Source organism: Trachypithecus francoisi, unplaced genomic scaffold (assembly GCF_009764315.1).
Source record: "Trachypithecus francoisi isolate TF-2019V2 unplaced genomic scaffold, Tfra_2.0 Lachesis_group4, whole genome shotgun sequence".
In the NCBI taxonomy this organism is placed as follows: domain Eukaryota; kingdom Metazoa; phylum Chordata; class Mammalia; order Primates; family Cercopithecidae; genus Trachypithecus; species Trachypithecus francoisi.
Genome location: NW_022681469.1, coordinates 82,328,242 through 82,616,599, shown reverse-complemented (window position 1 = coordinate 82,616,599; position 288,358 = coordinate 82,328,242). Strand labels below are relative to the sequence as shown.

Below are 288,358 nucleotides of genomic sequence, written 5' to 3'. Positions count from 1 at the left end.
GTAATGATTTTCTCTAGTAAGGAGAGCTTATTAAGAAAATCAAATATAATTGAATTCACCACCTGATTAAGCTTATAATAATCCACCATCATTCTCCAAAATACATCTGTCTTCTGCATTAATCTAACTAGGGATATGATAAGAATCATTAATCTTCATCTTTCAAGCCTTTCTTGGCAGTATTAACATCCACAATTTCTGCAAGGATACAGAACTGATTTTGACTTATTCTATGGAAGAGAAAGGCAAGTCCAAAGACTTCCAGTTCAACATTCCTACCATAATGGGATTTACATTCAGTGGTCCTCAACCTACAGCAAAATTGTGATGCAATACAGTATCTTTATAGTTCTCTTTTCTTTCCCTTCTGCGTCGTACTCCAAATTTTATAGACTTAATGCCTGATTTCTAACACCTTTCTATAAGCAAATCGTGAGTTCTAGCATTTGCCCTCTGAACTATATTAACATCCAAATAAAAAAGAAAGATCCTAAGCTTCAAATATAACCAACAGAATTTCTAATTGTAAACCTATCACTTCTTGAATCCTGAGACTTTGCCCACATTACTTAATTTCTCTAAGCTTCAGCTTTTTCCTCTACAAAAGAATGATTGATACTTTATCTATAGACTTATGAGGTAAAAGTCATTGAACAGAGTAGGCATTCATAGTAACCACAGGGTTCTAAAGCACTTGGTGTTCTCTTTGTCTAAAATACTTCAATTCTCCGACCCTTCTACTCTTCCTTCAAGTTTCCCTGGAAAACGTTTTACTGTTCCTTTTCTTTGCTTAGGTCAAATTTCCCTTGTATGTATGTTCCCATAACACCACCTCTCTCCCCTTTCCTTCCAGTGTTTATCTTGGATGTTATTTTATATTAATTTTATATTGATACGATTAACGTTTGTCTTTACCATGGCTCTGTATACCCCTTGAGGGAAAGCCATGGCTGTTTTTTCTCATCTTGGTATTTCTAGTGCTTAACATAGGGCTTGACCATTGTAGGCACTTAAAATTAGTTGAATGAATAAACGAATACACAAGACAACAACTAATGAGCACTTCCTACTGGTAATACTACACATTATGTGCTTTGTGTCCATTACCACATTTAATACCTATTAACTTGATACCCAACAGCCCTCATATTTATTATAAATTTGGGAATGTGTGATTTAGATAATGTTAAATTCTGAGGTTTTTCACAGTCTTCCTCATTGGTCTGGGTATCCCTCTTCCTACAATATCTTATATTCAAAATCTCAGGTCCACGTTATAATTTTTCTGTGCATTCAAGATCTCCAACACAACACAGTTGATTCAGAAACTCTGGTCTGCATCAGAAACACCTGAGAGCTGGTTTAACATTTCCCCCATACACAGAGATTTTAAATCTGTAGTTCAGGAGTGCGACCCAAGCCTACATGTTAATGCATAATACCCCAGGTGACACTGACGCTAATGCAGAAACTGTGCATATATCACTTCAGAATGTGAGATTTTGGAACTCTGAGCTAGGGAAAAATACAAGTAGTAGAGTTGAATTGTTCAGTAGCAAACCACAAAGAACTTCAAAGTTAGGGGAAAGAAATTCTCACTCTTGGAGGCTGACCTCTAGTGTTCTAAAGTAAACGAGTGTCCTAGGTGGTCAGAGATTGTTAACTAATATAACGATATACAAAGAAACTATATGCATAACGATAACTAGTATAATTATAGGCATCAACACTGGAAGCTTTAAATATATATACTGAAAAGTTGGCTTCACAGACTGAGAAATCTTGATTTGGTTACATGAAAGAAGCACAAGACTTATTTCTGTGAACTATCTTATATTTATACCTAATTACCATGGGCCAAACAATACTAATGTATACCCCTAAATATGTGTTGGAGTACTTTTGTTGTAAGCTTTCATGTGATTAGAGCAAGATCTGTGAAACTCAGTCTTTTTAGTTTACTGTCCTAGAACCACAGTCATTTGATCACAACTTTAAAACAATGGTAAAAGTACGGCTAACGTAACACAGATTTATTTTGGTGACTGTTTTTGGCATTGTTCCTCTACCCTACTAGAAAGAGACAACTAGTGTATATGTTCTAGAAGGCAACTGGGCATCTCTAAGAAAGACATTTGAGATTTTGGAGATGGACAGAATGATTAGTACTCTTCTAACCACTTCATAGATTGGCTCTAGCAGTGGACAAAGGATCCTTGTATGCTCCACTGAAGCACCCATTTCCAGCGCTAACATAAACCCCAAGTACAGGAATGGACTTTCACTTCATGGGCTCAATAATATAACTTGCCTTTGTTTTTCATGAAGAATATCGGGGGTTTCTTCTGTTTTGTTTTTGGTTTTTTGAGACGGAGTCTCGCTCTGTCACCCAAGCTGGAGTGAAGTGGCACGATCTCAGCTCACTGCAACCTCCGCCTCCCGGGTTCAAGTGATTCTCCGGCCTCAGCCTCCCGAGTAGCTGGGACTACAGGCACATGCTACCATGCCTGGCTAATTTTTGTATTTTTAGTAGAGATGAGGTTTCACCATACTGGCCAGGTTGGTCTCGAACTCCTGACCTCATGATCCGCCCACCTCAGCCTCCCAAAGTTCTGGGATTACAGGTGTGAGCCACCACGCCCAGTCTCATGAAGAATATCAGGGTTTTTTTTGTTGTTGTTGTTTGTTTGTTTTTTAATGTTTGCCAAGATCTCTACCGAAAAAACAGGATTTTTCACTTCCACATTCAACTTGTACATCTCCTTTATTTCATTCCCTTGAATCTTCAAGTATTATCATTGAAACAAATACAACAAAACTTAATAGAGCGAAAAATAAATATATTATCAAATAAAATTCCAACCTGATTTTATAGATTTTAAGTTTCAGACAGCTCTTCTTTAGTATAAGATAAATATTACATTGATATTTGTAATTGTTAAGATAACTCAGATTGACCATAGTTGAGTCATCAGCTCTACACTTTACTAGCTGTGTGATCAGAAGCAGTTTCTTAACTTCTCCAAGACCCAGCACGTTCATTAGTAAAAAGGGATAATATCTATTGCATGTTATAAGTTTCATGTAAGCATGTTGAGAGTATTCTGAAATATACCTGGTACGAGGTAGATATTTAAGAATTATTACTTTTTATTATTACCAGTCACCATTGATAAGAGGATATATTGAGAAAAATTATGATCGTGAGGATATGAACAGTACCTTAGATTATAGCTACAGTTGTTTATAAACTCTATTTTCAAGTCTATCTTTTAGATTCTGATACTTTCCTTTTTTATTTCAGTTGTTAAATATTTTAAAATTTGAAGTTAGTTTACCTGTTGAATAAAATAAAAGATTCCTTTTGTTCCCAGTTTCTTGTGGCTCATGCTTGTTTTGGTGCTTTTTGGAGGAGGGAAACTATTGTGATGTGGAAATGGTAGCAGCACTCTCATCTGAGGGTCCATCAGTCATTTTTCCCAATGTTAAAAGCTGAACCTAGTCCATACAGCTAACATTTAGCATTCTCACCTATCCAATGAAAAACTAAAGGAGGATGGAAACTTGCTATTTTTCTGTTTCACAAATAAAACCAGACTAGTAAAATTGTCATCAGATCACTTTTCTCAGAAAAGCATTGCTGTCATCCCAAAAGTCAATTGAATTGTAAGCAGAAAACATTCTCATTGATTTTTGCAGGACAAAGCAGAGTAACTGGGGACAAAGCAGGCCAGGAGTTGACAAATTAGGAAGAAAACTGAACTGTAAAATAAGCATCCATGAATTCACATTAGTGCTGCCTTTGCTTTATTGAATAAACACAAAATGACTTGGGATTTGATTTTATTGTTAAATATCTAGCTAAAAGTTGACTAACACAAAAGTATTTAATTCAGGGTACCGAACTCTTACGATGCTAACTTTGAATTTAGAATTACGGGTAAACGCCCAAGAAAGCTCCGTGTCAACCACGGTTGCAATAGAAGAAGATACTCATGTAGCGTAGCATTTTTTCCAGTAACTCAATTTGCATTACTTTGGATATAAGTGGGAATCATGCTTTGGCTGACATTGAAATGAAGGACAGGAATGACAGGGCAAATGGCAGTGCTAAGTACAGAAACAATCACATCATATCTCACTAAAACTTTAATTTGGGGCTGGGCATGGTGGCTCACACCTATAATCCCAGCACTTTAGAAGACCAAAGTGGGCAGATCACCTGAGGTCAGGAATTCGAGACCAACCTAGCCAACATGGTGAACCCCCATCTCTACTAAAAATACAAAAATTAGCTGGGCATGGTGGCGGACACCTATAAACCCAGCTACGCGGGAGGTTGAGGCAGAATTGCCTGAACTCAGGAGCCGGAGGTTGCAGTGAGTCAGGATCATGCCATTGCACTTCAGCCTGGGCAACAAGAATGAAACTCTGTCTCAAAAAAAAAAAAAAAAACTTCAATTTGGCAAGATAACACCGCAAATAAAGTATTTAAAGACTGAGAAATACATTTATGACTAAATAAGTAATGACATCATTCATGGGAAGAATGTATTGCATTATCTGTTTCTTCCTTCAGTATCTCTTCACTATCTTTTATTCATTGGAAAATGTTTTGGGTGAAATTCCTAATGGAAAGTGCTTACACTTATATTGTTCTGAGTAATCTTTTACACTGAGTTAGATAGATTCAACTTACAAAAACATCTTATTCGGGTAGACATCCTTTAAAAAAAAAAAGTTGTCAGGAATTCTAAGGACAGCTAGAAGTTAAAATCCGCAATAAATTGTAACTAGAAAATAGAGTAACTTTATATGAATAACAAAAAGTAATTTTTCTTAAAACTTGAAAGTTTTTCACCAAATTATGTCTGAATTATCAATAAAGGATGCTAAATAAACTAAGTCATAATGCCTAATGATCTTTGAGAAATCTCATAGATCTAATCATAAAACATAAAGAGGCCTATGGATGGGAAAATTTATGTAAAAGATAAAGAAATTATTAAGTGTTATGGTCAAAGGCCATATAATTTAGTAGAGAAGTGAATTGAAACAGTATGTAGGGAGTCAGCAAAATTGTGATAGCCCTAAAGCAGTATTTTAATAAATATCTTAAACAGTAAAAAAATTTTAAATCTAGGAATAAAAAATAGAAATTAGCTGGGCATGGTGATGTGTGCTTATAATCACAGCTCTTTGGGAGGCTGAAGTAGGAGGGTCCTGTGAGCTCAGCAGTTCAAAGTTGCAGTGAGCTCCAGCCTGGGCAACAGAGCAAGACTCTGTGTCAAAAAAAAAAAAAAAAAAGAAAAGAAAGAAAGAAATAAAAAACATCTCCCCTTATTCATGACAATGAAGTTGGTAAACAACATAAAATGACGGTGCCATATACTTAGCAGAGCACTATATGAATTAGCAAGCTCAATAAATATTTCAGTACCAAGAAAATTAATATAGAACTACAGGCATAAACCTACACATAAAACACTCTTATCTGGACTAATAAAAATGTTTTCTAGAATAAAAATTATTACCTATATTGTAAGTATGCCTTTCACTACGTGGGCCTCTGTCATTTGATAACACAGATAAATCAACTATCTAACGAAAGTTTTGTTTTTTGTGTGATTAGAACTGTAAACAATATAAATTTTTGCTTAAAAATAAAAATGTGTTAAGCCATTGATACCTACCAGTATTTTTTTTTTTTAACTACAAATGTCTATTAATTGACTATTATATGCCAGGGATTTTTTTCTAGATGCTATAGATACAGCAAAAAACAAAACCCATGAAGCAACCTAATTTATATTCTAAGGGGGAGAGAGTCAAACATTTTCAAACATTGAGAGATACATATTTTGAAGTAAAATAAGGCAAGGTAATAGGGAAAAGTCATGGGATGCTGATTTTTACTGGGAGACTAGGGAATTCCTCTCTGAAGTGGTGACATTTGAACAGAAAACTGAGTAAAGGAGAGTGAAACTTAGGGAGCAACACCAGGTAGGAGGCTGTAGTCATGGCTCTGGCAGAAACATCTGCTGGTGCATTGGCAGATGCAGTGTGGCAAGACTGAGAGGCAGAGTTGGGTTCAAGACAGATTTACCTTAGATAGGCATGGCAGCACACACCTGTAATCCCAGCCACTCTGGAGGCTGAGGCAGGAAAATTGCTTGAACCCAGGAGGCAGAAGCTGCAGTGAGCCAAGATTGTGCCACTGCACTCCAGCCTGGGCAACAGAGCAAGACTCCATCTCAAAAAAGACAGATTTACAGCATGGGAGAAAATTACTTAAAACTATCATTCTACTGATAGCATTTACCTCAATTTTCTCCTTGAAAATCTAATGCAAATTTCAAAAGGGGCCCAGGGAAAACTTTTACATGCAAATCATGAAATTTAAAACAAATGATCTTTAACATAGCAGAGAAACCAAACCCCCCAAAGCTCTAAGGAATGCCAAAGGAGACAACTTAATTTTCCTCTCATATTCAACAAAAGACTAAAATCGGTGAAGTCACGATCAAAATACTTAATAAGAAAAACCTTATAAAAGATGGAGACAGTTACAGCAATGTAAACTACTATTAGGGGTAATATTAATTGTTCTAGAGAGAGACTATAGCATGCAATTACCTTATAATTTGTGATACAAACTATGTACAACAAAAGATAGGATAATTTGCTTTATGGTGTTAACCACAGCAAACAATCACGGGGTTCTCAGAGTTTATTTGCAGTAATTACACATTTTACTCAGAATGTTGCTTTAAATTCATTAGGCTTAGCTTTTAATTTCCATGAAACGTTAAACTCTTGTATGTCAAAAATAAACACCATTTTCTTTACCTTGTACTTAATGCAGTCAATAACTGAGAACCTATACATGCTCATACACAAATGGCTCAGAAATCTTAAAGGATAATGAAAATGTTTTATAAACTTAGTTTATTGTCTTAGCATGACAGATGGATATATGGAACTCAATTGGTGCCCAGATCATAATCGGTTTTTTTTAAATTCTCTAATCCTAGACTCTATATATACAAAGTTGAGAGGCAGAAGAGGCAGCCAGCAACAAGATTAAGCTTTGAAAAATTGTGAAGCAAATACTTCAAAGAAACTACATGTTTTCCCTGGAACACTCCATAGTGCTTAGCTGGCAAGTTGTCAGCAAACAAAAAGAAATTCAGTGTTATCATTTACGACCAAGCACACACCATGATGAAGAGAAAGGAATCAGTGAATAAACAAATGGTTCTAAAATGCTTATGACAATTTGTAGCAGCACTTTAGGACTGGAGCAGCCTTGCAGCATTCTTCTCTTCTAACAACTGTTTGTTCCCAGCCCCCTGAAATAAGCAATGAGCCTTATTGATATTACTAAAAGCTGAACAAATGAAAGAAAAATAGGAAACCTCATTAAATGCTGCCAGCAGCTTCAACTCATTATGAACATTCTCATATAGCAACCAATAATCCAATAATGATATTGTTTCCAATTATACAGCTAAATATATCTCCTTGCAAATAATTATGGCTTGACACTCTATAAATCTGTTGCATAATTTTTAGTTCAAACATCTTACTTTTGTTAATATTTTATAAAATTTGACCATTAAGTAAAATAGATTAGTACTATAAGAAACCGTACACAATAGCATAAAGTATCTGAATCTTTTTTTTCATCTTTTTTTTAATCTATAGACTGCCTTTCTATATCTACCCAGCTGCCTAAGTTGCAACTATGCTTATCGTCCTAACTCACCTGAGTCCCTCAGAAACATATTTTTTCCCGTAGATTTGTTTTCTTGGCCTCTTTCTTCTCCTAAACACCCTCTAATACACATTCATGCCGTTTTTGAATTTGATGTTTTGTTAGGTCTCTTGTATCAAACAAGTTTAAACTCTCTGACCCCTTCTAATGTTCTCCCACAATTCATTGCCCCAAAATTTTTTTTCCGTTTTTTTCTTAATTTCTCAAAGACACACCTCACAGGGAAATTTTAACTTAGTAAAAACTGTCAATGATATTGACTATAAGTAAGAGTAACTACGTATTAATCTGTTTTCATACTGCTATAAAGAACTGCTCCAGACAGGGTAATTTATAAAGGAAAGAGGTTCAACATGACTAATGGTTCAACATGGCTGGGGAGGCCTCAAGAAACTTACAATCACGGCAGAAGGCAAAGAGGAAGCAAGGCACTTTCTTCACAAGGCAGCAGGAAGGAGAAGTGAACACTGGAGTAACTACCTAACACTTATAAAACCATCAGACCTAGTGAGAGCTCACTCGCTATCACGAGAACAGCATGCCGGAAACCACCCCCTTGATTCAATTACGTCCACTTGGTCTCCCCCTTGACAGGTGGGGACTATGGAGATTATGGGGATTGCAATTCAAGAGAAGATTTTGGGTAGGGGAGCACAGCCAAATCTTATCAACTGGCAATCCATGCAATAGACTGTCAGGATTTCAGTTGAGTTTACAGTGGTAATGGTATGTGCATGTTGGTGTTTATGAATAATACTAGTCAGGAAAGAAGGATATAGAGAGATTCACACATCAGTTCCATGTATAGTGAGATAACATTGTAGAAAGGGACACATGTTGAGGAGCGGATGGATAGTACTATCAGGAGGAAAATTTTTTATACGAGGAAGAAATGGTAACTAGCCAGACATGAGCAAGGCAGGAGATTACCCTCCCCCGAGCCCTCCCAGCACCCCCCACAACCCCTGCATTTACTTCATTTACACACACAGCAGGAATGTCAGGCAACCATCAGGTGATGGGTCAGGCAGTTATTAATGATCTCTCTCAAATAGTAATTGGTCTCAGCCAGCGCCAAGGAAAGTCAGCCTCCCAACAGATTAAAAAAACCTGAAACTGGTGATCAGCATTTCTCGATAAGATCTCAGGAGCTGGGCAACTGAACTCAAGTATGCACATTAAGAGGCAAAATGGTGGAGTTTAACTGGTATATGACCTTCTAGGAACATTTGGCTGGTAAGGGAAGAACGCCTCAAGTGAGCATGCCTACAACTCCAGTAAACACACTGTGCATGTTCCCTCCCAGTGCTAGCAGGCCACTGCTCATGCAAACAGCCCACCCTAAGAGAAGAATCAGGGGAGAAGGGATGCAAGACCCTGGAAGCATGCCAACATAGGAAACCCCAAGTCAAACGTCAAACTGAGCATTTGATCTCTCAAGTCACCTGCTTGGTCCTCTTCCAAGTGTACTCTACTTCCTTTCATTCCTGCTCTAAAGCTTTTGAATAAAATTTTACTCCTGCTCTAAAACTTGCCTCAGTCTCTCCTTCTGCCTTATGCCCAAGAATTCAGGTTGCTGCAGACCTAGACAGATTTACCACCACTAACAGAATGAGTAATAATGTTGTTGGAGCTTCTGCTCTATGGTAAAAGCAGATGAAATCAGAAGGAAAAAAACTCATTTTCTCACTCACTGCTGGATTCATGACTGAGATATTTATGAATATAAACCAAAAATAGAATTCTAAGCCCCCCAGCCAACTGAATGAACCCCTCTTTTCTGGCAAGGGAATTCCAAAGTAAACCTGAAACCCTAGTTCAGGCCACGATGGAAAAGGGTGGTCAGACATGCCTCATTATACCCTCCTCCCTCCGAAATTCAGCACAGCTGACTGGCATTAACATTAAAACAGAGACCTTCAGACTAACAAAACAGACTTTTTGTAGCAACAGGATACCAACATGATGGACAGCAGGCCCTGAAAGAAATTAAAGTACTTTAACCCAAAATATATTTCTTTTACATATTTTGAAATGACCCTGAAAAGCTGTCTCTTATGGGGAAAATCTACATTCTTTAGAGAATTCCTTCCCTTTCCAGGTCTTTTCCTCATCCAGGAGAGAATTGACTAAGAGTCTGGCGCCTCTTAAAGTCTGATAAGAAACCTTTACAATCTATTCTCTCTAAAGCCAGCTAACTGGAGGCTTCATCTGCATAATAAGGATCTTGGTCTCCACAACTCCTTATCTTCACCCAGACACTGCCTTCTATTGATTCTAGGTCTTTAGATAAACTCTTTCAACGAATTACCAATCAGAAAAATCTTTGAATCCACCTATGACCTCGAAGCCCCCACTTCGTGTGGGCCTTTTGGCTTTTGACCAAACCAATGTACATCTTACATGTTCCAATTGATGTCTTGTGTCTCCCAACAATACACAAAACCAAATTGTGGCCTGACCACCTCAGGCACATGTTGTCAGGATCCCCTGGGGCTGTGTCATGGGCCAGGGTCACTCATATTTGGCTCAGAATGAATATTTGACTAAACAGTCAAATATGTTACAGAGTTTGACTCGTTTTGTTGACAATAATAAACTTGACACAAGAGCTTTCACAAATACAGACCCAAAGAATCAGAACAACCTGTATATTTTTATGCTAAGTCTGATGAAGTGGACAGTAGTGCCGAAGTATAATTAGACAAACAACATAAGATCTAATTGTAATAAACTAGGAGGAACTTAGCGAGGCCTGTGTGTTCAGATTCTTTTCTGTGTCCCAGTGTCTTCAGAGATAACAATGTTCCTTTTCTCCAGGTATAGGGAGAGTACCTCTGGAATGACCTACTTTAGAGGAAGGTCAGAGAAGTCTTCTATGGTCTATACCAAGGGAGAGAGGATGGGGAGTCAGAGAGACTTTGCTGCTTCTGCTCTTTTCTCAAATGCCAAGGTTTTCTCAAATGCTTTTCACAAATACCATATTGTGGGGTAGCATGTCCTGAGCATTATCATATTGAATAAATATAACCAGATAAATATAATTCAGAAAGCAAGCAATGTGTTGGTCAGCAAGGGACTTGTAGTTAAGGCATAATTTCTGGAAAGGACAATGAGATAATACAGTAAGGAAAGTGTTTATTCTATATACATTTTAAGAAAAACTGAGCCTATGAACTCAAGAGTATCTGTTTGGTACTCACCTATCAACTTTCCCACAAACTTAATCTATCAAATCTTAGGCAGAATCAAGTTTTTATAGTTCCATGGTCCCTCCCAGGCCTGTCTCTTGTCATCAATCTGTGGAAGAAACCCTAGAGAAGGAAGGCTGAGAATCTGCAACTGTGATCATATTTCTTTCTTTTTCTTTCTTTTTTTTTTTTTTTTTTTTTGTTGCTGTTGTTGAGATGGAGTCTTGCTTTGTCGCCAAGGCTAAAGTGCAGTGGCATGATCTCAGCTCACTGCAACCTCCGCCTCCCAAGTTCAAGCAATTCTTCTGCCTCAGCCTCCTGAGTAGCTGGGACTACAGGTGCGTGCCACCATGCCTGGCTAATTATTTTGTATTTTAGTAGAGATGGGGTTTCACTGTGTTAGCCAGGATGGTCTTGAACTCCTGACCTCGTGATCCTCCCGCCTTGGCCTCCCAAAGTGCTGGGATTACAGGCGTGAACCACCGCACCTGTCCCATGTTTCTTTCTATAAACAGATTGACCATATCACATATTGTTTGGATGAGGAAATATTTTAGAATGACAAGGTGAAATACAAACAATTAAACATAGGATGATAGCCATAAACTACATCTGTCCTGGGCAAACTGCAACATTTATTAACCCTATTTTTTAAGATTCTAGAATTTCTGGTTTCTAGAACTAGTTTGCCTAGGTCTTTGTACATGTTATCCTCTGAAAGTTGCCAGTCATAAGTGTTGCCCATGGCTCCTGGGAACTCTATGGTAGTGTGGCTTGCTAAGAAGAAGCCAGGTACCCCAGCCCCCCGAGTAGGGGAGAGGGACAATGATACAACAAAATTAAATACAAAAGCAATGAAGATCTGTGCCGTACTTCTTATCTGGATCCCTGGAGATAGACGTCTTGTAGGTGTGAGTCATCCTGGCATGGGAATATCTGGAGATGACTGCCTAGGATTTCAGAAGCAGATTGAGTTTAGAGGTCGCCCTACCGCTCAGTTTCCTTTTCCCCAGAGTTGCATGAGAAAACACCTACATTTTTCAGTGTCCTCCAGAAGGATACAGGAGTTGCAAAAATAAAAGCCAAGACACTCCCCTCCTCCAACTTCTCTTTCATACGCAATTCTTCCTAAAAATTTCTCAGCTGTATCTTCTCTCCATCCTTTCTTCCATGGTCTCTGCTCATGCCCTCACGTTCTCCCTCCCGGACTATTCCATGGACTCCTGGCAGGATATCTACCTCCAGCTCCCATCCCACCCTACCCCTGCAAATCCATTCCCTCAAATCCCACCAAGTGATATGTGTGATACCAGAAATGACTGTGGCACTGCACAGATTAAATGGCTTTAGGGAGCATCCATCCCTACATTACAAAAGCCAAGCTCTATAATGTGGTTCAGAAGTGCCCACACACACTGAAGGTGATCTAGCTTCTGCTGACTTACTCCTTGTCTGCTTTCATGTAACCAACAAACTACATCCAACTGTCATTTGTGGTTGCCCCTCCACACACTATGCTGTAGTCCCCTGTGCTTTTTGCTCCTATTGGGCCTCTGCCTGACACCATCCATCCTTTGACATCTTCAGGCTCACCCCTGCAGTAGCCTTCTCAGCAAAGCCTCTCCTAATAATACCCAGTACAGCTTTCTGTCTGAGCTTCTGACATTTATATTAAACGGATCTCTTTATGTGCTTGTTTCCGTTACTAAATCAGGAGTTCTTTACTAACAAGAAATGTGTTTTATTTGCCCCTGGTTGCAATATCAGTATATGTTCATTGATGCTGAATATATATTGTACACTAATAATATACATATTAATATTATTAATATATTAATATTAATAACAACTGAAATTATATTGTATTTAGCACATACTTAGATCTAGTATCAACAGGTACTATATACTATTTGGAAAAAAAAAAAATACCCTCCGAGTTTCTTTCTGAAAGTTTTCCTTTTCTTTCCTGTGGGAAAGTAGCCAGGGATTATTCTCTAAATGCCCTCTCTAAGGCTACCTTATGTTTGTTTGCTGTTCTATTTTTTATGTTTTTATGTTTGACTGCAGGCCAAGCAATTTTATGGCTTCCTGTTTGTCCCAGTAGAACATGTGTACTTTTAATTTATTTTATATTCCTAAAAAAGGAATAAACTAAATGAGTCTACCTTGTTTCGATTAGAAAAGCACAAAAAGTCAGGGTGAGACATAGGGTTCAGTGAGAAGGAAATCTCCAAGCAATTTCCACACAAACCAAGACATTTTCTCAGATAAGGTCTACATCTGGACATTTTGCTCTTCTATCAATTGTGTTTATCAACAAGCCACAGAAACAGCAAAAGAGTCACTAAAATCTGATATTGAGGAGGCAATGCACAAGCAAGAGGTTCAGCTGCATCTTCCCAGTAAGTGAAGGGTATATTAGTAGGGAAACATTTTTATGAACAGATTTGACACCCTTAGAGTTAATGGCATAGAGAAAGGGAAATATTAAATACAATGAAAGGGTGCTGTCAATTAATTTTTGGACCACTGTTCAAGAAATGTGAACTTACTCAATTAAGAAGAATGCACTTACCAATTCTCCTTTCTTTCTCATAAAAGGATAACTGCTGTTTATTGATTATGATTACAGAAGGATAGTAAAATGAACCAGAGACTTAAGTAAGTAAACTTTAAGATTTAAAGTAAGATATTTAAGTAAGTAAACTTAAATATCATCAAGGAATCCTTAGGCAAATGGGAGGCTGCAATTAGAGGTGGCAGGACTTAGCAAGGGAGTCCCGCTAAGGAGTGGGAGAGAATGGAGATACAAAAGAATCAAACCAGTTATTTAACCTTATGTAATCTTCCTAAAGATCAATTATGTGTTTAAAAATATAGCTTTCAAGTCAGTAAATGTATTTTTAGTGCCTAGCCTGCTAACACCGTGAGTAACCTTGAAGAAATATAGCACCTTCTAACTTAAATCAAAAAGCTTACAGCAACATTTTCCATGTCTATGAGCACTGTTGTTTAAAAGTTCCATGATAGACATTACCAGTGGATGTCAGAGAAGGCAAATGAGCACTATTTACTGCGATTAAGTTGGTAGAACATTTCTAGAGAACTATTTAGCAATGTAAATCATAAGCTTTAAAAATCTGCATATTAGATGCTCAATATCATTAATCATTAGGAAAATGCTAACCAAAACCACAATGTGATACCACCACACATTCATTAGGATGGCTACTATTAAAAAAAGAAGCAGAAAATAGCAAGTATTGGTGAGGATGTAGAGAAATTAGAAGACTTGCACAATATTGTTGAGAATGTAGAGCCACTGTGGAAAACAGTGTGGTGGTTCTTCAAAAAATCAAAAATAGAATTATTATATGATCCAGTGATTTTATTTCTGGATATATCCAAAAGAACTATGAGAAGAGACTGGAAGCAATGTTGTCCATCCATGTTTATAGTGGCAGAACTGGCAATAGCCCAAAGGTGGAATCAACCCAAGTGCCCACTGATAGATAAAATATAGCATACATATCAAACAGAATATTATTTCAGCTTTTAAAAGACAAGCCAGTCTAGCATATGCTGCAACATGGGTGAACTTTGAGGACATTATGCTAAGAGAAATAAGCCAGTCACAAAAGGACACAAATGGTATGATTCCACTTATATGAGGTACCTAGAATAGTCAACAAAGTCATAGAGGCAGAAAGTAGAATGATGGTTGTCAGGGGGTTGGAGAGGGGGGAAGGGACAGTTAGTGTTTAATGGAGACAGAGGTTCAGTATTGCAAGATGAAGAGTCCTGTGGATGGATGGTGGTAATGGTACCACAAAAATTTATTTAGGGCCACTGAACTATACAGTTAAAAATTATTAAGTGGTAAATTTTATGTTATATGTATTTGACTACAATTTTTTTTTAAATTGTAATGTGTATTTTATGTTTATGGGATTTATCCTTATAAAATCGTCACCCAAATGCATAAATATTTCCACAACAAAATGTCTTCACCTTGTTTATAATGGGCAAAACATAGAAATAACCCAAATATTTGCCACTAGGAAATTAATTGTATTACTGTATATTCGTACATGGAATGCTATTCAGCCATTAAATAAAAGTACTTGCACATATATTTATTAACATCAAAAGATGACATGGTACAGTGAGAGAAAAACAGACATGTTTCAAAGCAACATATATGATGGGATCTCATATTGTAAGTACAGAAAAATGCACACACAAACACCTCGCTCTCTATATACACACACACACTTGAAAAGATATACATTATAAAGTAAAACTGGAAGTAATTTTATTGGATGATGGGTTATGAGTAATTTTTCTTTCTATTTTAAGATTTTTTTCTTGTGAAAACTTTTTTCAAATATGAGCATTTGGATATTTACAAAATATAAAGTTATGTTTATTTTTTTGACATTATTACAATTGAAAAGTTTCATTCACAAAGAAATGAGAAACTTTAAGGCTTAAAAGGTAATCTGAAATAAGTAAGCTAAGGAATCTACTGGTTATTTTCCAACATTCCCCTAGGTTCATACCAGCAACCCAGAAGCAATTAATTTTACACAAATCTTGTCACTGAGTTTTCAACACATATATCTGTTTCATGCATTTTTTTTATCCTGGCAGTATTCTTCTGAAAAGCTTATCCCTAATGCTGGGAGAATAATTACTCTTGTGCTTGCAAATAGATAAATGACGCAATCCTGACCCTGTAATAATTTGGTGTTCTGCGGGCTTTCCTCAGCTCCTTGAACGACTGGCATCCTGTAGAACAGCTCTTTACTGATGCATTCTTTTTCCAGTCCAAGCACTGCTAGAACAGATTGTCTCCTATGGTGTAAACCCAATCGACATTTGATTCACCAACTGGCAGCCACCCAACCCTATCTGGACAAGCAGGTCTCACTAAATGAAGGACTTCTTTTTTTTTTTTTTAACAGTGTTTATCAGCTGTTTTCAAGCTGTTGAAATAAACTTGGCAATACCATTCAAAGTAATCTGTCCCTCCTCTTCCCCACCACCATTGTCCTTTGAAACACAGCTTCCATTCTGTGTTGAGATTTATTTATCTTCCAGCCCTGGTGCCTATGAGGCCTATGGAAGTTATCAATCAAACCAAATTTATGAAGTTCTTTTGTGGAAGCACTGCAAGCCACTGGACAAAAATCAATGGAGAAATAAATAATGGGGAAACAAACGTTTAAGCTCAATTAAATTAAGCAGTTTATAGTTTCACCTCAAAGTGTAAGCATAGTTAGAGAAATGGCTTAGGAGGAATGCAGCCAATCTACTGACTTGTTTTCAAGTTGCCTGCTCTGAGAATCTAGTTTCAGTGTGTCAGAACTAACAACAGCAATAGCTAGTTTAACGGACGAGAGAAATTAGATTAAAAAAAGAAAAGAATTTCTGCCTCCACATTCACATTCTGGGAGAAATGAAGAATTGACTTAAGGATTGACTATTTCGTTGAGTAAACGTCATTAGGGGTTTTTGGACATATACAGATACACCAGGAGCTTAATCTCAATTAAGACCAAATTGTTTTGTACAATAAAGAAACCAAATTTGCTCTGAGGCAGCTGGGGAAACACGAAAAGGGTAATGGCTGAAAAGAAGCCTAGGAAAATGGGAGCAAACAAGTCCGTGGAAAAAGTTAACAGAGACAGCCGGGCGCGGTGGCTCAAGCCTGTAATCCCAGCACTTTGGGAGGCCGAGACGGGCGGATCACGAGGTCAGCAGATCGAGACCATCCTGGCTAACACGGTGAAACCCCGTCTCTACTAAAAAAAAAAATACAAAAAACTAGCCGGGCGACGTGGCGGGCGCCTGTAGTCCCAGCTACTCGGGAGGCTGAGGCAGGAGAATGGCGAGAACCCGGAAGGCGGAGCTTGCAGTGAGCTGAGATCCGGCCACTGCACTCCAGCCTGGGCGACAGAGCGAGACTCCGCCTCAAAAAAAAAAAAAAAAAAAAAAAAGTTAACAGAGACAAATCCCTGCTACCAGTGAGACCTGGGAATTTTTAAGAAAAGTGATGTCATGTATTGAAATTCTGCTGTATTGCTGGGTTCCCCATATTACTCCCATCATGTGTACATGTCTGTTAGACACAGCAGTATTATGGGAAAGATGGTCTGAGGAGTGAGAGGAGTGTCCTGTGTGAAGCTTTCTAGAAATTACAGCAAGGAGACCAATTGTCAGGAGACAACAGAGCAGCAAGTTGTGGCATGGGCAAGCTCAGGAATAGACATAACTCAAACCCCACCCTCCCCAAATCTACCAGAGTCTAGATCCAACCCTTAGATGAGCAGGGATTTCCAGGTGGTAGCTCTGTGGGTTCCAACACTCTGTGTGAAGCAACTACTCTGTGTCATGTAGTTTATATCATCACTTCAAGGTAAGTATTATTATGGTTCTCTACTTGGGGATGAGAAAACAGAGCCATGAAGAGAGAATTAAGTAACTAATCCAAGGTCACTTGGCAATTAACTGACAGAAGGAAGGTCTGACTCTCGTCTTGCATCCATTCACCAGGCCTCTCTCCCTCTCCCTAACACCCATGAATGCTCAGGGATTCCTCTACTCCTGACTTAGTGCCATATGGAACTTACTGTCTAATGGCAGAGCAGAGTATAAACATGCAGAGTATAAAGTCATCATTCCACCTTGCTTTAGCAAATGAAAATGTCCCTATGTGTCATCAGCATCCAGTGACCAGTCTGTAAATCTATGAGGATAGGATCGTGTCCCTTTTCTATCCCTGTCTCCGCATCAGCTATTTTCCCCATGACAAAAGCTGTGCTCCAAATTACTTATTGAATAAAAGACTAGCACATAAAGGAAAAGTTTAATCTCACCATTTTAAACTGAATATCCATGCCTAATCTTCTTTCCTTGATCAGCTCTAGAAGAGGAATTTCACATTAAATGTAACTGATAAAGTTCACTTTAAAATAGGCTTTTCTTGACTTAAAATATTAATACAAGTAATCCATGCTCTTATAGAAAAATTAGAAATTTCAGATAAGCAAAGAGAAAAAAATGAAACTATCCATAATCCCAGGGCCTAGAGATAAATCATTATTAATGCTTTGACATGGAACGCTATTCACCGTGAATAATGCTGTGTGAATTGATGCCCTGTTTGAAGAACCATGAGGCATACACAGGGATTTGAACCGACACCACCAATGTCATCACAGCTGTGCGGACTGACACTATGCCTTTCAGGAAACAAACAGTAACAACAGCAGCTTCAAAATCTCTGTAAACAGAACATGTTTTCTGGTTCTTTCTCTACAAAGTTTTTGGAAGTTATAAAAGCCCTTTTGGACTGACTAAACCTATAGATTTCATAAACATTTTAGAAGAAAGAGGGACTCTCCCAGCAGCCTCCTCCCCACCAAAGATTTACTGCATTTGCTGCTAATCTAATCATAGAAGTGATCAAATTAGACTGTATTTGAAAAATAAGAGCTGTTTTATTTGTACTTCAGGCTGGACTCATAACATAAATTATACTACAAGAATGACTGTAATACATCTTTGCAATTTAGCTGGCTTAACTTATATATTGATATGTCCCAAGCGTATAGAGGGTATCTGGTTCATAGCAAATAATTAACTCATTTGAAAAAGTTCTTGGAAGGGGAATTGCTACCCCTAAAGGCTCAGCTTTAATGCTTAAATTCATATTGTCAAAATACTCAAAATGAGACCTGCAATCAGTGGTAAGGTCCTTGTAGGTGAATGGCCCCAATTTACTTCTCTAATCCTCAATTTTATTTTTTCTCTCATTGGATCCCTGAGGCTCCACATTCACCATCAACAGATAAACAACTATAAAGATATTTAGAAGGTCTCCCAGCTAACTTTTTAGGAAATTATTCTCAAGGACATCTACAGCTGTTTCATTTTAATAACTACTGTGTCAAGGACTCTACACTCATTATCTCATTATCTGATCCTGACAATTGAATGTTGTTATCATGTCTACTTTACAGACTAGGAGCTGAGGCTCGGAGAGAGTAAATGACTTGCTTAAATGTATATAGCCACAAAGCAGCAGAGCCTAGATTAAAATGCTAGTGTATGTTATTTTAAAACCCATCCTCTTGATGAAAAATTCTCGAGACCTATTGTTTAGCCTGGTGACTATCATTAATGGCAATGGACTATATATTTGAAATTTGCTAGGAGACTAGATCTTAAAATAATAAGTATGTGAGGTGAAGGATATGTTCTTTAGCTTGATTCAATTATTTCTCAATGTAAACACATATCAAAATATCACATCGTATGCTGTAAATATATGCAATATTTATTTGTCAACTCTACCTTAATAAAACTGGCAGCGGGAAGAGAAGACATCCTTTCAACCGCTACCTGCCACATTTGACAAGGGACTTATAAAACACAGATGCTTTCAAATGAAGGGAATGGAAATTTGAACTTTTACCATGCTCTGATTTTTATCAGATGCTAAATTGTGTCTCTTGATCACAGTGACTCCTTACAATGCGGACCTTCAAACAGTAACCTAAAGGGAAGAGGCTCAGCTGAAGCCCTGCAGCCTGAACCGATCCCTTTTATCATCAGCAAGCAGGAGAGCATTCCACCAGGTGACAAGGATGTTCCGGGAACTGGGGGCACAGAAATGGTCTCTGAACTTTCCAAGTATAACATGATGATTTTTGGAGAAATATTATTTTTTTCCTATCAAAATATCAAACTACTAAAATGATTGTAAATTCCAGCTTGACCTAGGGTATGTAGCTATATTTGTGAAGCAAGAAGTTTCAAATAAAAAGAAAATTAAGTCTGACTACACTACAGCCTTTTCTGTAGAAAAAAAAATTATTCAATTATGTAATTGGTAATTAATATTTGGATGGGTTAAAAAATCTCTGTTCAATTTTAAGGATAGCTTTATTTACTGATTGAGAAAAATGAAGTTACATTCTGGAATATAAACTAAATATATTTTCTATACAGTAGCCTGAAGCATACATAGAGGCAGTATGGCACAAATGCTATACAACAAAGTTTTTGTATAAACTTCTTGTTCTCCTCACTGAATAATCCTGCTTCTTCTTTTTCTGCTCTAGTTATGTTGATCTCTTCTGGGAAACTCAGTTTGCTTGGGTCAGGTCAGCTGCAGTTTGGGCTTTTATGTAAGAGTCCACAGTCAATTTCTACGTATGATCTTGTTCTGTTTGCTTTATGCCTTTTTCTTCCTGCCTTCATGCTCTGCATGTCTGCCCAATAATTACATATTCCTCTAAACAGAAAAAAAAAAAAATTCTGCAATGCTAGACATAAGTTCTGTTTTTTCATTTGAGCCCTCAGTGCTATAATTTTCTATAAATTCTTCCTAGTTTAAGAACTAGTTAGATAAGTAACTAGTTAACTATATAGAATATAAAGGCTCAAATAGTTTTGACAGATTATTTATGTTATCAATATGAGCTTTTAGTGATTTTCATCTTGAATTTATTATATCTATCATTTCAATTACTATACATGCTTTCTTTTTGCAACCAGTTGCCTCATACTTCTTTAAATATCTACTTTTCTGGAAACTTCGGAGGCTAAATATTTAAGTTTGTGAGTCTGTTGTTTAATAAACTTAATATACTATCATGTATTGCCATTACCAATATGTTTAGATTTATTCCTCTCTACTTTTGTGCATCCAGTTTTCCATTACTCTTTTTAATTATTTATCTTTTGTTGGATTGCTCTAGATACTGTAGTCTGGCTCACTGAACTCTGATTCCACCCCTCCTCTAGCTTGCCTTCCTGTTTTATAGAGTCTGTCACTCTGGAAACTATGTTCCCAATCTCCCAGAAGCTGGATATTTACATGGGACCTCAGCTCTACCAAGCAGATGCTCCCACATGAGGCTCAGGGCAGCAATGTGTAACCACAAGGGAAGGCCAAGTGCAGAGAGCTGATATTTGGGCAAGCACAATGAAAGGGGTACCAAATTCCTCTGGGGGCTATGGCAGAATTCAGTGTATGTAGTTCTTAGCATCGTAGGTGATAAGCAGCAAGTGGCTACGATTGTAGGGCCTTGATGGCCCTGTCCAGTGGTTTGGGTAAGTGCCCCTGCTCTGATTGTGTTGTTCCTGCTGTACAGCCTGCTAACCTCATTCCCTGGCCCTCCAAGAGGTTCTGTGAGCTTTCTAAAGTCCTTTTATAAATCGTTTTCTGCTTAACCTTGATAGATACAAGGTTATCTATGCTCTAAGAATCCTGACTGAATCAACTTTTATGTTTGAAAACGCGTTTATGTTGCCCTTGTCTTTGAATAATAGATTCACTCGGTATGAAATAAGAAGTCCAGATACATTTTCCTTCAGGATTTTCATATTATTCCATTTTCTTCTTGCACTTGCATATCTGTTCCTCATTGCAATGTTAATATATTCCTTCTTTCTAGAAGTTTTAACAGGTTTTTTCCTTATTCCAAGTGTTCTGAAATGTGTCTGCCATTTACCTAGGTATGAGTTGCTGTTACTATTCCCTTTACCCTGCTTAGTACTCAATGAGCCCTTTCAGTCTGACATTTAATGCCAAGAAATTGTTCTCTTATTCTTTGCATGTTGCCATCCCTCTGTTCTCTCTGGTCTTTTCTAGATTTCCTAATTGATTGATACTGGAACTTCCTGACATATCCCATATATTTTTAATTTTCTTTTATATTCTCCATGCCTTTATTTATTAACTACAGTGTATGTCCTATCTCTGTGCTTCTCAAACTTTAACGTGCACACAAATCACCTGGGCATCTTATTAAAAATGAAGATTCTGATTAAGTATCATGGGGTGGGGCCCGAGCTCAATATTGCTAACAAGTTTCCAAGAAATGCCAATGCTGCTGGTCTGTAGACCGTAATTTGTACAGCAAGGTCCTAGGTAGCACATTAGGCACGGAGGTAGAGAGATGAATAGTGATAAGCACATGCTCTCCACAGCCAGATAGTGTGGGAGTCTTTCTCCACCACTCACTAGACAGATGACCTTGGGAAAACTGACCCAATCTCATTGAGAACCAGCTTTTCTTCCAACAAAATAGAGATCTTAGTCCCTGTGTTTCTGATTTCCTGCAGCGATTAGTGTGATTTTTAGCCTGCATAGACCATAGGAGGCATGAAACAAAAAGGACAACCCTGGGCTTCTGCTGTCAGGGTAAGCTTTAACGATGTAGGACAGGAAGTGTCCTGGCACCCACGTCTCTGCCCAGTGGGGAGGGCTCTATTCTCAGCTTTGACCTCAGCCATGAAGTTCTTTGAGTTGAAGGCATTAGAACAAAACACCCACACCTGTCTCATCCCCACACAGACGTACACTCCACTCATAGAATAGGAAAAAACATGCTCCATTTCAGGAAAGAACAACCTGCAGTGTCAGCCACATGGACAGAGAGAAAAGTTATTCTGTGCTTAATGTATATATTGAAAGAGTAAATTTCTGTTAAGATATAATTTGTAAAGGCAATTATTAAAGAGGAAATCATGGAAAGTCAAGAGCAGAGAATAAGGACATGCCTGATGTTTGGAGGGAAAGTTTCTTGACCTGAAACCATTTGACATGTTTGCTCTGAATGGAGGGAGTGAAAAAGGAAGAAATGAAAGGAGGAGAAAATAAGGAAGGAAGTAAACATCAACTGTGTAACTCTTCATGCCAGGCATTTTGCAAATATCATCGTGTAACACTGGGTCCATTAAGGCTGAACTGAGCACACACCACCCTAAGTTGCCAGCCTGCAAAAAGAGTATGAACCACCAAAGAGGGGAGTAGCCTTACACAGCACAACAGGAGGAGGAATTGGTCCAGACAAATGTTAAAATCTTCTTCTGATATTAGAAATTTAGTTATATGTAAAGTTTTGGTTATAATCTTGCTATTGACACATACAAGAAAATGTTCGGTTACTATTTCACTGTTTCACCGTTTAGAGGCCAAATGAAAATTTTAGTCTTGGTAATAACATTTTTAGAAACAGAGAAAGGTTGAATAACCCTTGTTAAACCAAATACAAAAAGAAAAAAAATGCAAAAAAAAAAAAATCATTAGATTCCTGAAAGAATGGATAACAGATTTTCCAAGAACAAATTTTAGTCCCATTAATTCCCATGAAGTTTACTTGAAAACTGCTTAGAATTTTTTAGCTCTGCTAATATATTCCCAGAAGGAAGTCATGAATTATATTTGCACAAAAAGATTCTGTCCCAAACAAAGTTTGGTGAAATTTTTTCTTGGCTAAAGATTTTTACGTTTCCTTAATGAAGAAAAACCCAGAAATTGAAAACCCATTCAATATAAGGCATAGTTTGCTATGTAACAAATTAAAAGACTATTCAAGAATGGCTGCAAGCCATTTTCTCCCTTTAAAGGGGGTTTCAAGAGAGAGATCCCTGTCTATTTCAGCCAAAATTCAACTTTCCAGAGTAGATGAAATGGATATGTGTCACCTCTTAAAGTCCTTGAGTGGAATGTTTTCTGTGTGAGTGGGCTACACACTACACCAGAGCATATGTGAAGTGTCTGTCACTTAGCGTGAGCTGATAGTCACATTTTGTTCTTTCTTTTGTTTTATTTTCCTTCCCTCTTTCTTATCTTTCCTTCCTGCCCATTAGAGCTAGACTTATTTATGACAGTATTTCAGGAATCCAGAGGTTCTCTCCAGGCTCCTACAGTCTTCCCAACCTGCTCTCATCAGTCTCAAATGCATTTAAGAAAATACAAACTGGAAAATTCCAGTTTTTTTTCCATTCTGTCACCCAGGTTGGAGTGTAGTGGTGTTATCTCAACTCACTGCAGCCTCGACCTGCCATGCTCAATCAATCCTCCCACTTCAGCCGCCCCAGTACCTGGGACTACAGGAGCACACCACCATGCCTAGCTAATTTTCATATTTTTTGTAGAGATGGGGTTTCACCATGTTGCCCAGGCTGGTCTGAAAACCCTGGGCTCAAGCAATCCTCCTGCCTTGGCCTCCCAAAGTGCTGGGATTACATCACTTGTAATGGAGCCACTGCACCTGGCCAAAGTTCCGTATTTGAAAATTAAAATGCAAGTAACTAGATGCTGTGGTATTAATGCTTGTGTCCCCCAAATTCACATGTTGAAACCATATCCCCAGTTATGAGGGTATTTGGAACTGGGGCCTTTGGTAGGTGATGAGATCATGGGGACAGATTCCTCACTGATGGGATTAGTGCCCTTATGAAAGAAACCCCAGAGAGATTCCTTGCCCTTTCTGCCATGTGAGGAAACAGTGAGATGGCCATCAGTGAGGAGAACAGACATTGAGCTTGCTGGTGCCTTGCTGTGAGACTTCCTAGCTTCCAGAACTGTGAGAAATAAGTATTTGTAGTTTATAAGCCACCCATTTCTGGTATTTTGTTATAGCAGCCTAAATGGACCAAGACACTAGGATCAAGAGCATAATGATGGAATAATTAAGTGCACAGCATAGTGCTTAGGATATAGCATTCTATCAGACAGCTATTGGGGTATATAACAAACAACCCCAAAATTCACTGGCATGACAGCAATAAGCTTTTATTTTCATACTTACAGGTCTAGAGCTGCCTAGGGTGAAAACGTCAAGTTGCAGGTGTGTAGGGAAGCTGAGGAGGCTTTGACACATGTTTTTTTGTTTGTTTGTTTTGTGTTGCTTTTGTTTTTTTGTTTTTTGAGACAGAGTCTTGCTATGTCACCCAGGCTGGAATGCAGTGGCGCCATCTCGGCTCACTGCAAGCTCCGCCTCCCGGGTTCACGCCATTCTCCTGCCTCAGCCTCCCGAGTAGCTGGGACTACAGGCGGCCGCCACCACGCCCAGCTAATATTTTTGTATTTTTAGTAGAGACGGGGTGACCCACGCATGTTTTTATCCTAGGACCAGCAGGGTCCCTGGGGTGTGTTCTTCTCAGGGCAATGACACAAGCACCACCACACAAGTACCTTTCAGGTATTTGTTGTTATATCCACTACCACCCTATTGGCTCGAGCAAATCCCTTGACCAAGTCCGGCATCAATGGGACAGAGAAGTGGGAGGGGGAAAGGAGTATCTGCTAAACGATCATGCGAACTATTACAAACGATTATCTTGTTTATATTTATTCATATCCTCTTCATATGCAAAACTCATTCATCCCCCAGTGAAAGACCCACCAAAGTCTCATCTAATCATAGCCTCATGTTTTAGGATCTTGTGATTTACATCAGGTCCGAATGTAATTCGTCTTAATCCAGAGACCTCTTAATTAAAGGAAAAGTTATGTGTCCAACACAGACTGAACATACAAAGGTGGAACAGGAATAGGATAAAAGTAAAAATACTCCCATTAGAAAAAGGGGAAGTATGGGAGTCACACAACAGTGACTGCCTTGTAGATAAGGTGAAATCCTGCTGGTGAAATGTTGCCAGATGCCCTCCTCTGAGGGTAGGAAATGTTTCTTGATGCCACCCTGCTTCTGCTCCTGGAAATGATTTCGTTGGTTTCCACAGCTCTGCCTTCTGGAATTGTCTTCCTTTTCTACCATTCTCCTTGGGCACCTCAGGAGATAGCATTGGAGAATACACCATTTTTGGATATTGAGCAGTTTTCCCACCTCAATCCCTGCCTGAGGAAAGCTGGGATTCCCGAGATTTTTTCATATCTCAAATGATTTCAGTCTTTTAGGACAGCCTGGCAATGCTTCCTCTAATACAGCTTTTTCCAAAGCATTGTAAGTTCCAAACATGGTAAGCCCCAAAAGCCATATTCATACTTACTTTTGAGATGTCTGTCTCTAGACACTCAATCACAGATACTTTGGAGGTTTCCAGGTTCTATAAAATCAAGATTTTAATCTTTCTAGAAATCCTTTTGTGCACATAAAAGGATCTAGTAGACACCTTAATTGTTTCAAAAGCCTTGGCTTAAAGGCCTTTCAACCAGTTTTGACTTAGTCTTTAGCCTTACCCTTAGCCTTGACCCTGAGTGTCTTTTTTAGCAATACCCTAAATTTGTTCTTTTCTCTGACACTATATCACAATGACCACATGGCTTTGGTGAGGAACAGTTTTATTTTCTGTTTCTATTCCCACTGCTGTGTATAATTTCAACATATTAATTAAACAGAACCTGATTTCTGATAGTAAGGGATGACCACCTTGTCTATCATTCTTACAAACAATAACACTGAGAGCATATGGATCCCTCCAAACTGTAGATATTGATCTTTTGAATATCTTCTCAAACATGGTTAGAACAAAGGTAACACGTAGGGAATTCACAAAGTAAGAGTCAGAAATCCAGCAATAAGAGAAAATTAATGATTGCAGTTCAGGCAAAACACCTATTCTTGGTTTTGGTCTTCCCAATGCAATAGAGAAACCTAATAAACAGCTTCAGAAAATGTTTGTGGACTAATTCACTGCAACACAGTGAGCATTATTGATGACTGAGAACAATCATTAATGGTTATACCTGGGACCTTGGTGTGAAGAGAGCAATTCACAGTCACTCAATTAAAAAAATATGAAGGAAATGAATGTCCATAATGATTCATAATGAATGCCACACAATTATGTGAAACAATACTTTCTTACAGAATCACTGGGGGCCAGAAAATTACTCAGTGTCATCAAGCAGAACTTCCTGTCTTGACACATTAAACTGTAAAATATAAAGCTAAATAGAATTACATAAAGTCATGCTTTTCATCCTGTCTTTGCCATTCTTGGCACCCAGAAGTGGCTTCAAGTTTCCTCTCAAATAAGATAAAATATCTAGTCATAAATACCCCACACACCAACCCCATACAACTATGGGTATTTCCTGAGTACATTTTTGATGATTTCTCAATTCCTTGTGGCCTCTTATAGTCCTTCATTTTCTCTGACTTGAATATGATAGCTGTGCTGCTCCATCATCCTTGGTTCTTACTTCCTTGTCTTTCAAAGCCTTGTTTCAATGCCACTTGCCCCATAAAGCCTTTCCTAATGACTCTGCTCAGAATTGTTACTACCTTTTCATAGCCCTTTGTTTATTCCTCCTTTGGGAATAATAATAATCCCCCAATCCTTACCAGAGTCTGCTATGTCTAAGTCTATTGCCCCCCTGGATAGTAAGATCCACAAGGTAGCAAACGGGCCTTAACCCACTTTGCCTCTTGCACATGGTATTCATTGTTCTAAATTATGTATAATTCAAGACTTCTAGCATATGAATCATTTATAAAATGATTTTGATTTACCAATATGATCAGACTCCAACTAGACAACACAAGCTATCATCCTATTGACCTAACTCAATCCTTTATTTTTCTAAGTCTTAGTTCTACAGTCAATCTAATGCTTCCCAAGCCCTTCAAAACAAACTTCCTATATAATTTGAAGCCAAATTTATGTTCATACACTTGGAATTCTGTTAGCAATTGTAATTGTACTGACTCTAACGTATGCACTAGATCATTATGAAAATGGGGAACTACAGAGAGGCTCACATGCACGCAGGTAGGTTTTTCAACATTTATGAACTAATGTTTCAGAGAAGAAGCTTAAAACCTAACAATGGAAACAATCAAATACAGAAGAGCAATTCCTGAAGATTTATTTGATTGCTATCTGGCAACTTGAGCATATTTTTTATGAAGCCAAAGATGAATGAGACTGGCTTGGAAATCACTGAACCTAAGAGTTAATTGAGTATGCATGTACTTTGTAAAGGTCAGGTGATATGAACAAACAAGTTTTCTGAGAAAACTTTGATGTAAAAACTGAAGTTGAAAGCTCCAGTTCACCACTCCATATATTGTATTTGGCCTCTCAAAGATGCAAGGAAGTTAATAATTGTACAGGGAGGTGCTCAAGATTTTATTGGTGGTGATCTCCACTGAGAAATGAGAAAAGGAAAGTTGGAATCAGCCTAATTATGGAGAAGAATTTTTTAAAAGAATTGATGCAATTACTTCACCACGAAAGATACAAAAGGCAAGGGAAGGTCATATTAAACATATTTTATTCTGGATATTGAGTTTGTTTTTGTTTAAAATACATAGTGAGCCTCAGATAGTTTGGAACAGCGAGCACAAACTAGTCATAAAAACATGTTGAGCACAAGGTACCTAAGTTTTTGTCCTCCTCAACAAGATAAATCAGTTGAATCTTCTTTTCCCTGAGTAGCTCTTAAGAATGAATAAACTATTCAGAGATAAACCCACATGTCTGATATTCAGAAGCTGAGAAGGTGAGCTTTTTAGAAGACTGAAGGCTGAATTTATTGCAATTAACTTGCTATATACATGTGTCCAGAAACCCAGCTCTGCTCCTCTATGCCCCTCCCATTCCCTCATGAACAGGATCCTAGGCACCTACTGCTGCTGAGTCTCAGTCAAGGAGGTACTTTTAAGCCTGCATCCTTCGCCAGCCTCATTCATTCCAGTGGAAACTGCCTTGAATGCAGAGTGTCTGGCCATGGGCCAGGGAGTGAAGGCAGGTAGTGTCTGCCGCTATTTACCAAATAAGTCTCTATTTCATTTTTATTTTTTAAGTTCCTAGAATTGAATGCTCAGTTCTATTGCTACATCTGAGTGAGTAAGGAAGAAGCTACAAAACTCTGGCTAGATCAGCAGAGGTACTCCTAACAATAATTAACTTAATGAAAGTGGAATGGGTGTATATTGTTAATTGGTATAAATGCATATTTCTTTCTCTAAGGTACTTTTGTTATAACATAAATACTTTTTTTTTTTTTTTTTTGAGACAGAGGCTAGCTCTGTCGCTAGGCTGGAGTGCAGTGGCGTGTGTCACCATGCCCAGCTAATTTTAAATGCATATTTTAAATCAGCTTTTCCTGTTAGCTGTATTGGTTTCAAATCCTTCTCATTGCATTCAAGTTATCATCTGACATTTTCCTGTAAATCTCTGCTCAATACACATTTTATCATGGATCTGTTCCAGAGAAACTATCAGGTACCTGAATAATCGTATGTTCTGTATCATTGGCCCTGATATGTTAACAATTGGTTTTCTTTATTTCCACTATGTACCCTTCAAGACTGAAAACTGTGGTTTCCTCTTTCTTTGGTGATTCTAAAGCATTTCCTTGTTTGGTAGGGTCCTCCACTCTTCTCATACCCAAAAGAAAGAACAACTATTGAATGGGTTGCTTACGACCATTCTTTTTCACAACCGAACTATCTCCAAATCCTACTGATTCTGCTTCAACATGATTTCCCCTTCTCCTCCTTCATTGCCACCACCCCTGTACTCTGTGTGTATTTCCCTGATGCTTCCTAACTCTCCTTGCTAATTCCAACATAATTGTTCTGATCCATTACCACCCACTGCTGGCACTATCATTCCAAAACACAGGCATGATTTTGCTTTTCTGCATTTAAAAGCCTTTGATTTTTTTCATTTCTTCAAAATTAAATTGAGTAGAGTATTTTGCACACTAGGCAAAACTATTCTTAACTTTCCTCTATCTGTGGCTATTTACAGAAACCCCACATCTCTATATGGAGTTACTCTACATTCTACAAGACCCTCTGTAACAGGATGTTTTCCCCGGAGGCATTCACAGATGTGCCCTGCACTGTCTTTATTCTGTGTTAGCATCTTTTTATTAATCCTTTTTTTTATGTAGAAAAGCAATTTATTCCATTTTAAGCACTTACACAGTTAGTCATGGAGAGTAACAGGCCTGCTGGTGAAACAGGTCACCCAAAATGGAGATGGCATCAAACTAGTGATCAAGGGCTAACTCCTAAAAAAAGGCAACTCTTATCAAGGATTAATTTAATTTTTAAAACAAATACAAGTTATTGATTCACTCTTCTCAACTTGACAGTCTGCCTGTGGTGTAACTGTCAGGTAAAAACTTACATCTTTACAACTTGGTGGTCCCAAGTTAAAAACAACAACAACAACAACAACAAACACACCATTTCACACACAGGAAAGAAACAACATGAAAACAGCTCAAGAAATACACTAATGAACAAAAATATATGAATATATGGGGAAAGAGGAACATGTAGTTTTGACCTAACTGAGGAAACCAAGAGGAAACTGGTCTACGTATGATAATGTGCATCCTAGAAAGTCAGGTGTCAAGATTTTCGAGTAGGAATCTATATGACTTGAATCTCCCCTATTTCCTGAATAAAAGTGACATCTTTCAGTATTTATACTTCATGGCTCAGACACCTACCTCATTTGGCTCTATTCCTTACTCACTCTAGCCTTTACTTAAAAGAATATGAAAAACTTGGGGATATACAGCATAAGAAGAAAAATAATCACACATAATATTCCCCCTTCTGTAGCTACTTTAGACCTGGGTTACTACAAAATTCCTGAAGAAAATTTCAACGTAAGTCTGTGGCTTTGCTGAATCAAGCCCCCCCATTAATATTTAGAAAACACCCACTGTTTGGGCTAATAGCATTATTGGTGGTACCTATTATATAGAGGGATAGCTGAACAAAGTCTGTCTCAAAACCAGTGTTAAATCACTCTCAGGGTTGAGAAGAAAAAAGGGGAGTCTAAAATCACAAGAAGTAAAGACTTATCTAGGACCCTTGTCCTTCTGGATCCACGCTTCCTTCAGGGTCTTCATCATTATAAATGTTCTATGCCATTTGCCACACTTGCATGATATTGTCTTCTGATACAGAACAAATCACCCAAGGTTCATTGGGATTCCAGGAGAAATCAGATATCTTGGCAATGTGACCACCACGAATAAACAACAACTCTGGTAGCCCGTCTTCTGCATCTTCTGGGGATTGTTCCTCTCCAATTTTACTTAAATCCCATTCAGTCTGCGATCAGTACCACTGGAAGCCAAAATAATCTCATTATGAGGTGACCACTGAACCTGGAATATTTCATCCTTACGTGACTCAAAGGAATGCAACTTAAGTATCAGATTTCTCAGATTCCACAAGGCAACAGTCTTGTCAGCTGATCCTGTGGCAAGAATGAACTCACTATAAGGATTGAAAGAAAGGCAGTTCACTTCAGCAGTGTGAGCGTCAACTGAGTGACTTGGTTTGGAAGTATTGTTTGAATGAATATCCCAAATCATAAGTTTCTGATCATCAGCAACTGACCCAAACAGAGACTCACGGAGCAGATGCCAGGAAACATCTTCTACTACTGCTGTATGCCCTGTAAAGATGGTCTTTGCATCCAACACTTTTCCCTCCTTTGGAACGGCACTGATGTCCCACAGGCAGATGGTGTGGTCATCTGAAGCACTAAGTAAGTGCTCACTGAGATTTGGGTTCCAAGAAAGCCCATAGCCTTCCTTTTGATGTCCACGGAGACGCAAGTCTGGGTTGCACTCTCCAGAAGGGTCTGGTTTAGAAGGATGTTTTGTATAGTTGAAGACAAGAACATCACTGGAAGGAGTCTTTGTTGCGATGATACAAGGGTTCTGGGGCATATAACGGGCCCTGTTTACTTCTCCTTCATGGTTGATCTTGATTTCTATTTCAATTTTTCCACTAACTGAACCAAAACCTCCAAATTCTCCTTTCTCACTGTCGTAGTGTGACGCATCAAACTGAGCATCATCATCAGGGAGTTGCACACTGGCTATAACAAGATGGTTTTGTTCATCTGATGTGTGTGTCCCCAGGACAAGTAGATGAATGCTAAAATCTTTCCCTTCTGGTCTGGTTACATTTGGAAGCCACTGGGTAGTTAGGCTGGGCCACTCCAGAGCATGGGTCATCACCAAATCATAAAGAAAAGGGGTGTTCTTTTTCCATATTTTGTATTCCTCGTTGATCACTCATTCTTCCACTGTGTCATCGAACGCTGCTTCCTTGTAGGCCATGGCGGGCAGAGGAGCTGGGGGAATCCTGGGGTTGAGCATTGCAGGAGGGACAGGGAGGCAGTAGGCACTTGCTCTGCACGCGTGGCCTCTATTCCTTTCTATTAATCTTAAATGTAATGTGTTCTAAACGTGAACATATGTTAGTGCAACATAAACTGATTTGTTTAATCAAATTCCGGATTCCTTTAACTAGGTGAACAGGAATGATAATGGGCCAAGGGATTTCCAAAGAACACTTTATGGACAAATATTTATTTGGCCAGTCTGTTATTTTATTAAGGATTTACCATATGCCAAGCATTGTGGGGAGCAGGTAAGGAATAAAGAGTTGAACAAGACAGTTTCCTCATGAAATTTACATTCTGAAGAGAAGGGTGGTGGGGCAGACAGAAATTTTAAAATAACCATCTAATATTAGTGAGAGATAGGAAAAAAAAAAAAGGATAAAACATTGTAACAGGAAGAGTGACAGAGCATTCAGGAAAGGCCTCTGGAGTGGTAACATATGAGCACAGAGCTAAACCAAGTGAGAGTCTCACCAGGCATGTGAAGTCCCAGGGAAGTTTAAGTGTAAAGGCCGTGTGGCAGGAATGAGTGCACTGTGTTCATGGACCAATTAGCAGGCCTGTCCAGCTGGAGCAAAGTAAGTGAGAGGAGAGTGGTGGAAGAGAAGGCTAGAAGTGAAGGATAGAGGGTACATCTGGAAGGCCCAGGTACAGGGTGACGGTTGAATTGAATGCGCTGGGGTTGTTCCCCACCTGTCTTCATGAAGCAGAGTCTTGGAGTCATAAAGACCAAGATCCCAAATTGGGAAGAGGGGACTGGAGCAATTAGTGACTTCATTCTGTCTGCTTCAGACCTGTGACTTTCTAGGCCTTCCCAAAGACAAGATCTAGAACATCCATAACAACTCCTAAGAAGAAAACTCACCAGTGTTTTGTCTGTTTTTTGCCTCAGAGGTCCACAAACCCACCAAGTTCCAGACATTACGAGTATCTACCATTGGAATGAGGGGTAGGGGAAGACAAAGAAGGCTGTACTGAGCTTCCCATGTGACCACAGCTTGTCAATGCCTAAGCTTCTGCTTTTGGAGCCTACAATTACGTTTGCAAATGTTATAATGCAGGAATCACCTAGGAACTTTGTTTAAACTGTAGATTTCCATGTTCCCCAACAGTCACAAATATGCAACATTCACAAATACAGAATCCACAAATAGTAAGTATCACCTGTACATAAATGGTGAAGGAAGGGACCAATTTCCATTCTTACCATTTGTTGCTGCAAAGAGAGACCCCCCAAAGGTGCTGTGACTATATAGGAAAGTTGCCAATGGCAGCTGTTTACTTAGTAACGATAGAATTTACTTCCTACATATTTAACGTTGTTATTATTCTATTCTATTACTCTCCTACATAAGTCAAACACTCTTGGAATAAAATTGTCTTCTGAAAGTGGCCTCATTCAAGTCTTTTCACCCATAATTATTCAAATACTTACTTTCTATTTCTTCCCCAAGTTACATGAAACTCATTCTTTTCAGATCACAGCGGCTCAGAGAGGTGTTTAGAGGGCTCCTCTAATGGGACCCAGTGCTGAGGTTAAATAAAAATGGGCCATGACAGAAGTTTCCCTGACATGCAAGGCTCTGTCTTGTTACAGTTGCCTTCCTCTTGTCATCTGCATCTGCTGAGTGGCCAACCCCAGTGACAGACAAGAAGTAAATGTGAGATTTCACAGATTTGCTCTTGAACAACTGATCTTGCATAACAAGACTGCAGCAAGCTGTCAGATCCTTATGTCCCTAGTCTCTGGACCTTTGCACCTTCTCCTGTGCTGCATCCCTGCTGACCTATTATCCTAAAAGAATAAAATGCTAACTTGCTGTCTGACTTGGTATTTTCCATGAGATCCCACAATTTGTAAGACAGGAACTCGGTGTCTCGAATTCATTTTGTTTCCTAACTTGCTAAATGGGGACTGGTGAGTCAAATGGGAAATACTGCAGGTTTTTAGGCTTACAGTGTTAGAAATACCAGTAACACCCATCCACAAGTACCACAATGCACACAAAATGACAAAAGGATAAAGAAAGAAATGACGGCAGAACATTCATCATGAAAACAGTGGCTATCCTTGTTTCCCATGTGAGCTCCAGCAATTTAAAAATCTAAAATATGTGAAGCAGTTAACCCATGACCAGTAAGACCTCATGTGTTTATCCAATGAGAAAATGTCCTTTGGGCATTTTTCTGCAGCTTTGCTTATTTGTCTTTGTTTACATATAACAATGAAGCTGTCTTGGAATTCATCCCAGTCCGTGACAGAATTTCATGAAATGTTTAGGCAATGATTTGTTTTCAAAAGCAGTCTAGTTATCCAAGAATAATAAAGAAATTAACAGTCATAATTTCAAGTGTTGATCTTTCCATAAACCTAATATTTTAAATGCTCACTGTTTTAGCAATTCCTTTTTTCTTTACCAGAACATTTCCCTGTTTCTTATATCAGACAAAGTTCACTTGCCAGAATAAAACCCAATGAGGACACCTTTATTTACAAGATGTTTTATAAAAACAGAAAAAATAAAATAAGACATTAGTAGTTCAGCTTATCTGACTATATTTTTTGGCCCCTGCCTACACACACAAGCATCCAAGAAAGCATATGGGGGGAGGCTCAGATCTGTGCACCTGCCCAATGTCCTCTACATCTCATTTGTTTGCAGAGGCCATATTTTAGACACATCATATCTGAAAAACAAATGGAATTTACCTAATTAGGTGCATCTTGCTGGCAGCAAAGACAGAAAGAAGATAAAGCACATTCAGAGGAAAATGCTATAAGTTGGAAGAAAAAGGAGGGTTCTCTGCCATGGCTAGTAGCAAGAGACATTAAATGTGAATCTGAATGTCTTTCCAACACTCCGTCCTAGTGCAGATGAAAATACTAACATAATCCAGCAGATGGCGCAAGGCCAACTCCAAAGTCTTTTGGAAAGCCAAAAAGCATTCGTTCTGAAGGGCCCCAAATATCAGACTAGAGAACTAAGAACTGTTATACAGTATAGTTTGGAGCTCTTTAATTCTATAATTTTTTTTCAGTTCAACACAGTCCTAGAATTACCTATCACATTCCTTTTGCTCTCTTCTTTCTGCACACTACAGTAAATCTGGGTGGTGCTTGTCAGAGCAGTCAAACAAAAGTCACTAAATACACACACACTTATTCTATTCTGTTTAATCTGCTGGATCTACTTGTCTTTCAATACATAATTAATGTACCCAGATCTATTATTTTTTCATGTGATTTATTCATAATCATATAATTAAAAGTAAATGGAACTGACAAGTGTGGAAGGCTTTAAAATAGGAAGGAGGAATCTAGTGGTCTTTAATGATGTCAAAAGCTCTCTTTCTTATTCGTCGATAACTACTACTTTTGCCTCAAAATTTCCTGTTTTTGCAGACAGTGCAAATCTAATTGTCTGTCTTGTACAAAATTCAGAAGGAAAATTTTTGTCAATTACCTAAGTTCTAAAACTACTAAAAAGAACACGGAGTTTTTAATAGCAACATTATTTAGAGAAACAGAAGAACTTCCAAGAATGAAAACAGGATGAGTGTCATAAATGGATAGTCATGAAATTCTATGGTGTTTTTATTTTCCCTCCAGGATCACCATCCCCACCATTAGGTTTTGATTTTACAACAACGTATAGCTCCTCTTAGGAAATGCTTAGGATGATTTCGACATAGTTGATTCTTCCCAGCCTAATTAATAAGCTAAAGTGGCCATGTGTTTTTCAGTTATAAATATCAGCATGTGTGTTTCCTGCTGACTATAGCTTGTACCCACTCACTTCCTTGCAATTAACATGCTATACTGTAATTTGTGAATCATATCTTTACTTCTCCAACTGGATTGTAAAGTTCATAAGAATACGTACTTTTATCTTTATACCCCCAGTGTCTAGCAGGACCTAACACATAGAAAATACTGCACAATGCCAGTGAAGTAGTCAATTTAATAAAATGTTCATTCAATCAAAAAGTTCATTTTAACCAGTTATGTATAGGCTTCTTGAACAGATTTTTTTTTCGCAAGTAATATCAAACAGTGGTGACATCTCTGGTGGTCTCTCAGCTCAAACTCCTTCCAAGAACTGGAGATACTGTTCTTTCTAAACAATTTGGCCCCTCCTTCACCTGTAAGAACATCAGCAACAGCTATACATGGGAGAGAATATTAATAAGAACTTCTACTTCCTGAGAATTAAATGTGGTTGAATGACCATGAGTTCATTCAAAATAGTATTGTCAGTAGCTTCAGACAAAAATAGTCAGAAAAGGCAGTCAAGAGTAGAGTTGCCTGCTAGAGCTCCAACCATTCAAAAGAATTTTTTAATTTTAAAATAAAATGAAAAAATTTCAAAGTAGATGGTATGCTCCTCTTGATTGATGACTGTCAACAAAGATTTTTTTCCTACCGTTTATAGGTGTTCTCTCCTAATTCCATACAACCATTCTTACTCAATTTACTTCTCCCCCATCTTGACAAATTTTGCAGTTGCTGAAAATTATACTGAATGTAAAAAGAGGAAAGGAAACACCTACTCAGTGGGATATGATCGCATGAAAGGATGTTCCTCAGTTAGTCATGTGGGCCACCTACCTATCTTGAGGCAGTCTGTGTTCAAAAACAAATCCTGAAAGATAATTATAGTCCCTTTCGCTTTTTATTTTTGAGTGTTTAAAATTTACATACGTAAAAGATGCTGGTAATATGTTTTCATCTTGTACAGTAGTATCTAATTTTCACCTCTACAACTACCCCTCAGTTACATTTTCCAGAGTGATTGTTTCAACTTTTTATTCCTTTCCAGAAATGTTGTAGGTATATATAATAACATACATATATATGCGCGCGCACGCGTGTGTGTGTGTAATTTTTTGTTCTTCTTTAGACACAGGGTCTTACTATGTTGCCAAGGCTGGATTCGAATGCCTGGGCTCAAGGGGTCCTCTCATCTCAGCCTCCCAAGTAGCTGGGACTGTAAGTGCTCACTACTGGGCTCCACACATGTATGTCTTTTTTAAAATGGAATTACACACCACAAACTGTTCTAGGGCTTACTTTTTTCAATGCACACTACTTGTTTTAATGCTGAGTAATATTTCGTCATGAAGTTGCACTGTAATTTATTTAACCAATTCTTTTACTGACCAATGTTCAGTTTGTTTTCAATTTCTCATTTCTAAAGGACACTTCTGTGATCATCCTTCTATCTGCCTTTGCATGTTTATATAAGCATATCAGTAGGAGAGTTTTGCTAGTAGTGAAATTGCATGATCAAAGGGAATTCACATTTTAAATTCTACTACATATTTCCAAACTGCCTCCTAAAACAATGCACCAAATACACTCTTGGTGTATATACCAAGAGTATACAAACACTCCCCTCTGCACCTTGACAAACTCTCTCCCCAGGTGTATTTTAATATTAGCTCACAATTACTAAAAATATAAATATCATAGATAATTTATAAAAATATAGGAATAGCAAGAAACACAGAAGATAAAGCTTATTCTTCATATAGTATATATTACTATAATTTGTGTTATTTTCATTATTTTTGTAATAACAAAAATCCAAAGCATACTATAACAAGACACGGAAGGATATCTAATATCCATATAATCAATGTATGTGTAAACTCCAGTTTGTTCTGTCTGTGAATCCCCTGCTTGCTGAGACAAAGGAGGTAGGCTGTTGCCTTTAACCAGAAAAAAATAAAACTCTATTACCCACAATTCCTTACAACTTCCCTGCTCATTGATGCACCAGTGACAATACAATAAATCTGCTTGTTCATGAGAGGCTGACACAGTCCAGTTTAGAAAGATAGCACACGGGGGCCTGTGTCATCATACATCACCTGCAGGTGCTGCTGACCATGCTCTGCAGAGTGACAGTGCTCTGCTTTTCCTCTTTTATTGTCATCGACTCTTCCAGGCATCACTGTCTCATCGAATGTAGCTGATTCCTGGCCATATTTTCCCTCTTCCTGCCACCTTCCATTACTTGTACTCAGATAAATCTCCTTGCTTTGGCAGAGGGGTTAAATATACAACCTTTCTCCCAGCAGTGATCAATACCTACACAGAGATAAGCCAGCCAACAAAGGGTGGGCAAGAGCAATAGGACTGGCTCTTTCCATAATTATGTGTCACATTTGAGGGGTTTCTAACCTCCACAGTGTAATCCGTAATAATACTCCACATTTTAGGAGGATAGGATCACAAGCTGGACACTATTGTGATAGTGTTATAAACACATGCCAGAGAGGCTTTACAGTACAGGCTAAGGGCCCTGAGCCACCAGGCCCAATGAGGTGTGCTTCTGGCTCTGTCATGATTTATTTGTAACCCAAATCTTCTAGGCCTTACTCTTTTTTTTTTTTTTTTTTTTTTGAGGCGGAGTCTCGCTCTGTAGCCCAGGCTGGAGTGCAGTGGCCGGATCTCAGCTCACTGCAAGCTCCACCTCCCGGGTTTATGCCATTCTCCTGCCTCAGCCTCCCAAGTAGCTGGGACTACAGGCGCCCGCCACCTCGCCCAGCTAGTTTTTTTTTTGTATTTTTAGTAGAGACGGGGTTTCACCGTGTTAGCCAGGATGGTCTCGATCTCCTGACCTCGTGATCCGCCCGTCTCAGCCTCCCAAAAGTGCTAGGATTACAGGCTTGAGCCTCTGCGCCCGGCCTAGGCCTTACTCTTATGTGGAAAGAAATGAGATTCACAGTATCTATGTGAACACTAATTTCAATGGCATTGATTCCATCTACTTACGCAATACCCTGTAAAGTCTGATTCAATTATTTTGGGGAGTCTGCAGGGAGTCACCCTCATGTGCTCCTATACCCAGTTGTCAGATCACTCCAGAGTTATACTGCAGCACCTGCCATGTTCTCTTTGGTCTGCTCCTTCGTAACTGCTACCAGCAAAGGCACTTGAAGGTGATGCCCTCCTGGCCATGTCGTCTGTGAGAACTTGAAGTCTCTTTCCAGGATCAATTTCCTGATTTTTCCTACCTTTAAGGAGCTAGTGTGGCCCTGTGTTCCTTGAGGAAGCAAAAGCATGCTCCTCTCCCTGCAGCCCCCAGGTACAAGAGCAACTTTGTCCATGCCCCTCGTCCCACATTCCCTCCCAGAAACAACTCCATCAGTCTCCGCCTCTAGTCCCTCTTTACAGAACTCAACGTAAGTGCCCCCAGAAGCAGCAAACCTGGCTTGGACCTCTCCTCCCCTGTTCCTGGCTTTCCTGAAGTTTACTTCCACTCAGACCCATCAACTCTTGCAAACAGAGGCTTAGGGGGCTCCAACCCTACTGGCTCAACAGTACACCTCCTAAGTTGCTTCTATATCACTCATTTAATATCTAATGCAATTCTATGGTGCCAAAAAGAAGTTACATGCATAGCTGCATTCTGTAAAACATGTGAAAGACAGGCTTATGCAGTAAGTCTTTACTAAACAGTAACAACCTTCTGGAGTTGCCTTCTAGACAGAGTTGTTTTTAATCGCAGTTTTGTGTATTCTAAAATTCACAAATTTGAACACAGTTGAGCATGCTGTGTTCCTAACAGGAACCTTCCCTGTAAATTCAGCAATGAAGACAATATCTAGCCTGAGGTACAAGAGCTTCACGATCTGTCCCTTCCTCTTTTTCCAGCTCTGGCTCCACCTCTTCCTACTCACTGGCCAGTCACAATGAATGATTTCAGTTCCCCGAATATGTTTTTGTTTTTCATGCTTATAAACCTTATAACCCTGCCTTTATGTAACTCAGCCTAGAAAACATTTCTCCCTATCTAACCGCAGTTCAAAACCCAGGCAAGCATTGCTACAACAATGCAGACTTTCCTCTCTCCCTTGCTACCCTGAAAGAATTGGTCACTTCCTCCACTGACCCAGCCCCACACCCCACAGGTACTTCTACTACATCACCACCACAGTTTATTTTACAAAACTTGCTAAACTTAAAGGTGGGGTTATTTCATCACTGCCTACCTCAAACCTCAAAACATGGTTGTATTAGTCTGTTTTCACTCTGCTGATAAAGACATACCCAAGACTGGGTGATTTATAAGAAAAAGAGGTTTAATGGACTCACAGTTCCACATGACTGGGGAGGCCTCACAATCATGGCAGAAGGTGACAGGCACGTCTTACACGGTGGCAGGTAAGAAAGAGAAGGAGAACCAAGCAAAAGTGATTTCCCCTTATAAAACCATTAGTTCTTGTGAGACTTATTCACTACTACAGGAACAGTATGGGGGAAACTGCCCTCTTGATTCAGTTACCTCCCACTGGTTCCCTCCCACAACATGTGGGAATTATGGGAGCTACAATTCAAGATGAGATTTGGGTGGGGACACAGCCAAACTGTATCAATGATATTCAGTAAAAGTTTATTTGATGAATTAATCTCTTAAAAATAAAATCAAAGGTATCAGCACATCTTTGCAGGGATATGTAGATAATAGTAATCAGTTCATTCTTTTTTCAAAATGGTTAATTTAACTATATCAAGCCTTAGATAACTTTTTTGTTTGTAGAAAATTCCTCCATAGAGAAATAAGCTGAATACTGCAATAAATCAAGAAAAAATGAGGGGAAAAAATTCAAACAAATCTATAACATGAGCTCCAGTGCCCATATGACATGCCCTTGGGCCCACCTCTGATTGCAGCTAGAGTGGAGAGATGTTGGGTGAGTGTTTCCATATTCTTGCTCAAGATGTTCTCTGATACCCCATAAGCTCCAGGCCTGTATAAGCACAGCTCAAAGCAGAGAGAAGTTAATGTCTTCCTTCCCAAGGGAGGTAGTGAAATACCTCAAACTCCTGTCTTTCAGGTAGGCAAATCCAGGGGCATTCTGGATCTTTCTCAGAGATCCTGGCAGAATTGAACCCCACTGCTTACAATGGCAACTTTAATAACACATCTATGTCTCCATTAACATTTCCTTTTTCCTGTTTGTTTTCCTGCTCCTTAACTTCTACTTCATGGGATCACATTCCCAAAACTACTGGCTGCCAAGTCCTTATCTCAGGCTCTGCTAACCAGGGAAACTAAACTAAGGCATAGAGCTTAGTTTAATTTAGTCACCCTCCTGGATGACTGGTCCGTTCTTTCTGACACATTAGTGCATGAAACAATGTACCACACCAGACTGAAAGAGATCTTAGAGATATAACAATTAAATGCAATAAGGAACATTTTTGAGATAATTATAAAATTGTGAATATAGTCTGATATTTGATGAAATAAAATAATACTGAATTGAAAAACAGACATTGTTAACTAAAGAAGCAGATTACCCCCAACATTATATACATATATATATCCCAAAGACATAAAAAGTTATCTGGGAAGATGTATCCACTGTTCAGTCTTTAGGCATTTGCAATATAGTCTATTTATTCTGCTGATTCTACTTTTCTGTGTTTTCTAATATTCTACCACACTCATATACTCCTTCTGTATTTAAAAATTATATTTTTAAAAAGCTAATGCTGTGCCTAACTTTCAACTTGTTATTTTGCTATTCCAGGGAAGTTTCTATACAATTCACTGATGAATGAATCTGAGAAACACGGAAAAAGGTAAATGGACTAAGGACGCCCCCATAATGCACTGTGGCAGGATAACAATATACAAGCCATGACCCGGCTCCTGTGCAGACAGGAGCTCATAAATATCAGAGTCCAATTCCATTTGAGTTATATTCATTCTTCCCTGAAAACTCATTCACATGCATTCATTAAAATACTGAGAGGACAAAGACACATTCCTCAGCCCAGGTGCTTGTTTTAACTGGTATTTCATAATTTATGATTGCAGGGATTAGGAGCCAGCCTTTCTGCTTACTAACTGCACTTGATATGACTTGGCAGGAAACTTCCACCAAAACACACACATTCTCCATAAGCTGGTCATCCTCCTATACACTTAATCTTTCCCAACCAATCCTCCCAAAAGAAAATAAATATTTGTAGATGAAAGGAGAACTGCCTTCTCATCCTTTACAGCTGCTGGTGTGCAAGCTGTTAAGCATAGAGTGTTTAATTAATGGATAGATACCATTAGAGAGACAGCTGGACCTGCATCCAGATGAGTTTGGATTCAAGGTGCGAGGAGATAAAGATCTGAAAGTGGGAAAGCTGAACTGCAATTGGGTTCATTTATAAAAGAGGCTGTTAAAGGTCAACTGTGTTTTCTTGTGCTAGAGATAAAGAGATGCTATTAAAAACAATTGGAAAGTAATTCATAAGGGAGCAGTAAGTCACTCATGTTAAATTAATTTGTCTTTCTGATAGCGTGGCACTCATGATGGGAAAGTAAATTTACCCAAAATCAAGATCTTTCAAAAACAGCCATTGATCATGTCTTCCCTGCAAAGCCACTGGAATAAACTCCTTTGTGCTGGGACCACTGCTGCTGTGTGATCACAGCATCTCCATAGTTCATTGAAGCCCCTTCCCAGGCTGAGAATTAACCAATTATTCTGAAGGACAGCAAGTGCAGTGACATTTCTGAGGATATGCTGAGATGCCTGAGCCTGCTGCTGTCTTTCTGTCGCCTCTGATGAACTAGTGACCAAGCACCAGAACAACCCATGGTGCACAATTCCACTTTCCTGAATTTAGCAATGTATTAGAACATTCTAGCCCTCTGAGCTCCACTTACAACCCTCCCACCTCTCTGCCACTGCTACAACACATCCCATGTTCAAACATATACTTACCATGATGAAAACTTTTTAATTTATCCAAAGAATGTATCTACAATTACGAATGGCAGCTTGTTTAACTCCACATAGTGGCATCATACATTTTCTCTGTTCATCTCCTCTTCAAGGTAAAGCCTTTCATTGAAACACTATGAACTGTTCTCCTCTTCAGTTTCCTGATGCCAGCACATGGTACGACAAAGAGCGATTGCTTAGTGCTCAGAAATACCAGCCTATTAAGACACATCTTCATTTTCTCTGGGCAAGATGGAGATTGTGTCTATTTGCTGCCACGCATGGGGATGAGAGGGGAAAAATCCACTCCATCAGATTGTGATTCCTGTAGACTTAACCCTGAGTATTACCAGGTTCTCTCTCTCTCTCTTTGTTGCCAGAGGAAAACTGCTTGTTGCTTCTTTTTCTTTCTTGAGATTGAAAACTAATTGAGGTCTTTCTTTATTTCCTAAAATCATGGGAATAACGAGCAATTCCCCGCAAAGTTCTATTTATGAAAATGTCTGCACTTCCAGGCATACACTAATTACAGCCCACGATAGCGAGCTGCTCGCCATTTTCCCAGCATCAGTCAGGAGTATCAGCCAAGGAGAGACAAAGAGTTACAGACAGTTAATGTCTCCCATTTACCATTGCTGATCATTTGCAGGTTTTAACAACAGCTTTGCAATTCAGATTCTGCACCAAAAAGGATTTCCAGGTCAGATATCACAGGGTTTCTTGTGAGCCTGTCACCTTTGAAAAACTAGAGACATGGACATGTTCAACATTAATTGCGCTAGAATTGATGCACCTTGCTCATGTTCAGACTTCATAAACATGAATTTAACAGCATGTGCTTTAGGCTGCAGTCAGTGGAGAGAACTCCAGAAATGCAAGAGACAAGGTCATGAAGGCTCCCCTCCTTCGGTGGAAGCTAATGAGAAACAGCCCATCACAGAGGGGCCAAGAATACCAGCCACAACAACAGCTACCACTTCCTGAGTGCCTGCCGTATGTCATGGACTAGACCACTTGTTTTACATGCATTAGCTATCACTTCCTGAGTGCCTGCCGTACGTCATGGACTAGACCACTTGTTTTACATGCATTAGCTACCACTTCCTGAATGCCTGCCGTATGTCATGGACTAGACCACTTGTTTTACATGCATTAGCTATCACTTCCTGAGTGCCTGCCGTATGTCATGGACTAGACCACTTGTTTTACATGCATTAGCTACCACTTCCTGAGTGCCTGCCGTATGTCATGGACTAGACCACTTGTTTTACATGCATTAGCTACCACTTCCTGAGTGCCTGCCGTATGTCATGGACTAGACCACTTGTTTTACATGCATTAGCTACCACTTCCTGAATGCCTGCCGTATGTCATGGACTAGACCACTTGTTTTACATGCATTCGCTACCACTTCCTGAGTGCCTGCCGTATGTCATGGACTAGACCACTTGTTTTACATGCATTCGCTACCACTTCCTGAGTGCCTGCCGTATGTCATGGACTAGACCACTTGTTTTACATGCATTAGCTACCACTTCCTGAGTGCCTGCCGTATGTCATGGACTAGACCACTTGTTTTACATGCATTAGCTACCACTTCCTGAGTGCCTGCTGTATGTCATGGACTAGACCACTTGTTTTACATGCATTAGCTACCACTTCCTGAGTGCCTGCTGTATGTCATGGACTAGACCACTTGTTTTACATGCATTATCTCATTTAATTCCTAACACCACATTGGGAGATGGGAATTATTATTTTCATTCAAGCTTCCCTAAGATTAAATGCCCAGTAAACAGAGGAGACGTGATGCACTCATGCTCCCTGCCCTATGTGAGGTGTCTGAAGTCATGTGTTGTGATCCAGAGTTTCCAATGAAATTATGATTTTAGAAATAACTAAAATGTTCAAAGTGCACTTTTTTTTGTTTTGTCTGCCAAAACTTCCTCTGATCTTAATGTAGCATCAGAATTCACGTCTTCTGGGGGATGTTCATTCCACCACATCCAACCAGCTGCAATGTTTTTCCAGACCCTCCACTCCTCTGTCCTCACTGAATTCGCCCAGGGATGAACACCTCCCCAAGCAAGGTCACGTCCTAGGACCTCTCCCCCCTCCCTGGCAACAACTGTCTGTGAGTGGGCATGTCAAAGAGTAATCATCATCACCATCATAACTAAAATATATTAGTGCTTTTCATGTACCAGACATTGTATATTTAACAACTTTTATTTTCATAAAAATTCTATGCTGTTACCGCCCCCATTTTACAGAGATACAGAATGAAATATAGATGGGTAGGCACCTCCCCCAAGGTCAGGTAGCTAAGAAGTCACAAACCTGAGACTTAGTTCGTATCAGTTAACTATTGCCTCAAAAATTCTAGGTTTACAACTCAGTGGCTAAAAACAACAATCATTTATTTTCCCTGGTCTGGGGGTAATATGAATGGCAGCTGGACTCAGTTGTGCAGCTCTGATGATCTTGGCTGAGCTCGCTCATGCAATTAGGTGAGCTGGGGGTCAGCATCTGCAGCCTGGACTAAGCTGAGTGGCTCTGCTCCACAGGCCTCTTATCCCATCCTGGGACCTGAGAGCTGGCCTGGACATGTCCTTCTCATGAAATAGCCAAAGAACAAAAGCAAGGCAGAAGCAGAAGAAGTCTTTGAGACCGGATACTCTGCTGTCTCCACTTCATCCAAACATGAAGTCAAGAGGTGGGAAATGTAGCCTGTCTTCTGGGGAGAACTTTCACAGTGAAAATCAAAGAATAAAGATTCAGGGAGAAATAAAGATTTGAGGCCAATGCCACAATCTACCTCATATCCCCTCTAGTCCTACAGGAATTTCTCATCTCAAGCTGGGGAATTTTTCAGTTCCTGTGGGTAGCAAACATGATGAGATGTGAAACTCTATGCCTGTCAGCATCCACATTCCCCCATGTGAGGAGAAAGACAGTCTGCCTTGGTACTGGAGAGTGATACAGAGACAAAAGACAGAAAGTCTCAGCAGGTCCACAATCCTGGGACCAGCTGTTCTCAAGCCTCAACTGTGTCCCTGACCTCCCTGTCATTCGGTTGCTCAAGCCTGCTTCTGAGGTCTTCACCCCAAACTCTTTGAAGTTAGTTTGATTTTCTGTCACTTGTTACTCAAAAAGTCCTAAGCAACCCAACCCTCTGTAATGAATGAAACAAATAATAAACTTCACTAATTTATGTTACCATATGCAACACTCAACATGTATTTTGTGCATCTACTATTTGCAATGAATTACATTAGAAACTGGGGTCACAAAGAGTGGGTAAGATTGAACTCATTATCCCTGTCCTCAAAAAACTCATTTTCTAGAAGACATAACACATCCACAGCTTGCAACACTGCAAAATGGGCACAATTTGCTCTGAAGGGGAAGCACAGGAGAGGGTGGAATTAAACTCTGATTTGGGCAGAAACAGGAATGCCTCGCAGAGGAGTTGGTGTGGGCTGTCAGGTTCAAGAAGATAAGATGAATTTCTACAATCAGAGAAGAGAAAAGGGGGGTGGCAGTGAGGGGCTTTGGGTTGGGGGAGGATGGTGAGGGCAATGGGCAAAGTCCCAGAGGTATACATCATTTGGTGATTGACAAGAAATATTAAAGAGGAAAGTTGGACAGAAGAACTGTCAGTGTGCCTCTAAGAACTACGCAAGGGAGCAGGGCCTTGTTTAGTTGGCAGAATTGTTCTGTCCTACTTAGCAGGCATTATGTCCCCAAAGCACCACGGATTGTCAAAAGTGCCTCCTTGAGATTGTCCTACTCCTTTTATCCCGACATTGCACTTGTGAAGCAACCTTTTCATCATAATTTGGTTTCCCACATAGGCTGTCCTCTAGGGAAGAGAATCAGCTACCCAGCCTACAGTAATACCCCAATCTTCTTGGCAGTTATTTCTTAGCATAAATTTTAAAATTGACAGCCTAGTTTATAAAACAAACTCTTGGGAATACAGTGCATAGCCAGCACTCTTTATTTTACATGAACCCAACCTACGCTAAGCAAAGAGGTTTTCTGGAAAATGATCAGTTTGGCTTGCAAAGGAGGAATATCAGGAACCAGGGCTGCTTTGAGGCCTGCAGGCTAGGGAACCTAGCACTCCACATTCTGTTCTTGCCATTGTTTGGGGCTTTTCTATGTGTGGAAAGATGCCGGCCGCTCTGAGGTCATAGTTTATAGCTCACAAGGAAAATGGAAAAAAAAAAAAGTGATTTTGCTCATTCCAGCAAAGGAAATTCTAAAGAATACTTCCTATTGTTCAGATTTGGATTATATGTTCATTTGTGTGAGATGCCAAAGGGATGAAATACAATGATTAGTCTAGTGTGGGCTCAGGTGGTCAGAGATGGGTACGAATCCTGTTACAAAGTTTGGGAAGATGGGGGTACATCCTTCAACAGAGAAAATCAGCATCACCACCTTTGTTTATCTTGAACCAATTATGCTGAATGCCCAATGATCCCAAGGATAATGGGTGAAACTGAGTTGGAACCTACAAAGTAGAGGACTGCACATGGATCTGCCTCCCCCACTCCCCTCTTCTCCTAAGGATGGAGCAGCCCAACAACTTTTACTCTGGCACTGCATTTCTTTAAGTTATAATTTGTGACAATGCAAGTTGAACAAGCTTTCTGACAGGTCACAGATTAAGTCTGTATAGGTCAACACTGTGAGTGGGGTATTAAATTTACGCCGGGGTGGAAAAATCTGGATGAGCATCAAAGGATAACAAAAAATGGGTGTCTTTATCGATGTCATTTTCTTGAGGATGCACTCGTGCTCTGCAACATTGACAAAGCAGCTTTGGAATCAGCAATATTGCAGATGCTCAGGGGAAACAGTAGGAAGAGGAGTAGCATGCTCAAAGCAGATGCAGTCTGATAGAGTTTAGATATTTGCCCCCACCCAAATCTCATGTTGAAATGTAATCTCCCAAAGCTGGAGGTGGGCCTGGTGGGAGGTGTTTAGATCACGAGGGCAGATTCCTCATGAATGGCTTGGGCCATCCCCTCAGTGATAAGTGAGCTCTCAGTCTGAGTTCACATGAGATCTGGTCGTTTAAAAGTGTGTGGCACCTCCCTGCCCACACTCTCTCGCTCCTGCTTTTGCCATGTGAAGTGCCTGCTCCTGCTTCACCTTCCTGCATGAGTTAAAGCTTCCTGAGGCCTTCCCAGAAGTAGATTCTGGCACTATGCTTCCTGTACAGCCTGCAGAACTGTGAGCCAATTAAACCACTTTTCTTATAAATTACGCAGTCTCAGGCATTTCTTTGTAGCAATTCGAGAACAGCCTAATACACAGTCATTCTCCACATCTCAGCCTAGGGAGCCGGCCTTCCCTTACTGCTACCCACGAAGCTCAGCATTGCCTTCAGAACAGCACAGGAACCTGCAGTCCTCACAGCTGCGAAGGTCAATGGTTTTACAATGATGAATGATTTCTTTCAGCCTAAATTAAACTAAGGACTACTTAATGCAGGTCAAAAGTAGCCTATTAATAAAGTTGTTAAATTAAGAAGAGTTAAAAGCATGGCTAATAACACAAACTTTTGAAAGTGAGGCTTGAAACATAATCAAAAATGCAATGGACATCAGAACACCAAATTCCCATTGCTCATCTGTGTCACTCTTGACCAAGGCCCAGCCTCTTTGATGCTATCTCTTCATCTGTGAAAGAAGCCTGTGGGACAAGTTCATCTATAGGGATCTTTCCATGTTGAAAGATCTAGGATTCCACCAGACTACACAATTCCTAACCTTTTCCAGGATGGATGCCTCAATGTGTTCTCAGTGTATTTTGTTATCTGTGAGAATGGTGGGAACACTGTTGAGGGAACTCTATGTGCTAAAACCATCTGCAATAACTAATTTATACAGCATAGAAGAGCATTCAGCACTCAGCACTTGGAATCACACAAAGCTATGTTCAAATCATGCCTCCTCCTCTGCCATGTGAGGAACATTATGAAGAAAGAATCTATAAGACTTGTTTCTGGCCTCTGGGGTTTATGACACTCAGCAATGGCTCCTTGACTTTGATTCTGGAAGATATAGGAAGATGAGGGTGCAGAGTCTAGTTTTAGACATTCTGGAGAAGCTGTGAAAGAGGCAGAGAGAGAAGACAGAGTGGAGATCCTGAGCCCTGAGCTATACATTCTTTTTTTTTTTTTTTTTTGAGACAGAGTCTTGCTTTGTCACCCAGACTGGAGTACAGTGGCGTGATCTCAGCTCACTGCAACCTCCATCTCCTGGGTTCAAGTGATTCTCCTGCCTCAGCCTCCTGAGTAGCTGGGACTACAGGCATGTGCCACCACACTCAGCTAATTTTTTTTATTTTTAGTAGAGACAGAGTTTCACCATGTTGGCCAGGCTGCTATTGAACTCCTGACCTCATGATCCACCCACCATGGCCTCCCCAAAGTGCTGGGATTACAGGCACGAGCCACTGTGCGCAGCCCAAATTCTTAAACTGGCAATAAAATCAGTATACTTTTTGTTCCTTCACCAACGAGGGCTAGAGGTTGAAAGAGTTGGTTCTGATATGTAAATTAGTGATGATCTCAAAAGTGGTGTTTCACTAGAGATAGGATAAATAGGGCCTTGGAGTACAAATACAATTGTAATGCTCTGTTGACAGATACTATGTGGAGACAGCTGAAAGAGGTGGCGTGTCTTTCTCCTGCCATCTGGTGTGATGAGGGCAAGTCCATTCAACCTCACCTTCACTTTATTTTGGTTATCTGACTCCCACTTCATGCCTTATATTGTTGCCTTTTGTGAATAAGGAAAAGACTCTTCCAAGTACCTGTCTCTTCCTGAAGAAGGTGGGGTAGTGCCTAGGATCTGCAGTCAACTAGGACCGGGCTTATCCTAAACTGAAACTGACTTATTCCAATTACATAACTACTTTCAAGGAGATGGGCTGACAAATGTCCATCAATAGATGACTGGTAATTAATCTACACTTTACCCAATGAAATACTACACAACTATGAAAGACTGAGAAGTCTTTTATGTACCACAATGGAAAGGTCATCGGGAGATTTTGTCATGTGAAAGAAGCAAAATACAAAACAGTTTGAATAGTATGCTACCTTTGAGCTATGAAGGAAATAAAAGAATACATTCATATACATTATTTACATATACTTTTTGTATTATATGCATAAACAAACATTGGAAAGAGATCCAAGAAACTGTTAAAGTAGTTCACCATAGGGCTGGGAAACGAGAGCATGGAGCAGGATGGACAGAATAGAGTGGAAGTGAGACTGTCGATGTGCAGCTTTTATATTGCTTTGATTTTTGAACACTGTGACTATACTGCCTATTTTCCAAATTCTAAATTCAACAGAAATTGAGGATGTTTATTCGTTAAGGTAATGCTAGATGCTATTGAAAATAAATCACAAAAATCAAAGGCTTAATATAATATAAGTTCATTTCTCACTCAGGCCAAAAGCCTATAATCATTCAGGGACCCAAGCTCTATTCAAAATAGATCTCCATCCTTCCATGTATCTTGGATTCCTCTGCATCCAGCTGGCAGGGAGCAGGAAGGAGAAATGGGCCTGGAAGGCTTTGGCCAGAATTCAGCCACATGGCTACCCCCACTACAAAGGAAGCCAGGAAGACAGGTAGCCAGTCTCTGACATCAGAAGAAGGGGAAGGGGAAGGAGGGAAGGAAGGGAGGGATGGATGGAGGGAGGGAAAGAAAAAAGGTCTGGTTAATTTTGTTTGCTGAGTTCTTCAAATTATGACTAGAGCAATGTTTTGAAACTGTGGCATTCAGTAACTGTTCCTGTAGTGCAAACTGACACTTATACAACAGGGCTGAAAACAAGACAGACTTATTGATGTTGATGAGATCTGCACATTCTCAGATCCCTCCATTCATCAAATGCCTAAGTCTTAGGTTAAAGCCAGAAACACATTCAAAGATGTGTTATTAGGGCAGATCATGAGGTTCCACAGACAACAGGACTCTGACCAGGACCCCTTATTTTGTTTCCTTCAAGACTGAAAGCTACTGCTTCATTTCTGAATCCCAGGAAGTATGATAAAGAACACAATTGGTGGCTCACGCCTGTAATCCTACCACTTTGGGAGGCCAAGGTGAGTGGATCACTTGAGGTCAGGAGTTTGAGACCAGCCTGGCCAAAATGGCAAAACCCCATCTCTACTGAAAATACAAAAATTAGGCGGGCATGGTAGCGCATGCCTGCAATCCCACCTACTCGGGAAGCTGAGGCAGGAGAATTGCTTGAACCTGGGAGACAGAGGTTGCAGTGCACTGCACTCCAGCCCAGGTGACGGAGCGAGACTCCATTTCAAAAAAAAAACAAAGAACACAGTAGTCTCAAAATGTCCCAAAGGTCAGCCCTGCTAGTGTTCCAGGATTTTCCTTCATTCAGCTAAAGACGTGGTTCTTGTCTGTTCCACAGCCACAAAAATTTAGGCTCGCAGATGGTTTAAAGGGTGAGTAAAGCAGGGTTTTATTGGGTGAAAAGGGAAAAAAGGGGAAAACAGGGACTCTCACTAGGTCACAGTCCCTCCGCTAAAGCACTTCCCACCTGGCAGTTTGAATCCCAAGCTCTACACAGGAAAAGGAGGGGGCAGGCTCCTCCCTGCTACAAACAGCTGAGGCTCCACCTCAGTGGGCAGCTGGTTGGAGTTTCTCCAGGGACCCCCTCCCACCTGGCTGCCTCATTCCCTCTCTAAAGAAGTACATCTAACTGCCATTAGATTAAGGGTAAGGATGAAAGTCAATCTTAACTGCTTCCTGATGGCAGGGGGCGCTGTTTTGGGGAAACAGCGGTCAAAGCTTCTCTAGAGGCTGACCTAAGGGTTCCCAGCTGAAAGGGCCATCCTCAGAGGCTCCAGTTGCATGACTGTTTGGAGTTTGATGGCCTGAAGACAAGAACAGACAAACCAAGTTATTAGAAAACATGTGTTGAAACAAAATAAGGGGAGGGGTAGGGACAGCTCAAAAAATTCCAAGGCCTTTCACCAGTTTGCACAGGGAAGGGGAGGCCACAAGCCTGAATGGCAAAAATACTTTATCCTTTTGCTGGCATGTTGACCTTCTGGGCTCCCTTCCTCTGAACCCAATCCCAAGCCAAGCAGTTTAAAGTTTGGGAAATTAACTCTTTCTAGTTTGGAGGATGCATCTGAGGGGGATGTCATAGCATGAAGTCACAATTACCTATTAGTGAAGAGAGAACCGAGGAGAAGAAAGAAAAAAGGAGACTTTTTTTTAAAAAGAGTCTCAAGGGTTCAGGATGCATTCAAAAGGAGTACAGACTGAAGATGAATGGCTACCCATCTAGAAAGAGAGGTGCAGGCATCCCTGGTTCCCTTATCTTCCTAGCAGATACTCAGGGTATGTGTGGGAGAAAAGGAAGAGTATCCTCATTCCCTCTTCCATCCTTGCATCCCTGAGTCCCGGTGACCTTGGCAGGTGCCACCATGGGTGTCAAAGCGACTTGCACCCATGAAGCAGGGAGGGTCCAGAGAATAGGAATTATCTGCTCTCACCTATGGATCTTTCCAACCCACTTTCAGTAGCCTGGGAGTTCCCTAGACCCCATTTATGCCATGGATATTAACATGGCCTTTATCCATGAAACAGGAAGCTTGGGCTTAGCTTAATCGGCAGGAATCGGCCATGCTCACCTGCGCTTTGCCTTTTAACTTCCGTCTGCCTCTGGATCCCTCAGATCCAGTTTTCTTTTCTTTTCTTTTTTTTTTTTTTTTGTGAGACAGAGTCTCACTCTGTCGCCCAGGCTGGAGTGCAGTGGCCGGATCTCAGCTCACTGCAAGCTCCGCCTCCCGGGTTTACGCCATTCTCCTGCCTCAGCCTCCCGAGTAGCTGGGACTACAAGCGCCCGCCACCTCGCCCGGCTAGTTTTTTTGTATTTTTTACAATGGCTAACACGGTGAAACCCCGTCTCTACTAAAAAATACAGTTTTCTTTTCTAGGGCTCTGACCTGAAGCTTGGAATTGAGTCAGGGACAAAAATGTGTCGCAGGCGGTTGCATGGACTCCTTATTAGAAGCCAGATGCTAAAGTGAAACTGTGGAACAGAGTCCTCCTCCAATAAGGGAGAGAAAGGATGTCTCGCAGCACACCCATATAACTGGTGGCTATAATGATGCTTGGTAGGATTTGGGTCATGATGCTTGGCTTCAATTAGCTCACCTGGTTTTACTTTCCCAAAAAGAAAACTTCTGGGTGATGGGCACCCTATTTATTCCCTCACCTGGCAGGATTTGCAGGATAATTGCTCGGAACTAGAATACTGATCCAGATTTCTACATTACCCATCCCTCTTGTTCTTTCTGAGCTGCAGCTGAAGATTGCTGGTTGGTTCACAGGAACAAGCAGGGTTAAAATGTAGGCATAAACTTAAAAACAACTAATTAGTTTAGAATTTAATGACAAATGTGTTAGTTTTGAAACATGATCTCTCTCTCTCCAGTCCTCATTTTTGTTAAAAAAAAAATCATCATAGGACTGAATGGTTTGCAAAATAGACTTTATAGTCTTATTCTTGGCCTGATTGTTTGCATAAAGTGCAGCAAGAATAATTGTTTCTACATAGGCCTTTTGGATTGGCTTTGATGGAAGTTTGTTCCACAAGGAATCTCTTTGATAAGACCTTTTAAAGCCAAGCCCAACCACGAGTTTGTATCCTCAAACACCTGTGAGTTGGGTAATCCTTTCCTCTTAAGGTCCCAAGATAAATGTGGAGCTCCTAGACCTGTTAGAAAGTGACATTCTTTACTGACCACAAGCCAGGAACCCTGTATGGGGACTGCAAAGACAAGGGTATGAGGCTTTTATTGGCTCTGCAAGTTAATATTGACTCCTTAAAAGGAAACATACCCTTCCAATCAAAGCCTTGGTAAAATAACCATTTTCTCCAATCATGTCCTGTTGCAAAAACAAAACGGATTCTTATTGCACTGATGCAAACACCTGTACTGCCGCAAGTTAAGAATGCTCACAGATAGTTTCCAAATTCTTAGAGGAACCAGGCAGACAGAAACAAACATGCTCCAAATTTTGATCATAGGAGTATACCTTGCTTAATTATTAAAAGCCATAAATAGCTCAAAATAACTTTCCTTAACTCTGAAAAACAAAACAAGGATCTGCAATATTCCAAGCAAAGGTTAAAAAGATTGCTTCAGCTTCCTGAGTTCAGTTCATTTAGTTAACTCTTGTTTTGCTTGATATTCATAAACATTTCAGCTCTTCATTAGTACTGTACATTTTCCTTTATTCCAATGTTACAATCTGTAAAGTTATCAGAAGCCTATATTTGAGAGCACCTCTTAAAGTGCTATAGCTCATTATAGACCATCTATGAAAAGGATTAAAACAAGACAATTGTCTGTGAATGCAAAATGTCCAGTTTAGTTACAGTCAGAAACACAATTGACAAAGAAGTTCGGTTATCTCCGTGGTTTCAATAGCTTAACATAACAACCTTAATTATGATTGACAGCATATACTCAGACATTAGAAATTTAGAAATACCATACAATTTTGGAACATATATTAGAATTATTCACCGAGATATAACCTAAAGGAGACTGAACATCATTTTGGCATTCCCATGTACCTAAACATGTCAAAAAATCCTGTGTACCTCTCTTTCCTGGACACCTCAGAGGCCTCTGAACTATTCAAAAAGCCAGGTGCCAAGGAAGACAATTTTGAAACTAAAGTTCTATTTGGGGAAGGCTGTTAAATGTTCGAGGTTTAAAACACTTAATATTATGAAATAGAATTCCAGATTACCATGAGTTATTTATTGTACCAAAATGATTGCTCAGAAATTTTAAAGAAGCAAAAACCTTTTATAACACTCTACAAATTTTGCCACAGAGCAGACTAGCACCTTAGGAAAACCTTGTTGTCCTTTTGTTTCAGTGTTCAACTTACAGAAAAAAAATGTAATATCCTTTTTTGAATTTAGTCAATATGTTCACACAGAGAACCTCTTCTGCAAGATTAATTTCCACAATCCTTCCACCACTTCTTTGAAACTTCAGCTTTTCCTATCTAACTCAAAACAATCCTTTAATCCTAGGCCAAAGTTTACATTTCCACGCCTTCTTATAACCTTTTACCAAAAAAAAAAAAAAATAAACAGCACACACAAAAACACATTTTGCTGTTTTTACACATGTTGATTGTAAATCTATTTCCAGTAGTCTCAATTACATGTTATAATGGTAACACCTGGCAATTTTTAACTTTAAGGTAAAACTTGGTAAGTTGCTTTAATTGTATGCTAACTGCAGCCAAGGTTTGCCTTCTTAGTTAAGGGTGTGATTAGTTCCATATGTCCCCAGTCCTTGCCAATTGTGAAGCCAGCAAGTCAAATAGTTCTCAAAACCCAAAAAGCAGTTTGTAACCTCAAAACACTTAGCAAACCTTTTATTTGACCTGCATTTTACCAATAGTCTTTAAGGCTGTTTTTATTTCTCAAAGATTAAAGTCATGTGAACTGAAAGATACCACAGAGTTTAACTTCCCTTAAAAAAAATACATGATCCAAGCACTTGTCTTTCTTTAGGCCAATTAGAGCTCTTTTTACAGACATTACACACAACGCGCACAGAAGCAGGAGAAAACCCAGTCGCTGTGCCGGGCCCTTTAAGAGATAGGGCTAGGAAAATATGCTAATACGGAACCAGAGAGGGCTCACTCCCTAAGGCACCCTTGCTAAACAAAGCCTTGCCAAGTGGTTACTGGCCATGCCCCCAGGATGTAAAACATGCTGGAGCCTTGCAGTGCAAACGAAAAGATGCAAAGCATACCAGACTGGCCACAGCCCAAGACTAGCCTACAAATCCTTTTTCACAATTAAAGCTTTACAGAAAATATAAAGAGTGATAGTTGGGGGTCCTAGCCTAGTAAAGGGAGGAAAAAAAATCTTTAAAGGTTTTACTGCTGATGGGGCGCAAAAGACGGGAAAAAAAAGGTGTAAATATACCTGGGGAACAACCTCTTATTCTCACGCAAGTGGTTCCTCCACCAGGGAGAAAAGTTTAAGCTTAATTACTGTCTAATAGAGTTAAACCCCTTGGCGAGGGAAGGGGAAGGCTGCGCAGTGGAGCGTGCCTGGAAACCAGCCAGCCTGCTGTGCAGGACCCTTGGGCAGTGTGTCCCAGCCCCCGCTGGGAGCGGGGAGCTACTGCTCACCAGTGAGTCCTGAAAAAGGAAGGAACGGGCCGGGCGCGGTGGCTCAAGCCTGTAATCCCAGCACTTTGGGAGGCCGAGACGGGCGGATCACGAGGTCAGGAGATCGAGACCATCCTGGCTAACACGGTGAAACCCCGTCTCTACTAAAAAATACAAAAAATTAGCCGGGCGAGGTGGCGGGCGCCTGTAGCCCCAGCTACTCGGGAGGCTGAGGCAGGAGAATGGCGTGAACCCGGGAGGCGGAGCTTGCAGTGAGCTGAGATCGGGTCACTGCACTTCAGCCTGGGTGACAGAGCCAGGCTCCGCCTCAAAAAAAAAAAAAAAAAAATGAAGGAACGGCCATGAAAAGGCCTGGGAGCGACGGGGGAAGGGGGCTTGCTTTCCCCACCCTCGGAAGTCCGAGGATGAAAAGGTTTAGAAGCAACAGTTTTGATTCCCCATTTCACTCACCGCTTCTTGAGCCTCACATTGGGCACCAAAAATGTTGCAGGACTTCATGGATGGAGCTGAAGATCATTATGTTAAGCGAAATAAGCCAGGAACAGAAAGACAAACATTGCATGTTCTTACTTATTTGTGGGGGCTAAAAATGAAAGCAACTGAACTCATGAGCGTTCAACCATCCCCACCTCCCCTCAATCCCCCACTACCCTTCCCAGCCTCTGGTAACCATTCAGCCCATGGGCCTCAGATGTGCTGTGGGGAGGTGGGGATGGTGAAATTGAGAAAGCCTGGTTTGGAAAAGATCAGTTACAAAAGGGTGAATATCATTGTGGGATAGCAGACAGTAAAGTGTTCCATCATAGGAAGAATGAATAAGACTTGCTATTTGATAGCACAACAGCGTGTCTACAGTCAATAATAACTTTAATGTACATTTGAAAAAAAATCAAGAATGCAAGTTCCTATAGCTGTTTAAAAAGGAGGTAAAGTGGCATTTATTTTTGTATGTTCATGGGATAACTCATGAATATCCCCCATGTACATCATTTGACTTCCTCTGAAACTAATAAACTTTGTGCTTCCCTTAAAATTTTAAATTTAAAAAGGCCCAACACTGTGGTGGGCATCTATAGTCTCAGTACTTGAGAGGATGAGGAGGATCCTTGAGCCCAGGAGTTTGAGACCAGCCTTGGCAACATAGTGAGATCCTGTCTCTAAAAATAAGTAAATAAATAAAAACTTGCTTTTAAATGTTCAAAAAAAAAAAATGTTGCAGAACTTTTCCTTAGTTCAGCCAAAGTCGGGGTTCTTGTCTGTCCCACGGGCATGAAAATTTAGGCTTGCAGATGGTTTAAAGGGTGAGTAAAGCAGGATTTTATTGGGTGAAAAGGGAAAAAAAAGGGGGAAACAAGAACTCTCACAGGGCCCGAGTCCCTCCGCTCGAATGCTTCCCGCCCAGCAGTTTGAATCCCAAGCTCCACACAGGAAGAGGAGGGGCCAGGCTCTTCCCTGCTGCAAACAGGGAACTTCCCCAGCTCCACCCCAGTGGGCAGGCTAGTTGGAGTTTCTCCAGGGACCCCTCCCACCTGGCTGTCTCACTAGTACCAGTGGGGTGTCCAGGATAGAGGTCAGATTTACTTCCCAGAGTAAGGAAATTCAGAGCAAACAAATAAGATTACCAGGTATTTCCAATGGAAATACCTGCCTCATTTAGAGATACCTTTCCAGGTTTATCTAATTCTAGCCTTTCATTAGCTTTGAGCTATTGTGTAATTGATGACAAAGCAAATCATAATGTCTATGGGCATACAGCTGAATTGTCTGGTGGAGGAACAGCCCTCCTCCTCCATGGAAAAGCCACTTAGAGGTCCATTTTAAAGTTCATTTCAGTATTACTGATCTATAAATGTATCTGCTCTTTGGATTCTCCTTCGAGCTGATGGTAACATTTCTCTGGTTCTTTCCTTAACAAGGAGTTAAATAAAATCTTTATCATGCGTTTGTTTTTTATCTGAACGAGAGTCATAATTCTATCGTCTTTTGAAATGTTTTGTTAACACCCGTAATTGTCAAGGATTTCTGTTAAGGATTTGTGTGGCAGGCTCTTGTCGAGCTTTCTTGTTTTCTTTCTTTTGTTTATTTTTTTTTTTGTTTTCTCTTTAAGTTATGCCTATCGTCGTTGCCAGAAAAGCTGTTATGTAGCACAGCAGAAGAACCACGCAATGAAAGAATTTTGCTATCTTCCTCTTCCACCCTCACCCCAGCTGTTAGGATGTTATGCCTGCATAATATCCTCAGAAAGCCTGTTCTGCTGACATTTCAAGCTCCCACAGAATATGCTGTGAATCTTCTGAGAAGGCCTTATTTGCAAGATTTGTTCAACAAAGAGGTTGGATAAGCATCTTGGATTAAACCTTCAAAGCTGCAGACTTTTAGTTACTTTTCCCCCGATTAACCTGGGAACACTTTGAAACTCTCTTCCTTATCATAATATGTTTTTTGAAACCATTGGTTTTCATAATGAGAAACACTTTTGTAAACATGCTTCTTTATACATTTCCTTCTAATTAGCAAACCCTTTATTTTGCACAAAATTTCCATATTTAAACTTTATCTGCAAAGGATGTTTAGTGTGAAGTATTAAAGAATTAGACGGCTAATGGAAAATACATTTTTCCCACTGATAACATATCAAAATCTGTTAGTCTATCCATTAACTTCTAGCTGTTTAGCCACTAGGAAGCCCAGAGCCAAATTTGCAACTCAACTTTTAATAACTCAGTAGGACATACCTGTCTGCATTCTACTTTTCTCCAGTCTTAACCTTGGATTCAAATTTATATTTTACCTGTTCCTGATTTTACTTACTTATGTTTGTTTTCTTCTATTGTATTTTGTGCATTTTATAAGCCATGTATCCTTCTTTGGGGAATAGGCCAGCTATAGAGAAATAAATTTATACAGGTAGATTATATATGCCTCTATTTTTCATCTTATATGAGAAATTCCAGAGAAAATCACAATGTCTTTTGTCATTGTTTTTTCCTGGTATATTTCATCCAGAGACAATGAAGCACTGCACTTGAGTATCTTATTTAACTTGTTCATGTGCTATGTAACTACTGAATATACTTTACGAATGGATAAACAAAGTCATAGTAAATTAAGCTGGTGTGTCTCAGTTCTTACAGTGACTTACATCACTTAAATAATATTGTATTTTTCAGTTTCTGTAAATATTTCTCAGCCATACCATCATTTATTAGAAAAGTACTTCCTGGCCAGGCGCGACGGCTCATGCCTGTAATCCCAGCACTTTGAGAGGCCAAGGTAGGCAGATCACGAGGTCAGGGTTCAAGACCAGCCTGGCCAATATGGTGAAACCCCCATCTCTGCTAAAAATACAAAAAATTAGGCTGGGCGTGGTGGCTCATGCCTGTAATCCTAGTACTTTGGGAGGCTGAGGCAGGAGGATTGCCTGAGCTCAGGAGTTCAAAACCAGCCTGGACAGCATGGTGAAATCCCATCTCTACTAAAAAATACAAAAAAATTAGCCAGGCTTGGCGGCGGGTGCCTGTAGTCCCAGCTACTCGGGAGGCTGAGGCAGGAGAATTGCTTGAACCCCAGGAGGCAGAGCTTGCAGTGAGCGGAGATCATGCTACTGCACTCCAGCCTGGGCCACAGAGTGAGACTCTGTCTCAAAAAAAAAAAAAAAAAAAAAAATTAGCTGGATGTGGTGGCACGCACCTGTAGTCCCAGCTATTTGGGAGGCTGAGGCAGGAGAATCGCTTGAACCCGGGAGGCGGAGGTTGCAGTGAGCCGAGATCACGCCACTGCACTCCAGCCTGAGCAAGAGAGTGAGACTCTGTCTCAAAAAAAAAAAAAAGAAAAGAAAAGAAAGAAAAGTACTTTCTGATCACCTGAATCCCATCAGTCTTTCTATAAACTTCTCATGGGGTAAAAAGAAAAAAAAAAGCCCTGCCATTATGCTTACAAGTTAAGTATATAATTGAACAGGTTTACACCTCAGGGACTTAAGTTGCATCTAAATCATGCTGGGAGCCCCGTGCTCTCCAGATCCCTTGGACAAGGAAAACCTCCCTAAAATGAACCTAAGGAGTTGCCTTACAAAGGAAAAGGAAATGGGTTGGTTTACTGCCTTGCTGCTAAAGTGGGGAAAGCTCACTTGATGGTATTTAAAGCACACTGGATGTGAAGCCCTAAATCTGGGTTCAAGTTCTGGTTTTGCAAATTACCAAAATGTAATTTCCTACACTTATAAAACATGGATAATAATCCACCTAACCTTTAGAGTGGCTGTGAGGATTCAATGTCAAGAGATTTGGCACGGAGCTAGGTTTCCTCATTACCTGCTCCCTCCCTGCTTTGCAGTAAGAGTTAACTCAGGATATACATGAACCCCAGCACTTATTCAGCTTCTTTCTTTCCTCATGACTGATGGCCACACTCAAGCAGCCTTTAGCAAGAGAAGCTCAGAGCTTTCGGTTTTATCTATCATGAGTGATGTGCCTAGACATATCCTTGGACACTGTTCATATTACCTTAACTATCTATGAGGAGACTTTCATTTACGTCCATTTGTGGCAGACTGTATTTTCCAATGATGGATATCAACTCCTCACATGCTATAAGCTCTTCTGCAAAGTGAAAGTAAAGAACAGGAAATCTGGTTTGTCTATGCATCCAAAAAAGAACTAATATACAAAATTTATAAGGAATTTAAACAAGTAAGAAAAAATCATTAAAAAGTGGACAAAGGACATGAACAGGTACTTCTCAAAAGAAGACATACAAGCAGCTCCAAAACACGAAGAAATGCTCAACATCACTAATCGTCAGAGAAATGAAAATCAAAACCACCATAAGCTACCCACTCACACAAGTCAAAATGGATATTATTACAAAGTCAAAAAATAACAGATTTTGGCAAGGCTGCAAAAAATAAAATAAATGCTTATATACTGTTGATGGGATTCGTTTAGCCACTGTGGAAAGCAGTTGGAGATTTTTCAAAGAACTTAAAAGAAAACTACCATTTGACACAACAATCTCATTACTAGATATATACTAAAGGGAAATTATAATAAATTGTCCTTCCAAAAAGATACATGCACTCACATGTTCATTGCAACACTATTCATAATAGCAGGCATAGAATCAAGTAGGTGCCCATCAATGGTGGATTGGATAAAGAAAATGTAGTACATATATGCCATGGAATACTATGAAGCCATGAAAAAGAATGAAATAATGTCCTTTGCAGCACTATGGATGCAGCTGGAGGCCACTATCCAAAGTGATTTAATGCAGAAACAGAAAACCACATATTGCATTTTCTTACTTATAATGGGGAACTAAATCGTGGGTACATATGGACATAAAGATGGGAACAGTAGACACTGGGGACACCAAAAGATACTATGTTCACTATCCGGGCGACAAGATAAGTAGAAGCCCAAACCTCAGCATTACAGTTTGTTACCCTTGTAACAAACCTGCACATGTACCCACTGGATCTAAAATAAAAATGGCTTAAAAAAAAAAAAAAGAGAGAGAGAGAATCTGGTTAGTGAAAAAATTCAATACCTAGGCCTCAAGTCATTCACTTTCTCAATATGGAACCAATGTTTCAAATTGTCCTTTTGATTGTCATTTATAAGTTTATTGGGGATGGATGGGAGGGATGACTTTTTCGTAAAGTAGGAATGGAAAACTGATTTGAATACTCCTTCCAGGAGTATTCTTGGCAGGTCATTTTGGAAAGAAAATATAAGGAAGTTGAGAATCTGGAAATTGATTACCTTAAAACTACAATGGGCAAGTGTGTTTTGCAGGTCTTAATGTACCTCGGGGGAATGCATTCCCCAGCTTGAAGACTTGCTTTTTCCAACCACCATTTTGTGGTGAGATAATTTGAAAAGTAGTTTTATAGGATATTACTAGAAGTTAAAAAAAAACTGAATAGGACTTCATAATGGAAAAATATTGGAGCAACGCCAATGTAACAAGGTTTCTTCATTGTATTTCTCAGAATACACTGTGCCTCTCTAAGTGGGTAGAGGGTATAGAGTGCAACATTTCCCAAACTGATGTGGATGTGGAAAGATGTGAAAACTTTTTTTTTCTCTCTCATGGTGCATGATGATGTGGGAATATGTTCAACTGAACCTGCTTTTGGAAACATCAACTGTTTTAGCTATCTGTTGCTGTGTAACAAATTACCACAAACTTAGCTAAACACAACACACATTATTATCTCATGGCTTCTGTGGGTCAGGAGTCTGGGCACGACTTAGCTTGGTCATCTACAAGACTGTAATCAAAGTGTTGTCCAAGGATGCATCTCATCCAACCGTTCCACTGGGAAAGGATGCATTCCCGGCTCACTCAGGTTGTCAGCAGGATTTACTTCCCTATAGTTGTAGGACTGACAGCCTCATGATCTTGCAGGTTGCTGGCTGGAGACTATCCCCAGTTCTACAAGCCTCCTTTGGTTCTTGCCATTTGGGTGTCTTTTCATTAAAGTCAGCAAATGAGCAGAGAGTCTTGGCTTAGTTTGTTCAAGCTGTTATAACAAAATACCATACATTGGTGGCTTATAAACAACAGTGAATTATTTCTCACAGTTCTGGAAGCTGGGAAGATGAGGATCAAGGTGCCTGCAGATTCAGTGTCTGGTGAGGGCCTGCTTTCTAGTTCATAGCTGGTGCCTTCTTGCTGTGTCCTCACAAGGTAGAAGGAATCATTGCAGCTTTCTGGGACTGTTTTATAAGGACACTAATCCCATTCATGAGGGCTCCATTCTCATGACCTAATCATCTCCCAAAGTCCCCACCTACCATCACCTTGGGGGTTGGGATTTCAGCCTATGAATTTTGGGAGAACACAAATATTCAGACCATAACAAGTGTCTTCACAAGACAGGTATTACTATCTGTTTTGTTTTGTTTTGATCTGAGACAGAGTCTTACTCTGTTACCCAAGCTGGAGTGCAGTGGCATGATCTCGGCTGACTGCAACCTCAGGCTCCTGGGTTCAAATAATACTCATGCCTCAGCCTCCCCAGTAGCTAAGACTATAGGCATGCACCACCATGCCCAGATAATTTTTTGGTAATTTTAGTGGAGATGGGGTTTCACCATGTTGGCCAGGCTGGTCTCGAACTCCTGACCTCAAGTGATCTGCCTGCCTCAGCCTCCCAAAGTGCTGGGATTATAGGCGTGAGCCACCATGCCTAGCCAGGCATTACCATTTTATGTAACATAATTACATATGTGATTCATGTTCATCCTGTCATATTTATCATAATCACTTAGATAGAAGCAAATCATAAGTCTCTCCTGCACTCAGAGAGAGAAGGTTAAACAAAGGTATAAATATCAGGAGGTAGGGAACGTGGTGAGGACTGTAAAACTCTTGACACAGATGACTTTGCCATTACCCAGAGTAGGATACTTGAACAAATTCTAGCATGGCTTCTGTCCACTGAAGGCTATGTCCCTAGGATGATGATCTCAGGCCCCTTATAATGTTTGTCTGAGAAACCACAACACTGCCAGAAGAATTTACTGTTTCTTCCAATTAGAACCTGTCCCCTGACCTCCCTTCTCTTAGAGCATTTACTTTAGAAAACTTGCAATTGTAAATTCTTTCTCAGCTCCTTTGAGATGTTAATCTTCTACAATCAGAAATGTCTTTCTCAAGGACCTAGGAATCATCCCTTTGAAATCAAGACAGATAGGGTCCCTAGCTCCCAGTCTCTGTAGGAGGGTAGGAGCCTAATTTAAATAGCAGCAGTTGGCAGACTGGATGGCTTAATCACATTGGCAGACCTCGCCTCAACATCCTTCAGTATGTTTTCTTTAGCACATCCCAGAGTTAAAAAGGCCTCCTGCTTTTTGTCTCAGTCTAGTAGAGTCTCTCTACACTGCTGTACTAGCTTAAATAAAATCTATCTGGCCACCTTTGACAAATGTCTTCCTCTCTTTCTTTTCGACAGGGGCAACCTTAAGAGTTTCTCTGACTCACTTAGAGCTTTCGGTATCATTTTGCTCTCCATTCTGACACAAGTAGTGTAGCAAAACTAAAGTCTCGAAGAGCATTTGTGGATTATGTGTTTATAAAGTGGTTTGGGGATTTCTGTCTCATAATAGACATGCTCCTGAAAAGTCATAGATATTTTTAAATAAGTTAATAAAGAGTAAAGCACCAGGGGGACTCTGCTATTGAGAAGAACTACAGATGGAGAGCTATAGGGCAAAGAAGCACAGTCCGGGTTGTGGGTCTGGCCCTGTCTCATAGACTCACCTAGGTGGTTAAGTTGCTAGACCTGAATTCCTTTGGTGGTGAAATGAGGTTAGCTTTAGGCACATTAGCAGAAAACAAGTCTCAGCTTACTGGAAGAGAGAAATAGCTGCAGTTAAGTAACACACCGTTACTCCCTACTAAAGCCCTTCAAAGAGAGAGAAAGAGGGAGGAAAGTATATTTGGGAGAATATAGGAGAGAAGACATTGCAAGATAACCTCAGTTAAATGTAGGGTTGGAGCCATGTATATTAATGAGGAAGTCTGAATTATGCAGAGGAAGAAGTTAAAGGCCAGAGTTCAAAGACTTCATTAGATGAAGGGAGTGTTTGGAGACATTGACTTTATGAGAGAATAGCCTCATAAAGAAAGAAGAAAGAAAGAAAGGCAAATGAATATAACAAGAGGATGCTACTAGTTCTAGAAAACATGAGGGAAAAAGAAAATTCGATTATTACCATGAAAGAACAACTGACTGCCTCAGTTATAGAGAAAAGCACTCAGGGATATTAAAACATGACTTTGAGGCTGGGCACGGTGGCTCACGCCTGTAATTCCAGCACTTTGGGAGGCCGAGGTGGGCGGATCACAAGGTCAGGAGATGGAGACCATCCTGGCTAACACGGTAAAACCCCATCTCTACTAAAAATACAAAAAAAAAAAAAAAAATTAGCTGAGCGTGGTGGCAGGCACATGTAGTCCCAGCTGTTGGGGAGACTGAGGCAGGAGAATGGTGTGAACCCGGGAGGCAGAGCTTGCAGGGAGCCAAGATCGCGCCACTGCACTCCAGCCTAGGCGATAGAGCGAGACTCCATCTCAAAAAAAAAAAACCAAAAAAACAAAAAAACAAACAAATAAAACAAAACAAAAAAAACATGACTTTGAAAGCAAACAACCCAGTAGAAAAATGGACAAAATATTGGAACAAACATTTCAGCAGATATGAAATATAGATGGCAAATAGGCACATAAAAACTGTTCAATGTCATTAGTCATTAGGGAAATACAAATTAAAACCACAATGAAATACCACCACAAACTCATGTGAATGGATAAAAAGAAGACAAAGCAAATCAAAAACAAAAAACTGGCAATCCCAAGTGCTAGTGAGATGTAGAGCTATGAAGCAACTGTAACAATTTTCATTGCTGGTGGGAATGTAAGTTGTTACAGAATCTTATGAATTTGAATGTATATTTCTTACAAGAGAAATAAAAACCATGCCATATGCCATTACAAAGATCCTTACACAAATGTTTATAGCAATTTTATTCATAATCACTAAAAACTGGAAACCACTCAAATGTCTCTCAGCGGGTGAACGGGTAAACAAACTGTAGTACCTCCATACAATGGAACATTATTCAGCAATAAAAAGGTATGAGCACCAGATATAACAACATGAATCATTTAGTTTAAGTGAAAGAAGCCCACTCAAAAGGCTACATATTGTATGATTTCATTTTTACCCTATTTTGACAGAGGCAATAGTATGAGACAGAAAATGGACTAGTGGTTGTCTGAGGTTGGAGCACAGAGGAGGCATTGACAGTTGACTACACAGGGGCATGAGGGAATTTTTGAGTGTGATGGAACTCTTCTCTGTCTTAATTGTGGTAATGTTGACACAACTGTGCATTTTGTGAAAACACACAGAACTGTACATTAGAAGTGTAAATTTTATTATATGTAAATCATAACTTTTATAAATTAAGGAAAAAGGAATGAGGATTCTGGCTTGGGTGATAATTGGAGAGTGATATTGCTGAGGTGAATAGAAAAGGCTGGGGCCAGAAGCTGTGTTTCATGCCTTTAACCCTAGCATTTTGGGAGGCCAAGATGGGAGGATCACTTGAGGCCAGGAGTTTGAGACCAGTCTTGACAACATAGTGAGACCTCATCTCTACAAAAGAATACAGCATTAGTCAGGCTTGGTGATGTGCGCCTGTAGTACCAACTACTCAGGAGGCTGAGGTGGGAGGATTGCTTGCTTAAACACAGGAGTTTAAGGCTGCAGTAAGCTATGACTACACCACTGCACTCCAGCCTGGGCAACAAAGCAACTTCCTACCATAATAATAATAATAATAATAATAATAATAGAGATAGGCTTGGCAGGGCATCCAAAAAAACAAGGCAGATTCTGCCTTGGCAAATAGTTTGAGGTACTAGAAATACATAGGGTTAATATGGCCAAGGTAGTGGGAGATTTTTATTGATGAGTTGCTTTCCATTGTATGAATCTACCAGAGTCTATTTGTCTAGTTGCCAGTTGAGCAACATTCGAGTTGTTTCCATGTTCTGGCTGCTGTGCATAATGTCTCCGTGAGCATTCCTGTGGCTCCTAAAAGATCTGAGCAGAAAGGCCAGAGATCTATGATTCACACAATTGACATACCAGATTGCCTAAAATGCAAGCCTGATCATCTCGTTCTCCAGATCAAAATTTGTCACTGGTTCTCCATTGCCTATAGCAGTGATTCTGCACCAAGACTGCACATTAGAATCACCTGGAGTACTTTTCAAGGTGCCAGATGCTCGGCCCACCTCCAATTGGTGAAGGGTCAGGTTTTTTGTTTGTTTGTTTGTTTGTTTAGCTCCTCATGCGATTTTATTATTTTAAAGCTTAAATCTTTTTTTCTTAATTATTTTTCCAAGACAGAATCTTTTTCTGTCACCCAGGCTGGAGTGCAGTGGTGCAATCATAACTCACAGGAGCCTCGAACTCCTGAGCTCAAGGGATCGTCTTGTCTCAGACTCTCAAGTAGCTGGAACAACAGGCATGCACCACCACGCCCAGCTAATTTTTAAAAAATTATTTTTTGTAGAGATGAGGTGTCGCTATATTGCCTAGGTTATAAATGTTTTTCTCAAACAGAATTATTGAGATGTAATTCACATACCACATGTTTCACCCATTTAAAGTATACAATTCAATGTTTTGGCATATTCCATTATTAATTTTTAAAAAGTAAAATATATACAACATAAAACTTGCCATTTTAATCGTTTTAGGTGTACAATTCTGTGGCATTACATTTACAATGTTATGTAGCCATCATAGCTATTTCGTTAGCCCCATGTGATTTTAATATGTATCCAGTTCTGCAGAACTAAATCCAAGTGCTTCAAGCAAACCCCCAAAGCCTTTCACAAGAAAGTCTCATCCTATATTCCCAGACTCTGCAGCTATCACTTCCTGCCTGGCATTTTCTTGGATCCAGACACACAGAAGCGTCTTTAACCTTTGAAAACTCTTTACCACTGCACGTTGCTATTTTGTCCCTTTGAAACAGTATTCCCACTATTAGATCTGATGAAATCCCTTGCCTTCAAAGGTAGACCCAAGTATCCTGTTCACAGAAAGTTTTTCCCACCCCCAGGTTTATGTAGCTTCCTCGCCTCTGCGTTCTATGACACCCTTTATCAAGCTCCGTCGAGCGCTTACTCATGACAACTTTCCGTGTCTGTATGTGGCTCCTACCGGACCATGAACTGTTTGTGGGCGGAGACAGTGCTCCACACAGTGTATGTCTCATAACAGAGACTGTTTGACGAATGAGTTAAGAAACAATCATCAATATTAAAGCAGAAGAATGGTCACAATGGATGGTATAATTTTGGGAGCAGTAATAAAACCAAAGTAGTGATCCAGTCTCTGGAGAATGTGTCAGCGAAAGAAGAAGCGCAGTTGACAGACCCCAAATAGTCAGGACCCTTATTGAGTATGCATGATGGGACAGGCAGTGCTAACCGCTTTATATATTTCATCTCTTTTAATCTTTTTTTTTTTTTTTTTTGAGATGGAGTCTTGCTCTGTCGCCCAGGCTGGAGTGCAGTGACCGGATCTGAGCTCACTGCAAGCTCCGCCTCCCGGGCTCACACCATTCTCCTGCCTCAGCCTCCCGAGTAGCTGGGACTGCAGTTGCCTGCCACCTCGCCAGGCTAGTTTTTTGTATTTTTAGTAGAGACGGGGTTTCACCGTGTTGGCCCGGATGGTCTTGATCTCCTGACCTCATGATCCTCCCGTCTCGACCTCCCAGAGTGCTGGGATTACAGGCGTGAGCCACCGCCCCCGCCATCTCTTTTAATCTTTATTAAAAATTATGCTTGAGGTTCTGAGCAAGCCTGGTTACTATGTCACTGCTTATTCTCCCTGGATTCTGAACCAATTGAGAAGCATACAAAGAGGCCAAGTGGAAATTTAAAATATGACATCAGCCTATTTCTGGTAAAGCTGGATTGTACTTGAAAATAGACTATATACAATTTTGCCACTAAATTGTACTGACTCACTCACCTGGGTTCTGATATGAGGCTATCACATGGCTGGGGAGTGAAGCAAGGGATGTGAAACACAAACAGTAATCCAAAAAGCCTCTCCTACAGTGGAATGCAGCTAGGAATAGGCAAAGAGAAAGGTGGAAGTCCTTTCCTCAATTACTGCCCAGGAGGGTGAGAGATTTAAAGAATTCAAAGAAGTTCCTGTTTCATGAACCAAGACAGAAAAACAGGGTAAGAAAGAAAAGCATGCTTTTACACATTACACACAAATGGTGCTGTGAATCTGAATATCTTCATGCAAAAAAAGAATGGAAATATCTACATGTAAAAACGTTACCTTATATAACATATATAAAATCAAGCAAAAATGAACCAAAGATTCAAACACAAGACCTGAAACTATAAAACTCCTAGAAGTAACATCGGAAAAAAGTTTTATGCCATTGAATTTGGTTATGATTTTCTGGATATGACACCAAAAGCACAGGTAACAAAAGCAAAAAGAGATAAACGGGACTACATCACACTTAGGAACTTCTGCACATCAAAGGAAACAATCAACGGAGTGAAAGGCAGCCTACAGAATGGAAGAAAAGATACAACATGTCATATTTATTATTTATGTCACTATATATCATATATTATATATGACATATTATATATAATATATAATATATATTATAACATGACATATATGATATATTACTACATATTATAATTATGTTATATATATCAGATATGTGGTTTTCAAACCACATATCTGATAACAGACTAATGTCTTGAGTATATAAAGAACTCCTACAACTCAACAACAATAAACAACAAATAATCTAACTAAAAGATGGGCCAACGACTTGAATAGATATTCCTCAAAAGAAGAAATGGCCAAAAATATATGAAAATGTGCTCAGCATCCCTAATCATTGGGAAATGCAAATCAAAACCATGATGAGACATCATCTCACACCTGTTAGGATGGCCACTACCCCAAAAAACAGAGAATAGTAAGTACTGACAAGGATGTGGAAAAAATGAAACCCTTATGCACTGTTGATGGGAATGTAAATGGTGCAGCTGCTATGAAAAACAGTACGGAGGTCCATCAGAAAATTAAAAATAAAATTACTATATATTCCAGCAATGTCACTTCTGGGTCTGTAGATAAAATAATTGAATACACTCATATTCATTGCAGTATTATTCACAATTTACAATAGCCAAAAGGTAGAAGCAAACTAAATGTACATTGATGAATGAATAAAAAAAAGTAGTGTGTGTGTTTGTGTGAAAATGGAATATTTTTCAGCCTTAAAAAAGAGAATATTGTCATATGCTGTAACATGGATGAACCTTGAAGACGTTACACTAAGTGAAATAAGCCAGTCACAAAAGGCAAACATTGCGCGATTTCATTTATAAGAGGTATTTAAAGTAGTCAAACTTTTAGAAACAGAAAGGAGAATGGTGGTAGCCAGGGACTGAGGGGCAAGAAGAAAGACTTTTGTTCAGTAGCCACAGAGTTTCAGTTTTGCAGGATGAAATGTTATAGAGATCTGTTGTACAATAATATGCATATAGTTAACATGACTGTACTGAACACTTAAAAATGGTAAAGATGGTAAATGTTATGTGTTTTTTACCATGATAAAAGTAGAAAAGCATGAAAGCTGTGTATTATCTCTATTTCACAGTCTAGAAAACTAAGGCTCAGACAGGTTAAGTCACTTGCACAGGGTAACACAAGAAGTGTTAAAGTTGCAATTGGAAATCAGGCTGGTCTAATTCAAAACCTATGCTCTAGGCCAGGCGTGGTGACTCACACCTGTAATCCCGGCACTTTGGAAGGCCAAGGTGGGCAGATCACCAGAGGTCAGGAGTTCAAGACCAGCCTGGCCAACATGGTGAAACCCTGTCTCTACTAAAAATACAAAAATTAGTCAGGCGTGATGGCGGGTGCTTGTAATCCCAGCTGCTCTAGAGGCTGAGGTGGGAGAATCGCTTGAACCTGGGAGGCAGAGCTTGCGGTGAGTTGAGATCGCACCACTGCACTCCTGGGTGACAGAGCGAGACTCTATCTCAAAATAATAATAATAATAATAATAAAACAAAATAAAAACCCTATGCTCTTAAGAGTCATGCCACATATTACAGGGCTTCTAGGTAGAGGGGAAAATATGTTAAGACAGTTTTCAAATGACAATTAAGAAAAGGAATTGAGATCTATTCAATAGTCTGTGTTTAGTTAGCAGTGTTGCCTCTTGTCGGGCACACAGCCAAGACCACCTTACCTTTCTCAGCTTCCCTTATCCTTAGGTTGGAACCATGGGACTCAGTTCTTGCCACTAGATATGTGGACGGAAGTGATGCAGCAGAGTCTGAAGGAATGAAATATGATCTCTCAATCTCACCCCAGCCCACACCCTACTGCTCTCCACGAAGAATACTCAAATGGTGAAGTTGCAATATGAACACATGAATCCATGAGGCAGTTCTTCTCCAAGAAGAGCCACCTGATTCACATCAGGCAGTGGTGTGAGTGAGAAGTGAACTTTTGTTGGTTTAAGCCACCGAGATGTCAGGGATTGTTTTCATAGCATATCCTAGTCTAGCCTAATATACTCATGAAGAATTTACTCACCATATTTTTCAGTTATTTTCTTGCGTTGGAACTGAAGGGAGGATGTGGAATCCATGGGAAAGAGATTCTGGGTTTTGAGGGGAGAAGGAAAAAGAGGTTGATTTTAGATGCAGTTGTGAAGGAAAGGTCTTGAGCAGAAATTGTTCCCCAGGGAAGGTAGACCAAAGCTAGGATGAGGGAAGAAGAAACTCCCAAATGCGATGTGCCTAGGGACAATGAAGGAAACCTACTAAAACATTTTCTGTGAGACTATTCCTGACTTCCAGAGTTAGATATAATCAAATATATAAATCCCAAATCAATACGTGCCAAAAATATATAGTCTCAAAGAAAGCATTCCCTACAAGAAAGAATCATAACCCTGAAGAGATGTTCTATTTGTTAATTTGATTTTTACTAACAAGGTAACATTTTTGAAGGCATTGCTGAATGTACTAGTTTTGTTCCTTGTTAGTATCATCAGTAAGATATCTCAGTTCCACAATGCTCTGGAGGTTGAAATGTGTTCTCCTTTATGATTTGTAGTTCTGATTAGATATGTTTTTCTGCCTAAGGTGCAAAAAATGCAAATGTGAACTAAGAGTCTGTATAATTTCTGCTTCTTACATCATCACTGTTAAAAAGATCAAAACAGGCCAGGCACAGTCGCTCACTCCTGTAATCCCAGCACTTTGGGAGGCCGAGGCGGGTGGATCACCTGAGGTTGGGAGTTCAAGACCAGCCTGACCAACATGGAGAAACCCTGTCTCTACTAAAAATACAAAATTAGCCAGGCATGGTGGTGCATGCCTGTAATCCCAGCTACTTGGGAGGCTGAGGCAGGATAATCGCTTGAACCCAGGAGGCGGAGGTTGCGGTGAGCCGAGATCGTGCCATTGCACTCCAGCCTGGGCAAGAAGAGCGAAACTCCGTCTCAAAAAAAAAAAAACACAAAAGATCAAAACAAATTCTTCTTTTGAATCATATTAAAAACGTAATCGGAAACGATTAGGCAGAATGTACTGTCATCCAATCTTCCATTATATATTAATCTATTGACTGTCTTACATTATTAAAAAATAAAATATGCATCTGGTATGAAAAAATATGTATATATTAAATATATTTAATAATAAAAGAATAGTTGAGAGGAGAAAAACATGCGTGTTAAAAAGCATGGTAGTCTGGGATCTGCTTTAAGACAATTTGGTAGAAAGGGAAAGAAGGGACAGATAAAGCAGGCATGCCAAAAATCTTAGTTATTCAACTGGGTCCTGAGTACATGGGGATACACTGTACTCTTCTCTCAAGTCTTGTATATGTTTGAAATTGTTGATAATAATAAATGGTAAAGGAATTGTAAACTTACAGATAACAGTAGCATAAATTTAAGGAAACAGCTTGCAGAAATAGGTTCCTTAATCACAATTTCATTGCCTAATGTCAAAAGATAATAATATTTTGAAACCAATAGTTTTCTTCAGAGTTTTTTCACATGTTATTTCATCATGTAACATACCATGACAGATTCCTGCAGTGTTTATTACCTGTTTCTGATCATTAGGTACTACCTAATAAGCTGCCTTTCTCATTGCCTTAAAATCAGAATATCCTGAAAGAGCTCATCTATCTTTAAAAGAAATAATAATCTTGTATCACCTTTAGAATTAGACATAATATTAAAAATGATAACAGTTGGAACTGACATGCATCATGGAGATTCACATTTTCTGCTCCTTATATGTCAGGGAAGGTTTTCATACTCAGACCTACACATGGAATATCTGATTCAATTATCTATTGTTTCTAGAAGTCATTATCTATTGACTCTTTGCAGCTTGAAAGCCATGGATATGAAAATAGCAATTTTTTTTTACTCCATTGACAGTATCAATATAGGTAAAGTGTATCTTATTTTCTAGAGTGGGGTATTTAGCATGCAATAGGTGTAAATGAAAGATGTAAAGTATGAGACAAAAGTGAACCTCTCAAACGTTAAATGTGATGCTGGCTGTGTTCTTATGAGCTTAATGATATCTAGTGCACACAAGAACACATAGGTGTCATGCTGGGAAACCAATGATCTAGCTCTCATCTTGACTGCAGGCAAAGAATATCTCATCAAAGCTATAAATTTCATGAGTCTGTTCCCAAATTTAAAACCCTTAAGGAAAATGGCTTTCATGGTTCAACAGTTTTAAAGGGTTGTTCTTGCTTGGTTTTGTAACAAGAAAATTAATAGTTTTTCTAAAACAAATCAGAATTATACCATAGCTGCATGCATTTTCATGCTGTTGCTGTTAGCACTTAACTTCCTCTCTAGATAACAAAGCCTTGGACTTCACACAGAATTCACCATGGGGAGACATTTATTACCTGCTATAAATGCTCAGGATAGTCTGGGATGGAGGTGTAATTTGCTCATTCATGGCTATGTAAAAATTGTTTTCTTGAGGTAATGAGAAATGGAGTAGTTTTCTAATCGACTTTCACTATTCAAAGTGAATCTTATTTAGCCTAATGTCAGAAGTCTGTTGTTTCAGTCCCAAGCAGTGTTGGCACACAACCAATAGAAATATGTTCAGGTCTCAAGGACTCAAGGCACTGGGGAAATGCCAAAGCAATTAAATGAACTTATTTCTTCTTTCTCAATGGGCTTCAAAATAAATCTGATGTAGCCATGTGAAAGAAGCAGTTGTAGGAAAGATTCCCCTTTATTGTTTGGTATACATTCAATTTAAAGAGGAATAGTTTGTTGCATCTGGGGAAAAACTAGACAAATTTATAATGAATGTAGAAGAGTACAGACATATCAAATGCCTCCAACTGTTTAAGCTTAGAGGAAAATCATCAATGTAAGGAATAACTACAGTCATGCAATAACTTGGATGAATCTCAAAACTTTATGCTGAGTGAAGAAAGCCAGACACAAAAGGTATGTGTAACATAATTTCATTTGTATAAAATCTTAGAACATTTTACAGAAAGAATATACATATATAAAGTGAGAAATAAGAATATCATTATCTCCTTTCAAAAATATTAGAGGAACAAAACTACTCAGACTCACCTCATTCTATCTGGATGATTAGAAAGCCACAAATGAAAAATGACTATATCCTGAGAAGAGTATGTCCTATTTGGTATGGTACGTATAAAAATGAAACCTAAAGCAGTTCATAGACTCAAAATTGTTCATAGACTTAAAGTTGGAGCAACTGGGCACACACCTCTGCTTTTCCCCTCATTCAAGTTTTCTAATCCCAAGGAAAGTGGATACAATTTATCAGAAGATATAACTATAATTTTATAATTTTAAAATTGAGTTTAAATGTATTTCTAACTGCAAGGGTCATTCAAAAACCATTAAAACAATGTGAAATCATTTAAAAACTTTAACTACATTAAATGTTTTCAAATAAGATACTATACACGATTTTTATTTTTTACTTTTTGCCTCTAGATATGAACTGGCTAGTTTTTGAATGTTGGATTTGTAAAAAATTTTGTATATTGTTTAGATTTTTTAGGTCTTTCATTAACATGTTTCATAGACAGTGATTCTTTCTAACATTTACACTGTTACTATAAATATTACACAACATGTCAAATTTCTCCCCTAAAAAATCAAGAATTAAACCCCAATTTTGTGAACTACACCACACAGCTTAGTGTGACAAATCATTTCTGAAAAGAATAACCAGTATGAAATGTGACTTTTACTTGAAAAGAAAAAGAAATTAGCTCCAGTTTTGGGCTACTATAAATAAAACTGTTAAAAATATTCATGTACAAGGCTGAGTACAGTGGTTCACGCCTGTACTCCCAGCATTTTGGGAGGCCAAGGTAGCAGGATCAGGAGTTGAAATCCAGCCTGGGCAATATAATGAGATCTTAAAAAAAATTCATGTACAAATCTTTGTGAGGGCACATGTTTTCATTTCTTTTTGTAATACCTATTAGTGGAATGACTGGGTCATATATTAAGGGTACGTTTAACTTCATAAGAAATTTCCAAACTCTTTTCCAAAATAATGTATCATTTTACACTTCCACCAACAATGTACAAGAGTTTCATTTGCTTCATAACCTTACCAACATTTCATTATTGGCCTTCAACTTATAGCCCAGGACACCTGTACAGTGGGAAAACAATGGAAATCATAATACATAAATTCAAATTTTCTAGTAGCCACAATTTAAAAAGAATAGTTGAAATTTAACAATTTAATCAAATCTAATCAAAATATTGTCATTTCAACATGTAATCAGAATAAAAATTATGGAGAATTTTTTTTTTTTTTGCACTCTAGCTCCAAAATCTGATGTATATATTATGTTTACAACACAATTGGGACTAGTCATATTTCTAGTATTCAACAGCTACATATTTTTAACAGCTGCTGTACTGGGTAACAGAGCTACAGTGGTTTCAATTTACATTTTCCTGATAACTAATGAGGCTGAGTATATTTTCATGTGCTTTTTGGCCATTTGTATATATTCCATTGTAGTAGTATTCACACAATATAATTGTAGTATACTCAAACAATAAAAAAGTACTTAGCAATAAAAAGAAATGAAGTCATGCAATGACTTGGATGAATGTCAAAACTTTGTGCTGAGTGAAGAAAGCCAGACACAAAAGATGTGTATGATAGAATTCTATTTGTACAGTCTTAGAACAGGGAAAACGAAGAAAGATCAGTGGCTACAGTGGGGAAGTGTAAATGATTGCAAAACTGAAGGACAGAACTTTGTAGGGTGATGGAAATGCTTTATATCTTGGAGAGGTGGTTACAGGAATATATGTATTTGTTGAAATTTATTGAATTGCACATTCAAAATGAGTGAATTTTATGTAAATTATACTCCAATAAAATTGATTTAAAGAGTATGAACATTAGTGGTATCCACTACGTAATCTGTAAGGTCAGTGAAAAGTAAAACCATGGGGTCTCTTTGTCAAAAGTTAAGAATTCCAAGACCGTAACAGCAGAGTAAGCTTGTCTGTCATTGAATCCCCAGTGATAAGCAGAACAGTGTATAACTTATAGTAGGACCTACTAAAGCTTCGTTGAATGATTTAAAAAACTTAAGCATCTTAGTGCCCAGCAATTTCCATTCAAGAGTAGCATAATATCCCTTCCTGCTTCTGCTATTTGTTCCCTAGACTGGAGGAAAGAGTATGATACCGGATACAATTTAAAAAACCATGCTTTTCCTGAATATGATAGAAACAAATACTCATTTAACGTTCTTTTATTTTTAAATTCTTGAAAGATATGAAGAAATACAACTCAAATAATGAAGAGAAGATAGTTCGGTTCAGTAAGTAAAAATTATACAGGTATCATAACATATAAAGAAATTCTTGTTCTTCGGGTATTCTACAGTGCAAGTTACAGGCTGACTTACAGTCGCAGTGTTACACCTAGTATAGGCCAAAAAATGAGCTATGTAATAGGGATAAAGAGGTAAACAAAACAGCTACTTTTTTTTAGTGGTTTGTCTTCTTTAGAAATCGATTTATAGATATCCCAGTTATTAACGTTTATAAGGGCTCTCCTTAAATACATATAATCTATATTGCCATAGACATTTCATTGGGATTTTGCTCCAGTGCTCCTTAACATAGCTCAGAATTATTATAACAGAGGTACTTGGACTTTATTTAAAAGTATTATGAACTGAATGTGTCCCTCCTCCCTCACCCCACCGAAACTCCTATGTTGAAGCCCTAACTCCCAGGGCAGCTGTATTTGCATTAAGGATGGAATTAAGGTTAAGAGATCATAATCCTGATCTGATAGGATTAATGTCCCTATAGGAAGACGCCAGAGGCTCACTCATTTCCTCCCTTCGTGCACGCACAAAGGAAAGGCCAAGTAGGATGCAGGCCATCTGCAAGCCAGAAAAGAGTCCTCAACTGAAACTGAACCTTGCTAGATTTTGATCTGGAACGTCCACCTTCCAGAACTGTGAGAAAAGAACTTTCTGTTGTTTAAGCCACCTACTCGGGCATTTTGTTATGGCAGCCTGAGCTGATTAATATGTAAAAATTCTACATAAAATATGCAAAATTTGACTCAAATAAAGTGACTGGTTTAATCACAGTCACATAATCTTGTAGCATTGTAAGACTTATGTGTGTATATATACAACATAATGATATGAGCCCTGAAACTCTGAGTGATTCATACAGAATTTTTTCCTAAAGGAAATGTAAATTGATTTTACTTTATTACTGACCATTCTAAACCAAGGGGTATATATTTTTGAAAAACTTTCTGAAAAGGAAAACTGGATTTTAAATGATCAAAGATACCATTTAAATTTAATATTTAAAATGCCTGCAAGGTGGCTAAGTGTCACTCTGACTCACACTAACAGGTTTATTTCATAAATGCAAGTGTTAAATGATGAGATAACAGCATACTAATAACTGAACAATCTACTGAAAAATATGGCCAAAAATTTCTTGAAAAATCTTAGAGAAGCAATAGGTGCTTTCATCCTTGTTCCGTCATAACTTGATGTAAAACAAAACAAAACAAAACAAACAAAAAAACATAAAGCAGGATTAGCATGTTATGGAGCACACAGAATAGTGGTTATAATGCTTTCACTTATTTCACTTAAATCAAAGTCTTTAAAATAAATCAAAGCATAGCTAAGAGATTGGAGAAGAGAAGAGGAAGCAGGTGATGAATGAAGTGCTAATAAGACTGTACAATTTTAGGAAAGATAGTGGAACAAATGAGGTATGGTATTAGTATTACACCATGATTAAGTGTGATATTCTGTAGTAACACTCTTGAGTCTGAACTCTTACTCTGCCAATTACAAGTTACATAACCTTGGTTAATCTATTTCCCCTAAGCCTTGGATTGATCTTTGGTAAAATGGTAAAAGCAATAGTACCTAGCCTATAAGTTCATAATTAAGTGGCATGACACGTTAAATATTTAGCACAGTACCTGCAACGTCTTAGCTTTTATGTGAATCATGTATTATTTCTTCTTTTTAAAAGTGAAACTACTGATATAACTGAAATCTACGTGAATGTGGGCATTTTGAAATAAATTGATGTGGGAAAAAAGTCAAATTTTTGTATTTGCTTATTGCAAAGGCTCCCTGCAGACTCTGAACTGCCATCTCAACCTTTTCTTTGGCTTAAAGTCTTTACTCCAAAATTCACCCAGGGAATTCATTAGTCCATGGATCCCATCTGTGGGCTCTAGCTGTTTTCCTGACATGCGTACTGAGATTTGAGACTATTCTTCTGATGTTTCTGTCTTAACTACTCGCAGTTTTCTCCATCTCAGCCCAGTGTATCATAGGTGCTAGTGTGTCCTGCTGTCACACATTTATTGGGCTTGTTGAATGCATATGATATGGCTTCAAGGCAAATACACTGATTCCATTCTCACATTCTCTTACAAGTCTTCCAAAGTTCTGCCTTTCATTTTAAGAAACCCTGCCTTAAATAATCAAACAAAGACATCTGCCAAAAACATTTGGCTCTGCAGATAGCAAGCAGATTCATTGCTCTTCCTGTCATTGGCAAATGGCAGCTTGGAAGTTAGAACTGGGAAGAGTAAAATGGCTGGTTATTGAGAGCTCTGATAAAGATAGGGGACAGATGAATTTTGAAAAATTCCTAAGCCAAAGATATACATACAAGAACTAGTCTTGAAATGTCCAGGAAGAGTGTGTGGGACCTTGCACACAGCAGGTCCTTAGTAAATGTTTTATAAATTATAAATCAGTGGCATTACTTCTGCCAGAGAATGTTAAATTATCATTTCTTTTTAGTCTTTCCCTGCAGTCCTAGAGTATCGTGTGATACATAAATATATGAAATCAGGAAACAGTATTTCTCCTTGTGGCATTGACTGGTTTTAACCACTTTCATGTGCAAGCATTCCTTGTTCATTTTTGAAATATGTTGGTTTTTCTTTATATTGCAAATCAGAATTCTGTTAAGGCCCTTAAAGAACACAGAGTCTAGTAAGAGGAAAAAGACTATGGGAGGTTTTTTTTAGGTCATTTAAACGTGCTAACAGGTTACAAAAAAATAACATTGTCTCTGTTCTCAAATTTGAGTTAAGAATTTTTCTCCTTTTAAGAACTTTTAAAGATCCAGTTTTTAAATAAAGAAGTCGAAATTACTCTAAAAATATACGAATTCCAAATACAAGCTCCTATTTCATTTTGAATGACTTTATTGAGAACGTTTTGCAAATTAGATTTTACAATTTAACATTTTACAATTAGAAATTTTATCTGCTATTACATAAGCTGCAAACTTTTCAAAAACACTACAGAAAATCTTTTATTTCTTTGGATTTTTCTGTTCCATGTTGAGTTCCTGAGATATATTTTTTCTTTCAGCTTCATTTTCATCTTCCTGTGAAATAAATTTTAGAAAACATTAAAATATAAACTTTAGGACATTTATCAGCTATACTTAACACATTTTAACTGTATCGTAGAACTATGAACTACTGCAATTCCAGTAATCCTAAACACAAATGGTAAAATTATGTAACATTTAAATACTTGCAGTAGGTGCTGTTTTATAGTACACATTAAAATTTTCTATATGTTTTTAAAAGCAACCAATTTTAACAACGCCCTAAAAATTACTTTGGAAACACCTGCCACTGAAAAGCGTTCTTTGCAGGAGATGAGCTAGATATTTTTACTTCACTGCTTGATAAAAAGCAATACATTTAATTTCTAAGACTCTTCATGTGCTTCAGCATGGCATTTTTTGTCCCATCTAGTATACTTTCTTGACAGGTGTGCCAATTTTCCAATTACTTGTACCACCATATGTTATCTGAAGATCAGTGAGGTCTAAAATAGGAAGCATGTGCATGTCAGGCTTAGAATGCTTACAATCTTCTACAGTTTCAGTTCTAAGTGGTGGCCTCATAATTCATAGCAGGTTCCTGTGGAACACGGTGAATAGATGAAGTGACATCATAATGTCTGCTTTCATAGAAATGAAGTGCATCTTGTGTTCAGTATTAAATGGTAACCTTCAAAGTATAAATAATGAGAGTCTGGAAAAATATTTCATCTTACAATTTGTAGTCCATCTCATCATACATGTTCCCTCAATAACACCCAAGTAGAAAACAGTCTTGCTTTCCTAGTATTTCTGATTTATCATATAAGATTACTTATTTTTATTAACTGACATAAAGGTACTCTTCTGAGTTAAAGTATAAACATCAATTTCTTAAGTATTTCTAGACAATAGTAATAATTATCAGTATCATCAAACGTATCACTCTATCTCTGTATCTGATGAAACCAAATTAAATAATTGAATTAAATAATTGTTGAGCTTTATTTTCTGAATTGACTTTATTAAGTAAAAGCAAACCAAGGTATGCATATTTGTTTTCTATGACAAACTACACACTTGCCAGTAATCATTAAGGCAGGTGAAAAAAGCTTTTTTATATACTTTGTTTCTCTAAACTCAATAGAATCTGTGATTTACACTTTGTTAACACTGGGAAAGTAGAGACATTATCAATATTATCAACAAATCTGAATCATTATAGATACATAGAACACCAGGAATGGGGTTTTGAATATCATTTTGGCAATGTAACCTTGATATTTTTTTTCCAAGTATGATAGCCACTGTGTGTCATTTCATTTTTTCCCTATTTTATCTCCTGTGAATAGATATATTCAATTAAGTTTGACTAGTGAAAATTTATTAATGAACATGTGGTTTCTACTTTTAGACAATGTTCCTAGAGATTACATTTTTATCTATCTATGCATCTATGTATCTATGTATCTCATCTATCTATCTATCTATCTATCTATCTATCTATCTATCTATCTATTTTGAGACGGAGTCTCACTCTGTCATCCAGGCTGGAGTGCAGTGGTGCGATCTCGGCTCACTGCAAGCTCCGCCTCCCGGGTTCACCCCATTCTCCTGCCTCAGCCTCCCAAGTAGCTGGACCTACAGACGCCTGCCACCATGCCCGGCTAAGTTTTTGTATTGTTAGTAGAGACGGGGTTTCACCATGTTAGTCAGGATGGTCTTGATCTCCTGACCTTGTGATCCGCCTGCCTCGGCCTCCCAAAGTGCTGGGATTACAGGCATGAGCCACCGCGCCCAGCCTAGAGATTACATTTTAACTACATTCTAATAAAAAGTAAATCTTACTCTACACTTTCCCCTGTCTTCTTCAGGAGAGACACTGTTAGAAAGTGTTAAATCCGCAGGTACCAATGGCAATACATTTTTGATATGTAGCACTGAATTTGTCCTTATGTTCCTCAAAGGGAAGTTTTATCTTCTGTATCTTAGACATTCCTACCATCTAACAGGGCATACTTAGTATATAGTTGTAGTACAATCAGTGTTTTCTGAACTATGTGAAACAGTGGAATAATGAATGAATAAAAGGTATGCCTGAATTAATACATAATTTGGAAAAGCACAATATTGTTCTTAACTATCGTAAATTAAGATTGCTAGTACTCACACTTCTAGCAATCTTAACTTACTATAACAGCACTGAAATGTTTGAAGCAACATAAGTCAAAATAGCCATTATCAACCTCATACCCTTTATAAAAGAAAGATGGAGCCTTTATCACACGGACAGTCTACTAAGTTTCTGCACCACATGACTTCCCGATTCAACAAGCTTGGTTATCTAGTTTTCTCTAGCAACCTTCAATGCTGCCCTAAGTCAAAACAGAAATGTAAAGACTTAATAATAACCCTGAGGACTAGGAGGTACTTATATACTTTGCTTTCATGTTTAACTATGGATACAAGCTATTGGAACATTGTTAAGTGAAATAAAAATTTGCAACTTCCATTAATTTGAATATGTTTTAATATATGGATAAGATATATATAGATATGCCAGTTAAGTAACATTCCTTAATATAATGTTTGTCTTTTTGTTGTTGAATTTTTCTTAGTAATAAAGTACAGCTTATAAATGCATGCCTTCTAACACTGCCTGCTGTTCAGGACAGGTACATAACTGTTTCACACCTTTCTTTGTGCTGAGGATTTGTCTTAAAGCATCTTGCCTTTTATGCTGTTAAGTCATTTATATAACAAATAAGCGCCAATCTCTTTCTTCCTTTTAGAAGGATAGCTGTACCCTAGATGCAGAAAAGGATTATGAAAGGGTGAAAAAGGCATTTAACTCTAATTGCTAGAGTATAATACTAAAATTGCTATAACATAACATTATCAAAATAATAGTAATAGATTTTATCATAAATAAAAACATTAACATTTGATCTAATAAAGCTCTAGGGAAGTCTTTTTGGATGTGCTAATTTGTGTTTTTAACATTGCAGGTCAATTTTTCTAAGAACTGTATATGTAGTTCCAGATTAATAAAAATCATTAAAGTAACTCAGACAGCAAAAAAATATAATTGATAAATGACTGCATAAAGAAAGCTTTTTACCAAAGCATTTCTTTACTACTGGATATTATAGGCAAGTAAAAATGTCTTCTGATATATAGCAGGGTTTTTGTTTTCTCTCTGCTGAGATAAGACATCTGTTTGTTTCCCAATGAAAGAAGACCCTAGCTACACGGATCATTTTCTTAGCGACAGCCCTGACAAGTTTGACATTTGTTTCATGAAGTGTTCTGAAACAGTCGTGAAGAAAATGTACCCTTTGAGGCTACTGGAAAGTAGACAGGCTTACCTCTTAATGTTTAAACTTGTTAATTCATACTCTAAAAAAACACACTGACTGTAACATCCTTGCAGATCTGCTAGTTATATGTGAAATTTCAAGACTGTGCACTCAATTAACAGTAACACCTAGAATATCAAATGACAAAATTTGGTTCCTTAGCCTTGCTCTTTTTACTTTGACAGAACTGTGGTGAGAATGGTAATTTCTAGGCACAGATGGACCATGTAATAATGGGCTGATACTCCAGGTGGCAATATGAGACTGGGTTATTCTAACAGAGAAATTAAATAAAAACACTGCCATATTTATCTTATCACTAAATAAAACTTGCAAGATTTTGTTACTCAGTTTGCTCTATCAATTTGTGATACAGGAGAACCTCTGTTTTTCTTTATTTATAAATGTGATTTCATTCTCAAGACAGTTCAAAGAATTGATGGCAATTCTATCCATTCTTTTCCTTCCTATCCATTCTTTTCCTTCCTCTTAGGAGGTAACCAGCTCCTAGCAATGGTCAACTATTTTAGCATCTGGAATTTATATCACTCAGGTAATACTTGGATACAAATTACACTCTATGAGTACAGATAACTTTATGTTTACCTTGTAGACTTCCAAGTTTAAAAGATTTCTTAAAATCTTGCAATCCTTTTATATAAAAGGATTATACAAAAGGGCAACTCTCCCTATTACTTCTTTATATCTTTATAGATGTTGATGTAAGGACCTTTATAATGGAGAAACATGGCAAACACCACCTTAACCAAATGGTCAAGGTTAATATCACCAATAATATATATTAACACCCTGATACGATGTACTAAAAAGGGCACATCACCTCTGGTTTGTGGTATCCTTCCCAACAGTGTATAACCTAATTCTAATCTGAGAAAACATCAGATAAACCCCATACAATATAATTAAACAGTAGCCTTCAAAATGTCAAGGTCAGCTGGGCACGGTGGCTCATGCCTGTAATCCCAGCACTTTGGGAGGCTGAGGTAGGCAGATTACAAGGTCAAGAGACCGAGACTATCCTGGCCAACATGGTGAAACCCCATCTCTACTAAAAATAAAAAAATTAGCTGGGTGTGGTGGTACAAGCCTGTAGTCCCAGCTACTGGGGAGGCTGAGGCAGGAGAATTGCTTGAACCCGGGAAGTGGTGGTTGCAGTGACCCAAGATGGTGCCACTGCACTCCAGCCTGGGCAATAGAGTGAGACTCCATCTCAAAAAAAAAAAAAAAAAAAAAAAAAAATGTCAAGGTTACGAATGACAAGACTTGGAAATATCACAGACTGGAGGAGACTATGGGGATATGATGACCGAATGCAGTGGGAATCTTGGACTATATATTTTAAGGACATTAGTGAGAAAACTGATAAAATTTAAAAATGGTTCGTAGAATAGTTAGTAGTAGCCTCTCAAAGTTAATGACTTGGTTTCAGTAATTGTACTATGATTACATAAAGTGGCAACACTACAGGAAGCTGGATAAAAGGCAAATGGGAAATTTCTATACTATTTTTGCAATTTTTCTGTAAATTTAAAATTATTTCAAAGTAAGATGATTAAAGAAACAGAAAATAAAAATGGCTACTTAATGAAAGTTTCCTAAATTCAAATAAAGTAAGTAAAGTGTATGGGCCAAGATTTTATGAGAAAAGAAATGCGACACACCTGTAGCCTCTACACTGAAATATAGAGCTATAATTAATAGTTTGCTTTCCATCCTTCTACCCCAAATTCCTAAGTACCTAAAATGTTCATAATGGTGGTATTATTGATTTTTATTTTATCTGTGCTTTGCCACATTTTCTTTCTTTCCCACTGTGAGCACAGATTACTTTCATAATCAGAAAATATAGCTTTCTTTTACTAAGTCCCTTTATAATTTGGCCATATGAATAAACTATTGCCAGAAATAAGTAAGAGTTACAAGACTCTATGATTACAAAGAGAAGATGTCATGTGTTTTTATTTTACCAAATATGTTCTTCATAGCCAGCAAACATACATGGAGGTACAACAGTAAAATGAGGTGAGATGGTGCAGGCAGGCGCTAACTTAAAATGTTTCTATATTCTTATGATATTTTCTTTAGATTTTAAATATTCCTTTTACTAACCAGACAAGGAACAGTTATTATAACTGGATCCAAATTAATAGTCAGAATTATCTCTATACTTTAATAATGTTTCTTTCAAAAGTGCAAGCATATATAGCTTTTAGGGAAAAAACATGTAGACAGTCAACCTGTTCTAACTGTTGGTAGCTACGGGAACAAGTGTAGAAAAACAGATAGACTACATCGTTTCAATCTGTGGTCAAAAAACTACACTCTTTTATTCATTTAAAAACATATGCTAGATATATAACTCTCAACAGTATTTAAAACTATGTTTTTAATACAGAAATATGCTAGTGCTGCACAATGAAGAAAAAATTTATCTTAATAACTGGAAAAATACTGACAATAATGAAAATGTTTTAGGCAAAATGAGCACACTGCATGCTTCAGCCTGAAATTAATTAGAGTTTTTAACGTTTTACAATTTCACCATAATTCTTTAAATGGTGCATTTACTTCATAGTAATAAACATTTGGATCATTAAGTAAAGTGCAAAATGTGTGTGATATGCTACATTTAACAACCTTTGGCCTTTTTTTTTCTATACTTCTGCATTCAGTTTTCCAATGCATTGAATAAGCAATTGAAGACCACAATTAAATTTCCTGACTTTGCATATTTGAGATTCTTATTTAATTTAATATAAAAGGCAATTAATATACCATTTTACAACTGAATTCCAACTTTAGTGAGCCATGATAGATACTGAAATGAACTTACAAGAAATGCTTAATTAAATTTACTGTAAAAAGCATAAGAATTTTTTCGTATGACACAAGGTGCATATTTAATTAGAAATTCCAAGGCTATATTATGAAATTAAAGTAACTTGGGATGTTCTTAGTAAACTCAGCTCAAACACATATATCATTAAGTAGAATAGAGCTCTTTTTTAAAACCTTACCTTTTTTCTCTATTTAGTGATTCAAACAAAGGATAATCAAAGAGATCTCCCTTTATTTAATACTACAACATTACATTCGTTAATTTATTAATAGGAAAAATTTTAAAAATAGCAAATAAGATAGAAAATGGGCAGTAATAAATTTCTAATTTCATATATGAGAATACATAAATAACGATTTCTTTTCTTGAGCAATCACTTCTCTCTCCAATTCATGATTCTGGAGCAGATTGAGTAGAGTAAGTTTTTAGCTCCGTCTGTAACTTTTTACTTCTTTGTGGCAGCTTTTCGTAGCAAAGAAATGGGGCAGTGGTGGTGTGTGCCTGTAATCCCAGCTACTCGGGAGTCTGAGGCAGGACAATCACTTGAACCCGGGAAGCGGAGGTTGCATCATGAGCCGAGGTTGCACCAATGCACTCCAGCCTGGGTGACAACAGCAAAACTCTATCTCAAAAAAAAAAAGAAAGAAAGAAAGAAAGAAAACAACTTTGGATTTCCCATGTATGACCTCGGATCAAGAGGGACTCCCTCTGTTCTGGGAAAAAAAGGCCCTAAGGATTGGCATAGTCATCTGAAGAGGGCATATTTACACTAAGGGCAACAAAGATCAGTGAGTGAAAAGTAACAGTGGCAAAATACGATAAAGAAAGGAAAGGAAATGAAAGATGGATGATAAGTATGAGTTAGGGTAGACTCTTAATGGGCACAATCCCAATTTGATAAATTTATATATTTCCATAAATATGAAAAGCTACAACTTTTATAACGGATATTTTTAGATGTTTAAGACATCTGGCCAGGCGCCGTGGCTCACACCTGTAATCCCAGTACTTTGGGAGGCCAAGGTGGGTGATTATCTGAGGCCAGGAGTTTGAGACCGGCCTGGCCAGCATGGAGAAACCCCGTCTCCATTAAAAATATTAAAAAAATTAGCCAGTGTGACGGCGCATGCCTGTAGTCCTAGCTACTCAGGAGGCTGAGGCACAAGAATCGCTTGAACCTGGGAGGTGGAGGTTGCAGTGAGCTGGGATCGTGCCACTGCACTCCAGCCTGGGAGACAGAGCAAGACTCTGTCTCAAAAAAAAAAAAAAAAAAAAAAAGACAAAAAAAGACATATTTAAGATACGGTGCTAATCTGAAGGGGCTAAGAATATTGTAACAGCCTTTTCTGACAGGTGAATTCTTTTATGGTGGGTATGTTTGATAACCATGACGAACTTATGATCTTGACAACAGAAAATTTTCCTTTGGGTAGTAAACTACTACTATCTGGGAAATATGCATGAAAGTGTATGCTAGAAATCTATATTAGAGGCTCCTACATTGGTAACCTTCCTTCATTTATAATGTTTTCATTTAAAAGTTATTACCTGCTTTTGAAATATTTAGGCAAAAATAATGTCTAAAAATGTTATCTAAAACCTAAATATTTTTATTTAAATAAAATATATTTTTATCTAAAAGTTATTACCTGCTTTTGAAATATTTAGACAAAAATAATATCTAAAAATGTTATCTAAAATCTAAAAATAATATCTAAAAATGTTCAAGATAGGCAAGATCACTAGTCAAATTACAGTTCCATACTCAGGAGATTTTCAGATTGAATACAAATCAGTGACTGGCCCATTAAAATTTTCAGAGACATAAATGACTAGAAATTACTCAGCAATAACTAAGTTTGTCATACACACACACAAAAAAGTATATTACTTATTCATTAATATAAGCAATAATCATGAATTGTTTAGGACTGGCCATTGTGGAAACAATGCCTTCTTTAATAGGACATGACAGCATTTTGTTTATCCTTCTCACTGGACAATGAAAAATTTAATACAACACTCAGCTCATTGTATCAAACTTAAAACTTGTATTGAGAGAAAAATATTTTTTGCTTAGTCAGACCCTAAAATTAAGTTTTACCCAACTTCTATACTGCCATTAAAAAAAAGCCATATTATCTCTATTCAATAAATGGTGCTGGTAGCTGGCTAGCCATATGCAGAAGAATGAAACTGATCCCTATCTTTCACTATATGCAAAAATTAACTCAAGATGTATTAAAGATTTAAATGTAAGACCTCAAACTATAAGAATCTTAGAGCAAAACCTAGGAAACACCATTCTGGACATCTGCCTATGGAAAGAATTTATGACTATGTCCTCAAAAGCAACTGCGACAAAGCCAAAAATTGACAAATGGGACCTAATTAAACTCAAGAGCATCTCTACAGCAAAAGAAACTATACACAGAGTAAACAGACAAACTACAGAATGGGAGAAAGTATTCACAAACTATGCATCTGACAAAGATCTAATATCCAGAATCCATAAGAAACTTAATTCAACAAGCAAAAAAACAAATGGCTTAATTAAAAAGTGGGCAAAAGACATGAACTTCTCAGAAGACATATAGCCAACAAACATATGAAAAAATGCTCAACATCACTAACTGTCAGTGAAATGCAAATCAGAAAGATCTCTCTTTTGAGATGGTATCTCACTGGTGTGAGATGGTATCAATGAGATACCATCTCCCACCAGTCAGAATGGCTATTATTAAAAAGTCAAAAAACAATGATGCTGGGAAGGCTGCAGAGAAAAGGGAATGCTTATACAGTGCTGGTGGGAATGTAAATTTTTTCAGCCACTGTGAAAAGTAGTTTGGAGTTTTATCTAAGAACAGAACTACTATTAGGTCCATCAATCCCATTACTGGGTATATATCCAAAAGAAAACATATCATTCTACCAAAAAGACACATGCATTTGTATGTTCATTGCAGCACTATTTATAATAGTGAAGACATGGAATCAACCTAGGTGCCCATTAATGGTGGACTGGATAAAGAAAATGTACATATATACCATGAAATACTATGCAACCTTTAAAAAGAATGAAATCATGTCCTTTGCAGCAACATGGATGCAGCTGGAGGCCTAAATGAATTAACTCAGGAACAGAAAACCAAATGCCACATGTTCTTACTCATAAGTGGGAGTACATTGGGTACACAGGGACATAAAGATGGCAATAACATATTCTGGGGACTACGAGAATGGGGAGGGAAGGAGGGAATAAGGGTTGAAAAACTAACTACTGGGTACTAGAGTCATTACCTGGGTGATGGGATCAATCATACCCCAAAACTCAGCATCACACAATATACTCATGTAACAAACCTGCCCATGTACCTCTTGAATCTAAAATAAAAGTTGAAAAATTTTTTTATTAAGTTGATAGAAGGGGAAAATTGTTTCTCATTCCCTTTTTGTTTGCGTTTTGAATAAAAAGGAATATATTTTCTTTTTTTTTTTTTTTTTTGAGACGGAGTCTCGCTCTTGCCCGGGCTGGAGTGCAGTGGCCGGATCTCAGCTCACTGCAAGCTCCGCCTCCCGGGTTTACGCCATTCTCCTCCCTCAGCCTCCGGAGTAGCTGGGACTACAGGCGCCCGCCACCTCGCCCGGCTAGTTTTTTTGTATTTTTTAGTAGAGACGGGGTTTCACCGTGTTAGCCAGGATGGTCTCGATCTCCTGACCTCGTGATCCGCCCGTCTCGGCCTCCCAAAGTGCTGGGATTACAGGCTTGAGCCACCGCGCCCGGCCAGGAATATATTTTCATGTTTATTATAATTTTTTCTTTCTATAAATTGCCTTTCCTAAATTTTCTGTACTTTCAAAAATTAAATCGAACTTTTAATTTTGAGATCATTGTAGTTCACATGCAGTTGAAAGAAATAATACAGACATCCCTTGTACCTTTTACTCTGTTTCCTCCAATAGTAACGTCTTGCAAAACTGTAGTGTAATGTCATAACCAAGATACCCACATTGATAGAGTCAAGAATGTAGTTTTCCTAATTTTTGCCCACTTTTCTATTGTGGTAATCATCTCTATTATGATTGGTTTGAATATTTTCTTTGAAAATTAAGAAAATCATTTCATAATATACATTTTTCTTTCAGAAATAAACAGAAAAATAACAATCATCATCGTTGGCCATTTTAATTGACATCACAATAAAAAGTAGAAGAAAATACTAAAAATATAATTTTATATTTCCTTTGCTGAGTCTTGATGTTCTAGGCAAACCATGGCACACGTTTACCTATGTAACAAACCTGCACATCCTGTATCCCAGAACTTAAAAAAAAACAGTTATAGATCATATCATGTCAAAAACCAAAAACAAATAGAATTTATATAAATGGCATTGTAACAATCTTAACATCACTTTAGAATAAATAACAGATATTCAAAAAATGAAAGTAACAAATTTTCTTAAGGAAAATAATATTACCTACATAAGAACTTGATTTCACTGTATCAAGTTTATAAGATTCAGAGTGAAAACTATAATTTGCATTAAGATATAAAATAGCCTGATCTAAATATTCCAATACTTAAAATCTTTTGATATTATTATTAAAAGATACTATTAAATAGTTTAAAATGACAATTTTGAGACTAAGAAACAACTCAGTATCTAAATAACAAAATGTCTAGATAAAGATTTTCAGTTAGGAAATTTAGAAACTGTTTAATATAAGATGTCCTCAATGTACAATACCCTTGTAAGTAGAATGGTGTTAAGGTATTCATTTCAAAAGCCAATCAAATTCATAGATGGACTTCAGGCTAATCTGTAAGCAACTACGACATATATGAAAGATCTCTCTTACTCTCTTATATTTTTCCTTAGAGACATCAAGTCATAGAATATTAAAGGTGAAAGAGTCCTAAGATATCTTATTTAAATCCCCATTGTATGTATGAAAATTCCACTAGATTGATAATAATATGAAATCAATTTCTTCACCAAACTTTTAAAACTGCTTAGTGACTTAAAAATAAAACAACTCCCCAAACTGTCTTCCAAACTAAAATGATTTAAAACTACTTTGTTAAAGCAAAATAAAAAAAAGCAACTTCATAGTGGAGAAAGCTGACAAATACTACCTTGACTGATTGACCAAGGCTGACATCACTAGTAATGTATAGTATGTATACCGACATTATGTTCCCCTGCTCTGATGCACAGAGAAGCGACATCACTTATGACTATGGTAGCCTTCCCATTAAGGCACAAACTCAATCTAATGATGAGAAAATATTAAGCAAACTCAAATTGTGGGACATTCTACAAAATAACTGAAGAGTATTCTTCAAAAGTGTCAAGATCATGAAAGGTAAGGAAAAAGTAAAGAATTGCCACAGACTGGAAGAGATTGAGGAGACATAGTGACAAAATGAAACAGGAGATCCTGGATTGAATCTTGGTCCAGAAAAAGAACACTAGTGGCAAAACTGGTAAAATACAATAAATTCTACAGTTTATTTAACAGTATTATATTAAGATTAATTTCTTAGGTTTGAGAATTGTTCTGTGCTTATATAATATGTTAACCTAAAGAGAAGTTGGGTAAAGGGTATATCAGAACACTCCATACTATCTTTACAACTTTTTAAATCTAAAGTTATCTCAACAACAAAAATAAAACCAGACAAACATCTAATTTTTGTTAGATGATTTAGAAGTAAGTACATTTGATTTCAAGTACTATAAAGTTACCTGCCAAAATAATGTGCAGAGGCAATCAGAGTTATGGAAACCGGGGTTTCAGTATTTCTATGATATGGAAAGCTCATTACAGACTCCACGCTACAAATGAGTATTTACTGACAGCTAGTAGAATCATACAGTCATTCAGTAACACTGAGTGATGTCTAACACATGAAATTCATTGTCATGTTTTTAAACTCATGCAGTTTGAGAACCATTAGAAAATTATTCAACTGTAATATGGTAAAAATGTAATATAATCCGTTTTTATTTCTTCAACTGTAGTTTCTTTGGGAGGTAGATGTCCTTATTAATACTGACATTTTATCTCAGTACATTTAATCAGGGGTTTCAAAACAATGTCTACTATGTAGGGAAAAACAGGTACTTAAGAAATTTCTCCATAGAAGCATCATTTGATCTAGGGCAGACTGAATTAAGAATAAAATGTCAAAACAAAGTAAAAATGTTTGGCAATCAACACCTTTTTTTTTTTTTTTTTTGGTAACCCATTGACAGACTTATTGTATTGATCAAATAATGTTCTCACTTTAGAAGAGTTTGGGACATATTTAGTCCTTTGACTCGTTAGACATTTTGTTTTTTTAAGATGATACTAACTCTTGAAGTCACTTCTATTCTAGAATCCTTCCTTTCTTCCTCCCTCAAAAATTTATTGAACAATGGTTGTGTGCCAGATACTAAGCAAGGTGTTGCAGAAAAATATGAATGAGATGTTTTATTGCCTAGAGGATCTCATGCTCCAGTGTGGTAGAGAGGCATGCAAATAATCACAGTGCAATGAAGAAAGTATATAATAAAGTGCATCAGGTATACATGGAGGTGATAAAGATAACTGAACCACGACAATATATAAGGACAGTATTTTTATGATTACTATGCTACAGAGTTCAGTTATGATATCAAAATAACATACACTTCCTCGTGCCCAAAGGTGAGTATTGTGAATCTTTAAAACAAATACTTCTCAATGTAACTTATACTGCTCTTTTTTTTTTTTTTTTTGAGACGGAGTCTCGCTCTGTCGCCCAGGCTGGAGTACAGTGGCCGGATCTCAGCTCACTGCAAGCTCCGCCTCCCGGGTTCACGCCATTCTCCTGCCTCAGCCTCCCAAGTAGCTGGGACTACAGGCGCCCGCCACCTCACCCGGCTAGTTTTTTGTATTTTTCAGTAGAGACGGGGTTTCACCGTGTTAGCCAGGATGGTCTCGATCTCCTGACCTCGTGATCCGCCCGTCTCGGCCTCCCAAAGTGCTGGGATTACAGGCTTGAGCCACCGCGCCCGGCCACTTATACTGCTCTTTTAACGTAAACTCAACATCAAGGACTATATGCTTTGGAAATAAACTTAAGTGTAGAAAGTGAATATCTAAAACTTTACTACCAAGTGAACAGATTAAGTTGCCTCAAATATCCTTATTTCAAATGGAATGTTATTTTCCCCAGAGTGAACCCATTAATCTTCACAGTTTTATCGGAATTTAATAGTCATTAGACATCTAAGTAACACATCTCCTATGGCACATTAATTTTTCATGGATTAAAAAGAAGTTGAATTTGCTTCAAGAAAAATTTAAAATACGATTTTAGAAAATTTCACACAAAAAATTCCTCAATAGTGGCACTTTATTATCAGTGTCAAAAATAACGTCCCTATTTTCACTATTTCCACATCTTAGATTTACTGGTTATGTCTTAGCTACTTTGCTTTTATTAAAGAATGATTAAATGTTTAAAACTCTTTTGAACTGTTACCATAATGAAAACCACCACTGGTATGTACTTAAATGATTCACAAAACAGGCCACTTGGCAAGTATCAAATTACTTATAAAGTTTGTCTGAAAATGCATTCATTTAGACAATGGTTTCAATTACCTATTAGCTACTCTATAAGTATAAAGTATTTCCCAATATTTCATAATATAGGCTATAAAATATAAGGACAAAATTATTTTATACAATAAAATTTTAAAATATCTTACGTGAAAACAGATCTCCAGCATGCTATATAAGCCATCTATTCATTCCTCCCTGATTGAACATCAACTAGCTAGCTATGTGTCAGGCACTGTGCTAATTGCTAAAAAAAAAAAAAAAAAAAATTGTATTATGACAGACACATCCCTGCCTTATGGAGTTTACAATCTGACTAAAACAATCGATCACTCAAGTAACTGTATCATTGCAATTATGACACATTCAATGAAAGAAAAACATACTTCTATGTGACTATTAGTAGAAGGATCTAAAAATTTCAGCAAAGTCCCCTACTCTCCAAAAAATGATTAATACGTTGAGACATGAAGGATAAGAGTTGGTCAAGCAAACAACAGAGGGAAGAATATTCTAAGTAAAGGGAACAGTAGGAAGGGTAAGTCAGCCAAAGCCCAGTGAGAAAGAGCAAAGTAGTGGAAAATAACACAGGAAGTTTGGGAATTCTGCTTTTCTGGTTCTAGCACTACACAGTGCTCATGGCTGGTTACTTCTGACATACTTCGTATTTGTTCTGTTTCTTCTATGCAATTGTGTAGTGGAGGAAATTTCGGCTTTGTTGTCAGTGACTGGCAAACCTAGATTCTAATCCTAACTGTGATACCTACACTACCCAAAAATACTTTGAAGAAATCACTTAAACTTTTAGAACCTCGTTTTCTCATCTATAAAATGGCAATAACTACTTTTGATGATTAAAATTATTAGATAAAATAAAATGTGAGGAGCTTAGCACAAATCCTGGCCCACAGAAAGCACAATAAAGTCTATTCTTTCCTCTTTCTAGGCTTAACTTTACGACAGGTTTTAATGATTAATGACATACTGCTGTAGTGAAGATAGGCACCTACAGATAGATAGTAAGGATCCTCTTCAAAAACAGTGTTTTTTTTTTTTTTTTTTTTAGCTAAATAACCATCATTATGTTATTAAATAGAAGCCAATTCTACCTATGTCTCTAATTTCTTGATCTTGCAATTTCAACTGTTTGTATTACAATATAATTGTATTATTCATAGACAACAAGAATAAATAAATAAATTGGGTGAATGATTACATTTAAAGACATTTGTTCCTAAGTAGTAATTAGGAAAAGGCTATTAATTAAATAATTCCTCCAAGTCACACCATGGGCATTTGATTAGCAATTTTAACTGAAGTTCTTCCCAGAGTTACTCCATAGTCTGCAAGGTGTTGTCATTGTAGAGAATGTAAACTAATGCTCTTCTCTCTGAATAAAGCAATAATGTTAGCATGATAGTCCAACTGATATGAAAACAATATTGGGAATCTAGAAAGGACCAATATAGGTCTAGGTAGGACCATTATTTAGAAGGCGAAATAATGATTTGGTACAGAAATTAGACAAATATAGTTTATTAAATTGACTTAAGGCCTTTTTAGGCATATAGTTGCTTAAAAGAAAGCAGGCCATATTCTTACAAATACAAAGCATTTTTATCTTTGTAACTTTGATTTTTAGAAATACTGACTACTGAAATTGGAAGAGAAATTAAAAGTAATTTAATTCACCTTCTTGAAATGATGTTTAATTTTTGCTTTTCTTTTATATATGGAAATGTGCAGACACGCACATACTCAAGTGGATGTGATTTTTAATTGAGGAACTCTGTATACATAATATCAGTATTCCTTAATATAAATACAATAGTAATTATTTAGTAAATAGTCCAAGTTATAGCAATGAAGTTTCACTGCAATGTAAATTCCATATAAATAACCTGGTTAAATCCATTAGTTTCTTTCAAATGTGTTGTCTATCATTATCATGGTAGACCCTATTGGAGACATGAACTGACTCTGGATAAGACATGTATGGAAGCCTACAGGGGAGCTTCTGGGAAAGTATTCCTTATTCTTAAAACTCACACACACAGACACACACACACACACACACACACATATGACAGGGACCACTTCCATAGGCTTGCCTGTATGTATTATAATGTGAGGACACAATACTTGGAGACCATGTAGCCATCTTGTGGCCATGGGAGTAAGTCTAAGGTTAAAAGTCAACACACTGTGAACCCTATAACTACCCAATTTTCTCAATTTTGAATATACAGGGTATGAAATATTAAAGTAGGTGGGTTTTCTGTTAAAGAATCCTTACCAATGACAATATTGGCCTCTTAAATTTCTTCTAGTTCTATGAGTTTTTCCCTTATCTTTAATGCTGTCCTTAGAACTCTACCATCCTTTGATAAAAGTTAACAGGAGATGACTCTAAATGGTCACAATTGCCAACTACTTTATGATGACTTTCTCATTTATATCTTCAGCCCTCACATCTATACCATGCTTTAAACTCATATATCCAATTGCTACTTGTCTCCATTAAACTTTTTAATTAGGACCTCAAACATACCATGTACAAAGCCAAATTCTTGATTCCCATCCCTCGACTTCCCCTATCCACACTAAAAAAGCCTTATACCTCTCTTGGTCTGTAACACTCACTTGTTCAAACACAAACTCTAGGGGTCATTCCTTAATTCCTCTCTTTCTCTCATACTTTATAGCCAACTCTTGTTGTCTTTATCACCCAAGGTATCTAAAATCTGTTTAGTGCTTTCTATCTCCACTGTTACCATCTTAGTTCAAGCTATCAAGTTTCTTGCCTGTGGATTAATCCAATAGCTTCCTGATCAGTCTCCTTGTTTTCGTTTTATAATTGTATACCTATTCTTTATATAGGAGGCAGTAATCTTTGTAAGATACACATTACATCACAATCCACCCATGCTTGAAACTCCCTAGTAGCTTTGTATTTCGGGTAAAATTCAAACTACTGCCGTGACCTAGAAAGTACATCAGCAGGCCCTTCTCACCTTTCTGGCCTCATCGACTTCTCCAATCTGCTCATAAGTTCAGTTTCTTCACCTGGCTCCAAACATGCTGCTCTTCCCTCTGATTCCTGAACAAAGTGCACTAGATGTTTCCTCTGACTTTGATTCTGTATGGCTCATTTTTCTTGTCATGCAGGTTCAGTGAATGAAGAGTTCTTTGACCTTATGTCCAAAATCTGCCCTTCCTCTATCACTCAGATTGTTTTCCATAACATTTATTACAATAAAATGATCATCTACTTGGTTATTTACAGACTGTCTGTCTTCCTTTACTAGAATGCATGCTCCACGACAGCAGATTTTCTGTTTTTCTTACTACAATATCCTTAGAAGTTAGTCTTATTCCTATCATATTGTAGCCTTTCAATGAATAGTTCTTATAAAAAGTTCTTGGACATATGAATGAATTCCCTACTATATAGAAGCATGGGAATCAAGTAAATAATAATTTCGACTTTTGAGTACTTCCTAAATAGATACAAAATATATAATGAATATATTATTAAAGGCTTGTATTTATATTCATTATTTATAATCCTCACAAAAGCCAGGCAAGATAAATATTATTGTTCCTATGTCCCACTGAGGAAACTGAAGATTGGTGACACTCAGGAACTGCCCTTGGTCACATATCCAAAAATATTAGAGGAGCTAGGATTCCAAACTCAGCTCTGACTACAAGAAGTATTCTCTTTTCAATATACCATATGTACAGTTAGAAGGCTCATGATAAATTTTAAAAGCTTCACGTACTTTTCCAAAATAATTCAATTTTTGCTCAATGGATACTGACCAGATTATTATTCAGTTATTTTAAAAGGTCCTAAGTCTATCTTGCAGTACTGATCAAAAGCAATTTTCAAATTCCGAACAGCTTGACAGATCTGCTACCTGAAGATTATTTACGAAAATTTTGGTAAACATATTAACTCTCCTTCTAGTTTTTCAACTATTCTAGAAATATTTAGGATTTATTGTGGTATACTTCTTAAATCTCATGAGGATACAGAAATAGAAGAGGAAAAAGGTATTTTGGGAAAATGTTACAAGGATCAGCTTCTGAGGAACGTAAAATTCTGTCATTACCTTGGAATGACTGTTCTTATGTCTTAAAATACACTCATATAGTAGCTTTCTCAATTCTTTAATAGCTACTTACAAAATAAGTTATTTCCAAGCAAGAAAAAAATGGCCTTTATTTGTAAGAAGAAGAATCACAAGCCTCTACAGAGCCAGGTCCATGCAGGACTCGTGGGGCTCTTAGGAACATTAATAGCTCAAACTCAAGAGTCTTAAAGGAAAATCTCAAAATACTATTAAATTGACTACAAAACTCTGACACAATGCTACAGTTAAAAACAACAACAACAAACATGAAGTTATAAATTTATTTATTTTGAGACAGGGTCTTGCTGTTGCCCAGGCTGGAGGGCAGTGGTGTGATCATGGCTCACTGCAGCCTCCTCAACCTCCTGGGCTCAAATGGTGCTCTGGCCTAGGTGTGCACCACCACAACCAGCTAATTAGTTTTTATTTTTTGTAGAGATGGTGGTCTCACTATGTTGCCTAGGCCGGTCTCAAACTCTTGGCCTCAAGCGATCCTCCCACCTCGAGTTCCCAAAGTGTTGGGATTATAGGCGAGAAACACTGTGCCTGGCCTGAAGTTATAAATTTAAGTATATAAAAATGAGAAAATACATAGAAGTTAATGACTTCATAGTGACACTATGTGGCAACCACGTTGTTCAATAAAAATACTTTAAATGTTTAGTAAGTGCTATTTCTCATAATATAGATGTTCAACAATTACTAAAAAATTTAAATTTATATTTCTTCATTGCATTATGACAGGTTTTTTTGTCTAAGATTTTATTTTGCTTTTCTTATTTTTAAAATTATTGATGTATCTTTTATTGTAAACAGAAAACCCATTAAGACAGTGTAGTTCTTTTAATTTTCTTTTAAAGTAGAAAATAAACTGTACTTGAATGTTTGTACATTTCAAACTTTCAGGATTGTTTGAAACCTTATTAACATAATTTCAAAAGACTGATTAAACCAGGAATACAAGTGAACCACAGTAGACATGTGAGACTTTGATACCAGTTTGAACTCTTAGAATCTAAGCAGCCTGAATCATTGTTAGAAGACTCAGCACAGAAATGATATATCCCATAATTAATTTGTGTTACATGTTCCACACACACCACATAGAGCACAATAAATATCTAAAAATATGCTGATTTCTAGAAAGCTGTATAGAAAACTTCGTAATATTCTGTTTTCTGGAAAAAACAGAGGATTCTAATATACAAATAAATCTCTATGCATTATTTAAAGTAAGCTTTATTTAAAAATTTAATGATGCAAATTAAAGAATGAGAAGAAATAAAAATTCCCACTTCCTTGCTCTTTCCTTTCCTTCTTTCTTCTTTTATTCATTCAGTAGTTATGTCGTGAATTCTTATGATGTGCCATATGTTCAGGACAGGGAGGAGAACAGAGGTGATCTCCATTCTCAAGAAAATTACACACTTGAAAGGCAAACCTGCGTTCAATTTATACCTCCATTCTTCTTTATAGCCAGCAAACACAGAAACCTTCATGTTTCTTTAGCATATCAAATTATTTTATTATAAAATGTTTCCTGCACAACAGTAACCATAACTATAACCAGTAACAATAACCATAAGCATTCTAACACTTATGGTAGCTCTCTTGGATGTTCTTTCCCCATCCCATTCTCCTCCCTTCCTTCGTAAGAGACGTGACCAATATAATGAATTGAATATTAATCACTCCCTGGCATATTGTTGTACCTCAACATTTCATATGAATGTATAATGCTATGTAAATCTTCCATGACTTGCAATGTATTTTCGAAATTACATGTATATATTTATCCATGTTATATTTAATATAACATATGTTTTTCATATCAAAAGCTAGCCTCACACACCAGAAACATTCAAATTAAAATAACAATAAATATATCACTATTATTTAATCTTATTTTAGAGATGTTAGCCAACACAACCAGAAAAGAGAAAGATATGAAGTATAAAAATTGTAAAAGAAGAGGTGAAACTATCCTTACCTGCTGTATACTTAGAAATATCAAAAACAATCAATTGAAACACTATTATAAACAAGATAATTCAGTGAGAATCTATTCACACATGTGGAAAATCATCAGGAGATAACAAAAAATAAAACTACAGATTATTCAAGACAACTTTTAAATTCTGTATCAGTATTCTTTTATTTATCTCCCTAAATTTCAAGACTGATTAAAAGGAATACTGCCCACCAAGTGTAGTTCTAGGAAGAGCAAATTGATATATTAAGTAAGTAATTTGCATTCAAAAGATAAATCAGATGCCAAGGTAAGTTGTAATAGACTGTCAACAGATTTCTAGACTATTTTTCTTTAAAGGGCCGTAAGATGTGAGAGCTAGAAGGTATCTTATTTAAAAATCATTTGATCCATTTTTTTTTTTTTAGTTTGTAGATAGAAAAGCCATTCCCAGAATACATAATGAACTTCCCCAGAGTCCCACAGCCAATTGGTAGAGTTAGAATCGGAATTTATGTCTTCTAAGTTGTAGTCAGGAATAGACTGCCATGGTGAGTCAGTACTGACCACAATGAGTCAATATGACTTTAGATCAAATGATGGCAAATCAAGCACGTTAAAAAAAATTTTGTGTGTGTGCATCCCATGAATACATCTTTTTAAAACAATTGTCATGACCTTACCTAAAACATCTACATGAGCACAGCAGAAAATGCACAGGCTTTGGGGTCAGACAAATCTATTTTGAATCCTGCTTTGGCACTTACTATTGGTTTGACTCTGTGAAAGGCACATGACCCCTAAGTCTCAGTTTTCTTACCTGTAAAATGAAAACAAAACAAAACAAAACAAAAAACCCTATTTCAAATAATGACTTCGGGTTTAAATAAACAAAAATGATTAGGTATGCAAATTATGCTAGTAAAATGTTTATAACACAGTAAAAGTACATATTCAAAACAATGTTAGCTATAGTTATTATAAAGTTTAAAATATATTTCCAAAAATTGCGGTTCAAAGTTGAGCTCAGATGCACAGTTGATGAAAGTGCTTTTTCTTCTAACTAGAATTAAAATAAACATTTTGCTTCCTTTTCTAAAAGTTGTTGTATTTTAAGAATTAAACTTATATAAATGTTTATATTTGTTTTTTAACCTACAAATGTATATCTATTATGTGTCAGGTTCGGTTCTGGGAAATGGGGTAATAGTGGTGAACAATAGCATATCATCCTCATGGCCTTAAATTTCAACAGAAAGAGTCAGGCAACACACTGTTAACAGATAAGTAATTTCATATTTTGATACAGTGAAAGAAACAGGGTAAAGGGACAGAAAGTATGTGAGCACATGTTCTCTTAGGCAAGGTAGTCAAGGAAGCCCCTCTACAAAAGAGCTGACATTTGAGCAGAGACCTGAATGATTTGAAGGAAACAGTCATGTACTGATCTGTGAGAAGAGAATGTACAGGCACAGGGAACAAGGGCAAGAGCCCTAAAATAGAAATGAGCACAGCATGTATTAGCAGAGGAAAGGACAGGAAATCTAGCATAAGATGAAAAATTATGTTGACTACATAGCCCATAATGGTTATTTGATTTGCAGTGAGAAGCCACTGGAGGGTTTAAGAATTTAAATAATATGATTTGCTTTTGGGTTTTAAGCTTAATCTGGTTGTAGTATAGAGAAAGATAGGTAGAAATTAGGAAAGAACACAAATACAGAGATATGCAAGCAGTCTATTGCAAACAGATCAGGAATGATGGTAACCTGGAGTACTGTAACATAGTCAGAATGGAAAGAAGTATGATATGCTTTGGAATTAAACAAAAGAAAGTAATTAGGAATGATTACTCTGCTTCTCGTTCTCAAAAATGATGAGACTGAGGTGGGAAAGACTGTGGGAGAAGTAAATTGTGATGGGAATAGAGAAGAATCAAGAAACCAATAATTCTATTTTGGTAACATTAAGTTTGAGCCAATCTTTAGTTATCTAGTGGGAATGTCAGGCAAACATTCGAATATATGAATTTAGATCTCGGAAGAAGAGTTTGTGGATGGTATTACACATTTAAAAGTCCCCCAAATACAGGTAAAACTGCATGCAATCACTCAGGGACATACAAATAGAGAAGGGCCACAATGACCAAGCCTTAGTAATACAACTTGAGCACAAATGGAGAATTCAGCTAAGAAAACTGAGAAGGGTCTGCCAGTTACAAACAAAGAAAATTAGAAGTCATGAAACCAAGAAAAGAAAATGTTTCAAGAAAGAGGGAATGGTCGACATTGTTAAATGACATTGAGAGGTCAAGTACGATTCAGACAGAGGCATAACTATTGGGTCTGACAAGAAAGAGATTGTAAGTGACATTAACAAGAGTCATTGTAGTGGAGTAATGGGGATCAAAGACTGTTCAAAATAGCTAAAATAGGGAATGAGAGATGCTATTTTGCACTTCACCCTTCCTCCTTAATTTCAGGAACATGGATAGTAACTGGAGCTGTAGCAGCCATCTTCGAATCATAATGGAAAGACCAAAAGAATCATGGTAAAAATCACTCCTGATGGCCTTGAGCTGCTATCTCTGGACTTCTTAAGTGTTATATTTTATATGTCCTATATTTAACCGAACCTTTCTTGCAGCATAAAAATATATCCTGTACACCCAAACAACACATATGGCTCTCTATCCTAGTTTCTCAGCTTTCAGTTTGAATAAAAAATAGGCTGAGTGTGGCAGCTTATGCCTGTAATCCCAGCACTTTGGGAAGCCGAGGTGGGCAGATCCCTTGAGCTCAAGGAGTTCGAGACCAGCCTGGGCAACATTGCGAAACCCAGTCTTTACTAAAAAATACAATATTAGCCAGGTGTCATGGCATACGCCTGTATTCCCAGCTACTCAGAAGGCTGAGGAGGGAGAATTGCTTGAGCCCAGGAAGTTGAGGCTGCAGTGAGCTGTGATCGCACCACTGGACTCCAGCCTGAGTATCAGAGTGAGACTCTGTCTCTAAATAAATACATAAGTAAATAAAAACCAAAAAAGCTGCGTCGTTGATTTGCACAAAAGTGAGTCAATTGCATTTATTGTAAACAGAACATGCTTCATCATCTTATTTTATATTTACATGTCCTAGTTATGCTGGAAATGACCATGTGGAGCTAAATGTATGTATGAAAGGAAAATCTCAAACATAGTAGAGTTCTCTAAATGCTTCTGTAAAAATGTACACATATGTTGCCCTATACCCCCAACCATAGATAGATACTCAAATTCAAATATCTCAATTTCAATTTAGTGTCCTGAGAATTATCTCTACATGACTGTAATCAGGGGGTATATAATATTTTGTAGTCTTTCACGTATTTCTTAAAACATTTCCAATTCTGGTGAAAAGGAGAGACACGGAGGTGAGGAAATGGAGGTCCTGAGTCTAGACAACTATTTACAAATTTTGCCATAGTCCAGAAATGGGGCAACAGCTGGAGAAGGGATGAGGACAAGGTTAGAGTCTCTGAAGAATAGAATCTGTTAAAACATTTGTTTGTCAAAGAAAATATTGAAGAAGAAATTCCTCTTGAAGGAACAAAGATATTTCCCATCTGATATTCCTGTGGCATTAGTCTCTAAAGTCTTAAATCATACTAAAATTATTTCAAAATATAATTTTGTAATTTGTAAGTATATATGAATATATTTTTAATGTATGTAAATATATGTGAAATAGTCTACTGAAGGAATTCTGACACTTTCACTGTAAAGCACTAGAAACTGTCAAAAAACAGAATATCTTGACCATAGATTTTCCAATAAAACATTTAAATATAATAATGTAATTTAATTAACAATAGTTTGTGATAAATTTAGGCTCAACATACTCAAGAGTTATCTGCCATTGCTTTTAAAAAAACTAATGAGAATATAACTTATGCTTTTACATTTTCCTCAGTTTGCTTTCTGATGATAATCCAACAAGTATAACATATGGTAATGTCTAATGTATATGATAGAAATAAAAGAGCAAAACATTAAAAGGTTTAGGCATCTATGATGTTAATTTACTGTTTTAATAAAATAAGACCATAACAACATTCCATATATCTATAATGCATGTTACTTTTCATGTTCATTAGTATATTTCCTTGTGGTACAAACAAAAGCACAGTTATTTGACCAGAGAAGTAGTTCTTTAAATAGTTTGATTAAGTATATTAATATAATTTTAAAATAAAGTTGCTATTGAAGTGCTGCTTTAGGGCAATGGTAGTGTTAAAACTGGAAAAAATGCTTTCATAATTATAAAAAGTGAATCAGCACTTTTATATTATAAGAATTTGGAAATGCTCAATTTTTTTCTGCTTATAGTGAAGTAACTGCCTAATGAATTTGGAGATTTGCTCATTTTCAGTCTATATAAGTTTCAGCAACAATAATTATAGCATAGTGACTTTTTAAAAAATGTGAAATTTTCAGATATGAAGGATATATGTACAATCTAGGAAGAACTGTTTTTCCTCCTAGAGCCTCACTGAAATGGCCAATGGAATTTTAAAAAATAAGAGAGAAAGAGAGCAAGTGCGGACATACATACATGTTTAATAGTACTGAAATGAAGGAAAAACTTCTACCACATTTTAAAAATATCAAGAATATTTTGCTGAGACCTTTCAAACCAGATGAATTCCCCTGGCACCTGCACCCCTCTGCTGAGGATTTAATTTTTTTAAAATCATTTTTATAATTGTGGTATAAAATAGACATAAAAATTACCATCTTAAGCATTTTAAGTATACAGTTCAGTGGTGTTATTTATATTGTTGTGAAGCCATCATCATCATTCATCTCCATAACTCTATCTTGTAAAACTAAAATTCTGTTCCCGTTTGTACCATACAAAATACCCTATCCTCTCCTTTCCCTACCCACTAGCAACCATTACTCTACTCCCTGTCTCTATGATTTTTTACTACTCTTACTACCTCATATAAGTGGAATCACAGTCTCTTGTCTTTTTGTGACTTATTGTGGTTTATTTTACTTAGCATAATGTTCTTAAGGTTCATTTATGTTGTAGTACATCTCAGATTTTCCTTCCTTTTTTTCTCCCACGTCACCACAAACATTTATCATTTGTGTTACGAACATTCAAAATCCTCTCTTCTAACTTTTTAAGAATATACACTAAATTACTGTTAACCATATTCAACCTACAGTGCTATAAAACATTAGGAACATTAGTAAATATAATTATATATTATTATATAAATGTCATATTACATTTAATTATATTTTATATAGTATTATAAATTATAGTGCTACAATAAACATGGGGTACAGGTACATAGTTCATAAATTACAATGCTGCAATAAGCATGGGGGTGCAGGTATCTCTGCAATAAACATGGGGTATAGGTACATAATTTATAATTATATATTATAGTGCTGCAATAAACATGGGGGTGCATATATCTCTTCAATATACTAATTTCTTTTCCTTTAGATAAACACCCAGTAGTGTGATTGCTGGGTTGTAAGTTAGTTCTACTTTTAGTTTTTCGAGAAACATCCATACTGTTTTCCATAATGGCTACATGAATTTACATTACCATCAACAGTATACAAGATTTCCCTTTCCTCTGCATCCTTGCTACCATTTGCTATTTTTTGTCTTTTGATTATGGCCATTATGACTGGGATGAGAAATATCATCATGGTTTGATTTGCAATTCCCTGATGATTAGTGATGTTGAGCATTTTTTCACATACTTATTGACTGTTTGTATGTCTTCTTTTGAGAAATTTCTACTCAGATCCTTTTTAAAATCGGACTATTTGGGGTTTTTTTGCTGTTTAGTTGTTTGAGTTCCAGGTATGTTCTATAGAGCACTTATTGGGTGAATACTTCGCAATTACTTTTTTTCCCCCATTTTATAGCTTGTTTCTTTATTCTGTTGATTGTTTCCTTTGCTGTACAGAAGCTTTTTAGTCTGATATAGTCCCATTTGTCAATTTTTGGTTTTGGTACCTGTTTTAAGAGTACCTTGGGTTTTTCTTCCAGTTTTCATGTCACTTGTCTAGATACATTTTCTACACCATAAACATCAAAAGGATAAAGGTTATTACCTGCAAGAATACTAGAGTATTCCCCTGTACAATTAGTGGGTGTTACACTTACAAGATGGTATTTGTTAAATAATGGTAAAAAGAAAAGCTAGAAAAACATACACCAATATGCAAATAGCAGTAATCTCTGGAAGGTAGGTCATGACTTTTATTTTCTTTATCTTTTCTTTATTTTTCTGCTTTTTCCAAATAATCTATAATAAACATGCATTATTTCCATAATGAAAACAAAATAATACAGTCAAAAATGTATTATTTCTTAAAGTGACCTGTCAATTCCTTATTAAATAAATCATAGATAAGGAACAATATTAAAAAAATTGGCTGGGCATGGTGGCTCATGTCTATAATCTTAGCACTTTTGGGGCAGAGGTGGCAGAATCACTTGACCCCAGGGGCTTGAGACCAGCCTGGACAACATAATGAGACCTAGTCTCTACAAAAAACAAAAATAAATTAATGTTTCATGGTTATTTACAGAAAACATTTAGGCTAATTGAGGTTTATATATTTTATTTACAAATTATTATAGCATATTATCTTCAAAAAATTATTTAGGCACACATTTTAGTACTATAAACCATAGTTCAATATAATTCTGTTTTTACATTGTTGAAAAAGCCAATTATCAAGCCAAATTCAAGAAATATAGATTCCCAAAGCAAGGCAAATATTTCTGACAAAACTAAAATGCTTTATATTCCTGATTTCTAAGTGATGCAAATCAAATAGATAACTTTTTCCTATTGTATACAAATATTTCACTGTACAACAAGATATAAGCAGTAATAAATTTTAGGGCTACAATTTCTGTGTGGGAAGAAAATTCTCGATTTTTTTAAACTGATAGCTTGTATGATATTAGCCAATTAACCCTTAAGTCATTAAAGGAGTGTTATCAATGTATACTTAGAATAACAATTTGTTTCTGAAAACTTACAGTAGAAAACTGTAATCTGGTCACATAGGAACTATTTCATTTATATTTTATTGCATCTTAGGAGATTTGTGAAAATCTTGGATAGTTAACAAGTGACTAAAGCAAACTCTTACCATCATTTATTCCCCTATCAAACCTAACAGGCTCTTCTTTATACTAAGATTTATGATGATGATAGGTTAAACTTGTCACAAGGATTTTTAATACTGCTTTTCTACTTTAATATATGGAAGACACATTTTCAAGAAGGAAAACGCTGATGTTATCTTGGTTATAAGCTTGCTGCTGAAATGATTTAGATAGTTTTCTTTTCTACACGATATCAGAATAAGGCACTTCTTTTCAAGCAATGAATTATAGCTGATACTTCAAACTTATTCTGTTTGCATTTCCTAGTCCAGGAAGATGATAAAACATAAATATTTATTCTATATAAACAGAACAGGCACAAGATGCAGATAAAAATGATCCATTATGGAGCAGTGAATAATTGCTATGTGTATCACTATAAGAACAGAAAAGGGCATCAAGTATTTCTACCAGCTTTAAATTTGAAGATACTCAAGTTTACTGAGAAAAAAAAAAAACTGTAATTTTATATGTTGGGATAATATGTGCTTGTGGTTCATAATTTTTCATTGATAATAAATTTAACATTTTTGTCTACATTTTGGAGAAAGCTCAATAAAACTATTTGCTTGTACTGAGAAGCATATGCAGCAGCAAAACTAAAAACAACAAAACCCCTAAGAAATTTAAAAAATCCCAATCTAAAAATAAGCAGTGAAGCTATTTGCTTATTTAATTTTCTGATTTCTAGATCTTCAAAGTATGGCCATTTGAAATTTTCTAGGTAAATACTTTTGGTAATTTGAGTAAGATATGCTAGTATTTTTCTCTCACAAGAGCAGTATTTATTTTCAATTGTGACAGATGAGACAGTAAGAAAAAGGCAGTATCAAGCAGGAATAAAAAACACCTGTATCAATAATAAAGTCATATAAGTATGAAAACCTTACAGCTGTTAGACATAAGTTCAGACTAGGTTTAAAAAGTGAAACACAAAAATACCAATAATCAGGTAGAGATTTACATACTGTCACTGATGCAACATGAATCTATTAATAATTTCAAGGAATGAAATCTGTACATAAGATAAAAGTTCCCTGTGGGAAACATCTGCCAAATTATACTCTTGACGCAACTTAGGCTATGATATAACACAATGCCAGGAACATTTTAAAGTAATTTATTTTATATCAAAACAATGAAAAAATATTTTTACTTTTTCTGCATATAACAAACAATAAACCCAACTAGCATAATCATACTATAAGATATATATACTTTTTGGGAATTGTGTAGGCACTGCAAGAGATTTAATCACAAAATGAGCACCAGATTCTGTACTATACAGGGGAAAGACCATTAGACTTGGAGACAGGAAGTCAAAGTCCTTATCTGGGCCTGCCCCTACTTATTACATATCTACAGATAATTCATTTACAATCCTTCTGAACTCTGGATTTCTTAATTACAGAGATAACCTTGAGGGAAACAAGATCTAAAAGAATTTGGCCAGTTGATCTAAATTTAAATTATACAATCTCAACTACGCTAAATGAATGAGAAATACAAGTAAAATTTAAGGTGTAACTGGATTGATATTTTCCTAAAACAACCTTGGACAATCAATTCATTCCCTGATGAGGAAATGTAAACTCAGGAGGGTTAAGGAATTTTCCCAGAGTGACACAGCTAAGTGGAGAAGTAGATATTCAAATCCAGGTCTCTCTTACCTTCATGTTCCTCAGAACATATTTTACTTAATTTCAATTTTATGAAAACAGACATGAAAAAGGAAGTTACCTAAAACATACAAATGTAACAAACAGGAAACAGTATTGTTTTTTGACATTTACATGAAGAAACTGATCATATATCAAAGACGCTTCCCAGGAATTAAACATTTCTCAGTGTCAGTAAGTACTTGGGAACAATTTCAGATAATGCCAGCATTTGCATTCTACTGCCATTCTACTGGCATAAACCTCTTTATTTTATCATAAATAGTATAGAAATTTCAATCCTATTATTTGACCATGTTTAAAATCCTATTATTTCAACTTATTTGCTTGAAATGGTAGTCTCTTTAAATATTTCTGTATAGTATATTCTTGCAATTATGGATTATATTATTTCTTTGTATAAGAAAAACAAGAAATTTATAAATCCATAGCTCATTATTGCTGAACAATGAAAGATCTCATCACAAAAGCCTGAAAAAACCCTACACAAAATTAGCAGTATAGGTAAAATATTACTTTCTCCTATACTGTATATATTTGCTTCTATAACTGCATTCACATACCTAGATACTTAGCAAAAAACATATAGACTTACATATCAGTCATAATGTACTATAACGGCCAGTGCACACTAGTCTAAACAAAATGTAGATTTACTAAGTTGTGAACAACATTTGTTTTAAAGGTGAAATTGAATAGGTAGAATAAAATAGGGTATATTGCACATAGTAAGGATAAAAAAAGTTTTATTTCAGTGTGGGGGTGTATGCATGTGTATATATGGTAGGGTTGTATAATGGGCTATGTAGGGCTGTGTGTATGGGTATGTGCAGAGTTGTTTGTAGAGATGTATGTACAGGGGTGTGGAGGTGTTTGAGAAGGTTTATGTATAAAAGTATGTGCAGTCATGTATAGAAATGTATATAGAGCTGTATGTAGGGATGTGTACAGAATGGTGTGTAGCAACGTGTAAGACGTTATAGGGTAGCTTATATTTCTTACTGTGAGTTCCAGTTGTGAGTTCTCTGGAACTCATATTTCTTACTGTGTAACTTATATTTCTTACTGTGAGTTCTCTGGAAGTTACTGCTCCAACCAACCAGCCTGTTAGACTGGGTCATTCTCACTATTCTAACAAGAATCTCGAAGTTAACGTCATTATTATATGGACTTGCTAATCACAATGATATACTAGCATATTATTAGGAATAGTACACTAAGTCATACCCTATGGAAAATTTTACTCAATTTTCATCAATTCTATAAACAATTTACCTTAAGTTTTATTTTGTACCTCAGAGAGTACCAAAAGTTATCTGTCTTATATTTTCTAGTTTTTGTAATTTATTTTTCACTTATTTCAGAAACCAAGGTAAATGACTGACACACAATACACACTTGACTTCCCTTTTAAACCTCCAATACTTTAGGGTTACTGTGAAATAGATACATTCTTCATTTAAATATAATAACACTTGGTAAAATCCTTTAAATTTGATTTCAAACCAAAGGCCGACGATTTCTGTTTGTCTTTAATTTCTCACAATATAAAATTCATCAAAGTGTGACAATTAGTTAACTCCATTAGGCTAACGATTATATTCCTACATAGGTCAATATGTAAAGTTATTTAAATTGAGAACAGAGCTTGTAAAATTAATCTTCTTATATAATGCAAATGACACTAAGTAATGTATTAAACACTCCCCAAATAGCAGAAGAAACAGGTGAGAATACATTAAAATAAATACAGTGATTTTGGATGGTGAAAGATAGATGAATGCCTAATTTTTAGAAACACCAACCAAAATTATTTAAACATTTTCTCTCAATGTTTTTTAATAAATCTGTAAATTTTAAAACAAATTATAAATAATTCACTTCTATGCTAATAGCAAATTTTGTGTTAAATTACTCAAAATTGCTTTCTACTGTCAATTTCAGTGAAACTAGAAGAACATATTTTTAAAAATTTTCTGCTGTAAAACAAAAATTTTCATATGTATATAAATATTGTAAATATGAAAACAACCATTTTTTCATATTCATATTCATAATTTGGTATTATGGTAACCAAATAATACCATTTGCAGACCTCCTTGCTCCCTGAGATTTTTATAATATCTCCATGGTCTTAGCTTGTATTCGATATTTTAAAACTCATTCAGGGAAAAAATAAAATACTTGTTTTAGAAACATCATCTTCCCCAAGCTACCAACATAGGAAAAAAATGTAACAACCATCTATTGGTATTCAGATAGGTTACTTGAGTTCCAAGTAACACAATGAAGCAAATGATAGTGAAGCAAATGACACTGAAGTTGAGTATAAAATAACAGAAGTCTTCAAATTGTAAAAACAAGGAAAATACAATTAAAAACACATTATTCCCACTCTTTATGTTAAGACTTTGAGTACTTGTCCCTCATGATCTCTTTTCTAAAAACTTTAAAGAACTTGCACAAATGATATGCAAGTGAGATAAATTTTAGAAATTAAAATACTTGTTAAGTATATGATTTATATAATGTTATTGTTTTACTTTATTCTGCCAAATAGTTCCTTGTTTAGTTTAATTATCACAATTGATGCTGTTAACACAAGTGAATCTACTGTTTACTTCTTAATTTAATAGTATGCTCATTGTGTGTAGGGCACAAAACCGGCTTTGCTTGAAAATAATTTTTAATGTTTACTATGTAATAATAAGGGATAAAGTGGGTAAAAGTTGGTAATGCCAGTGTTTATCAACTGCTTTTTTTTTTTTTTTCATTATCACCTTCTAAGGAGTCTCTTTAGAAATATTTTTCCGGCCAGGCGCGGTGGCTCATGCTTGTAATCCCAGGACTTTGGGAGGCCGAGGCGGGCAGATCACGAGGTCAGGAGATGGAGATCATCCTGGCTAACATGGTGAAACCCCGCCTCTACTAAAAAATACAAAAAATTAGCTGGGCATGGTGGAGAGCGCCTGTAGTCCCAATTACTCGGGAAGCTGAGGCAGGAGAATGGCATGAATCTGGGAGGCAGAGCTTGCAGTGAGCTGAGATCGTACCACTGCACTCCAGCCTGGGCGACAGAGCAAAGACTCCATCTCAGAAAAAAAAAAAAAAAATTTTTTCCTGTCTCCTCATGAAATTTTAATGTCACAGATATACTGCTGATCTGTTTATGTTTATATGCATAGCTGTACTTTCTACATGGAAAGAGCTGGGTATAACGGTTAACTTTTTCATTTAATATAAGATTAAGAATGATTCAACAGGGCCGGACGCAGTGGTTCATGCCTGTAATCCCAGCACTTTGGGAGGCTGAGGTGGGCAGATCACCTGAGGTCAGGAGTTCAAGACCAGCCTGGACACCATGGCAAAACCCCATCTCTACTAAAAATACAAAAATTAGCTGGGTGTGGTGGCAGGTACATGTAATCCCAGCTACTCAGGAGGCTGAGGCAGGAGAATCGCTTGAACCTGGGTATGGGGAGCTGAGATTGTGCCATTGCACTCTAGCCTGGGCAACAAGAGCAAACTGCGTCTCAAAACAAAACAAAACAAAACAAAACAAAATAAAACAAAAAAACAATTTTTAAGTTAAAATGTAAAAGTGATTAATGTTTAACTTTAGACCTATATTTGCTAAGTAACTTTAAATATGATTTATATAAATTGCTATACATCAAATTTCATATACACATTATCAATTGACATAAACATAATAATAAAGTTAAATCAAGTTTTAAAAAAATCATTCAAAACTACTAAAACTGTAGTTCCAGCTAAAGTAAATGAAAAAAATTAAATAAATGTCTTAAAAATCATTTTTGGTGAACTTTGACTTTTGAAACTTTTGGTTGGTGAGAGAGTAACTCTTAACTAGGGAAATGTGCAGAGTTGTCAGACACAAAAGCACTTAAGATCAAGCATAAGAAGTATCCACATGTCGGCCAATTGGCAGGCACTGGCCACCTCTTCTAAAGTAACTTTAAGATGAAGCAATTGATCAAAAGTCCTCCCGTCACAGCCATCTGTCATGTTTTGTGGCAGTAATTTTGTATATCTTTTCTGTATTTTCCATGAACTCAATGTCAGTAATGCTTGTGTGATACCCAAGGAAGCCTGAGAGATTAAATATGAAGAATAAAATTTTCTTGGGAAGCGTTTAGCTGTGGAGAGTCACCAACCACTTTAATTTTGCATTTTTGCCCCCATAAGAACCAATGTTTGCCCTCACTGAAAATGCATAGCATATGTCTTATAACATTAAGGTCCTAACAAAATGTTAGTAGTGGTTATTTCTTGAATTTTTTTATCTTTACATATTAACTGTTCTCCAAGCTGCCTATAATAAGCATGTGCTAGTTCATAATTTTTTAAAAGTAATTAAAATAATTATGACCATGTTGACCATAGACATCATAATTAGACCACAAATGTTTGGTCTTAATATCTAACTAAATATCTAGACAAGTCTTTTTGAAACTACAGCATTTCTTGGTCTCATATATATAACCTTATGTTTATAATAACATTTGTTTATTCACTTTTTTCTTTACCCTACATAACCAAAACATTTGTAGTGTACAAAGTGAAACACACATGATTAAGAATTATAAATGCATTTCTGAAAATTTTGATACTTTCTAGGATGTTAGAATAGAATATGGCAAAAGACATGCTCATCCTCCACTTTTTTTAAGATAAAAAGTAATAACTATGCAAAAAACTTAAACATAAAAAAGGAAAATGTAATTCATTTTTTATTTGTGAATGCTGAAATGAAATTTCTGAAAATCTGGATTCATTCATAGTACAGAATACTTTACTCTGGTAATTACATTATTTGTGGGTTAAATGATTAAATATGCTAAAATAAAGAGATAAAAACAGCCAAAGGCATAACGCCTAATACTGATTTTTTCAGCTCAAACAAAAATGAAAAGTTCTAAATTCCTTCAGTTGGCATCTTGAAAAAAAATTATAATCAAAATTCTGACAGACCAGAATTATTTAACAGCATCAATGCCACCATGGCATACAATAGATTTGGTACTGTAGAAGTCACAACACTGACTATATTGACCTTACAGCCTTACATTGACCTTATATGTGATGAGAAATGAAGGATTTTAGCATGTAAGAAATGCAAATAGAACTCATCTTACGAAGAAAGGACAAGAAGCTAGGTTTGAAAGATGACAGAAGTGTAAACTATTTTCAATAATGTTACTTATGTATGCCAAAAGCTTACCAATTAATTTTTTTCTATCTTTTCTTCTCTTTCTTTTTTTAATACCAGTTGACTTTAACAAGGAATGTCTGAATGTTAATTCTTTATCAGTTTTCATCCTTTACCTTGGTCAGCCAGCTGAAAATTATGTAAGCTATAAATTAGCTTTAAACAAGCTTTGAATCAGGTTAGAACTGGTTTTCAAATTAAAGAGCCTTCCGTATATTACAAGGTGCTGTCATTCTATTACCCCAATCAATTTTGTGCGGCCTGAGGTAGAAGGAAAATGAATGCTGTCTTCATTTGCAATGGGTTTATCTCTTACAGCAGACTGTGGAAATATAACCGCGGCAATGAATTGAAAGCTATAGTTACATTTAACATTGCCAGTGCAGGAAATCGTTGCTCCTTAACGAAGATGGAGTTTCAATGGGAAAAAAAGGCATTTCTTTACAGTAAAAAAATTCACAAAAATTAACACTGATTAAATTTAAAATAAAGAGCATTTCCGAAAATTATAGTTCAGCCAGCATGGTATCAAAATAATTTTAAATGGTCTTTAAATAAAGAAATGAAAAACACAATAGATGAGGTATTTCCAGTGCTTCAGAAGTATTAATCTATTTATAAATACATTTTTCACCTTTATCTTAATGAAAACCATTTCTTTTCCCTGTGGACATGTGCAACTAAACAGAAGAGTGAATTAGGTATTGGTCAGGTTCACTGTCATCATCACTAGATTCTAAGGAAGTGACAGAACCCCCCCTCAAAAGCTCTGATAAGTAGGTATTATTATTGTCTCCATTTTAACATGAGGAAACGGAGGCACAGAGAGACTATGCCACTTGCCCAAGTTTACACAGTTACCTAAATAATTTGATTCCAAGTCTGCATTCTTGAAGGAGACTATTTGACTAGAAGTACAGGGACACTGAGGACATCTTAGAAACTAACTTCTCAGGAAACACTTTGTATTACATGCAATGAGGGATATTGCTGAGGGGAAGTTAAAAACCTTAGAAGGGTCTGTCAAGTGAAGAAAAAGGTAGGTTTCATTGCCAGAGGACAAAGATATCAGCATGTTTATGTGCAAATATTCATATTACAGACACGTAAGAATGCATTCAGTCTTTTGACAAAAAGTTTACTTGGTGGTCTATGTGTTGCTCTACCTAATTACTCATTGTGTATCCTTCCATAGTTTGAGTTTACTCATGTTTTTTGCAAAATTATTTTACAAATTACTTTTCAGCACTAAACTTGTTTTTAATTACTGAACATATTTAATAACAAGATTATGATAATTTCTGAAGTGCTTAATGATAGACTGAACCAATAAATGATGGCTGAAAGAACATTGACCAGAACTGACCTGGTCATAGCTCTGTCATTAACTAGCTGTCAAAAAGCTGTGTGACCCTGTGGCTTCTCTGAGGTCACCTCTCCAGGTCTCACTTTCCTCATCTGTAAAATAAAGCACTTGGACGAGATCAATAATTTCAAATTATTTAACCATACAAGTGGCAGTAAAATCAATTTAGTGGATACTGATTATCTTTTTAAATCTAAAAATAACACAGCAAAAATTATCAGCATGCTTTATTCCATGAAATCTTTAAGTTATATAGCAAACAATATAAAATGAATCTTTTGTTTAAAAAGTTTGCAAGTCTCTCTAGATGGTATTTCAGGTCCATATTAGCTATTAAATTCTATAATTCTAATAGATTTAAAGATATATCTTTTAAAAATGGCAAAATGTTCACTAATAAACTTTAGATTTTAAGGTCTTTTTTGAACTGAAAATACAGGCAGTACTCAGTTTCTAAACAAGTTGGATTCTACAAGCCTACTGGAAAGTTCATCATTTTAAACTTAGAACATTGCCGAAAAAAAATATTTTAAATGGGTTACAGCCCCACCACAAGGCCTATTTCAAATTCTGACTCCTGACAAGAAATATTTCCCAGGCACTGGATAGTCTTTATTAATCGATTAAAGTGGGAAGGCTAATTTGTCAACTCCTCTTACTTCTTAGTAGCTTTCTACTTAAGTGATCAATATCCTTAAATTCCTCACTTGGGTCACCTGATCCAGGTTAGTCCTTACCTTAATAAAAGTTCAAACTCCAAAATTATTTCCCACAAACTCTTCTATAAACTAAAACTTCCTTTTCTATCACTGCATACTGCAATTGTTGTGTTTAGTAGATAAGCATCCAAGAGGACTTGCTTTATGATGTAATATGTGCAATATAATATAAAGATGTGTTTGTGGTTGAGGATAATCCAAGTGTATAATTAGCAGAACTATGAACGGACAAAAAATTTACAGTAAGGACATTGCCCTAAATTCCATATTGATGTCATTGCATGTTCTATTTTGAAACAGGAGTGCCTTGCTAGGGGAAGTACTCTGGAGATTAGCTTTTCCTGTCCTCTTCTGATCCTAACTTCCTCTAAAGGGCTCCAAATAGATTTTCAGTGGCTATAAACTCATGACATAATATTTACAATGCTTTATGATATGGTCTCAATCTAATGCCCAACCATTTGGCATTAAAAATATATTAACTGAAAAGACTATATTTTCTTTACTGAATTGACTTTGCTGCATTGTCAAATATCAGTTAACTACACTTACGTGGGTCTATTTCCGGGTTCTCTATTCTGTTTCATTGACCTATTTGTCTATTCTTTTACAAATACAACACTGTCTTGATTATTGTAGCTTTATAGTAAGTTTCAAAGTTGGGTAGTGTCCTCTCACTTCGTTCTCCTTTAATATTATGTTGGCTATTCTGGGTTTTCTACCTTTCCATATAAACTTTAGAATCGGTTTGTCAAAATCCACAAAATAACTTGCTGAGAGTTTGATTGCACTGAATCTAGAGTTTAAACTGAAAAGAACTGACATCTTGACAATATTGATTTCTCTTATCCATGAACATGGAATAGCTTTCTATTTATTTAGTTCTTTATTTCTTTTATTGGAATTTTGTAGTTTCTCTCATACAGGTTTTGTGTATATTTTGTTAGATTCATACCTAAGAATTTCATGGGGTTTTTGGTGCCAGATCAAATGGTATTATGTTTTAAATTTCACACTTGAATAGACATTTCTCCAAAGAAGAAATAAACATCATCAATAGGCATATGAAAAGGTGCTCAACATCACTAATCATCAGGGAGATACAAATCCAAACCACTATGAGATACCATCTCATATTCATTAGGAAGGCTAATTATCAAAACGTCAAAAGGTAACAAATGTTGGTGAGGGGGTGGAGGAGAAAAGGGGAACTCATTTACACTGTTAGTAGGAATGTAAGTTGGTATTACCATTATACTATTATAAAAAAACACTATAAAGGTTTCTAAATAAATTAAAATAGAACGACCATATGACCTTGAATCTCTCTTCTAGGAATATAATCAAAGGAAATGAAATCATCACCTCATAAAAATACTTGCACTCTCACGTTCACTGCAGCGTTATTCACAATAGCCAAGATACAAAAACAACCTAACCACCCATTAACAGACAAATGGATAAAGAAATTGTGGTATATAAATGGCATATTACTTATCCCTAAAAAGGAATCTTGCCATCTGCCACAACACGGGTGGACCTGGAGGACACAAGACTAAGTGAAACAAGCCAGGCACAAAAAGAAAAATATTAAATGATCTCACTTTTATGTGGAATCTAGAAAAAAAATCTCAAGTATACAGCGATAGAGAACAAAACAGTGGTTATCAGTGGGAAGAAAATGGGGAAGTAGAGGTCAGAGGATATAAAGCAGCAGATATATAAGATGAAAAAGTCTAGAGATAAAATATACAACATGGGGCCTACAGGTATACAATTGTACTGTATTTGGAATTCATGCAAAATGAGTAGATTTTAGCTACTCTTGCCAAAACCTTCCCTCCCAAAAAAATGGTAATTATGTGACATGATGGACATGCTAACTTGAACTATAGTAACCTTTTACCATATATATGTATTCCAGAACACCATGTTGTATACCTTAAATATACACAATAAAAAATTTTTAAAAAGAACCTAAAAAGCCCAATAAGAAAAAATTCCAGTAGTCCCCTGCTGTAACATAAGAAAGCAATTGGCTTTTGAATATTAGAAAATAGTGCTGGACCATATGGACCTCCAAATGTCAAAAAGAAAGAGAATGAGAGAGAGAGAGAGAGAATCTAGGCACAGGCCTGACACCTTTCACAAAAATTAACTCACAATGAATCACAGACACAAATGTAAAATGCAAAACTATAAAACTCCCAGAAGATAACATCGTAGAAAATCTAGGTGACCACAGATTTGATGATACAATACCAAAAATAAAATCCATAAGATAAAAAAATTAAGCTAGACTTCATTAACATTAAAAACTTCTACTCTGCAAGAAACAGTGATAATGTTTTGTAAATTGGAGAAAATATTTGCAAAACATGTATCTGATAAAGGACTGGCATTCAAAATATACAAATAACTCTTTAAAATTAAACATTAATTTTACAACCCAATTTAAAAAACAGGCAAAAGATCTGAATAGATACCTCATAAAAGATACACATATGGCAAATAAGCATATGAAAAGATGCTCAACACTACATGTCCTTACAAAATTGCAAATGAAAACAATGATACCACTTCCCACATGTTAGAATGGCTAAAATCTAAAACACTGACAGCACCAATGCTGGCAAAGATATGGAAAAACAACTCTCATTTGTTGTGGATGAAATGCAAAATGGTACTGCCATTTTGGAGGACAGTTTGGCAGCCAAACACACTCTTACCAAATGATCCCATAATTGAACTCCTTGGTATTTCCTGACTAAGTTGACTGGTGCCCACTTAAAAACTTGTACCTGAATGTTTATAGTAGCTTTATTCATAACTGCCAACACTTGGAAACAAATAAGACTGTTGTGTACAAACAAACAAATTTTACACATACTCTCTCTCACCTTTAATAGGAGCATATCCACACAACAGAACATTACTCAGTGATAAAAAAAAAAAAAGCTCTCAAGCCATGAAAAGACATGACAAACCCCTAAATGCATATTGCTTAGGGAAAGAAGCCAAACTGAACAGGCTACATACTATATGACTCTAACTATATGACATTCTAGAAAAGGCAAAACTATGGAGACAGCAGAAAGATTTGTGGTTGCCAGTGGTTTGACAGTAGAGAGGGAGTGGTGAATAGGCAGAGCACAGGAGATCATTAGGGCAGTGAACTATTCTGTATGACACTGTAATGGTGGACACATGTCATTATCACAACTGTCAAAACCCACAGAATGTACCACACAAAAAATAAGTTCTAATGTAAACTACAAACTTTAGTTAATAATAATGTATCAATACTGGATCATCAATTTTTAACAAATGTACCACATAAATGCAAGATGGTAACAGAGGAAACTAGGGAAGGAGGCAGGGATGAGGGGACATATGGGAAATCTGTAGTTCTAACTCCATTTTTCTAAAAACCTAAAACTGCTTAAAAAGAAATAAAAAAAATCAAAAACACCACCAAAAGGCTATTTCAAAAAAAGCAAAGAGAAAAAAAAAATCAAGAGAACATATTAGCAGCTAATACTACTATAATTACTACATTTCACACTATTATGCAGTTTCCCCCATATAAACTGTACACACATTCTCTTTCTCTCCAACGATTTCCTTGAATCCTGGAATGAATACCAGAAAGGTCTTGGAAGTATGGTAGCATATGGTGGTAGCATTATACCTACTGGCTTCTTAAAGTTAGGTTTGACTATGTCATCTGAGGAATGTGGCCTGGAGTGGTATATATCAAATTCCAGGTATGATTTTAAAAGCCAGTGTGACATTTGTGGTATTTCCTGCTACTATACCATGGGCCACATATGTTGAAATAAAACCTCCATCAGCTTGGGTCCCCAAGTGACTATACTGAGCAGAGCTGCTCTGTCAACCTGTACTGATATGTTACATGAATGAGAAATCAACTTGTGTTAATCACCTAAAAATTTGGGATTCTTTTTTTTTGCTGCATAACCTAGCAAATCCTAATTAATACTTCTATCAAATCCTACTAGCCTTTATAATTCTATTGAAATGTCGTATTTTTTGCCAATCTCCTTTTGCTTGGTGCTGAAAGCAATCTTCCTTCTCTCAAAATCCCCACAGTACCTTACCTATACTTCCTAATGGCATTTAACACTTTAAATTTGGTATCATAATTAAATGCATACACCCTTTATCTATCCTAGTAGAACCTAAGTTTTTTAAGGGCAAGATTTATGTCTCATCTTACTACATCTGAAGCACCTAGTGAAGTATGTGGCACACCTTCTGAATACTACACAGATTTTTATCCAATAAAAATGAGACTCCTATTGCTAATATATTGGTAGGTCCATCAAGAGAAAGAAAATATCTTGGTAAATAAAAGGTTTACTGTCTCTTAAATTTTATGTAAAGGCAAAAAAAAAAAAAAAAACCCCACACAAAATAGGCATTTTCATTTGGATTAGTTTTATACTCTTAGACAATGCCAGTGTTCTTTATTCTGAAGGAGACAACTTATTTTCCTTTTAATTTAAAACTATGTCTATTCCAAAGAAATCTGCTATAATCAACAGGTACTATTAAATGTTAACAGAAATGCTGAGTGAACTAGATAAGAAAATAATCTAACAAAGAATATGATTTTAAACTTGCTGAACAGGTATCTTCTTAACTCTTACTCTTGGTCTTTTTTGCATATCTGGGTCATGGCTGCCAGAAATTTATGTTCCAAACATCATTTGCTACTTCAATAAATAGCCTTGGGCCTCTAAAACCTGCACCACCTCTACTGCCATTTGGCAAAATAAAAGTTTAAAAAATAATTTCAATAACAACTAATGGAAAACAGGCTAGCAGTGGAGAACTACCTGGAACAATCTTAAATCTATCTTAGAAAAAAATGTGCAACATCCAGGTTCCTTGCTTTAAGAAAGTATGACAGAAATAGCCTCTGTTATAAGAGAGTTTGTAACCTAGCTGGTAAAAATAACCCAGATATAGAAAGATCAATAGCAGGACAAAAAATGTCTACCAAATGTCAAATGAACAGTCTAGCAAAAAAAGTGCAAAAGAAATTGAATCTAGGTCTAAGGAATGTAGGGAAACTAGAAAACTAGAATTTAAACTGGACATTTAATTAAGAAGAAAAAAAACCCCTGATGATATATGAGGCTTTTTGCAAAAGAGTAATGAGAAAGAAGGAGGGAGAGAGAAAGATGGGGGAGAGAGGAGGGAGAATGGGAGAGACAGAAGGAGAACGGGAGGGAGGCAGTGGAGGTGGGGAGACAGAGAGAGAGAGAGACTGATTTATATCTAAAAAACTAGCCTGAGACTAGATTATATATGGCCTTGAATGTCAGGGACAAAACCCTGATGTCTATCCTATAGTATAGACAATGGAAAGCTCCTTCCTTTTTTCTTGGATTTTCTGACCTGGAAATCTGAAAAGTGATCTTTCCAAAAGAGTGGCTGGTAAAAAGTGTGTAGAACGGCTTAATGAGAACAGAAACAGGTACTGAAGAGAAAAGAGATGTTTGGAATAAAGAACAGAGGAAGTAGTGGCAGTTTTATTTTCTGAGACAGGAAACAGAATGAAGTAAAGACTTTTTCTGAGGCTGAGAGAAGATAAAATTATCACCCCCCTTTTCTCAGTGAAAGTAAGAGACAAGATCATCTTTAAAAAGTAAGTGTGCTGGGAATAAAACTGAAGACTTGATATATGTGTTAAAGATTTGAAATAATTGCTATAAGAAATCTGATAAGGAGCTCACAAAAGATAGCAATGAGATCTGGTTTAAACTAGAAGGCACGAATTTGTAGTGAACTCAAGTCTATAAATTTCATGTTATTTCTGGCCAAAAAAGAAACAGTTGAGATAAACCAACACAGTGGATCTAGAGAAGTTGGGAAGTTACAATGGAGGACTCTAATGATTTTAAAAAGTGCACATTAAAATGCCAAGTTACAACTTTTAAAAGGAGGAGAGTAAGTGGTGGCTTAGAGGGCTTGAGAGGAGTTCAGGAACTGATATAGAGTGTCTGAAGAACTGAAAGAAGTGACAATTATGAAAAAAAATCATGATTTGAGTCATGGTGATAGAATATTTGATTTAGGACTCATGGGTGAGTGAAATTTTCTCTCTCAATCTCTCATAAATGATCTAAGATATACATTTTTAAAGATATGCACTGATAAAATACTTCAGAAAATATTTTCTTCAAAGTCTCACACAAAATTGGGAATGGTAACTCATTAAAGGAGAAGTCTGAAGAATGAGGAAAAGTGAAACTGGAGAGTAAGGACTTCTTTAGAAGAGGTACTTTAAAGGAAGTCCCTCTCAGAAGAAGAATTTTCTAAAAATTACTCAAGAGAGTTTGTACCCTGGGAGTTTGGAGGACAAGGACTACGTGATGATACATGCTTGTCTGTCTGTAGTAGCAGAGCAGAGATGCATGGCTGCAGTGGGAATGACTGTTCTTTCTGAGCTTGTTAAGGCAAGGGATTGTGAGTTTCCCCTGGGACAAAACGTGGGCCCGTTAAAGAGCAAGACTCTAGAAAGGAATCTAGCCAAAGAGGACAGCGTTGCTGGGATGGGGATGATGGCAATCAAAGAACAGATAAAAGGAACCTAAGTTCTGAAAAGGAAGTCACAAGTAATGTACAGAAGGCATCTCTCATATCAAGGCACCTGTACATAGAAAAGCTCTGGCAATGAGTCCAAAAAAAAAAAAAAAGGAGGGGCAAGAATAAAAATCTAGAATGCCCCACTTCCAAACTACAGGTTCCCAGTTTAAAGGAGGTCTGAGCTGGTTGAGAATTGAAGCTTCGACTTTAAACTGGACTGGAGTTTAATATTTAAAAAAAAAGACTATTAATACCTAAAGGTAACTGGAAAAGCTTTAAGATTTGTCTGAGAGTCACTGAGGGAAAAACGAAGTTCTAACAGAGCATGTTTAAAGGCACTGGGATGGAAGGAATCAAGTTGATTTCCGTTTGTACCTTGTCTTGGAATCAAGAGCAAAATTTACTTAAATCAGAATAAAAATGGAAGATTAGTCTTTTAAAATAGTTCACTTGAGAATCCTTAAGGCATTTAATATGAAGGAAAAATAAAACCACTTTTTTGTCTCTTTTTATACTGTTTAATTTTAAGAGTTTTTGTTTAATGATGTCAAAATCAGACTATAGCTTTTTTTTTTTTTTTTTTTTTTCATATTGCTATTAGGAGGTTAAAAAAAACCAACTAACTGTATTTGACTCTATTAGGGACATTGCTATCTTAAGGAAGTTTTTTATTGATAAAGGAACATAAACATACTTGACAAATATAGTGTCATGTTTACAAATACTGCTTGGAAATGTGAAGGAGAATGGAAGGAGTAGACAGGAAGAGAAAAGTTAGGGATTTTGAAACAGTTAAATAACGAAGAAAGAAAGTTTAGTTCACTGCAAAAATTAGATTCATATGTAGTAGACTTGAGAATACGAAAAAATAAAGATTAAGATTGTACTTAATACAGTCTTTATGCTGTAAACAGGTTAACGCTTCAACACTGTCACAAGGAAAGGTAAAAAAATATGTATCCTTTACAGCACTTAGCCTGCTTACAAAAGACTAAATAATGTATCCTAAAAATATGTACTTCATTCACACTCTGAAAATTGTTTTAAGAGGTAAAAATTAATAATTAAGCAAATGATTGGATACTAGGATAAATTTTAAATTGAGTCATTAAGTAATAATTTGCTGTTGGTTGTTGAAATTGCTGCACCAAAATAAAGAAATAATGCTGAAATACCTTATACTCATTACTTGCATTAAGTTACCAATACATCTGTGCTTTGGAAAAATGATTTACAAATAACTAATCATCTAAATTTTGAAATCTGATTTTAGAAACAGAATATAAACAATACTATTGGTCTTTAAAAATTGAGAGAATGGTCCAGCCATCGAGAACACAAAAGTGAACATATTGCTGACAAAAGTGCTTTGATACAGCTTGAACTTTTCAAAGTGATTCTTAAAAATGTTAACCTCTATAAGCATACTTTAAAAGAGTTTTCAAACCAGTGAAGCACATAATCATTTGCAGCCATTATTGAAGGCAAATTTAACAAAAAACCAACTTAACTTCATTGAAGGTATAACACTACAACATAAACCTTTAAGAAACCTTCAGAGAAAATATTAAAATAGGTTGTATCTTAGGTGACCAGAGATTAGATTTAACATATGAATATAGTCCAGAGGAAAAAAAGGGAACAATATATTAAACCTACAACAACTTGTAAAAGTCTGAAATCACAAAAAGAGATGGCAGAGCTAGGTCACAGGTGGAAATATAGTAGAATAAAAACAGTTACATCAGACCTTTATCTGTCAATGAGGCGGGAACCATTTCTAAACCTGTTATAGGTGAGGTAATAATTTTGTACTCCTGTTTAATAATCAAAAGAATTAACAAAAGAATTGTCAGCAAAAGAATGAACACAAATGAGTGTAAACTGAATTGTATTTACACTTAATACACTTACAAGGAAGTATTCTTTTTGAAAAAGAGTAACTTGTACCGCAAAAGAATACTGATACTAGGATAAAAACATACAAAAACTGCCAGTGTGTACACAAAGTATAACAGCTGACACTACATAAATGAGAATACTCTTAAACTATCTTTGCAGAGGGATTGAGGGTGGCTGGCTGTAGTTACTTTTCACAGTACAGGTTTTCAAACTTCACAACTCATGACAAACATTAAAAAGTAAGATTTGACTCAGCTAAAATACAGTGCTTAGTGTCTAATAAAAAAAATTCATCTTTAGATCCCTTTCCCTTACCTCCCTCCAAGTTCAATAGATTAGTTTCTGCTGGGTCCACATAAATCATCCATATTGTCAAATTGTACCTCCCCTAACACAGATCTTATTTAACTGAATTTCATAAAGAAAGGACCCTGAGGAGTTATGTCATCTTCCACATTCATCTTCCCACACCATACCATAGTACCATCTTTAATCAACTTATTTGTTTTAAAATCTCTTTGTGTTTTATTCCCCTATCCACTAGAAAGACAAAAGCAGATCCCCTTAATAATATTTTTCCCTTTCCGATTAGAAGTCGTTTATTTATAGTAGAAAAATTATGTGAGTTTTACATGATGAAAATCTAAATAATTTGAGAATCTCTTACAATAAGAAATAGAAAATACCTATTTTAATATATAAAATCTAGTTTCTAAAACTCAGGCTCTAGAGTCAGGGAGATCTGGGCTTGAATCACTGTTATATCACTTATTAGCTGTGTAATCCTTAACTTCTCTCAGTCTCATTTCTTTCTTTCATCTGCAGAAAGGAGCTAAAGAAAACAATAACCACCTTAAAGGTTGTGGTGAGGATTAAATAGAATTATACATTTTAAGTGCTTAGATAATGCCAGGCGCATAGTGATGCTCAATAAAATGTTAACTTCCATTATTATTATTAGTATGATACTTTATTTAAAAATGTTTATATTGTTTGATCAAGTCATTACATTGAAAGTATATTTGTATAAAAAATTGTACAGCACTTAAAATTATTTAAGAGTATTTAACAACATGGTAAACTGCCATACAATTATATTTTTTAAAAGACAGTTATATAACAGAAAGTATGATATAACTGTAATTTTTTTTAGAGTAGGTTGTAGTAGGACATACTACCAAAACATGAGCAGAAATGTAGTATCTTTAGGTGCTAAATTACAGATAATTTAAAACACTTTTCTTCTTTATGTTTAAAATTTTTTTCCAACATTCAGCAATGACCAGTTATTACCTTTACAATATTATTAAACCCCAAAGTGTATTTTTTTTCCTTATACCAACTTTCTTCAGAAAAGTGGAGTTAGAAAAAAGGAAAAAGGGGAAAAACAGTGAGAGGCATGTATTTTTTAATATAAAGGATATAAATTTTATTATATTAACAAAATTCCTATTTTGAATTATCACTTTCTAGATTTTTTTTTTTTTTTTTTTTTTTTTAGATGGAGTCTCACTCTGTCACCCAGGGTAGAGTGTAGTGGCGCGATCTCGGCTCACTGAAACTTCCGCCTCCTGGGTTCAAGTGATTCACCCAGGCTGCAGTATAGTGGTGTGATCTCCGCTCACTGCAACCTCTGCCTCCTGGGTTCAAGTGATTCTCCTGTCTCAGTCTCCTGAGTAGGTGGGACTAAAGGTACACGCCACCACACCCAGCTAGTTTTTGTATTTTTAGTAGAGATGGGGTTTCACCATATTGACTAGGCTGGTCTCAAACTCCTGACCTCGTGATCTGCCTGTTTTGGCCTCCCAAAGCATTGGGATTACAGGCGTAAGCCACTGCGCCTAGCCAACTTTCCAGCTTTAAAGTTAATCAAAACTCAAGAGTCCAACACTTTAATTATAGCATATTTAATCATATCTTCAGAATAACATTTAATTTGAAGATCAAATTAATATACATTAGCCTACTTAAGTAAATGTCATTTAAACTACTTAGTAAAAGGAGACTATTAGAGGAAACAGCCAATTAAACCTTATATGTAAATTTATTGCTATACTGTCTTAATTATTAGACAAAGGGATATTTTAAAAGGCAAAAAGTCTCTCTTGAGGGACATTAACTCACAGAAAGTAGATGGATCACTTACATCCCAAATCCCAAGATTTCCTGTTGCAAAATGGGTGTGGTATTGAGCTCTGGGTATAGATGCTATCAACTGCAGTGAGAAAAAAGGACTGTGAAACCAACCTAGAGAAGCCTATGAAAAAAACCAAAGAAATGGTCCACTAAGAAAAGGGGAAAGCAGGAGGGAAGAAGTTCACTGAAGGCAAGAAAGAAGTATTTTTAAAAGGAGGAAATTACCAACAAGGCGGATGAAACATGACACAGAATAATAGAGGAAGATTCTTGATTTTGACAAACTGAACTTATAGCTCAGAGAAGTTCCTGGACATGCAGCTGGGCAATTTCAGAACTTGGAAAAGAGAAAGGGAATATGTTTTACTGGTGACCGAGAAAGCACTACTGAAGCTACTACTAATTTAATATACAGCAGAACTGGACTAAGCTGGAACTATACGGCAGTGGAAGGACAATTGTGGGCCATACTCTTATAATTTGCCTTATTTGTTAATGCCATTTTGCCAACAAAAAGTGTGTTAACAACAGCATATCTGATATTCCCAGAAAAAGATAAATTGTTAAAGTAACATGAAGGGAAACAAATAAAGAAACATATACTATGATTAAGGAAGTATATCATTAATGGTTCCCTCTACTGGGAATCAGGACAGCAGGGGATAGAAAGGGAAGGAATTGTAAAGCATAAAGACAGGGTTCTGAAGAATTTATATGTATGAATCACTACCCTTTGCCACACACACACACACACACACACACACACACACACATATATAAAGTACAATCAGTAATCTCCCCTTAACTGTGGTTTTGCTTTGCCAGGTTTCAGTTACCCATGGTAAACTGTGATCTGGAAATATTAAATATTAAATTAAAAAATTCCAGAAATACCATGGAATACTATGCAGCCATAAAAAAGAATGAGTTCATGTCCTTTGCAGGGACATGGATGAAGCTGGAAGCCATCATTCTCAGCAAATGAACACAGAAACAGAAAACCAAACACCCCATGTTCTCACTCATAAGTGAGAGTGGAACAATGAGAACATGTGGGCACAGGGAGAGAAGCACCACACACTGAGGCCTGTCGGGGGGTTGGGGAAGGGAGGGAGAGCATTAGGACAAATACCTAATGCATGCAGGGTTTAAAACCCCTGACAGGTTGACAGATGCAGCAAACCACCATGGCACATGTATACCTATCGAACAAACCTGCACGTTCTGCACATATATCCCGGAAGTTATAGGAAAAAAAAATTCCAGAAATAAATAGTTTGTAAGTTTTAAATTGCATACCATTCTGAACAACATGATGAAATCTCATGTTGTCCCACTCGTTCCCACTTGGGACATGAATCATCCCTTTGCCCAGAGTATGTCCACACTGTATGTGCTACCTGCTGGTTAGTCACTTAGATGTCTCAGTGACTAGATCAACCGTCACAGTATTGCAGGGTTTCTGTTCAAGTAACCCTTATTTTACTTAATAACCCTTATTTTACTTAACCTCGAAGTGCAAGAGTAGTGATGCTAACAATTTTGATATGCCAAAGAGAAGCCATAAGATGTTTCTTTTCTCTGAAAAGACATGTCCAGGAAAAAACAAGTGGTTTAAGCCATCTTCTAGGGGTCTTGGAACATATCCCCTGCAATTAAATAGGGGGAGGGGGGCTACTGTACTGAGAGTCTACATTTCTAAAAGAAAAGAATTAGTAGCATCAGAGAATTAGTACATATTTCCTTACTTAAGTGTAAGGTTTTCTTTTGCATAAATGCTGTAAGGCATATTGAGTGCACACAATCATGCTCTGAAATTCTAAATGTGTTTACACAATACGCTCTAAAAGTTAAAAACCTTAACTTCCAGGCTCCACAAGGCATGTGAAAGTGCTAGCTCAGATTTTCCAACATATCCATTCTTAAAAGTATCCACATGTATATAAGAAAAAGGGTGTGTTGCTGATATTTACCTGTTAAAAAGTCATTCGTTAGGGTTGATGAAACTTTTGTTATCAGAAACTGCATACACCTTGACAAAGTGGACTTATAAACTATCTTACAACTGTCTTCGGCGGTTTGTTACGTTTACATTTTATTTTATTTACTTTGTATTTTCATTTCAGTTTCAAGTTTACAGTTTTAATGACCTTGACAAAGAAAAAAATATGCCTTTATAGTCTAAGAAAAATTTCTTGGACATTTCTTCACTTGTTACTAAAACATGTCTTCAGTTAAAAGCAATTTTCTGTATGAGTTAGGTCTTTTCCTATTATTCATACCAGGCAGAGTCAGTGGCTTAAATATGGCCTAAACAAAACAAACCTTTTGCTTCTAAATATCATTCTCTCTACTTATAAAATAAATACATTACTGTATGATTTTCTGCATGATTCACAGAGGACCGCAATTCTATATTTAAAGTGAAATATGAATTACCATCAATATTAAAAGTACTAACTATAGTATATTTAGAAAATCTGATAGGATAGCATATACTTTAAAAAATTTAGAGAGTCATAAATGCCATGGTTTAAAAATACATTAATTATAAAGATAGCTTTCACTGCCTCTTAACTCTACTAAGAAATTATAACAAATGGACTTTTTTCTGCATAAAAAAGTTAGACATGACCTTCCTCTGTGAAACTCTGAGACAGGAAAAATTTTTATTTGATGTGTGTGAAGGCAGAAAATGAAACAGAAAATTACTCTTCAGGTTACTTTTAAAAAACATTTCTTCACATTTGAAAATCAGATTATCATCACTAATTTTGAACTTTTCTCTCTGTGCCTAAAATGCTTACTTAGTCACTTACTGAGCACCTCTACACTTCCCAGTATTGCCATTCAACCTTCCACAAATGATCAACCTAAAGCCCAAGTGAAACAACTTGCTGAAGTTCACAAGTACTATAAACAGTTAAGACTTCAACCCAGTTTGTTTCTTTTCAAAGCTCACAAAAATCCTTTCATCTACACCACATTGCATACTTAACTTTCTATATAATTTAAATTACTCTATCTTCCTACTATACAATGCATCTGATTATAAGAACTCCACCAATTTAATGGCAATTTTTTGGGAAAAATAACTATTATCACTTAAAGATAAAAACTGCTTATAGATACACAATTTAATTTCAGAAACATCAAAAAATGAATATATTAAAAGGCGAGTAACATGGCATGATGTACTTTATGTTTCTAACCTCTATCTACAACTTCTTATCACACCTAGGAAATATTCCATCAGAAAATCAAAAGTAGAATGCTTAACTACATTTGCTTTCAAATAACTCAATTCCATTAACTATCAGAGTTCATTCTTTGACTTTTCTTGGCTTAGATTTGAAGGTTGTCTTGAAGAAGTCTCTTAGTCATAAGCAAAAGAGCACTTCTTAAACCACAATATAATTTTACAAAGTTATGAACTAATGAACTAATTAAAATGTTTAATAAATTAGAGGAACCAAATTCCTCTCACTATATCTACATCTACAATGCATGTAATCTCACTTTGTTTTCTTGAAGCCAGGATTTAAGCCTTTTGTATTATTTAGGTGATTCTTTCACAATTGTGAGAATAGACTAGTTTAATTCCACTAGGACTATCTTTTCACAATGAATATGTCTTTCACACTCACACTACAAATAAAAACTGGAATAAAAATTTACATAATTAATACATTCCACACCACTTCTGAATTTTATAACAGTATGATCTATGATATATTGGTTGATTATATAACCCAATTTTAATATTTCAAATGCTGGGTTAACAAGGTAAAAATACTTTTATTAACTTTTGTAAAGCCGTAATAAAATGTCCTTTATCTTAACTCTCAGCATTTTAGTAGCTGGAATAACGAAATAACAAAAAATAAAAACACACACAAAAAATTTTAAACTAAAGGACAGTATGAGGTTTGTGACTTTTAAAAGACATTTATATGTATGGCACCTACTGTACTTTGATTAATTATCTCAGTTACGATTTAGTTTCTTATCACATACGGTATTCCACAGCATGCTATGTAAATGTACCAGGCCACATGCCACTTAGAAAATGGCTTAGTTTTTCAAGTTTGTAGTAAGCATAATTTAGAAAGTGGCTTAGTTTTTCAATTTTGTAAATTATTAATATAGAGAAAGATGGTCTATTTTTAGAAGTTCTAATCATTTTCCTTTCTCTGTGAATTTGATATTTAAATATATCAAAATATGTGTATCATAAACACTGACAAACTTATCTTAATAAATCATATTTTCAAAATGATTCTTCAGGAATATACATTTAATATATATTATATGATTCCCATGAAAACGACCTTAGGTTATAGAACTAAACAGATCAATACTGATTCCAATTCTATTAATACTATTAAGAATGACTAGTAAACAATCTATGTTTTACTGAAAATGATTACTTGATAAAAACATCGTCTAGAAATAGGTTTCAGAAAACACATCTAGGACAATCAAGTATTAATAAAACCACTTACTTGACCAGGCAGTAATGATGACTAATAAGCTCAATTTGGGACATAAATGTTCAGTATGAACAATACAACACTGTACTTTTTTTTTTTAAAGCAAAGTACCAACTATAATTAGTGGGATTTTAAGCAAATCATTATTAATAGTCCCAAACTACAGCACTCAATTAGAAACTAAGGGATTAAAAGACATTTATACAAACAATTTCGCTTGCCAAGGAACATGCTAGAAGCAATTAGCAACTGTCTGAACTTAGTTGAGGACCTTGTTCTACAGTACAGGATCAACTGGAAATCTGTGGGCTTTATCCCACCCACAAGGAAAGAGGAAATCTAAAGTTTAATACAAAACTAAAACCATCTTTGAGGAAAACCACATACCACAGTTTTAATTCTCTGACTTTTAGTAAGTCTACAAAACACCACAGATTTGTTTTATTTAATTCTAATATAGGACATAATACAGACAACCTTTTTTCCAGACTTTTTACATATCTGTATTAGTAAAAAGGCAAACCAAAACTCAGTAAAGCTCCATGAAGCACATTTTTGTAAGCTTTTGTAAGCTTGTCACACAAACGCTAAAGAGTACTGAATTTAGACAGCTAAGTGGTATACATCTTACCTAAAAATGACTTCTCTGTCAGCTATGTAAAATCCAGAAACTTAAAATTCAATCTAATGTCAGATAAAATCCCAGAGGTCAAATGAATAGTTAAAATATTAAAAAGTCCCTTTTTTATGGGTCAGTTATATGCTTCAAATTTTAAAGAACTTTAAAGGATAATTCATTTTAATTTTATATTTTTCATAAATTTCTCAATGCATAAAATTCAGACATTCAATTTCCATTATTACCAAGTTCAATTAAATGTGCTTGTTTAATGTATTGTGGCAAGATACTCCTGAAGAGATTGTTCCGTTCTTAAAGAGACACAATTCTCAATGACTGTTTTACTTGAAAATATATATTTATAGATGTTGTTTTGACATAGTTATAGAATTTATTTCAATGCAGAAAAGATAAAAAATAAACCAAAATTAAAAATGTCATATGTCCTCTACTTAAAGATTTTTAATACAAATGATTATTGAGAAGTATCACTTGCCTTAGCTAGTCTGTCACGCATTCGTAGTTCTAGAAAATCTTCCATAAGGACTTGGATGAAATTTCTATGCATATGAATTCACAAATTATTAGTACTCAAAAAATGTAGCCTATTAGAAAGATCAAATAAGAGTGAACCAAATACAAGTCTCCAAGCTAAGACAGCTCATCTTGTAGCACTCAGATAATGATCTGTCATGTATACTCCATGGCTTCTCACAAAACATAGCTTAAACAAAGATGAAAAGCTACAGTAATAACTGACATAGTCACGATAAAGTACATGACGGATATTTAAATCCTGAGTGGCATCTGTGAATACATGTGACCTGGAGGAAGCACTTTTAAAAGAAATATTTATACCTGTTCATTTAACCATGTTAAGACAAGTTATCTTCATTTTAAGTGTTTCAGCAGATACAAGCTGTTGAGATCTTTATCAAGAATATCCTGGAAAAGACTGAAGCACGTACTATGTCCTATTTTTTAAATTACAGTACTAAGTCTACTTTATATCTTACATGGCAATATACAATATAACATTAAAACGTCAATTTGTTGACATTTGACTGGGTTATACACATTGTATATTTGTTTTAAAATTCCAAAGAGTTAAATTTTAGCTTCAAAACTTTGTAAAAATTGAAGTTTTTAAAAACTAGGTATAACAGTAGTTCTTATTCCTAACTGCTCATAAAATCACCTGTGGAAGTTGTAAAAAATACAAACGTCAGTCCTCATCCATTCTCTCTCCTCTTCCTGAACAATTCAGTTTAAAAGTTATCAGATGATAAACAAAGTAGGTATCCATGCGGGTAGGAGTAGAGGGTGACACGAGATTGGTTTCATATCAGGAGAGTAATGATATAAGAGTATATATTAAGGAAAATGGGAGCCAGTTTTCTGTCGGAGAGTTATTTACAAAGGAGTTATTTACAAAGATGAAAAGGAAGAAAATTAGTTTTCAATGTCTATGAAAACAAAAATACAGATATAAGTGTGGCTGTGTATGAATACATATACCTACATCTAGTCCTTTGCTTTTTCTACTGAGAAGAACCAGGAAGAGCAATATCCCCGTAACAATGACCACACCAGATCTTGGTTTCGAAATACCATTTTCCACTAAAAGGAACCTGGGCTCCGTGGAGAAACAGCTGATTCCAGGAATGGAGATAGAGACAGTACAAGCTGAGCCTGGAAGACCTTCCGCAAGAAAGTACTTGAAGATTGGTAGAATCATGTCAAAAGGATATAGAAGGCAGCTTGAAGTGGCTTTCATTAGCCGAATTTGTAGTAATTTGAAAATAAAAATAAATAATAACATTCGATATAACCCCACTGAATAAAACAGAAAATGAAGGTTTGATGAGGAATAAGATATTTTTACATAGTCTCAAGGTTCCTCCCCAGAAATCACTAATTAATTAGAAAACTGGCAGACAACTCCTAAGATACAACATCATTATCTATAATTCAAATCAAAATTTTGTGTAGAATGCACACAACATCACATCTGTGGTATTCTTATCAAAGATGCATAATGATATAAACCACAAGAAAATATTTGAAAAATACACAGTGAAATACATTCTACAAAATAAGTGCTCTGTAAATTTCAAAAGTCACAAGCTAATGAAAGTTAAGGAAAGACTAAGGAACTGTACAGATTCAAGGCAAAAGAAATATGAAAACTAAATGTAACCTGTGATTCTATACTGAATCCTTTTGCCATAAATGACCTTACTGGGATTAATAGCCAAATCTGAATGAAATCTGAGGATCAGACAGTAATAATATATCAGTGTTAATTTCCTAATCTGGCTGAATGAAGAAGAATGAAAAAACACTGACATATTTCAAGCAGAGGTATGATAAATACATTTTCAGAAAGCTATTTTTGATGATGCATATCAATAGTAAAAACATTTGAAGTATGCACCTCAACATAAATATATATGTGTGAAGTTTTATTTACCTGTTCTATAGGACTAGCATATTTAAATCATGAAAATACACTCAGACATGAAAATTAAGATAGATGTTATATAGAATTAAGCTAATTTAATGGGTTATTTTGTATATCTACTGTGGTGCAAACACTTCATTTAGAAGCCTCTAGTAAGCAGAATGGATAAAAAGGGGAAAAGTCTGGCATACCTATTTAGATAGTTTCTAAAACAGGAAGAACCATAATAGAATGAGAAGAAGTGAAGCACCAAATCAAGACAGTAGTAGTGGAAAAAAGGAGCAAAGAGCAGACTGGAGAAATATTTAAAGAAGAAAACTTTCACAGGACTCAGGAAGTGATTTGCTATGTGAGATAAGGATGGGGAAGGCTTGAAGATGATTCCAGATATGTGACTTGGGTAAATGGATGGAAGAAGAAATGAAGGAAAAATAAGAGAAAAGTTGAGGTTAAGAAAGAAGAAAATACATTTCTTTTCCAGGCATGTAACATTTATTAACAATAGGATTTTCACAACACAGTAACGAGCAAGGAAAAAAAGCCCTAATGCAGGGTGACAGGTAGCAATGAACTAGCTCCACTGAATATAAGCATAGTGCACTGACTGGGTGGCTGCTGTCTTAGTCAACGGCTTTGAAGCATAGCCTATTGGAGAAGGTACGTTTTGTGTAAGAGTGTGTGTCTCCGTGTATTTGTATGTGTGTATATTTGTGCCTCCATGTAGGTACATACATGTGGATGTTTATATCCATGTAATTGGCTATTTTTTATGAAACTCAAAATGACTACTTAGGTTTATGAAGAGTTGATGAGACAGAGAAAGTCTTATTATGCCATACTTCATGGGTTTGGGTAGAATAAATAGTCATTATTCTTCTTTAAGGTAAATTGTTATTAAATCATATTATTAAAACTAAATACTTAGGTGTAATTCAGCTTTCATGTGCTAAAACAAAAAATTATGAATTTAGATATGATGAATCTTATTAGACTCATGGAATTTCTACAAAAGTAATAGGCAGGGGTAAAGATAGAAATGTTTGCCCTCATACAACTACGTATCAAAAACTTGTTACTTGAAAGACAAAGTAATACATAAATAGCTGCTGACAGTATAAATAGCAATATTTTAGAGTTTCACCTGATCCACAAAATTTAGACAAAATGTTAAAGTGCAATTCATTTTTCAAGCAAATATTTAACTATACACCCTTGCTTTGTATTATCTAAACTTCTAGGCAAAACAAATAGGGAGTCAAAATTTCAAATAAAAGTGAAGACTTGTTGGACTTAACAACATGACTACCACAGAGAAAGAAGTTGGAGACATTTTACCATCTAAATTTATTTGCGATTGATTACTTCCTTTCTTATGGCAATATGTATTTCTCTTTTAGCTTTTCATTTCATTAAAAAATATGAACATGGCAAATAAACCCAGGGCTACCTAGCAAATAATATTCCACCAAAGCAAACGTAGGAGAATAAAGGATAAGCAAAGCATATGAACTTTCATTCTGGGTTTCTTTTAAGCCCTAAGATGTGACTAATTTTCTTGACTCAGATGTTAATAATATACAGCTTTCCTAATGTAAAAGCTTCTGCAGCATTCACTGAATTATAAAGCATGACATTATCTATCAACGTTTTCTTCTTAGGCTCTAATACTAGCAAACATCTTTCAGAAGAAAATGTAAACAGAAATTTACTACCACTGGACATGAATGGAAGTCTTCCAAAGTAAGAAAAACAACTGATGCAGCACAAATATTCAAGGGAATCAATTAAGTCTCCATATGTTTCAGCTTAAATATTATATTAAATTTAATTTTTCATTGGAAAATAGTAGTATATTAATAGTCATATAAGTATAATGAAAATACGAATCCATTTCACTGTTGTTTCATTCCTTAAAGTAAACTGCTGTGACATTCCAAAATTAGAAACCATATTTTATAAAATTTTGAAAATGTTAGTTGTTTATATTGGTATTCAACCACAGGTCAAACATAGTACAGCAAATACAAAGCAAGTTTTCTAACAATGTGCCTTCCTAATGCATTTCCACTCAGAGTCCAAAGACCCATTCTGTGGTAGAGAAGAAAACAAAACTAAAACCTTATCCAATGGCTACTGGCACGTATGGCATGTACAAAATGTATGCTATATTTTAAACGGATCTGAAATATGCCCCCTTGTCTTTTCAATGTTCATTTACAACATTACTATATCACCTAACACTTAACATAATACTACATATTTATAGTATTATCAAGCCTTCTCAAAAGAATATATGTAAAAAGGTATATTTTAAAAAGGTGAGAAATTCTATTTCAAAAATTGATTTCCTAACTTGTTTGTCGGGGATAGGAGAAAATCCCAAACAAAAAATGCACTTAAAAAAATTTATTAAAGAGACTCATAAGACAACTATTTAAACTCTCTAGTGTTTCATTATTTTTACATTTAAATAAAATTTTAGGAATGTATTTTTGAACTATGCAATAAAATCTTTAAAATTAAATATGTTCTCTCTTAAATCTAGACCTTAATAAAATGCCTGGAAAATAATTCTTGCTACTATATAGTTTACAATTTTAGGTTAAAATGCTTGATTATTAAATAAAATATACACAAATATTATATTTTAATAATCCTCATACAAATATGTATAATTTTTTTTTTTTTGAGTCGGAGTCTCACCCTGTTGCCCAGGCTGGCATGCAATGGTGCAATCTCGGTTCACGGCAACCTCTGTCTCCCAGATTCAAGCGATTCTCCTTCCTCAGCCTCCCAAGTAGCTGGGATTACAGGCACTCGTCACCATGTCTGGTTAATTTTTTTGTATCTTTAGTAGAGACAGGGTTTCACCATGTTGGCCAGGCTGGTCTCGAACTCCTGACCTCTTGATCTACCTGCCTCAACCTCCCAAACTGCTGGGATTACAGGCGTGAGTCACCACACCCAGCAAAAAATATGTAAAATTTTAAATATTCTGATATTTTTAAAAAGTTTAGTTTCTTTCTATAACCAAATGTGTTTTTGCAGTTTTTAATAGACTTTTGCAGAAGGCCTCTGTGGTAAGCTGAAGCAAATCATTTTAGTTAATGATAAAAGAATGTTTCTGATTACATGATCAAATTTAATTTACTCTAGGACTACAAAAATCATTTAAGTAGCATTGAAGAAAGATGGCTGGATGTCCATAATACAATAGATAGTTAATTTTCATCATCTGTTTTGAGAAAGAAAACTCTGATTAATCTACAGTTGACCAGAATGTCTTCATTCAAATGTATTCAGTATTTCTGCCAAATGAGTCAAAATGAGTCTGGCTATTTACTTACTCATTTTAATGAACCACAAAATAAACTACAGATTACTACAATGTAAGTTTAGAATGTTAATATTAAAAAGACATAATTTTCAAATTGATTTGGGGGTATAATCTATTACAAACAACCTTATTAGAAATTTCATTCTTTTTACTCAGCTAAAATAAATATCAGAAATAAGATTTAGGATGTGAACACTAGTTTTTTCTTTTTTTAAAGGAATAGATTCTATAAGATATTACAATATATTAATATATTATATTTTAAAATAAAACATCTGTAAAATTCTATTTAACTGGTTATTCTGTTAGCTAATATAATTTATTATGACTCAGGGTGGAATTTCCCTGCCATTCTCAAGTGTGTTAAATTAGCAAAGAGTGATCTGTTTGGGCTATTGGAGCACTATTTAATATTTTACAATAATAGAGAATACATTAAACAACTACATATTCTGTAGAGAAAATTCACATAATTTAGTAGAGTTGTTTTTTCCTTAATTTAAGAGCAAGAAAATAACCATAGCAATATATTCTTAAGGTGTACTGGTTAAAATGTTGGTCCTTCATATTCCAATTATCTTTAAAGAAGCTAATTGCGTGACATGGGAAAGCTATCAAACGGAAGGGAAACAATCCCTTTTCTTAAAGACTCCTCCCCTTACCTTGGAAGATGAAGAATCACATTCCTGACATATCCATCCATAACCTGTTTGTTTAGGAGACTTTTTCAAAGGAGGATCCAAACAGCCAAAATGGTAGCAGAGTCTGCATTCATCACACCTGCAGGGCAAACAGATTTATAGGTAGTGTATCTAAATAATATAAAAACCATCTACTTCAAAGACAAAAAGACAAACTATTGTATATTTCAACTTCAACACTCTTAATTTTATCCTTGGCTCACAAGATCATTAAATTAATGATGATGATAAAGGCAAACTAAACCTGAAATAAATGTTTTAGCAAAAACAAAATACAACAGCAATAAAATCAACAAACAAAACAAATATTTAGAACACTGACAGCAGAAATATTAAGAGCATATGAATGAATGTATATGTATAATCATGTGTTCAAAACAACCACAATAATTTCAATTGTGAACTTAAAGAAATAATCATTTGCCCATTAAATCACTTTAAAGTATTTAATAAGATACATATATAATTCAAGGATATGAATCCAATAAAATACATTTTGATTATTTAAAAAATTTTTAAACTCAGACATTCTACTAGGCTACACTGGGTTGCAATCAATGCTATACGATTTGCACCTGATTTCTCTCTTTCTTCAAGTTAAAGTAGATTGTAAGTGAACTTTCTAACAGTTGCAGCATGCTAACACAATCTACAGCAAATAAAAATAACCTTTACATGTTAAATCACAGAACATTTAAATATACAAAGAGGTAAGACACTACCCCAATAATTTAGTTTTATTCTCTCAAATTTACCTGTCACTTTCTTCAGACCATTTGGTTTTACAAAGTACTTCCTAGTACATTTAAAAACTTACAAATGTTTTGATAGTGTCTTTGCCACCTATGATGTACAAAATCTAAGAAAACTATCATACCTATTCTTCGTTTCAGACAATCTCATCCTGCTGACAATGAAGAAAAATCTGTATTATTTCAGTGCTTTGTAAAAAGAATTTTGCATCAGTTGGAATAACAAGACTAAAATTTAACAACAAATAACAAAGAGTATACATCTTATAGAAGGGATTGCATTCCTCATTTCATAGTAGTTTAAAAAAAATTAAACAATAATACTTTCTCAACCAATCTGTCAGATTTTCTTTATTGTTTATCTTTCACTGATTTAAAACTTCAAATGTCAAGAAATTTACAATTAAGAAACAAACCAAGGGGAAACTTTATAGAACATATATTACTCGAATAAAGTTAAAAACTACTATTCAATAACCTTTTAGGAAAAAAAGGGGGAAGAAGCTCTTCTTACATAAACAACACACAAAGAAAAACAATTGACTTTAAGAAACCATCATAATAAAAGGGAGTGTACATCTACATTTTTAGTAGAAATTTCATATTATGCTACAAAAATCCAATCTTCCAAAAACTCATTTGGGGAATCAAGAGTTGCAGAAAAGTTAAGCAACTTAATAATTAAGTTACTCAGATATAAAGAAGTTTAAAATACAATTGAATGCCCTAAGTTTATGCATTTCTTCCTCTACAACTTTCTCCTTATGAAAAAAGTAAGCTTACGTACTTTTCCAAAAATCTTGTAGACTCAAGATTTTGAAAAATGCTTACTATGATAGTTCTAGCTACAGGAATAGATAAAATCAAATAGCACCAATAGGACCAAGAGTACTTTATTTACTATGACAATATCACATATCTAAAAATATATTTAAAAGCAGTTAAAATGTTCAAATACCTGTTGTTCTGGCATTAAGAAAGAATAATAAATAATATAAACTAACTTCAAATGTGACATAAAGAGACTAACTGGCAAGCCCACACAATTTTATGCTCTTTCTCAATACAACATATTTACCTTTCATTAGACAAAATTTCAATTAAACCTATGGATATAGAAACCTTCAAAGTATAAGTATTTCTGAGTTTATGAGAAGGTTGAGATTTCTAAATAACTGAGAGCATACTCCTTCATACATAAAAATTAGAGTTTTAATCATCTTTGATGTGAAATTTAAAAATAATCACATTTCTTGTTTCATCAAATAAACATATTAAATATAATTTATATTTGTCATCTCAGGTCATCAGTAAAATTAACATACGCTGCTACATGTCTAACAGTGTGTCAGCCTTTTGTCCTTGGAATGAGGACCAGTAGTCGACTGTTCTATTTGAATTCTTGTATTCAATTTTTATAGATTTTCAGGGTCCTCATTTGCCTGAAAACTATCAGCCACTGCTTCCTGATACTGTCAGTGTGTTTGCTTAAGCATAAATTCCCCATTAACAATCTGTTATGGATTCAGAAACCAGACCACTAAAACTTACTGAGGCAATGTAAACTGACAGTAAAAATACACGAAAATGAGAATTTCTACTGAGTTAAGTAAATGGGCTCAATTTTGTTTGTTAACTATAGTCTTTTTTTCCTTAACTTCAGGTTTATGGGTAGTGCGCCATATAGTTCAGATTGCTAATAATCAAAGTTCTTAATGAAGTGTTAACATTTTCCTAGTTTACATCAATTTACTACCTAATTACTGCATATTTACTTTATAACTCTGTGTCATAATAATTTTCAAATTATGATTTCTAGTGTATAACTTGAGGCAACTATCATGATTACTGTGTATCACAATTCATTATTTATCACCTTAATGTACATAAATAATTCTTGTTGATATAGCTATGAAATTCCAGCTAATAAACCAAGAACAAGTTTGCTACATTGATACAGTTCCTATCTGTTGCTGATTTCAACTACTCGTACAATCAAATTATCTTTCAGCTCAAGAACTAATAAAAAGACAAGGAGATTTTATATGCTAGTTTATCAGAAGATAACAAATATATGCCATTTAAAAATGACCTAATCCTTACTGATTGATTCCTTCATTAGCGATAGCTTTCAGAATTACTTAGTCGACATGTGGAACTCATGTATTTGTGATGCATTCCAAAGGAAAAAGAATTTGCTTGTCAGAATTAGTGGTGATCGGGAAGTTCTCTAAAGTTCTAGCTCATTCAACAGTAAATAAAAGCTGCAGCTTCAAGAGTAAGTAGCAAAAAGTAGTAGTTAGTACCCTTAGGAACTGCCAAAATCCAAAAAAGAGAGGGGGAAGAAAAGAATCCAATCTTAAAGTCAATAGTTTTGGTGATAAATAAATATACAAATATAAGATCTTTGTAAAGATGTCCCAAATTATTTCAATGTGAAAAAAATCTGGTTGTTTCTATCTTAGAATATTGCATTGAAAAAATCCATAGTTTTATGTGCTAATCACAGAAATATCCTGATGGACACAAGTGAACTCTAGCAGAACTTGCAAGAATTAATAAACTGTAGCCAAATATAAGAGATACCATTAAGAACCCAAGAAATCAAAGAACAATGTGGATGGCCAAAATAGTGGCTTATTAATTTTACGCACAAATACCACTTTGTAATCTTTATCAACTCCTGTCACCCAACAAACTCTGGCTATGTTGCAAACTTAGACCATTTAAAAAACTTGAAAATCAAAAACTCGTAAAGGTCTATAATCATCTGCTATCTAAAAGCTGCAATGGAGTTAAAGTAGTTATTGACCTATTTATGGTTTCTACCTTTATTTCCTTACATAAACTTGGAAACACATGCAGCACATAATATAGGACATAATTTATCAAAATAAATAGTGAATAAAATGTTTTAAAAAACTTTTGCAAAAGCAGTCATTGACCCACAAAAGTATAGGGATATAACACAATATACTTTATTAAATAACACAAATGTCTATGTAATAAAAACAGATTATTATACCAATAGCACATTATTAAATAGGAAGGCAATGTCTTAAAATATTAAAAAAGAATATAAAACTAACCTGTAAAGAAACACTAAGATTTTTTAATAAAATTAAAACTGGATGCATAAAGAAGTATCATTTAAGCCTCTAAAAACACTGTACACATGAACACTATAGAGCATAAAGGAATCCCAATTATAAGATAAAAGCAAACCTAATTAGATTCTTACTAAATACAACTTCCTAGATATCAGATTAATAACAGATATAGATGTAAATAACAAAGTAGTTTAATATATGGTCTTTTACACATTAACAAAATGCAGTGACCAAATAAACATAGTCTATATGTATGTAAAATACTTACTTAGTATATGATTAAGAATAGTACCCTAAACAAAGAAGGGGGAAAAAAAATGATTTACCTTCATATGTGCTATGATCCATATAACAAGCAATTGGTCAGGTGTTTACCTGACTACTGAGAATATGCAGACAAGTAAAAAGAAGCAGCTGATTTATTTTGCCAGATGCTTAAGAGGCCAAAAGTCAGTGTTCCAAAGGGTTTTATTTAACATCTCTAATTTCTAACAGATAATTTCATTAGAGGAGTAAACTAAAACTACTTTTTAAAACCTAACTGAAACAATTAAGTGCACCTCCTATGCAAATAATTTATAGCCATCTGTAAGCTAAACTTTAGAAAGAAGCAAAATCCATAACATAGACTTGAACAAGGGTGTACATTTTCATGATTAAGTTGATTGTCATAATCACATTATCTTTTATGCCAATGGAACATTCTACTTATAGCCCCTACAATTTTATATAAAGCGAAACAAAAACTGGACTCTGAAAATATAGACTATTATGTCTGTCCACTTAAAAATAAACTAAATATCCAGAGAACTGATGGGCTGGATTTTCCAACTTTTTCATTTCTGTGTAAAAATTCCACACAAGAATGTTCAAAAAAATTAGTCTTGAATACTGTCATTACTTAAATAAAAATCTCACTAGCAGCTCAAACATCTACGCAAATCTATTAACATGTAGTGGTGAGTTCTTTCATTGAATAGTGGCCAATTATTTCAATTAAACATCTTAACGGAGAAAATACAAATTGTGGTCAACAAGTTAAATCACTTTACAAATAATACAAGCTTGCACAAAATTCTACATTCTACCAATATCGAGTAACATTTAGTATCAATAAGTACAATATTTTATTCCTTGTAATTTACAACAATTTTAGTGAAAATTACCTACATGAGCAGTTTCTATACAAAATAGTTTGAAAATGTTTTCTAATTGTTTCACAAATATAAGACTAACGTGGAGGACTTGAACCTATTTCATTAATACCACTACAGACTTCTGTATCAGCCAATAATGAATGAATGGGTAGTAAGAAAGACAAAAATATTCTTTACACATAAAAGTACACATAAAAATTAATTTTAAAAAATTAGAAAAGTATCCAAATCCGAATCTGTATTTAATAGTCACTTAAATAGTGGGATCAATTTAGATAGCTATATCTGCGGCAGCCAGATTACAAGATTAAATGTGAAACAAAAAAATGAAAGATGAGACAAAACAATTCATATAAAAATGCACAATAAGGTCAAGCAACTCTTCGCAGCATGAGAGAAGAATTAGACATTTCCATACCTGAAACACGTCTGCTTTGTTCTTTAATAAACTGATTTCCATCTGCTCATGCCCTTGGAAATTTTTCAGCAGTACAACCTGCTGTGCTCAAGCTCCATGTAACTTTGTATTTCCCTGCTCATAATTAACTAATTATGCTCTAATCAATAGTGTAGATCCTGATTTTACAATGTAAATCAGATAAATGAGATAATTGCTGGGGGTCAATCTCATTTTACAAAGCCCAGCATGCACATCCAATTTCATTACATCTTATGTACCTGAACAGCAGTGAATCTTATCGGCAGGCCTACAGAACGCCTTAGAGTGAGCACTATGGCAAAGAGGCTTCCACTTTTATAAAGAAATATTTGCAAAGCATGTCTATCTTAGAAATCACAATCCTTAATTTTATGTAAACTTGCAAAGTGCTGATTCAGACAGGTAGAAAAAATGATTCTGCCTTCGTATGTCACGAAACTCCAAGTTGAGTCTCTTAAACAAGTTTCAATTGCCATTTTTAAATTTTTTTAAAAATTTAATAATGTAAATATTCAGGCCTGCTGAAGAGTCCTTCTGAATTCCTTGAATAAATTCTGGTGAAATATTCATGAAATATTCTCACATTGAGAATCAAGTAAAATAGCGCTGAGTTTTATGAAATAAGTAACTTTGTTTAAAAACAGTGGTTTTCATTAATAGGATGTAAATACAGGGAAATAGAGTGTAAATATTTTATTTATTGGTCAGCAGTCTGTTTTTAACATCATAAATATAAAATCAGATGAACACTCAAGCAACAATGAATGACAATGATCTACAAACAGTGCATAAATATAATTTCTAAAGTTAAGATGGATAAAAGCTAAGGCTAAATTTTGTTTTCATATTAAAACATAACCCTAATTTCAAGTCTTTTTATAACAAAAGGATGAGTGAATTGTGAACACAGGCTATGTTTATTGATTTCTTTCTGTATCTATAATAGTGCTGTTTCCATAGTCAGTGTAAAACAAACATTTAACTAAATTTTATAAAATAAAAAAAATTGTATATGTTGCAGATGAAATTACTAATTCTATTATCTAGAGGAAATCTAAGGGCCCTTTTAAGGAGATTTAAAAAGCGCATTCCTTTATCAAACAATGTTGAGCACAACACAATGATTTTTTTAAAAAATACTACCTATGAATGGCTCTTAATGTGGTATTCCAGGCCAGTAGCAACAGCATCACCCGGGAACTTGTTAGAAATGCGAATTCTCTACTAAATCAGAAACTATAGGGTGAAGAGGGGAGGGAGTAAAGTGGGTAGAGGGAGGATGAGGAGAGGAATAGGGTAGTCACCTGTGTTTTTACAAATCTTTCCTGTGATTCTGATGCACAAAGTTTGAGAACCACTATCTACTATTATATCATTCTTTCTGTATTTCAGAACGTCTCATCTCCTTCCTGATATTTTAATGTTTCTTCCTTTCCCTACTGTGTGATAAACAACCATCATTTACCTGATGTGCCATTTTTCTTGTGTACATCTGTGAAATAGGAATCATTTAGTGTATATTTTCTTAAGTACACATCAATTTTCTCCTTATAGCAGTTGAACTGATTATGGACAGGGAATAATTTTACACTGTGGATATGAGAGCATTTAAGAGATTATTAGCACAAAGTATTCTAGTTACTTCAAAAGTTTTCTTACTTCAACTATACTTTTCACAGGACCTATATCTTATGAATTTTGCAGTCTGTATGTATAACATGTGACAAAGATTCTTAGGACTAGCACCAAATGTGGAATAGAATATCCACCATCACAGAAAATGCAAGATGGAGAATGATGATAATATAGTATTCTAATTGGAATCAAAGTGAAAAGGATTTTGATTAACAGTTGATACCAAAACCAGGCCTAAGAGTTTCTCAAAAAAAACCTAAAATAAAGCAACTGTGAGTAATTTCTCACTAAATATTAAAAGAGGGCCATGGTCTAATGTATTAGTATATTCCACATAGAAAATGGCAATCTGTCATTTAGCTTAAAAGCAGCCAGAGTTTGGCAACAGTAATAATTACCAACATTTCCTTAAGCTAATATAGTGATAACTAGTCCTATCTTATTATTTTAAACAAAAGTCTACTAATTTTGCTAAAGATTATGAATATTTTCCCTCCAATATGATGAGATCTTTCAATAAGTTAATAATCTGTTTATATGTAATTTCGTACACATTCTACTTTCATCAAACATCTCATCCAATCATAGGATTCCTCACTATAACTAGAGATTACTAGATTACAGCAGCTTTACAATTACAATTGCTTTTGATTATCTATAACATTACCTACTCTAGTTCTAAAGTGTAAACTATTTTCCATTGTCACTATACCCGAAAAGATGTCCAAAACCACATTTATTAATCAGAAAATTCCAAATTACATGTTGACAATTTACATGTATATGTGCAATTCAATTTCAGCAAAGAGTCTCTTCTAAATCAGTTCAAGATTGAGTGATGAAATATTCAACATATTTCTGCCGTTGACTTAAAACTGGATCATTAAAGCTTGAAGATCAAATTTTAATTCTGTATACCTCTGGAAAGATACAGATGTTGATGAAGATCTTTCTTTCAGCTGGTAGGTTGTATAGTCAATAATCTTTGTATTTCCCTCCTTATTTCCTAAGTTCGTATTTAAGGTTGAGAAAAATAAAATTATACTGAACACAGAAAGTTTATATTAAAACAATAAGGACTGCATATATTTGGGTATTACTAAAAATATCTAGAGATCAACACAGATATATTTTTATTCATGAGCTTAAAATCTGAAGTTGTAAAAATGTCATGCTAATATGCTTTCACACTAGGACTAATAAGTCAAAAATAGAATGTCATATGCTTCACAAGTCTTTCACTTTTGCTGGCTATTATAAATAGAAATAACATTTAATATGAGTCTATAGTTGTTTTACAATGCAGTACTTCATATATGAATCTATGTATGAAGCTGAAGGAAACAGAATAGCAGACTAATGGAATGCATTGTCTTTCTTGTTTGTTACTTGCATTGTTGAATAACAACAGGGAGTAGCATACTGTATTTATTAAGTCCCATAGGCTTCAGTAACTCTTCAGTAAGTCCAAACTCTGTGTATCATCATTTGCCAAAGAAGCAAGAGGGAAAGACATTACTTAATACGACAATTCTGACAAGACATGTATCCAGTATTTTTCAACAATGCACATATCAAATATTTCTGATTAGTGCAAAAAAAGCAAAAAGAAGAAAAATAGGAGAAAAAAAATGCACACAGGCAAATCTACTGCCTTTTTAGTCCAAGTAACAAACCAATCAATTATATTCTATCCAAACCTGACAAGCAAAAGGCAACTTTTTGCAGTGACAAGCTTATAGAAAGGACAATATAGCTGTTCTCCTTTACTTTATGTACTCTATCGAGAGTTTAATCCACATTTTTAAAATCACACTTATAAAAGAGGTTTCCGGGACTGCCTCCGAGGATGAGCTGTGGCAGAGTTGGGTCTCATGAAGGGTATCTACACAGTAAAGTGATAAGAAAAGAACATTAACATTTAAAGATCATAGCAGCTCTGCACTATGTCTTATGAAACATACTAACAAACCACAGTAGATTCAAATAACATATGATCTGGTCCAAAGAGATAGATACCCTAAACCTAAATGCCATGATCTTGTGTAGGTTCCTATTGGTTAAAATTGAACTATTTTATCATTTGAAACATTGAGTTGCCTCCTCTTGTATTATTATTACTTTTGGTTGTCAAAATAAAACTACCTTTCTAAAGCAAAAAAGAAAATAACACTAAAATGATGAAGGGCTTGTATTTATAAAAGGAAACATTTGATCTATAAATATTTTGAAAAATTTCAATTTACTATTTTTTCATCAAATATGGCAATTTAACATTGCCTGAGAAAACAGGCAACTGTGCTGAAAACAAGCACATCTAATCAGTATGTTACAGTGCTGGTTATACTCAAATACAGAGACTCACGAAGGAAATTTTTAAATGAGTCTTATCCTGTGACTAAGCTGACTTTCTTTTAAAAAGACAGTATTATAAATATCTTTGGTTACAATTATTTGTTACCTTTTTGTCTTTGTTTTCAGGGGAGAAATTTTAGTGATTAGAAGTAAAATTTTTTGACTGGGGTAAACATAAAAAGTTATCATTTCCTTCAAATATTTAGATCTGTGAAGATGAGGTAAAAATGCCAAGTAGTCACACATCACAGAAAAAGTTCATTTTTTTATATTAACAATTAGAGATGTGTTTAATGCTTCTAGGTTCCATTGAGAAAAAGAAAGTGAAAAGTGGCACACAGACAAATAAAGCGTTACTGAGGAGAGCTATCATGCCAAACTGAATAACCTCCAAAGAAAGTAAAAACAAAATTGTAAACACCCCCCAAAAGAATACAATGTTAAACATAGTTTTCAAAGACATGTTGTATTTATCAACATATAAGAAATAATAGAGTAGAATTCGCTTGTTAAATAGTAAGGTCACACATCCTAACTTTTTTCAGTGCTTCAGTCTCGAAGTGAAGAGCTTTTGAGCACATTCTGAATCTGATATACGGAGAATTGCTTTGTTTGTAGTTTACTACCGGAAAAGTATAATGCAAGAGGAAGCAACCATATCATTTGTAATAGAAATACAATTAACTCTTAATTATATGCACAAATAATGGAGATGAGAAGACAACTGAAAATACATACTTGTATTTGACTTTGAAATGCATCCAAATATAGACACAGTAGATATGGAAATCTGCTTTAACTCCCAATTAAATTCAAGTTGATAAGTTTTAAATAAAAACTAAAGAGCTATTGCTAATGTCCCTACATCCTAAATTTCACTAGAATAAGCTAGAATAAGCAATGTGACTTGTCATGGCTCCTATCTTTTCAGGACAAAAAACTGTGCAGTATTTTAAATCAAAGATCAAGTTTGGGCTTTGTATTTATTTCATATGCAGCTAGTAAGCAAACTAATGTAGAAAAAATTGTTTTCAAAGCACTTCACTGATGTACATACCAGTAACTATCAATATATTCTGTATCTCATATAGTTACAATTGCCTGTCAAGAGGAAGTATCTACTTTTTTTGTTGCAACAAAGTCCAAATATGCTAAAGCAGTGTAGTGGGGTGAGGCGGTATGCCTAATGATTAGTGCATGAACTGTATGGTTAAGACTGCCTAGACTCAAATTATAATTCCACCATTTTCCAATTGTATAATATTGGGCAAGTAATTCTTCTCATTTTCCTCACCCATAAAATAGTAATGAAATCAATATCTATCTCATGCAGTTGTTATGAGGATTAAATGAGATCAAAGGTGGAAGGCACCAGCACACTGACTGGCATATAAGCCCTCAATAAATCTTGGCAGCTAATGTGAAGGCCAGTAGATTTTATCATACACTATGGTAGTATTTTTCTGGAAGTGAAGAAATTATATTCTAATACATAACTTAATCTACATAATATCATTTAAATATATAATTGGAATAATTTCTATTTCACATTGCTATGTACCCCAGTTACCTGACTTCTAAAATGGACGTATGTATACCTCATAGAAAGAACTGTTGTAAGAACTGAATGTGATAGTAGAGTCAAAGATCAGAAAACATAGTCTGGGATACAGTAAGCATCTAACATTATCATTACTATAATTCCCAGGCCAAAATGACTTTAAAATAACATTTCACTGGGGAAATCAATCAAATTTCAAAATTTGTGTCCAGTCCTATTTTTAAATTCATTTCACCTCGTTTCATTATTATGTTTATTTTGTGTCTATTTCTTATGTCCAAAGAAATATAAAATCAGTACAAATAAAAACCTTGCTATAGGAGTAGCAGATGAAACAGAATGCTTAATTTAAAAATGAAAGAAAACTCAAAAACAATATAGTTGGCTTTTCAACTAGAAGTTGGATTATACTTGTTTTTTATGACTCCAAGGGTTGAAATTTTTAGTAAAAACGTATCAGCTCACTTAGAGAAATTGTCAATAGTTCCCGCCAAGAGGGAGGAAGGAGCTCACAGCTCTATCCCTGACAAAGCTCGTTCCCTGCTGCTTAGTAGTGATGCTAGGCAGATAAATCAAGTGTCAGATGAATGGTGAGATTACAGACTTTGGGATCTTTTTTGAAACTGTGTATTTGTTTTGAAATCTCTCAGTTATAAAAGTTACATAACTTGAGAAAAAATGAAGTTAATGTCTTCATTTTAAAGATAAGACAATGACCTTAGCAGTAACTTGATTCAAGGTCATTCATTTAGTCAATAGAGGAACTGTGGTAAGAGTCTCAGTCTTTCCAAATGATTAAGTATATAATATATAATCCTTCCCTTGTATAATTTAACAATATTAACACATTGCAATGGAAGATAAAACTGCAAAAACAAATCTTACAGAAACATAAATGTGTAAAATGAGAAATATTTCACTGCTGTAGGTGCTTGAAATTATATCGTTTATTACTCTAAAATTGTGTACCCCAGAAATACCACACTTCACTATGTAATATATACCATGTTCAGGCTTCTGTTTTCTTTAAATACAAATTACTTGACTATACTGCATCTATTAAAAATGTTTTAAAAATTTAAAAATCCAAATATTTATAACATAAACAAAAAGTATGTATCAATAATACAAAGACACTTAAAGGTCTGATGTTAAAATACAGATTTTAAAGTCAAAGAATGTGATAAAATAAATACTAAATGTGTTAGACAGGTTAGCCATTCCACATGTCTAACAAAATCAGCAAATCAATTTAATTACAGAAAAAATATACCAAGTGAACATTTTTAATTTAAATTTCACCAGAATACCACCTTAATAAGAAAAGTCGAGTGGCAGCTGGGCTACCTTCAATATCCAAATATGAATATTTTGAAAATTAAACCTCTCTTCCCCAATTTTTACTAAAAAGCATTTTTGAAAATAACTTTTAAAAATTATAGCACAAAATTTACTAAATTTTCTAATTCCTTCCTTAGAATCTAATCTCTTTATGGCATACAATGAAGCATCATTTTAAGTCTAAAGACATTTATCTTAAGTCACTGATCACTGCTTTTTGTAAAAGCAGGTCTAAGGCAAAAAAGAAACATTTTTAGTGGCAAGGATGGCCAAGTAACTTTCATGAACAAAATACAAAGCATTTAATTTTAAATCTTACACTGTTCCATGTGTAAGGGCTCTGTTACCCTAAATTGTTCAGTAAATGTCCAAGACAGCCTTGGAAGAACGGTATTTAGAGAATGAAGTAAAGAACAGCAGGGTGCAGTGGGGAATAAAGAAGGAAGAGAATACATGCCCTGCTCTGGATATTAGTGAGGACAGTGGTGCACTTTCCACGATGACTGGAGTTCAAGTTCTGGCCATTTTATCAGGCGAGGAAACGAGCCAGAAGTTTGAGGGAAGTGAGATATAGGGGAGCTGCAGAACCCAATTATACACTAGCAATAAAAATGAGGAGAGGCAAGGCAGACAGAATGGGATCCAAGGGAGAGACAATCAGAAGTGAGGAACAGAAAACGAAGGCAAGAGAAAACAGCAAAGAAGCTAAGGTGAATAGAATAACATGGCAGAAAATAGAGGCTAGACACTGAAAAAGGTCTCAAGGAAGTCATAGGAATGGGAAAGGAAGAGAATGGATCAAAAAATGTTTTAACAGAAAACTGTTTCCAAAATATTCTGATATTTTCAGCTTTCAAATTATATCTATGGCTAAACGTTTTTAAATGTTTTGAACAGAATCATTAAAAATATGTGAATAGAAGTAAATACATTGAAATACTGTAAGATTATAGGTGATTTAAACTTACTTTTAATATTTTTGTATATACATTTTTATAATGATCAAAAGCTATTAAAAGAAAAATATTAATTTTTCTACTTATAGTCCTTTAACTTTTTAAAGAAGACTTTTTTTAAAGGAATATGTTCGATTTACAGAAAAATCAGGTAATACATAGATTCAGATACACTCCCTTCCTACCTATACACACACACACACACACACACACACACAAACACAGACATACACACCCCTTCCTTTAAATTTAAGTGTTAAACTCTTCATTTTCCCACCATAGGCCGTTTGACAGCTCAGAGCTAGACAAAGATGAAGGAGAAGATAGAATAGAAGAAGGGACAAACAAGATTTGGGAGTGTGTGCACTTTATTGATTCTTATGCAGTACAATGATGTTAAACAAGTTGCTGAGTTAGATAAATGGGTGTCAACAATGAACTTTGAGAATCTGAAGGGAAGGCAAACTTTCAGATGAGGATTGAACTAGCCTGAACTGTACCTCTAGCATTAACTGTGGTAAGGGAAAGTATTCAAGCAATAGCTGCATAACAACATGGTGGGGATATTACTGATGAAGTTCAAAAGTTAGGTAAATTTTTGAATAGCTCAATATCTCAAATTCCTCCTACCCTTGAATCCTAATTCACCAAAAAATTAAATTGTGATTTCAAATAATAAAGGTGTACTACTGTGCCCAATGGTAATCACTAGTCAAAATTTAGAAAACTGAGGAGATTCTGGTATCAGTACCTATGATAGATTAGTCACCTTAAATCTATCAACATTAGCTTTTACTGATAAAATATTATCTATTTTAGATGTCACAATAATTCTAAATTGTGGCAATATTAATAAAATACATTAAAAAGTTCTAGTCCTGGCCAGGCACGGTGGCTCACGCCTGTAATCCCAGCGCTTCGGGAGGCTGAGGCGGGTGGATCACCTGAGGTCGGGAGTTCAAGACCAGCCTGACCAACATGGTGAAATCCTGTCTCTACTACAAATACAAAATTAGCCGGGCATGGTGGTGCATACCTGTAATCCCAGCTACTCAGAAGGCTGAGGCATGAGAATCGCTTGAACCTGGGAGGCGGAGGTTGCAGTGAGCTGAGATCGTGTCACCGCATTCCAGCCCAGGCAACAAGAGCGAAATTCCATCCAAAAAAAAAGTTCTAGTCTACTATGTCTACTATCACTGGGGCAAGATACTATCAATGAAGTAAATAGGTACTAAGATTAAATCTACTGAATTGACTGAAATCATTTGAAGATGAGGTTGATTTTTTTTTTTCAGTATATAGTGATAAGTCAAAATTCCAGAAAATCTTTTGATGAAAACACCAACAGAAATTGGTAAACTCAAGAAACAACTTTACTTCCTATGTAGTTCCTTATTAATCACCATGACTATCCGGTGGTATCTTGAGCTCTTTTTAAATGGCTGTAAAAACCCGATACATCCAAACAATTCTTAAAGGTCCACTTTTCAAATCTGCTTTATCTTTTTCAAATCTGCTTTATAATTGGCAACAACCAAATAGAGCTTTTAATAAAGTGTTAAAAGGCTGCTGGGTTCTGTCCCAGGCTAAAGCAACATATGATAGGAAATATCTGTAAATGAACTGGAAAATGGTATCCAGTTCCCTTTCTCCTGTAAGTGGAACTGTCAGGTCAGTATTAGCATCCAAAAACTTCAGGATAAGAATATCCTAAAGTGAAAATATATTTGATGGTAGTTACTGATGAGGAGTAATTATGCAGGATGATCTTCTTTACAAAATACGCAGATGGCCCTAAACGGTTTTAATCCCAGTTGAAGTTTACATGCAAATATCCATGCATGCATATACTCAGACACTGAAAAAGAATAAAAGAAACAAAACGAACTTCCCAAGACTGGGAAAACCATGTGATTAAGGAAGACCTCTTTATTCCTTATTTAAAATAAATCTTTAAAAGTTAGCATTCTGACAAAGATATAAATCTCTTGGGATTCTCAGTGTACTAAACCTCACAGCACCTTGAAATAGAATTACAAGTTATGAGTTCAGAGTATAGCCCCAAAGCTGACCTTCTATATACAGGTAGAGATATATCCCCTGACTAGAGAACAACTAGAAAAAGATCAGTCTCCAATTTCAAAGGTGATGAGAGCAGGGTAAAAAAAAAAAAAAAATCCACAGAATCAAGGTGAAGTTTTATCTCATACTCTAGTTGAGTTGTTCGTGATGATGCTTGATATTTACATTATGTAGCAATTATCATTTTGTAGGTGATTATAGGAGCTTCTCATTTGAAATACAGAAAATAGAAAATTATTTGATTTTTTTTTCCACTTCTCCCAATTTAGTAGATAACAAATACAATTTAAAATCCACCGAAAAAACATTTATTCTCTACATTCAATGGATGCCTGAGAGTATTAGGAATTAATTCTCCCAGGAAACCCAGGTTGAGAAAACCTGATCTTATTTCCATCTACTTCTAGGGATATAGGATTAAATGAAATGCCCTTGACTAAAAAAAAATTGGGAAATAGTTCACCAAAAAGCTCACAGAGGAAATTGAGTTAACTACAGAATCATATCCTCAGAGCTAATTATCTTTTGAGACGCAGCACAGGACTCATGCTTAAAAGTACAGATTCTGGAGAAGTAGTTCCTGGACTAAAATCCTAGCTCTGTCGGTATCAGCCTGAGACCTTGAGAAAATGACTTAATCTCCACGTGCCTCAGTTTTCTCACTTATAAATGTAAATTAAAACAGTAACCACCTCATAGAGTTTAAGAATTAAATAAGTGTATAAAGTAATTAAAATAATGCTTGGCATATGGGTGTGGTAAGTGCTTACTTTCCTTCACTATGAGTTCAACTACAACCACTCTTACTATCGCTACAATTTGTTCTAGTTTACTACTGCTGCTATTACTATAAAGCTGAAAATAGTGATTACTGGCAGTTGACTTGTGTTCCCTCAGGCTCAGTAAAGTTTCTGAAGTTTCCTTGAAAAGCCTCTGGCTAGAATGGAAAAACAGTAACAACAACAACTGGAAATAACACTCCTTCTATCCTAGCAAGAAAAAATAAGATAAACTATAAAACTGTAACTTTTCAAGCCATCAGAGAGCTGACGTCAGAGGGCAACCAAGTGGACTGAAATCCAAGAAAGATAGGACCCATAAAAGAAAGATGGGATCCAAGTTCTGGATCACCTGTGGCAGAGCATGAGAGGAAGAGCTGCTCAACACTACACAAGTAAGAATTCAGTCATGAATAACAATACCAAAGAGTCCATGTTCTAATGCCCTGAACCTGTGAATATGTTACCGTGTATGGTAAAAGGGATTTTGCAAATATGATTAAGAATTTTGAGATGAGGGGCCTGATATAATCACAGGAGAGAGTTCTTATAAGAGAGAAGTAGGAGGAGTCAGAATCAGAGAGATAAATAGATGTGACTATAGCTGCAAGAAGTTGGTGTCATGAACCAAGGAGTGTAGAACAACTTTAATGCTAGAAAAGGCAAGAAAATGGGTTCTAACCCAAACACTCTAGAAGAAACCAGCCTTGCTGAACACCTTGACCAAATGAAACTGGTTTTGGACTTATGTCTTCCAAAATTATGAAAAAAATTTGTGCTGTTTTAAGCTACCAAATTTGCAGTAATTTGTTCTAACAGCCATAGAAAACTAACAGATACCTCCACCAGGTACTCAAGAAAAAGATTCAGACAAATTGGGCCATTAGAAAGACCATTCACTAGTTGGTGGTGTAGACCTGGAGAAGGGCAGCAGCCACCACAGTGGGAAAGACCCAAAGTCTCACCCAGACCCATCTCCTTTAAGGAATAAAAGCCATAATGTCATTAAAAGAAAGGCTGTAAATCCTGTTGCCACACAGGGAACAGAACAGTCTCACTGTGAAGAGAAAAAAATATAAGAGGAAAAAAATTCCTCTACTCCTACAGGAGTGACAGGAAACACTTCTGGGCCCAGTATACTACCTCATATCTTTTAAAGGTCTCCTAAACCCGAGAGTCAGAAAGAAACTCCCTCACAAGATTTGCCAAAGACACAAACCAGAATAAGGCTGCCATAGGAAAAAGGGCCAGGAACAGTGAAAAAGGCCTACACTCAAGAACCAAACCTGTGGTTCGTTGGAGGCCGAAGGCTGAGTTTGAATGAGGAAAATTAACAACTCCTTTGGCTAATACCACCAGACCAGCAAGCACTGAATAACATGTGACAGCAATCTACTGCTAAGTAAGAGGAAAGACAGTGGAATGGGGCTTCTTCAGTAGCACAGGCATACAGAGAAAGGTGAAATTTAACAGGGGAGTACAATGACAAAAAGCACTCTAGAATTACAACCTCAACCTCAGAAACACAGGAAATAGTAAAGAAATCTGAAGCCTTGTGGTACACTGAGGTAAGCAGAGCAACAAGAAAATATAAACCCAGCTCAACTCCAGAGTAAACTGACTCAACTCCCCCACACTAACAGCCTTGAAAAAGAACAGGTGTGCCCTTTCAGGCATAAGTATTCTACTGTTCAACTCATGATGTCCAACATTCAATCAAAAGTTATGAGGCACACCGGGCACAGTGGCTCACGCCTGTAATCTCAGCACTTTAGGAGGCAGAGGCGGGTGGATCACCTGAGGTCAGGAGTTCGAGACCAGCCTGGCCAACATGGTGAAACCCCGTCTCTACTAAAAATGCAAAAATTAGCTGGGCGTGGCGGCGCACACCTGTAATTCCAGCTACTTGGGAGGCTGAGGCAGGAGAATCACTTAAACCCGGGAGGAAGAGTTTGCAGTGAGCCGAGATAGCGCACCACAGCACTCCAGTCTGGGCAACAAAGACTCCATCTCAAAAAAAAAAAAAAAGTTATGAGGCACATAAAATGAAAAAGAAAATCCACTGTCAAGAAACAAAGCAATCAGCAGAACAAACTCTGGGATGATGGAGATATTAGAGTTGCAATTAAACTAGAAACCATTAACAGAAATATACATGGAAAATCCTCCAAATATTTGGAAATAAAATACACTTCTAAATAACCCATGAGTTAAAGAGAAAGTCCTAATGGAAATTAGAAGTTTAGAATCTAAAGCCTGAAAGCTAGTTTTGCTTGGCAGGGCTGTATCACACTTTCTGACTATAGTGAAAACAGATCACTGTCTCAGGGAGATAACAGATACAGTGCTATTTCAGAGCAATCTAGAACGTTGCTATGCCAATCTGGTTCAAGGCTCACTATGGGGGGTAAAAAACACCCTTTAACTGGTCTGTTATTTTACATATAGAGTTTTTAATAATTCTGAGTTTATCAGCACCTGGCTTCAACATTGTATAATACCATTTTGGCCAAGACAATTGTATCGCCTCCCTAAAAGCTCTAAGAGTCAATGATCAGGTTCAGCTAGTAAAGAATGGAGCTCTTGGTATCATGACATCTTCACATTACAACAAAAAGAGACTTCAAAAAGGCAATTCACTGGGTTTAGATGAGTGATATGTGGGCATATGCAAAAAAGGCATATGCCCTTAAACTCTTAAATTTCTTAAACTTAAACTCTGAGGTACCATTCCTAAATTGTTCACCTACTGATTGGAATCTTCAAGAGTGAGATCCAGGCCTGTTTTTGCTTATTTTTCTGTAATTCCTTCTACAGGTGACATTTTTGTATCTCTAGCCAAGCTGAAAACCGTATCTTAGGACTTTAGCTTAAAGGGCTTTATTTATAAAGCAGTGATTGTTATAGTATAGTCTCCAGACCAGTAACAACTGTATCACTTGGGAACCTGTTAGAAATGCAAATTCTTGGTCACCACTTCAGAGTTTTAAAACAGAAACCCTTTTAACAAGCCTTTCAGGTGATTCAAATGCACCCTAATGTTTAAGGACCACTCTCTTAAAATAGAGCAAATTCAGCTGGGATGAAGGTAACCACAAAGAAAAAGGAATAGAAACAAATACAAAACAGATAAAGGGAGTAAAAGACAAATTACAAATATTCCACAACTTTAAAGTGAATCAGCTGACATACAACTAAGCAGAGATAAGTATTATTTATATACAGAGATATTTCAGTCAGTAAAACAAAGCTTAAAAACGGCAGAGTATTAAAATCTCATCTTGAGGCTCTGCTACATGGTAATTAAATTTATCTGGAGTCAGCCTGTGACTCAACTAAACCAAGGACACCTACGTAATTCTTTCAGCTGTTCCATTCTTATAGAGCATGATTTCCTGCTGTACCTTCAATATCCACTGAAAGACACAGTCATTTACTTAAAGCAAAGGTCAGAAAATTAGAATTGAATACTTAAGGGGTAAAGAATAAATGTGTAACAGTTACCAAATTTATTTCCAGAGTTCTATTCCTCTTTATATTCATTTTTATTTTATTTTCAAAAAAAATCATTTTTATTTTATTTTATTTATTTTATTTTTGCTCCATCACCCAGGCTGGAGTGCAGTGGCATGATCTCAGTTCACTGCAATCTCTGCCTCTTGGGTTCAGGCGATTTTTCCACCTCAGCCTCCAGAGTAGCTAGAACTACAGGCACGCACCACTACACTCAGCTAATTCTTGTATTTTTAGTAGAGACGGGTTTCACCATTTTGCCCAGGGCTGGTCTTGAACTCCTGGGCTCAACTGATCTGCCCACCTTGGCCTCCTAAAGTGCTGGGGTTATAGGCATGAGCAACCACAAGCAGCTCCTCTTTGTATTTATAATCCCATAACTTTAAATACTTTCTGAAAATGTCTAATTCAATAGACCTTTAAAAAAAAAAAAAAAACCTTCGTAACCCTCTATTCACCTAGTGTATTTGTCTCCAAAAAATAAATATAGCCAACTCATCTTTTTTCTGTTTCTACTCTCACCATTCTCTCCAATTATTCAGCTTAGTCATCCAGTTTGCTTTAAACACTTCCCTTTCTTCCTTGCCTTTCCATTTTTGATGAATTATCTGCTGCAACCCTAGTGTGATGTTATGTTTCCTAGATCTTTCTAATCCTTTGCATTTCTTCTTCCATCAGTCTAGGTTCACAACCCTCAAACTGGTCTTCCTCCAGCTGCCCATGTGTTCATCAGGTATGTCACCACAATACCAGTCTTTTACAATCATCTCCTTTGTATCATCCCTTGTCTTCAATAAATCCCCACTAGACTGTTTAAATCATTAGCTTGCATTCAAGGCCCCAATCTACCTGTTCTCTTAAACCTACATCACACATGACTCATATGGTCCCAGTTTGTGTCTTTATTCATGTCTGTTTATTCTCTTGAAGGATTTGCTACCTCCTAATTCAATCTCCTAAAACCTACTCATACTTCAAGATTCAATTCACCTGTCACCTTGGTTTATATGAAGACTTCTCCTTCATCCTTTTAGGAATGATCCCATGATGCTATGAATTCTTCTGTCTCTTATAAACCCTCTACATAACAATTTAACATATGAGTAAGTGAATGTCTTTCAATATCGTTAATATGAAGTAGATTCAAAAGTAAATCTGGTGAGAAGAAACAAACACAGGAATCTTATTTTTAAAGGGAAAACTAGATCCCACAATTTCTTTACAGTTACAAGCTTCAGAAAAAGTCATATCTTCAGCCAACATGCTCAATGCTCTACATGAAACTCGACTTTCCTTCAAAAAAAGATCCACATTTACAGACTATGTCACAACAAGGTCCTTGATATAATCAGGCAATTTTGCAGTTCTTTAATAACTGACACAAATGAGTAACCTGAAAAGGAAAATATGGGTCTGGAAGATTTCGGTAAGTCACTTAAGGAAAGTTATTGACTGATATAATTTCACTTGCTTATGACTGAATCCCATTGATTTAGTTCTTTGTAGGCCTATCTTCCTTGTGTAACTATCTTTGTCAATCTGATTCACTGGGCAATTACAGGGAGTGCCTACCAGTTTCATTCAAAGCAGAACTTCTCCTCTTGCTATGATTCACAGAGAATATACTTAAAGAATTACTTTCATGTAGCTTGATCAATCACTTCTCACAGAGCTCAACTGGCTGCCTATTTAATTAAATCACACTGAAGGCTTCATGGAGGCTTCACGCATAATCTTAAGTATAAAAAAAAAGACACACATACACACATAAAGAAGGCATGAACAGGCTAAGTGCAGTGGTTCATGCCTGAAATCCCAGCACTTTGGGAGGCCGAGGTGGGTGGATCACCTGAGGTCGGGAGTTCGAGATCAGCCTGATTAACATGGAGAAACCCCATCTCTACTAAAAATACAAAATTAGCCAGGCTTGATGGCACATGCCTGTAATTCCAGTTTACTCAAGAGGCTGAGGCAGGAGAATCGCTTGAACCCAGGAGGTGGAGGTTGTGGTGAGCCAAGATCATGCCATTGCACTCCAGTCTGGGCAACAGGCTCAAAAAAAAAAAAAAAAAAAGAAAAGAAAAGAAAAAAAGAAAAGAATGCATGAACAATTCTACACTAAAGTCACACCATAAAGTCACACTTTTAATAGTATATTCATGAGGCAATAATCAACCATTCTAACTTTCTCTTCTACTCACACTTTTCTCAAACTTGCCTAAGTATTTTAAGAATATAGACATATGTTAAGTATCTCATTAAAAAATGTTTCCAGAGTTCTGAATTTCACTTGTTACACCTTTTTTGTCCTTTTTTTCCTTTTTGTGGAGAATGGAGTCACACTTTGCTGCCCAGGCAGGTCCTGAACTCCTGGGCTCAAGCTGTCCTCCCACCTCTGCCTCCCTAAGTGCTGGGATTACAGGTATGAGCCACCATGCCCAGCTGAATTTCACCTTTTAGAGAAATCATGGTGTGTTCAAATACGATCCAAGTTTTAAAAGATATACATATATAAAAGTCAACGAATTGTTTGTGCCTCAATGAACATATCCTTACACCTTATTTAGTACACTGCATAACTAACTGAAATTACATACACAAAAAGCTGATAACTTTAATGTTGTTTTGAGGAAGAGATTTGATGTTTATTTCATTTGAATATGAGTTGCCCTACTCAGTGGTTGTTCCTGATAAAAGGTTTGTCTTAGGTTTTTATTTGCTGTGGCTAACTGATCAGGGCTACTTTTTTAAAATATCTAATCTTTGTGTGTGTCTGTGGTCAGAATGAGGCTCTACTTAAATGTTACATTCATGAGATTAGCGTACTTAAATTTTTGTTGAAGAATTTTATTTTACTCAGACTCCTACCATTCTAAAATAATATCATGCTCATTTTTTGCTCCCTTCTAATCTCTAGCCACTTATATGCAACAATTTAGTAGCATATACTTATGACATAAAACAGGTTTCTTCATTCCTATGTAAATATCTTATAATCTATAAATTTAAAGAAGATACATAATTTTTTAATACTGATTTGTTATAGTTTATCACTCCCCTCCTATACAATGTTTTCAGTTGTTTTTATTTGGGGAGTTACATGTTTTCAGTGGGAATAATTTTCCTAATATAACTATAGCTATAAATGTCTTTTTATATTAGCGTTTCTTTATTTCCTTATGATAAATTCCCAGGAGGAGGGTTATTATGATTTAAAAAAATTTCATGACGAACAAAACCAAAACAGTAAGAAAATGAAATTCTTCATTAAAATGAAAAAGTAGGATTATAAATGAAATATATTACATTTATAAAAGACATTTAAAAATGGATGAAAACCAAAAATACTCTGTTATTTTCATTAGTTATTAATGCATAAAAATTTGACAATTTATCATGTTGGGAAATAGGACAGTGTGTGTGTGTGTGTATGTGTATGTGAACAATACACATTACCTTCTGAAGTTAATACAGTCTGCCCTCCATATCTGCAGGTTCTGCATCAATGGATTCAACCAACCAGGGATGGAAAATATTTGGGAACAATAAACCCAACAAAAAATAGCAATACAACAATAAAAAAATACAAATAAAAAACAATATGGTATAACAACTATTTACATAGCATTTACATTGTATTAGGTATTATAATAAGTATTTAGAGATAATTGAAAGCATACAGGAACATATGCATAAGTTATATGCAAACATGATGGCATTTTACATAAGGGACTTGAGCATCTTCAGATTTTGATATCCAAGAGTGGTCCTGGAATCAATGCCCCACGGATATGGAGGGATAACTGTAACAATGATAACTCTGCAGTTATATTTTATACTGAATGAAACAAAGTGGACTATTCTATAAATTAGAACTTGTAAAATTATGTTTTATAAACAATAATTGTCCTGGGTAACTTTTAATTGTTATGTTAGTTTCAAGTTACACATTTTAAAAATCTTTTTGCCCCCATTCAACTTCTTAAAATAATCATAATGTTCCTAAATTATGTATTTCTTATTACATATTTCAAAATGTTTATCCAATGCCAGAAAAGAGTGACAAAGTCTCATACATGTGTCCATGTGTATCACACACATACCACATACACAGATGAAGCATGGGCCAAATGAAATCACATAGAGATTATTAAGTGAGAAGACCCCTAGGAGTCAAATATAGTTGTGGTTATAACCCACAATATAATTAGCAATAGTCAGTAAAAGGAGTAATTGCGTGAGTACAGACTCCCTAGAAGTCAATCACTGGAGCAAAGCCAAAGATTATGGCCCAATATCATAGTACGTATATCTAAAACAACAACAACAAAAAACCGGGTAAAGAAAGAACAACAGTGCTGGCCGGGCGCAGTGGCTCACACCTGTAATCCCAGCACTTTGGGAGGCTGAGGCAGGCGGATCACAAGGTCAGGAGTTCAAGCCAGCCTAGCCAATATGGTGCTACCCCGTTTCTACTAAAAATACAAAAATTAGCTGGGTGTGGCGGCGTGATCCTGTAGTCCCAGCTACTCGGGAGGCTGGGGCAGAAGAATTGCTTGAACCCAGGAGGCAGAGCTTGCAGTGAGCCAAGATCATGCCACTGCACTCCAGCCTGGGCGACAAAGAGAGACTCTGTCTCAAAAAAAAAAAAAAAAAAAAAAAAGGAAAGAAAAGAAAGAAGGGCAGTGCTTTCTATTACTATAAAATCACTCCAGGAAGCTAAATTAGGAGTTCTCAATTTGTTAACAAATTTATTTCAAACAGAATGAAAAGGGAACCCAGGGACTTTACAAAACAAAGTATACCCTTAATTATTTTATGCTGCCCAAAACCGGATTAAGATGTAGAGAGATCTAATTTAACTGACTTGATATTACCCAAAACAGTAAAAATAAGCAAAAACTAACAGTACACTCATATTTTTAGATTAAAGATAAAGTAGAGATTTCAGTGAAATAGGTACTATCCATAGAAACCCAAGAGAATTGGCTGGGCGCGGTGGCTCAAGCCTGTAATCCCAGCACTTTGGGAGGCCGAGACGGGCGGATCACGAGGTCAGCAGATCGAGACCATCCTGGCTAACACGGTGAAACCCCGTCTCTACTAAAAATACAAAACAAAATAGCCGGGCGAGGTGGCGGGCGCCTGTAGTCCCAGCTACTCCGGAGGCTAAGGCAGGAGAATGGTGTAAACCCGGGAGGCGGAGCTTGCAGTGAGCTGAGATCCGGCCACTGCACTCCAGCCTGGGTGACAGAGCCAGACTCCGTCTCAAAAAAAAAAAAAAAAGAAACCCAAGAGAAGTGACTATTAAGGGTAATAAAATTCAAGAATTTAAAATGTATCATACAGATAGAACAACAAAAGCCATGAAAACAATGAATTAAATTACTATACAAATTATATTAAAATGATGACAAAAACTACCATTCCAATCTAACCAAAATTTCAATGTTTTGTATATAAAAATAACATAGCTGAGCCAAGATCCCATTAATATCTGATAATTATAACTTTTAAAATATTAAGTAAGTACCACTAATTAAAATCCACAGACTGTTTTTTCAATTTGTTTATGTACTGGGGGCATACTATGTGATAAGCATTGGCTTGGGACCTGGAATATTAAAATCAATTTAATTATTAAAAAATGGTGCTTATACACTAAGAATCATAGAGTGACTAAGACATATGGACTAAGTATACATGATCAAGAAGCCCTCATCCCAGAGAAAAAGATGAGATTATTTCAGAGAGAAGGCATAACATAAAGTATAAGAAAAGCAAGATGGCATAAAAGCAACAGGATAGTTTTAGAAAGGAAAAATGACCTACCATGATCTAAATTTAGGTCACCTGGAGCTGTGAACAGCTGGAAATGAAAACAAAAAGACAGACTGAGGCTGGGTTTGGAGGGCCTTGTAAGCCATGCTATAAAGTCTAGATTTACCTTGCAAGAAATGGGAAGCCTCTGGACAAATTTAAGTACAAGAGTAACAAATTCATGTTTTAGTAAGACAACTGGGTACAGACTAGAGGTACTCAAACTAGAGAAGGTGATAGTTATTGCAACGGTCCAGGAGAGAGTTGATGAAGGAGAATAAGCACTACATATTTTTATTCATTTAATCCTCACAGCAATTCTAGAGGTAAAAAGGATTCTTATCCTCAGTTTACAGATGAGGAAACTAAAGCATAAAGATTATGTAACTAGACAAGTTACAACTAATAAATGCTGGGTGAAAATCTGAACCCAAATAACTAGGCTCCAGAATTCACACATTTAACCACAATTAAAAACAAACAAACAAAAAAAAACTATTATGTTTGGCTACTGATAAAAACTAGAGAAAAAAAACTGTACTTATCAGTAGCAAATTCCAGCACTTTGGGAGGCCAAGGCAGAAGGACTGTTTGAACCTAGGAGTTCAAGACTAGCCTGGGCAATACAGTGAGACTCTGTCTCTTAAAAAAACACAAAAATTAGCCAGGCACACACCTACAGTTTCTGCACTCCAGCCTGGGCAACACAGTGAGAACCTGTCTCAAAAAAAGAGAAAAAAACAAAACCAAGAAAAGACAGTGTTTTAAGGAGGAAGGTTGGTCACCAATGTTAAATGCTGAAATGAGGCCAAATAGGATGAGTATTTAGAAAATTAAAAAATGATTAAATTTAGCAATACATTGTTCACCACTGACATCTACGATAGAAACAATAATTTTTGCCTTTAGAATTAATCACCAAACATGTATTCAACACCCTTAAGATCCAATATATTACACAAAAGTTTACATCAATGATAGCTTCAACATGTTTTAAAATCAGCAGTCCTGATATTCAAAAATTAACAAAATAGAGCCTCTGAAAACTAATAAACTGTTTTAAATCAACAGAAAAATATGACAATCTGGTAAAGCAAAACAGTATTTTTATATTAAGCTAATGTCACAATGTGTAATTAAAAAATTATTTTTAGATGACACAATATCTCAGTAAATCTTTAAAACATGTCAAGCAAAACTGTACATAGATCATCTAAAGGGCAAAGATAGATAATTTGCATTTCCTGCCTAAAGTATATCCGTTGTCTATTTCATATAGGTTTTAGTTTCTCAGACATAAATATCACAACACAGAAAAATATAAATTTCAGTTCAGCAAAACATACCATTAGCAATAAAGCAAAAGCAAAAAACCCAACAACCTCAAAGAAAATATGTGCAACTTATACAAAGATATGTAATAAACTCATTTTTAAGAAAGAAAAAATCTCCGAAGATAAAGTGGCACAGGATATGGAAAGGCAATTCAGATATGAAAATCCAAATGGTTCATCAATATATGAGTGAATAAACATTCAACCTCATTGTTACAAAATACAATCAAAATGCCAATTTTCATCCACCAAATTGACAAAAATCTTTGCTATGACATCATTACACATTCATGTCCAGTGGGTAACAAAATAATATTATCCATTAAAATGTAAACTAGGCATATAATTTTGGCCTAGCACACTTAGTTTGGGATAGAAATTAAACAGGAAAGAATCAATTTTCAATAGGGAAATATTACAGTAAATTATGATACATCCAAATTATATTTTGTATCTACTTAAAAACTGGCTTAGTTCTATATTTACTGAGAAAAAGTCCATTATGCATTGTGAAGTTAAAAACAAACAAACGAACCAACCCATAAGAGTAAACCCTATAATAGCTAGAATGGGAATGAAGAGGAGGCCACCAGTAGGCCCTGAATATTTTGCTTGTACTTAGAGGAAAGAAGTATGCATGATGATATACTAATCCTGTGCCATCAAAGGGACAGGTTTAGAGGATGTAAGAAGAAAATAACACTTGGTCCCTTAAAAAGAAATCCAGTAAGTTAATACTTACGTTCTAATCGCTATTAATTATCTTCAAAATAAAAGGCTATCTGTGTATGCTGAAATACTTGCTTTTCTAATATTTTTTTCAGATTGTGTATGTGTATACATATTTTGAAGTTTAAGTTCTGTAATTATTTTTACTCTATTTTAAACAAATAGTAATGGTTGTAAATACTTTGAAGTTTAAGTTCTATAATTATTTTTACTACATTTTAAACAGATAGTAATGCTTGTAAAAATAGCGTCTTTTAAGGTATCTTCTCATATCCTATGTAATGTTATACTCCAATGAAAACAACCACAAATTGTGCTGTTTCAGATAAAGTTCTCCATAAACCTCTGCTTGAATCTACCTATTGCCCCAGAGGGACATCCTATCTTCTCCTCCTCTGGAATGCCTTCCTCCATTATTTTTTCCTAGCTTAAATCTAGCCAATTTTTGTACAGCCCCACTGGTTTTACTGGCAACCACTCATTTTTACAATTATCTTACTAAGTGAGTCTATCCCAAATAAAAATTCCCATTAGGTAAAATTAGGGAAAGCAGGCCAGGTATGGTGGGTCACGCCTGTAATCCTAGCACTTTGGGAGGCCGAGGGGGTGGATCAGGAGGTCAGGAGTTTGAGACCAGCCTGGTCAAGATGGTGAAACCCCGTCTCTGCTAAAAATACAAAAATTAGCCGGGCATGATGGCGCGCACCTGCAATCCCAGCTACTCGGGAGGCTGGGGTAGGAGAACTGCTTGAACCTGGGAGGCGGAGGTTGCAGTGAGCCAAGATCACGCCACTGCACTGCAGCCTGGATGACAGAGCAAGACTCTGTACCAAAAAAAAAAAAAAAAAAAAAAAAAAAAAATAGGGAAAGCAGATTATTTCTATGTAACAACTTCCTGTGGCTTTCTGATCACGATGATATGGGGTGGGGGTGCGGGGAGAAAGAGAGACAGTGTGCACACACCTAGAAGGTAAAGCAGAATGTAAGTGAGGAATAAGACTCCACACTATAATTCTGGAATGTTGGAAACAAAGCTCGGAGTCTTAAGGAAAACGAGCACTCAAAGGATTTCTCAGCAAAGCAAATTTACTTCTGCGCAGAAGGGTGCTTCTCTTTGGCCAGTCGCCATGAGAGCACATAGAACAAAGGAGAGTTAAAGTTTTTCTCCCTGACACAAATCCTGCCCCTGTGCCCTTTCCCCATTGTCTGCAGTTGGACCAATTCTCTAAACATCTGAACTTTTTCTTAGACAAGGTGGGCACATAAGGGAGAGGGGAGAGAGGGTAGAAGTCATCTGTGATAAGCTAGAGAGCTAGTTTTCTTCTCAAATAAGGAAAGGAATGTGAGCTAGTACTGATAAAAGCCATTGGTGCTGTGGCATGCCTGAACATGTATTAAAGGTAGAAAGAAAAAGAGAAGAAAAGAGAAGGGGAGGGGTACTGTGGATTAAATAAAGGATTAATGGCTATTTGAAGAGAAATCTTGTCATATCCCACACGGAAGAAAAAAATGAAACCAAAATACTACTGAGTGTGAAGGCTAAGACTAAAGAGAGGCTCCTGACATAGTTGAGTGGAAGTACTATGTGTGATAAAGAAGGAAATGGAGAAATATCTATTTGGTCAGGATAAACCGAGTATGTTTAGTTATCTCTAACTCTTTATATTCTAGTAATTGTGATATAAGGAAGACTGGGAAGTATAAGTCAACAATTCATTGTCATTAAGTCAGAAAGACACTGAACACTGAGTTTATAAATCAGAAAGTATAAATGATTGAAAAAGGAAAATTCAGCTTATCTGCAAATAATGCAAAATAAACACTGAAACTGTGAGGGAAGAAAAATTATAAATTTTTATGTTAATTTAGGATAGACAAACTAAAAGAGAATTCACTTTGTTTCATGACCTCATGATCTGCGAGCCTCAGCCTCCCAAAATGCTGGGATTACAGGTGTGGGTCACTGCAATAAATCTCAAACAAATATGGGATAATTTTAACTTAAACTTAAATGTTTTCCCACACAGGAAATACTCTTTCAAATGGCTGAATAAGGGGTCAAATAAGAGGAAAAAAATTTATGGTATATTATTAATTTATTTAACCATTCTTGTAATACCAGGCATTAGTGTTGGTTCTAAATATTTTTCACTATTACAATGAACACCATAAAGAATATTCTTATATAAAATTGAGCTAATTTCAGAATATTCCTGTAGAAAGAGTCCTCCAAGTACTGTTACTTACAAATAGTATTGTCATGCTTAATGCCTTTGAAGCACATTGCTAAAATATTCCCCAGAAAAGTTTTACTACTTTAATTTTCTACTACCAGGGTAAAAGGGTATTATAACTTTCTCTGTGCTTATCTCATTTTCCAAACTAGAATGACACATTTCTTGCAAGTACTTCTTTTATAGTTTCATATATATATATTTATACACACAAACTCACATATATACATATAAATACACACATATATACATATATATTTAATTTCAATAGCTTTTTTGGTGTAAGTGGCTTTTGGTTACATAAATGAATTGCATAATGGTGAAGTCTTTGATTTCAGTCTATCACCTTAGGCCAAATCACCAGCAACACTCTAGGAATGACAACAGTTTCTTAGACATTATCTTCATTACTGTTGTAGCACAATTAACACATGGATTAGTAAAATTAACTAGCTGTTTCTGCTATAGTCAAAATTTAAGACTTTGTGCTTGATGGCCCTCTAATGCACTTGCTCATTAGGGTATGCTTTAATCACATCACTAACAAAGTACTTCAGTCATTTTTAGTTGAAACCATTAGGATACATATCCGCACTGCAGAATGTCTTGAACGGTACTTTTGATCTAGAAAAGAGTTGTTTGCAAAAAATGAGGTAAGATAAAATGAAGACAAAGAATTGCTGACTAAATGTAAACCCTTCTATTTTGAGACATCAGGGAGAAAAACTAGCAGAGTTAATGTTTATTAAAAAACTGAATCTAATCTATACCTGCAGAGTTCCACAAAGAGCAATAAAATCTACTGAAAAAGTCACTTAGTTGAGTGAAAAGGAACTACTGATGCCATACTGACTGAGAAATTCAACCCAAGTTTCCATTCCCTTAATCGAAATTGCAACTTTTATGAAAAATTCTATAATTCTGAGGGGGAAAAAAACACCAAAGTAGTGTTTAGTCAGTCACTACCCAATACATTTTTTATTTTTTATTTTTTTATTTTTATTTTTATTTTTTTGAGAAGGAGTCTCGCTCTGTCACCCAGGCTGGAGTGCAGTGGCACCATCTCGGCTTACTGCAAGCTCCGCCTCCCAGGTTCACGCCATTCTCCTGCCTCAGCCTCCCAAGTAGCTGAGACTACAGGCGCCTGCCATCTCACCCAGCTAATTTTTTTGTATTTTTAGAGATGGGGTTTCACCGTGTTAGCCAGGATGGTCTCGATCTTCTGACCTCGTGATCCACCCACCTTGGCCTCCCAAAGTGCTGGGATTACAGGCGTGAGCCACCACGCCCGGCCCCAATACATTTTTTAAAGTGAGATGTTAACAAGTGTGCATGTGTAATACAAGTTATCAAGCTTTTTTAAAATTTTACTGTTTTTTAAATAATGATGTGACAGGGCCTACACCTAGGTACTCCACATCAAAGTTAAAACTGAAAATCTAATGCTACAAAATTCTTATAAAGTCTATTTTGGTAAGTTACTTCCTCTATCCAGCTATACTTGGTATGTTCTCACAGGTGCAAATAAACTTTGAATTCATTTTATGCGGAATAACTTTATGACATTCATTTGTAATAAAAATGTATCCTGTGAAAGTTGACAAGAATTCATCTTTTAGACCACTGAGTCTATTCATAATTTTGTTTCTTTGTATCATCAGCTCTAGTAATATGCAACAAAAGTGACAATCAAAAGTATGGCACTTTATGAGTTACATGCAATTGGTAACTTCTATGTCATAAAGCTTTCCTGATTATTGACATGTCATTTATGATCAAAAGTTACTAAGAAGAAAAAACAGGACGAGGAAAATGGAGAAAAAAAATTAACTGTAAAGAACAAACAAGATCATTTTTGATAATACAGCTAAATGATTTTGTATAGTAAAAGGGGAAAAGCCATGTTCCTAACATACTTAATTAATTTAATTTGAAAACAGAGAGTCCTATTATAGAATTTAGTGCTTGGTCACTCTTCCCCTACACTCCTATACTAACTTTGGTTTCTTTTTAATGAAGAAAAAGAAAGTCAGCAAAACAAAATGCCACCATTAAATCATTTTGCAAAATTTTATGTCAAAAAAAAGTAATAGGAAACACACACATCAAGGGAAAGGTTACTATTCTTCCAGAACATCTTTTCACTTGGTTCATGGTTCATTCTTCTACATAACTACGCAGGCACTACCAATGGCCTTTTTCTCTAGGTTTAATGTGGCATTTGAAAGATTATGGCATTTTCAGGAAACCACAGTGCGGTGATTTTAGCAGTTATCTGGCTGAAAGTAATGCTGTGATTTAGAATAACCACTCAGCTTATATGCAATGGTAAAAGCCAGCTACTGAGCCATCTCACAAAGACAACCTAATTCTTGATATTTTATTAATAATACATGAGGTCTAGAAATAGCAGAATTAGAAGCACCTCCTTTTGAAAGGGCACATACTATATATATATATATACTATGTTTAGATTAAATCCTTTTAAGTTCATTGTAATAGGAAGAGCTCATTGAAAAACTGATAACCTTAATTCATCTTAGTTTAGGATAAATGTAACTGCTCCTTGAAACTGTTTCACAGAAGGAATTTAGGCACTTAAGAATTAAAATAAAAAGCAACCATATATCATACATTAGTAGCTACATAGAGAATTTATTCTCATATTTAGAGAATAAATATGAGAAATGCTAAAAATACTTATGCAGATAATATAACTCATATTAATCTACATATTTGAGTCCATTTAAAAGCTCAATTTATTTTGTTTTATGGAAAGAAAAAGACAAATTTTTCAGATTAAAATAAAACATTTTCTACTACAAAATGTTTCTTACAAACTTATCTCAATTAGTAATAAATGAAAAGTGACTGCCTTATTAATTCCCATGTTTTTGATAGCTATAGTCTAAAAAATACATAAAGATCAAAACTTTAAAAATATGATGGGTCAATAATACAATTAAAAATAGCACTGTTGGGTGAGAGGCTTATTCTATAAATGAGTCAGATTCCTTACACCTGAATAATACTTTGCATTTCTGAATTTCTTTCTCTGCTTCACTTCTGAAGCATTACAAAATCATGAAATTTGAAAATTAAAAGGGATTTTCAAATCAATCTAATGCATTGCTCATTCTATGAATGAGATAACTGGCTCCCAGAGAGATTATTTGCATTTCTCATGGTTATACAGCTTCTCCCTGGCAGCAACTTAACCAAAATTTCAACCTCTTATTTTTAGCTCTATGCCCTCTCCCCAGCATTTTTCCTAGTTAGTTATTGACCGAATTTTCAAGTGAGGTTCATTTTTTGTTATTCCCTAAGATAAATATTAAATGCACTACCACTGCCCAGAAAAGAGGCAGAATAATCATCCTAGTTAACAAACATCTCCATGTATGTCAACAATATTAAGGGGAAAGTCGGGTTAAGCTAATGACACACATCCCACCTAGAGAATAAGTGAATAAAGATAAATAAGGGAAAAAAATAAGGTTAGATAGCTTCTCTTCTCTTTCAACAGAAAACAAAAATGTGAAAGCATTTCTATTCAAATATCACAGTGTTAACTAACATACCCACACGCCACATACACTCAGGCATTTTAATATTTGAAAAAGATAAGTCTAAGGTTATGTAATTCTGAGGTTATGTCTTTGTGAAATTTAAGCCTCAGTTTCATGCATGCTGAAGAGAGAAGCAACTTAATGGTGCAACACTTCTCAACTAAGAAACAAACTGACATTTATTTTATGAAGATTGTGAAATAATGTTCTTACTTGCTAAGCTTACTAAATTTCAAGGGACTGCAATTGTCTATTACCTTGTATTGCTCCACTCATTTAACTGATCCCTCCTCTCAAAACATAGTAATAATAATAATAATAACAACTTCTAAGATCACAGGAAAACAAGAGGTTATATATGAGGCTTATCTGTTCTCCAAATCATACTCACAAAATGCAAATACAGTGTGCTTGAATCTGTCTCTTTTTTGTTTCAGACGGAGTCTTGCTCTGTTGCCAGGCCAGAGTGCAGTGCGTGATCTTGGCTCACTGCAACCTCTGTCTCCTGGGTTCGAGTGATTCTCCTGCCTCAGCCTCCTGAGTAGCTGGGACTACAGGCACGTGCCACTATGCCCGGCTAATTTTTGTATTTTTAGTAGAGATGGGGTTTCACCATATTGGCCAGGATGGTCTTGATCTCTTGACCTTGTGATCTACCCACCTCAGCCTCCCAAAGTGCTGAGAGTACAGGCATAAGCCCCACTGAGCAGGCTGAATCTGGCTTTTTTTTTTTTTTTTTTTGCACTACTGGTTAATTCAAATGCTTACATTTCTAACATTTTACATGATTATGCCTATATATTCAGAGGTTTCTTCAATTTATAATTAGAGCAATAAAATGTGTTGATCTTTAAGACAAGATCTACAAGGGACTATAAAAGCATTTAGTAAATAGATGACCATAATGAACATTACTAATGACCAAAAGAGTAAAAGTGTAGATGGTAACATACTATGAATTTCCCAAACAGCAACTTTCATAGATACAGATAGTATTAAATGTAGTACATATGAATTAAATGTGACACATGGCATTTTAATATGTGCACATACAACATATATATTAGTATTATATTAATATACCACTGAGATACTAACATACCTTACAATTATCTGAAAAAGGTGTAATCTTGCCAAAAAAAAAAAAAAAAGTATTTGAAGGCTGGGCACAGTGACTCATACCTGTAATCCCAGCACTTTGGGAGGCCAAGGCAGGCGGATTGCTTGAGAATAGGAGTTAGAGACGAGCCTGGACAACACTGCGAAACCCCATCTCTACCAAAAATACAAATTTTAGCCAGGTGTGGTGATGTGCACCTGTAATCCTAGCTACTCAGGAGGCTGAGGCAGGAGAATTGCTTGAACCCAGGAGGTAGAGGTTGCAGTGAGCCGAGATCACGCCACTGTACTCCAGACTGGGCTACAGCGTGAGACTCTGCCTCAAAAAAAAAAAAAAGAAAAAGAAAAAAGAAAAAGAAAAAACATATGCAAGATAAGCATCTCTAAAGAAGATTTAGTTTCCAATCAGTGCTATAATCTTCAAAATAAAATATAAAAAATCCAATGACATCTAAAGTTAAAAAGCAGACAGTACATTTTAATAAAATCATTTAATATTAAATAAAACAAAACAGTATGCTTAAGAGAATAGAGGTTATAGCACTGAAGCCTCAAAGAACAACAAATACATTATTGAAAACCATAAAATAAAGAAAATAAAACATCAGGTATGATCATGAAAGGGATGCCACCAATTAGCCTTTAACAAATTACATTTATCAAAGAAAGTTTTACCAACCACACTGTCCAAATGTAAATTATGCTGAGACTATAGAGGTTAAAACCATGGACTCTGTAGCCAGACTGCCTAAGTTTAAATCTCAGTTCCAACCCTTTCCAGTTATGCAAGTTTTTTTTTTTTTTTTTTTTTTTTTTTTGAGACAGAGCCTTGCTCACTCTGTTTCCCAGGCTGGAGTGCAGTGGCACAATCTAGGCTCACTGCAAGCTCCGCCTCCCAGGTTCACACCACTCTCCTGCCTTGGCCTCCCAAGTAGCTGGAACTATAGGCACCCACCCCACGCCCGGCTAATTTTTAATTTTTTATTTTTTTGGTAGAGATAGGGTTTCATTGTGTTAGCCAGGATGGTCTCGATCTCCTGACCTCGTGATCCACCTCCCTCGGCCTCCCAAAGTGCTGGAATTACAGGCGTGAGCCAACGAGCCCAGCCTAGCTATGCAACTTTTAAGCAGTTACTTAAGCTCTATAATTTAGATTCTTCATCAGTTCAAAGGAGATATAAATACTGCTTATTTCACAGGGTATCTAAATGACTTAATACATGTATATAAGATGCCTGATACATATTGATGTAGTTTGGATATATGTCTCCTCCAAATCTCAGGTTGAAATGTGACTTCCAGTGTTGGAGGTGGGTCTGCTGGGATGTTTGGGTCATGGGAACAGATCCCTCATGAATGGCATAAAATAATAATAATAATAACAACAACCACCTCTTTCCTTCCCATGGGAATGAGTGAGTTCTTGTTTATTCACACAAAAGCTGGTTAAGAATCTGGTGCTTCCTCCTTTCTCTTGCTTGCTCTATGTGATATGCCAGCTCCCCCTTTGCCTTTTGCCATGATTGTAAGTTTACTGAGGCCTTGCCAGAAGCAGATGCTAGTGCCATTCTGCTTGTACAGCCTGCAGATCTATGGACCTAATAAATTTCTTTTCTTTATAAATTAGCCAGCCTTAGGTACTTCTTTATGGAAATACCAACACACACAGAAAATTGGTACCAAGAAGTGTGGTGTTGCTATAAAGATGTCTGAAAGGCCAGGTGAAGTGGCTCACACCTGTAATCGCAGCACTTTGGCAGGCTGAGGTGGAAGGATTGCCTGAGCTCAGGAGTTTGAGACCAGCTTGGGCAACATGGTGAAACTCCGTCTCTACTAAAAATACAAAAAATTAGCCAGACGTGATGGCATGTGCCTTCAGTCCCAGCTACTCAGGAGGCTGAGGCAGGAAAATTCCTTGAACCAGGCAGACAGAGGTTGCAGTAAGCCAAGATCACGCCACTGTACTCCAGCATGGGTGACAGAGCGAGACTCTGTCTAAAAAAAAAAAAAAAGATACCTGAAAATACGGAAGCAGCTTGGGAACTGGGCAATGGGCAGAGGTTGGAAGACTTTGGAGGGCTCTCAGAGGAAGACAGGAAGACAAGGGAAAATGTGGAACTTCTTAGAGTATTAAGTGCTTGTGGTCAAATGCTGATAGAAATGGGACACTGAAGGCCAGGCTGATGAGGCCTCAGATGGAAATGAAGAACTTATTGGGAACTGGAGTAAAGGTCACCCATATTATACCCCAGCAAAGAACTCGGCTATATTTTGTCCATGCTCTTCGGGTCTGTGGAAGTTTGAACTTAAGAGTGATAACACAGGTTTCTGGTAGAAGAAATTTCTAAGCAGTGAAGCAGTTAAGATGTGGCCTGGCTGCTTATAAAAGCCTATGATTAGATACAGGAGCAAGAAAATGACTTAAAGTTGGAACTAATGTGGCCAGGCATGGTGGCTCATGCCTGTAATCCCAGCACTCTGGGAGGCTGAGGCCGGCGGATCACAAGGTCAGGAGATCGAGATCATCCTGGTTAACACGATGAAACCCCGCCTCTGCTAAAAATACAAAAAAATTAGCCGGGCGTGGTGGCGGGTGCCTGTAGTCCCAGCTACTCAGGAGGCTGAGGAAGGAGAATGGTGTGAACCCTGGAGGCGGAACTTGCAGTGAGCTGAGATCGTGCCACCACACTCCAGCCTGGGCGACAGAGCAAGACTCTGTCTCAAAAAACAAAAAAAAAAAAAAAAGAAGGAAAGAGAAAAGGCATTTTCAGGAGAGGAATTCAAGGTGGTTGTGGAGCAACCACTTGCTAAAGTGATTAGCATGACTAAAAAAGAGACAAATGATAATAGCCAAGACATGGGGGAAAGGCATTGAACGCATTTTGGAGATCTTCCAGACAGTGCAGCCCATCACAGGCCCAGAGGTCTCAGAGAAAATAATGGGATCAGAGGCCGTGCCTGGGGCCCTGCTTCCTTGCTCAGCCAGGACACTGCTCCCAGAATTCTGGCTTCTCCAACTCCAGCTGCCACACAAACAGCCCCAGGTACAGCTCACATCACCAGGTACAGTTCGGGCCACCAATCTGGGCCTTGGTGTTTTCCACATGCTGTTAAGCCTCCAGGTGCACAGAATGCGAGAGTAAAAAAGGCTTGGCAGCCTCCACCTAGGTTTCAGAGGATATATGAGAAAAGCTTGGTGTCCAGGCAGAAGCCTGTCACAGAGACAGAGCCTTCACAGAAAGCCTCTACTAGTGCAGTGCAGAATGGAATGTGGAGTTGGAACCCTCACACAGAATCCCCACCAGGGAACTACCTGGTGGAGCTGTGGAAGGGCGCTGTTGTCTTCCAGACCTTAGAATGGTAGAGACACCTGCAGCTTGCACCCCGAGCCCGGAAAAGCCACTGGCATTTAACTCCAACCCATGAGAGCAGCCAAGGGGGCTGAACCCTGAAAAGCCACAGCAGCAGAGCTGCCCAAAGCACTGGGAGCCCACCCGTTGTACTAGCGGGCCCAGGATGCAGGATATGGTATCAAAGGACATTGTTTTGAAGCTTTTAAGATTTAATGTCTGCCTGGATGGGTTTTGGAAATATGTGGGGCCTACTGCCTGTTTCTTTTGGTTAATTTCTCATTTTTGACATGGGAATGTTTACCCAATGTCTGTACCACCATTGTATCTTGGAAGTAAATAACTTGTTTTTGATTTTACAGGCTCATAGATGGAAGGAACTTGCCTTGGGTCCCCAGTGAGACACTGGATTTTGGACTTTTGAATCAATGCTGGAGTGAGTAAAGACTTTGGAGGACTATTAAAAAAGGACAATTGTATTTTGCAATGTGGAGGACATAAAATTGGGGGTTGGGGGGCAGGAGTGAAAGTATATAGTTTAGATGTTTGTCCCCTTCAAATAACATGCTGAAATGTGATCTCCAATATTGGAGGTGGGCCTGGTGGGAGATGTTTGGGCCATAGGGGCAGATCCCTCATGAATGCCTGGCACTGAACCCATGGGAATAAGCAAATTCTTGCTGTTAGTTCACATGAAAGATGGTTATTTAAAGGAGCCTGACATCTCCTCTTTTCTCTGTTGTTCACTCTATGTCATATACCAGCTCACCCTTTGCCTTCCACCATGACTGTAAGTTTCCTGAGACCTCACCAGAAGCAGATGTCAGTGCCATGCTGCTTGAACAGCCTGCAAAACTATGAACCAAACAAACTGACTTTCTTTATAAATTAGGCAGCCTCAGTTATTTCTTTATAGCAATGTAAACAGACTGACACACACAATAAGCACTATATATATCAGAGTTGCTGTTGTTTGCATATACATAGCCTTTATCATTTTTGGTCCACTGTGGCAAGCCCTTTACTTGTACAGTATTATTTAATCATCCAGACAATCTATGGAGTAGGTACTATTGTTTATTGCTATTTTTTAGATAAGGAAGGTAAAACACAGGCAAGATAAAAGCAGAGTTCACAAATAACGAAAGAAGGTTTAAAACCATGATATAGTTTGGATACGTGTCCCACTCAAATCTCATGTTGAATTATAATCCCCAGTGTTGGAGATGGGACTTGATGGGAGGCGACTGGATCACAGGGGTAGATTTCTCATGAAAGGTTTATACCATCCTCTTGGTGCTGTTCTCATGATGGTGAGTTCTCAAAAGATCTGGCTGCTTAAAAGTATACAGCATCTCTCGCATCTCTCTCTTTGCCCCGGCCCCTGCCATAGAAGATGCCTTTTCCCCCTTTGCCTCCTGCCATGATTGGAAGTTTCCTGAGGCCTCTCCAGAAGCAGAAACCGCTATGCTTCCCTTATAGCCTGCAGAGCCGCAAGTCAATTAAGCATCTTTTCTTAGTAAATTACCAGTCTTGGGTATTTCTCTACAGCTATGCAAGAGGACTAATACAACTCAGCAGAATGGTTATAAATCCTCATACTTAATCATTCATTTTATAGTACTGCCTCTCAAAATAGTAGACACTTTAAAATTTAATAGAATCTAGGCTCTTAATATAACTTTAGCAGGCTCACTTTTTTAATATCCAAAATTAAAAGTACTGAGTTGAAGAATGAATAAAATGGTATAATTTTTTTCATATGAGAGTCACTTTAACATTTCTTTAATTAGAAGTTCTCTTATTGCATTAAATTAGTTGTAGCAAGAAAATCTAATTTATACATAATCAGAAACATGTCTCAGGGCTATGAGAAACCAGTGACAAAAGAACATTTGCAGTGGTTGCCTGACGCTGGAAATGGGGGCTATGACTGACTATAAACAGGCATAGTAATTTTTGAGGTGATGGAAATACTCTCAAAACTGGACTGTAGTGATCGTTGAACAATGACAAATGTACTAAAAATCATTAAGCTCTATACTTATAATGGGTAAAATTTAATGGGATGAAAATTAGATCTCACTAAAACTGTTTCAAAAAAAGGAAATATCTGCTATTTATCAAAGGAATGGGTGTTTTAAACTGACTTATTTTCTACTCCTCTAGGTAAATGAGGAAAATGCAACTGGAAAACTGGCTTCCATTCTAACATATTTAAACAAGAAAAATAATCATAGTCTACATAATCACAGAGTAGCTTGGAAGAAGATGCTACTGAGTATGTTACACAGGAGCTTATAACCAAATGTAAACAAACAGGTAAAATGGACTTGGGAACATGGAATATATAACCGTTGAATATCAGAGCTAGTGTACTAGGCTTCAGAGAGGTTACAGCCTAAGATATTCTCCTAAAATAAGAAAAGTGAGATTGAAAGAGATTAAGTGACTTGCTTAAAATTGCAAAGCTGCCAAGAGATCTTAAACTAGTTGAGATCTCCTAATTCTCAGTGAAGCAAACAACTACCACAAAAATAAAGATTATCAGTTAATAAAAAACCACTATTTGTCACTTATTATTTTTGCTTCAAGAAGCATATACTATTTTTAAGTTTGTACTCAGTAATTTTAAAAGTTTTTAAATTTTCAAAAATAAAACAATCAGGAACTATTTAAAGAAATGTCCCTGCCCAAAAAGAAATTCTAAACTATTTTAACTGCATAGAGTTGCAAAAATATACAGATATGGCAGTGCATCAGTAAATTAACAAACATTTATTCTGAATTAACTGCCTGAGCCATACTGCATTAGACTATCAGAGTCATTAGAAATAAATGGAAGGCCCAGATGCTATACTCACCTCATGGACAAAGTAAATTAATTAGCAGACAATAATGATACAACTTACAAACAAAATGGATCACAGCATGACATGGGATTTTATGAGGGTTCCAAGGACAATTAATATGGGCCCATATAAGTTAGGAAGAATACATTAAAGAAGTAAATGTTGACATAGGCTTAGAAGGAAGAAGAAAATATGCCCAAATACATTATAGAAAGCAGGAAAGTCTAATGCAAATAGTTACAGTGAACACTGAAGAGGCCAGCATGACCAAAGAAAATAACATGGTGCTGACACATAAGCAAGAAGCAACTGGCAAATGAGATGAAATCAATACATTCCTTGAAAAACACAGCTTAGCTGGGTACAGTGGTTCATGCCTGTAATCCTGCCACTTTGGGAGGCCGAGGATGGAGGATTGCTTGAGTTCACAAGTTGTATACCAGCTTGGGCAACATAGTCAGACCCCATTTCTACAAAAGATTAAAAAATTAGCTGGGCATGGCGGCGCACACTTGTAGTCCCAGCTACTAAGGAGGCTGAGGTGGGAAGATCACCAGAGCCTAAGAGTTCAGGCTGCAGTGAGCTGTGATCATGCCACTGCATGCCAGCCTAGGCAGCTGAGCAAGACCCTGTCTCAAACAAAAAGAAAAACACAGCTTACCAAAAATGACACAAGATGAAAGGAAATATTTGTTCTAAAAATTGAATTTATTATCAAAAATTTTTCCACAATGAAAACTCTAAGTTCAGATGGTATCACTGGAGAATTCTATCAAAATGTAATGAACAAACAGTATCATAAATGCTTTAAAAAACGAAGAAGAGGGAAACACTTTCCAACTCCACTCAGAAGGCCAGTATTATCTAATAAACAAAATGCGATACTTCTACCAGAAAAAATAAATTAATAAATAAAAGAACAGCTGGGCATGGTGGTGTGGTGGTAATACCAAGCCATGGTGGTAATTCCAGCTACTCAGGAGGATCGCTTGAGCCCAGGAGTTTGAGACCAAGCCTGGGCAACAAAGTGAAACCAATCAAAAAAAAAAGAGGAAAGAAAAGAAAGGAAGGAAGGAAGGAGGGAAGGGAAAGGGGAGGGAAAGGGAAGGGCAGGGGAGGGGAGAGGAATGGAGGGCAGGGGATGGGAAGGGAGGGAGGGAGGGAAGGAGGAAGGGAGGGAGGGAACGAGGGAGGGAGGGAGGGAATACGTTCATAGAGAATGTATAACCCTTATCAAAATATTAACAAAATTTTAAAAATACATAAAAGAAGCAATACACCATGATCAGAAAGGTTTATCCCAGATTTGCAAGGTTGATTTTGAAGGTTCCCTGGGGGAGAGGGGATGGAGAAGCCCAGCAAACATGTGCCTTATCGACACCCTTACTGAGGAGACTTAAAGACACTTCTCCGTGCGGACTCAGTACTTTTCGACTTCCTACCCCTTCCCATCTCCCTTCCAGAAGCCCCTGGGTCCATCAAACAGCAGGAACCTTTGTTTGGGAATCCTTTAGCAGTGAGACTAAATTTATCCTCTAAGTACAAGCGTATGTGTGGTGTGGGGTGCTGGTTGGGGGGCGGGGTGTTAATATCTGCACTTATCTTCCTCTTGCCCACTGCTGTTCAGTGGGAAACAATGTAATACTCAGGAGCCGTCAACCTTTCCTGACTGGCTTCTTTCTGATACTACAAAAATAAGAAAATAAAGTTTTGTTACTTTGAACTTTGCTTGTTTTTCTAATTGACCACCTGGCAGCTCTAAACTCAGAAAACTTTAAAGATATCCTATACAATAGCATCAAAAACATTACATTCTTAAAAACACATGTAATAAAAGATATGCAAGATTCCTAAACTCAAAACTACAACATCAGTGAGAAACAATAAAGACTACCTGAGTATCTGAATAAATGGAGATATACCATGATCATAAATACAAAGATGCAACATGGTTAAAATGTTAATGTCCCCCTGCCCCAGCCCCCTCCCCCTGCCACCAAATCCCATGTATTCAACACAAAGCCTATCATAATCCCTGCAGGGTTTTGTTCTTGTGGTTCTTTTTAAAAACAACTGTGGTAAAATATACATAGCATTGACCATCTTAACCATTTTTAAGTGTACAGCTCTGTGGCATTCACATTCACACTGTTGTGCAAACATTCCCACCATCCATCTCCAGAACTTTTTCATCTTTCCCAGCTGAAACTCTGTACCCCTTAAACACTAACTGCCCATTCCTCCTTCCCCCTGGAAACCACCATTTTTACTTTGTCTCTATAAATTTTACTACTCTAGGAACCTCACATAAGTGGAATCATTCAATATTTGTCCCCTTCTGTAACGGGTTTATTTTACTTGGCATAATGTTCTCAAGGTTCTTCTATGTTGCAGTATCTATCAGAATTTTTTTTTTTTTTTTGAGACAGAGTCTCGCTCTGTAGCCCAGGCTGGAGTGCAGTGGCGCGATCTCAGCTCACTGTAAGCTCCGCCTCCCGGGTTCAAGCCATTCTGCCTCAGCCTCCCGAGTAGCTGGGACTACTGGCGCCCGCCACCACACCTGGCTAATTTTTTGTATTTTTTAGTGCAGACGGGGTTTCACCATGTTAGCCAGGATGGTCTCCATCTCCTGACCTCGTGATCCATCTGCCTCGGCCTCCCAAAGTGCTGGGATTACAGGCATGAGCCACCACGCCTAGCCCAGAATTTCATTCCTTTTTAAGGCTGGATAATATTCTACTGTATGTATGCTATGGTTTGGATACCTGTCACCTCCAAACCTAATGCTGAAATGTTATCCCAGTTTAGGGGGGTCCTAATGGGAGGTGTTTATGTCATGAAGATGAATCCTTCATGAAGAGATTAATGACCTCCTCAGGGGTGTGTTTTAACTCTATTAGTTCCTTTGATAGTTGGATATTAAAAAGAGCCTGGCATCTCCCCCTCTCTTGATTCCTCTTTTGTCATGTGATCCCTGAACATACCAGTTCTCCTTTACCTTCCACCATGAGTGAAAGCAGCTTGAGGTCCTCACCAGATGCAGATGCCCAATCTTGAGCTTCCCAACAATAAGAATTGTGAGCCAAATAAACATTTCCTTCTTTATCAATTATCCAGCCTCAGGTATTTCTTCTTAGCAACATAAAATGAACTAAGACAACATACATATATACAGTACATTTTGTTTATCCTTTAATCCATCAGTGGAACTTGGGTTGCTCCCACCTTTTGGCTATTGTGACTAATGCTGCTATGAAAACAGGTGTTCAATTATCTGTTTGAGTCTCTGCTTTGGATGTACAGCTATAGCAGTATTAACAGATCAAATGGTAAATCTGTCTTTAATTTTTTGAGGAATTAAAATACTGTTTTCCATAGTAGCTGCACAATTTTATATTCCCAAGAGTAATGTACAAGAACTCCAATTTCTCCACATCCTTGTCAACACCTGTTATTTTCTGTGTGTGTGTGTGTGTGTTTTAAATGATAACTAGCACAATGGGTGTGAGGTGATATCTCACTGTGGTTTCAATTTACTTTTCCTGAATGATTCGTGATGTTGAGCATCTTTTCATATGCTTGTTGGCTATTATGTATCTTCTTTGGAGAAATATTTTCAAGTCCTATGCCCATTTTTAACGGGGTTGTTTCTTATTGCTGACTTGCCGAAGTTCTTTATATATTCTCAATCCCTTAACAGAAACATAACTTGAAATATTTCCCCCCAATCTATGGGTTAACCTTTTTACCATCTGGTGATGGTGTCCTTTCATCCACAAAAGTCTTTAACTTTGATTTTAGTCCAACTTACCTAATTTTTGTTGCTGTTATTACCTATGCTTTTGGTGTTATGTCCAGGCTTTCCTTTTTAAAATGAAGATTTTAGAAAAATTTAGAAAAGCTGTTTCTAACACTTACATGAAAATGCAAAGGATCTAGAAAAACGAAACAGCTTACTACACAGCCTGAGTAATCAACAGTTGGTCTTGGCACAGGAATAAATACGTAACTCAATGGAATATAATAGAAAGTTCAGAAATAAACCCACATTGAAAATGCCAACTGGCATTTAAAAGCGGCACCAAAGTAATTTAATGTGGAAAGGCAAATATTTTCAACAAATGATACTGGAAATCCACATGGGGCAGACAATAAACAAATCTTCCTTAACTCTACCTGAAACCATATACAGAAATTAATTTCAGATAGCTGACATAAAATATAAAAGCCAAAAGTACAAAGCTTCTAGAAGACAACAAAGAAGAAAGTTTTTGTCACCTGGACCTAAGCAAAGAATTATTAGACAGGAAATAAAAACAATAACCATAAAACAAAGTATTGCTATGCTGGACATCTGCAAAATTAGCAACTTCTGCTCCTTAAATAATACCATTAAAGAAAATGAATAGGCAAGCCACAAATAAAAAGAGTATATATGCAAAATACATATTTGAAAAAGAAATTACATCCCAATTATATTAGTAATTCCTACCACTCAATACTAAACAACTCAATTTCTTAAAAAACAAGCAAAAGAATTAGTTCACAAAAGAAGACATACTACCTACCAGTGAGCAAATAAAAATGTGCTCAATAAGCCAGGTGTGGTGGCTCACACCCATAATCTCACCACTTTGGAAGGCCAAAATGGGAGGACTGTTTGAGCCTAGGAGTTCAAGACTAGCATGGGCAACACGGCGAATGTCTGTCTCTACAAAAAAAAAAAAAAAAAACTAGCTGGGTTTGGTGGTGCACACCTGTAGTCCCAGCTACCTGGGAGGCTGAAGTGGGAAGATCGCTTGAGCCTGGTTGAGGCTGCAGTGTGTCACGTTGTGCCACTGCACTCCATCCTCCGCAACAGAGGGTCTCAAAAAAAAAAAAAAGAAAAGAAAATATGCTCAACATCATTACTTAACAGAGTAATGAGAACTAAAACAACAGTGGGATACCTCTACACATTCATTATAATGGCTAAAATCAAATAAAGGAGAAAAATGCCATCTGTATAAATTTGTATAAAACTCTAGAAGAGACAAAACTAATCTATTGTTAAAAAAAAAAAAAAAATAGAAGAGTCGTTGTCTTTGACCTTTCTGGAACAATGAAAATGTTCTGTATCTTGATAGAAACGGGGGTTACACAATTGTATGCTTTTGTCAAAATTCACCAATTTATTCATATAATATATATGCATTTCATTGTATGTAACTTTTACCACCCCCCAACCCATACACACAGGCCAAACTACTATTAAACTTGGTTAGATTTACCTTTTACAGTGGTTTTGGTTGGCAATTCTGAAACTACTTTCTGAATATTTTAAGTTTGATTTTAAGCTGAGGTCTAAAAGTTAGCAAACCACTGGATGAAACAATTTATAAATACTATTTCTAAGAAACAGTGTTTCTGTTTATATTTGTTTCATCATTTCATCATTACAAAATGTTCAACTTTAGGGAAGTTTATTGTTTATCTAGTTTACATAGTCTAGATTTAAGATCTGTAAAATAAGGCATTTATAATGAGGTTTCTACATAGTTAACAGTCATTTTTTCAGGCTTTTTTTGTTGCCTACATTTAAATTACTAAGACTGTGGTCCATTAAAATGTATATTCAAAAAATATATATCAGCAAAGATGATGTATAATAAAAGTTTAAATAGTGGTAACATTTGCTCTTTTTGTCTATTTAACTTTGATTTAAAAAGGAAAGAAAAATATCTTTGTTAATCACTGCTCAGGCAGATTTCTTTATACATTCTAGCACTATTCATATATTAAATATTAACAATCTTTAAAGAGCCCTACTTCTATTATTAAGCTGATTCAACTCAAAAGTGTAGCTTTTTAAAAGCTCATATCATTGAATAAAAAGGTTTTCAAAAACAATAATAAAATACAATTTTCAAAACTAAAGGATACCCCGATAAAAGTATCCTTTCTGATTAAAACAAATATTTAAAAAATAACTGTTCACAGGACAGGCACAGTGGTTCATGCCTGTAATTCCAGAACTTTGGGAGAACAGTTCTGGGATTACAGGGAGACCAAGGCAGGCAGATCACCAGAGGTCAGGAGTTCAAGACCAGCCTGAACAACATGGTGAAACCCCGTCTCTACTAAAAATACAAAAATTAGCCAGCGTGGTGGCATGAACCTGTAATCCTAGCTACTTGGGAGGGTGAGACAGAAGAATCACTTGAACCCGAGAGGCAGAGGTTGCAGTGAGCCAATATCACACCATTGCACTCCAGCCTGGGCGACAAGAGTGAAACCCCGTCTCAAAAAAACAACAACAAAAAGAAAAAACTGTTCACTGAACAAAAAAAAAAAGATATTTGTATTTTCTCAGAATAGGAAAGTAATTATGTTCAACATTACAGAATGTAGCAGAAATAGATGTTACTAATTTTATTGAGTTTTAATTTTACTTAACTATTAGATGACACTATTATTTGGTAATCATATCAGAATTTCCCTGAAAAGCAATTGCTTCAGTAATAGTTATTTTAAAAATAAACGTAAAAATCAAAAGGACAGTTAAAAAGCTACGAAAACAAACTTTTAAAAAGGTCATAATTATATTCCTTTGTTTAAAATTTTCAAATTCCCAATGCTTCATCAATTTGGACTTAGAATGCCAGGCTTTTCTCCCCTTTTCATGTAAATCCTGTTAAAAGAGCTAAGTGGCAAATTCTTTAGGCTAAGAATTTTAGAAAGCCCATATGTCTTCAGAGACATCTTGCTATACTACTTTAGCTCTGTCCTTTATATTAAATCTAACATGAAAATTAAAAAGATTGAATATTTTGCCAAAGATTCCTTAATGTGGCTAATGACTGTGGAGGTGCTTTTTGTTTAGTGACTTGGGGCAAAGATAGAGCTACACAAAGATTAGCAAAACAATAATTATGCTTTTAAGATACTTTGAAGGAGAAAAGCCAACTTAAACAACCTATATCAGAAATAACAGTAGTCAAATTGGAAGAAAAAGGTATTATCACACAGGTTGTCAGGGTAACACGAATGAATATACTTTGCCATACTTAATTGAAAGAAACACTAGAAATCGAAGCTCTGGGAACAATCATTTAAAAAAAAAAAAAAAAAGAAACAACTTATCCAGGAAATTGTTGGCAGAGTTAAAGAAGAGAAACAGAAGTTTATCTTAAAATGTCCTTATGCAGGAAATATGTTTTTAACGCATTTAAAATTTATTAGAAGACACAAATCATTTTAAGAACCTATATTTGTTTCTCAGTTTTAAAGTATTATAAATAACATACATTTGCATCATCACTTGAAAATCATGCTATTCCTACATGAAAATGTATGTTTTATCACCATTAAGAGTGATTACTATATGATAAACTATACAAGAAACACTAATTTGGCAAGTCTATAATCAAATTAAATTAACTAAATTTGTTTTAAGAAATTGACCAGGCTTGGCATGGTGGCTCATGACTGTAATCCCAGCACTTTGAGATGCTGAGGTAAGGGGATTACCTGGGGTTAGGAGTTCAAGACCAGCCTGGCCAACATGGTGAAACACTGTCTCTATTAAAAATACAAAAAATTAGCCAGGTGTGGTGGCGCATGCCTGTAATCCCAGCTACTCGGGAGGCTAAGGCAGGAGAATCGCTTGAACTTGGGAGGTGGAGGTTGCAGAGAGCAAAGATTGTACCACTGCACTCCAGCCTGGGCGACAAAGCAAGGCTCTGTCTGTCTCAAAAAAAAAAAAAAGAAAGAAAGAACGACAGAAATTGATCAAATGCAATCCTAACTAATCTTAAGAGGGACAAGACTGGTTTCACTTTGTTAAATTTAAAATAATCCATTTTTAGTGACCTAACGTTTTATGAAAAATAGTAACTAAACTTATAAGCAATTTTAGCTTTACTCTCAGTCTAATCAAATCTCACAGGGAAAAACCCCTTCAATTACAACCCAGGAAGTCTATAAGCCTCCATACTAGTTAGAATAGAAAAGTTAATTAAAAATAAAAAATCAAGTTTCATCTACTCGGGAGGCTGAAAGGTGAGAGGACTGCTTGAGCCCAGAAGGCAGAGGCTATACTGTGTCAAAAAAGTGCCACTGCACTCTAGCCTGGGTGACAACAAAAACTAAAAAAAAAAAAAAAAAAAAAAAAGTTATAATTAGAATAATGAGAGACTAATATTTGAAATTAAAATGTAATATATATGAATTCTTGCTGGTGTTCCTAATAATTTATGATACAAACAAATTTAGTTGGGGAGGATGCACTGACAAGCCAGATTTTTAAATGTAAAATAAATAAAAGTGCTTACAACAATGTTTAGAGACCAAATTGACACCCTAACCTTGTAATCAAAATGGTTCAATACCTGTATAATTTGCCATATACTCAAATAAAGGGGAGAATCTGGCAAGCATTAATAGTATAGAATTAGCTATAAAAGTGAAATAGCTTAATAGATCATTTCCTACCCTCAATGCTTCTGAAAAATGGCCACAATACAAAATATAATTAAAGATGCTATTTAAGAGGACTCACGGATTCCAGAGTTCTTAGCTTTAGGAAACCTTTCTTCTCTCTCTCCTATCTCTGATTAAGTAATAAAATGTGCCACATTGAGTTTATATAGTTAAGATAAAATTTGAGGTTTAGAGGTTTGGTATTATTCCTAATTTTATAGTTTGATAAAAGACTGAAAGAAGGCCGGGCGCGGTGGCTCAAGCCTGTAATCCCAGCACTTTGGGAGGCCGAGACGGGCGGATCACGAGGTCAGGAGATCGAGACCATCCTGGCTAATACGGTGAAACCCCGTCTCTACTAAAAAAAAAAATACAAAAAACTAGCCGGGCGAGGAGGCGGGCGCCTGTAGTCCCAGCTACTCGGGAGGCTGAGACAGGAGAACGGCGTGAACCCGGGAGGCGGAGCTTGCAGTGAGCTGAGAGCCGGCCACTGCACTCCAGCCTGGGCGGCAGAGCAAGACTCCATCTCAAAAAAAAAAAAAAAAAAAAAAAAAAAAGACTGAAAGAGAAGACAGGCCCACTTCCCTTTCACATACGTTCAAGGAAAGGAATCACTTCATTTCTACTTCTCATAGATTCATCAATTATTCTCAAATCTATTTCCTTACTTAAAATACAGGGGAGGAAAAACTATCCACTACATTTTTGTGACAAAAAATCAATTGTCCTTTATTAAGCCCTTTAAATATCTTCATCAAACATTATATTTTGTGACTCAATTTGCTCTAGAATTAAATTATAATAGTGACAGTTTTTATTAATTCAGCAAAAGAATACTCAGTCATTACTTATGCAGAGTTCATTTATCAAGCATTTTCTGAGTATTAAATGTGCCATGAACTGTGGAAACAAAAACAAATAAGGTATCACTAAGTAGTTCCAGAACTACTTCCAACAAAGAATGGCTTATCACAGACAAAGCCTTTAAGACCTCACAATTCCATGATATAGTTTTTCAATTTGACCTTTAGCATTTAGATTGCATTAAATAACATAAAGAAATACATATTTTGATGAAAACTTCTCAGATAATTTCTAATTAAATTTTAAAAGTAGATGGCAAAAAACTTGCACTTAAAAAAATAAAATTTCCTGAGATGCTGTAAAACTTCAATCTAATCATTTTAGAAAACATGTAATGACAAATTTCTTTTTGTCTCCTAGACTCTAGACAAAATTATATACAAAAACAGGACATGTACATTTTCTGACATAACAAATAAGTATTTATTATAACTGGAAACATATTTACCAATTGTGACCTTTATTTCAATGCACACATACATGTATTCCTTGTGTTACTAAATAATACTACTGTTCTAACATTTTATATGGAAAGAATCTTACTATCACTCAGCAATCATTCATAAGGTACCTAATGAAGCACAGTATGATTGTGACCATTTACAACAGGGGGGAAAAGAAGGCACAGATGCTAAATTACTCGCCAAAGTCCCAAGATAAACAGGCAAAGCAGAAAATAACAGCTGAAACCTACTAATTACAGTTTACTGACAAACTGCATGCAATTGTTCAATGATATAAAAAATTATACATGTAAATTCACAAGTAAACATATACAAATAACTAAAAAAGCAAGGACAATCAGAAAGAATTTTCTATATAGCCTGAATTACATAGAGAAGTGTGGTTTAAAAAATCAAAACTGCTGAAGAGCAGGTGCTAGTGAGATATAAACATTAGTTTAAAAGAACTTGAGAAAGTAAACACAGTATATTAAATAAAAGACTAATTGTGACCCATGAAGTTTAATTTTAAAAGAGAACCTAACAGACATACACATAACTGAGTAAGCGCTGAAATATATCTTTAGAGAAAAAAAATCCTTATTTAAAATATCTTATTTGAAAGTTAAAAAAATAGCATGTATAGACAGTATTTAAGATGCAATATAATAAAAAAGTATAGACTTTTGGGGGGTGATTTTCAAACAATAACAGTGCCAGTTCCAAAATATGAGATGCCAGGGAAAATGGCAGATATTAGCTTATGAGATTACTTTTATTAAACATATGAAATTCTATATAAAATAAAATTCTTCAACCCAAGAAGAATAGTGCGTAAATAGTGTACTTTTTTTTAAAGATCACATTATAACCAAAAATATTTTATGGCATTGCTTTATATCCAGCTTATCTTGTCCTAAGAAATATTAAAATATAGTATCAATAAAACATTTAATTACCTCTACATTACCTCTTTAAAACTTTGCAGACAATTTACGATATTATCTTCTTAATAAGGCAAAACCAAGGAAGGGGACTTTGTATATCCATTATTTCAGAGTAATAAAAATATCTTTACCTTCCAGAAGACTTTCACAAAATTCCAGACATTGGCATATTGTAATAATGCAATTAGAAATAAAAATTTTATAACAGAAACTAAAGAAATAAATAATATAGAGTAATACTATTCAAAAATCTTATCAAAATTAGAAGAAAGATGGCACTTTTTTTATTAAACAACTAAAATATGACGGGTTGGAAATCTATCATAAATTGACTTTTAAAATAAAAATTGTATTTCTCAGTTTCCTAATTTCTAACATATGACAAAAGCAAAACAAAAAACCTGATAAAAACCTCTAAGTTCTACAGCAAAAAGGCCTCAATTAATCTCATATTTAAAAAAAAAATTAGTAAGACAGTAGATACTCATACAGGTTCAAATAATTAATAAAAGAATCACCAGCTCTGTAAGTTTTTAACTACTGTTTCAAATTAATCATAGTCCTCAACTCCATCTTCAACCCCAAGGGAATTTTCCTGAATTAAATTTTTGTTCATTATATAATATATAATATATTATATATATTTTTTCTTTATTTGTGTTGTTTCATTTACTCCATTATGTTACGCTTACGCTTGGGATTTCATTTTTGACATACTGCAAAAGTTATACTGTGGTCAGAATTATTCATGTGTATCTCCTGAACTTCGAACTACTTACTACTTTACCCTAAATTTTAATAAACTTAACCTTCAGGATAGCTCCCAAGACATTCTATATGAACTATCTCAAAAAAATTAGCCAATTATTATAAACTTTCTTAACTTTGTCGAAGAACTTTCTCTTTTTCTACTGTAATTTTTACTTTCTCTTTATCTTTCTCATTGATAGTATAAAAAACTCACAAATTTAAGACTTCATGCCTTTCTTTGAGAAATTAAGACAAATTATATTTTTAATGACCAAAACAGATTAAATCATTTGGAAGTAAATATTTAAAAACATACAACAACACTAATATATTTGTTTTATAAATATGTTTATTCTTTTTGAAATATTTAATTTCTGTTTCCTCAGTTAATTTGACAGGGCTTTACCAGAAGACAATTTTTTTAAAGAAATCAGAATGGATTCCCTTACAAACTCCCTGTAAGAACTGTAAGAACCTTTGTGACACTGTCTTTTGAAAGTCTGATGCCTCTTTTAAATTAGCTCTCTTTTTGTCCACCCACTCACTCTGCCAGCTCACCCAGAGCTTTGATCAATTTCTTCATGTCAGCTAAAATTAGCAGCCTCTGGACCCTTGGGAAAAGCCAATGTGCAGCATCAGCTAAGATTTCTGATTAGCATTATGTCTCATTAAAAAAAAAAAAAAGATACCAAAACGAAACAAAGAAACAAAGACAAAACAAAAAACAAAATCAACCTAGGCCATCTTTTCACCTTTCTTTATTTCGTAAGGGAGAAGCATTTAACACATTTGTTTTGATAAGCAATAAGAAAATGCTAATTAAGTTCTTGTCAATAAAAAGTCTGTCTTCTCACCATTGCTTCTAAATTTCAAACATTTAAAATATGCTAACAGAGCTTAGTAACTTTATTATTTTATGACATAAAACATAATCTTAGTACACAGTGTTTAGATCAAATTACTTTTATGGCCTCTATATAGAGAGCATTGTCAACTTCTCTTGTCAAGAGAAAAATAATTCCCTGTGTTAAAAATGCAGATTATTACTCTTTATTTACATCTAAATCCAGAGTATAACCATGTGTGAGAGGTTAAGAAGTGGATGAAATCTGTTTCTGAAGTATTGTATCCACTACATAATATTTTGAGAAAGGTCCTATCCTGAAATTGTTTTTCTCATTTTTTCTGTGATGAGAAAATAATATGGAACTTTCATCCCCTAAAGACAAGGTTTTAGCATCCAACCTACCTGACAAGATTTTCATTGTCTCCAGTTCCCTTGCAAGTTGCACATTCAGTTCTTAAATCTTCAGCCTTGGGCTTCTTTTGCAACACAGACTGTCTTTGTCTTCTCTCTCTAGGAACTCTTTCCTGCCATACAAGGGATAATAAAATAAAACATAACAAAACAAAATAAGGATATGAGGGAAACAATTTTAAGCAAGAAAATTTCTCAAAGTTAAGACTGTGTAAAAGTGCTTAACTTATTCCAACCTCATGTTTTTCTTCCTCAGGAACGAAGCTCCGTTTTCGTCCTCTGGTTCTCTGGAAAAACAAAAACAAAAACAAAAAAAAACAAAAATCCACAGTATATCTAATGTTTAATTAATGATAAAAATAAATTTCCTCTGTTAATGTTATTGCTTAAGTTAGGCACTTGCAAAATTAGTTATTTCTAATTAATACTATATTGGACCACTGCATTTTGTTACCATTTATGCCATAGGAAATAAAAAGTAACAAATTAAATATACTTTATAGTACTTTACTTTTAAATAAACATGTATCTGATAGAAAAAAATCAATTCTCCAAACTTATTTTAAAGGATTTTTTCCATACTTCATAATTGTCCATAATTATGATTTACATTTAAATTTTCATAACTTATCACATGACTTATACAGCTGAAATGCTAAACCTGGGATCATACTACACACATTATTTGCCTACATGTATACATGTGCATACATGTTTATGTAAAGAAATAATTCTTAAGCAGCCAAAAAAAGTAGAAGGAAAAGGTCTCACATATCCAAAATTATAGTTAACATAAAACTAATTAAAATGCCACATAAAATGACATTTTAAACTAATTTAGCTAAAATTCACTTCATATATTTCAGAATACATTTACCATTTGAAAGAATGCATACAAATGTTTAAAAGAACTGTAACTACATTAGTATTTGCAGCCAATATGTTAGAAATCTCCACCAATCACAGCACAGCCTCTGTAGATTTTATAATTCCCATATGCAGACCACTATTCCTTAGAGAATGGAAGAGAATGCAGGCACTGCTCCCAAAAATTACTTTGACAGCTGAGATCAAGGAACACTCCCAAGCCAGAGTAGGTACCAAATAATTCTAAACAGAATTACATTATAGTATAGATATGTTAATGTTTCTTACATTACTGTAATTTCAGTTCTTCATGATACCAAGTACACTGTTATTTAATAGCATGGTTAACTACTTACCATTTAATCTGTCCCTAGATAGCCAAGAGTCAACTAAATTGTCATTCAAAAAAAGTAAATTTATAAACTATGTATCTGTTTACATTTATATTGCCAATTAGTATGTTTTAATTATATTATGGAAGTAATTAGGAAGAAAAATGAAGACTATATCTAGGAAGGCCTTTAAGTGCAGACCCTACATCTACAATTCTTACTTCCAAAGAACGATACTGAGACTTGCTTCTCAAAATATCAGTCATGACCCATAATCACTGGCATCACCTGAGTGTATATTAGAAATGCAGAATCTCAGGCTCACTCCAACACACTGAATTAGAATCTGTCCTTTAACAAGAGTTCTCAGTAGGTCAAATACATGTAAGTTTAAGGACACCAGTGTAGAAAGGCCCTTAACAACACTTATTCAAGTTCTAACTGAAAACTTATGGCTAGTAATTTCTATATTCATCTCTTTTCCTTCTGTGCCACTCTGGCCCTTTAATGCTTTATTCTCTGTCTCCTTACAAAATTCATTCCCAACTTGGTAAGGACCATAGCATATTCATCTTTCTACACCCAATTAAACTTAACACAATGCTTATGACATAAAGTCTCAATTAACTTGTTTTAATAAAATAAATTTATAAGTGGTTAAATCAAAACTAATGAATGATGATACTATATAATACAAATTAAAAGATTTGACTGACAGGCCAGGTACCATGGCTCATTGCCATAATCTCAACACTTTGAGAGGCTAAGGTGGGAAGACTGCTTGAGCTTAGAAGTTCAAGACCAGCCTGGGCAACACAGAGACCTCATGTCTACTAACAATAAAAATGAAAAAATCAGCTAGGCATGCTTGTGAGTGCTTGTAGCTACTCAGGAGGCTGTGGTGAGAAGATAACTTGAGCACAGGAGATGTAGGCTGCAGTGAGCCATGATGGAGTCACTGCATTCCAAGCCTGCACAACAGGACGAGACTGTCTCAAAAATAAATAAATAAATAAAATATAAATTTGACAAAAAGTTTATTTTTCCCTAATTTGGTACTCTGTTATATAATTTGCATAATATATATTTACAGGGCTTTTTTCTTTTTTTAGACAGAATCTTCTTCTGTCGCTCAGACTGGAGTACAGTGCAGCAGTCTTGGCTCACTGTAGCTTCCGCCTCCCAGGTTCAAGCGATTCTCATACCTCAGCCTCGCAAGTAGCTGGGATCACAGGTGTGCACCACCAAGCCTGGCTAATCTTTGCATTTTTACTGGAGAAGGGGTTTTGCCATGTTGGCCAGGCTGGTCTCCAACTCCTGACCTAAAGCAATCCACCTGCCTTGGCCTCCCAAAGTACTGGGATTACAGGAGTGAATCACCGCACCTGGCCTACAGGGCATTTCAATAAGATGTTCCAAATTAGTAACCAGTATCAAGTGGAAAATACTCAAATTACTCATTTGAATTCCACAAACTTCTAAACAGAATGTGCAAAACACTGCCATACATTTTCACATTTTTTTTCATCCAACTCATCTTTTAGGTAACAAACTAGCAAATGTATCATCTAGTTTTGAATTAATTTTTCAAGTATGTATGCTAATGCTGCAAGTTCATGTTTTCAATTCTTTTAAGGATGTTTATTTACCATTTTGATAATAACTTAAATCTTCAAATATCTGGTATGACTGCAACTGAAACTCTCTTCATACCCAGATTGCAATTAGCATCATATGGTATAATGCCAATTAGTGATTTAATCACACAATGGTATAGCTCCATTTCTCTCTACATTTATAAATTTCTTCTCATATATTAGGTGTATTTGTAATTATCTAAAATAGTCACTTTAAGTACATTTATTACCAAATGGTAATCACTGATATATTTGTGTAATACTTTAAAATAACACAAGACACATAAACAATATCCATCTACAAAAACAAACTTGTTATAAAAATATAAAATAATATCATCTTAGAGCTCTGAGAAAGCAATCCAGAGAAATGACTTGCTGATGTCACACAGCTGGTTAAGTTTCTGAGGTAAACCTTAAACTCAGTTATCTCAACTGTCACTTCAGTGACTTTTCTTGCATGGCTAATCCAAGAATAATAATTTAATCCCAAATAGAAATGAACAAAATCATTAAGAATGCAAATCTCTTATTGCACTGAATACTTAAACTGTAACATTGTGACACTCAATGAAGATTTCTTACATTTCAAATGAAGTTAGAGAATTATACCCAATAAAGGGTAAATTCAAACTGGCACTATAGTCTACCTAATCTGGTAGCTCCATGCTACACACTAACTTGATTCATTACCAAAGTAATTACAGCACTCTTACTTAGCATTTATCACATTACTAATATTTCCAAAGAAAAAAAAAAAGAGAATTTGATCCAAATATAACTATATAAAATACCAAGTCCTCCAGCCAAGAAAATGTTGAAAGCTGTGTTTTGTTTTTTTTTTCCTAGTTTTAATGAAGTGGCAGCAACTATAACTATGGAAATTCATAACTGCCTAAGGACAAGTTATCTTAAAAGCAGTGTCCTTGAATGAATCCCAAAACATAAGCAGAATTTAAAAGAGGCCTGTAATCCCAGCACTTTGGGAGGCCGAGACGGGCGGATCACGAGGTCAGGAGATCGAGACCATCCTGGCTAACACGGTGAAACCCCGTCTCTACTAAAAATACAAAAAACTAGCTGGGCGAGGTGGCGGGCGCCTGTGGTCCCAGCTACTCGGGAGGCTGAGGCAGGAGAATGGCGTAAACCCGGGAGGCGGAGCTTGCAGTGAGCTGAGATCCGGCCACTGCATTCCAGACTGGGCGACAGAGCAAGACTCCGTCTCAAAAAAAAAAAAAAAAAGAATTTAAAAGAGGGAGAAATGGTACAAAAAAGCAAGAAGAAAAACAAAAACAAGTATGGCTCATCTGACAAATTTCAGTTACCAAAGAGCTTGTCCCACCTCAGATGAATAGAAGTATATGTAACAGGGTGGTCCTTTTATTATATATTTTGAGGCTACAACAACTTTAGCAACAATAAAACAGTAGGATGAAAATAATATGTGGAAGAAGGAAGAATTTTACTTTTCAAGTATGTGCTTTACAATGTAATAGATACATTACCTGGAAACTCCACATGATTAATCAAGCTGGGGTGCAATTCCAAACTGATTCATTTTGACAGTAATTAGTTAAGCTATTAAAAGTAAATGAAAGTTTAAAACTCATTCTAAATCTTGACACATTTCAATTTTTTTTGTTTTTTTTTTTGTTTTTTAAGAACCTGATTTACCTAGGGAATAATTACAACCTGAGCTGCTTAGATCACCTTGCTTGTAATCTGTCTGTGATAAACTTACTTGAAAAGAGGTGATTAAAAAATCCATAGAAGAGATTGGCATGGTATCAGAGACAATGTATTTAGACTGAAAAGGTGTAAAATTATCTTATCTAGCAGGCAACTTTTAAATAGTTTATTCTGGCTGGGCACAGTGGCTCAGGCCTGTGATCTCAGTACTTGGGGAGGCCGAGGCGGGTGGATCACCTGAGGTAAGGAGTTTTAAACCAGCCTGGCCAACACGGCAAAATCTCATCTCTACTACAAATACAAAACTTAGCCGGACGTGGTGGCGCACACCTGTAATCTCAGCTACCCATGAGGCTGAGGCATGAGAATCGCTTGATCCTGGGAGGCAGAGGTTGCAGTGAGCCAAGATCACACCACTGCACTCCAGCCTGGGCGACAGAGCAAGACTCTGTCTCAAAAAAATAAAAATAAAAATAAATAGATAAATAGTTTATTCATCTAAAACAAACAATTAAACATTTCGCTAACTCCTCTATCATTTGAACTAAAAAACATGTAATGTATTTTAATTTTTTAGAGCTGAGGTCATTTTAATTTGCAATAAAGTTAAATGCATGATTGATCTGGCAAATGAACTAAATTTAAAATTAAAAGAGAGTCAGTACCTTAACATCTTTGATACCACTAAACAAGGCTTCATATATTCACTTGTGACCAGGTCACTAAATTTAACACTTGTGTTTTTGTTGACAAATCAATATTTATACAAATTAATAATTAAAGTCAGTCATATATGGTTAGATGAATCATAAGAAATGCCTCTCTCTGTAACTTATATGTAAAAATAGAACATGCTTATTCATAGGCAAAATTCCAAAATCAATGTTAATTAGGACAATTAAGTCAAACTTTGAAAACCTCTGTTAAGCTAAATAGCATTAGATTTATGCTGAGGAATAAATGCCAATAGCTTTCTGGCAGCTATTCAAAAATGCTTCAGTATAAAGTGTATTCAAATATATATAAATATAATATATATTTAATTCCTAAGAATATAAATTATACATATAGTATATATATGTAGTAATAGATAATTAAAATATATATAATTTCTAAAAAATATAAAATTATACATATATAATTCCTACAAATATCTCTTTCAATTATGAAACTATATTGAAAACAAGTTAAAGTTCATGAAATATTCAAAGAAAACTGTTATATACAAAAAACAAATTATGAACAAGGTGTCATCTGTTTCTGTTGGCTATCAATAAACAACAGATGGGATGGCAGTCACCCAAAGTGAGTGCTTTCCCTTTGGTCAACTGGCTGTAGAGTTTCTTTTTATCTAATTTAGCTTATATTAACAGTGTTATGAAAATACATGGGAGAATAAAAAGAAAATCATGACCAATTTGTCTTAACTACTATAAACTGAAATAACTACGGGTCTAACGATATATAATAAAATATATATTTCACATGACAAGTAAGTGCTGCTATAAAAACCTTCTCAGAGATAATAGTACATACAAAATAAGTAAAGTCTTGAAGCTCCACCTATTCTTATCTTTATTTCATACTCCTAGGAATAAACTAAAGTGATGGATTTCCAAGAGGCAAAAAGCAAAACAGGAGTCTCAGGGTTCTGAATAAGATTACTTGAGCTAAGGACACCCACAGAGTAGATCTCTTCCAAGTAGCCAAAGTGAGTTCTAGTTCACTACAAAAACTGTTTGCCAGGGTTTCTTCTAAGAATCTATGACAGACAGAGGTTTTATAATCTGACTCATACCTCAGAGGTCACCTTGAGTCTGATAATATAAAACTCTGGTATGTAAAGCCCCCACAAATAACCCTTCTTTCCCAGAACTGTAATAATTCAAACAGTTAATATAAGTAAAATAAGTATGAACATAATGTATAGTAACCTTTAGTCACTTCAATAGAACTGAATCCAAATGCTTCAACATTTTTCCTAAATTAGCATCTAAAAATATTTATATGAAACAGATTTCATATTTTCAGATTCTCAAGACTTACATTTAAACATTATTATATAGGTACTTTACATATGTGTAAAATTAGTTAAAACATAAATGTAATAAAAGTAGGCTCTAGGATATTTGATTATCTCTCAAATAAAGACTGCCACTTAAAACAGGCTAGTGGCTCACATTGTTAAATGTGATGGAAAAACGATTAAATGTGTTTAAATCCCCTTCCAAAATAATGATCTAAAAGAAATAATGCATCCTGAAAAACAATATAGTTTTCAGTCAAAGCTGCTAAAAAGTATTTTGACTATTTATTGCACTTATTTTGCAAAAAAGAAAATATATAAAACACAACCAGAATTTGTAAGTCAGGAAGAAAGATCTCAGAACTTCAAAGACAGTAGATGATGATGCATGTGTGTAAAAACTATGGAAAGACAGGTTCCAACAAGTCCTTTGGCACTTCTATAAAAGATAAAAAGTCACTACATGACATAGAGTGCAAAGAAAGCAAAAAGAAAATCTGAAAGCTTTCAAGTTACATTAGAGTATTAGAAAATATGTCCACAAGTATAAACATCAATTTTAAAGTAACTTCAAAAGGGATTGGGTAAGCTAATTTATATTTTCTTCAAAATTAATTTCCTTGCCTAAAAGGAAGTAAAAAGTTTCCACATAGAAATAATGCAGAGGAAATGTCTAAATAACAAAGTACTTAAACAGAGCTTTCTTAGGCTGCCTTCACAATAATTCTATAATTTCACTGATGAAACATAAGAATGGGACCCATTCTTCTGTGGTAAACAGGGCAATCGCTGCCTGCCAGGAATTCAGGTCTATGAGCTTGGGGTATGTCATGATTGCCCTATGTATGTCATGTAGGTAAAATTTTCTTCAAAATCATGATAGAATAATATGACTAACATGAAAACAAATTATACTTTGATCAATTAATGGCAGGAAAAATGAAACACTGACAAAAATAAAAATACTATAATAATTGTATTTCAAGACAGAATGTTCCCAATTGTAATACATGTGCTAAAATAAAAGTGTAAGTAGGAGAATATTGGGAGCAATAGTTTAAAAATGTAACAATGGGAGAGAAAAATCAGTTATATATTGCAAAAGGTATTTATACAAGTTAGTAAGCTGTTGTATGCCTGGTCTCTCATAATTAACACTGTTCTAAGAAACACAACTAGAACACCTCATTTTTCACCATACCACCTATTAATTAAAAAAGATAAATACAACTCTGAAATAGAAATAAGTAAAAACTTAAGGTAACAACAGGAACTCAGCATAAATGGTAAGATCAAGATTAAAATGACTGATCACTCTCTTCTGTATCTCTCATTCCTACATTCCTTGAACAGTTTAGTATGATACCTTACACCAACTGTCTGGTTTTCTGAATGGATTGTTGGAAGGCAGGCAGAAAAGATGAGAGGGAAAGAGGAAAGGGAATCACCATTTATAGTCATTTTCAACTTTTATTTAGTATAAGCTTAGCACCTAAGAAATCTGCTTAGTCAAACCCCATAAATTCATTAATTCTAGAATGGGTCCAAAGTCTGTACTAGCTCTAGGGTGGGTCCAAAGTCTACATTTCAATAAATATCCAAGATGGTCCTAATGCAAATAATCCATGGTCTCTGGAGCATCATTTCCAAACTTAGCACCACACAGTACTCCATGCTACCAAAAAATAAAAAATAAAATAAAGTGTCCTAATGCTTTTTTGATAAAAATAAGAAAAAGAACAGATAAAAGTAATCCTATTTATAAATATTAGGATTTTTTTTGGAGCTTCAACATGCATTGGAATTTCTACAAGTAAGAACATAATCACACTGCATTTCCTGAAATTATTGGCCATGGACTCTTTTCCTGGTGTTTCACTGACCAAAATCTGTAATAAGTCTAAAACTTTTAAACAAGAAAACTAGAGACAAAGAACAAGATGAAAGGAATGTGGTTATATTAGCAAATTTTAAAGCTTCCTTAGGATAAAAAAAAAGCAGACCAGTAAAGGAGAGAAAAAAAATAGAAGGATCCTTTAATATTAAAGAGTTCTCTTTTATTTCAAGTAATACTGAACTATGGGCACAAAAATATCACTGTAATATACATAATTTCCCTCTATATGATAACTCCAAAGTTAAGGATGACAATACTAATCACAAGGCTTTCTTGAAACAGTAAAGAAACTGGAAAAATAATGTTTCATAAGAGGATAATCTTTGCAGACAGACATATGAAGTAATAACTCTTCTCTAAGATCTCAAGAATAACTGTAGCTACCATTTTCAAACAATTATAGAAAATATTTTAGAAACAGAAACTAGCAGGCTTATTTAACAAAGGAAAATTCTCTCTAGTTCCCTTATAAACAAAATAAATTTTTGAAGCCTAAAAAAAGTTATAAACAGTAGAAACTACAAATAAAAACTATTTCAAGTCTATCTACTTAGAGCACCCAAAATAAACTATTTCAATTATCTAAGAGAGAACAATTCTCAGATTTGCCTCATCAATTTTATATGAGCCCATAACACAAAACTGATTTAAAAAATGAAGGTGAATTCTCCCAAATAAGATCTTTTAAGTGATTATAATATAGGAGGTTAATACAGATTTAAAAAATTTTTTTGAGAAAGCTGTTACTTTGAGGAAAAAATCAAAGACTCTTTAAAATGAAACAGGTAACAAAACAAATGATGACAACTAACCCTAAAAATATCTTTATATCTCCCCTGTGGAAAGAAAGATTTTTGAAAAGTGCCTGCCTCAGCTCAAGCCAGGAAAGTATGCCCTAAGAATTCATAACTGTAAGCCAGCACTTAAAGGTTTGAAATTTATACTCCTGATGTAATAGAAAACATATACACCAAACTTTTATTTAAAATATTCTCAATTTGGTAGAGGCCCCTCCAAGGTACCTGGTAAAAATGAACATAAATGATTTCCCCAGAAGAAACTCTTTAAAACCTGGCCTCACATAATTTGCAATGAGAAAAAGGTAAATACCCCAACAGAAAAACTGGTGAAAGACTTGCATACACATTTCCCAGAAAAGGAAATACAATTTACCAAAAATAAGTAAACAGATGCTCAAAATCATGAGTACTGAGAGAACTGCAACATAAAATGTCAATATGCTATTTTCCCTGCATCAAATTGGAAAGCATTAAAACACTGGACAAAAGTTTGTGAAGCAACAGAAACATTATCCATTGCTGGTACGAGTGTGAACTGATTTGGAAAACAATTGCAGTTATCTAGCAAAACTGAAGATGCAGATAGTCTGTAACTTAGCAAATCTACACCTTAATACATACACAAACTCCTTGTTACTATGCTGCAGGAGATATTTATAGGAATATTTAAAACAAAGCTGTATAGAGTAGACAAGCATGAAAACAACCTAACTGCCCATCAACAAAGCAAAAGAAAAACTAGGTAATAATCTATTCTTTCCATAGAAAACTATACATTAGTGAAAATAAATAAACTACAACTACATGGATCAGCATGTCTGAATCAAATCAACATAATTTTGGTCAAAATACCAAATTACCAGAGAAAAACATTTGATTCCACTCATATGAAATTCAAAACCTATAAAAATAAACCACGTATTATTTATAAGTACATAGATTTACAGTGTAAATCTCTTCTATAAAGAAAAAGAAATGAATGAGAAACGTAAAGCTGAGTAAAGAGGTGGCCTCTGGGCTAGACAGATAAAGATGAGATTGTCGAGGATTTACAGGAAACTTCTAAAGCTTTGGGAATGGTCTGTCTTTTAAGGTGGGTGTTGGATGCTCTGATGTGTTCATTATTATTATGCCTCCAACAAAATACAAACTACAAACACTCAGGTAAGCATGTGGTATATTTTATAATATAGAAAAAAAATTGTTAAGAGTAACCAATAGTAATATACATGTTTTTTTCTTTGACTTCTGAGTATACGTTCGCCCTGTGTCTTTCTCACCCTCTGAAATTTTGGCCTCAGAATTGTATGATGCTTATGATAAATAAAAAATAAACTACCGTATTTCTTATTGGAATCTTCTTGGGTTCTGGTGGCACATCCTGTGGAACAAATTTCACTGGTTCCTTAATCTGCCTCCTTGATCGTTTGGTTCCATCTGGTAGGGTTTCCATGGCCATGTCTGCTTCCATGTCACTGCTCCCTGCCTGGTCACATTCTGAGCACTGCCTACATAAACGGGAAAAATTTAAGTCATGTATTTATTATTATCTTCCGGCTTTAGCTATAGTTTTTATAAATACAAAATCCAGGTATATAAGGAGAATATATAAAAATATACACAGGTAATGTGATCACAGGGTACATAATGAAAAAACATTCAGAAACACTCTTCGAAGAGTGACAACTGTTAATATAATATTTAAGGCAATTTAATGTATCCTATAAGTGTAAGAACATATTTAACAATGCTATATGTTTAAGTGAACCAACATGAGATTCAACACTGATTAAAAAGGTGGTTTTGTCAGCTGCAGTGGCTCACACCCATAATCCCAGCACTTCAGGAGACTGAGGCAGGATGATTGCTCACAACATAGTGAGACAACTGTCTTCACACACATACACACACACACACACACACACAAATTAGCCAGGTTTGGTGGCACACACCCATAATCCCAGCTACTCAGGAAGCTGATGTGAAAGGGTCACTTGAGCCCAGGAGATCAAGGCTGCAGTGAGCCATGATTGCAACACTGCACTCCAGCCTGGGTAACATGAGCAAGACCCTATCTTAAATAATAATAACAATTTACCTTTGGAAAGCATGACTTTTCTGTAAATGACATATACTGTGATATCTAAAAATTGAAGTCCTTCATGGACCCTAACACTACTCCTTGTCACAGTTATCATATCTTTTAATTGCAGTCAATGACAAGCTGTGCTGAATATACTACTTAAAGAAACTATAGAAACAGACTCCAAGAAGTGTTGGGGGAAAAAAGGATCATGTTAGTTGGTGGCCCCTACTACTTCTAAAAGAAGAAATATACATTTATTTACCAAAGGAATTTGTTAAAGTAGCATTTATAAAAAAATTTAATATGGGTAATATTAAAAATTAAATGAAACTAAAACTTTAGACAAGTGGTATCCCACCAAACTTTTTATAATATTAGGATTATCTACATATCTGCACTGTCCAGAACAGTAGCCACTAGCCATAGATGGTTACTGAGCACTTGAAATGTGACAAATACCACTGATAAAATTTCAAATTTCAATATTAACTGATTTAAATTTAAATAGCCATATGTGGCTAGTGGCTAACATTTAGACAGCAAAAATCTAAACAAGGACTGCTGGAAATCTTTACATTGTGAATCATAAAGGACCATTTCAAAAAGTTAAAACCAGTTGTTAAAAGTAAATTTTTACTCATATTTTCTTCAAATGTAAAAGAATGATCAAAAGCAAATTCTCCAAAAGTTTGATAGTATTCTCTTAATAAAAATGATTATAATCTGTAAAAGTGTATTTGATATTGTTTATATATATTTATATCAGTATCTTTGAATGTAGCTTATAATTATCATAGAATTTTCAAAGATTTATGATTTGATTTCATCTTCCATCAATATTCACATCTTTCACTAATACTGTAAACTTATTAAACTAATATTTAATTGTAAAAGTGACAGCTTTAAATTTTGAACTCCAGCAACAGAGTTAAATGCCAAATACCATTTGTTTTGTTAATGCAAAGATATTATTCCTAAAATACAAATGAATCCTTAACGTATTAATGTAAATATCTTAAAATTTCCAGTTCTTTAAGAATAGGTTAGCAAAAATTTTAGCACTAGAAAATCAGTGAAAGCAAAACAAAAATGTACATAATCATGTACTACTCAGAAAACGTTTATGTATCTATTGCTACCCTTCATGTAACTATAGCTAGTACATTGTCCCCTAGATTGTCAGATTACCATCATAACAAAAATACAACTAAATGAATATACTAAATTGCTCCTGCATTTGTCCCATATGAAAACATCAAGGACTGGTAAGAGAAAATACACACCTTACAGAATCTCAGAATTGAAATGATAAGTATATTCTGACTTTATTAGCAGAACTGTGAAAACCCCAGAAATGTTAGATATTGTTAGTAACAATAAATGCAACAGCCTTCGAAACAGAGATGACTAGAGAAATTACCAAATTATACTACAAAAAGGCCCATTGCTCCACTTGTCAGCATTAAATTATCTTAATGCTACTTGATCATTTCTATCAGTTGAGTGAAATATAGACAAAGTTTCTCAAACAGTTCTGACTCACTTTTTTTTTTTTTTTTTTTGAGACAGTCTGCAACCTCCACCTTCCCCTTTCAAGCGATTGATTCTCCTGCCTCAGCTTCCTAAGTAGCTGGGACTACAGGTGTGTGCCACCATGCGCAGTTAATTTTGGATTTTTTAGTAGAGACGGAGTTTCACTATATGTTGGCCACGCTGGTCTCAAACTCCTGATCTCAGGTGATCTGCCCGTCTCAGCCTTCCAAAGTGCTGGGATAACAGGTGTGAGCCACCAGGCCAGGCTCTAATTTACTTTTAAAATATGTTGTTTGTCTATTTAAATAACAGGCAAATGTAACGTTATCTAAATCCCCTGGGTATAGAAGCAAGTACCTTTTTCAGATATATCATTGTTTTGTTTTTTTAAAAAACTGAAATATTTCCTCTTTGCTTCTCTTTCGGTAGCTATTACCCTTGTCGGGACATTCTTTATTCTTATGTTCACTTCCATCCCCACTAAAACTAATACAGTTAGGTGACAAAGAAATTTGGCTCTCTAATTCCCAGAGAATAGAAATGTTATACCCTGAACACCACAAAACACTGAACAACTCAAAAAATCAAAACAAATGTAACTGCCAATGCAGAATATATCCATTCCTATTTCAAGACAACCGCCACATTATTGTTGCAGTAGATAGAGTCTACACTGAGTAGACTACAAGAGTATTATGGACATAATACTTCTTACCCATCCTTCAACAATCTATTAAACACTATAGCCTTCATCTTATAAACAGCCTTTAAGATATGTAAAAGTGTTTCTGCTACATCAATTGGTACACAAGATGCTAAGAAATAATACCTAAAGCCATGGCCTGTCTAACGAAATCAAATAATTTTTTTTTTTTTTTTGAGGCAGAGTCTTGCTCTGTCGCCCAGGCTGGAGTGCAGTGGCATGATCTAAGGCTCACTGTAACCTCCATCTCCCGGGTTTAAGCAATTCTCTGCCTCAGCTTCCCGAGCAGCTGGGATTACAAGCACCTGCCACCATGCCCGGCTAATTTTTGTATTTTTAGTAGAGACGGGGTATCACCATGTTGGCCAGGCTGGTCTTGAACTCCTGACCTCGTTGATCCACCCGCCTCACCCTCCCAAAGTGCTGGGAATTCAGGCGTGAGCCATCATGCCCAGTCGAAATCAAATAATATTTTAAGGAAAATCATGATTATCTTTCCTAAAGTCAAATACATACCTGGCTTCTTTCAATAATCCGCTAAACTGCTATTATCTATTAATTTAGCTAAACTCACCTTAATCCTGTATATTGTTGCTTAACACACTGTATTAGAGAGTAGAGTCCTAAAATTTATAATTCCCAAGGACAATACTGAAGATAATCTTAACCTTTTAATTGATCCAAGTCAATTAAAAATTTAAAGTATAATAAAAATCCGTGTCAGGAATTTATGCAACAGAGTAACTTCCATGCTGAAATACTAACAGGTTTTTCTCAATTCTTTTCCCTTCCTCCCTTCCTCTCCTCCCTCTTCCTCCCCCTCCCTCTTCCTCCCTCACCCTCGGCCTTATCCTCTCCCTTCCTTTCCTTCCTTCTTATCCACCCTCCCACCCTCTCTCTTTTTCTGTCTTTTTTGGGACAGAGTCTCACTCTGTCACCCAGACTGGAGCGTATTGGCGCAATCTCAGCTCACTGTAGCCTCAGCCTCCCAGGTTTCAGCAATTCTCTACCTCAGCCTCCTGAGTAGCAGGGATTACCAGTACCTGCCACCACTCCTAGCTAATTTTTGTATTTTTAGTAGAGACAGGGTTTCATCATGTTGGTCTTGAACTCCCGACCTCAAGTGACCCACCCGCTTCAGCCTCCCAAAGTGCTGGGATTACAGGTATGAGCCACTGCGTCTGGCCTTTTCTCAATTTTCTATACCTTCTATACGTTTCTAGCACCATACAACTACAACCTATAATCAGAATGATGACCCAATGGGATTTCAGAATCTTAGTTACTAAAGAAAAATGTTTAATAGCGCTTAGACAAGAAAGTGTACTAATTTAGGCCAGGCATAGTGGCTCACACCTGTAATCCAGCACTCTGGGAGGCCGAGGCAGTTGGATCATGAGGTCAGGAGATAGAGTCCATTCTGGCTAACACGGTGAAACCCCATCTCTACTAAAAATACAAAAAATTAGCTGGGCATGGTGATACTTGCCTATAGTCCCAGCTACTCGGGAGGCTAAGGCAGGAGAATTGCTTGAACCCAGGAAGCGGAAGTTGCAGTGAGCTGCGATCGTGCCACTGCACTCCAGCCTGGGCGACAGAGCAAGACTCCATCTCCGAAAAAGAAAAAAAAACAAGCAAGTGTACTAATTTGGAGAATTTTATTCGTGTAAGTTAAAAAAAAATGATTTTATGAATCTTTAAATGCAATAAATCCAGTAACATTCCATATTCCAAATATTTCATGATTTACTCTTTTCTCCTCCACAATTTATCTTTTTTAGTCATCAAGAACTCAGGATCCCACACCAGAGTTTTTTTTCTTATATCTAAGCTGTTGGCCATGTTTTCTCCTGTATTTAGAAAAAAGTCTTGACAGGTGCCTACATAAAACTTTAAGAGGTGACTCAAATATCATTCTTGTCAGACAAGTAATAACCTCAGTCCCTCCTACTTCTGCATTATGAGTATCTCTTTGAAGGGCAGAGGACAACATTTAACTCAATTTGTAAATTTTATTCTTTTTGTAGTTATAATATCTGTATAAAACTTTAATAGCAGATATATGCCTATTAATTCATATACAGTAAATGCCCCATTCTAAAGCTGGAATTCCTACTAGCACTTAATGGGAAAAAGAGGTAATACAAAAAATTTAAATGAACAAATTATCAAGAAAAACAAAGGAAAAAAACCTCTGTAAACTATTCCTAGAAGGGTTTGTGTTTTCTTTTCATCATAAAATAAACACAGACATGTCCAAGGAATAAAAGGATATAGTATTACTCAATTCTCTGTTAAATAATGTGTTTCAGAATATTCTTCAAACAATTGGAAAAGGCAACACAAGTTCCAATCAGATGAATGGGGGCAGAAACATAACATTAGTATTCTAAAATTAAGAGATGATTAACTATTTGAGCTACTCTAATAAATCAAGCCCTTACCATTTGTATCCTACCAAACATGTATTAGAATTTAAGGCAGTGTGGAGATTGTATATTTTTAAAAACAACAACAAAAACTAAAATAACAAACTAAAAATGAGACAAAATGCATTTTAAATACTAGAAAGAGATACAAACAAAATAGAACCTAGATCACACCAACACTAGCCTCTCTATTCCCTGTGGAATTCTTCACCCACGTTTTAATATTATTCTTTACTAGCTTTTCACATCCCTGGCCCAACTTAAGAAGCCCCTAGGTTTTCCCCTCTCCTTCTCCTGGGCAGCAGAGTATAATTCAAGAAAAATCAAATAATCACATTTACTTATGCACTAAACATTCTTGCTATACAGCCTCAGCAAGTCAGTTTGATTTTTCCACAGTAAGTTGTTACCAACCATCTGCTGTCTTCTCAAGAGCCCATCATTCCCAGGTCTTTTCCCTCTCAACAGACTCCTATATCACCAAAAAGTCTGAGCCTGTCCAACGTGAATTCACTCAACTTCCCAACCCTTCACCTGTAATTACTTCTGTATCTGTATCCATCTTTTCTTTGATATCACATGTCTTAACCTGCCCAGCACAGTCCACTGACCTCTGGGATGGACTGAACAGAAAGCATCCAAATCTAGAACTAGTGTCTCCATGAAAACAGTGCTGGTACTGGAAGAAAAGGCTGGATAGCAAGTGCTTCAATAGTCATTCGAGTAGAATATGATATCTGAGAAGGTAACAGATTGTATAGTAATTAATTCTAGGTACAGTTTGCTTACGGGGTATTTGGTAGTAAGGGTGTTACCACAGCCTTGCAGAACATAAAAACAGCAAAAATAAATATTCAGAAATGTTATACCAGAAGGACCATTCAGAAATGTTATACCAGAAGGACCTGTGGAAGTTTAAGCTGAAGACTAAGGCACAGTCATCAAATAAGAGTCCAGTAACAGGACCCTAGTCATAAAAGGAAATTTGATCACTAGAAACAAGGAGAAATTAAAGGACCCTTTCCCTTAAAAAAGGACTAGCAAGAACAAGGTAGAGTCTAAAGCAGACGTCAGTCAGAGATATGCTAGTAAATGTCTAACACTTGACCTTCTGGGGGGAAAGCCCTACTATGTAGTATTTAGTAATTTCTATAGTATAAATACTCCTAACCATGGCAATTTCAATTTCAAATTATCAACATGGCATCACAGAATATAGGATGGGGAAAAGGGTGTGTAGTAGCAACTATTATAGGTTGAGCATCCCAAATCCAAAAATCCAAAATCTGAAGTGCTCCAAAATCCAAATATTTTTTGAGCACTGACATTATAGTCAAAGAAAATGTTCACTGGAGCATTTCAGATTCGGATTTTCAGATTTGGGATACTCGACCAGTAGGTACAATGCAAATATTCCAAAACAAAAACAAAAACACTTTGGATAAGGGATACTCAACCTGCATATCATTTTTTTTCTACCATCCTGATACAATAGACTTAAATAACCTCAAGAGCATAGACAATAGTAAAATGTGACAAAATATTTAGAAAGTGTTAAGTTTTGAGTATTTATTATCTTTAATATAACTTCAAAAATGAACTGAAAATGTTAAAAAGCAAAAAGTAAAAACTGCCTCCCACATTTGAGGTACACTAAAGAAAAAACATAATTCTCTGAATCTTGCACACTCCAAAATTAATACACTCAGTTAACTGCTAACCAAAGCTAACTTGATCTTAGAGGCCAAAGGAAATGTGATCACGACAATCAAGAAGAAATTAAAGGCTTCACTATGCTACAACATTAACTTCTACTTTTACTTAAAAACCACTAACACCAGTGAAAAGGCTCTAAGTTGTTTAGGCCCTTTTAGGAGTGCTCTCACTAAAACACCTCAGGCTATGTACATTATTTCTTTTCTTTCTCTTTTTTTTTTTTTAATTTCAACTTTTATTTTAGATTTAGGGGATACATGCACAGGTTTATTACATGGGTATACTGCACGATACTGAGGTTTGGAATATGAATGATCCCTATCACTCAGGTAGTGAGTATAGTACCCAACAGTTTTTTCAAGCCTTGTTCCCCTACTGCCCTCCCCACTCTAGTAGGCTCCATCTTTATGCCCATGAGTATTCAGTGTTTAGCTTCCACCTGTAAGTGAGAACATGCAGTACTTGGTTTTCTGTTCCTGGGTTAATTCACTGAGTATAATGGCCTCCAGTTGCCCCCTTGTTGCTACAAAGAACATGATTTTACTTTTTTCTTTTGGCTACAGAAACTCTCACACACTGGAAACCAGAGCTCGGCAGGTTGAGCAGTAACAGGAGGGTCCATAACTTCATTTAAGGAGAGAACTGCATATCTCCATATAAGTTCATGGCAAAACATCCTGGCTCTGGACACTATCAAACTAACTTTCAATTTAAACACCCACCCAGGATGCTTATTAACATTGTTGGGATTTGAATATGCTATAGCAGTTTCTGAAGCACATAAATACCATAATAAATATATTCCACTGTATTTCAAAAGAACAGGCCAGTATGATTATCTGAAAACAAGCTGATACAAAGAACACTATAAAAAGCAATCCTGTGAAAACAGTGAAAAAATTTCAGCTTCCTAATCAAATGAACAGAGGCAGCCTTAAGTGATAAAACAATGAGGTCAAAAAATATACCTAATGTATTTGAGGAACACACACAACCTCTTGTAGAGATTAAAATTTAAAAATTTGGGTTTCACTCTTTTCTGAAACTGGAAAGGTTAAGGAACTTGTATACAAAGAATATTCATGTTCATTCCAAAGTTTTCCATTTCCTATATTCTCCTTCCTATAAGAAATCATTCTATTAAAATCTGAACATCTGTCCCTTTCTTAGAATAAAATTAAGGAAAGGACAAAACTCATTATAGATACTATAACCTTATCAAATGTCTGTAGTGATTAGATATGCCTGTTAATAAAAAAAATTCAGAAATGTTTATCAAATGTTTCTAGATTTCAAAGTATGGTTGGATTTCAATAATTAGCACAAATACCAAATACCAGAAGTAAAGCCTTTGACACTAATCTAAAAATAAGATACTAAATTGCAAGTAAAAGCATATGATGGCAAATTTTAGATAAATTCAATTTCAAAGTAACAATAAAGCATTTGAGAAATTCTTAACAATAAAACAAAAGAATTATAAGCAATGGACAGAATTCATGCCTTAAAGAAGAATCTATTGCTAAAATAATAGCCACGATTAATGAAAAATTCATTTCTCAAAAAAGCTGTTATAGATTTAGTCACATAATGCTATAATAAATATTGATGACAGTCAATTTTAAAATGTGCCAAATACTTTATTATGAACAAATATAATATTTCATCTTATACTGCTGAAACTAAGAGTAAATCAATTGAAACATCTAAATCTCTATTTTACTTACCAATAACTGTTTTTGGTCTTTCTTGGCATCCTTGTAAGAGGAGGATCCAGACATCCAAGGTGGTAATGTAGTTTACAGGTATCACACAATAAAAGAAGATGCTGATCATGGTTCTTCTTACAAATTCCACAACTTTTAATAAAGGCAGCAAGTAAAGATTTCAATAATAATTATCATAGTGAAACGCAGTTCCTTATAGCATATTTTTTAAATTATAAAATTTCATCTTGATTTAATATTTCTTCTGTTGAGATAGACAATTTCTTTCATTAACACATCTTTTTACAATGTCAGTAACTGTTCTAAATACTTTTGAGAATGTTAAAAATAGCTTGGATCTGATTTAAATTTAAATATTACTAGAGTCAAACCTTCTAAGGAATTACATATATAAAGTATTTATCCTCAACATCATATTAATTTTAATTTTAATTATTACTTAAAATCCATTTCACATTAGTTCACTTTTTTTGTAGACACATAAATTAGAGAACAAAGTAAATTCCCAATTTTCTAAAACTATAAAAAAATTACTTCACAAACAGAATGTAGTTTATTTCCTACCATTAGTTGTAAACCTTTCAAAGAGTCTTCAACATGTAGATATACTACAAGTATACATGAGTCTCTTTTCAATATTGGATTTAGAGTCTTAAAAATACCATTCTGGCTAACACTGTGAAACCCCGTCTCTACTAAAAAATACAAAAAACTAGCCGGGCGAGGTGGCGGGCGCCTGTAGTCCCAGCTACTCAGGAGGCTGAGGCAGGAGAATGGCGTGAACCCAGGAGGCGGAGCTTGCAGTGAGCTGAGGTCTGGCCACTGCACTCCAGCCTGGGCAACAGAGTGAGACTCTGTCTCAAAAAAAAAAAAATACTAATTAAATTCAAAAGTAAAAAAATTAAACACACACACACTATATATATACACACACACACACATATCAATTGATATTTCTTGCAAAGATTATGAAATTTTGTGATTGTTACTATTATTTTAGGATTTTTTGGTTTCTCAGAAATCTAACTTCTCTTATGCAAAAAGGCAATTTAACTACACCTGTGTACACAAGTACCATCACCTGAAAATCTAAAGTATATTTATATTTGGAATGTACAGAAAGCAATGATGGTTAGGTTGTTTTTTTTTTTTTAATACTCCTAGAAAAAAAGTCACACACATACACACTTAAAAAGCCGAAATAAATAAATAGAAAACCAGTACCTGGTCTCAGTAAAAAAGAAAAATCGCTTAAAATATATTCTGAAACAAAAACAAATTGTAGTCATAAAAGTCAGCAGCATAGTGATATTGCCTGATGGTTCCAAATGAACCAACCATGTTTGAAAAAGCTGGCCTGAGAATGTACTAATGTTCACATTGTACACTAACACAATGTGGGCTTTCCCCACATTTCAAGGAAGTTATTTGCTATTACTTGTAGAGGGAGCCTCCAACCAAAAAAAAGAAGGTAGTTATGGAGATTGATATTGTTGTTATTGCTACTATTTCTGAGAAAGAAATTTTGAGAAGAATATTTATGTACTTACACATGCATAACATATATGTATGCATATACATGGATAAATATACACACACATACAAAAACACTAGCATCTTTTAAACTTCTCTCACTTAATCAATATAAATTATTTGGGAAAAAGTGAGATCGTAACCTATTTATGGAAAGAAGTCTTGACTACAATAAACTTACTATAACGGTGAACACTGAAAATACTGAGCAAAGAAAGTAAAAAAACAAAAATACTTATGCAAACAAAGTGATTGCAACTGAGCATCAAGAGAAAAAAAAGTGTAGAACCTCAAAACTAAAACTTGTTTTCATTATCCACTATCTACAAAGGCAACAGATTCATTCTATACATGTGTATGACACCTATCACTATCTATAAAACAAACTCTACGATTCATTCAAGTAAAATAAAATACAAATGCCCATCTGTTATATTGTTTTAATTATTTAAGACAATAACCACAATGTTATCTAAAGAATTATCCAATTCCCCAAAGAGTACTGCTCATTTCCATAGAGTTTAGGTTAAAACAGCAACAAAAATCCCCTCTATCATTCAAACTGGAATGCATCTTTGATAAAATGAATTTCAAATGCACTTAAATTCTGCTATGGACATAATTCATTCTCAAATATTTGCAGGATCTTCTTTCTAATAAGTATCAGTTTAAAAAAATACACAGTATTATTCTATCATTACTAATTTCATTACTTGCCTATAAAGTACTGCAGGAAGAGTAGATGTCTTTTGTGTGCCTCCTTCTTTTTTACTTGGTTTTCTCTCCTTGGGGGCTCGCAAAATTGCCGGTATATTCAACTTCTATTGATTTGAACAAATGTAGTATATATTGTTTTAAGAAAGAAATAAAAGCAACATTTTCCTCTAATTGCCACTCAAGCTAAGTAAATATAGTAGGATTGTTAGGGGAAAATCTGCCTTACCAGTTATTACATTGGCAAAAAGGATTAAAATGAGCTTTCTTCTAATAGTTATTTCCATTAGAAATCTATAATTACAGACTTTCATCAATTTTCAGTGGTACACTAAAATATAAAAATTAAACTTCTACTTCAGCTTTGAAAGACAAAGATACATAGGTAGGAGGTTTAAAAAAAAAAAACACAGAACACTTGACAAAAAGAATATTGAGGCCGTTTATTTTCTTCAGCACCCCAGCTATATTGGTGCTCCATAGGTTAATTAGAAAAATTATCTTATTGGACCAAATTCTCCAACAAAGCAAGTGAGATTCTCTTTGGGTTTCTACTAATCTGTAGTATGCTGGCTTCTCAGACAGCAACCATCTATCAAAGTCATTTCTCAGTGGCCTGGTGGGCCCACATCTGTTCAACCAACTGAAAAAAAAAAGTGTCATGCAAGCAGTATAAATGAATTCTACTTGGGCTGTGTATTTTACATTTGCAAAAGGAAATTTGCAAACCTCTGTTAAAAGTCTTTTAATAAATGAAACTGTGTTTTATGATAGATAATACTTTAAACAGGAGATTCTTACGAGAAAAACTTGCAAATCAAGCCAAAAGATAATGCTAGCTTGGCAAATAAACTAAAGCCTTATATTCAACATTAACTCCTCCAAATATTAACTATAAAACACCATCATCTTCCAAAAATCCATCAACCAACCTAATACCAGGGACCAAGGCTGATCCTCCCAGAGGCAACTACTAATTCTCACCTTTTAAAACATTCTTTATGATACAAGCCACATACATTCTTTTCACATAAAGCATCTTCAAAGCTGGTATAGCACAGTATAAATCAGTATGTATCACTTCATAAAATATCTACACAAGCTGTGTGACGAATTTGACTCTCTATAAACCTCTAAAACAAGTATAATGAAAAATATCTGCTCGAAAAGCTCCTTCACAAATAAAACTACTTTTTAGTGAAAGGACCACAAACAGCGGGTCTCCATCATCCTTAAAAAATATAATTAAAAATATTTGTTAAAAACTTAATTTATCAATTATATACACAGTACCAAAAAAGGCATTCAAAGAAATCCATCTAACAATAATTATTCAACACCAAAAACTTTAACAGGCTAAAGGTGTTCATGAATAAAGTTTTTTAAATAACTACGATCACAGCTACTGTTAAAGGGGAAAAAATACATTTTAACATAAAAGTTTAAATAACCATCTCTTACACAGCTGAAAACCAAATTAACATAAAAATGAATATCTCTAGTTTGCCTTTTTAAATTTTAAATTATACATCCAAAGAACAGAAAACAAAATACAGCATAAGAACAGGAAAGAAAAAAATGTGGCAAAGAATCTAAAACTGCTAAATTAAAAGAAAGAAGAATGTATTAGGAAAAACTCATGCTTCAAGTCTTAAGCTTCATCACAAATGACAGGTCAATCAGTTAGAGCAAATGAAAAAATTTTGCACACAAAATAGCTGTTGAAACAACCAAATTAAACTAGAGGTTTTCAGTTCGCAGCTTCCAATGCTCTAGGTGTATTTCAAGCAGAAATCATTATCCCAAAGGATTAGGCCTTGATCAAACAGAATTCTTTGGTTAGTCAAATGACAGTTGTATCAAAAATCTGTTCTTTGAAAATCATATAGAGAGCAAGAATTGAAGGAGACAGCAATTGGAAAGAAACTAACCTGCCCTGTGATTCTGCCTAGTAAAGCCCATATTCCTTGTCCTTCACTTCGAAGTTTTCCATTCAGGTTTTGTAGTTCTTCTAAAGATTCACATAGCTACAAAGTAAGTCAAATTAGTAAAGTTCATTAAAATATCTGACAATTTAAGAAATATCCACATTTCTATTCTACTCTCTATATATATAATTTTTTTTTTTTTTTTTTTTTTTTTTTTTTTTGAGACACAGTCTTACTCTGTCGCCAGGCTGGAGTGCAAGTGACATGATCTCAGCTCACTACAACCTCCACCTCCTGGGTTCAAGCAATTCTCCTGCCACAGTCTCCCAAGTAGCTGAGACTACAGGCACGCATCACCACACCCAGCTATTTTTGTATTTTTACTAGAGACAGAGTTTCACCATGTTGGCCAGGATGGTCTTGATCTATTTTTTTTTTTTTTGAGACAGAGTCTCACTCTGTCACCTAGGCTGGAGTGCAGTGATGCAATCTTGTGTCACTGTAACCACCACCTCCTGGGTTCAAGCGATTCTCCTGCCTCAGCCTCCCGAGTAGCTGGGATTACAGGCGCCCTCCACCACACCCAGCTAACTTTTGTATTTTTAGTAGAGACAGGGTTTTGCCATGTTGGCCAGGCTGGTCTCAAACTACTGGGACGGTCTCAATCTCCTGACCTTGTGATCCACCCGCCTCGGCCTCCCAAAGTGTTAGGATTACATGTATGAGCCACTGTGCTCAGCCTCCATATATCCATATATTTTTAATATATTCAAGCCACAATACCACTGAAATACAAGGCTATCCAATTATTCAGCAGTATTTGTTGCTGTAAGCATTTTATTTTCTGCTGACATTTTTACTAATGATGATAACTAGGTTTATACCTGCTTTTACAGTGTGCTATATAACATCACATTCTGCTAACTAATCCTTGTGACTCTATCAAGATGTATTTCCACTATTTTCCCAATGAAAAAAACTAAGAATCACAGAGTTTTTGTGAGTTGGCCAAGATCACAGAACTAGCAAGAATCCCCAGGTCCTCTGAATCTAATTCTAAGTACTCTTTTTACTACACAGTGTAGTTGATTATTGGAAACGTACTTCCTACTCTTTCTTTATGACTTAAAATGTTTTCTAACAATAAGTCAATACCCGTTTTATATGTCAAGTTATACTGGGTATGACATTTTAACCATATTTTGCTTTTATAAGATATTTCTTTTTGAATCTTTTCTCATTAGGATGAAGAGGTTACATGAAAATTCAAATTTGGAAATTTTTATTCCAAACATTATAATATAATTCAAGATAAATAATAATTTAAAGAAAAGTTTCTAAATTTTCTACAAACTTAGAAAGTGAATCTCTCCAGCAATGTTTATTGGTTAGAAATAGAGAATAGAGTCAGATGAGTTGGCCTCACACCAACTGACTTCACTTGTCAAGTCTGTGACTTGACTACTTGTGTGAACCTGGGCAAATTATTTAACTTCTTCAGGATTCAGTGTTCTCCCTGAAAATGGAAGCAATGATTATAACCTACACTATAAAGTTAAGCTGAGAATTAAATAATACATGTAAACAGATTAAATTATGCCTGGCACACAAAGTGCTCAGAAAGAGATGGTGATGATAATGAAGCTAATAAGGAGTAGGAGCTATAGGGAAGAGCCTAAGAGCTCCAGAAGAATTTAAAAATAAAACATAAAAGAAATGCCATTCAATCACAAAAGAAATCATCACTAAGATCTATCACATTATGTTGCATATTTTGTAGCTAACTTACCTTATTATATTCTACATGAAGCTTTTCTTGTTCATTCTCTAATTTATCTTTTATATTCTTTTGTTCAGCCATATTTTCCTGAATTTGAATCATGCGCATATTTCTCTCTATTTAAATGAAATATCCAATTTTACTTTAGTAGGAAGTAAAAACTGACATAGGAAGAAACTAGCCATAAAGATGATCACATTGATAAACCTACATAGTTTAAAACTTTTAAGTATATTCACAAATAAATGAACCTAGCATTTTGTAAAAATCCACAACATATTAGGAAAATAAACATTCCTCTATGATATATGTAGTATGGCTAATAAATTTCTAAAAATTAACAGTATATCAAATACTTTCATTAACAAATTGTTCTCAGTGAAACTGTGCATGTATCAGTGTCTATACTGACCAAAATAATAATTCACAAAATCTGCAGTGAGAGCTGGTTGCTTATGCTTTCTCCTTCCATCCACACTAGAACTAGTATCTGAATTGTCCACTGGAAAGATATCTGTACTGATCCCCATGAGTTCTGCTTTCCGCATAAGTTTACGAATAGCTGAAGCACTGCTGGTGAGTGGTCTGGGCAATTTTTCCCTTGGAACCCAGGCCTGGGGTCTGGTAGATCGAGCTAGTTCTGCTTTGGCACGATACTGCTGAAGCCGGGCATTGATCCTTGCCTATAAAAGAAATGTATTCAGGTTTTAAAAGGTAATAAAATGAAACATGTTCCTTATGATTTTTACATTGATTTTTATTCCCATGTTTACAGAAAGATAATCAGAACTTCTTATACCAAGGCAAATTATAGGTATGAATGATCCTTAAGGTATACTGTATAATTTTTCAGTTATAATAAACTATATCTGCCCCTAGTAATAACTGTCCTAACTTATAATCAGAGTTTGGAGAAACTAATTTAATTAAGCTGAAGTTTCTCTTCTTAATAACTGCTATTGTCTCTATAGATTTAATGTATATAAAATTATATTTTAAATACTGGCAAACTGACCAAATCCTTTGAACAGACTGAAATAAGATGTAGTCAATATATTGCAGTGATAGAGTAATTTCCTCAAAGTCACATTTTTCAATGTAAAAGTATACTTTATAAAGGACTGCTCTGTTTGACTAAATGAGGAGTACTGTATTCAGCCAAAAATTATACTCACTATGTACCTTAATCACAATCCACTTCCTAGGTAACTAACCAAACTTCTTATTATACTTCACATGTCACTGGAAAACACACATGAGATGTAAAATCCACACATAACCTTAAAACAAAAACACACAGGTTTTGATATGAATCCCATACCTGTGCTTCTGGTGATAGTTGCTTCTCTCTCTCTTGCAAAGACATTTTACAATAGGACTGTAGAGCCAAGTAGTTTTTTCTCTTCCACTTTCTGTCTAATCTATCTGCATGTTGCTTACAATAAGCAAAGAATGGATCTGCTATATCCTATACAAAAAAAGTGCAGAAAAATAGTGAACATTTGTAGTCCGAAGAGTCATAAAAGACCTAACACAAAAGAATATTACTTGCTTTTCAAAGAATCTACTAGTGCTAGTTACGTCTAATAAATCACAAAAATAATTTTTATAATGATAAAAATTACTTCTTTAGAAACTTAATCTTGTATATCAACTTCAAATTACCAACAACTTTTTTCTTTAAAGGGCCTGTGGGTTTAAAGATATTGAAATCAAATATAATGTATTATTTGGGTGTACTTGTATAGTAGCCCTTCAATATCCATGGGGGACTGGTTCCAGGACCCCCCAAGGAAACCAAAATCTGTGGATGTTCAAGTGTCTTATGTTAAATGGTGTGGTATTTACATCTAGTTTACATGCATTCTCCCATATATTTTAAGTAATCTCTACATTACTCATAATACCTAATACACAAATGTAAATGTGCAAATAGTTGTTACACTGTATTGGTTTTATATTTGTATTCTTTTTTATTATGCTTTTATTTTTCCAAACATTTTCGATCTGCAGTTGGTTGAATCTAAGAATGTGTGATCCACAGACACGGAGGGCTGGCTGTATTTTTTTTTTAAATCACCATTTAAAACAAATAGGATTTTAATACTCTTAGGTAGGAATAATCATTAAATATTAAAGTTATGCACACATAAACTAATATTGCAAAACAACAATATTCGACTAGCCAACAAGATAAGTGTGGCATTTCTAACTGGCTAACAATGGACAGATTCTACTGAGGATAAAAATAGAATTAAGGGACAGGTGCAGTGGCACACGCCTGTAATCCCAGCACTTTGGGAGACAGAGGCAAGCAGGTCACATGAGGTTGGGAGTTCAAGACTAGCCTGGCCAACATGGCAAAACTCTGTCTCTACTAAAAGTACAAAAATTAGCCAGGCACAGTGGCATGTGCCTGTAATCCCAGCTACTAGGGAGGCTGAGGTAGAAGAATTGCTTGAACACAGGAGGCAGATGTTGTAATTAACCGAGATTGTGCCATTGTACTCCAGCCTGGGTGACAGAGTGAGACTCTGTTTCAAAAAAAAAAAAAAAAAAAGAATTCAGAAATTCCAAGCCTTGTCAATAAGAAAAATTAAGTTATGCCCTTAACTCTTTTCCTAAAAACTCAAATGGAGTTACAGCTCTCTCATAGCCTAACAGTACATTTTCATTCAGAAAAAGTAATGTACAAAAAAGAGGATTTATTCTATCAAAAACAACTTGTAAAGATGCAGTCCAAAAAAGTAATGTACAATGTAATTGCTAACAAAACAAGAGGATGTTCATTCTTTATGTCTGTTCCAAAAAGGAACAGTAAACATAAGCTATTAGTTTTTCTCTAAGATATGTCAAGTGTCTCTAAGTAGAGTTTTACAACCCAAAGAGAAATGATAATACTATCAAGGAGAGACATATAATAGAAAGAAAAAAAAAATCTAATGTGTCCTTAATATTAAAAAAAAAAAAAAAAAGCATATGAGGCAGTTCTGTAGTGTGGTATCTACAGATGTCACAGTACAGCAATGTGTATCACAGAATTTGAAGACATAAAAACCTGGATACAATCTTGGCTCCACCATTTACTGGCTATGGGACTTCAAAAAATTGCTTAACATCTCTGGGCTTCAGTTATCACATTAGTAAAACAGGGTTTACTTATAATTTCTTCATATAGCTTTAAAAATAAAATACAAAAATTTAGTTAGGAGACTACATTAACACATACAAACAGCTGCTTTCTCATGACATGCTCTAAATCTTGGTGAAAGAGACGTTTAACAGAAATAAAGATTATACTGAACCTCAGCCCAAATGCCCAGATCTAGGTAATTATTCTAATATTTCAAAGTAAATGAGGTTGAAATTGAGTCATTAGAGATAGGGTTCATGCTTGCATAGGTGAGTTAAGCATTTGGACCAAGACTCTGACCTAAGAAAAACCTCAATACTTACTATGACAGAAACTACTAACTGTCTTACAATATCTATTCTTCCCATTAGTACTAGAACCCTATGAGTTTTTTACTGGGCATATGGCTACCCTGCTAGAAACTATCTGGTCCAGCCTCCCCACAGCTAGATGTGGCCATGTGATTAAGTTCTGGCCAATAAGTTGTATGAAATTCCCAGACCATGCTCTTGAAAGGAAGCTGCCTACTCTTAACCTCCTCTTTGCTACTTCCAATGAGGAAGAATCCAGTCAAGATGGTGATAAACCATCTTTGACTGTGTAGGAGAGTGCAACAGACTAAAGGAAGGTGAAGCAGGAAGAAAGAAGGGAACTAATCCCTGGAACCAAACTCCCCTCAGTATCCAATCAGTCTAGAATTGTTTATTAGAGTGAATTCAACGTCTTCGTTTAAGCAACTTGTTATTTGGTTTTGTTAAACAAGTCAAAATAGTGTCCTAATTAATTCATTGGTTGACATGGAATATCCCTTCAACCTGCTTAGAGAAATGGAGCTTTCAAGATCCTACTCCCAAAGGAAGATGTAAAGGGAAAGACATGTTTCTGAATATCTACTATGAAATAAGCACGTGCTTTTGTATATATTATCTCTTCAACCTTCACAACTACCACATGAGGTGAGTTCTACCACTTTAATATCAATTTTATGGATAGAAAACTGAAAGCCAGAGAGGTTAAGTTGCTGAACCAAGACCTATGTCCAGTATGTAAGATCCATCTTCCTTAGCCATTACCTGACTTCATCAGATTCATTTAAGGAGGTTTCTAAATAGAGGTTACTAGAGCCCAACTCTGCAAATTCTGATTCAGTAGATCTGAGGCAAGTGCCTTAAATGCAAATGCCTTGAGAAGGAGTAACAATCAACATAAATGGGTGAAGGAGACCTAAAAGATGCTAAAAAAGAAATAAGACAAAAATGAATGATGAGAGACAGTTAGTAAATGGTGAGGCCTGTGAGAACTTAGAGCCTGTGGCACACTGGAATGCCCCCCCAAAGGCATTCAAATTCAAGGTTTTTTTTTTTTTTAACTCTATTCCTAACGAACAAAATCCATCTATGGATTAAGTTTAGCTTGTGGGCCTCTAGATGGCATGATTTGGTCCAGAATCTTAAAATCTTTTTGCTTGTTTGTTTGTTTTTTCTTTTTAAACAAAGCTCCCTGGGTAAAACTGGTAAAACTGACATAGCAGATCAAAGTTATATAAACTGAAAGAAGACACAGCTTCAGTCTTGTACATGGAGAACCACCTGGCACTTGTAAAAACAGTATATTTGAAGAACATACATACACTTTATTGGTATCTTAATAGTAAAATTGATGTGTTTATTAAAACAAGAAACATTTAAATACAGTAATAACCTAATGGCATATCAAACTTATGCTCTCAATTATGTACTATCAATATTCTTGTCCACCCCACCTCTGTCATATATGCTCTAACAGAATGAAATCTTGAACTTCTGGGCTCTGCAATCCTCCCGCCTCAGCCTCCTGAGTAGTTAGGACTATAGGCACACACCACCACACGTGGCTAATTTTTACATTTTGTGTAGAGATGGGGTCTTGCTATGTTGCCCAGGCTCATCTCAAAATCATGGCCTCAAGAGATCCTCCTTGGCTTGGCCTTTCAAAGTACTGGGATTACAGGTGTGTGCCACCGCACCCGGTTTTATATTGTTTAAAATATAATTTTCTACATAACAGAGTACAGCAATGTACAATAACAGCAAATTATATCTTAATTACGGAAGAAACTACCATATGGCTTACTTAGACTATAAGTAACTTTAGACTATATAACGTAAAACATAGTAACATAAGTTGTAGTCAGCATAACTGAGCCTGCGCAATAGCTCAGTATTTTTTACTTAGTTATTTAAATTTTTTAGAGGTGGGGTCTCACTCTGTTCCCCAGGCCGAGTGCAGTGGTGAGAACATAGTGCAATGCAGCCTCGAACTCCCGGGTATATGTGATCCTCCCACCTCAGCCTCTCCAGTAGCTGAGACTACAGGCACCATCACAGCCAGCAAATTTTTTTTTTGTAGAGATGGGGTCCTGCTATGTTGCCCAAGCTGGTCTCAAACTCCTGGCCTCAAGCAATCCTCTGGCCTTGGCCTCCCAAAGTGTTGGAATTACAGGCATGAGTCACTGCACCCAGCCCTACAGTTCATTTTTTAAAATAAGATGTTGTGTCATAACATGGTTTTAAATATCCTTCTAATAAAGCATGTTGTGTCATAACATGCTTTGACTATTCTAAATAAATCTGGAATATTCACAAAGTAGATGAAAGAGAATAGAAATTTCACATGGATTCTCACCAATGAGATAAAGGACTATGTCAGAAGGCTATATACAAAGTCATAAAAAATATAGAAAGGTATACAATGTCATCAGATGAAACTGATATGTTTATTCTATTTTTCAACCTTTTTTTTTAACAGCCTATATAAAACCACCACAAAAAAGTAGTAAATCCAATTTGATATAGTCTTTAAAAAAGTTTCCTAGAATGTCTAAAGAATATAAAATGGAAATAGAAGGCAAGGTATGCTCACAAACATAGATCTGTTTTAGTTTAAAATGTGTTTCTTAATTTTAAATGCTATTACATTACATAAATCCTTATGTACACAAGTACAACCATCTAGAAATAGACAAGACCTTCATTTTAACAGAATGATTACTGTCAAATGCAAACTTCATTAATACTGATTCATGCAATATCCTGGGTTTTGGAACATCATTCAGAAAATATTTAGAATTTTCTAATTCTCTGTTCATAACAAGAAACCAGGAACATGTATATGTAAATATGCTTTAAATCATTTCCCCCCAAAACAACAGCACACTGAGTAAGGCAGTGAATAGGGAGAAAAGTTGCATTTTATTATTCCAGCATCCAGAGCTCCCACCTAATTAATCAAGGGACACAGCAAGGCAAGGAAGATGCCTCAGGTCTAATTCTCACATCCTAATGTATCTATTTCCCTGTGCATTTCCCCAAATTAGCTTATAGGTAAGATGTACAGACCACAGACTGTAAACTATGTAGCTTAATATTGTGTTTAGTTTCATTTAATTTGCATGCCTTTAGAAGGAGATGCACTCTCCAAATCCCATAAACTATATTACACCCCACTGTCCCAAACATGGCTGCTTCACACATTTTTGTTAATTAACTAGCTGCCATCTTGCCAAAAATGATGACATATGATGTTGTGCAAAGTAATCCAAACTACCATAGTAAAAAAGAAAGCTCTCCACTGGCTCCAAAGAACCCTACTAACTGCAGAGCTCAAAGGACAACTAATCTTATCCTACATATTCTCTGATCCAAGTATTTACCTAGTATTTAATCTGGTCCTCTAAGTCTTACCTGTATTGCCTTCTTGTACTTTTGTCCACCATCCTGAGTTGTAGCTATGAGGAATCCAGACTACCCTACTGTATAATTATAACTCTATGGCTACCTAGTGGCTGAGAAGATGCTCATTGTTCATCTAGTAGCCTTCATCAAAGTATAACTCCTTAAAATTAAGAGACTGGAACAGCTGTATGTATCAAAAACAGCTACATGTATCAAAAATACAATTCCTATAAGATTTGTTTATTCATAAAATACATCCTTCACATTTTTTCCTACAAATTTTCTTCATCAGAGTATCTTTGCTTATTTTCTGGAAATGAAATAAATGTACTAAGATAAAATCTCAGCACAATAAGCAAAATTTACCCAATAAAAGAAAAAACATAAAAAGGAGAGGCTTAGATTATTACCATAAAGCCATCATGAATATACAATAAAAATTATTAAATAAACAGTCTTTACTATATGAGCTTAAAGAATGAACTGAACCTGCTCACGATTCATTAACATTCTTAAAAATTACTGCGGACGGACCCTAAAGAGTTTATGTGAGTTATATTTCAGACAGTTACCATATTAAAAATTAAAACTGAAAAATTTTTGCAATATTCATTAATTTATTTTAAACAAAGGGCCCATTACAGAAGCATCCACTTTTACTAAAACAAATACAATTCACATACACACAAAAATTTAGTGAGGAGAGTGGCACTGTTTTACATTTTTGCAAATATCTAGACATTAGTCTAGATAGCTGACATAAAAAAAGGTAGCTGGGTTCTCAAAATTGTTTCCATATTCAGTGGGTTCTATTGTTATACTGTATGTAATCTCTGGAAGTCTCCACTAATACTCATGAAAGAACAGAGTTCAGAAAAGTAAATAACATTTTAGAGTGTAATGAAAATAGTTTTAAACTCAGACTACTTGAACAAATCTTAACAAGTCCCCAAAACCCTGAAAACAACTGTTTAATGTAAAGACAATAAATCTGAAAGGAATATTATGGAATTAAAAATAACAGTAAAGAGATAGTAACAGAGATACTGAAGACACAGTAATGATTTTACTTAAATAAAAATAGAGCAAGGTTACTCAAATACAGTTTCAGATTCGCGTATAAAATATGCCTTTTTTAAAACTATAATTCATGGTGCTGAAATGCTGACATTTTAATGCTTTAAGACAATTTGAATTATCTTTCATTTTATCAGTCAGATCTCACTATAAAAATTTTAATGTTTTCCAAATGTCTGACTAGCTTTAAGACTGACAAAACTCATAGAGATTCACTCTTAAAGTTTTAGAAAAGTGATCCTGGCAACAACTTTAAAAATAAATGTTAAAATTTCTTTTATTATTTATACTTGTTATAGGACATAGAGTCAAAAAATGTCCTGTGAGCATATTCACCAACTATGGGTTTAAATAAATCTACCTCTTCCGCTGCTGCCTCTGAAAGCAGACCTTCCTTCTGAGCACAGGTCACATGGAAATAGGCTCTGCACATCCCTGCATCACAGCTGATGCAAACTCCAGTTCTAGCAAAGCGAGGGTCTTCACAAAAGCTACACTCCTACAACAAAGAAACAGAAAAATTCTCAAAGCAAACTTATTTCCAGACTAAAGACTGCATTCTCATACAAAGCATCCACTAAATATTTAAAATGTTAAATACAAATAGTGAACCAATTATGTACCAATACAAACAATAACTGTAGGTGAGCCAAGAGTTTATATGAAAAAACATAATTACCTATATGGTTCAAATCAAAATTCAACTAATTTAATGGTAATAACAAATAATAATACAACCATAATTAAAATTATTTGAGGATTTACTATGTGCCAGTCACTATTCTAAACACTTTACATATACAGACAGTACCCAGTTTACAATAGTTCTACTTTTAATTTTTTAACTTTACAATGTTGCAAAAGCAATACACACTCAGCAGAAACCACACTTCCAGTACCCATACAACCACTCTGTTTTCCATTTTCAGTATAGTATTCAATAAGTTACATGACATAGTTAACATTTTGTTATAAAATAAAGTTTTTTGTCAGATGATTGTGTTCAACTGTAGGCTAATGTAAGTGTTGCAAGCATATTTAAGGTAGGCAACACTAAGCTATGCTCATTAGGTTAGGTGTATTAAGTTAATTTCAACTTAAAATATTTTAAACTTACAATGGATTTATCAGGATGTAAACCCATCATAAGTCAAGGACTCTATATATAAATATATGTACTCATTAAACACAACTACTATGAAGGAGAGGTACTATAACTATTCCCATTTTACACATGAGGAAATTAAAGACATGTTAAGAAATCTGCTTGCCAAAAATAACAAGGAAAGTAAATGTAAGGCTTCAAACCAGGACAATCTTACTTTAAAGCCCACCATTAAGCTATACTAATTCTTAAACAATATAAAATTGCTTGGAAAAGGAAATAAGAGACCAGAGAAAATCCAACAAAAAATCTAGGCATTACAACCTAGAAATCATGCATGTTTTAAATTTCTTTAAGACGATTAAAAGTAATAAAACCAAAGTATGAACTGTTGAAATTACCCCAAATCCTTTCAGATTTATCCTTTATCTCTTAAAAAAAAGGCGGGGGGGGAGGGGAATAGCTAGTCTAAAAGTTTAAACTACTCTGGTAAAAGAAATCTTCATAAAAGAAAAAGACGCTAAATTATGAAAGACTGACAGTGGACAATTAAAGAATTGTTTAATATAAGTATTAAAAGTGAACTACATAAGAAGGAAACAAATACAAGGAAAATGTTAAAATTTCAATAGTCAAATCCTGACATTTAGTAGAACATAAATGGTATAATATACTGGCAAATAGCAATCTCACCATGAGACTGAGAGAGAGAGATAAAAAGAAATTAAGTTATTTAAAGGATGTCAACACTGTGAACAGAGACATATTGTTTAGGATAATTCTCTGGGTAATTTCATGTAATATGCTGCAATTGAGCAAGGGATTTCAGAATGAATATAAGGAAAATATTCCTGACAGCCTTTTTATATTATAAAACAATCTATCAAAGAAAACACAATCTTCCTCAATTGCCTGAATCATTTAAAATGCTAGTGAACTAAGCAACTGAGAACACAGAAGATTGGAAAATGAGTAGACAATGTGGTCTAGAAGGCTATCCCAATCATAACTCACAACATTGTGTGTGATTTTGCAGAGGAGCCAGAGAGTACCTAATTTTCAACGCAGTTTCCCAGTGATATTTTCTTAAAGCAAAATAAGCAAGAGGAAATTAGCCTGTACCTGTTTCTGTATATGGAACTTTACACAAGGTGAAATTTAATTTAGAAAAATTCCTTGTAATAAATCAAATTTAAAAACAAAACAAAACAAAAAAATCAAAAAACAAGCTTCAACTAACCACAACAGCCAACTAGACATTAGATAATGTAACTGGACACTTTCTACTAAATCATACCCATATAGAAAAACAACACAACTGCAGCCAATTAAGTAATTTCCTTACTTTAGTTCCACATTCAGAAAATAAAAGCCCACTGCTCACACTATTAAAGTGGACACCTCTGAGCCTTTTCGAGTTGTAAGTGCTGCCCAATAAATACATCTGTTAATTTACTGGGCAACTTGAGAAAAATCTGTCTCAAATAACCTCTGTTAAATTTACAAGCATACATCAGAGATAGTGCAAGTTCAACTCCAGACCACTTCAATAAAGTATCACAATAAAACAAATCACAACAATTTTTTAGTTTCTCCATGCATTTCCAAGTTAAGTTTACACTATCTGTAGTCCATTATATGTATAATAACATTATGTATTTTTAAAATGTATGTACATTAATTTAAAAATACTTTATTGCTAAAAAATGCTAATGATCACTTGAGCCTTCAGCAAGTCATAATCTTTTTGCTGGTGAAAGATGCTGCTTTGATGTGGATGGCCACTGACTGATGGGGTGGTTGCTGAAAGTTGGAGTGGCTGTGGCAATTTCTCTTTTCTTTTTTTTTTTTTTTTTTAAGATGGAGTCTCACTCTGTCACCTAGGCTGGAGTATGCAATGGCGTAATCTCAGCTCACTGCAACCTCTGCCTCCTGGGTTCAAGTGATTCTCCTGCCTCAGCCTCCTGAGTAGCTGGGGTTACAGGCACGTGCCACCACGCTCAGCTAATTTTTGTATTTTTAGTAGATATGGGGTTTGCTATGTTGGCCAGGCTGGTCTCGAACTCCTGACCTCAGGTGACCCACCCAACTCAGCCTCCCAAAGTGTTGGGATTACAGGCGTGAGCCACCGCACCTGGCCTGACAATTTCTTAAAATAAAACAACAATGAAGTTTGCTGCATAGATTCATTCTTCCTTTTATGAAAGATGTCTCTGTGGCATGTGATGCTGTCTGACAGCATTTTACCCATGGTAGAACTTTCTTCAAAATTGGAGTCAATCCTCTCAAACCCTCTTGCTGCTTAATCAATCAAGTTTATGTAATATCCTAAGTCCTTTGTCGTAATTTTAACAACGTTCATAGCATCTTCACCAGGAGTAGATTCCAACTCAAGAAACCACTTTCTTCACTCATCCATGAGAAGTAACTCCTCATCTGTTCAAATTTAATCATGAGATCTCAGCAATTCAGTCACCTCTGGCTACACTTCTAATTCTACTTCTCTTGCTATTTCTGCCACATTGGCAGTGACTTCCTCCACTGAAGTCTTCAACCCCCTCAAAGTTATCCATAAAGGCTGTAATCAACTTCTTCCAAACTCCTGTTAATATGGATATTTTGACCTCCTCCCATGAATCATAAATATTCTTAATGACATCTAGAAAAGTGACTCCTTTCTAGGTTTTCAATTTACTTTGCCTAGATCCATCAGAGGAATCACTATGTATGGAAGCTATAGCCTTATGAAATGTATTTCTTAAATAATAAGACTTCAAAGTCAAAATGACTCCTTGATCCATGGGCTTCAGAATGGCTATTGTGACAGCAGGCAGGAAAACACATTAATCTCCTTGTACTTCATCAGAGCTCTAATGAACAGTAATCTTTTGAAAGGAAACTTTTTTCTGAGCAGTAAGTCCCAACAAGGGGTTTAAAATACCCAGTAAACCATGCTGTACACAGATGTGCTGTGTACAGGTTTTGTTGTTCCATTTACAAAACACAGGCAGAATAGATTTAACATAATTCTTAAGGGCTCTAGGATTTTCACAATAGTACAGGAGCGCTGGCTTCAACTTAAAGTCACCAGCTGCATAAGTCTCTAAACAAGAGAGACAGCCTGCCTTTAGAAGCCAGATAGTGACTTCTCCTCTCTAGCTATGGGAAGTCCTAGATGGCATCTTCTTCCAACAGAAGATTGTTTCACCTACATTGAAAATCTTCGTTGAATGTATGAGTCTTCATCATTTGTCTTAGCTAAATCTTCTGAATAACTTGCTGCAGCTTCTCCATCAGTACCTGCTGCATCTTCTTCACGTCTTATATTGCGGAGACAGCTTCTCTCCTTAAACCTCATGAACCAACCTCTGCTACCTTCCAACTTTTCTTCTGCAGCTTCCTCACCTCTCTTAGCCTTCACAATATTGAACAGTTAGGGTCATGCTCTGGATAAGGTTTTGGCTTAAGGGAATGTTGTGACTGCTATGATCTATCCAGACTATTAAAATTTTCTCCATTATCAGCAATAAGGCTGTTTCACTTTCTTATCATTCATGTGTTTGCTGGAGTAGCACTTTTAATTTCCTTCAGGAACTTTTCCTTTGCACTGACATATTGGCTATTTGGCAGAAGAGGCCCAGCTTTTGGCCTACCTAGGCTTTCGACATGCCTTCCTCACTAAGCTTAATCATTTCTAGCTTTTAATTTAAAGTGACAGACGTATGACTGTTCCTTTCACTTGAAAACTTAGAGGCCAATGTAGAATTACTAATTGGCAAAATTTCTTTTTCTTTTTTTTTGAGAGGGAGTCTCACTCTGTCGCCCAGGCTGGAGTGCCGTGGTGCAATCTCAGCTCACTGCAACCTCTGCCTCCTGGGTTCAAGCTGCCTCAACCTCCTGAGTGGCTAGGATAACAGGCACACGCCACCACGCCCAGCTAATTTTTTGTATTTTTAGTAGAGACGAGGTTTCACCATGTTGGCCAGGCTGGTCTCGAACTCCTAACCTCAGGTAATCTGCCCACTTTGGCTTCCCAAAGTGCTGGGATAACAAGCGTGAGCCACCGCACCCAGCCCTAATTGGCCAAATTTCAGTATCACTGTGTCTCAGCGAACAGAGAGGCCCCAAGTCAGGGAGAAAGATAGGGGAACACCAGGTTGGTGAAGCAGTCAGAACACATATAACATATATCAATTAAGTTCACCATCTATGTTAACGGCATATATCAATTAAGTTCACCATCTATGTTAACGGCATGTTAACGGCACCCCAAAACAATTACAATAACAGCATCAAAGATCATTTCTAATATTCTTTTTCATAATTTTGACAAATTTCACTTCAAAAGTAAAGTCAGAAATTAGGCTTATATTTGATCCAACTAATTGTAAATAAGGTTTTGGTCTACGTATTAGGCATTGTGAACAGTGCCAGGGAAATGGTAGTAGTACCAATTATCATTTTACCTCCTATGTTATTCCAAATTGAGAATGTATAGAATAATGTATACATTATTGGCTTTCTGGGAAAACTACTATCAATAATAAATGATTCAGTGCTAAATAGAATGATTCCTAGTAAGCATTTCTGCAGTCAACATAACACAAATAAAAAGTCATGTAAACTAACAAGTAAAACCTTTCTCTTTCAAGCTATCAAAAATGCTTTATGTCTCACCTTGGCACCATATTTGGAATAGTTCATTTCCGTTAGCGTTACTGGTCGTAATTTGTCAATATCTCCAAAGGCTACTCCAGGAACATACAGGGCACAAACAATATGAACCCATCTAAGGAGAGAAGATATGATTTTGCTATCAAATCTTTTAATAAAATTCCCACACAAAAAACAAACATATAAAACAGCTGCCATCTCAAAATACTACCAAGAGAATTCTGTCATCAAATGTCCCCCAATCTCAGGCACATCATTAAAAAATATGAAACACCTACAGAATAACAGTTACAAAAAAGGGGACTGAAATTACTTTTCCAGCAGCTTAGACAAAACTGAGAGCTAACAACTATAATTGCCTTTCACTTAAAATTCACTCACTGCACTTTGCACTTACCTATTCTTAAATATTTGCATAAAACTACTATTCAAATGAAACAAAACATTTTTATATGCAAGGAAAGGTAGTCACATTCATTATTTTAAGCTCTTTGAGAATTAAGAATACTAATTTAATAACTGTGAAGTTACTCTGCAGTAATTAAGTAAAATTCCTCTTTCTTGTTACTCTTTTCCAAAAGCTGCTGGGGTAATAATATTTAAGGACATATTTTACAATTTTTGTATACAGTTTAACTTCCTTTCCAGGTTAAAACTGCTGGGAAAAGGTACAGAATAAGCAATTCACATTTTCATTCATCTTATCTGTTTACCATACAACCTATATACTAAAATTTATATGCCCCAAATATAAATATTTGTTAAAAGTTTGAATAATGCCATAAGACTAAACAAAGAATGCTCAGAGTTTCAGTACACTGGGAAAAATTGCAGTTCTTTCTAATTCCATTTTTTAAAAACTGCTCTGAACCATTTTTAATATATTAGGCATTCTGCTTGCTTAAAACAAAACAAACGGTGGGATCACTGACTTTGAAATTAAAATAGTAGATCTTACCACTTTTGTAAGAAAGAGTGTCACAGAAGCAAATCTCTATTAACCCTTGTGAATATATTAACAACAAATTCTGCTTTATCACAACTTAAGAGGCTATGCATGCTACATGGTTCTGGTTTTTGTGGTGCATTATGAGTTTTAAAGGACTAATTTCAAAAATTATTCTCTAGAGGCACTGGGAAAAATAGTTCCAAATCCTTTTAAAAATTATCTTTTTTAGGCTGGGCGCGGTGGCTCAAGCCTGTAATCCCAGCACTTTGGGAGGCCGAGACGGGCGGATCACGAGGTCAGGAGATCGAGACCATCCTGGCAGACAAGGTGAAACCCCGTTTCTACTAAAAAATACAAAAAACTAGCCGGGCGAGGTGGCGGGCGCCTGCAGTCCCAGCTACTCGGGAGGCTGAGGCAGGAGAATGGCGTGTGAACCCTGGAGGTGGAGCTTGCAGTGAGCCGAGATCGCGCCACTGCACTCCAGCCTGGGCGACAGAGTGAGACTCTGTCTCAAAAAAAAAAAAAAGAAAAGAAAAAAAAATTATCTTTTTTATTGGGGAAAAAAATCCAAGGTTTTGAGATTTTCTTGATAGAATGTTTTAATCCAGCCTCCCAAATGCATCCTGTGGAGTTCAATATAAAGATACACATTTTCAACAAGCAGCTGCTTTCTCAATTTAATTTGTTCAGTTTTTTCATGCTCCACTGATGGATTAAATGTTGCTATACTCTGTAGAAGTTTATCTTTGATAAACCTAACAGCTGGCTGCTTGCTTCATACTGACCTTCTTAAAATGTAGTACACAAGTACTACAGATTTAACTGCCATTTCAATGTGACTGGCACACAAGTATATCATTTCTCCCAACCACTCGTGAGGATACCAACTTGAGTCCTCATTAAAATACCTATCAAAGTCAATGAAAATCATGGCTGAGACAAGTATGGTCCCTTTTAATATCAGCTGTAAATAGTTTCTTGTTCATTTGTTTAGATGCACATAATTTATAACTTTGTAATTAAGACAAAGATGCAAATCAAAAAAAAAATCTTCCTTGTTACTTTACCAGTAATTTTGCTTGGAGCTATTATGACAGATGTTGATTGGGGAAAGGAACAGGAAATAAGCATCACATAAAACCACCAAAAAATAGAGTTGGAACTGTCATCCTAGCACAAACTATTAACAGATTATTTTAAACTCATATATTTTAATAAAGCAGACTAAGTAGAATGATACTTATCAAAAGACTCATTTAAGAATGAAAACTATATTAATCAATAAAATTGGAGTTTGAAGTACTCCGTATCAGTAATGTCTTTACAGCATGTAAAACAAATTCACCTCAAGTATGTTATTTTCATTCCTTCATCCAGTAATCAGTTATAAGTGTCTACTAGGTACAGAGCACCATAAAGGTAGTTTGGAAATTATAAAGATGTATGTGAAGTGCTTACAGCAGAGTGTGGCTCACTGTCTTCAGTCAAGAAATGTTAAGTACAAGGAAAAAAAAGCCTAAAAGCTTCTGTTGAGTGGGAGGTTGTTCATTTACATATGAAGAATTGGTTTCAGAAAGATTAACTGATTTTCAAATATAACAAGGCTAGCAAGGGACAGAACTAAGACTTACTAAGTCTAGAATTTTAAAGGAAAAAAAAGAAAGAAGTGGTCGGGCACAGTGGCTCACGCCTGTAATCCCAGCACTTTGGGAGGCAGAGGTAGGAGGATCACTTAAGCTCAGGAGTTTGAGACCAGCCTGGGCAACATGGTGAAACCCCATTGCTACAAAAAATACAAAATTTAGCCAGGTGTCGTGGCATGCCCCTGTAGTCCCAGCTACTTGGGAGGCTGAGGTAGGATGATTTCTTGAGCCTACGAGGCAGGGATTTACAATGAGCCAAGATCATGCCACTGCACTCCAGTCAGGTTGACGAAGCCAGACCTTCTCTCAAGAAAAAAAGAAAAAAATGGCCAGGTACAGTAATCCTAACACTTTGGGAGGCTGAGGTGGGAAGACTACTTGAGCCCAGGAGTTCAAGACCAGCCTGGGCAACAGGATGAAACCTCGTCTCTATAGAAAAATACAAACATTAGCCAGGTGTGGTGGTGCATACCTATAACTTAAGCTACTTGGGAGGCTTCAGTGGGAGGATCACTTGAGCCTAGGAAGCAGTGGTTGCAGTGAGCCAACATCGTGCTACTGCACTTCAGCCTAGGCAACAGAGCCAGACCCTGTCTGAAGGGTAAAAAAAAAAAAGAAAGAACTGAGACATTAAGATTTCAATGCTGCCTTTTATTGCAACATAAAGCTTATTTTTAAAAATTAAGGAATTTAGTTCAGAGCCATATTTTATTTCACAATAGCTAGGAGGACACCCAACAAAGGACATAAAGAAGAAGAGTGCAACAAATGATAATGGAAACACAACGTACCAAAACCTATGGGATACAGCAAAAGCCCTACTAAGAAGGAAGTTTATAGCTATAAGTGCCTACATCAAAAGAGAAAAAACTTCAAATAAACAATCCAATGATGCATCTTAAAGAACTAGGAAAGCAAGAGCAAACCAAATCCAAAATTAGTGGAAGAATTAATAAAGATCAGACCAGAAATAAATAAAATTGAAATGAAAAAAATATATATAAAAGATCAATGAAATAAAATGTTGGTATTTTGAAAAGGTAAACAAAACTGACAAACCTTTAGCCAGGCTGAGGAAAAAAGAGTGAAGATATAAATAAATAAAATTGGAAATAAAAAAGGAGACATTATAACTGATATTGCAGAAATTCAAAGGATCATTAGCAGCTGCTATGAGCAACTATATGTCAATAAATTAGAAAATCTAGAAGAAATGGATAAATTCCTAGACACATACAACCTACAAAGATTGAACCATGAAGAAATCCAAAGCCTGCACAGACCAATAACAAGTAACGAGATTGAAGCCGTAATAAAGTCTCCCAGTAAAGAAAAGCCTGGGACTGCTTGACCTGATGGCTTCGCTGCTGAATTTTACCAAACACTTAAAGAAGAATACCAATCTTACTCAAACTATTCCAAAAAACAGAGGAAGAGGGAATATTTCCAAACTCATTCTACAAGGCCAATGTTACTCTGATACCAAAACCAGCCAAAGGCACATCAAAAAACGAAAACTACAGGCCAGTATCTCTGATGAACACTGACGCAAAAATCCTCAACAAAATACCAACAAACTGAATTTAACAATACATTAGAAAGATCATTATGACCAAGTAGGATTTATCCCTGGGATGCAAGGATGGTTTAACATAAGCAAATCAATCAACATGATACATCACATCAACAGAATAAAGGATAAAAACCATATGATCATTTCAACTGATGCTGAAAAAGCATTTAATAAAATTCAACATCGCTTCATCATAAAAACTCCCCAAAACCAGGGGACAGAAAGACATACCTCAATATAATAAAAGTCATATATGAGAGACCCACAGCTAGTATCATACTGAATGGGAAAAACTGTAAGCTTTTCCTCTAAGATTTGGAAAACGACAAGGATACCCACTGTCACCACTGTTATTCAACATAGTACTGGAAGCCCTAGCTTCCAGCAATCAGACAACAGAAAGATATAAAGGGCATCCAAATTGGAAAGAAAGAAGTCAAATTATTCTTGTTTGCAGATAATATAACACCGTATTTGGAAAAACCTAAAGACTCCATAAGAAAACTATTAGAACCGATAAATTCAGTAAAGTTGCAGAAGACAAAAGCAACATACAAAAATCAGGAGCATGTCTACATGACAACAGTGAATAATCTGAAAAAGAAATTTTAAAAGTAATGGCATTTATAATAGCCATACATAAGTTTAAATACCTCGGAATTAACTTAAACAAAGAAGTAAGAGATCTCTATAATAACAACTATAAAACACTGATGAAACAAATTGAAGAAGACACCAAAAAATGGAAAACTATTCCATGTTCATGAACTGGAAGAATCAATATTGTTAAAATGCCCAACTAGCCAAAGCAATGTACAGATTCAATGCAATCCCTATCAAAATACCAAAGACATCCTTCACAGAAATAGAAAAAACAATCCTAAAATGTATACAGAACCACAAAACACCCAGAATAGCCAAAGCTATCCTAAGCAAAAATGAATCATACTACCTGACTTCAAATTATACCACAGACCTATAGTAACCAAAACAGCATGGTACTGTCATAAAACAGATACACAGAACAATGGAAGAGAATAGAGAATTCAGAAACAAATCCACACACCTAAATGAACTTAATTCAACAAAGGTGCCAGGAACATATATACGGGAAAAGAGTTTCTTCAATAAATGGTCCTGGAAAAAGTAGATATCCATATGCAGAAGAAGGAAACTAGACCCCATCTCTTGCCATATACAAAAATCAAATCAAAACGGATTAAAGACTTAAATCTAAGACCTCAAACTACGAAAATACTACAAGAAAACGTTGGGGAAAATCTCTAGGACACTGCTCTGGGCAAAATTTCTTGAGCGAAACTCCACAAGCACAAGCAACCAAAGCAAAAATAGACAAAAGATATCATACCAGGTTTTAAAAAAAGCAGGATCACAAGTTGGACAAAGGATACAATCATCAAACTGAAGAGACAACCCACAGAATGGGAGAAAATATTTGCAAATTACCCAACTAACAAGGGATAAATAACCACAATATATAAGGAGTTCAAGTAACTCTACAGGAAAAAAACTCTAATAATCTGATTAAAAATAGACTAAAGATTTGAATAGACATTTCTCAAAAGAAGACACACAAAAGGAAGTTCATACACTAAAACAGGTATATGAAAAAGGACTCAAAATCCTTGATTGTCAGAGAAATGCAAATCAAAACTACCATGAAATATCATCACACCCCAGTTAAAATAGCTTATATCCAAAAGACAGGCAATAACAAATGTTGGCAAGGATGTGGAGAAAAGGGAACCCTTGTACACTGCTGCACAAAATGTAAATTAAATGATGAAGAAAACTTCGGAGGTTCCTAAAAATTGAGCTGCCATATAATCCAGCAATCACACTGTTGGGTATACATTCAAAAGAAAGTAAATCTGTATATTAAACAGATATCTGCACTCCTATATTTGTCGCAGCACTGTTTACAATAGCTAAGATTTAGAAGCAACCTAAGTTTCCATTAACAGATTGAAATTGGATAAAGAAAACGTGGTATACAATACACAATGGAGTACTACTCAGCCATAAAAAAGAATGAGAGCCAGTCATTTGCAACAAGTTGGGTGGAACTAGAGATCATTATGTTAGGTAAAATAAGCCAGGCACAGCGAGACAAACATCACATGTTCTCACTTATTTGTGGGATCTAAAAATCAAACAACTGAACTCATGGATATAGGAGAAGGATGGTTACTAGAGGTTGGGAAGGATAGTGCAGGGAAAGGGTAAAACGGTGGGGGGAGGTGGCAGATTAATGAGTAGAAAAAGTGGAAGGAATAAGACCTACTGTTTGATAGCACAACAGGGTGACTACAGACAAGAAAAACTAAATTGTACACTTAAAAATAACTTACAGAGTGTAACTGGATTGTTTGTAACTCAAAAGATAAGTGTTAGAGAAATGGATACCCCATTCTCCATGATGTGCTTATTTCACATTGCATGCCTGTGTCAAAACATCTCATGTACCCCATGAATACATATATATACTATGTACCCACAAATAGTAAAACTATAAATAAAAAATTAAAAAGGAGAGCATGCCTAAAAATTTCCCACAGTCAGGTTTATAAGTCTTACTCTCCATAAGATATAAAATAAAAATTTAATGACAGGAAAGTACTGGTTTTCTTACATTAAATCACATCATTTTCTATGTAGAACTTGTGGCTCCCATCAAGAATAGAAGGAAAAAAGTCTAATTAATCCCATGTGATAGTGAACTTCAAAACCTTTTTTATTCTTTAGATACAGTATTCATTCTTTTTCCCTGTTTTCCATTTGAAGCTCATATACTAAAAGGCTTGTCGAGTTTTCTTGGCTTTTCATACCTTGAATCAAACTAGTATTACATCCTTGGAAATATTATGAAGGCCTATAATTTCCAGTACAGCCTACAGGTGAGTGTAGACATTAGTGCAAGTAAAGTGTTCAAACAGTATATAAAAGAATTTTTGCCATGTTGCACCATCACAGGAGATGTCTACTTATGTAACGTCCACAGTATCCAAAAAAATATCCCTCAGTAAACCTAAATGGTAAAGAGGTCTCAGTTTTCTTAATTCAGAAACAACTTTGCCTGTTGTTTTGTCTATTATGATAGTATGAAGTAACCACTATTTGACAGTGCCCTAACAGAACTTTTAAATTATTAACAAGAAAAAGAGTAAAATAAATTCTCTTCCCTAAAAGGAAGTTCTGTCTTTCCAAAACTGCCTTACTTATTCATCACAATTTATCACCAAAAATTTCAATTCTCAGGACTGGAAGAGTTATCAAAAAAAAAAAAAATCTATGCATGAGCTAATACTCCATGATTACCTAAAATAAGTAGAGCAATAATAGTAATAAGAAAGAACTAGTAGTAGCAGTAACGGCAGTAGTAAGAGTAAGGAGACAATTACTAACCACTTATGTTACAGAAACTGCTAATTGTTTCTCATGGATCATCTTTTAGTCCTCTCAACACTACTAAGGAAACTGAGGCATAAAAAGGTTACATCACTTGCCTAAAATTATACCTAGTAAGAAAAAAAAAAAGACCAGAATCCAAAAATAGACAGTCCAACTTGAAAGTGCACACTTAATGCTTACTGAACTCCCTAATACTAGGCCACTGTCAGGCCAAACTTAAAGTAATGCCTATGCCTATGATATAGACCACAGATTCATGTCAATACAACAAATCATTTGTTATATACTTTATTTTTGGATAGACGATAAGGAAGGAGAGGTAACATTCTTTAGTCATTTGTCCTGAACATCAACACATGGGGTTCTCCAAGATCCAATGGTACACTCTATGCTATCCCAGCAATCTTGTATGGCAACATTTCTCAAGGATCGGTCCACCAATTGAGGCAAAAATGATAAAAATAAGAAAAATTTGTTTTACTTTACTAAAGTAAAATTTATTAAATTTTAAAGCCTATCCTTTATTTTAGGACATAATGTACCCTAGTTTTTTTATGTTAAAGTATGGGAAATGATGGTGATAATTTATATAGGTTGCTTTGCTGTTATTCTTGTTTTTAATATAAAGCATGTTTAATAAAATACTAAAATATCCTTATGTGACAAAATAAAAATTAAATACCCCCCTCCCCTTATACTGGAGAGGAAGAGACAGAGTGTGATGTCCACAAAACAGAAAAGGTTGAAAATTACTCTTAATTTTAGTTACCAACCCTAGATGGTAGTCTCCTGTAAAAAAACAAAACAAAACAAAAACCAGGAAAGATGACAACACCATTACGATGACAAGTGCTCAAATGTGTTAACACACATGAGTGTGAATGTAGTAAAAAGAACACAGGTCTTTGTGCCACTTATTGATTTAATTGCCTCTCATGCATGCTTCGATACCTATTCTGCAATAATGGACAGAAATTCTTCAGCATTTCTTCTTAGAGTGAGAATGACACTAAGCTCAATGGTAGACGGAGTTATAAACTCAATGGCAGGAGGTCTTGTAGGAGGGAGGGGCTTTTCATCTGGGATGGGTGGAGTACATCCTCCTGTGCTCTGCTCCAGCCATATACACAGTCCCTCAGTGACCTCACAGCCCTGGCCCAACCTGAAGACCATTTTTCCATGGCCCTCTCGACACAGATAGCATACTCTTCAGGTTTCAAACCAGTGACCCAGTTCTCCCCGCAGACTGTACCCAGCCACCTACTTGCCATGAACTGAAGACAAAATTTGGCTAGGCTATAACCAGCATACTTCTCTCCATCCATTCGGGTTTAACTATAATTTCTCCAGCAAAGCCTGAACCCCAATCCAGGGTAGGAGGTCATCATTCCAATTTTGTCATTCCTTGGATAATCTCCCTCAGCCCCAGAGCATCCTTTAAAGTTTTTTTATACCTTGGTGACTCTTTTATCATAGCTTAATAATTCTTTATACTAAACTTCTCCTTTTTAAATCACTGTATTAAGTTCTATCTACTGATATAAAGTTATACAGATCTAGGTTCAAAATTGACCATTCACCAGTTTGAATATACTTAGGTAACTTATTAGTCTTGAACTAATAAGTTATTTAAATAATCTGAGCCCTGGGTACTACACCTATCAAATGAGAAACTTCATCACCTGCCTCATCATAGGGTCAATTATTAAGATTAAGTAAGATTATGGATGTAAAGGCAAATGCAGGTACTCAATAAATGGTCTTTCCTCTCACCCTTCTCCATCTGTATCCCAGTGGTCATTTACTCTATGCCAAGAACATACAAAGAAGCAATCAAATGAAAGTGTGTAACCTGGATAATCATAAACAGAAGAACAGGGAAGTCAAAGGCAGACACATTATAAAGCAAACATATCAATCAACATAATTAGGAAATTAACCTTCCAGCATCTGTCTCCTTGAAAATTCCATCCTGATTAGGGCACAGTTCACAGCTAGGAGAAACACCACATTTACAGGCATCACAAAACCAAGGTTCAGTGGAGTTTTCAGAAGCTGAACTCATAATAGAGTCACTTTCTCCATCAACTCCGTAACAACCTAAAAAAAGAAAAACACTATGATTAAATAGGGTTTATTTTGTTAAAGTCACATACAATCACAAAAGAAAAAGAATAGCAAAGGAAAGAGATAAGGAAAAAGATATGAAATACCAGTGATTTATAAGAAATGTATTAAAATACAGAGATAAACTCATTTTATATACTTTTTCACCTAATGTAGTAACACAATGAAATAAATGACATTTTAAAAAATAGTTTTAGTCCTACTGTAAAAGCATTAAAGGTGGGAAAACAATAAATTTTTAATTTAAAAAATATTTAAAAATAGGCTGGGCGCAGTGGCTCATGCCTGTATTCCCAGCACTTTGGGAGGCCAAGGTGGTCAAATCACCTGAGGTCAGGAGTTCTAGAAAAGCCTGGCCAACATGGTGAAACCTCATCTCTACTAAAAACTCAAAAATTACCCAGGCGTGGTGGCAGGCATCTGGAATCCCAGCTACTCGAGAAGCTGAGGCAGGAGAATAGCTTGAACCTAGGAGGCAGAAGTTGCAGTGAGTGAGCCAAGATTGCGCCACTGCACTCCAGCCTGGGTACCAACAGCAAAATTCCATCTCATAAAAAATAAAAATATAAAACATAAAAATATAAGTTGTCATTAAAGAATTTAGATTAGTTAATTATTGGTTGGTAAATACTTACCGAGGTCCCTTTGTACCAGGTACTAAAATATATATATAAAAGACCAAACTCATGCAAAACAACCATACAAACAAAAAAGTCTTTGATCTAATTTTGGAGGTGGCAGATTGTAATATAAACAGGTATAATACAATTGTAAAAGCAAAGTTACACACCTAAAACTATAGAACAGTTTGAAAAGTTCAGAGTAATAACGTTAGACAGAGTTCCACGCACAACTGAGCCAATCTCTAACTATATGATGTATTTAATCTGTTTAAAAATTTTAAATTATTCTGTCTTCTGTGAAAATTTGCCTATAACTGAAATGGATGAAAACAGTATGTCATTCTCTTTTTTCCTCTTATCACTCACAAAACTAAATATTCTGAGAGGAGTTCATCATATTACTTAGGCAGCTAATGTAATAAAAATCCTTAAAGATTCTCTTGAACACCCCCAACCAACAAGATAATCTGGCAATGTTCTTTACATTTTAGAGTAGGACATGTTATACTTCAGTTCAACTGCCCTCCAATGATCAAAAGCAAAGTTTCCTTATATACATCTCTGGAATTACAAGTTACAGTTGACAATGGAACAACACAGGTTTGAACTGGTCAGGTGCACTTATACGCGAATTTCTTTCAACACAATACGGAGTGAAAATACACTTGTGGGATACACAACTCACACATACAAAGCATCAACTTTTCATCAACCCAAATTCCCCAAGTCCAACTGTGGGACTTGAATATGGGCTAATTTTGGTATCTGCAGGGGTCCTGGAACCAATCCCCTAGAATCAATCACCCTATACTGAGGGGTGACTGTATATTTAAAGTTACTATTTAGGCTTCTAAATCTGCCTAAAATTTTTATAAAGTCAAAGTATTTTCCTTGATTCTGAGTTTAAAAGAGTAGATTATTTATCAAAGCTGCAATAAGAAATTCAGGCAGGACTTCATTGACAATATCTTGGTAAATCAGGTTTTGATCATTAAAATTCCTACAACTCAATTTTGTCTATGAACTCAGCATTGATGAGGCTGTCAGTACCTGAGAAACCAACAAAATCTGCTAGTAAGCAATGTCACATCCATAATCATAAATAACTTTCTCAGCATCAAGATGCCTAGAAGTTTGTATTACTACCACCAAAGTATAATAAACATGGAATCTGATAAATGGAAACTGAAAAGTTCTGAGACAGTATTTCATTCAGACTATAAAAAACCATGCTGAACTACTTACTGATAACCAACAATAAAGTACACTTCTCTACTGATGATAGTCATGACTCCTAAATAGATTTCTTTTTCCCAAATGGTGATAGACACACACTAACTTCTCATTATCAAATTTCCCTTCCTCTAAAAAGGAACGCACTGCCCTTATGTAAAACATCCTTCAAAGAAACAATTTAAAGCATATATAATAATGATACATTGCAACTAAATTCTAGTCCTGATGTATCACCTGTAGGTTTAGGCATTTCTCCAGTCTCCTAAGACACATGTATTACAACTCAAGATAGGTCATTTCTAAAGATGAAATAGCAACCATCCCAACATCCTTTTGACCAGGTTTATTCTAAGAGGGTAGGTCTTGGTGCCAAGTTCTAAGGGGCACCCAAAGTAACCCCCAATAAACTGATGACATTAAATAAGCCACGATGAGAAACATTTAACATGATTGTCTCCTAAAAGACTTTAGCCAACATAAGATCATGTGATTATTTGAACTGGTAAACACTAACCAGACAACCATGAGCCTAAATTGGAGAGTGACCTCTCACAGCCATCAAAGAAATTCAAACTAAAATAAATAAATAACTACAGTATATAAATGAATGAATACTGAGTTAAACAAATCAGCCATGAGAAAGAAAGAGACATATACAATTAGTAAATAATTTTAAATTACGAACATTAACTAGATTTCATTATATGTCAATGGTTACATGTATTTCATTAAAACACTACTTACCTAATATATATCTAAATTAAAATAGCCTAATAGTAAGCAAAAAACTAAAAAGTTGGTTTGCAACTATGACTTACACAAGCTGCTTCAAGCAACTGTTTAATTGTTATCCTTTGCTATTCAAAGGTTTTATAACATTGAATTTTAATAAAATCTGAAAGTCAGCCAAGCCTTGTAGTTCATGCCTGCCACCCCAATGCTTTGGGAGGCTGAGGCAGGATGATCGCTTGAGCCCAGGAGTTTGAGACCAGCCTGGGCAACATAGTGAGGCCCTGTCTCTATAAAAAACACAAAACAGAGTTTAGCCAAGCATGGTGGCACACACCATAGTCTCAGCTGCTAGAGAGGCTGAGGTGGGAGAATCACTTTAGCCTGGGATGTGGAGGGTGCAGTGAACCAGTCTGGGCAACAGAGCAAAAATCTCGTCTCAACAAAGTATATATATTTTTTCAGATTATGCATGTGTGTATATATATATTATACATAATATATGGATTTATTTCATATATACTATGTTAATAGTTATGCTAAATGTAGTTAAAATAGCTATAAATTAAACTATATAATTAATTTCATTTAATATTTTAATGTACTTTAATACATAACTATAACATATGTACACACACAATCTGAAAGTCATATAAAATGTCAAAGAAAATATTTAAAAGGAGTTAGACTGTAACACACAAGATAAGCAAAGGAATCAAAACTCATTAATTTCTTTAATGTCATTAAATTGTGGTTGGCAATCATCATCTTCATCACCTTGTCTAGATATGTATTATTTTAAATGCACTGTCATAAAATTAAAAGGAAATACAATTTTCTTCTTGGGATCAGTTTTATTTCCAACAAAAGAGCAAAACGTTATATTCAAAGAAAAATCATAAAACGAAACAATAATCATCAATCTATTTTCTCAATGCTATGCAATACCACATGGGAAAAAATACATATTTTCTTTACAAAATAATGTTCCTTTGAAACAAATTCAAACTAGATAAAATCTGCATTCACAGAAGTAGGCAATTACCAAGAGAATAAAGCCCTTAAGGAGCTATCCAATTTATTAACTTCATTCAGGCAAATCAAGGTAAATCACAGCAGTTTACTTTTTTTAGAATAAAGAAAATTTTCAATTACATTTTTAAAGAATATTCCACACACACAGCAAACGTGCACATTTGCACAGAGTTTTAAACCTCCTACAAACAATCTCAGGAATGATTCTGAAATCCATTCCCAGGAAATTCTTCCTTTGTAATCTGGAAGACTGGTGTTGTGCAAGTTCAAAGAACCACCAGCAAGTGTGTACGTACTTTTTCTTCAGCTTCGCTGTCCCTGAAAAATGATCCATACTGTGTCATTATCTTTATAGAGTTCTTTACTTGCCACTTTTACCTGCCACTTATCCCATATTTCTCTGTCATACCTGTTGGGTTTACTGAGATCTAGACCAAGTTCTAGCACTGTGTATCTGCTCCAATTCATTTTAATTAGTGACTAAATACGTTCTAAAATCTTTCTCTCTTCCATATAAAACATGAGTATGGGAAAAAATATTTTCTTTTTCATATGGGGAAACAAAATAAACAATGTATGAACACCTAAAACTCATTTCATATGTGCCCAATGTGTTTCCAATGGGTAATATAGAAGACACATTTCTATGGCCATTTAGTGAGGATCAATCTTTGACTAATATATGCTATGTATACAACTCACATTTAAGAAAAAAATGTGTTTACAATTGTTTTGAGTTGTACAAAGGTATGGATAATTTCAATCAGTGGAAATGTTCCTCATTCAGCTTTTCACAGAGAGGCCAGTGGACTTTCAGTCTTCCACCTTCTAGCTATGTAACTTTGAACAAACCAAATCTCTGAAGCTTAGTTACTTCAGCTGCAGTATATGTTTAATAATATTTATCCTAATTATATTTCAGTATATATAAAACAGGTATATAAAAGTTGTCATTTAAAAACTTAAAACACTTTTTCTGTACTTAATATATCATTAGACTTTTGACTATGAAATTCATCAATAAAAAAGATTTTTTTTTAATTTTTTTTTTTTTTTTTTGAGATGGAGTTTCACTCTGTCGCCCAGGCTCAGTGAAGTGGCATGATCTCAGCTCACTGCAAGCTCCGCCTCCAGGTTCACACCATTCTCCTGCCTCAGCCTCCAGAGTAGCTGGGACTACAGGTGTTCACCACCATGCCGGGCTAATGTTTTTGTATTTTTAGTAGAGACAGGGTTTCACCATGTTAGCCAGGATGATCTCGATATCCTGACCTCGTGATTCGCCCACCTTGGCCTCCCAGAGTGCTGGGATTACAGGTGTGAGCCACCACATCTGGCCAAAAAAAGATTTTAAAACGAGTAATATTGTTTACGAGAAAGACAGTACCTACAACATGCATAATACTTGTCAGAAACATATCCTAACGCAGTGGCACCAGGGACTGGTTTCATGGAAAACAATTTTTCCATGGATAGGACAAGGGGATTATTTTGGATGAAACTGTCCTACCTCAGATCATCAGGCATCACATTCTCATAAGAAGTATGAAACCTAGATCCCTCACATGTGCAGTTCACAATAGTGTTTGCGCTTCCATGAGAATCCAATGCTGCCACTGATCTGACAGGAGGTGGAGCTCAGGCAGTAATGCTCGCTCACCAGCCGCTCACCCCCTGCTGTGAGGCCCAGTTCCTAACAGGCCAAGGACCAGTACCACCTGGTTGGGGACCCCCGTCCTAAAGCATAAAAGAAGTAAAGTACCAAATGGTTATAACTTGAATATATTCTACTATCCAGTAAACACTCCTAAGGATATCTTTTTGCATACACTAAAAAACAAAAATGGCCTTGGGCTAGGCTAACAGTAAACTGAAAAATAGGGGGAAACATCTCTTAATAAGCCTTATCTCATTTAATGAATAGCAACTAAACCTGAGGGCAACTGCTGGTAAGTACACTACCTAACTTCTGTCATGTACTAACATATACCTGATATTTTCCTTCAGACACACTGCAATAAGGATATCAGGATAAGTGACATCATGGTCAGAGGTACCCTAATATTAGAAGATCTTCCCACAAAGATATTTATACTAAGTGAGAAACTGCAGCCCTCAAATTTCAAAAAGAAAAGAGATTTAGATGAAGCAAGCACTCTGAAAAGTAATTACAGTAAACAATTATAAATTCAATAAGCAAAATTTGGCATACTATTTTTTAGCAAAATCTCAACTTAAAAATCTTTATGCAATTACTTGAGAATAAGCATATTTCTCAAAAAAAAGAAGATAAAAGAAATGCAACAAAATACTATGGCTGTCTGGATATTAGGACAATTAGGAATGTTTTTCTTCTCTCTGTTCTATATTTTCCACATTTTATTTAATATTCATGCATTATGATAGGCAAACAGTTTTCTCTAAATTAAGTATTCATGAAGTTCATATTTAATCATGAGATGTTTTTTAAAAATTGCATGGCTGAATTACAATATGGAAGTCTGTCACTGTAAGCACGTGAATTTAAGAACAAAAGGCTCTAGCAACACTAGCTGCTTATTACACTTTTAAAAATGTCCCTTTCTTTGGATTGAGTTTTAGATAAAAATTTATTTTGAAACTTAAAAGCTAGTTTCAAAAGAATTAAAGGGAAAAAAAAATCTACAGGTGTTAACTGTACAGAAAATTGTAAACAACAAAAAAATCACAAAGTTAAAGGATACAGAACAAGATGGAAACATAAAAAGAATTTGCAAGGATGGAAAATATTTGCAACACGTAACAAAGAACATTAAAAAAAGAATTTCAATACGTCAATGAGAAAAGAGACAAAGAGAACCTAATGACTAAGCTTGTCTTTTTTTTTTTTTTGAGACGGAGTTTCGCTCATTACCCAAGCTGGAGTGCATTGGCGCGATCTCGGCTCACTGCAACCTCTGCCTCCTGGGTTCAAGCAATTCTCCTGCCTCCGCCTCCCGAGTAGCTGGGATTACAGGCGCCCACCACCACGCCTGGCAAATTTTTTGTATTTTTAGTAGAGAAGGGAGTTTCACCACGTTAGCCAGGCTGGTCTCAAACTCCTGACCTCAGGTGATCCACATGCCTTGGCCTCCCAACGTGCTGGGATTACAGGCGTGAGCCACCAAGCAAGGCCAAGAAATGACTATGCTTTTCACAAGATGGCACCGAAAGTGAAGGAAGCTCCTGCCCCTCCTAATGCTGAAGCCAAACCGAAGGCTTTGAAGGCCAAGAAGGCAGTGTTGAAAGGTGTCCACAGCCACCAAAAAAAGAAGATCTGCATGTCACCCACCTTCCAGCAGCCCAAGACACTGAGACTCCGGAGGCAGCCCAGATATGCTCGGAAGAGTGCCCCCTGGAGAAACAAGCTTGACTATTACACTATCAAGTTTCTGCTGACCACTGAGTCGGCCATGAAGTAGAAGACAACAACACACTTGTGTTCATTGTGGATGTTAAAGCAAACAAGCACCAGATCAAACAGGCTGTGAGGAAGCTCTATGACATTGATGTGGTCAAGGTCAACACCCTAATTTGGCCTGATGGAGAGAAGACGAGATATGTTCGACTGTCTCCTGATTACAGTGCTTTGAATGTTGCCGACAAAATTGGGATCATCTAAACCCGGTCCAGCTGGCTAATTCTAAATATATGTATATGTTTTCACCAGAAAAAAAAGAAAAGAAATGACTAAGAAAATGACAGGCAAGTAAGAGAAAACAAAATGTGGCAATTGGCCACAAGATACCAAACTTAATTCTTAATAAGGTGAATGCACATTGTAATAAAGAGATTATATCCAAAAGAATAAAATAAAATTTACAAATATGCAACGTTATCAAGCAGTTTGTGCATTGTTGGTAATTACTACAGTTTTTTTGGTAGTCAATCTGGAAATGGTTTTTAAATGTTTAAATACACTTATCTTTTGACTCAGAAATTTTACTTCCCTGTAATCCCAGCACTTTGGGAGGCCAAGGTGGGCAGATCACAAGGTCAGGAGATCAAGACCATCCTGGCCAACATGGGGAAATCCCATCTCTACTCAAAACACAAAAATTAGCCGGGCGTAGTGGCACACGACTGTAGTCCCAGCTACTCACGAGGCTGAGGCGGGAGAATTGCTTGAACCCAGGAGGCAGAGGTTGCAGTGAGCCAAGATCGCACCTTTGTACTCCAGCCTGGCGACAGAACAAGACTTTGTCTCAAAAAAATAAAAGAAATTTTACTTCTAGGTATCTATCCCACAGAAATTATTACATACATATACATGGCACATGTTTGTCAGCACTATACATGAGTCAAAAACTTGAAACAAAAAAATAAGTACATAATGGTTGAGCCATTCTATGTATCATTAAAAAGAATGAAATATCCCATATACACTGACATGGGAAGAATTACAGAATTAACAGATGAGTGAAACAAAGCAAGTTGCAGAAAAATATCTTTGCGATTTATCCAATTTATTTAGAGATGGAGAGAGAAAAGTGGTGGACAGAACAAAGAAAGAGTAAGAGAGAGAGAGAGAAGTGTTTGTGTATATACAAGAGCCTGCTTAAAGGACTCTCACTGGTCAAATTTGGACAATGTAACAAGTATCAGAAACAGCAATCAGTTAACAAATTATAACATATGAGGCCATGGTAATACTGAAAAGGAAAAAAGGGGAAGAGAATTTCTTTACACAGTAAATGCTTCCTAATAAATGTAGGAGGAATTAGAATTAGAATTAGCAAATTTCCATCTTGCAGCCCACATATGTAATCAGTGTAATTGTAATCAGTGACTTTAACAAGGATGCTAAAACTATTAAGTGGAAAGTTGCTAGAGAACGGCATATTAACAAAGTCTCAAAATTATTATCCCACAGATTTCTCATTAATTACAAATAGAAAAAAAAAACTTTTAAAATTACGAGGTCTGTGGTTGACACCACCTGAACTATCACCAATAATGCAATAAATTGACATTAGACTTTTTTTTTTTTTTTTTTGAGACAGAATCTCACTCTGTTGCCCAGGCTGGAGTGCAGTGACACAATCTTGGCTTACTGTAACCTTCACCTCCCAGATTCAAGCTATTCTCATGCCTCAGCCTCCCAACTAGCTGGGATTACAGGCTAATTTTTGTATTTTTAGTAGAGATGGGGTTTTGTCATGTTGGCCAGGCTGGTCTCGAACTCCTGACTTCAAGTAATCCACCCACCTTGGCCTCCCAAAGTGCTGGGATTACAGGCGTGAGCCACCGCACCCAGCTACATTATACATCTTACAAAAAATATGCTTTCAAAAAAAAAAAAAGTTTAAATTGAATCTAATCACAAGAAAACAATTAGATATATCCAGACTGAGAGATATTCAGTATGACATTATAAAAACTAAGATTCTGGCCGGGCGCGGTAGCTCAAGCCTGTAATCCCAGCACTTTGGGAGGCCGAGACGGGTGGATCACGAGGTCAGGAGATCGAGACCATCCTGGCTAATACGGTGAAACCCCGTCTCTACTAAAAAATACAAAAAACTAGCCGGGCGAAGAGGCGGGCGCCTGTAGTCCCAGCTACTCGGGAGGCTGAGACAGGAGAATGGCGTGAACCCGGGAGGCGGAGCTTGCAGTGAGCTGAGAGCCGGCCACTGCACTCCAGCCTGGGCGGCAGAGCAAGACTCCGTCTCAAAAAAAAAAAAAAAAAAACTAAGATTCTTCAATATGTCAACATCATGAACACCATCAAAAGGCAGAAAAATTGTTCTAGATTAATGGAGACTAAAGAGATATAACACAAGTACAACTCACGGTACCTGAATGGATCCAGTGGGGTGTGGAGAAACCATAGTGATAACAGAGGTATAGAGATTATAAGAAGAGTGTGCATATTATCGGCTATTAAATTAAAAAAAATATTTGTATACATGCATGAGCAAGCAAAAAAAAAAAAAAAAAAAAAGCCTGGAAGAACAAACACAAACACTAAAGTTTTAAGCATATTTACCTCTAGGTGGTATAATTATGAGAGATGTTTTCTTTTTCTTTTTTTTTTTTTTGAGACAAAGTCTTCCTCTGTAGCCCACACTGGAATGCAGTGGTGCAATCTTGGTTCACTGAAGCCTCGAACTCCCTGGCTCAAGTGATCCTCTGCCTCAGCCCCTCAAGTAGTTGGGACTACAGGCCCGAGCCACCGCACCTGGCTAACTTTTGTATTTTTTGTAGAGACCGGGTTTCACCACATTGCCCAGGCTGGTCTCAAACGCCTAAGCTCAAGTGATCCACCCACCTCAGCCTCCCAGATTGCTGGGATTACAAGTGTGAGTCACCATGCCCAACTGGGAGATGTTTTCTTAGCTTATTTCTACTGATGTTTTCTACAATGGACATATATCTACATAATAAAATAAAGTTTAAAAACCCCTGGTACACAAGGTACCAGGGACAGATGGGGTAGATTCACACCAAATTGTTAACAGTGATTCCCTATGCAAAAAGTAGAGTTGAGACAGAAAGCATAACTATTTTACATATCTGCTCATGTGTTACTTATAATTAAGAAAAAATATTTGAATGAATTAAGATTTTTCAAGGTAATAAACTTGTACTGTGTATGGGATTCATGCTAAATGTAAATTTTAGCTGTTCTCACAAAAACAAAAATGAGTAAGTTCTGCAGAAGGATGGACTTGGTAAACTTTTTAAAAATTGGGTAATTATGTGAGATGATGGATATGTTCATTTCCTTCACTACAGTAACCTTTTTACTATTTATATGAATCCCATAACAACACATTGTATACCTTAAATATACACAATAAAATCTTTAAAAATAAAATTAAAAATAAGATTTTTCAAGTATCCAAATAACAGGAACACAAATGGTAAACACTAGCTTAAAGTCTATATATTTAGGTTACATTTGTGGAACAAGAGGAATCTGGGTAAGAGGAAAAGCATATATGAAAGCCCCCAAACACTGGAGAAGAAGGCAAGTGGTATGGGATCCCAGAGTCTTGCTATTAGTGTGAACTTTATTTTTAAGGGACTTATTTTAAGCAGAAAATAATATGTCTTGCTATTAGTGTGAACTTTATTTTTAAGGGACTGATTTTAAGCAGAAAATAATATGAACAGCACTTTGGGAGGCCAAGGGGGGCAGACCATGAGGTCAGGAGATCAAGACCATCCTGGCCAACATGGTGAAACCCCATCCCTACTAAAAATACAAAAATCAGCTGGGTGTGGTGGTGCATGCCTGTAATCCCAGCTACTCGGGAGGCTGAGGCAGGAGAATCACTTGAACCCGGGAGGCAGAGATTACAATGAACCGAGATCAAGCCACTGCACTCCAGCCTGGCTACACAGCGAGACTCCGTCTCAAAAAAAAAAAAAAAAAAGAAAGAAAAATCAACCTGAAGACAGTAGAAGAGCTGGAGCAAGAGAAGGCACATCTGTTTAGCAGATACTACCCAAGCTTCCATCTGCACTGACCCTCAACCTTCTATTGGCGCTCACATCGTTACTTTTTGTCATCAGCATTTCATTTTTGCCTCTTCTTTCCTGTGCTTGCCCTAACCATTATTAAGAGGAATAAAAAATATGAATTTTTGGCCGGGCACGGTGGCTCACACCTATAATCCCAGCACTTTGGGAGGCAGAGGCGGGTGGATCACCAGAGGCGGAGGAGTTCGAGACCAGCCTGATCAACATGGAGAAACCCTGTCTCTAATAAAAATACAAAAAGTTAGCCGGGCATGGTGGTGCATGCCTGTAGTCCCAGCTACTCTGGGAGGCTGAGGCAGGAGAATTGCTTGAACCTAGGCGTTGGAGGTTGCAGTGAGCTGAGATTGCTCCACTGCACTCCAGCCTGGGCAACAAGAGCAAAACTCCGTTTCAAAATAAATAAATAAATACAATAAAAAGTCTTAATTTTTAGAAACCTCATTGTCAACCTTATACTTGCCTTATACCAGGAACCATGCTTCATTCTACATTGCTCTGGCTCCTCCCATGATCTATACCTGTGGCTGTCTAAGCTCCAGCATGACATCATCCACATTGTAGAGTTCCTTTTATCGCCCCATTCTTACTTTCTTCTAAACCAATGTCTCTCAAAGGATGATCCTCCCCATCTCCTACATGAGGAATCTTGAAGCACCTTTTAAAATTATACACACATTAGGGGAGGCTGAGGCAGGAGAATCACTTGAAGTCAGGAGGTGGGGGTTGCAGTGAGCCAAAATTGCGCCACTGCACTCCAGCCTGGGCAACAGAGTGAGACTCTGTCTCAAAACAAACAAACAAGTTAAAACACACACACACACACACAAACAGAAATAAGGAGTAATTTCCTCTACTACAGCATACAGAAACTCTACAAAAAAACCTATAGCTAACATCATACTTAACGATGAGAAACTAGAAGCTTGCCCACAAAGATGAGGTATGAGACAAGGATGTTCTCTGTCACTACTGTTTTTTTAGACAAGAAAGGGAAATAAAAATATACACAGTGGAAAGAAAGAAAGAAAATCATCTTTGCTTTCAAATGACTTGACTGTCTAAGTAGAAAATCTGGAAGAGTAGTCAAAAATTTCCTGGAACTAAAAAGCAATTATAGCAAGACTGCAGCATACAAAGTTAATATACAAAAGCCAATTGCTTTCTTATGAAAGCAATGAACAAGTAGAATTGAAATTAAAAACAAAATTCCACTTACATTAGCACCCCCCAAAAAATACTTAGATATAAATCTAACAAAATATTGCCAAGATCTCTATGAAGAAAACTATAAAACTCTGATGAAAGAAATCAAATAACTAAATAAATGTTTATTATGTTCATGAATAAAAAAGCTCAATATTGTCAAGATGTCATTTCTTCCCAACTTGATCTATAGATTCTATACAATCCCAATCAAAATTCCAGCATATAATTTTGTAGATATTGCAAACTGACTCTAAAGTTTACATGGAGAAGCAAAAACCCAGAAGAGCTAATATAATATTGAAGGAAAAAAAACAAGTCAAAGGGGTAACACTACTCAATTTTAAGACTTACTATGAAGCTGCAGTAATCAAGACAGTGTGGTATTAATCAAAGAACAGACAAATAGGTCAGTCGACGAACAAACTGAGGCCAGAAAAAGACCCAAATAAATACAGTCAACTGATCTTTGACAAAGGAGCAAAGGCAATACAACGGAGCACAGACAGCTTTTTTAACAAATGGTGATAGAACAACTGAACACACGTGCAAAATAATTAATTCGGAGACAGACCTTATACTCATAACAAAAATTAATTCAGACCCCAAATGTGAAAGGCAAAATTGTAAAAATTTTAAAATTTTTAATTAAGAAAATTTACAATTAAAAAATTATAAAACTAGAAACTAACATGGGAGAAAATCTAGATAACCTTAACCATAGCAACAACTTTTTAGATACAAGACCAAAAGCATAATAAAGAAAACAAATAATTTATAAGTTGGACTCCATTAAAATGTAAAACTTCTGCTCTGTGAGAGATACTGTCAAGAGAGTAAAAAGACAAGCTACAGACTGGGAGAAAATATTTGCAAAAGACCTATCTGATAAAGAACTGTTATCCAAAATATACAAGGAACTCTTAAAACTTAACAATAAGAAAACAACCCAATTTTTTAAAATGGGCAAAAGATCTGAATAGACACCTCATCCAAGAAGATATACAAAAGGCAAATAAGGGTCGATGTGGTGGCTCACGCCTGTAATCCCAGCACTTTGGGAGGCCAAAGCAGGCGGATCACTTGAGGTCAGTAGTTTGAGACCAGCCTGGCCAACATGGCAAAATCCCGTCTCTGCTAAAACTAAAAAATTAGCCAGGTGTGGTGGTGTGCGCCTGTAATCCCAACTATACAGGAAGCTGAGGCACGAGAATCACAGGAACCTAGAAGACAGAGGTTGCAGTGAGCCAAGATTACCTCCACTGCACTCCAGCCGGAACAACAGAGCAAGACTCCATCCAAAAAAACCAAAAAAGGCAAATGAGCATATGAAAAGATACTCCACATCATACAACAGAAACTCCAATCATACAACATACAAAATCAATCATACAACAGAAACTCCAAAATTTAAAAGGGAAATGGGAAATTATTTAAACTAGAGGATGAAAGTAGTAGCATAATTTTTTTAAGTAAAAATTTATTTTTTACCTTTTTGCATCTTTACTTGGAACATATATAAAGTTCACAGAATTCAAACTACTACCGACAAATTAATTATACAACATAAAGATTCACCTAAAGAGGTGAAAGACTATTCAGCTTCCCTATTTATGCATCAATTTCCCTCTCCTTCTCTAACTTTCTTCCTTCTCTGTAATAAAAATAGGTCTCCAATTCTCATTAACTAGTTTTGGGAATTAAATGAGTTATCATTAGCAAAGTCTCAAACATATTTATAACTTGGACTGTCATCAAAGCCAGTTAAATCAATTACACAAGAAGAGTTGTTACATGACTTTATATAGATACAACATCCTGTTGACTTAATTGGCATTACCACTCAGCTTGATCATCTCATTTGTCTGCCTTGATTCAGACTTTTTAAATGTTTCTGAAAATCAAAGCTACTTTCGAAAGAAGGTAGATTTTCCAGTACTGAGGCTATTCATCTGAAGCAGGAGTCCTATTATGAACTTTTAATAGCTGTAAGCATGTCAGTGGAACTAATATTGTGCCCTTACAGAAATCTATGTTTATCTGAAGAATGAAATCTACTGGGAAAGAACTCATCCTAAGTTAAGAGTCCAAGGAGCAAAACATGACTCAAAAACAGACCAGAGAGCGAGGTTCATTTTGAAATTTACGTAGAACTAGTCCCCAGTAGGCTCAAGCTTGTGTCCTAAAGTTAAAGCTATAGTAAAAGAGTTGCTTAACTATTATAGATGTGAGACATTGAGACCACAAGGCATCAGCAGCCCAAGTATCAGCAACAAGAGACAGTACCCTCAAAGCAGATGAGGAACTATATATTCAAATATCTCCAGGGACTAGGCAACTAACAAAAATGAGTAAGTGGTTTGAGAGAGGACTGTGATGAACTGGAGACCACAGGCCTTACTAGCAGGGAGCAGCCTTATTCAGCTCCAGCAGATTGTGCTAGAAGAAACTGAAAACTACTGCAAGGGCAGGCATATGCCTTTAGTGCCTTTAGTCACAGCTACTTGGGAAGTTCAAACAAGAAGACTGTTTGAGCCCAGGAGTTTGAGGCAAGCCTGGGACACTCCATCACTTAAAACAACAACAGCGACAACAACAGCAAAAAACTCTAGTACCTCCAGAACTTTGCAAAAGAAGCTTGAAATCCTAAATGTGTAAGACTTCCCAATGTTTAAATGTTAGCAACCAATTCTATTACTTAAAACTACTGTGCTAGCCTAAAAAAATACATCCAAGGTCAATGACCACAATCTAAGAAGTGGACCTAAGAAAGTCATTCTTTCTTAAGAAGTAGAGATGGTACTCAGCATCTTAATGAAGCAGAGAAAAAGAGAGAGAGTGCCCTCAGCATCATAAGAGAATCACCAAAACTAACAGAACTCATCATGACTGCATCACATATCAGCAATGACATTCATGGATATAAGCAGCAGTAACATGTTTGTGATCATCAGTGATCAATGTAACAAACACTGCCAAAGTACCTGCTACTCCTGAGTTAACATATTCTTTACCTACTCCCAGGAATCTGAACCACACCTGGAGAAGAAAAATACAAACATATACAACCATGTTTACTTTTCTCAGTAACAGTATTCATTACCACTAATATCATATTCATATGAATGAATATGATATTTATATTAATGAGCCCCTTATATTCATGACCACTAATATCAAGTGGTCTTATTGCTGTCTATGTGTGTGTGTATATATGTGTGTGTGTGTGTGTATACATATATATTTTAGGTATATATTTCCTTATTCAGTTTATTCTCCCAAATAAATTTTATACAACTCTGCCTCCCCAAATCTCTAACTCCCCACTGTCCCCACTCTCTGCTAATGGCTTTGCTTCCTATTTCACTAAGAAAACAAGAAACATTTTAAAAATAACTTACACATGCTCCAACTACCACATCTAACAACCTACCTAGATTTGGACCCATATATCCTTTTTTCCCGAATTACTATGGTTACTCTTATCCACTCAATCTCTCTACTTGGTACTGGATCTCATCCCCTCTAATCTTGCACTCAAAACTTTTGTTCCAGCAATTGTTCCCCCTTCTTTCCTTACTATTTTCCTTATATCACCAGTCTCCCATTCCACTGGGTCATCTCCATCAGCACACAACATGCTATATATTCTCTGCACATGTGGCAGGCAGCCTCTAAGATAGCCCTTAATAATCAGTGCCTCCTGGTATTTATACTCTTAGAATGCTCTCAACTACATCTGACTAGGGTTGGCTTGTGTGAACAGCAGAATATGGGAGAAATGGTTGTATGTACTACCAATATTAGATTATAAAATATACTAGTACTCTTATACAACTGCTTCCATCTCTTTCTCTTTTTGATCACTTACTCTGAAGCCAGCTGCCCTTCATGAAGACATTCATGCAGTTTATGAGGGAGGTCCATGCAGTAGGAAACTGAGGTCTCTGGCCAACAGCCATCAAAGAACTGAAGCCTACCAACAACTATTTGACTTAGCTTAGAAGCAAATCCTCCAGGTCCAGCCAAACCTTAAAATGACTACAGCCTAGGCTATGGCTTTGACCTGCAACTTCATGAGAGACTCTACGTCAGAACAACCCAACCAACTGCTCCCAGATTTCTTAACCTTTAGAAATCTTGTGAAATAATAAATGTTTGTTGTTTTAAGCTGCTATGTTTTAGGATAATTTGTTCCACAGCAGCAGATAATTAACACAGCATCTAAAATAAGAAGGGAAACCCCCCCCTCAATTTCACATCCCTTTTCCCATCTCCTGGCTTCTCTTTATATAAAAACTCGTCATAGGAATTGCACTTGGTCACTTTTTGCACTTCCCCTTCTTTTATTCTCACTTTGAACTCTCTCAGATCAAGATGGCCAATGACCCTCATGCCAATAAATTCAATGATATATTCTCAGTTATGTGTTTTTGCCCTGCTTGAGAATATTAAACTCTACTATAGAGAAACAAAATGAGATCAATAAAACTTACATGTGTATGTATAGATAAAAAGTAAAGCATGTATGCATTAAACACAGACACAAAGGGACAGAAGGACCAAGATGTATCTAACATTCTTGAGGCAAATATGCAAAAGGCACCAAAGAGTCAAAATACATTAAATATATATGAGACACTTAGAACTCAACATTTATGAGGCCTTAATTTGGCCACCCATTGGTGATACCTATTCTGTCCACTGACTAACAAATACAAATAAAACCTATGGCTGTTGAGTAGATTAACTGGAGAGCTAACGCCATGACCAGGCATACTTGTTCCTGTATCTTCCTGAGAGTGTGTGTATCTTTGGCCCAGGGCACCTACCTTGTGGGTTCTGGTTCTCATAACCGCAGCATTAGCAAAGAAGGCTGATAAGCCAAAACGTATAAACACTATGTACCCCAGGAATTATTTAGGTAGTATCGTCCTTCTATCCTACTTAAACCTCAGTCTAAATGTGTTAACTTATCCTCTATCTTTCCCCTTGCTTCTATGTATTTTATATTTATTTAATGAATCATGTGATACAAACATTTTTTCAATTAGTTTTTTTTTTCAATAACCTCTGGGATAGCTTGCCTGGTGGTGTACTTGAAGTCCAGCATTGAATTAGGGTGATTTCCCACTCTTAAAAACATTATTTGACACATTTACTGACTTTCTCTTTTTGAAACATTTTTCTCTGGGTCATCACCCATGGTTCTCATATCTCACTGGCCATGTGTTCCCCATCTCCTCTAAAGTACTAGGATGACTTTATTACAAACACTTAGTCTTACATCTTTGCATAACATCTTCAGGGTGATAAGTCCCAAATTTAAATTTCTAGTCCTAACATCTTACATAAACACAGTGTAAAACCAAACTTTTACTATCTACCTCAAAACCAATTCCTCTCTTAGATAACTGCAATGGTCTCCTAAATATTTTCCTAGTTGCCCACCTTAGATTCACTTCAGTCTACTCCCAACACAGCAGCCTGAGTGATCCTTCCAAAACATGAATCAAACCATATTAATCCTCCGCTCAAAACCCATGCTATGACTTCCCATATCCATCATAATAAAATCTAAAATCAGTACCAGAATCTGCAAGACCCCAGCTGGATTACTACCATCTCTACTCCCACCACTAACCAGCTTGCTCAGCCAGTTCTAGTCATACAAACTTCTGTGCCACTACACAAACACTGAAGCATGTTGCCACTTCAAGATTTTTTTTTTTTTTTCTTTGAGACAGAGTCTCACTCTGTCACCCAGACTGGAGTGCAGTGGCTCGATCTCAGCTCACTGCAACCTCCACCTCCTGGGTTCAAGCCATTCTCCTGCCTCAGCCTCCTGAGTAACTTGGACTACAGGCACACGCCACCAAGTCCAGCTAATTTTTTGTATTTTTAGTAGAGATGGCATTTCACCATGTTGGACAGGTTGACCTTGAACTTCTGACCTCAAGTGATTCACCGCCTCCCAAAGTGCTGGGATTACAGGCGTGGGCCATTGTGCTTGGCCAAGATCTTTACATTCACTACTCCCTCTGCTTGTAGTGCTCTTTCCCGATATATTTACATGAATTGCTCTTTTACTTCCTTCAGGTCACTGCTCAAATATCCTCTTATCAGAGTGGGCTTACCTTATCAACTTTTTTTTTTTTTTTTTTTTTTTTGAGACAGAGTCTCCCCGTGTCACCCAGGCCAAAGTGCACTGGCACAATCTCGGCTCACTGCAGCCTCTACCTCCTAGGTTCCAGCGAATCTCCTGCCTCAGCCTCCCGAGTAGCTGGGATTACAGGCACACACCACCATACCAGATTAATTTTTGTATTTTTAGTAGAGATGTGGTTTCACCATGTTGTCCAGGCTGATCTCGAACTCCTGACCTCAGGTGATCCGCTTGCCTTGGCCTCCCAAAGTGCTGGGATTTACAGGCGTGAGCCACTGTGCCTGGCCCCTTATCAACTTTTATAAATACAAACTTCTGCCAACTCACCCAACCACCCTCACACATAGCATTCCTATACTCCTTGTCCTACTTCGTGTTCCTTCAGAATCTGGGCCACCAACTGAGAGATATTTATTGGTTTGCTTACTGCCTGTCTGTCCAGACATTAAGTTCCACCAGGTCAACAATTTGTACATTCTATTTCATATGCCTAAAATTTACAGAATACCAAGCACACAGAAGGTACTCAACAAACATTACTAAAAATATAAATGAGTAACAGTAACTGGAGATATTCCCACAGTGAGTGTTAGCAGCAAAAAAGGGCAGCTCCACATGAAGACAAGAGGATTAGCTAGAGAATCACAGATCCTGCCAAGTCCCACAAGTCCAGCAGACTCTCAGAATTACTTGGGACAAGGGCTGTAATACCAGAAAAGCAGGTAAGAGAAAAGCCATAGAAATATTGTTTTGTGGTAGTCACAGCCCTGATTAAAACATAATAATAATAATTGGTAAGAAAAATAACCTTACCACAGATAAACCAGAAAGATACCCTCCCAACCAAGTGATCAAAATATCACCAGTATTCTAAATTGGTAGGCTTATGCAATAAAAGAGAAAAAAAGGAAGGTAATATCACCAGTAACTGCACAAATAAATATAATATGCTTCCTAATACGTTGCACTAAGAACACTACATAACTTCTGTGGTATTCCTGCCAAAAGCATATAACTCAAATCTAATCATATTAGGAACATTCTGTAAAAACAAAACAAAAAATCTGGTCTATATTTAAAAATGTCTATGACATAAAACACAGAAACTCAAGGACTATTCCACATTAAAGATGACTAAACAGACATGACGATTAAATGCAATACATGATCCTGGGTTTTATTTTGTTAGAAATGACATTGTTGAGACAATTGGCAAAATCTGAATACAATCTGTATAGATTAGATAAAACAGTATTTCATCAATGTTAACTTCCTGACTTTGATAATTATGTGGTTATGTAAGATAATGCCTTTTTTTTTTTAAATTTTGAGACAGAGTCTCCTTCTGTTGCCCAGGCTGGAGTACAGTGGCACAATCTCAGCTCACTGCAACCTCCGCCTCCTGGGTTCCAGTGATTCTCCTGCCTCAGCCTCCCGAGTAACTGGGATTACAGGCATGAGCCACCACACCCAGCTAATTTTTGTATTTTTAGTAGAGATGGGGTTTCGCCATGTTGGCCAGGCTGGTCTCAAACTCCTGACCTCAGGTGATCCGCCCACCTCAGCCTCCCAAAGTGCTGGGATTACAGGTGTGAGCCACTGCACCTGGCCCTTTGCTCTTACAAAATACATACTATTGGACAGGCACGGTGGCTCACGCCTGTAATCCCAGCACTTTGGGAGGCTGAGTCAGGTGGATCACTTGAGGCCAGGAATTTGAGACCAACCTGGCCAACACAGCGAAATACCATCTCTATTAAAAATACAAAACTTAGCCAGGCATGATGGCAGGCACCTATAATCCCAGCTACTCGGGAGGCTGAGGCAGGAGAATCGCTTGAACCTGGGAGGCGGAGGATGCAGTGACCTGAGATCGCGTTGCTGCACTCCAGCCTGGACAATAGAGCAAGACTCTCTCAAAAATAAAAGCACATCTGTGAAAGAAGAAGCTACAAAAAATTGATAGAATGTAAGTTTTTTAAGAATACTTTCTATCAGATTAAAATAGTCAACTTTTTCCTACTTCTGAATTTTATTTAAAAACTAAAAATATTTTTTTTTAATTTAAAATTTAAAAAAAAAACTGGAAATAAGGCCTGGTACACTGGCTCATGCCTGTAACCTCAGCACTTTGAGAGGCTGAGGCAGGCAGATTGCTTGAGGTCAAGACCAAGTCTGGGCAACATAGCAAAACCCTGTCTCTAAAAAAAAAAAAAAAAATTTTAATTAAAAAAAAATAGTATCATAAAATACAATACCATAACCCTGACCTCTAAAGAAATACTCATTTCCATACAGTATTGCTATTTTCATTATTTAAATTTTTTTTTTTAATTTAAAATTTAAAAAAAAAACTGGAAATAAGGCCTGGTACACTGGCTCATGCCTGTAACCTCAGCACTTTGAGAGGCTGAGGCAGGCAGATTGCTTGAGGTCAAGACCAAGTCTGGGCAACATAGCAAAACCCTGTCTCTACAAAAAAAAAAAAAAATTTTAATTAAAAAAAAATAGTATCATAAAATACAATACCATAACCCTGACCTCTAAAGAAATACTCATTTCCATACAGTATTGCTATTTTCATTATTTAAATTTTTTTTTTTTAATTAAGATGACCGCAGGACCAGGTGCGGTGGCTCACACCTGTAATCCCAGCACTTTGGGAGGCTGAGGCAGGCAGATCACTTAAAGTCAGGAGTTTGAGACCAGCCTGGCCAATGTGGTAAAACCCCATCTCTAGTAAGAACACAAAAATTGGCTGGGCGCGGTTGCTCATGCCTGTAATCCCAACACTTTGGGTGGCCGAAGCGGGTGGATCATGAGGTCAGGAGTTAAGACAAGCATGACCCATGTGGTGAAACTCCATCTCTACTAAAAATACAAAAATTAGCCAGGCGTGGTGGCTCATGCCTGTAATCCCAGTTACTCAAGAGGCTGAGGCAGAATAGTTTGACCCCGGGAGGCGGAGGTTGAAGTGAGCTGAGATAGCACCACTGTACTCTAGCCTGGGCGACAGAGAGAGACACCATCTCAAAAATTAATAAATTAAAATAAAATAAAAAAGAACACAAAAATTAGTCAGGTGTGGTCGTGGGCACCTGTAGTCCCAGCTACCCGGGAGGCTGAGGCAGCAGAATCGCTTGAACCCAGGAGGTGGAGGTTGCAGTGAACCGAGATTGTGCCACTGCACTCCAGCCTGGGCGACAGAGTGAGACTCCACCTCAAAAACAAAGAAAAGATAACCTGAAAAATAGCACCCATACTTTGATTTAGCATTATTTCAACCAAAACACCATGAAATACTGTAGAACCACCTTAGTACAAATGTAAAAGAGCCACAGTCAGCCATTTCTAAAAAGAGAGAAAAGAAAGCAACATTACCTTCATGGACCGTAATGCCACAATTGTCACACTGAATTATTTCATCAGCATCCTCACTATTATCTCCCAGACAAACACAGCAAATCAGAATATGGTCCATTTTTTGAGAGCTCCAGTTTTGACTCTTCTCAAGAATCAGCGAGTCCTAATATTAAAATATTAACATATATCAGAAAATCACATTTAAAGTAAAAAAAAAAATTGATCACTAAAATTCTCTTTATTACTTAAACATTGTTATATGCACTTCCAAATGTATGCCCCATTTTCCATTCTTTTATTAACTCCAAAGTACATTATATTTGAGAAATATATACCTGACGTCTTTGTTAAAGAACACTATAAGCACCCTCTTATTTAATTTTTCACTTCTCTGCAAGCTTCGTATTCTCTCTCCTCTAGGAGAGAGGACATGAAAAAGCAGGCATGCAACTAACAACTCTTGATCTGCTTTGCCCCTTAAACTAGGAAAAACGAAAAATGAATCCACAAGTAATCAAAGTAATCATTGATCTTATACATGTGTTTTAAAAGTACAAGACATGATCCTTACACTTTAGGAGCTTATAATCCTACCTAGAGGAGACAAGACACACATATACAAAATAGGAAGAAATGAATTCAAAATAATGTTTAAGCAAGTATGTATGTGATGGCAGACTTAAGGACTCTATACTCCTTAAGTACTGGGGAATTCAGAAATTTCAGCATTATCAAACTACTGTAAGATAGATCCATGAGAGCCTGCCTAGGTATATGAATATACACAGATAAAGAAAATAATCTAAAAAAGGATCCAGATTGACTAGCTGCTAGAAGGGTCAGAGAACTCTATTAATTAGGTTTATATCAAGAAATATCTAGTGTAAACTGGTAATGAAGACATTTAGCTAGTGATACTATAAAAAGAGAGGATGGGATCAGTGGCTCATGCTGGTAATCCCAAATACTGTGGGAGGCTGAAGTAGGAGGATCACTTGAGGCCAGGAGTTTGAGACCAGCCTGGGCAACACAGTGAGATCCCATTTTTACAACGTATTTTAAAATTAGCTGGGCGTGGTGATGCATGCTCTTAGTCCCAGGTACTCAGGTGGCTGAGGCGGGAGGATCACTTGAGCCCAGGAATTCAATGCTGCAGCCAGCTATTATTATGCCACTGTACTCCAGCCTGGGGGACAGAGCAAGACTGTCTCAAAAAGAAAGAAAGAAATAGGAAGACATATTAATAAACATTTAAAAGATAAAATTCAGAAGAGGGTCTGTTTTCATTTAAACCTTCTGCATTATAAACTTTAAATAAGTTAACAAGAAAATTATTATTGCATGTTTAATAGATTGTCCTTAACATTACATATAATAAAAGATGGTACTTGAGTCCATACATTTTTATTTATGAACCTCTTTGGACGAACGGAGGCAAGATGGCCCAGATCCGGGTTCTTCACCGTCAACTTTCCTGCACCCAGGAAAGACACGGGTCGACTGGGCAGGCGCAACCCGACCTCAGACGGAGAAAAACCGGAACCCGCCTAGCCACGCCTACGGCCCGGCCCCCCGACCCGCCTATGTCCCACCCACTGCCCTCCCACTCCCAGGCCCAGGACATAAAAGCCGCTCCTGGGGGCGCGCTGCACGCACTTCCTCAGCCCCCACTCCTGTCCGGAGTGCTGGAACTCCGCCCTAGAGCTCCACCGGGTGACTCCCCCGCCTCCCCTGCCAAGGGACCTCACCCCTCCCCCACAAAGCTGGCTGACCAAAAATAAATTTGCAGTTTTGCTCCTAGCCTTGCCTACTCCCTGGTCCTTTAATACTCGCCCTGGTGAGCCTGGAAAGCAAATCCGTTTCCTAGAAAGCAAATCACTAACAATATTCAGAAATAAATTTAATAAATTAGTTTAATACCATACACTCATTAAATATACATTTTTCATAATATATTTCATAAATATATTTTACTATTTTTTTATTTTTATATTCTTTTAAACTCAACCAATATCCAAAAGTAACATTTCGAGCCATCATTTAAACAGCAATTTGTGACACTTGAATATACTTGAAGGTTGCAATTAATAATTCTTTCAACATACTTTGTGTGTAACATCTAAATTGCAGCAGATTTGTAAAACAATCAGAAAAGAATGCAAATGTCAGCAAGAATATGGTATCATTTCTCTTAAGAATTCTAGTATTTTTAAGTTCTATATTTTGCTTCTCTATGTTATAAAACCAAACAAAATAGGTCTGGGGCTGACAAGTGGCTGGCAAATAAAACTGAAATCCTAAATAAAACTCATCTGGTTTTACAGTACCAGAGTAAGCAAACAAAAATCTGCCCAGATTGTCATACTATTAGTCATGCTTCAAAGTTGACATGAAATCAAACATTTTTAAGTTTCTTTCTCACCTCTCACTTATTCGCTACTGAACCTCGAAGCTGTAATTTCTTTATCTGCAAAATGGCGATAAAAATAATATCTACCTCAGGAGATATTAATAAGAATTAACAATAGATGGCAAGAATGTTCCTGGCACAAACTAGACACTCAATAAATGTTCAATGCCTTTTCCTTTCCGCTGTATCTCTTGTTAAGGTGGTTCAAAAAGAGGATCATGAACTGATGATTTATTACACTGAGGATCTTCCTTGTACCCCCAAAAGAAAAGTTGCGAGCCTCAATGAGGACTGCTACTTTAAATATCATCCCCATGGTAAGTCCAAAGAAGACTTTCCTTAGAATACCACATCTAGGTTAAAAAAAAAAAAAAATTACAGACTAGAAAATAATCTAGCAAACAATCAAAGTTTGGAAATTAGGATGCTATATATCTTTATAGACTGTGTGGCAATTTCTCTGGTGGAATTAAAATTAATCCTGGAAAAAAGGTTTACTCATATGAGAAACAAGTAAATTTCAAAAGGTCAGAAAAAGTTGTATCAAAATGCAGTTCTAATTCCTCTATTTTCCTATTTTTCCATTTTGCTCAGAAAAACCATAAATGCCTAAATCATATCTCTACGCCAATTTCTCTCCACATCTATTATCATTTAGAGGCACAGAAAACAACATTAACTAATGTTTCTGGCCCTCTGATCCTCATGATTTGAGACTCTTAATAGAAATGTAATGCAGAGAAGAAAATAGGGAAAACTAGAAATAAAATATTTCCCTAACCAAATAGCTGGCAGACAATGTTTCAACCGGAAAATCTAAATAACACATCCTCCTTTAAAAAATTAGGATCTTAGTTTTCTTTTTTGCTTTTTCTGTTTGTTTGCTTGTTTGTTTGAGATGGAGTTTCACTGTTGTTGCCCAGGATGGAGTGCAATGGTGGGATCTCGGCTCACCGAAACCTCCGACTCCAGGGTTCAAGCAATTCTCCTGCCTCAGCCTCCCGAGTAGCTGGGATTACAGGTATGTGCCACCACGGCCAGCTAGATCTCAGTTTTAACACATCAAACATAGTTGAGCACACTTACGATTAGATCAATACAAAACCTGATTTATTATCATCTGTTGTTTGGATATTTCTGAGAACATACATCATCTTTCAAGATTTTAGAGAAAGTAGTTAAGCTGAAGCTTTTAACATAAGATTTCTAAAATATGGTTTTACATAAAAATAGACATCAGGAAAATAGGTTTTGAATGGCAAAAAAGTACCACCTAGAAAATAACTTTAATATTATGGAATAATGTAATGGAATCCAATGTAATTATAGGAAGAATAAGTGATACTACATGAATAAATCAATCACACTTATAGTAAATATTTCATTTTTTCCATCAGGATTTAAAACTTACCCCCAAAATGATAATACTGATCAATGTTCCACAGGCTCTAAAATATGCTTACTGTTAATTTATATATATATTCCACATATGATTGTAAATGATATATACAAAAGGCTAAATTTTATCTAAACACATGCGTTATTGGAAATTCCAGCACATTTCCTGTAAAATTAGAATTAAAAGAATCCTACTGCCCTGAAGAAAAAATTATTATATCAAAAAGCTTGACCAATCATACTTCCTCTAAGTTTTTAGAAAAGATCAAATTCTCATGAATCTCGGTATTTATACAATGTTACAGAACTGACTTTTTTTTAGGACTCAGAGCAATTTGTTTCATTTTGCAATGTGTAAAAAGACAACTGATTAGTAAGTTAGAAGTCTCAAATAGAAGTGGATATTTATAAATTTTGGCAAAATTTTTACATTTTAATTCACAAAAATCAGTTGACAATTGCCATTTCTTAATGTGACACCTAATATCTTTAACAGAGCCTTTTACGGAAAAAAAAAAATTCTACTCAGCAAAGAACATAAAGTTACATTTATAAAGCAGTAATCCAAAATCCAAACTGTCTCTAATTTTAAGTATTTTCCATGAGAAAGGAACACTTTCTTTCACAAAACAAAAATGCCAATTCTATTGACATAATTTACTGTCATGTATTAATTCTCATACAAAACTTCAGTTTCAAAATCTTGAAAATGGGAACCATTTCTGAAAATACTACACCGCCTTCCCCAAAAACTTACCTCTGAAAACTAAAGGGCAAGATAATCTTAAGGAATCTCAAAGCTGCAAGATTAATGGCTGAAAAAGATATACAACCATATTTCAAGGGGATTCTTCAGACTGCACTAAATTCAAAAAATGCCAGAAGGTCATTGACAAAAACAGGTGCCTGTTTGCAAAAATGCAGTTTATCTAATGCCCAGTTCTACAGCAGCAGTTCTCAACGTGTGGTCCAGTGAATTCTCTTTCAGCAGGTACAAAAAGTAAAGGCAATTTTCATAATCATACTAAGACATTATTTGTCTTGTTCACTCTTTCTCTCATGGGAGTAAAATGAAGTTTTCCAGACACTACATAAAATGGGATCTGACAACTTGTGTGCTTACTCAGTTTTAATTTGAAATGGTAAATATCAACAGATATTATCCACATAAATATTAATGGTTGTCCTCAATAATTTTTAAAACTGTAAAGGGGCTATGTGTGGTGGCTCACACCTGTAATCCCAAAACTTTGGAAGGCTGAAGCAGGAGGATTGCTTGTGGTCAAGAATTTGACACGAACCTAGGCAACATAGTGAGATACTGTCTCCACACACAAAAAATAATAATAATCAAAAATAAAAGCATTAGCCAGTCATGGTCGTACACCTGTAGTCTCAGCTACACCGAAGGCTGAGGTGGGAGAATTGCTTGAGTCTGGGAGATTAAAGCTGCAGTTAGCCATGATCACACCACTGCACCCCAGTCTGGGCAACAACGCGAGATCCTGTCTCAAAAAAAAAATTAAAATTAAAAAAATTTTAAAATGAGGCCAGCCGTGGTGGCTCATGCCTATAACCCCAGCACTTTGGGAGGCCAAGGCAGGTGGATCACTTGAGGTCAGGAGTTGGAGAACAGCCTGGCCAACATGGTGAAACCCCATCTCTACCAAAAATACAAAAATGTGCTGGGCATGGTGGCACGCACCTGTATTCCCAGCTACTCAGGAAACTGAGGCAGACAAATTGCTTGAACCCATGAGGCGGAGGTTGCAGTGAGCCAAGATCACGCCACTGTACTCCAGCCTGGGCAACAGAGTAAGACCCTGTCTCAAAAAAAGAAAAAACTGTTTGAGAATCACTGCTAGAGAGTATTTCAGGCATGTCAAGGCCATTAAGAGGGATAATTATAAAAGGGCCCTGCTAAAATAAATATCAAGTTCCCATAAGAAACTTCAAAATTATGAAAGTTCCAGGTCATCATTTCACTACAAATGAACTTAACATAGCAGCCAAGAAAAATGTCTGCCTGCTTATAAACTAAATATGGTATAATTATACATTTCTATTACGTATTTCTAAAGCTACATTTTCAGCTATCTCTACTACAAAGTAGTTTCTGAAAACAAAGTAAAAGCAGGGAAAATCAAACTTCAAATATAATCAAATATATACTTAACTATGTAATGGACACAGAAATTATCACTAGCTAAAATAACCGGGAAGATTAAAACCCAAACATTGGCCACAGGCAACAAGGACTAGCTTTAATCATCTTTTTACAAAATTAAGATCATACAAATAAATCTAGAAATATAACTAATAATCACAATTGGTTAGTTTTTTAATTAAAATGTAATTATCTAATTTGAGGGACATAATTTAAATAAACTAAAATCACCAAAAAATTACTGTAGCACTTGAATAATAGAGTTGTGGGGAAAATGATTCAAGCTTTTAAGTAGAATGTTATTCTGGAGAAAAAGTAACTTTTCATAATCTCTTCTACATGGGCACTTTTTTGAAGAAGTGCTTTGGAATCTCATTCCTGCAATGTGTTTGTGTTTGGGACTATTAATCTAAACATAAACGGTCCCATTATTTACTGAAGTGTCTTCTAGTGGAAAAAAAAAACTAAGCAACCAATACATGGACTTCAAATGCATCGTAAATGTTAGTCTACAACCTCTTAGGCAGTATTTATGAAGTACAGGTTTAATAAATAGATGCTATACACATTTTACGTGGCACATTTCTAAACATATGCAGGTGTCCCTCACTCTTTAGCATAAATCTAATCCACACTGCCTCTATCGTTAGCTAGACTACTTCTAAGAATATCAACCTAATAAAAATGAAGGAAGTGATGTTGTCAAAAGTAAACTTATTCATTAGATATACAGTATTAAGTGCTATAAATTAAACTGCATGCATGCCTAAATTAAATACAAACAATTAGATTTTTCCATGCCTGTTTAAGATAGCATTGATAATATGGAACTGCCTGTGCTATATCATTAAAAATATTATACTTTTTCCCAAATGACAACTTTCCTTTAAAGTTAAGAATTAGAATGACATTGAAGGCAGGCAACATTTTTTTCATATAAAATATTGGTTTCAGAAGTAAACCAATGTTTATAATCCAAATATAAACTGTTGTCTCATCTCCACTGATAACCTTACAGTCTGCTATAGATTATTTTGGTAAGGTAATCACCAACTTTTTAAGCAAAACAATTAAAATAGATAATCACTGCTATGTAACACTTGTAAGCAGAAAAATGTGAAAGAACAAATAAAGTATAAGAGGAAAAATCTTTCTACCAGTTTAACTTACTTCAGTGATATGGAAAAAAATAAGTGTTTGGTAAAGAAATAAATTTTGGTGAATATAAACACATTAACAGAAATGACAGAATTATTACAGTTGTACACGTGATGTAACAGATACATCTACATGTAAGACAACAACTCAATCTTTCTTTTGAAGAAAAACATATACAAAAACACATACACAAAGAGACACAAATGTGTTTGACTGAAGAGTCTTGAATGATGCATCTCTGAGATCAATGGATAAACCTAACTTTCAGTAGTAGAACTTCAAGTAGAAGCACTGAGCCATTACTGCAGTCTTATGACAAAAATGTCTGTTTTATGATGGAAATGTTTGGGTTTTTATTCCATTTCTTTGTAGAGAGAATTTATTTACTAAATATACGTAAAAATAGTTTATACTTATGTGTATGTCCCGTACACATAAAGCAAAGATTTGGTGACTAAAAAGATGATGAGTGCTACAACTGGTAAAGGAATTAATCTTTAAAACTAATCTCTAAGGTTTGAGAAAATCATTAGACTGTTTGTTGCCCTGCTCTAAGGTATTCTCAAGGCCCGCATTTTAATAAGGATATGGACATAACTACGTTGAAAGAAAGGTGACCTTTGTTTTCATATTCCACTCAGCACCATTCAGCAGTCCTATGAACAAAGGAGTAAAGGGATAAAAAGGAGAATGGAAAACTTTGTAATTTCCCAAGTTTATGGATATAAAAATATTTCTCTAAATATTTCTCCTTGAGGACAGAGATTGTGAGCTCCTTGAGAACGGTGACAAATAGTAGATATTTAATAAAAGTCTGTTGGCCAAATGAAAAAATGTTACAGTTAGAGTGCTCATTCATCCCACAGCCGTCTATAAATAGGATTTCAAGGAAGCCACTTAATACAATGTGTAGAGTGATTTAGAGAAGAATTCCCTTTTCCCCAGACACACAGATATAAAAATTGGGTTGATCTACCTCATTACTCTTGCTTTGAGATAGGGTCAGGCTATCATTGGTCAGTTCCTCATCATCAGCACTGTTTCTGCTAAGAACTTTACTCTTCTTCTTCTTGCAACCCCCTTCACTGGCAGGGCTACTATGATCTTCATCATTGCCTTCATCATTCTCGTCTTCATCACTCCCGCTTCCCTCATCTTCATCATCCTCATTGTCTCCATCACTTCCCTCTTTCTGAGATGCAGATCTCCCTTTTCTCTTTACTACAGTAGGTCGCCAATCATTGTCATCCTCACTGTCATAGTCATCCATGTCATTCAGCTCTTCCATGGACACAAAATCCAGAAGTGGTCGGTTTCGTCGAAGGTTCCATTTTTTTGGCTCGCTGACTTGTTCCTCTGCAGCAGTTGTCGTAGTGGGAACAGAAGGGGATGTGTTAACAGCAGGAGGACTTGTGGCTGGTGTGGTGGCAGCAGCAGAAGCAGCCACATTCTCAGATACTGTTGCTTTTTCTTTTTCCTTCTCTCTTTCCTTCTCTTTCTCCTTTTCCTTTTCTTTTTCCTTCTCTTTCTCCTTTTTCTTTCTAGGTCTTTCTCCATTTTCTTCTTCCTCCTTCTTTTCCATTTTAATTAACTGTTTTTCTGCTGATAGTACTTCTTCCTCTGCAGAATTTTTAAGCTGTTCTTCTTTTACTTTAATATCTTCATTCAGTTCTTCTTCTAAAATATTTTCTTCAGAATCACTACAGGAACCTTCTCCACTGTCCTTTGAAGCATCTTCACTTCCATTACCACTCCCTTCAGAATCTGTTGAAAATATGAGAAAAAAAAAACCACACATATGTATATACATACACACACACACACACAACGCTGACACAAATGAAACCACCAAAATTTGTGAATAACTTGCAAAACAATATAAACAAATTTAAGTCAAAGAATGGTAGACATTCCCAACCTGATCAAATAATAAATCAATGAAGTTGATACAATGGTTTTGTATAGCTCTAATGAAGATGAATATATATAACCCTAAATTAAAATATGCTTTAAAAAGAGAAGCACTATTTTGTGTCACATGGCAATATTTAGTACCGAAGAGGCAATTATTTTTTAAAGTAAATGTGCTTCTTTTAAGATTAGGCACTTGATTTTAATTTTACTGATAACACAGACAAAATTTTTCCTCCCTTAAACATCTTTTGTAAACTATATGGACTTGTAAGTATTGAGTCACAACCAAAACAAGATAAATCTGGCCCATAAAACTGCTTCATTTATTTTACTCTTTTCCCAGTTAAATGAGCATGGATATTTATGATAGTCAACTTATACTACATCCCTAATACACCAAACAAATTTTAGGAATACCAAGAACACAGGTGAAAAGAGACAATAGCAATGGCAGAGAAAAAGGAAGTTGTAAGAGAAATGATCAGTTTTCCTGTTTATTAGGATTCTGTTCATATCAATAAAAGAAGAGTCACTACACTTTCAAAACGGCTACACAGTAACCACTATATGCTCTAGAATGGAAGAAACTGATGAATAAAGCAGTCCATCCTGAAAATGAGCAGTCACTGAAAAGTTAGGCTGAAGACATTAAAGAGCTCACAGGACTTAATGCTTTCTAGCAGGTTTCTTCCACTCCTACCTAGGGCAGCCCAGTCCTTCTCAACCCAACACTACTCAGTAACCTTCTAATCATTCTCTTTGTACCCAATCAAGTCAATAACAATCTAAAATATTTGAAGAGAGAAATAAATGAAAGGAGGGAAAGAGGACAGGGAGCAGGAGGAGGTGGGGAAGAAACCAGTTAAGTCTTAACCAGTACCAATAGTTATATCCACAGGATGATGAATTTTTGCACCTATAGCCAAGAAAAAGGTAATGATAAAATGGTGGGAAAAGTACAGTGTTTCCACATCATTTTAATTTCTATTAACTCAACTAGGCTTAACCTCTGTAATTAACTAAGCACTAAAATTGAAGGAAGCTGTCTTAATCAGTATCTGGTATCTAGTGAGCCCCACAAGTCATACAAATGACTGCTAACAAAAATATCCTGCAAGCAAAATTACATAAAAAATAAACACTAACATTTAACAGATACTGACTGACTCTATGAAATCATTAACAATCTCACAACTGTCATGTAGGTATCCATAGCTTACTTGTGACTGTTCTGAAAAAAATACTTTTATCCTAAACAACCTTGCACAGGATACAAGAGCAATATCATACAGGTCAGCAATTCCCTATCGGAAACTTTAAGAACCAGATGTGTTTCAGAATTCATAATTTCTCAGATTTTCAAGGGTAACATGAAGCATGTACCATATATTACACTAATACCCCTAGTGAAGTCTATGGGATTATCCTATAATCAAACATTATTTCTGCAGAGAAAAATATAAATATTTACAGCATATGAGAAATAAATACTACAAATAAACTCCTACCAGTTCCTGTTAGGCTTTGCCACCAAATAAGTTTGTGTCAATCTTACAAAACACTTGGATTTTTGAACTTCTTGGATTTCAAGAGTGTGGACCCAATATCACTCACAAACAAGTGACTTTTTTCAGTCTCCAAAGCATTAAGAAAATTATGATTTTGTAAACCACTCACAGTAATTAAACCCAACCTACCAAGAAAAATCACATCTGGTAAAAATAACAATAATAATCTTTAGACATTTTAAAATTACGATTTAATAAATAAAAACCAGAGTTGACTAAACACTTCTAAGACACAGAAAGATCTTTTATGCACACTGACTAAAGAAAACTCAAACACCTTAGGCTCTAGAATGGAAGCAATGCCATAATTAAGAGAGCTAGGAGACAAAGATGAAAGAAAAGGTACTTTTCTTCTGCATCAACCTTCTAGAAGGCTTTTTACCAATCAAAACTTAATGATAGACAAAAAAGTAAGATTAACTGGGGCAGAAGTGGGGGTAGCTGATCAAAACTTAGACCAATCCAACTTTGCTGTTACCTGGTAAATTTTACAAAATGTCAGAGATTTTTGTGATTTTGTTTTGGTAGTTGCCAATGCCAATTAATTATTTTTTCTAATGAGAGGTAAATTGAGACTCCTTGATTCTGTTTTTGATTTATAATCATGCCTGAATAGAAAGGAATTTTTAAAAAATTCAATGTTTTATATTTGTTAACTATTAGAAGAATGGACATTTTCCCACAAAACCAAGTCCTAATAGCTTATCCAATCCCTCGTTCTCCAAATACAGAGCATTAGTCAGACTCCAACTACAGGGATCAGCAATACATCAAATTTTATCTTTCTATAGGGATCAGCAACATATCAAATATTATCTTTCCCTGATCTCTGAAAAATAACTTCTTCATCTGATTAGTCACTATTTGTTTTTTGTACATATGCACTGGAGGGATGGAGATAAACCTTATTTATTTACAAGCATAGCTGGGTAATAAGGATAATAAGAAAAATCAAGGTCCTTGGCTGTCTATTTTTTCCATAGGCTGCAAAGAAAAAAAATTCCCATTACTATAAAATCAAAGAATGACTCTGTGCCATGTTCCAGAAAAAAAAAAGAGAAAGGAAAAAAAGAAATACACCAGAGAAATTAGCCAGATACTTCAAATAAAGCTATCTTAGGCAGAAAGACAGAGTTAATTTCAAGTCTACAATAAACCTTTCTTACATTTGAAAAAAGTAAATCTTTAAAATTGAAATCCTACTTCCCATTTGGTTAAATAAAAGATAACCTTTCTCAAACATACAATATATCGGAATCTCTCCGAGCAACAGCTATTTCAACTAACAGACAGTTAAGAAATTTTTTACCATCACAGAATTTTTCAAAACTCCTCTGAGTGGTAATGGCCAGACAGAAAATAAAATAAATTTTAAAATTAGAATTTAAAACACCAACAAGAATCCCTTTAAAACATTAAATAATAAAATAAAAATTAATTTAATTAATATCAACCATCAATAACCACTGCATCCAATGTTCTCCCCATAACAAAATCAATATGACTTAATTTAGTTTTATGTTAATATACAATATATGCGATATAAATTTGTTCATCAATTTCATCAATCTAATTCTGTTCACTGATCTCGTACAATAGTATTAGTACTATAAATATACACAATAGATAACAGACCAATCACTATTCTACCAGTTATTTAGAGCTATCCCGGGGCTACATTTGACCAAAACTGTGTATGTCTTGAAGACAGCCAGTCAGTCAACACAACTCATCCTCTACTGCTGATTCTAGTTCCAGCTATGCCATCTTAGGTTTGTATGGGTAAATCTAAGCCAGTGGTACTCAAATGGGGACATTTTTTCCCCCAGAGGACAACTGGCAATGTCTGGAAATAACAGTTGCCACAACAGTGGAAGTGGGGTGGAGGTGAGGCTGGGGCAGGTTGGAAACTGGCATCTAGAGGCTACTGGCATCTAGTAGAGGAAAGGGTTGTTGTTGCTAGACATCCTACTGGGTACAGGGCAAGCCTCCACAACAAAAAACTATCCAACACAAAATGCCAATAGCACCAAGGTTGAGAAACCCTTAACTCGTATATACGGCCACAATTTGACCTTATTCTACTTTTCCAGGCTTATCTCTTCTACTTCTTCTACTTATCTCTTCAACCCTGATCCCCAAATATAAAAAACAATTCCAAGTCTCAACACTTTTAATTTTTGCCTCACCAAGATTGCTGTTTATCTAAATCTTTCTGTTCATAGTTCCACTCTTCTCTCCTCAATGAAATTGTTCTACATCAATCTAAAGTAATCCCATTTCCTATGAAAGGCTTGAACTACACAAGTGATCAGCCATCCTTTGTATCACTTATTTTATTTAATTACTCTAATTTTTGTTTTACTTACATGTTATTTTACTTACATGCTATTTTACTTACTTATTCTAATATTACTACTATTGTTTTATAAATTCACCATAACATCTAGCAAAGAGCTAAACTATGGACAATCAATGAACACATCTTGGTCCAATTATTCAAAGTCAGATTAAGCACAAAATACCACCAAAGTCTCAGGCTGACTCTTCTCATTAAATTATTTCCTGGTAATATGGCCTAACTAAACTACCTTTTGATCAAGATCTAAAGTTAACCCCATTTTACTTTGGATGGTGGGGGATGGGGGTAGAGGGCATGGCTAATCTATCTGGTTAATAAAATACAGGTCTGCATCTTTATAAAGATGTAAACATTTTTTAAAACATTCAATTAATGTAGCAGATAACTAAATGTAAGTAAGTCTCCTATCCTACCCCCAGCCCTATGCCCAAGTCTCAAATATAAACACTTGAACTAGGTCAAACCATGAAATTGCTAATATTTGACTGTTTTGGACCTACAAAACTGGTAATTCCATATGGTTCAACCTAACATTTCTACATATTGTTCTTCTGGTGGTTATCACCATAATTCTAAAACATATATACCCTATTTTAGGACTTACTCATTTCAAACTTTATTGATTGCTTTCAATCAAAAATGAGAAGCTTCTTTTGCTTTTGCATTAAAAATAAAATATAAACTCTCTTCAGTTTCATAATTTTCTAAAGGTACAGGCTGGTAATCACTTGCCGATCTCACTCGTGGGTCACTCTTTACCAAATGTTGATTTGTTTCTATTTTATGATAGAGTTAAATTATGTTTATCTGCAAATGTTTTCTATATTTATTCCTAAAACCAAACAGAAATATAAAAAGTTTTATAGTCAGAATTTCAGATTTCAAGATGAAGGTAAGAAAAAACTGATCCACAGAATCCAGTTAGCCAAAATTAAGGCCAACCAATCTAACCACTTAATATTAAGTTCTAAGGAAGTTCGTAGTTCATTCAATAAGTCATTTCTAGAAGTTGTTTTGAAAGAAAACATGATCAGACAGATGTTTAGCTACCATTTGTCTACTTCCAATTTAATCTCCTATTCATAAGTAGTGCTGGGAATCCACAACTTCAACATGTTTGAAAACCAGTGATAGGACTAATGTCTTATTCTCTATAAGACTTCAATTAAGTATATACTATCTCAGGCACAGAAAAGATTCAAATGGAAAACAATGGTAATCCAGAGTAAGCCAGTATCTCAGCTATGCGGAGCATCGATGCACCTAAAATAAGTCAAAAATATGATTCAATTTCTGTTGACTATTAATCATTTTAAATACAATCATTTTCTTCTAAATTCCCTTTTACAATAAATACCAAGAACTATACATATAGAATTGTGACCTGAGACCACAGGTCACAAATTTAAGCTCCCCAGGGGGCCAGGAGGGTAAATTATGAGTACAGCATACTAAATATTATGTTACAAGAGGGAACAGAAAGTAAATATTTTTAGTGTGTTTAAGGGATATATAGATATATCAAACTAACAAAACTCATCCTATCATTTTTTCACAAACAACAGTTGTCTTCAACTATAGTTAGGATTTAACAAGGTCAGAAATCTCTACTTAGCTCGATGTCATAAAATATTTTGAGAAAGTACTTTCTGTTTGTATCAGATTGTTTTACCACTTGAAAAAGAAGCAATACCTGTGAATACTCCATCTCAATAAACAAACCTTAGAAACAAATTGTCCACAAAGTCAAGATTTATTGTCACATAATTATGCAATACTTAATATAAGTTTTAGAATTGTTCTAATATTCAAAGAATTCGTAACTTCCAAGACCCAATTATGTTTGTCAAAGTTTACAACCACAACCATAACAAACCAAAACTACATCCTAGCCAGGAATATTCTTATCTGCCAAGGTCTTTACCAAGAGAACTAAGATTTAAATTTTACCTTCTTTCCCTTCCCTTCTTTGGAAATACCAAACATCAGCAAACTAACTAAAGGAGAGATAAAGAGCTGAGAAGCAAAGGATAAAAAACAGTTAATCAAGATAAACATCAATTTTTGATTGCGGAGGATGAATTCAATTAGTAACCAAATATCCAGAGTTTCTGTTTAAGATTCCGTCCATCAACTCTTGGGATCCAAGCAGATAAACAGACTAAATTCCAAAGTCAAATCCACTGGATCCGTTACTGCCTGAGTGACCTCATGCCAGTTCTTTAAACTCAATACCCCTGTTACCTGTAAAATAGTATCTCCTTCACTAAGTTACTGTGAAAATTAAAAGAGATTATGCAAACAAAAAGTTATCAGCAAATCACAATGCAAATTCTGCTGTCGATGCTACTAAAAGTAGCAACAGGAATATAATTTCATTCATCCCTTCCTACTATCCCTAGCAGGAAAAAGACAAGGGAAAACCAGAGGAAGGAGAGATGTGACTAAGCACAGCAAACTCTCTAGAAGGATATAAAAACTGTTGAAGAGATGAAATTGGAAAGGTTTTTACTTCTCGCTTTATTTAAATTTTCATCTCACTTTATTTAAATTTTCAAAAGAGGTGAAATTACAAATAATTTTTATTGTTCATGTTTATCAGTATTTTTCCCATAAAATATTTAAACATAATTTTTATGTTTCTCAGATTCTTTCAATTGAAACTGTATATATTATATACATAAGGCACACTGAACAGAAGATACAAAGGAAAACCATACTTTTCTGTTTTCCAGTTCAGCACAATGTGAATATACCACCTTTAAAAAAAAAAGTTTTCAAAGATCAGATGGCTCCAGCTACACGGCGGGCTGAGGCAGGAGAATCACTTGAACCAGAGGTTGTTGCAGTGAGCCGAGATCACGCCACTGCATTCCAGCCTGGTGGCAGAGCGAGACTCCGTGTCAGAAAATAAAATAAAACAAAACAAAACAAAATAAAATAAAATAAAAATTGACAAAAAAAAAAAAAAAAAAAGTTTTTTAAATTACTAAATATAGTGAGCAAGCATGCATGACTTACACTTCAGAGATATCTGAGAGGCCCAATTCGCAAGGTCCAGCACCTACTATAATTTAAAGTGCAGTTTTATTCTAGCAAAAGAGCTAATACACAAAAAAAGCAAAACTCCCCTAAGAGAATGTCAAGTGATCTGAAAAAAGAAGAACCCTGCTCAAGGACTATTAATGGTCCACACACCTCTCAGGATACTTTTCTACTTTGGGATATCTTTCGGTTTTTTCCTCTGTAATATAAGCATAAATGTATTACAGGTGTAAAACAGAGAAACCCTTTTGCATCTTAGGAAAAAGTCCTTCCCCTGACTGCTAATTATCTCTGAGGAAAACAGAAGCAACGATAGGTCTAGTGACAGTATCTAAAGGCAAAATGGGAAATCAAATGGACAAAATAAATGAAGTTTATGTGCTTTCACTTAAAATTGGCATTTTAATCAAAACCGATTTAAAAAATCTAAAAATAAGCCTAACTCCAGAAAGCTGGGAAAGGGGAAGAGAGAAGGAAATATTTACCTGAGGCATCTCCAACTTTAAAATCACTGTCATCTGAACTATCATAATCAAGAGCTTCCAGCAGAGAAGCTGCCAAAGGCTTCACCTGCCTCCTCTTGGAGCTGCGATCCACTGTTAAGAGAAAAAAAATTACATTGTCATTCATAATCACACCAAACACAGGTGAGATTTGTGGTGCTAAGAGAACACAAAGATGACCTCGCGCAAGGAATTTTTGTCTAACTGAGTTCTCAGCAAAAGAGGTCAGGAGAAGGTTGGGGTGCAGAAGCGGGGTGGGGAAGGCTGGACAGCTCCATGGGCAGTTTCAGAGGCAGCTCCAGCCCTGATGCTGCCAACGCCAACTCAGGCCGGCTAAAATCGAAGCTGACCCTCTTGCCCATCTTTTCGAGATGTAGGTTCTGCACCTTACTCGTAATCCCCCACTTACACATCGTAACAGTCAATAAAACACGCAAAACCCAGGGAATAAAAGAAGCGGGCTTCACTTCCGCGGACCATGGAGGGCCAGGGTCCACCAATCCAGCTTTCCCGCAGGGTTCTCCCACTCCTGCCCTGCTCCCACCGGCCCTGACATCTAGAATGGCTGAAATGGATCCCTCGCCGCAGAGGCCTTGGACACACTTACTAAGGAATCCGTGAAGTGGTCGTTTGGAGGAGACTTAGGGAGAGGCTGCGGGAGCCCAGGCAGCGCCGAGGTCGGGGACTGGGGCCGCGAAGACAAGTCCGAAAGATGCTATTTAAAACCGGAGCGCAGCCAGCCAGACAGGGGCGCTCCCAAGAGTAGCCCCGCGGTCCCTTAACCCCCCGCCCCCCCGGCCTCACCTGGCCCTGGCCGCTCAAGCCCCTTCCCACAGCGCTCCCTGGCCGGAGAAGACCTCCGGCCCAGGCAGCGCAGTCAACCCGGCGGCCCTGGGCGGTTAATTTCTCCCGTTAAAACTAGAAAAAAAAAAAAAAGAAAGAAAAACTTTATTAGCCTGGACCACAAGCAACAAAAAACCCAGAAATTGCAAAGCTCGAGGCCGGCTGCCTCAGACAATAGGGAAAGCTGCGACCCGGATACGGCTCTGAGTAGAAGGAAGTGAAAGCACGAGGCTGAGCGCAGCCCTGAGAGCAGCAGGAGTTGAGGGCGCATGCGCAGGACTCGCCCCCGCGCACCCTTCCCGAGCAGGAGCCGAACAGAGCCGAGTGGAAGCCCAGGGAGCCTCACGGAGCCTCACGAAGCCGAGTAGTGCCAAGCAGGAGCAGAGGTCCCCGCCAAACCAGTGCAACTCCGCTCATAAACCCCTAAGGCTCCGCCCTCTCCGCGCCTAATTCGGCTCCGGAGGCTAAATCCCTGGGAGACCAGTTTTTGTTTCTGATCTGTTTTTTAAGGATTTACTGAGTAAACTTTCCACAAAGGGATGTTTGCTACCCTAAGCCACTACCAATAATTAAATAATATTGTCACCGGTAGAGGGTCGTGACTGCAAGTTGTCCAGGTTCTTGGCGTTTTTAACAAAGAATTGCACAAAACGCCCAGCAAAGCAAAGAAAGAATGAAGCAACAAAAGAACAAAAGCAGGGATTTATTGAAAATGAAAGCATGCTCTCTGTGGGAGCGACCTGAGCAGCCGCTCAAGGGCCCGGATACAGAATCCTGTTGAGTCCAAATACCCTCTAGAAGCTTCCTGTTGGCCACTTCATGCTCACTTCATGTAAATAAAGTAACGCGCAATCAGTCTGATTGGTTGCAGAAAGATGCCAACCAGAGGCCGAAATGAAGTTACAAAGATCATGCTCCTGTGCAAACACTGGTGCAAAAAGCAATCAATCAGAGGCAGGGTGAAGTTACAAAGTGATAGACTTCTATGGAAAGGAAGACTCCCCTGCAATCAGTCTGATTTGTTGCCAACAGCCAATTTCCCATCCGCCCTGCAGAAAAAGTGGGGGTTTGCAAAGGGAGTAGCCTTTGGTCCTTTTGTTACTTAGGCATGGAAAGTTAGGGGTTTCCTTTCATTTTAGTTCTAGGAAGTTGGCGTGAAACATCCTTAGGTTCCCTGCCTCCAGACCCTATTCTCCTGCCTCTCTCACCCAAACTATCATTGCTATGTGTCCGCTCAAACTTTTCTATTGTGTTATAGAAACTTCTATTCCAAAATGTATAACCTACTTAGTAAACTTTTTTCCTTTTCAATTACCATTCTTTTACCTCCTCATCTGAAATGGAAAAGTTACCTTGCAGCACTCTCAAATGAAAACCACTCATCCTTCCATACTTCATTTTCTCAAGGTGCAGAAGTGGCATCCCATCCTTAATACTCCTCATTGGCTTTCAGATATTTATTCTTCCAGTTAAAATCCTAGGAACTTGGTTATTTTAAAAACTCCATTCTGGGAACTTCACTTCCATTCTACTTTAAACACCAACCATATCATGGACTGACAGTTTTACCTACAAAATTATAAATCGAAATATTCCACTCTTTGACAATAGCCCTTTAGATTTATTTGGAGCAATTATGCTAAATTATCTAAAAGAGAAATTCAAAATCTGGCATTCGTGTTTATGTAAAACCAATTTCTAGGAGATTTTCTGAATCAAAATGTATTAATTCATTTACCTTTAATAAATAACACCTAGTTGCTCTAGAAAAACAGTCTGTACTGCTGGGCACGGTGGCTCACGCCTGTAATCCCAGCACTTTGGGAGGCCAACACAGGTGGATCACCTGAGGTTGGGAGTTCGAGACCAGCCTGCCCAACATGGTGAAACCCCATGTCTACTAAAAATGCAAAAATTAGCTGGCATGGTGGCACAAACCTGTAATTCCAGCTACTTGGGAGGCTGAGGCAAGAGAATCATTTGAACCTGGGAGGTGGAGGTTGCAGTGAGCAGAGATCACGCCACTGTACTCCTGGGTGACAAGAATGAAACTCCATCTCAAAAAAAAAAGTCTGTACTAATATATATACCATCAAGAGTGAATAAGAATTCTTTCTAGTTTTCCAAACCTGTGGCCATTGGATATCAGCAATCATTTTTTTTTTTAACTTTTAATTTTGAAGTAATTTCAAATTTACCAAAAAGTGCAATAATAATACTGAGTTTTTGTACATCCTTCACCCAGCTACCACTAATATCAGTATCTTATGTAACCATAATACATTTATCAAAACTAAGAAACTGACATGAGTACAGTTTTGTTGACTAAAGACTTTATTTATATTTCACTAATTTTCCTACTAATGTCCTTTTTTCTGTTCCAAGATTCAATCCGGAAGACAACATTGCATTTAGGTTAGTAATCTTTTGCAATTCACATATTGAAAGAAAGTAAGAGAAGGAAAGAAGGAGAAAAGGAGGAAAGGAAGAGAGGGAAGGAAAAAGGAAGGGAGAAGAAAAGTAAAAAGAAAAGAAAAAAATTACCTAATTCCTTTTTTTGACCTGCATTTAATAAACATGGAAGGAACTGCTGGTGTCTCCCGATACCCATTGTCTCCTTTTTCTTCAAAAATGGAACCTCCAAATTTTAACTGGGCACAAGTTTCCAAAGAATAAAGACATAATGTACTAACTTTCTTGATGTTGCTTGGAGTTATGCAGTTAACTTCTGGCCAATTGCATGTCAGCAGAAACAGTACATGAAACTTCCAGGAAATGATATTAAATGAAGGGGCTTGAACTTTTCCCTCCGTTTTGTGAATGCCTGTTATTTCTTTTTCTTGCCTAATTGCTCTGGCTAGAACCTGTGGAACATTGTTGAATAAATGTGGTGAGAGCAAGACTTCTTTGTCTTGTTCCTGACTTTAGGAAGAAAACTTTCAGTCTTCCACTTAGTCTTATGTTATCTATAGCTTTTCATAGATGCCCTTTTTCAGGTGGAGGAACTTTCTTTTTGTTCCTAGTTTGCCGATTTTTTTAATCATGAAAGAGCTTCACATTTTATTAAATACTCCTTCTCTGTCTATTGAGATGATCACATGATTTTTGTACTTTATTTTTTTCAATATGGTATGTTATTATATTGCTTGATTTTTATTTGCTTAATCAACCTTGCATTTCTAGTATAAATTCTACTTAGCCATGTTGTATAAATCTTGTTGTAGATGCAAGATTCAGTTTGCTAGTATTTTGTTGATTTTTGCATCCATTTATATTTATAAAGGAAATTACATTTTTATGTCATATAAAGAATTTGTCTTTATTGGTTATAAACTGGCTATAATAGCAGCTCCAATAATATTCTTCTGAACATCTTTAAGGCATACATGATAAATTTCTTTTGGCATTCTTAACTCAGAATTTTTTTGGGGGGCGGTGGGGTGATGGAGTCTCGCTTTGTTGCCCAGGCTGGAGTGTGCAGTGGCAGCAAGCTCAGCTCACTGCAACCCCCGTCTCCCAGGTTCAAGTGATTCTCCTGCCTTAGCCTCCCCAGTAGGTGGGATTACAGATGCCTGCCACCATCCCTGGCTAATTTTTATGTTTTTAGTAGAGACAGGGTTTCACCATGTTGGCCAGGCTGGACTTCAACTCCTGACCTCAATTGATCACCCACCTCAACCTCTCAAAGTACTGGGATTACAAGTGTGAGCCACTGCACCCAGCCTTAACTCAGAAAATTTTGAGTCTCCTAATGCTCTGCCATCTTCTTAGTAAGATATTTATGTTATGTAATCCATCATGTTTCTCTTTTATTCTAGTTGCCAGGTATTCAAATTCAAGATATTTATGTATGACTACACAAAGAAGAAGAATTATATAATAATTGTTTCCAAAAAACAGCAACCACAAACAGCCTCAGTGTAGGATTTTGCCAAATAATATTCTTAATGTCCACAATTCTAACTAAGCAAACTGAATATGACTGCACAAGCATCAGCAATAATTATGAAAAGCAGAGATCTGTATTTAGAAATGGTCTTTCAAAGTACTCCAACAAAAGATAGTAAAATAAACAGCTTGTCATGGACACCTACTATAAGAAAAAGAAACAAATATGTACACAAAAGACAGCAAACTTCAGAGTCTGGAGATCCGAATTTGGGTCTAGGCTTTGCCACTGAATTTGTGTTACCTTAAAAAAGTCAACATTGAGCCTCCGATTCATCACCCAGAATCTGGAAATAATATTAATAACCTGTCTGGTTAGTTACTTGAAGTTTTGAGAAGCAAATAACACCAGTACCCTATTTCCAAAATTACTCTAAGAAAAAAGTATTTTAAATCCAAGAAATTAGAGGGCATGCAATGAAAAAATGATGTAAGAGAAAAAGAAAATAACAGTTAAAATAAATTGTGAATAATTGCTGATACTGAGATTGTGGGATTTAATACAGCTTTATTAAGCAAGGATATGCAAACTAGAGGGGACATAATTCTAAATTATTTTAACCAAATCCAAGAGGTAGGGGGTAAAGAGATGGAGTGCTTGCGAAAGTAAAATACGAGAAATGAAAAAAAATTGAATTGTCTTGTTTTGTTGAGAGAGAAACTGCAGATCCTGATTAAGTTTTTAAGAAGCCAAGAAAGTAAAATTTAGTTTGCTGTAAATCTAAAGATAATAGTGCTGGTTCACAACTAATTGAACAAATTGAACGTGTGAATTACTTCACTACCCTCCCCAAAATACACAGAAATCACAGAAGAAATATACAAATAGAAATAAATCCATAAAATCATAGCATTGCTATAAACCTGAGAGTAATGTCACCAGCAGACTTTTGAGGGCTATGGAGGAATTTTGACAGTTCTGGAAGTAGGTCCAGATTGCCAACAAAATCCAACAGACTAAGGAGCTAATAAATTCATCCAGGTGATGATCATCAAAGAGAAGAATCATTAACATGAGTTTTTCCAATAAATTCTCTGCGTAACACTTAGGCAAGAGACAATGAGGGTTGTGAGAAGGGTTGAGACTTGGACAGTAGGCTGGATAATTCATTAGAAGGAAAAGAACTACATAGTAATTCTGTTGTCAGAGGAACTGAAAACAGCATTTCTCTCCTGAATAAAACTTCAAGTACAGCTCTACTAAGGGGGAAGTACAACTTCAGAGATTACCGAATGGAAAACTGGTTTATAGGAAGGAGACTGATAGTAACCCCATTGACTTTCAGTTGTCTTAATAGCTGAAATAGGAAGATCCAGCATAAAAACTACTCATAAATCACAAAGAAGAGCCTATTCACATGTAACCTCCCTATACCACCAACTTCCTCATTAACCCTACAAACAAACACCCAACCATCAGAACCAGTATACCTATAATGAAAACTTGCATTTAACCTCTGCCGGGTGAACAGGACTTCTTATTTGGATAAAGTAAATCAATTCTGGCCACCAACACTACATATTATATACTATGAACACAAATATATATAGACAACCAAGAATCATTAAATATTTAAATAAAACTAACAACATTGGAGAAACCAAATTTTGAAAAACTTTAAACAATTATGTAATTCAGATGTATTAGGAATCCCATGGGCATTTTGATATTTAGAAAATGTAAAAGAGGGAGAGGCCATCTTCATGTAGATGTAACAGCAGCAAAACAAGCTCAATCATCTATGAGAATAGAATCCATATTCACTAGCTTCATTCAAAGGTATAAGGGCAAGGTGGAGGAGCAGTTGTGGAGAGGGTTAGCAGCAACAGCTGCACTAATTTTCTGACCTCTAGATCATAGCTACAGTTATATGATCTTGAAATTGAAAATTTCCTTGAATTTCTGACTTTCACTCCTTCAGTCTTTTAAATGATTGTGTACATACCAAAATTTTTTTCTGCATGATATATATATAGTGTTTTCTATTTGCTAACTAATTTTTGTCTGATACAATAGTTGGTATATAAAGATGTTCAAAACATAAAGAAATAAAACTTCAACACTGGAAATTTGATATTTATTATGTGACCCAGTTTGGATTAAAAGTCAATGATATCTTGATTATCAGTGGAAAATAAGATATTGGTAGTCCAAGACATGCAGTGGTAATACACTTACTTAAATTATCATATGTCATCACCTGAAATAAGGTGCCTGTTGAATACAAGATCTGTTAGCAATTGTTTGTTATGATAGAACACTAAAATGGAAATAAGAAATAAAAGGACTGGGGTGGGCTGAGGTGGCAGTTCTGACAGCCTTTGAAAAATTAGAGAACAATGATGGCAAGCCCAGGGTTTTAATATTTTTTTTAAGTTTCTAAATGTGACATGGGACCTTGCTACTTGCCAAGGCTGGACTTGAACTCCTGAGCTCAAGTGATCCTCCTGCCGCAGCCTCTCAAAGTGCTGGGGGTACAGGTGTGAGCCACTACATCCAGCTGACTTTAACTACTTAACTCAAAACTTGTTCCAATACAAAGAGAGCTTCTGTGATTTCTTATCTTTGTCATTATTGATGGGCCAGATAATTCTTTGACCCTGTGGCAAAAGGTTGAGGAAGGCTGTCCTATGCATTGTAGGATATCTCAGTACCTCTGGACTCTGTCTGCTAGATGCCACTAACAGCTCTCCCTAACCCAAATTGTGACAACCCAAAATGTACATGCATTGCCAAATATCCAATGGGGAGCAAAATCACTACCAGAAACAGTGGCACCACTATCACTCACCCCTCCAATGAAAACTACTGCTCTAAATTAATTTCATCTCATATTATCATAGGACTGATATTGTTAATAATCGATAAATCTGAATATACAAGTTGCAGGTTTTAGGCAACTTTGCAAGAATTTAGGATATTTATTGGGATAGAATGATACCTTGAGAATTGAAAATCAAGCCTGAAAATCTCAGAGCCTCATTTTTTTAAAGTAGAGTTAGACCCTTCTTTCTTGGTGAAGCTACCTGCCTTGTTGAAGACACTGTAATGAATGAACTCACCTGAATTCATTACTTTGCAAAGGGATACTGATTCTCCTCATGCCCATCTCTATTCCATCCCTTCACTGCATCCCTATAAATAGAATCAGATCTGAGTATGTTCCAAGGGGCAAGGACAAATTCTAACCCTGAAGGAGATGGTGTTTTCTTTTATATTAGGAAGAGTTACCTTATGTTTGGTGGTAGTGGTTTTATTGTTATTGTTATTGTGGGGAGGTTTATGGATGGAAGAGTATATCTGGCTGCCAAGTAGACAAAGCATAAAATTGGGTTAGATATTGTCCACTAGCAAGTGACTTTCATTCTCACCTCTTCCTCTGTATTACAGATCACGTTAGAATAAACACTACATTTCTTAAACTCACTTAAAACTAGGATTATATATATGATTTAGATTCCACCAATAAGATGGGCTTTCAAGGTTTTGATGGTGGTGGGAGGCAGACAGGTTCCTACGTGGGAAAGGGTAGGTCCCCAGTGAGACCCAAACTTCAAGCCAGGGAAAATGAAGTGAGAAGAGAAGTTTAGAGAAAAAAGAGTGAAAAGAAATGAACAAAGCCTCGAAGAACTATGTGAAAAAATCAAATCTACGTTTGATTGGTGTACCTGAGAGGGATGGGAAGAATGGAACCAAGTTAGAAAACACTCTTTAGAATATTATTCAGGAGATCTTCCCCAACCTAGCAAGGCAGGCCAACATTCCAATTCAGGAAATACAGAGAATGCCACAAAGATACTCCTTGAGAAGGGCAACCCCAAGATACGTAATTGTCAGATTCACCAAGGTTGAAATGAAGAAAAAAATATTAAGGGCAGTCAGAGAAAAAGGTCTGGTTACCCACAAAGGGAAGCCCATCAGACTAAGAGTGGACCTCTCAACAGAAACCTTACAAGCCAGAAGACACTGGGGGCCAATAGTCAACATTCTTAAAGAAAAGAATTTTCAACCCAGAATTCATATCCAGCCAAACTAAGCTTCATAAGTGACGGAGAAATAAAATTCTTTACAGACAAACAAATGCCAAGAGATTTTGTCACCACCAGGCCTGCCTTACCAGAGTTCCTGAAGAAAGCACTAAACATGGAGAGGAACAACCAATACAAACCACTGCAAAAACATGCCAAATGGTAAAGACCATCGATGGTATGAAGAAACTGCATCAACTAACAGGTGAAATAACTAGCTAGCATCATAATAACAGGATGAAATCCACACATAACGATATTAACCAAAATGTAAATGGACTAAATGCCCCAATTAAAAGACATAGACTGGAAAATTGGATAAAGAGTCAAGACCCATAAGTGTGCTGTATTCAGCAGACCCACCTCAGGTGCAAAGACACACATAGGCTCAAAATAAAGGGATGGAGGAAGATCTACCAAGCAAATGGAGAACAAAAAAGAGCAGGGGTTGCAAATCTAGTCTCTGATTGAAACAGACTTTAAACTAACAAAGATCAAAAGAGACAAAGAAGGCCATCACATAGTGGTAAAGGGATCAATTCAACAAGAAGAGCTAACTATCCTAAATATATATGCACCCAATATGGGAGCACTCAGATTCATAAAGCAAGTTCTTAGAGACCTACAAAGAGACTTAGACTCCCACACAATAATAGGGGGAGACTTTAACACCCCACTGTCAATACTAAACAGATCAACAAGACAGAAAATTAACAAGGATATCCAGGACTTGAACTCATCTCTGGACCAAGTGAACTTAAAACACATCTACAGAACTCTCCACCCCAAATCAACAGAATATCCATTCTTCTCAGCACCACATTGCACTTATTCTAAAATTGACCACATAATTGGAAGTAAACCACTCCTCAGCAAATGTAAAAGAACAGAAATCACAACAAACTGTCTCTCAGACCACAGGGCAATCAAATTAGAACTCAGGATTAAGAAACTCACTCAAAACAACTACATGAAGACTGAACAACCTGCTCCTGAATGACTGCTGGGTAAATAATGAAATGAAGGCAGAAATAAAGTTGTTCTTTTGAAACCAATGAGAACAAAGACACAACATACCAGAATTTCTGGGACACATTTAAAGCAGTGTGT

The 288,358-nt window shown here is 36.0% G+C and overlaps 2 protein-coding genes, 1 long non-coding RNA gene and 1 pseudogene across 16 annotated transcripts; 2 read left to right on the top strand and 2 right to left on the bottom strand.

Annotated features, from left to right (window-relative positions):
• Positions 1-29,627: 29,627 nt before the first annotated feature.
• On the bottom strand, positions 29,628-31,858 carry LOC117072790 (histone-binding protein RBBP4-like). Its single transcript, XM_033193200.1, is given in 2 exon segments — positions 29,628-30,817; positions 30,820-31,858. Coding segments are annotated over 2 exon segments (1,212 nt in total). The 5' UTR covers positions 31,844-31,858; the 3' UTR covers positions 29,628-30,629.
• Positions 31,859-79,275: 47,417 nt separating this feature from the next.
• Positions 79,276-279,753, bottom strand: PHF14 (PHD finger protein 14). Of its 14 annotated transcripts, none has more exons than XM_033194692.1 (20): positions 279,036-279,753; positions 278,411-278,521; positions 270,013-270,800; positions 261,922-262,066; positions 239,856-240,015; positions 230,322-230,433; positions 224,901-225,038; positions 217,938-218,084; positions 217,029-217,299; positions 216,626-216,732; positions 214,840-214,935; positions 212,912-213,015; positions 210,662-210,793; positions 201,807-201,975; positions 191,456-191,506; positions 191,211-191,332; positions 138,688-138,717; positions 137,772-137,889; positions 81,595-81,626; positions 79,276-79,478 (listed from the first exon to the last, which is right to left on the bottom strand). In XM_033194692.1, coding segments are annotated over exons 1-20 (2,952 nt in total). In that variant the 5' UTR covers positions 279,037-279,753; the 3' UTR covers positions 79,276-79,360. The 14 variants fall into 14 exon arrangements, 13 of the variants coding, with proteins under 13 accessions (XP_033050583.1, XP_033050584.1, XP_033050589.1 ...); XM_033194693.1 differs by having other exon boundaries at positions 138,688-138,714; XM_033194699.1 differs by lacking the exon at positions 81,595-81,626 and adding an exon at positions 100,118-100,170 and having other exon boundaries at positions 79,373-79,478; positions 279,036-279,751.
• On the top strand, positions 145,787-159,269 carry LOC117073605. Its single transcript, XR_004433292.1, has 3 exons — positions 145,787-145,865; positions 158,169-158,223; positions 158,421-159,269. It is a non-coding gene; the product is annotated as an uncharacterized LOC117073605 (long non-coding RNA).
• Positions 246,748-247,520, top strand: LOC117073604 (annotated as a pseudogene).
• Positions 279,754-288,358: the final 8,605 nt, after the last annotated feature.

Coding starts and splice junctions, on each gene's coding strand:
- PHF14 (XM_033194692.1), bottom strand. Junction 218,085..224,900: donor CAGAGGCAGCAGCGGAAGAG/GTAGATTTATTT, acceptor TTTTTTGTATAG/GATATAGCAGATCCATTCTT. Junction 214,936..216,625: donor TTCATGTAGAATATAATAAG/GTAAGTTAGCTA, acceptor CTTACTTTGTAG/CTATGTGAATCTTTAGAAGA.